Genomic DNA, 288,358 nt, shown 5'->3' with positions numbered 1-288,358 from the left:
AGATTAGGGGCCTGGCAGCAGCTATGTGAGGCCCGTAATCTGCCTGCACCCTATGTCAAAAAATTTAACACACCAGCAGTGTGAAGAGACCTGAAAGTGGCACATGGCAGCAGAGTGTGGCGATGGAGACAGCAGCAATGGGAGGCCGTACAGGGACCCATGAGAGACTCTAGACTTGGCAGCAGCATGAGGAGGCGGTATATAGGGGCCCATGGCAGATTAGGGGCCTGGCAGCAGCTATGTGAGGCCCGTAATCTGCCTGCACCCTATGTCAAAAAATTTAACACACCAGCAGTGTGAAGAGACCTGAAAGTGGCACATGGCAGCAGAGTGTGGCGATGGAGACAGCAGCAATGGGAGGCCGTACAGGGACCCATGAGAGACTCTAGACTTGGCAGCAGCATGAGGAGGCGGTATATAGGGGCCCATGGCAGATTAGGGGCCTGGCAGCAGCTATGTGAGGCCCGTAATCTGCCTGCACCCTATGTCAAAAAATTTAACACACCAGCAGTGTGAAGAGACCTGAAAGTGGCACATGGCAGCAGAGTGTGGCGATGGAGACAGCAGCAATGGGAGGCCGTACAGGGACCCATGACAGACTCTAGACTTGGCAGCAGCATGAGGAGGCGGTATATAGGGGCCCATGGCAGATTAGGGGCCTGGCAGCAGCTATGTGAGGCCCGTAATCTGCCTGCACCCTATGTCAAAAAATTTAACACACCAGCAGTGTGAAGAGACCTGAAAGTGGCACATGGCAGCAGAGTGTGGCGATGGAGACAGCAGCAATGGGAGGCCGTACAGGGACCCATGACAGACTCTAGACTTGGCAGCAGCATGAGGAGGCGGTATATAGGGGCCCATGGCAGATTAGGGGCCTGGCAGCAGCTATGTGAGGCCCGTAATCTGCCTGCACCCTATGTCAAAAAATTAAACACACCAGCAGTGTGAAGAGACCTGAAAGTGGCACATGGCAGCAGAGTGTGGCGATGGAGACAGCAGCAATGGGAGGCCGTACAGGGACCCATGAGAGACTCTGGACTTGGCAGCAGCATGAGGAGGCGGTATATAGGGGCCCATGGCAGATTAGGGGCCTGGCAGCAGCTATGTGAGGCCCGTAATCTGCCTGCACCCTATGTCAAAAAATTTAACACACCAGCAGTGTGAAGAGACCTGAAAGTGGCACATGGCAGCAGAGTGTGGCGATGGAGACAGCAGCAATGGGAGGCCGTACAGGGACCCATGAGAGACTCTAGACTTGGCAGCAGCATGAGGAGGCGGTATATAGGGGCCCATGGCAGATTAGGGGCCTGGCAGCAGCTATGTGAGGCCCGTAATCTGCCTGCACCCTATGTCAAAAAATTTAACACACCAGCAGTGTGAAGAGACCTGAAAGTGGCACATGGCAGCAGAGTGTGGCGATGGAGACAGCAGCAATGGGAGGCCATACAGGGACCCATGACAGACTCTGGACTTGGCAGCAGCATGAGGAGGCGGTATATAGGGGCCCATGGCAGATTAGGGGCCTGGCAGCAGCTATGTGAGGCCCGTAATCTGCCTGCACCCTATGTCAAAAAATTTAACACACCAGCAGTGTGAAGAGACCTGAAAGTGGCACATGGCAGCAGAGTGTGGCGATGGAGACAGCAGCAATGGGAGGCCGTACAGGGACCCATGACAGACTCTAGACTTGGCAGCAGCATGAGGAGGCGGTATATAGGGGCCCATGGCAGATTAGGGGCCTGGCAGCAGCTATGTGAGGCCCGTAATCTGCCTGCACCCTATGTCAAAAAATTAAACACACCAGCAGTGTGAAGAGACCTGAAAGTGGCACATGGCAGCAGAGTGTGGCGATGGAGACAGCAGCAATGGGAGGCCGTACAGGGACCCATGAGAGACTCTGGACTTGGCAGCAGCATGAGGAGGCGGTATATAGGGGCCCATGGCAGATTAGGGGCCTGGCAGCAGCTATGTGAGGCCCGTAATCTGCCTGCACCCTATGTCAAAAAATTTAACACACCAGCAGTGTGAAGAGACCTGAAAGTGGCACATGGCAGCAGAGTGTGGCGATGGAGACAGCAGCAATGGGAGGCCGTACAGGGACCCATGAGAGACTCTAGACTTGGCAGCAGCATGAGGAGGCGGTATATAGGGGCCCATGGCAGATTAGGGGCCTGGCAGCAGCTATGTGAGGCCCGTAATCTGCCTGCACCCTATGTCAAAAAATTTAACACACCAGCAGTGTGAAGAGACCTGAAAGTGGCACATGGCAGCAGAGTGTGGCGATGGAGACAGCAGCAATGGGAGGCCGTACAGGGACCCATGAGAGACTCTAGACTTGGCAGCAGCATGAGGAGGCGGTATATAGGGGCCCATGGCAGATTAGGGGCCTGGCAGCAGCTATGTGAGGCCCGTAATCTGCCTGCACCCTATGTCAAAAAATTTAACACACCAGCAGTGTGAAGAGACCTGAAAGTGGCACATGGCAGCAGAGTGTGGCGATGGAGACAGCAGCAATGGGAGGCCGTACAGGGACCCATGAGAGACTCTAGACTTGGCAGCAGCATGAGGAGGCGGTATATAGGGGCCCATGGCAGATTAGGGGCCTGGCAGCAGCTATGTGAGGCCCGTAATCTGCCTGCACCCTATGTCAAAAAATTTAACACACCAGCAGTGTGAAGAGACCTGAAAGTGGCACATGGCAGCAGAGTGTGGCGATGGAGACAGCAGCAATGGGAGGCCGTACAGGGACCCATGAGAGACTCTAGACTTGGCAGCAGCATGAGGAGGCGGTATATAGGGGCCCATGGCAGATTAGGGGCCTGGCAGCAGCTATGTGAGGCCCGTAATCTGCCTGCACCCTATGTCAAAAAATTAAACACACCAGCAGTGTGAAGAGACCTGAAAGTGGCACATGGCAGCAGAGTGTGGCGATGGAGACAGCAGCAATGGGAGGCCGTACAGGGACCCATGAGAGACTCTAGACTTGGCAGCAGCATGAGGAGGCGGTATATAGGGGCCCATGGCAGATTAGGGGCCTGGCAGCAGCTATGTGAGGCCCGTAATCTGCCTGCACCCTATGTCAAAAAATTTAACACACCAGCAGTGTGAAGAGACCTGAAAGTGGCACATGGCAGCAGAGTGTGGCGATGGAGACAGCAGCAATGGGAGGCCGTACAGGGACCCATGACAGACTCTAGACTTGGCAGCAGCATGAGGAGGCGGTATATAGGGGCCCATGGCAGATTAGGGGCCTGGCAGCAGCTATAGGAGGCCCGTAATCTGCCAGCACCCTATGTCAAAAAATTAAACACACCAGCAGTGTGAGGAGACCTGAAAGTGGCACATGTTTGAGGCATGATTCATGGCGGATTTAGTCAGTTGTGTCAGGAACTGGTGGTTTGAAATCCAGACTAATCCACGCCTGATTCATTTTCACAAACGTGAGTCTCTCCACACTTTGGGTGGACAGTCGTGTCCTCCGCGGAGTTACAATACCTCCTGCCGCACTAAACACGCGCTCCGATGCCACGCTACTGGCCGGGCATGACAGCCTTTCAAGGGCAAATTCAGCTAGTTGGGGCCAAAGGTCAAGTTTCGTTGCCCAGTAGTCAAGGGGATTGTCTACCTCGGTTGGCAGGGTGCTGTCCAAGTAGGCCCAAGCCTGTTGTTTGAGCTCCAGCTCCAGGTCCACCTGATGCTGCTGCTGCTGCTGCGGCTGGTTAGTAGTTTCCTCACTGCGCTGGTGAAGAAAGCTACTCATCATCGACTGCAGACTGAGGCAGCCACTGCTGGTGGAGCTGCCACTGCTCCTACCACCCCACCCCTCCCCTGCTGCCATGCCAGCGGAACGCGAGCGCACAGGGCCCACAGTGTCTGAGGATGGACGTTGGCGCACAAAGGCAGAGACCAACTGACTACATAGGTGGTTTTTATAGTACGTAATTTTGGCCTCCCTCTCAGCAGGTGTGAAAAAGGCCACCATTTTGGACCGGTAGCGAGGGTCCAACAAGGTGGACAGCCAAAAGTCATCCCTCTGTCTGATGGTTATTATTCGGCTGTCGCTACGCAAGCAACCGAGCATGCTATGGGCCATTTGTGCCAAGGAATGCGAGGGACTCCCTGCCTCCATCTCCACAGCATACTGCCACGGTGCGTCTGGGTCCTCTGTCTCCTCCTCCTCCTCCTCTACCAGATGCTCCTGCTCCTCCACTCCTGTCCGCTGAGTGGAAAAACCACCCATTTCACTCAATAATTCCTGAGCACAAATGTCCTCCTCTACCTCCTCCTCTTCTTCCTGTCCTGCCCCCACAGGGGTCATGTGGCGTTGAGATCTGTGCGCCACGTCTACCGCACCCTGACCAGCCATTGTTAACAGCATTTGTTCCAGGACGTGCAACAGAGGAATGACGTCGTTCATCCCATAGTCCTGCCGACTCACGAATAGCGTGGCCTCCTCAAAGGGCCTGAGCAAGCGGCAGGTGTCACGCATGAGCTGCCAATGGCTGACATCTAAGTTACACAGGGGAGTACCTTTATCCGCTTGTAACATCAGGAAATCGGTGATGGCCTTTCGCTGCTCGTAAAGGCGGTCTAACATGTGTAGGGTTGAATTCCACCTTGTTGCAACGTCGCAGATCAGGCGATGCTGTGGAATTCCGTTCTGCCGCTGCAGCTCAATGAGGGTGTTCTTTGCGGTGTAGGAATGGCTGAAATGCATGCACAGTTTACGTGACATTTTAAGGATGTCTTGCAGTGGGATGGTGGATTTTAGGAACCGCTTGACAACCAGATTGAACACGTGAGCCATGCATGGCGCATGGCACAACCTTCCTTGACGCAGAGCAGACACCATGTTCTTTCCGTTGTCAGTCAACATGGTTCCGATTTTTAGTTTGCGCGGAGACAGCCATCTGTCGATTTCTCTGTTCATTACACTCAGCAGTTCCTCCCCTGTGTGACTACGTTCGCCAAGGCATACCAGGTGCAGCACAGCGTGACACCGTTGCGCCCTGCACATGTGATATGCCGGTCGGGTAATGGGACTTGGCACGGGGGTGGCGGCTGAGGACACGGCGGAAAAAGAGGTGGTAGAGGCGGACATGCTTGCTGGACCAAGGACGTGCAAACGTGGAGGCAAAAGCGTCGTGACCTGTCCAAGTTGCTGGTGCGGCTGTGCCGGCACCACGTTCACCCAGTGGGCCGTAAATGACATGTACTGTCCCTGACCGTAGTTACAGCTCCACACGTCGGCGCTGCCGTGCACTTTGGCAGAGACCGACATGCTCAAAGACTGGCCCACCATCTCTTCTACATGTGAATGCAGGGCTGGCACTGCCTTTTGGGCAAAGAAATGACGGCTTGGCACTCTCCACCGCGGCGCGGCACAAGCCATCATTTCTCGGAAAGGTGCTGAGTCCACCAGTTGGAAAGGGAGGGACTGCAGCACCAGCAACTTGGACAGGAGGACGTTCAGCTTTTGCACCGTCGGGTGCGTGCTCGCAAACTGTTGTCTCTTGGATACGGATTCCAAGAAAGACTGTTGACGGAATCCGAGAAGAGGAGTAGCAGGAGAAGGAGCATCTGAACGAGCGGAAGATGCCAATGAGCGACAACTCCCCTCAGCAGAGGTGTTGGAGCCTTGACTGGCTGATAGAGGGCGATTGACGACGTCGGGTGACGGAGCAAGTAACGGAGCGGGTGATGGAGCGGGGGCTGGGGCAGGCAGAACCGCCGTATGTTTATCACGGTTTTCCCAGGCCACCGAATGGTGACGCTGCATATGCTGACGCAACGCTGTAGTCCCAACATGGGCCCCCTGGCCACGCTTGCATTTCTGGCCACATAGTCGACATACGGCTACGTTTACTTCCTCGGGCGGCTTGAGGAAAAATTGCCACACCACCGAGTAGGAAACTTTGCCCCCGCTACTCTTCACTGGCTGACTGCTACTTCCTCCGTGCGCAACGGCACCACTACTGGCCGTGGTGGTAGGCTGCAGTGGAGCTGGTGCTCTACTCCGTGGACGTTTGGCTCCACTGACACTGATGCGACCCTGCTGCTGTCTCCTGGGCAACCCACCGACTGTTTTGCTCGCTGCCAAGCTGCCACCCTCTTCTCCTGATGATGCGGAAGAAATTGCCTGATGACGACGAGGCTGCCAAGTGCGATCAACCTCCTCATCATCAAGTAGGGTCTCCGCCTCACTACTAGCCCCCTCGGCTGCGTCTGGGTCAGGAGACAGACCTGTCTCTAGACCGGCTACCGAGCCACTCTCCTCGCCAGTACTTGTTCGCTTGGCTGCTGAAAAGGCCGATGTCTCCCCCCGTTCCTGACCGCCCTCTGTTAGCTCTTCCTCACTGTACAGTGGGGCTGAGCCCACAGCATGCGATACTTCGCTTGGTGAGGGAACAGCAAAGGACAGGGGCAGGTAGAGGACACGTGATTTCAGTGGGCTTGGTCCCGGGCCATGCCAACTAACGGTTGTGTCTGACGTACCCACCGACCGTTGGCTGTAGGTGTCAGAGGTGACCTGGGAAGAGGAAGACGACCGAGCCAACCAATCAATGACGGCAGGGTTGTCGGTGGAGACACGACCGCTGGATGACACCGGGAGCACTGGCCTCTGGCTGCGAATACTGCTGCCTCGACCCCTTCCTCTGCTGCCACGTCTGCTCGCTCCTAAAACATTGCCTCCTCTGCCACTCCTCTGCATGTTGTCTGACATACTATTTAATTCAACGATTAGGTGTCCCTGAGTAACAATTCTCTGGCACTCAGTAACAATTCTGTCTGTCCCTGAGTATGAATTCTGTGGCCCTGAGTAACAATTATGTGTCTGTGCGAGTAACAATTCTGTGTCTGTGCGAGTAACAATTCTGTGTCTGTGCAAGTAACAATTTTGTGTCTGTGCGAGTAACAATTCTCTGGCACTCAGTAACAATTCTGTCTGTCCCTGAGTAACAATTCTCTGGCACTCAGTAACAATTCTGTCTGTCCCTGAGTATGAATTCTGTGGCCCTGAGTAACAATTCTGTGTCTGTGCGAGTAACAATTCTGTGTCTGTGCAAGTAACAATTTTGTGTCTGTGCGAGTAACAATTCTCTGGCACTCAGTAACAATTCTGTCTGTCCCTGAGTAACAATTCTCTGGCACTCAGTAACAATTCTGTCTGTCCCTGAGTATGAATTCTGTGGCCCTGAGTAACAATTCTGTGTCTGTGCGAGTAACAATTCTGTGTCTGTGCAAGTAACAATTTTGTGTCTGTGCGAGTAACAATTCTCTGGCACTCAGTAACAATTCTGTCTGTCCCTGAGTAACAATTCTCTGGCACTCAGTAACAATTCTGTCTGTCCCTGAGTAACAATTCTCTGGCACTCAGTAACAATTCTGTCTATCCCTGAGTATGAATTCTGTGGCCCTGAGTAACAATTCTGTGTCTGTGCGAGTAACAATTCTGTGTCTGTGCAAGTAACAATTTTGTGTCTGTGCGAGTAACAATTCTCTGGCACTCAGTAACAATTCTGTCTGTCCCTGAGTAACAATTCTCTGGCACTCAGTAACAATTCTGTCTGTCCCTGAGTAACAATTCTCTGGCACTCAGTAACAATTCTGTCTATCCCTGAGTATGAATTCTGTGGCCCTGAGTAACAATTCTGTGTCTGTGCGAGTAACAATTCTGTGTCTGTGCAAGTAACAATTTTGTGTCTGTGCGAGTAACAATTCTCTGGCACTCAGTAACAATTCTGTCTGTCCCTGAGTAACAATTCTCTGGCACTCAGTAACAATTCTGTCTGTCCCTGAGTAACAATTCTCTGGCACTCAGTAACAATTCTGTCTATCCCTGAGTATGAATTCTGTGGCCCTGAGTAACAATTCTGTGTCTGTGCGAGTAACAATTCTGTGTCTGTGCAAGTAACAATTTTGTGTCTGTGCGAGTAACAATTCTCTGGCACTCAGTAACAATTCTGTCTGTCCCTGAGTAACAATTCTCTGGCACTCAGTAACAATTCTGTCTGTCCCTGAGTAACAATTCTCTGGCACTCAGTAACAATTCTGTCTGTCCCTGAGTAACAATTCTCTGGCACTCAGTAACAATTCTGTCTGTCCCTGAGTAACAATTCTCTGGCACTCAGTAACAATTCTGTCTGTCCCTGAGTATGAATTCTGTGGCCCTGAGTAACAATTCTGTGTCTGTGCGAGTAACAATTCTGTGTCTGTGCAAGTAACAATTTTGTGTCTGTGCGAGTAACAAATCTCTGGCACTCAGTAACAATTCTGTCTGTCCCTGAGTAACAATTCTCTGGCACTCAGTAACAATTCTGTCTGTCCCTGAGTAACAATTCTCTGGCACTCAGTAACAATTCTGTCTGTCCCTGAGTATGAATTCTGTGGCCCTGAGTAACAATTCTGTGTCTGTGCGAGTAACAATTCTGTGTCTGTGCAAGTAACAATTTTGTGTCTGTGCGAGTAACAATTCTCTGGCACTCAGTAACAATTCTGTCTGTCCCTGAGTAACAATTCTCTGGCACTCAGTAACAATTCTGTCTGTCCCTGAGTAACAATTCTCTGGCACTCAGTAACAATTCTGTCTATCCCTGAGTATGAATTCTGTGGCCCTGAGTAACAATTCTGTATCTGTGCGAGTAACAATTCTGTGTCTGTGCAAGTAACAATTTTGTGTCTGTGCGAGTAACAATTCTCTGGCACTCAGTAACAATTCTGTCTGTCCCTGAGTAACAATTCTCTGGCACTCAGTAACAATTCTGTCTGTCCCTGAGTAACAATTCTCTGGCACTCAGTAACAATTCTGTCTGTCCCTGAGTATGAATTCTGTGGCCCTGAGTAACAATTCTGTGTCTGTGCGAGTAACAATTCTGTGTCTGTGCAAGTAACAATTTTGTGTCTGTGCGAGTAACAATTCTCTGGCACTCAGTAACAATTCTGTCTGTCCCTGAGTAACAATTCTCTGGCACTCAGTAACAATTCTGTCTGTCCCTGAGTAACAATTCTCTGGCACTCAGTAACAATTCTGTCTGTCCCTGAGTAACAATTCTCTGGCACTCAGTAACAATTCTGTCTGTCCCTGAGTAACAATTCTCTGGCACTCAGTAACAATTCTGTCTGTCCCTGAGTAACAATTCTGTCTGTCCCTGAGAATGAATTCTGTGGCCCTGAGTAAGAATTCTCTGGCACTCAGTAACAATTCTGTCTGTCCCTGAGTAACAATTCTCTGGCACTCAGTAACAATTCTGTCTGTCCCTGAGTAAAAATTCTGTGGCCCTAATAACGTTTCTGTGGCCCTAAGTAACAATTCTCTGGCACTGAGTAACAATTCTGTCTGTCCCTGAGTATGAATTCTGTGGCCCTAACTAGCGTTTCTTTGTCCCTAAATAACGATTCTGTGGCCCTCATTAACAAGTCTGTGTCCCTGAGTAATGGTTCTCTGTCCCTAAGTAACTTCTCTCTGTCCCCAATTCTCGTTTCTGTGGCCCTAACTCTGTCCCTGTCCCTAGTACAGAGCGGTCTGCCTCTGTTCAATGACTGCAGGCAAATGAAGATTTCCAAAATGGCCGCTATATATACCTCGACCATTACACAGTGCTGGCTGGCTGGCTGCTGATTGGCTGATGCGATCACATGTCGTTGAGGAATGCATTATGGGGCAGCGCGCCTTGTCTGCGCGCCTTCCCCGACATCCCCGCTCCGTCGCCGCACATGTCAGCCGCCATTTTCGGAAAAATTTCGATTCGCGCGTCCGAATTAGGCTGTTTTTCGGATTCGGCACGAATCGAAATTTTTCCGATATTCGACTCGAATTCCACTTCGGATACTTCGATTCGCTCATCTCTAATCATAAACATCATTTTTGTGGCTTGTACAGTCCACTACTGAGGAACATAATCTAAGACGTTGTGACGGATTATGCTGTGACCTGTCTGCTGAAAGAAATAGATGATAGATTTCTGCACCTTACACAATCATCATTGCTCTATTTACAGTATGCATATAACTGCTTACACATTTTCAACATCATTGCTCTCTGTGCTGTGTTACTGTATCAGTCTGATATATCATTAAAGGAATATTAATCCAAAAACCAAAAATTTTATATATTGCAGCCTACCAATCATTGGATGTGGTGGATGTATTTGTTCTCCTTTTCACCTGGTGATCTGGCCAGTAAAACACCTCCTGTATTTGGGTTCCTACACTCCAGATAAAGGAGCAACAGAGACACCCTTGGACAGCAGCCTGGCCAGTCTGGTGGGAGGGTAGTGTTATATGTACTAGCAGATTTAGATACACTACCAATTTGAAGCCAATCTTTAGCTAATACTTTTTTTTCCAATTTCCAATTTTACAATTTTGTTCCTTTTGGAATAAAGGTTTTACATAAATTATATAAAAGATGACCATTGTAAGAACACTTGTCAGTGGTAAATGATTTGTCTCAACCCTCTAACTGCTAGATCTGCAGTACAGCTTGTTCTGTAGAAAAAACAACAGAGTTACTGGCAAGATCACCAGGTAAAGATAAAAGAAACAAAACTTAAAGAAGGAAAACTAATGCAGCCATCACATCTAAGAATTGGTAGGCTACAGTATAATATTTGCTTTTTGGTTTAAAGTGGTTTAAAGGCAATTTAAAAAAAAAAAAAACCTGTCATACTTACCCGCTCTATGCAGTGGTTTTGCACAAAGCAGCCCCAATCCTCCTCTTCTCGGGTCCCCTGCCGATGTTGCTGGCCCCTCCCTCCTGCCAAGTGCCCCCAGAGAAAGCAGCTTGCTATAGAGGCACCCAAGCAGGTTCAGTCCCGCCCCTTCTCCTCTGGCTGTGATTGACAGCAGCGGGAGCCAGTGGAGGAAGAGTCCCCTGAGAGACGAGGCTCACATGTACATCGCTGGATCACGATGAGGCTCAGGTAAGTATTATGGGGGCACACAGAAGGTAAAAAACCTTCAGCCTTTACAACCACTTTAATACTGCTTAAAGGGTGTTTCTTGTGTACCACCCACCTAAATAGGTGCTAGGACAAGTAGACTATAGTTAGTTCCTCTGCCTAACAGGAGAACTGTTAGGAAAATGTAATTGAGCTTTCTGCTTAACAGAGAGCTGCAATTGTTTAGTAATGCCTGCTCAGTGTGTTCAAGTGCTGCTAGTGCTACCTCTGGCTTCCTCTGTATCCAAGCAACCTAGGAAGGTTCGTGATGGAATGCATTCAGAACACACCTTGATTATTAATGCTTCTCCAGTCTATCCCAGGGAGTGTAGCCCTGAAGGATGCTGGTAGAGGGTATTTATTCTTTGAGCATACTGAGCTCTGGGTCTTTCCTGGAGAGGATTGCACCAGCCTGGGGGGAAGGCATGCTGCCTCCTCAGGCACCTGCTATTGCAGCCACAGATGGGCAACCTGAGGGTCTGAAGTAACATAGAGAGTGACCCTGGTTCTTCAGAAAGCTGACTGAAGGGAGCTGTCCGCCAAAGATCTGTCTGGTATCACTGGAGGGCATCACTTGGAAGATAGGAAGGAAGCTACCATTTTGTCCTTGGGCCTTGCGAGTACAGACACTGTGAGATCTTGTGGACTCTGTGCTTTGCTACCCCTCTGGTGCTTTATCATCAGCATGGGTCTGAAAAAGGGGACACTGTCCACCTAACCCCTGTCTGACATTGGGACTTTGCTCAAGTTTAAAGGAAGTCCTGTCCTCAACTGTAACTAATTCTATTCTTGGAGTATCCTACTAAATTTCCCCCTCCTTACCTAAGTTCTCCAATAATAAAACTACAAAACCAACAACCCTTAGACTGATTATTGCAGACAACGATCAAAAGTGTGTGTGCGCCTAGCTGTGAAACTACCTTGTACCTAGACAGTGCTACAGCAACTCCTAGAGGGGTAGCACTACATATGTAATGCCTTCCATCAACTAGGAAGTAATTTTATGGTCTCCCTGGCTTTGTTTGCATATAGATGGACTTGTGTGTAAATTTTTCATTTCCAGTATTTATAATTGTATCAAATGTTATGTAGCTGGCTTGAGTAATTATTTAGATGTTCGTTTCTATGGCTTCTAGTGGAGATAAAATCTGAGCATTTTGTCTAATTGATATATTGATTCAAGCCCACTCCCTGGACCAGCATTACTGTCACAACATGAATTGTCTCAAGGAGAGGCTTGCTTTTGGGTTTTTCTCCAAAATATTCTCAAAATTACACATATGCATTACCTGCTGTTTCTGTAACTCATTCGACCTAACAGGTTTATCTATGGTAAGAATAAAAATAATCACATATACACTATGTGTGCCCTATTTAAAATAACCCTGGCATTTTTTCAACTTGCTGCCACTTCTTTCCTTTCTTTGAGATAGGAACAGTGGGACAGCAGTAGACTCCATCACTCTCTAAAAATGTGCCATCTTTTCATTCACTAGTTCTTATTAGAGAAGAGGTCACGTTAGCAGCCTAAGTTTCACAAGAAAGTGACATGTAGGCACCGCTTCAACCATCCTAACCAGCCTCACAGTTTGTGAGAAGATGCTAATTCAATGACCCCTGAGAGTCTTCAGAAATATTTTTTAAAAAGGCACTTTAATAAAATGTTACGTAATCTAACAGATTGGTAATTTCAAAAGATATAAACAAAGGTTCTATCCCTATTCCTAATGTAAACAAGAAATTAAAAAAATTAAATTTGGCTGCATTTCTTATGACATTTTTGAAAGTTGGGTTGGAATTTGCTGTCAAAAAACTAAAACCTTACCAAAAAACAACCAAAAAAAATCACTAAGGCTAACAAAATGGAGCATTCAACTTTACAAAAGCTATCAGCAGCAAGCAATCAGATTTAATTTTTCAGATAAAGCAAAAAAAAATCTGATTGGTTACCATGTGTAGCTGTTTCAATGTGATTCCAGTTTTATTTCCCTGTTTTTGGTACATTAACTCCAGAGTGACTTATTACTCTACCATACAACACATATAAGCAGTCTATACATTACATATGGAGCTGGTTGTAAAATAATTATTCTACAAACATGTGTACGGTACAGTTCCCAGAAACAAAGTACTGCCAAACTACCAGAACCAGCATCCTTGAAGGCTAGCTTTTAAGAACACCATTAGAGCCCGAGGCAATAAAGCCAGAGAGGCAGGATGTGCTGCCAGATTAAATATGTCTAGATGTCTGTTTACTAATTAAATGTATTGTTTGTCTGGCAATAGTTTAATGACTTTGAGAACCTTATGAATTTTTTTCAAGCTTTGATCTTGTACTTAGTTTAGATTGGCACAAGTAAATGCAATACGGTGTTTGCTAGCGAAACCACGCAAAAAGAAGGTGCTTTACAGAAACAGTTTACTGTTGTGAACTTTCCTTTAGAGAAATGCTCTCATCCTTCAAATGAAGAATCTCACGATGAAGATTTATTTAAACACAAATAGCTCTGCATATGCTGGATTGGTAAATACTTTTTTTCATTTAGGTTTTTCAGTAAAAAGCAAATATTATTCTCTATGAGTAAAACAACTGGAATGGTAAATACGTAAAGTAAATCTTTAAGTAAAACATGAAGAAAATCTTAAAGTGAAATTAAATATTTTTGGCCATCTGGAAGATCTTGCCAAAAAGTTGGCAAAGCAAATGTAAACATTATGGCACACCTGTAGTACCTTGCAAAGTGGCTCCTCCATTTATGCAACAAAGGTTCTTCCCCTCATCACTCCATTGCTGCCACCTCCATCTTTCCTGAGGTCCAAAGTCTAAAGCCAAACCTTTTTTGGTTTTAGATAGGATACAGAATAGTACTTCCTGATAATGCAGAAGCAAGCCTACCCTTTCTGTCTCCATTTCATACTTATTGGCTAGTGAAGCTGCCCATCATAAAGACAGGTCAGTAGTTATATGTGGGGGTTCGAGGAAGTGGCAAACACTTCAACACTTCTTAAAAGCTTCAGAGTGGCTCAAGAATTGGCCATAACAGAAAGGTTTTAGAGGCTGCTGCAGGCACCAAGCCAAGAAGGCAGTCTGTGTTGTGTGTAATGTCCTTTAAATTGTTGGGGAATGTACTTGGTACTTTTAATACTTGCTCCATGAAATAACTTTCTTCTTGCACAAAATGTCAAGTTAATTAACAGCCCCTTAATAAAGTACAAGAAAAACGAGTATATTTGCAGGTACTTTAATGGTCTCTTTAATATTTAAGTTTGGAAATGGTGTTCTTCTATGGCACCAAAGATCGAACTCAAATACTACTTCTACGGTAAAAATAAAGACTACTAGACCCAGTGTTGTGGTATGAATGGTCCTTTATTATTGGTATAATAAATACAATTTACCAATAATATTGATTTATTTATTTATGACAATACACCTAGTTACTCTTAACTAGACCACCAAATAAGTACATGCTTATGTATACAAATGGTTCAGCCATGAAAGCTCGAACCTTAAACTATTAAAACCAACTGTCCCCTTCCAGAGAAGGGACAAAGCCACACAATAAAAGACAGCGACAAGGGGAGGAAGTTATGTTTCTCCTTCAGCTGCTGCCATTGGTCTGATGCCTGTTAAATTTCTTTAACCTTATAAGTTCTTTGAGTCACCTGACAAGCTGCAGAACTCTCCAGAAGATTTTAAAAAACACATGACAGGCCAGTAGCAAATCAAATTATTTTAATAGTTGAACAGCCCATTCAGCGGGCAGTCCTGTTGAGTGCGAAGTGCATTTAACGGGACTTACAGCAGGAGGAATTTTCCAACATAATATGTACTGTATACATATATGTGCATATATAAAATTATGACTACGTTGGATTTGTGCTTTCCAAGCTGGAACACACAGCGAATAGAATGGGAAATGTAGCACCTTGTGTGACCAGTGTGGAAGATGGGAGTGCAGCAGGGAAGCAAATGGTGGGGTTGTACAGGTGTATAGGGGCACAGATCTCTTGTTCCTAGTATATCACTGGCAAGGAGATTTGTTTTTGCCATCTTGTAACAAGACTCTTTATGGTACTGGTAAGTACAAGCCTTTTTATGTGCACTGCCTCTCTGCTTCATTTGGAATGTCTGACACCTACTTATATGCTCTCTTTAGAATACATCGTATGGCTGACCCATATTGGCCTATGGGTCCTTTTCTCAGGGGCATTTTCTTTAGGTTTTTGTTTTGTCTGAGGGTCACTGCTCTCATCATGTGCATGGTGTCATCTGTTTATATACACATAAATATAATTTTTGGGGTCATTTTACTTTCACTACATTTCCTATGGGCTTCCTTGTCTACTATCTACTCCTTTCTGGAAGTAATATATTTTCTGTGTGAACATGAACTTTGTGTTTGTTATTTTAGAACACAAGGTTGATCACCAGAGGATCTGTGATGATTACATTCACTTCTTATAACCTATTTTACCTCTGGTCCTGATGAAGCCTACCTGTGTGCAAAACACATTGACCTTTGTAACTTGTAATATGTTAAATAGTGTAAATACAATAATGTGATTTTAGCTTTGATAACCATTATATACTTGGCTGAGCAAATAATCTGTATCCTATTTGTAGATACTCGTGTGTTGGTTCTTCGTATCAATAAATATTGTCATTTTGTAATTCTGGAGGTATTTTTCTGCACTACGGTGCTGTATTTTAAAATTCCTTAAAACTATACTTTAACCCATTGGCAGGATATTATTATTGAAAAATATGTGTGTCTTGACATATTGATCCTTCAATAGCTCTCACAATAGTCCTGTCTCTGCATACTAGAAAATGCAACAAACATGCAGCAAACAGCTTAGTCCTCTTCCTGCATCAAAATCTAAATAACAGTTGGTTAGCAGTCACTAAGAAATTTTATTATTAGATAAACTGTGAGGTTGATCTACTTAAACTGGACAGTGCAGAATCTGGTGCAGCTGTGCATGGTAGCCAATCAGCTAATAAACTTCAACTTATTCAATTAAGCTTTGACAAAAAAGCAAACCTAGAAGCCAATTAGTTTCTATGCTTATCTGAACCAGATTTTGCACTCTACACCTTTATAGTAGATCAATCCCAGTGTGTTCATTGCCAAGGGGTTAGAAGGGCTACAGATCATTCTTTTTGAAATACCCCAGTCGCAGCATTGTACTCTTTGGAATGTTGATTGAAGCTTAGCACCCACAACATGACTTTCCTCACCCACTTGCCATGGCATACGCTTTCTTGAGGCAGGAAAAGGTGAATGGCTGTTTGCAGTATTCAGGTCTTCTTCTTCAAGCCAGTTAAGCACTTAATGGGCAAGGATGTAGTAGTACACCCAGACAACACTGAACTAATTACCATTAAGCAGTGTTAAACAAAATGGCAGTCACCATATCGCTGCAGTGATCACAATCCAAAATAGAGGAAAGGGGTTTACAAAGAACATTATGCCTTGTGAAACTCATTTCATCCTAGCATTTTTTTGCAATTATTTTACATCACCTTTTTATGTTCTACTTACTTTTTGTACTATGCTATCTTGTTATCAAATGTTTGCTAAAAATAAAGGCAATTAACAGAACCAGAAGCTTTACTGAAATATGGAAATATATCTGTTTGAGCCACTCTGCCATTTCTTTTCTCCAGGATTTTTGCAACATCACATTAATTGGACACATTTTTAAGTTTCTGATTTCAGACAGAAGCCCTGATAAAACTTGGACATAATGGTTTCCTCAGTGGCTGAAAGCCATCCAGACCCTCAAGACTCCAATATACTTCCTGCACCATACTTCTTAGGCTCCATTCACACCTGAGCAAATTGACACCAGGATTTCAGTTATAAGCAGTGGTACCCCTTCACAATTTGTCACTTTAAATTTGCCACTCAAAAAATGTACATGAGCTCCTTTTTGGGGCAGAGTCATACATTATGGCCCCAATAGACTTCCGTGGGAGCACCTGAATACCACATGAAAAATATCTGTAATACTTATCTTTGCATGTTTTCTTAACTAGTAAATAGATTTCCACTGGCTAAAAAAGGAAAAAAAATGCAAGCCTGAAACAAATGCTGAACGTGCTCAGCTGGAATGATGATAAGTCTGGTGTTTGTTCTGTTTTTCACCAAACACAAGATTGAACCTATTTATCAAAACGTTCAACATTTGCCCCCCTCTGCCCACACATAGCTCATTATTGTATCAGGTAAACCAAAAATTGAATAATTTTATCTAGAACAACTGATCAAAGCTATCTCTTTGACTGTAGCAGCTGACTGATTTACTTAGATATGCCACTTTCCAAATAATATATTAATAATTTGGCATCATTTACCTCTTTAAAACATCTGTTTAATGAAATACATCAGTGTAACATTTTGTATGTTGTTTATTAAAGTAAATATAAATCTAGGCTTTGAAATGTCATATAATCTTTAAAGCAGAACTTTGTGTACCTATTTTCTTTGTAATCTACTACACACAGGTTGGAAAAAAAACAGCTTTCTCTACAATGCTAACCTCCTCTCAGGTGCTGTCCCCCTGCAGATTGATTGCCTGGTGTCATCAGGCAGTGTTCTTTTTCAGGGTGGATTATGAGCAGCATACTTGGAGGTATGTCATCCTACCTGTAGTGCTCACACCCAAAGGGGCCACTGAAGGTTCTCCCAAATAGTACAGAGGCTACCCGTCACCCAAGCACAGTCCCATACACACCAAAAATTACGTTTTTGTAGGGTTTATTGCTGAAGAACTTTAACAGGAAAGGGGTCTAGGATCACGGGATGCTCCAACGTGATCAGTAATCACAGGAGAAGGACTAACTTCCCTCTAATCTTTCCAAGAGCAGCTGGGGTTTCTAGGGTTAGCAGGGTATGGCTAGGATGTTGACTGCCCTGCAACAGCAGTCCATAAATAAACCTCTGGCAACTGGTTCCCCTCTGGTACATGCCCAATTATCAGTCCTAGTGAAGTCTTTACCCACAGTGTCCCAGGAGCTGTCCAGCACCCAGCATCCTCAGGAAAATCCTCTGAAATAGGTATCCCTCTTTCAGCCCAGGACTCAGAGACAGTGCCCTTCAGCATGGGTTCTTCTTTGGCAGTTCTTTTCAGGCACTCAGTCCAACAACCACTGAGGCCCAACCAGCAAGCTCTTGTCTCTCTAGTTATTGCCCAGGGGCAACAGCCCCCAAAGAGACTGAAACTCTCTCTGACTAGGAGAGAACAATCTGCTCATGCTTTCTGCACTGGTATTCCCTCCTCAGCTACCTTTTGGATGCCCTCTTCCAGGGGTTGGTCAGGACATGATACATATTCAGATGATCATTTGAATCTCCCTTCATATGCTCTAGAAGCTTCTTCCAGAGGCAGGGGGAAGCAATAATACTTTCAACTTAGGAATCCTGATCAGACCCAACCGATCGACAAGCACTGAATCCAGGAGGAAAGATCACCCAACCCTACCCCCTGCAAAAAGAAGAGGAAGTGATGTCACTAGAATGCCATGAAGGCCTCAGGGAAAGACTTTTGTAGAGAGTTTAAAATCGATCCAATGGGGGAATCACTGAAGGAAGGAGCTGGAGTACTGCTTTAAAATGTTAATATAATTCCAAAAGCCATTTTCAGGCTTTTCATTAAAAAATTATTCACCCTGCCATGAAGATGCTTGTTTAAGCAATTCCTGTTATAGGGGACCACGTCTTGTCCCTGTCTCTCAGTTGCTCTGCTTTGTTGTCACCTTATCACATGTGCATCTGGTGATATCTAAAGCCAGCCATAAACGTTTTAAATCTTGGCCAGTTCAGCAGGGACTGGACAAAATTGGAACCATGTATGGGCAGATTGAATGTACCTAAGTTGATCAAACTGAAAATCATGCAACTTTGGAGTAGCACAAGTATGAATGGAGCCTAAAAGTGGCCATGCTAATGGAGAGTGAAGTAGCTGCAGATAAGCCTGCAAAAGATCAGCAGCACTGAGATGCAAAAAAGAATGAAAAAAGGTGAAAACATTGTTTTCTTTAAAAAAAAAACCATGTTAAATATTTATGGCACACACTACTTAGTTAACTAAGTATAACTCAGTTAGAGTTAACATCTAAATTAATTAAAACTTGATCCAAGCCCATTTTCCCCACTGTTTGACAACCCCTTGCTCCCTGAAGCACAACATGTGTCCTCTTTTGGGAAAATACAGTCGGTCAAAATGGCCCTTAGCCAGGTCTTTTGTACAATTGATGACTGGATCATTTGTTTTTCACTGATCCAAGGAGGCACATTCCCTAAATTGGCTATTGAAACACCATTTGTTGACATTCAGCAGGTCTCTCCACACTTCCGGTTCAGTGAACAGGCCTTTTACCGAATTTGAAAACGTATGTCTACTCTCAGAACCACCCCGCCACACACTCCTCACTGTTTATAAATCTTTATTACAATCTATTTACGGGAACCTCCCAACCTTTACCAGATTGTGGTCTGGAGATTCTCGAGGAATGGTATAAAGCCTTTACTTATACACATAAATACCCTATATCCTGTTATGCACAGGAAAAAAAATTACAAAGTAATATCTAGGTGTTATAAAGACCCTGCCACCCTCCTCTGCTTTTTCCCTTCAGGCTCGGAGGACTATTGGTGTTGCCTCAATGGATGAGGTACTTATATGCATGTCTGGTGGGGGTGCACCTGAGTAAGGCCATTTGAGAATACTTGGCACAATTCACTAAAGGTTATTGCATGAGTTAAGTCAGTCACATGACCACATATGGCATACTGAAAATGTCAATTCACTATTTCTAGTATGCAGTATTTACCAAAAATAGCAAAAACACTCGGTAAATACTGCAGAAAAAGACCTTAAAGTCAATTCACAAAAGGTAAAAAATAATTAAACTCTAGTGGTAATTAAGTAGTGGCCAAGTCATGCAGTATGTACTGGTAACTGTCATGGGTTGTTAAGGAGTGTGCGGCTTCCCCATCCTTAACAATCTATGAGTCATCAGTTGTCAGCGGGGTTTCCCACTGACAGCTGAATGTAAAAAAATTTGCTGGCAATGAAAAAATAATAAAGAAAATGGCATGGGGTCCCCCCCCCCATCCATACCCTTTGAGCCTGGAATGGGTTTTGAGGGGAACCCCCATTCTAATATTTATTTTTTAAAAAGGGCATTAGCCCCCCAAAATTCATACCAGATCCGAGCATGCAGCCCAGCAGGTCAGGAAAGGCAGGGGATGAGCAAGCCCCTCCCCTCCTGAACCATACCAGGTCACATGTCCTCAGCATGGGGGGGTGCTTTGCGGCAGGTGAACCGTGGGCCCCCGCCTGCTTGTGACATCATCTACCCAGCATGCCCCAGTTGATGACGGGCAGGGTCAGGATCACGCCCCTTAGATATTTCAGCACTGTCAGCCTGGCAGAGCAGTCAGACAGCAGGAATCAGCGTTGTGAGCAGAGCCTTTTTTTTTTTCCTTTTTCCGGTCAGCGTTGGTGGCAGGCATCGTGGTTGATGTTGGATCTACTTCAGGGGACATTTTTTTATTTTTCTTCTGTTAACCTCCCTGGCGGTATTCCAGAGTGTAGCTCGGGGTTAACGTTCAGTATCAAAAGCAGTAACCCCGAGCTACACTTGGGATTACCCAGCAGCGTTGCTCAGGGATTCCCTCTAGCACTTACCGTGTTCTTCGCTCCCGCAATGTCCCCCCTGCAGCATCCCCGGCCATCTCCTCCGGCCGATGTTGGCATTCATCTTCCGGGTTCTGTTCCCTGCGAGCGCCGGGACGTACGGGGGACGGAACGGCGGGAAATTCAAAAATGTTAAAAGTGACATTCACTCAATACACTAAAATCTCATAGTATAACATTACTGTATCAAACCATTTCACATACATTTTGTCCCTAGTGCTTTGCTCTGCCTGCATTTTTACTGTTCTTTCTGCCTAGAAACTGAGAAACGTCCATGGCGTCCAAAAAGCGTCCCTTTAGGTCGAAAGCGATTTTAGACCAGCTAGAGAACAGCGATAGTAAATTAGAACCACTTACAGAATTGAGTGATAATGATTTGTGGGGAAATTCGTCATCAGACACTGAAAATGATTTGCTCAGTGATGTGCTAACTTGGAGCTTTATTTCAAATTTCAGTGTTTTTGGTTTGATTACATTATTGAATTAAATTTTTTATTATTATTATTTTTGATGATTATTTATTATATTATGTTTATGATTTCGTGTTTCAAATTTTATCATACCCGGGATGTTTACTAGACTCTTGTTCGGACAGATTTCAGTGAGTTAGTCCTAAGAATCACAGGCCTACAAAAAAAAACTACATATTTCCATGCAAAAGATTGAGTTTGAGGAAGTGGAGTGACATCCATGCCGATATGTCGCTTAGTAGGTTAGTAATGCGAGAGGAGACTGAAGGGGTGAGGTGAGGAGAAGAAAGACAGATTTGTGTGTCATCAGCATAGAGATGGTACTTAAAGCCATGGGAGTTTATCAAGTGACCAAGGGAGGAGGTGTAGATGGAGAAGAGTAGGGGTCCAAGGACAGAACCTTGAGGGACCCCTACAGAGAGAGGGAGTGGAGAGGAGGAGCCAGAGTTATAGGTAACGCTGAAGGAGCGCTGCAATAGGTAGGAGGAGAACCAGAAGAGAGCAGAGTCTCAGAGGCCAAAAGAGTGGAGTTTTTTGAGGAGGAGGGGATGGTCAACAGTAACAAAAGCCGCGCAGAGGTCAAGTAGTAACAGTACGGAGTAGTGGCCTTTGGTTTTAGCAGTTAGTAGATCATTAGTGAGTTTTAGTAGGGCAGTTTCAGTGGAGTGTTGTGAGCGAAAGCCAGACTGTAAAGGGTCAAGAAGGTTGTTGTCAGTGAGGTAGGAGCTCAGGCGATTGTAGACTAAGCGTTCTAAGAGTTTCGAGGTAAATGGGAGCAGGGAGATAGGTCTTAAGTTGTTCAGGTTGGTAGGGTCCAGGGAGGGCTTTTTAAGTATGGGAGTGATGTGTGCATGCTTTAGAGGGGTGGGGAAGGCACCGTTAGGGAGGGAGAGATTGAAGATGTGAGTGAGGGAGCAAAGGACTAAAGAAGAGGGTGACCGTAGTAATTGTGAGGGGACAGGATCCAGGGGGCAGGTAGTGAGAAAACCTTACTGACCTCTTCGGTAGTAGCAAGGTCAAAAGAGGAAAGTGTTGAGGGAGGTTTAATATAAGGTATGCTAAGTGGGATGGATGTCTGTGCAGTGGAGATGCCCCTACAAATTGCATCAATCTTATTTTTGAAATGATTTGCAATCTCGTAAGCAGTGAGTGACGTACTGGGTGGAGGTGGAGAAAGTAGAGAGTTAAAAGTGGAGAAGAGACGACGAGGACTGGATGATAAGCTATTGATGAAAGTGACAAATTAGGCTTGTTTGGCAGCATGGAGGGAGGAATTGTATGTTAAGAAAGCTTGGTGAGATTTGGTTTTACGCCACAGTCACTCCAGTGCACGACTATGTCTCTTAAGATTTCTGGTGTTGTCAGTCTGCCAAGGTTGTAATGGTCGGGGCCTGATGCTTCGTGTTGTTATAGGAGCAAGTGAGTCTAGTGTGGATGAAAGCGAACTGTTGTAGACAGCAGTGGCCAGGTCAGGGCAGGACAGGGGAGAGATTCTGTCATAGAGGCGGTCAGTTGCAGAGTGGAAAGGAGCAGGGTTCAAGTTGTGAAGGTTTCTGCGGATAATTGCTTGCTGCTTGGAGTGATAGGTATTTGAAGATGAGGACACTGTGAAGGTGATGAGATTGTGATCAGAGAGAGGAAAGTAGGTGTTTGTGAGGTTGTAAGGAATGCAACGATGGGAGAAAACAAGGTCTAATATATTCCCATCAGAGTGAATGGAGGACTGTGTCCATTGCGTTAAGGCAAAAGATGGGGTTAGATTGAAGAGTTGGGATGTAGCCGAGTTGTTCACATTAATGGGGATGTTAAAATCTCCAAGAATGATAGTGGGTAGTTCAGAGGAGAGAAAGTAGGGTAGCCAGGCGGAGAAATCATCAAGAAAGGTCCTGGAGGCTGATAGATCATTGCAATCCTCAGAGAAATGGGAGAAAACAGCCGAATGCAGTGAGTCTCGAAAGAAGAGAAGGATAGAGAGGGAGAGTTAGGGAGGACTTGAAAGGTGCTCAGTGGGGATAGAAGCAAACCAACCCCACCTCCTTTCCGACCACTGGGTCTGGGTGAGTGGGTCCAGAGAAGGCCTCCATAGGAAAGTGCTGCGGGAGAAGCAGAATCTGCTATTGCTTAGTGAATTGTGCCCACTATCTTTCAAATTTACAAGAATATCTACGATGAGTCTATCACCCCATCCCCCTTCATAGCACTCCTATTGATACTCCAAGGCTCTATGAAATCCCAGAAGAACTGCCTTCTATTGTTCTTTCTATCAGCAGCTTGACAACTAATCCCCAGATTGATGGAGGAGATGCAAGTAAAAGAAGCAAACTCCTGGGATAAGTTTAATACCCTGTGGTGTAGCTGGATACACTATTCAGCTTCAAAATCCCTTAAAAACTGTAACCTGCATTCAATTCGTTGAGATTTTCCAGTATGGGGACCCTTTTTATAAATCTTTTCTCTGGAGTTGAGTATGGGACATCTTCCTTTCAACCTTTACTTCCTTTACTTGGGGCACCATTGCACACCTGAGCATCTCTGGGTTAGTTTGCTTTGCCCCCCCCCCCCCCAAATTAACCATACATACTCTTTCTCCTTATGGTTCAGGCCACCATATCGGTTGTGAAGTAAAAATGGACGGAACAACCTAATAGCCCAATCTATTCTATATCTTCTCTTCTCTATTTTTCCTCTATCCTCCTTTTTATTTTTATATTTCTTTAGGCTTCTTGGATCCACCTCCCCCCTTTCCCCTTATTTGCATATTACATTCCTTAGATTCCAGTATGCATTTCCAATGGGTTCATTATAACCCATAGTTCACTCTATTGGTACCACTGGTGGAACACACCATTGTTCTCCAGGCCCATGTTTTTACCATTCACCACTACGTTTTGTATGTGTTACTTTTATGATTCATATTGGCTATGGATATGACTGATTATATATGCTGTACTGGAACCTTTATTTGATACTTTTGTATCTTACACTTTTTACTGGATTATTGTTCAACTTCAATAAATACAGTATATATTCATCCTAACTTAATTAAAATTGTATTTTTTGGGAGGATGTCAGACAGCTGATACATAAGCTTACTGGTATCTCTTTGGAGATGCATCCTGAGACATTCCTGCTAAATATCACCTCACTCTGGAGATGTAGGTACAAAAAAATCTCTCCTAATCCACTTGGTCAATGCTGCCAAGGCTTGCATTCCTCAAAAATGGAAACACACAAACCCTCTGTCAATTGGTCAATGGGTGGCTGTGGTAAACAAGATTAATGATATGGAACATTTAATGAAACGTAAAGAGGAATAATTCTGTTAACCGTGGTATTATTGGCAAGAGTTCCAATTTTCATGGGACTATGCTTCATATCTATCTTCTCAGGTCATATAGGCTCCAACCCAGGAATGACCAGCTACTTTGAATTATTGGCCTCTTAGTCGGGCACCAATGCTTGCCTAATCTACCCCTACCCCTTTCCCCTCCTCTATTTTTCTTCCTCTTCTGTTTCTCATTTTCCTTTCCCTTTTTGTTTGCTTACTTCTCCATGATTCCCAAATATACTATTAATTAGGTTTAAAAATGTTCTCTTGGCTTAAGCCACATGGGTCGGACCTTGGTTACACACTTTTTACAGCATTAGAAAATATTGATAGAAATATCTTGCATGACTGTTGTGTTTTACAAACAGTTTAAAAAAATGTTTTTGAGTGAAGAAAATAATTAACAAAGAACAAATGCTAAAACAATAAAAAGTAATAAAAAAGAAACAAATAAAACACAAGTTTTAATTGAACCCTCTATATTTCAGTTTTTTACAACTAAACTTCAAAGGTCTTACTAGTAAACAAACATCAAGGAAACTAGAAAAACAGGAACATCTTCGCAGCTGCTGGAAGGAACATGAAAAACTGGAACTTTATGGATTTCCACAGCCAAAAAAAAATAATTAAAAAATATGCCTAACATCCTTTATGTTATTTTTACAAGTAGATAGAGTAGGAATTTAGATGAAAGTGTGAAAAGAGAAGTGTGTTAAAATAGTGGCATCAATACCTGGTACCCAATGTAAGAATACCTAACTGTGTAGCCAGAGAAAAAAATAAGCAATATAGAAAAGAAGTGAGTAATCTTGAGTCCAAGGCTGCTTCATTCTTCATTAATGTTCAAGGAAAAGGATGTCTCCCATGGGACTTTAATGCAGCCATGCAACATAAGTAGATAAAAAGTAGATTGAAATACAACATGTGTGTCTGTTGAATGGAGCTCCTGCATACTTATGCTCTGCTATTGACCTAAAACTACTAGCAGCTGATGTTGTGACACATCTCAAACTTGATCTTACCCCTTTAATCCAGGAACTCCTCTCCCAACAACGCACCATCACCAAAGCCAGAACCAAAGCCTTAGAGCAGAGGGTAAACAGCACTGATGATAACATGGATTCCTGTCAAATTCAGCTCAAAACCCTTCACAAACAAAAGCAGCGATCATTGATCCTGAGCACAGATTTTAGAGGAACAATCTCCATCTGATAGACATCCCTGAACAGCTGGGCCCTTTAGAACCTCACAGGCTATGTTCCCACAGTGTTAACATTCACCTATTTACAGCACCATCTTACCCCACCTATTTGGGATCTCTTCAGCGGGGGGATAGGGGGAGCTAAAACAGCAAAAAAAGGATATTGACCCTGTAAACCCAATGGAACCCATTGAAAAACTGACAGCTGCGCACTGACCCTCCCACCCCACTCTACCCCTGCCCAAGACTGCATGCTCCAAGATTCTATTTCATCCACTGCTCTTGTTGACAGTTGGAGACATACATTCACTTGCCACTTTATTAGGTACACCTGTTCAATTGCTTGGTAACACAAATTGCTAATCAGCCAATCACATGGCAGTAACTCAATGCATTTAGGCATCTAGACATGGTGAAGATGACTTGCTGAAGTTCAAATCAAGCATCAGAATGGGGAAGGAAGGGCATTTAACTGACTTTGAACGTTGCATGGTTGTTATTGCCAGATGGGCTGGTCTGAATATTTCAAAAACTGCTGATCTACTGTGATTTTCACACACAAACATCTCTAGGGTTTACAGAGAAAAAGAGAAAATATCCAGTGAGCGGTTGTGGGGTCGAAAATGCTTTGTTGATGTCAGAAGTCAAAGGAGAATGGCAGACTGGTTTGAGATGGTAGAAAGGTAACAGTAACTCAAATAACCACTCGTTACAACCAAGGTATGCAGAATACCATCTTTGAATGCACAACATGTCAAACCTTGAAGCAGATGGGCTACAGTAGCAGAAGACCACACCAGATGCCATTCCTGTCAGCTAAGAACAGGAAACGGAGGCTACATTTTGCACAGGCTCACCAAAATTGGACAGTAGAAGATTGGAAAAACATTGCCTGGGCTGATGAGTCTCGATTCCAGCTGCAACATTCAGATCGTTGGGTCAGAATTTGGTGTAAACAACATGAAAGCATGCATCCACCCTGCCTTGTATCAGCGGTTCAGGCTGGTGGTGGTGGTGTAATGGTGTGGGGGATATTTTCTTGGCACACTTTTGGGCCCCTTAGTACCTATTGAGCATCGTTTAAATGCCACAGCTTACCTGCAGCCTACCTGAGTATTATTGCTGACCATGCCCATCCTTTATGACTACAGTCTACCCATCTTCTGATGGCTACTTCCAGCAGGATAATGCACCATGTTACAAAGCTCAAATCATCTCAAACTGGTTTCTTGAACATGAAAATGAGTTCACTGTACTTCAATGGCCTCCACAGTCACCAGATCTTAATCCAATAGAGTACCTTTGGGATGTGGTGGAATGAGATATTTGCATCATGAATGTGCAGCCGACAAATCTGCACTAACTGTGTAAAACTATCATGTCCATGACCAAAATCTCTCAGGAATGTTTCCAACACCTTGTTAAATCTATGCCATAAAGAATTAAGGCAGTTCTGAAGGCAAAAGGTGTCCAACCCAGTACTACCAAGGTGGCCAGTGAGTTTATGCATCTACTAGAGAGGAATTTCAATCACCAATCCATGGATCAGATATCCCCTTCCAGCCTGCATATGATTTTGGTCAGTGAAAGTCTTTTGCTACATGCTCATATGGCCTCACTATTATTGATTACTTAATCAGATCATTCTTCAGTGCTGCTAGCATTGCACAGCCACTTACTGACAAGTGGCAAGCCCATGTGGCAATTCCCTTCTTATTTATATAAAGATGAATCATTCAAAGCCCAAATATCTACATCCTGGCTACAAAAAACTGATTTTAACAAACTAGATCAAATCTCAGATCCATTCAACTCCAGACTTCTCACAAAAACTATACAAGCTAATGCTTTTCAATAAAATGGAAGCCTCTAGACATCCACATTAGTAATGAGCTGGACTACCTTGGGTTCAATTTGAGCCGGATTCTGAAAACTTCACATAAGTTTTGATGCTGAACCTGAACCCCACTGAAATCAATGGGAACAAACTCTGTCAAATTAAAAATGCCCATTTCTGGACTAATAGGCAAGGGGGTGTAAAAAATATAGCATAGGGGTGGTGGGGAGGCAGGTGGCTTCAGCCCTGGGAAACATGTAACAGTGGAAAAAAAAACTGTATTAACATGCAGCCAGGAGCAGTGATTTTTTAAAAGCACTGAAATTTACAAAGGAAAAACATTTTAAACTGCTGGCAAATTACATCTTCCCCCAGCTTTTTAAGTAAAAAAAGCATGCAGACCACAAAGGACCCCCACAATACATAGCTGACCCTTAAGTGTCTGTTGTATATTCTGGGCGACCTTCGTAGGGGTCTGCATCTGTTTTTATGCTTTAAAAAGAAGCTGGCAATGAAGTTTTATTTGCTGGCAATTTAAAAAAATGTTTTTTTGGAAATGTCACTTTTGCTGTAGCACTTCCTACAGCAAGGATGAAAAAACAATTTGTGTGGAGTAATCCCCCCAAAATGCATACCAGACCCTTTGAGTTTGGATTTTGAGGAGGCATCTCACACAAAAACAAATGCTTGAAGTCCCCCCCTAAAAATCCATAACAGACCCTTAATCCAAGTAGGCCACCCTCTCCTCCCCCCCAGCAAAGTATATTTTCTCCATGCTGATGAGGGCCTTTTCCAGTGTTTGTGGGGGTCTACGAGCAGTTGGACTAATTAGAATCTAGATAATAATAAGGGCCCGTCCAGATACCCCCCAACATGAATAACTCAAAAAAAAAAGATGCCACTTAGAAATAAACACACCCACATATTTGACAATTCCTTTCATGAAAACAATTAAAATCCCCCTAAAATGTCCCTTGTAAATCCAACTCAAATGATCCCAATGGTACTCACTTGCCCAATGGATAAAATTCAAAATACTAACAACTTACAAAGCCACAACTCTGCCCTCTGCTACATCAGCAACCTGGTCTCAAAAGATCAACCAAACTGCTCTCTTCGATCCTCCCAAGACCTTCTGCTCTCTAGTTTCCGTGTCACCTCCTCCCATGCTCGCCTCCAGGACTTCTCCCGAGTTTTTCCCATCCTATGTAACTCCCTATCCCAATCTGTCCGGCTATCTCCTAATCTATCCACCTTTAGACGATCCCTGAAAACCTTTCTCTTTAAAGAAGCCTATCCTGCTTCTAACTAGTAAACTGTCTTTTATTTCCTCCATCAGCTCATCCCTCACAGATATTACCTTTTGTATCACTCAACGCTTCCTCCTAGATTGTAAGCTCTATTTAGCAGGGCCCTCTGTTTCCTTTTGTACCAAATTGTATTGTAACTGTAATGTCTACCTTCATTTTGTAAAGCGCTACGCAAACTGTTGGTGCTATATAAATCATGTATTATAACAGTAATAATAATAATAGCGGTGACATTATTGACTAAATATAGCCATGGCCATGTTTGAATAATGCCACTGCCAAATATGGCCAGTGTTGTCACCACTGTCCCCGTCTCTGTGGTTACACAAAAAGGGATTCCAAGTGATTTAAGTTGTACCCAGCTTCCTTAGCAACAACGGCAGTGGGATATTGTCATATATAGAAGCAAGAGAAATTCCGGCTTCTATGTGTGATATTTGGCTCTTGCCAAACAGGGTGCTGAAAGGGCAACATTTCAGCTGTTCATTCAAAGGCCTGAACAACCAAAGTTTGGTTTGAACCTAGGTTCCGACAGAACAGCCCATTTGTAATCAAAATGCTCTCACAAAAAAATTCTTTAATACATGGGCCCCATACATGATACAATACTTTAACACCAGCTAGAGATGTATATGATGGAAAAAATTGTTTCAATTTGTATTCTTTTGTTAAGTTAACAATTTCTTCATATTCATTATGTTAAAAAGATTAATTTGTTTCGTATATTCGGATTAGTTTCCTATATATTTGTTATTTTCAAATCGATTAAAATAAATCTAAATTTCTAATTTCAAATTCGAATTTCAAATTTTGGAAGATGGCTATATCTGTTCTGTTCTATTCTAATTTTTTCTATTCTATTCTTTTCTATTCTATTCTAACCTTTCCTACTCTATCTTGTTTTTTTGCTATTCCATTATATTCTTTTATTTTGTTTTATTCTCTATTCTAGCCTATTCTGTACTAGTCCATTCTGTTTTATTCTGTTCTTTTATTTTCTATTCTATTCTGTTTTATTCTAGTCTATTATTTCATTTTCTATTTTATTCTTTTCTATTCTGTTCTATAAAGCAGCCTAAGCAGCAATCCTTATATTTCAATTTTATATCTTACTGTATTTATTGCAATATGTTACCATTTTTTATTCAAATTCATTTTCAAAGGCAAATTCATTTTTGAATTCAAATTAATTTCCTAATTCAAATGTATTTTCGAATTTGAATTGGATAGTTTGTTTTGTTATAATCTACTTTGAACTCGTTGAAATTTGTTACCATCATGATTCGGAAATTCAGATACATTCAAATAGCAAAAATTTCATCTGAATTTTGATTTGTAACAAAACTAATTGCACATGTCTAACACCAGCACAACTCAAATACATTTTAACACTATTTAGATACTCTTCTTGCTACAAAACTGAAAAATTTAAAGGAATGTTAGGAGCTCTAGAATTCTAAATTGTCCACCCACCTCCATCTTGGTGAGCAAGCACCTTACTTAATCTTAGAGACCTTGAACACACTGGGGGTTATTTACTAAACCTGCATGGTGCAAAATCGTGTGCAGCTCTGCATAGAAACCAGACTCCAGGTTTTATTGTCAAAGCCTAATCAAACAAGCTGAAGTTAGAAGCTGATTGGCTACCATGTATAGCTGCACCAGATTCTGAGTGCACCAGTTTTAGTAAATCACCCCCACTGCTCCATCCTTAATACCAAGGCGAATGGCTACTGTTGGTTTTGTTAAGATCAATTCTTTAAATACTAAATACAAAGTACCATCATTTTCAGATTCTAGCTCAGAACCTATAACTGCAGTTATTTTTCATTATTATTTGCACTTGTATTTGTACTAAGTTTTAAGGTACTAATGCAGTATCAGTTGTACATGTTATACTGTCTTACTATTCATCAATGACTATTAATAGGGGTAATTCCCTCTTTCCTTTGTCACTCCACAAATGAGTCCATCATAGAAACCTGTTATATCCTACTTATATCTTGTTTTCTCCATAAATCAATTGTTATCCTTGCCTCAAAGCTATATGTCTGTATTACTACTGTATGTACAAAACTTCACTAAATGGAGTAAACAGAAAGTAAGGATATGCCCTTCTGTACACAATGTCAGAATTGATAGATCAGCACGGAATGGAACGTAGGTTCCTGTCTCGGTGGTATGGAGCTCTAGCTAGGTTGTCCCTAATATACCCAACAGTTTCAAAAGAATGCTGGCAGGAGCAGGGCTGTAGATAAGGGGGTACCACAGGTCCTCCTGTACGTAACCCAGACCAGTTGGGTGAACCAGATGTGGGCAGGGAGGGTGATCGGCACAAGAAGGGGGAGCAGGGGCAATTACTGGAACTGATTCCCTGTATGGCTCTCTGTTCAGCACCCTCCCAATGCACCATACATTTCCCCATGCTGCCCAAGCCCCCCTGTGTGCCCCCCAACCTGCGCAGTTCTGCCAGGTTCCCTTTCTTTCCCACTGGCAGCAGCAAGCACATAATAGGATCCTTAGGATGGAGAGTGGGAAAGGGTCCATAAAAATGTCACATTTACCAGCCCCTTCCTTTCCTGAGTGAACACACTGGTGATCGGTAGCAATTACTAACTGTGTTCAGTCACAACCGAAGCATAGTATACTGTGTTTATTTGGGGGCCCTTTTACATTGGCTGTACGGGGCCCTGTGGTTTCTAACAGCAGCCCTGGGCAGGAGTGTGGCCAGCAAGGTACCTTTTTTCTTTGCGGTACACTGACACTGATGGCACTTTCTCACACCATCCCTTTACATCTGATCTAAGACCGAGACAGCCTATGTCTTTTGGATTGTATTAAAGGTCCTCCTTTTCACACTTGTTGAATTCTGCAAAAAGCTTGATACCATTATGGATAGAGCACTTCCCTAAATTGAGGGAGTGGCTTACTACTGTACAGTTCAGTCTATCATGAAATAGGGTATAAGATCGCTTTGAGTACTTTGACAAATCCTGGGCTTCTTGGATTGATTTTATTTCTTCTAGAAAATATAGGCCAATCATGCCAGTTCCCTCATTGTGGCTTTCTTTGTCAGCTCAAGGGGGTCTTATATGTTTGGGCAACAGGATTTGAGATATGAGATGATAGGCCAAGTGAATCTTTATTTTTCCTTTTCTTTTCTCCTTTTACTTTTATTTTTACACTGTTATTTGTCTCTTCTTTTAGTCTTTTCTTTTTTTCTGAATCCATACATGAGCAGAAATAAGGAATATGTCATTGGTTTTGTCTGTATACCTTTACGTTTTGACTAAGGCAGAATTGTGCTTGGTTCATACTGTAATGGTGGTTCAGTTGCAATGGTGGTTCAGTCGCATGACATGTTTTTAGAATTTTCCTTGTTGCATTTATTAATAAAATACAGATTTCAAAAAACCCTAAAAATATCCCTCAATCTCCATATGAAGAGGGACAGTCTATAATTGGCAATATTAGGGACATGAAGAACTCCTGCAAGATCTGGTTGGGGGACAAATACCTATTGGCAGGAATTCACTTTATTTTGTGTTTTCAGTCTCCCTTTAAACCTTTCCCGACCAGAAGCCATTGGTGCCCAGGCCAAGTGTAACATTGCCAGTATACATTGGTTAACTTGCATATAACTTTGTGACTAATTAGCCTACCTGAAACAATTTCACACAACTACACAGGGGTACACAAAATCACATATACAGTGGGGATTGAACGTTTGGGCACCCCAGCTAAAAATTTGTATTAATGTGCATAAAGAAGCCAAGGAAAGATGGAAAAATCTCCAAAAGGCATCAAATTACAGATTAGACATTCTTATAATATGTCAACAAAAGTTAGATTTTATTTCCATCATTTACACTTTCAAAATAACAGAAAACAAAAAAATGTCATCTGCAAAAGTTTGGGCACCCTGCAGAATTTATAGCATGCACTGCCCCCTTTGCAAAGCTGAGACCTGCCAGTGTCATGGATTGTTCTCAATCATCATCTGGGAAGACCAGGTGATGTCAATCTCAAAGGTTTTAAATGCCCAGACTCATCTGACCTTGCCCCAACAATCAGCACCATGGGTTCTTCTAAGCAGTTGTCTAGAAAACTAAAACTGAAAATAGTTGACGCTCACAAAGCTGGAGAAGGCTATAAGAAGATAGCAAAGCGTTTTCAGATGTCAATATCCTTGTTCGGAATGTAATTAAGAAATGGCAGTCATCAGGAACAGTGGAAGTTAAAGCAAGATCTGGAAGACCAAGAAAAATATCAGACAGAACAGCTCGCAGGATTGTGAGAAAAACAATTCAAAACCCACGTTTGACTGCACGATCCCTCCAGAAAGATCTGGCAGACACTGGAGTTGTGGTACACTATTCCACTATAAAGAGATACTTGTACAAATATGGTCTTCATGGAAGAGTCATCAGAAGAAAACCTTTTCTACGTCCTCACCACAAAAATCATCGTTTGAACTTTGCAAATGAACATATAGACAAGCCTGATGCATTTTGGAAACAAGTTCTGTGGACCGATGAGGTTAAAATTGAACTTTTTGGCCGGAATGAGCAAAAGTACGTTTGGAGAAGAAGGGGCACAAAATTTAATGAAAAGAACCTCTGTCCAACTGTTAAGCATGGGGTTGGATCAATCATGCTTTGGGGTTGTGTTGCAGCCAGTGGCACAGGGAACATCTCACGAGTAGAAGGAAAAATGGATTAATAAAATTTCAGCAAATTTTGGATGGTAACTTGATGCCATCTGTGAAAAAGCTGAAGTTAAAGAGAGGATGGCTTCTACAAATGTATAATGATCCTAAACACACCTCGAAATCCATGGTGGATTACATCAAGAGGCGTAAACTGAAGGTTTTGCCATGGCCTTCACAATCTCCTGACCTCAACATAATTGAAAATCTATAGATAGACCTTAAAAGAGCAGTGCGTGACAGACAGCCCAGAAATCTCAAAGAACTGGAAGACTTTTGTAAGGAAGAATGGGCAAAGATACCTCAAACAAGAATTGAAAGACTCTACAAAAAGCGTTTACAAGCTGTGATACTTGCCAAAGGGGGCAGTACAAGATATTAACTCTGCATGGTGCCCAAACTTTTGCAGACGCCATTTTTTTGTTTTCTGTTATTTTGAAAGTGTAAATGATGGAAATAAAATCTAACTTTTGTTGACATATTATAAGAATGTCTAATCTGTAATTTGATGCCTTTTGGAGATTTTTCCATCTTTCCTTGGCTTCTTTATGCACATTAATACAAATTTTTAGCTGGGGTGCCCAAACTTTCGATCCCCACTGTATATATGTGATTTTGCATTTCCGGGAAGGGGGTGCGTGCAAGCCCTACCTGCACCGCCATTCGCAGCCGCGGCTGTCAATTATCGGGTCCTGGCTGGTGATTACTCTCAGTCACCCAGTGATCGCCGAGTATCTCTGACGGGGAAGAGACCTGAATGTAAACAATACAGATCACTCCCCTGTCAACTCCTGCACACTGCTTTGAATGGCTCTGCATAGCAGGGCCATCCAAAGCAGTATGCTTACAGTGATGCACACACACAGCACATAATGTGAAACAGCACACAGTTAACCCTTTCATTGCCCCAGATGTTAATCCCTTCCTGCCCAGTGCCATTAGTACAGTGTCAGTGCTTTTTATTAGCACTGATCACTGTATTGGTGTCACTGGGGATGTCTTTGGCACCAAGTCAGTTCCCCCCAGTGTCAGAATGCCTGCCACAGTAGCGCAGTCCCGCTATAAGTCGCTGATCACCGCCATTACTAGTAAAAAATAAATTGAAAAAAAAAATCCAGTATATATACCACCATTTGTAAATGCTATAACTTTCATGTAAACCAATTAATTTACACGCATTTGAATTTTTTTTAGCAAAGACATGTAGCAGAATACATTTTGGCCTAAATTTATGATGAAATTTGATTTTTTAAAAAATTTTTATTGGACAAGTTTAATAGCAAAAAGTCAAAAATATTGTTTTTTTTCTCAAAATAGTTTTTTTTTGTTTGTTTATAGTGCAAAAAATAAAAACCGCACATGTGATCAAATACCACTGAAAGAAAGCTCTATTTGTGGGAAAAAAAGGATGTAAATTTCATTTGGGTGCAGCACTGGATGGCTGTGCAATTGTCAGTTAAAGTAATGCAGAGCTGTAAGGCAAACAATGGCCTGTTCAGGAAGGGGGGTAAATCCTCTGGAGGGCAAGTGGTTAATGGATACTTGGTTTACTGTTTTAATAAATGCAGCTTGTTTATTATAGGCTGACAAATGGACAAAAATGTGAAAAAGACTATTTACACTTATCATTTTATAATATTTTTTAAACTTGAATTCATTTCATTTTAACAAGGCACAATGACCGTTTGTCCACCCGGTACCGCTGTGCTTGTAAACAAAGCCATGTGATCAATGTTATGTGTTATCACATGATGGAAAACCATGTTGGTAAAATCTTTTTCTTGAAAAAATATGGTCAATTTAAAGTGGTTTTAAAGACTCAACTTTTTTAAACAATATGTAAACTCAACATTTCATATTGCTGACATGTGCCTGTTGTAAAATGTACTTGTATGAAAAAGCATCCTGTTCTCTTTGTATTGCTTCTTTTGTGTGAAATCCCTGGTGTTCCTGCCAGTCCCTCTGCTGTCCTATTAAAAACTGACCACACTAGGCAGGAGAGCACACCGTGGTCAGTTCTCTAGCTATGCTGAACCTGTTCTTCTCCAATGATCAGACCTCTGCTCACACCCCTCTGCTGTTTCTCCTCCCCCAGCTCTTATGCAGCTGAGAACAGAGGGAATCTGATCATGCATAAAAACAACAGAAAAAAGGTATTTGTTTTCTATCTCTATACACAGAGGTTTTGCCTTTCTTTTCTATTGTAAACTGAATGGGTCGTTCTACAAGGTGAAGGTTCACAATCACTTTAATGCAATCTCTGCAAAGTAAAAAATTTCCCAGTAATTGTATTGTTCCCCATATATATACCCCTCTTATATTTACCTGAGTCCTATCTTGATCCAGTGTTGTGTCCATGTGCAGTGGCTCTCTCCTCTCTCTTTGCTCACAGAGGCAGCAGTAAGAGCCACTGGCACCTACTGCTGTCCATCAAATCCTGTGAGCAGAGAGCGGAGGGTAGGGTTGAGTCCTGCTGTGTGTGTTAATAGATGCACACAGCCCAGTTTGGGATTGAGTCCGCAGATGCACCCCCAGAGGAGCGACTTCTTATAGTGGCACACTGAGAAGAGGAAGAGCCTGGAGTGCTGGAAGAGGAGGTTCAGGGCTGCTCTGTGCAGTACTATTGCACAGAGCAGGTAAGTATAAGCAGGTTTGTCATTTTCCAAAAAAAGAAATAGCCTTTACAAACATGTAATGTTGAACTCCAGACAAACAGATATACACACAGATAATATAAATAGGGGGATGTTCTACCTGCCAAAGGATTTGTATTTCTATTTATCCAATCCTGAGATTTACTATGCTATACCACGCAATTCTGACTTGCAGGGCAGGAGACCTAATTTGTCTCTGCTGCAGTTCAGTAACACTTACAGATCGTTTCCTTTTCCCACCCTGTGACTTTTGATAAAAGGAGAAGCAGCTCATCTCTGTCACTCTGTTCTCTCCTTCTATCAGCATAGTCCTTGCACTGTAGAACAATTGATTGGCTTCCTGTGCTGATTCTCCCTTCTCCAGTCTAAACTTTACTCTAGAAGCACTGCAAGAGGCAGTGAAATTCAGATTCGTGTACTGCTTGAATTAACAAAAAGTACAGTTCATGATGTATTAAGAACTACAGAGTCACATTAATTTGTGTAGTTTATATCTACCCAGAGTTCACCTTTTAAAATAACATATAAATGAACAAAGTAATATACTGTACTTTCAAAATGGAAACATATATTTAAAAATAAAAAATAAATATTCTGCCGACAATTTAGAAGCAGTAACAGAAATCCGGCATGACCTTCTTTGTACAACATTAACGATAGATAATACATAGAAAATAAAACAATAACCCATCTGGCAGTAAACTAGTTCATTTGCTTAAGCAAATGTCAGATATTTTATGAGCTGCATGCAACTTCCTTTGTGTACCTTCCCTCTCAAATCAAAAAGAGTTTGAACTCCCTTTGCAAACAAGAGGAAGAGATCACAGCTAGAGCCAGCGGCTACCAACCTAACACCATCCAATAATGCTCCTGGGAAGAAAAAAACAGTAAGACAGTTGGAAACAATTAATTAACATTAAACTTGTCAATGCTGTTTAACATTCATATAGCATACTTCACAGAAGCACCCTCAGTGAGCACAATAGGTTAGGTACTATATATTTTGTGTGAGCAGATGTTAGTTGCTACCAAGGATTTATAAAACAGCTTATGCAGCACTTTACAACATAAAAGCAGACAGTACAATTACAATACAAATGAATACAGGAGGGATCAGAAGGCCCTGCTCATTAGAACTTACAATCTAAGAGGGAGGGTTAATTGATGCAAAAAGTAATAACTATTGGGGATGGGCTGATGGAGAAAATACATGTACAGTTGCTAGCTGGGGCAGCATAGGCCTCTCTGAAAAGATGTGTTTTTAGGGATCCTCTAAAAGTGGACAGAGTAAGAGATAATCGGACACATTGGGGAAGAGAGTTCCAGAGGATGGGGGCAGCACTGGAGAAGTCCTGGAGGCGAGCCTGGGAGGAGGTGACAAGGGAGCTAGAGAGCAGGAGGTCTGGGGAGGAATGAAGAGAGCAATTTGGTCAGTATTTTGAGACTAGGCTAGTGACGTAGCTGGGGGCTGAGTTGTGGATAGATTTATAAATTGTTGTAAGTATCTTGATTTTAATTCACTGGGCAAGCAGAAGCCAGTGGGGGATTGGCAGAGAGGGGTAGCAGACACTGAACGGTTTGTAAGGTGGATGACGTGAACGACCAGAATCTTTATAATACTTATACATGTAAGACAGTATAACCCTGTCACATCCAGAAAATTGGAAATTAAGGCTCTTCTAGCCCAAAAACTTGTTGGGAAGTCATTAAAGCGGAACTAAAGGTAACATTTAAGGGAGAGTTATAAACCCTGACTTTTTTTTTTAGTCATTTCTGTGTCTCGTTGGAAGATTCCCTTGACTTCCTGTCCCATAGCCAAAACATGAAGTGAAAGGAAGTCCCTCCAAAGTTATTATTTATTATAGGCACTTTTATATAGCGCTGTCAATTTACGCAGCGCTTTACATATATATTGAACATTCACATCAGTCCATAACCCTCAAGGGGTGTACAATCTAAGGTCCCTAACTTATATTCATACATACACATACTAGGGACAATTTAGACAGGATCCAGTTCACCTACCAGCATGTGCTTGGAGTCTTTATAGTTGTCACCAGGTTAACCAGAACTGGTGTCCTCCTTGGAAGATTTCCCCTCTATTCCTGTTCTAGTGACAATTCAAAATTTGGGATTGTCTTTCGCTTACACCCTCGGTGATAATGGAAAACATGACAATTAGAGAGAGTGAATCTCCCTAACAGGAGCACAGGCAGCAATATGATCCCTTGTTGAATTGTAACTCCAGCCACATTATTTTTTTCTTGGATATATGATGGAAAAATTCTACCACCACCCCACCCCCAAAAAAATGTGGCAGTACATATACTTTAACATTTCTTTTCCTTCTTAGCAGAGTGATCTTCTGCTAGAAATCTAGCACCCTGGAGCCTTCACTCTTTGGAATTCCCAAACATGTGATCACAAGGATTATCCAATCGTGCTGATAAAAGGGTTTCTAAACGCTAAACAGATTTTTCTTATTTCTGTAATGCTGTGTCCCCTTCACTTATTTTAACTTAAAAGAAAACAATTTGGGGGGGGGGAAGATAAATTGCATATCTCCCAATCCCATATGCTTTATGAAGAATATCCAGGTACAAACTATTACGGATATGTACCATACTGGACCAATTAGAAAGCAGCCATGTGGTTTAATAGAGACAAGGATGTGAAAGACTCATCCAAACATAAAGTGTTTATAAATCTTCCAATATACATTTTTAAACAATAACAATATAATAAACATCAACAACAATTTCAGTCACTTAATGAATGAAATAATCCTCCTGCACTCAATAGGATGATTGGTGCCTATTATTAAGCTGCTGTCACTCAACTTAAACTAATAAGTGTAATCAGGAAAAAGAAATTATAAAATTAGTGAAGCGCTTAAATAAAATTAGATAATAAATAAATGAAAATACACATAAACCTGTGGCAGATGTTTAAAATTACTCAGTGATGATAAAACACAGGTCACATTGATAGTACCTCCCAATGGGGGAGGTAAATTAGTGAAAAACAAATATATTAAAAAATGGTGAACTAACACACAGTGAGAAAATAAATGGTATTTGAGTGAATTAACTGAATTTAGAATGTGAACTGCACAAAAAATGGAGTAAACAGTGAATAAAGCAAACCAGTGACTATAAACCACAATTAATGAATAAACTAATCAGCATTCATTAGTGCCATGAACAAATTCAGAGAGTGGCTCTGAGGAAGAGGCAAGTCCTCAAAACGCGTCAGACTATTGGATGTCTACACTCCCTATTGCAGACCGTTACTCAGCGCGGTGTTGACTAAGCTGTTCTTTTATGACATGCCTTGACTTTATTGTCGTTTGTGAGTACAACACCTACTTTATTTCTTACTAAACATTTTTCATGGTAATGCACTAGGCCTGTGTGCCATCTGTTTGTTCTTTCCTCATTCAGTATATTTGGATTTCCCTGGTCTATTGAGGGCAGCAAGGTGTGCATGTTCCAGGACATTCTTTATGTGGTTGTAGTCTGCTTCGAGTCCATCCCAAAGCGCAGGAGCATTTGTGTTTGCTGGTTCTTTGTATAAAATCAAGCATCTAGGCATGCAGACTGCTTCTACAAACATTTATGAAAGAATGGGTCGCTCTCAGGAGCTCAGTGAATTCAAGCATGGTACCATGATAGGTTGACACCTGTCTAATAATTCCATCCGTGAAATTTACTTGCTACTAATTATTCCACGGTCAACTGTTAGTGGTATTATAACAAAGTGGAAGCAACTGAGAATAACAGCAATTCAGCCACAAAGTGGTAGGCCACGTAAAATGAAAGAGTGAGGTCAGCACACCCTGAAGTGCACAGTGCACAGAAGTCACCAACTGTCTGCAGAGTCAATAGCTAAAGACCTCCAAACTTCATGTGGCCTTCAGATTAGCCCAACAACAGTGCGTAGAAAGCTTCATGGAATGGGTTTCCATGGCCGAGCAGCTGCATCCAAGCCTTACATCATCAAGTGCAATGCGAAGCGTTGGATGCATTGGTGTAAAGCATGCCACCACTGGACTCTAGAGCAGAGACGTGTTCTCTGGAGTAACAAATCACTCTTCTCTGTCTGGCAATCCAATGGACGTGTCTGGGTTTGGTGGTTGCCAGGAGAATGGTACTTGCATGACTGAATTTTGGAAAGTGGAAAGTTTGGTGGAGGGGGGATTATGGTGTGGGGTTGTTATTCAGGGGTTGGGCTTGGCCACTTAGTTCCAGTGAAGGGTACTCTTAAGACATCAGCATACCAAGGCATTTTGGACAATTTCATGCTCCCAACTTTGTGGGAAGAGTTTGGGGATGGCCCCTTCCTGTTCCAACATGACTGCGCATCAGTGCACAAAGCAAGGTCCATAAAGGCATGGAGGAGCGAGTTTGGGATGGAGGAACTTGATTGGCCTGCACACAGTCTTGACGTCAACCCGATAGACCACCTTTGGGATGAATTAGAGCGGAGACTGCGAGCCAGGCCTTCTTGTCCGACATCAGTGCCGGATCTCACAAATGCACTTCTGGAAGAATGGTCAAACATTCCCATAGACACACTCCTAAACCTTGCGGACAGCCTTCCCAGAAGAGTTGAAGCTGTTATAGCTGCAAAGGGTGGGCCAACTCTATATTGAACCGTACGAACTAAAACTGGGATGTCATTCAAGTTTATGTGCGTGTAAAGGCAGGGGTCCAGATACTTCTGGCAATATAGTGTATATGCAGACATTGAATAATTCTTAATGCTGGTTGACAGAATGTAAATGAAAAGCTTATTAAGGGAAATATATTAACAAGACAACATATTTCACTTTCCTAAGGATGAAATTAAATTGTACCATTACTGTATTTAATTTCAGCTGCAGTTATCAGAAATCATTGAATAAAAAAATACTATGCTATGCAAATGAAATTTTTTCAATTATTTAAAGATTTTATATGGGATTTTCAGGCCTAGGTCAAAGTTGTGTGAATCTTAAGTGAACACCAAGTTACTAAAACATTCCTGTTCCTTTTCCTGTTCCAGTGGCAACTATAACAGTTTAGATTTTTAATTTCCTAGATTGTAAGCTTGAAAGAGCAGGGCCCTCAAACCCCTCATGTATTGTTTTGTTACTGTATTGTCTCATATTCTGTCCCCCAGTATAATGTACAGCGCTGAGCAAACCTTTTGGCGCTATATAAATACTGTATAATAATAATAATTACTTTCTGTCCCCAGTGACAATAATCCCAAAGCATGGAGGGTAAATCTCTTCAGTGTGCATAAAGGCAGCAAAAAAAAACAAAAAAAAAACCTGACAGGACTTTTATGCAAACCAATAAAAAATGATGTTGCTAAAATACACTTTACAGTGTCATATATTAAGGAAAGACTTACTATAGTACTATTATGGCACTGTTTTCTCTTAGTCCCCCAACAAATCCCCCATATACCTATTTGGCCTACCAGTGGAATTCATCTAATGGCTTCCTGAGATTGTGGGACAACAATGTTGCACTGCTCCTGAATTTAGAACAGCATTGCCACTGTCACGTAGGCTGTACCTGTTTACACTACAGCTGGATGATATTGTCACTGCTTATTCACAAGTCTATAGCTTGGCAGTCAGCACCTGACCACACCTAGTCTTGCCCTTTGCTTTCTAGACAGAAAGCACTGCCTCTGTTGCTCAAACTCTACCATTGTGAGCTGCAGTGTCTGGGATGGGGAGGATTTGAGACATAAATGGGGTTTGGAAGGTAAAGGGAATTTTATATTATGGTTTATATTATGAGACTTATATGTCAAATAGTACCTGGATTTTATAATTGTTTAGACCATCATATAGGACACTTTATTTCTACTTTAAGGCTAGGTTCACACTAATGCGGTGCAGTACATCGCATGTGTTTTGCACAGGAACCGCACCACATTCCTGGGCAAATCACATGCAATTTGTGTGCAGTGCAATTGGAGCCATACATTTTGTATGGTTCAAATCACTCCGCACCCGCACCAGAAAGGTGCAGGACCCTTTTTTGGGTCAACACTAGAATTGGAGTCGTGCTTCTTGTTAAGAGGAACCTGTGTAGAGCCCATGCAGGGCTAAGCAACAGGTTCACTTAAAGTGTTACTAAACCAAGGACCCTGCATTCACTATATCTGGTCTCCCACAGTACAGACTACATGGAAATGCAATTATTTTAGTAAATATAAACTGCTAAGTACCTTTTGTTATCAGCAGTATATAGCAGTCTTGTGACTTCTATCAGTGTCCAGCTGAGCACTGGTTAATCTTGTAGAAGGAGTTTTCAGTCTGCTCTGACTGTCCTATGAGGCTGCATAACCCCTGACCCTCTTTCTGGACAGTGCTGATTGGCCCTGGGCTGATCACGTGCACCCTCTCAAAGAAAAAAAAACTCTCTAGCAATACACACCAAACTGAGAATGTGCAGAGTGACTCCTAGAGCTCTGTACTATCAACAGATGGACTGGGGACAGTAGGAGATGGGGAGGATCCAAGAAGACAGGATCAAACAGCCTATTTATACAATGGAATAACCCCCTAGGGTCCAAAGTGAGTATAACAAGCATGCTTTACTGCATATATAGACTGATTTTACTGTTGAAGGTTTAGTAACACTTTTAATGTCCTTCTTCCTCTCTATTTCACATATGAAGAAAATGTGACTCTCTTCTTTTCCTCACATGATGCAGTGCTGGGTGCCTGAGAGAACAATCACCAGGGACCATTGCTGCCACATGGGTTGAGCAGAGGGTGCTTAGCTCTGTATAGACTCTAACCACAGTGACTTTCTGTACATACAAAGTTTCTGCTCTTTGCTCCTGTGATGAATAGAAGTGATTGGAAGATAAGTATGAGCAACTGCAAAGGGAGACATAAAAACCTGTTGCTTTGCCCTGCTTGACATTAGTGATGTGTATTTCTACCACCAGCCTAGGCTAATCAGCAGGATTACCATTTTAAGCACCCAGTACTGTTATTAGGCTGCCATAGACAGTTTATAAAACTAACAGATTCCTCCATCCACACAAACAAGGTGGTCAGCTTAAGAACATAAGAAGTAACACGTTACAGTCAAGCTAAGAAAACTCAAGCAACAGTAGAAGTAGATATACAAGGGGCGTTCAAGTCAAACTGGGACTTTTGAGTTTATATAATAAAAGAACAAATTTCAAGGAGTGGAAACTGCATTTATTTTTCGACATACTCCCTTGCTACATTTATACACTTATCCCGGTATTTAACTAATGCCTGGAAAGCTTCAGAAAGTGTTGTCAGTACGCCTTAACCATTCTACGACAGCCTGCTTTGCTTTGTCAATGATTGTGTTCATTGTTCCCACAGAAAGATTCATCTGTTATGTGTCGATTATCTAGGATCAGGCGTTTCACATGCTGATTGTTCACAGGAATGACTGCTGTGGGCTGGGAACCACCGCAGCCGGAATCGTCACTGACAGACTCACGGCCATCTTTGAAATGTTTACACCATTCAAATGTCTTACTGTTGAGTGTCTCATCACTTTACTGTGCTTGAAGTCTTCTGTAGATGTCTTCATTCACAAGAAACTTCATCACCACACGCTGTTCCATGCACGCACTAACACTGTTGTCTGCCATCTTGATTAACGGTCTCTGGACTGGAACGCGACATGTGTGCCACCTGTCAGTAATAGGACACTTGTTACTTACTACTGCATGTAGTACCACCATGCTAACATCGCTTTTTATACCTGTAAAATGAAAAGTCCCAGTTTGACTTGAACTCCCCTCGTAAGTTATAAACTGCCTAAGCAGCATCCTTAAAAAAATTGGGAAACTGAGGCACTAAAAATTACACTGAAACTCTGATTCAGCTTGGCCAGATTCATAAAATTTGGTCCAAATCTAAAGTTGTCCAAATTTGGAATTAATGCTACCCTATAACTGTCTTTAATATACAGTATATGCACCAATCAAAAAACAGAAACAATATTTTTAGGATATTTCCAAGATCACCACTAAGAAGAATGTGAGAATGGCAGGATTGTGTACAGTGTATGTCAGCTAGGTTTCTCACCTAATCTCCATGCCTAGGTCCAGATCTTACCTGGCAGCCTGGCCTCATTATTAGTCTCAGCTGTGCATAGGCCTTTATATATGTGAGCTGACAGATGCTCAGAGCTCTTCCTCTTGCTCACTCTGCTGTGGGGCCTGCTGCTGAGTGAAAAGGCTGAGTGCTGACAGAAAATTTGCTTTGTGGAATTGATTAGGGTACTCTGGTAGTTTGGTATTTACTTCCCTGCTTCATGAAAGTGAAGGACAAGCCTGCTTTGACTCTTCCTAGGTGTCCTTGTCCTGTACATGGTTTACCACTGCTACTACTAGTTGATCCTGTCTCCCTTAAAAAAGAAAGAGCACCTTTCAGTTGAAGCCTTTTTTAATCTACTCAAAAATAGCAATGGTTTTTATCCTGTCCCTTTAACAAAACTTACAGCATGGGCGATTGCCTTCCTGAATGCACCAAAATTGGAAATAGAAATATGCTTAACCACTGAATCACTTTACTGCATTATACTAAAACAACTTGTTTGTATATTGACACCAAAGCTAGTAAATGTTTTTAACTTAATCTTTTAGAGACAAATTAAATTTTCAGTTGAAATGTTTTAAAATCCCACAACACTAATACCTAAACCAATGCCTGGAGCTACAGCAGCAGCTACAGACCAATGATCCTTAATCTTGTCTTCATGATATTGGTTCATCCAGATCAAACAAGCTTTATCCTTAACAGGCAAAAAACACAATACAAATGTGGTGCTTTTAATATATTCATTATTCAAATAGTTTTGCCCCAAGTTTTGAATGCTGTTGGAAGTTTACAAACTATTCATTCAGTTTACATAAAAAAAACATGCTCTGGTCAGCTTTAGTCATCGCGCATTTTTAATATTTGCTTTATGTGTTGATCCAAATGCAGTCCCCAGATATACCAGCAATTAAAATGATTCTAAAGGCTATTTTTTTTCTCATAAAATAAAAAAAGATACTTACCTGCTCTGTGCAACAATATTACACAGAGCTATCGCTTACCTCCTTATTGGCAGGCACCTGCTGGTGCTGGTTTCTTCTCCTTCCTCCTATGAGTGCCCCCCTCAGCAAGCTGAGTGCTAAGGGGGCATTTATGCTTGTGAACGTTCGAGCTAGGCTGTGTGCATCCATAGACACAGACAGTGTCTGCAAGCCACACCCCCACTTCATCCTCATAGGTGTTTGGCTGACAGCAGCAGGAACCTATGGCTCCGAAAGTGTAGACAATGGTGTTGCTGCTGGGACATTGCTGGATTGGTGAGAAAAGTCAGGTAAGTGTTTAGGGATGGGGGAACAATTAGTGTGGTGTGTTTAACCTTGATGCAGAGAATGCATTAAGCCTTGTTTACACTTGCTTCAAAATTTGGCAGTACAGCCACTTTTCTAAAGCACTCTGAACACAGCAAAGCACATCTCACTAAATAAAATGGTTATCTTACAATCCTGTACACACAGGTGACTTTGTATTGCTCTGCTTTGCTGTGTTTCAATATGTATATCCCATTTTGCTTTCATTGTGCTTTGCCACAGCTCAAAAGCCCCCTTAAAAGTCTATTATATCACTGCCTAACCCCACCTGCAGTTGTTGAGGGGCACTTATTCAGAGTTAGCGTTGCTTTCTTTTGAAGTGATTGGAGGTATGAGATATCTCAGGTTAGACCGGGAAATCAACAGGTGATCCAGAAAGAATTCATCAGCAGTCACTTCCGGCTCATGAGTATATACACCAGGAGTGTTTGCTGCAGACCTCACATCTGGTGTGCAGTGTGCAGCAGCAGGAAGATGAATGGGGACTGGACTGGAGCAGAGCAACAAGCAAATGGTACAGGTGATGTGAAACATTGGAAGCTATAGCAGAAAGTGTCCTATTACTAGAGAGAGAGGACTGAGTGGCGGAGGATCAGTAGAGCTGGGGGACCAGAGAAGGAGAAACTAGCAGATGTCACAGCTGGTGCCCGGCACCAGGGAAAGAGAAAGGAAGATCAGAAAACCAGAGGATCAGCAGAGCTGGGCATTACTACTGAGCGGGGGATCAGCAGAGCTGGGGGTACTACTGAGTAGGGGATCAGAAGGGCTGGGGTTACTATTGAGTGGGGGATAAGCTGGGCTGGGAGTACTAATGAGTGGGGGATCAGCAGGGCTGGGAAAACTACTAAGCGGGGGATCTGTTGAGTAAATATGGCTAAGCTGGGGATCTTTTGAGATGGGGTACCAGTGAGCTGGGGATCTGTTGAGATGAGTTACTAATGAGCCTGGGATCTGCTTAGCAGAGAAACTAATGAGCTAGGGATCTGCTGAGTGGGGGTATTACTGAGTTGGTGGTTCTACTGATCCAGGGTTCTACTGAACCCCTTTAAAAAAAATAGAAAACCAATACACCCAGGGCTATTGCCAAGCTTTATTAACACTTCTAAACCGCATCACAAAAGCATCAAAAACACATAAAAAATGCATGTTAAAGGGGTAAGTGATTTAATGTATGTTACTAATCAACGCAAGTGTAAATGAGTCCTTAAAGTTAGAGACATGCTGGTAGGTTAATTGGATCCTGTCTAAATTGGCCCTAATGTGTGTGTGTATGAATGTGAGTTAGGGACTTTAGACTTTACGCCCCTTGAGGGTTAGGGACTGATGTGAATGTACAATATATATATGTAAAGTGCTTCGTAAATTGACAGCGTCTTTAACCTCTTTTTGCCCGGCCTATGGCCGAATGGCGGCGGTCAAAAACCCTTACCTTTCCGGATGGACGCCATATGGCGTCATTTCAGGCATGCGCAGTTTGCGCGCCTGCAGAGCCGTGCAGTGGCGCGATCTGTCACCGGCCGTGTACCTCGGACATGGCCGATGACAGATCTGAGTACTGACCCTGTTGCTGGTACCATGTGACCTGCTGTGACCAATCACAGCAGGTCACATGACAGTTGTATACAATGGATGGCTTCATTCATGCCATCCATTGTATACTAGTGTGTCTAGCTGTGAATGGTCACAGCAATCACATGCACAAGCTCGGCCAATCACAGCCCAGCTGTGTCATGTGATTAGCTGTGGCCAAATCACAGCTAAGCACAAAAAAACCCCAAAAAACCCTGAATGAATCGATGTCATTTAGGTAAATGCTTACTTATAGCAAAGTAATTCTTTGCTATAAGCAAATTGTGTAAAAAAAAAAAATACTGATCACTTCCCCAAAGTAGTAAAATGTTACTATGGTAACATTGTACTACTTTGGTCATAGTGAAATCTGAAAACAAATCTTAAAAAAAAGAAAATAAATGCAATAAAAAATTAAAAATAATAAAAAAAATTAAAAAAAAAAATTATAATTTTTTTTATGCTGTCACCAGCCAGTGTCCCTGATCACCGCCATGCCAGTTATACGATGATGCTGTACTGCACTGGTGACAGTATGTAAAAAAAAAAGTAGTGAAAATCATTTTTTTAATTTTTTAATTTTCCGAAAAATTATGACAAAAAAAAACAACTTCAAAAAACTCGCCATGCCTCTTATGAAGTACGTTGGACTGTCTACTCTGCAAAAAGGGATCATTTGGGGGATATCTGTACTGTTCTGACATTCTTGGACCTCAAGAAATTACATTGACCATCAGTACTTCAGTATTGATCAATATTCAGATATATCCCATAGTTTGTGAACTCTATAACTTTCCTACAAACTAAAAAATACATCCTAATTTGGGTTATTTTCACCAAAGACGTAGCAGAATACATCTCGGCCTAAATTTATGAAGAACAATTATTTATTTGCAAACTTTTATAACAGAAACAAAGAAAAACGTGTTTTTTTTTTCACAATTTTTGGTCTTTTTTTGTTAATTTAGCAAAAAATAAAAACCCCAGTGGTGATTCAATACCACCAAAAGAAAGCTCTAGTTGTGTGAAGAAAATGATAAAATTTTAGTTTGGGTACAGTGTTGTATGACCGCGCAATTGTCATTCAAATTGTGAGAGCGCTGAAACCTGAAAATTGGCCTGGGAGGGAAGGGGGTAAAAGTGCCCTGTATGGAAGAGGTTAAGTGCCTGAAATAAATAATAGAGATGATGAATAGAAGACTGCATTATTCCCAGATAATACATGGTTCTCTTTGACTAACCCCATAACCTTATTTCCATGCCTATCTTCCCTTAGAAATAAATTTCGTCAAGTTCTAAAGTTTAAAATTACTATCACAATGATCCTGAGACTGTACTTCATAAAGTGTATGACTGTCAGAAGATATGTTGGCACTTGAAATGACCAAACAGATGCTGCCATTCAATGCCCTGTAGTAGTGTAAAGGAGGGTGCTTCGCAAGATTTCACCACCAAGCCCTCAAGAGGTACATTAAACCATTAGGTGGCTTAAGCATGACGAATTTACCAAATAAACTTTAATTGTCTTTTTGTGGTTTTGCTTAAGTTTAAAGTGTAACTAAAGGCAAAATGATTACATTATTTAATTTGCTCCATTTGTTGACCCACCTTTTTTTTCTTATTTGATGACACTTATTATTTGTAGCTTTGTGGTGCATCAACGGGAGCTAATTTCTCTCCTTCATTATACAATTGAGTACTGACGTGATACTTTTTTTATTTGCACTAACATACAATTTTGAGAACAAGCTTTTGGGGAATGCTTGATTCCCCGAAAGCTTGTCCTCAAAATTGTATGTTAGTGCAAAGAAAAAAAAGTATCACGTCAGTATTCAATTGTTTCTGTCGCAAATGCATAATACGGCTACAATCACCTCAAGCAAAATGGAAGATTCTCCTTCATTATCTAATTTCTACATGGAGTTGTAGGGAGAGCTTTTTTGATTCTTTTCTCAAAACAATAAATGTTCTATGAATCAGTGCCACGCAATATAAAATACAGTTTATACCATATGTGCATTCTTCATAATGAAGTGCCTGTGCAATTACCCGTATAACGTCTTATAAAGTGCATATAACCATCACAGTGTGTACATAAACAGTTTGTGACATAAAAATCCCATATAACAGAAAAAGTCCTTGTATAATAAAATATATCGATTCTTCAAAATAGGGTTGCTCAATTCTTGTAAATATCTATGCACCTTCCTGCCATGTGCAAAAACACCCTTCTGTGTTTCTCCTCCACCCACACACATATGTACTCTCACCTCCTTAATTTGACCTCTAAATATTTAGGTCAAACAGCCCTTGTTCCCTTTTAACCCAGGTAGGTATAATTCCTTTATTGCTCCACTTTCCTCAACACTCTCCTCCAGAATGGTCTTCCTATTTATTATCCAGCATATCCTCCAAAAATGCAGAAAAAACGCCCATCATAGTGTATCATTTATATCAGCCAACATTTATTAAAAATATTGAGTCCACTCACATGGGACAGGTGCTATTTAATAATCCATATATTTTAGCCCTTCATACTGTTTGCTGCACATGGTTTATCACCCTTAAAGGTGCCCTGGGACTTTCAAAAACCAAAAAATGCCCCTGTATTCCACTGATAACTAAGTTTGAAAATGTTTAGCATCTGCTCAGCCATGACTTCTGCATAATGTCTACAAAGAAGTACAAAAGTAAACAGCTGACCTAAGATTTTTTAAGATAAAGCTTAAAGTGATTATAAACCAATACAAATACCCAGTGAAATGACTGGTCTCAGGCGATACACAGAGATGAAACCAATCCTCCTACACAGGTTGTACATGTTTATCTGCAGTCTTCTCTTCGCTACATCTGTTCAAAGTTAAAAATTTATATAGTTTGAAACTGGGGTGGAGAGCTGAAATTGCACACTGCAGAGTTCAATGGGGAGAGGTCTGAGAGCTGATTGGAGGGAAGGGACACACCCCTTTTAGACAGCACACAGGAACAGAGCTGAGGCTGTCAATCGCAGGTTGTGTGCTGGAGCTCTCTCCCCTGTCACCTTTCTCTTGCTGCAGGAAATTTTGTCAGCAGTAACTGATGCAGATAGCAGAGGAATCGGGCAGCAGGCAGAAATTACACTTAGTGCTCTGGATTGAGACAAGTACACACTATAGAGGGATATGCTCTGTTAATATTTCATGTCTGAGGTTCAAAACCACTTTAAAGGTTGTATTTTATTTTCTGCCCACAAAGTTTACTCTAAGGCGTGCATACTACAGCTTAATAAAAGCTCAATACAGTGTTTTTTTTCTACTGATCAAAAACGCAGGACATTGTTTACAATGTGCCTGTACACACAGGTGCATAAACAAGTGCTGTGTATTCTTGAGTAAAAAGAAACAAACAAAAAAATTGGTTCCCGGTCAGTATTTTGCGGCAGTAAGTGCAAATGCGTGCATATGAGTATACATTTTTTAAACATTCACAGATTTTGCCTATGCGATGTAATGTACGCTCGTATGCGCATATGTGCAAATATGCGCCAACACAAAATGACAAAAAGACACTGAAATGTCCAGAAATGCTGATGCTCAAACATCAGCACCATGTGCAAGACTCCTTGAGATGCCACCATTCCAGGGCCATCTGGATCAAGACTTCTGAATGCATCTTAATACAGAAGTCCTAATCTGTATTGAATCTTCTGAATGTATAGACGGCTATTGAGGTATACAGAATTGGTTTGCATGTGCCTCTTCATAATCTATCTGTTTTTATAACTTTTCTGCATACAAGTGCTGGGTGCAATGCATTCCCTGCTTAAGAAATGAGAGCTTGAGTTACTGAATGCTTTAGCTACTGGGGAGAACCAGGGCTGAAGTGCCAATACAAACAGAAACTGCAGCTCATGTTCAATGTAATGTGACTCATTTGGCTCTGTACACTTTATCCACCTCAAGCTTCAAGAAGCACTTGCTGGGTGTTGGGAATGTGTGCCAAACTTCCCATTCTGAAGCTTGCATGTAGAGGGCCATAGATTTGTAAGAAGATGAGTATATCCCTCCTTACTTCTTCTCTTTATAGTGCAGTGAAAAGTTTTTTTTACCTTTGGACAAGGTCACTTTGTCTTAATGCCCCTTTAATTCTATAAAATTGCATAGCTGACATCAGGGCTGTGGATTAAACCCCCCCCCCAGCAGTGTGCCCTGCAGTTCTGCAGGCTTCCCTCCTCTCCTTCCCACCGGCAGCTACACAATGATATCCTTCAGGATGATGGAAAGTGAGGGAAGGTTCTGGTCAATATGTCACATTTACCAGCCCCTTCCTTTCCTGAATGAGTACCAATCACTCACTGTGTTAATTCATAACTGAAGCATAGTAAACTGTTCAAACCTCTGGCACTGAATAGATTCTCTCAGCCTTTGCTTCTACTTACGCCTTCTTTGAATCCATCTCGTGAATACAAGATTCAGAAATTTCTGGACTCCCAAGATTTTTTGTAGAAAATCTCAGTACCTTTAACCCTGAAATAAATTTCTGGGTCACCACATCTAATGTGTTAGCTCCGCACCTGGTAAAAATAAATCAATTTCCACTTTCCATTGAAGCCAGGACCTCAGCCAGTGGGGAGGTCCCATGAGAGGAGAGTACTGTTGCATTGACCTCACCTAGGAACCTGCATTTGATGTTCTCTCCAGGGCATTGCTATCAACACTTGCAGGGTTCAGCCTGAGCACTGGCACCACAGCCAGGAGACAACTCATCTGATTGGTGCTGATGCAATCAGGAGACAGCCCTTGATTGGCTTTAAATTATAAAGTGTGCTGCTATGCTTTAGTTGAGCCTCCCTTCTGGCTTAAGTACTTAACCCTTTCGCGCCTAATGGTAAAACAAATGTTAACGCCTAAGCACAATCTTGCAGCTTTGACATGTGTTAGTAAAACTGTACATATCATCCCAACTACTTTGTGCATCCAGGTGGATAATACCTTGGGTTTTTTTTCAGAACAAATTGGGCTTTCATTTGGTGGTTAATGGTAATGGATATCTCGGATATCACGGTGATCAGGTGACACGGAAGCGGGAGTTCTGGATCCCAATCTTTAGTAGGGGGCTTTCGGCGAGACCATGGTCTCTGTGCCAGGAGCCTGATGTGCGGCGCGCTCCCAGCACAAATGCAGATACGCAAATATGCGGCCCCACGGAAAAAAAGCCAAGTCCAGTGGGGCCACATATTTGCGTATGCTAGGCGGGAAGGGGTTAACTCTGTGCTCCCAGTGCACTATTAGACTTCAACATGCCTACTACACCCAGTGACTTCAGTGCACCCAATGTACCCAGAATCTCCAGCATGCTCAGTATGCACCAAGTAAATCTAATGACACCAGTGTGCTCCTGTGTGCCCTGTGGCTCCAGCACATCCCACTCTGTGTTATCTAGTGACCCCAGTGTTCCCTTGTGGACTCTGTGACTCCAGTCTACTACAGAATATCCTGTGTAAAGTAGTGACCCCAGGGTGCCTTAGTATGCCCTATGACTCCAATGCATCCCAGAGCATCCTGTGTCATCAACTGACCCCAGTGTTGCATTATGACTTCAGTGCACCCCAGAACATCAGATGTTATTTAGTGCCTCCAGTGCTTATTGTGTGCCTCAGTGAAACCTGTGTCTCTACCCAGTCATCTGGCCTGCTACACTCTGCTATCACTCCGCATTGCCCTTCCTTGTGCTCCTTGCTGCAAAGGCTAGTTATAGGTTGGGGTGGTTGCTATATGTTTGTGTAGTTGGTAAACTGGTGCAGGGACGCATTGGATACCTTCAGCTGCCATTGTGCCCTTGTTGGATGTCCTGTGCATTCCTGTACCTTTAAGGAAGGGTGGGCTCCCTCTAGGCACACCTGCCATTAACCTATCCAGTACTATAAATGCTCCAACTTGGGAGACTCTCAAAATTATAGGAATGCCGTACCTTGGGGTGAGTTGACGTGGCCACTGCAGCTTACACATATATTTTCAAATGTGTGCAAACTAAACCCCTTGTTTTTAACATGAACTGTTACACAGGGTATATTTGGTTTTGTTTCAGGCTGGCTGGCACATGAGCTGGGAATTTGTGTTTGTTTTTGACATGCATTGCCCTTCCATGTGCTCCTTGCTGCAGAGGCTAGTTATAGGTTGGAGTGGTTGCCACTTGCTTATACACTCCGCTATCAGTACCTGTTTGCTACCTCTCTACCCTTAGTCAAGCTCCTGAAATTACCTGAACTTTCCTATTCTCAGTGGATACAGACTCCTGTTTGTAACAATATAGGTATATACAGTATGGCAGTAAATATTTTTCTGCTTATCAGATAACACTATCGCATGCCAAAAAGCACTGATTTTCCACAAAATATATTAGAAAAGGAAATTAACACTTGCATGATCAACTAAGGATACCTTGCTACTGTATTATTAGAGGAAAGTCACTACAACCAAATAGTCATATCTTCCTACAATAGCTTGTCACTGTTGACATGTCTGTGATCACCCACCCCAGGCAACATCACCTCCAAATTTTCTTGTCAAAGGTCTTATTGACATAAAGTTCAGGTTCAAAGAAAATCTGTCAGCTGCACATATTTTTATACAGAGCCTAGTGCAGGCCAGCAAAAGTAAAGACATGTTCCCTTTTGCTAAAGACATTCATCATAAAATATGTGAAAGCAAGTGGTGGTTAACATACATGATATAGAGTCCCTCAAGTGTGGCCCCTGATATCAACAAAGAACCATACAAAATAATCAGTGACCCATACCTTGCAACACAGCAAATACCTATAAAGTGGCAACTTCAGTCACAGAGGCACCAGCTAAGTGGCACCAACAATTTGTCCTCTATGAAACTCAGTAAGCTCTGATTTGACTCCATATTACTAGCAATGCACACAGTGAATGACGAAAGTGAGGCTTCCCACCTGTTAGCTAGGTGTCTCATCACACAGCAGAAGCAGAAGCATGTTATATCACTGCCACTTTCAACATGAAACATGTTGTAATTTTCACACCTGCAAATCATGTAGTGTTTTCCATTTTTTGCCTACCCCCTCTGTATAAGGGATAGAACATATTAGGATTTTATTCCTGTCTGTAATGCTATGGAGGAGATTAATCTCTTGTATGTGGATCAAGACGGCATTTAAAATCTGAACTGAAAGCCTAACAAGTGCAGTTTGGAGCTCCTGCTACAGTTTACAGAGGTATACAAGTATTCAGAGTTAAGCATTGAAAATTGCAATTTAAGTGAGGCACACATCAACTTTGCAAATAGTAAAAAAACATAGCAAACCAGGAATGAGTGTATGTGTGTTTGTGTGTGTATCGTGCAAAAGTTAATTTATTTCAGTAATGCAACTTAAAAGGTGAAACTAATATATGAGATAGACTCATTACATGCAAAGCAAAATAGTTCAAGCATTGATTTGTCATAATTGTGATGATTGTGGCTTACAGCTCATGAAAACCCCAAATCCACAATCTCAGAAAATTAGAATATTACATGCAATCAATAAAACAAGGATTGTACATAGAACAATATCGGACCTCTGAAAAGTATAAGCATGCATGTGTACTCAGTACTTGGTTTGGGCCCCATTTGCAGCAATTACTGCCTCAATGCGGCGTGGCATGGAAGCTATCAGCCTGTGGCACTGCTGAGGTGTTATGGAAGACCAGGATGCTTCAATAGCGGCCTTCAGCTCTTCTGCATTGTTCGGTCTCATGTCTCTCATCTTTCCCTTGGCATGCCTCATAGATTCTCTATGGGGTTCAGGTCAGGCGAGTTTGCTGGCCAATCAAGCACAGTAATCCCACAGTCATTGAACCAGGTTTTGGTGCTTTTGGCAGTGTGGGCAGGTGCCAAGTCCTGCTGGAAAATGAAGTCAGCATCCTCATAAAGCTTGTCTGCGGAAGGAAGCATAAAGTGCTCCAAAATCTCCTGGTAGACGGCTGCATTGACACTGGACTTAATGAAGCTGTCAGGAATGGACTTGCCAGTAATGGTGGAACTCACCTGCCTTGTGGGCTGCAGTACCAGGGCTGGCCAGCGGGTGCTCTCAGCAATCAGAGACTCAACCCTGCAGTCAGCCAAACACCTGAAGCTGATTACGGAGGTGTATTTAAGGGATGGCCAGACCTGCAGTCTGGGCCTTGGTGTGTGCTTTTCCATGGGCCCCTGTATCTTGTTACCTGCATTCCTATTCCTGTTCCAGTCTGACTGATTTGTTGCTGACCCTGCCTGATCCGGACCTCTGCTGACTTCTCCTGTTTGATCCCTGGCTTGTGACCCCGACCATTCTCTGCCTGACCCCCTGTACCTACCTGCCCGTTAGTTGCTGTACCCAGCTCGTGACCTGACTACTCTCTGCCTGCTCCTCCTGTTCCTACCTGCCCGATTGTTGTTGACCCGGCCTGCCTGACTACGCTTGCATTGTATGTATTGTTATCTGTGGGTGGTTTGGTTTGGTTCGTTTGCACTGTGTTATGTTTTAGTATTGCACTGCGTTTATGTATTGTTAGTATTAATAAATTATATTGTTTATAACATATCTGAAGCCTGCGTTTCCCTGCGTCAGTTCACATACCTCTGGTCATACCCGGAGCCCTGACATTACACCAAGGCCAATCCTGACCAGACGTGGCTGCACAGGGAAGCCATCTTGGCTTGTTGCTGGGAAGGATGGATCTTGATGAGGTTGTGTATTTTGTCGCTGCTGGTTTTTGATGACAGAGAATATGCTTATCAGACTCTGAGGGAGTATACCCGGGATCAACTGCTAGAATGTATACGGATCGCTCATGTTCTAGTAGATCAGGGCACAGAGTTCTCTAAGGTGCAACCTTTGATTCAGGTTTGTGTAGAGTTGGCTTCATCTGGTACCCCTGAAAGCAGGAATGACTTTTTGCCACCATTTAGTGCAGACCAGGTAGAGTCCCTGGTATGGTTATTGGAGGATGATGTGGATTGCTTCTTGGAGCATTATGCTGCATGTTCACAACAGGTATTAAGGGATTGTATAAACTCAGTGCAGTCTTTGACCAGACAGGCCTTGTGTAAGCTCAGCTTTGTTCAACCCATACTGCAGACATGGTCAGACTTGTTGCACCCAGCCTCAGTCAGCTTGCAACGTCATTCCTCTGCTCAAGGCACTCTTCCTGCATCCCCGACAGCACCCCCAGTGACGGCCCAGTATACTCTGCTAACAACCACATACCAGTCCCCTGCTCCCACTCGCTGCACCTATCCTTTCTTTGGCCCTGTGGAGAGGTCCTCTGTGGCGGCTGCTCCCTCCTCTGTTCCATCTTCCAGCTCTTCTCTGTCCTCAGCTGCTCCATTCATTTGCAGACCTGCGTTTACTTGCAGTGCTCCAGTAGTTCAAACCAGAAAAAAGTGAAAATTCTTGCCAACCAGTACCATCCTGCCAGTATCCAAACCGGTGAGCCTGCTGTCTGAGAACCTGCCTTCCGTGGTTCAGCCTGGTGCCTCGGCACCCGCACTTCAGCCTGATGTCTCTACCCAGCCTGATGTCTCTACCCAGCCTGATGTCTGTACCCAGCCTGGTGAACTGATCCAGCCTGATGATCCTATCACGCCTGATGACCCAGGGCCCGCTGTCATACCTGGCGACCCGATGCCTGCTGTCGAGCCAGACGATCCAATGCCTGATGATCCGGTGCCCGCTGTCATGCCTGGTGACCCGATGCCCGCTGTCGAGCCAGACGATCCAATGCCTGATGACCCAGTGCCCGCTGTCATGCCTGGTGACCCGGTGCCCGCTGTCGAGCCAGACGATCCAGCGCCAGATGACCCGGTGCCTGCTGTCGAGCCAGACGATCCGGTACCTGATGACCCGGTGCCCGCTGTCGTGCCAATTGACTCAGAGCCCGCTGTCATGCCTGGTGACCCGGTGCCCGCTGTCGAGCCAGACGATCCAGCGCCAGATGACCCGGTGCCTGCTGTCGAGCCAGACGATCCGGTACCTGATGACCCGGTGCCCGCTGTCGTGCCAATTGACTCAGAGCCCACTGTCGTGCCTGGTGACTCGGTGCCCACTGCCTTGCCAGATGACGCGGTGCCCGCTGTCGAGCCGATTGACCTGATGCCTGGTGACCCGATGCCCGCTGTCGAGCCAGACGATCCAATGTCTGACCCAGTGCCCGCGGTCATGCCAGTTAACTCGGAGCCCACTGTCGTGCCTGGTGACTCGGTGCCCACTGTCTTGCCAGATGACGCGGTGCCCGCTGGCGAGCCAAATGACCTGATGCCTGGTGACCCAGTGCCCGCTGTCATACCTGGTGACCCGATGCCCGCTGTTGAGCCAGACAATCCAATGCCTGATGACCCAGTGCCCGCTGTCATGCCTGGTGACCCGATGCCCGCTGTCGAGCCAGACGATCCAATGTCTGACCCAGTGCCCGCAGTCATGCCAGTTGACTCGGAACCCACTGTCGTGCCTGGTGACTCGGTGCCCACTGCCTTGCCAGATGACGCGGAGCCCGCTGGTGAGCCAAATGACCTGATGCCTGGTGACCCGGTGCCCGCCGCTCTGCCTGGGGGACCGGTGCCTGCCGCCCCTCCTGGGGGTCCGGCGCCCGCTGCTCCGCCTGGGGCCCGGCGCCCGCCACTTTGCCTGGGGGCCTGGCGCCCGCCGCTCCGCCTGCGGGCCCGGCGCCCGCCGCTGCGCCTGGGGGCCCGGCGCCCGCCTCCCTGCCTGGGGGCCCGATGCCTGTCGCTCCACCCGGGGGCCTGGTGCCTGCCGCCCCTCCTGGGGGCCCGGCGCCTGCCGCTCCGCCTGAGGGCCCGGCGCCCGCCGCTCCGTCTGGGGTCCCGGCGCCCGCCGCTCCACCTGGGGGCCCAGTGCCCGCCGCCCCGCCTGGGGGCCCTGTGCCTGCCGCTCCTCCTGGGGGCCCGATGCCCGCCGCTCTGCCTGGGGGCCCGGTGCCCGTCACTCCGCCTGGGGGCCCGATGCCCGTCGCTCCGCCTGGGGGCCTGATGCCTGTCACTCCGCCTGGGGGCCCGATGCCTGTCGCTCCGCTTGGGGACCCGATGCCTGCCGCCCCACCTGGGGGCCCGGTGCCTGCTGCCCCGCCTGGTGGCCCGGTGCCTGCTGCCCCGCCTGGTGGCCCGGTGCCTGCTGCCCCGCCTGGTGGCCCGGTGCCTGCTGCTCCGCCTGGTGATCCGGTGCCTGCTGCTCTGCCTGGTGATCCGGAGTCCAGCCCGATGTGCCTCTGCCCGAAGTCCAGCCCGATGTGCCTCTGCCCGGAGTCCAGCCCGATGTGCCGCTGCCCGGAGTCCAGCCCGATGTGCCGCTGCCCGGAGTCCAGCCCGATGTGCCGCTGCCCGGAGTCCAGCCCGATGTGCCACTGCCCGGAGTCCTGCCCGATGTGCCAGTCTTTGATATCCCGCCAGTTACCAGATCCAGGCGGTGGAACATTTTGCCCAGCTAGGACTGTTTGGAGCATCCCGAGGCTGCTCCTTGAGGGGGGGGGTACTGTCAGGAATGGACTTGCCAGTAATTTTGGGACTCACCTGCCTTGTGGGCTGCAGTACCAGGGCTGGCCAGCGGGTGCTCTCAGCAATCAGAGACTCAACCCTGCAGTCAGCCAAACACCTGAAGCTGATTACGGAGGTGTATTTAAGGGATGGCCAGACCTGCAGTCTGGGCCTTGGTGTGTGTTTTTCCATGGGCCCCTGTATCTTGTTACCTGCATTCCTGTTCCTGTTCCTGTTCCTGTCTGACTGATTTGTTGCTGACCCTGCCTGATCCAGACCTCTGCTGACTTCTCCTGTTTGATCCCTGGCTTGTGACCCCGACCATTCTCTGCCTGACCCCCTGTACCTACCTGCCCGTTAGTTGCTGTACCCAGCTCGTGACCTGACTACTCTCTGCCTGCTCCTCCTGTTCCTACCTGCCCGATTGTTGTTGACCCGGCCTGCCTGACTACGCTTGCATTGTATGTATTGTTATCTGTGGGTGGTTTGGTTTGGTTCATTTGCACTGTTATGTTTTAGTATTGCACTGCGTTTATGTATTGTTAGTATTAATAAATTATATTGTTTATAACATATCTGAAGCCTGCGTTTCCCTGCGTCAGTTCACATACCTCTGGTCATACCCGGAGCCCTGACAGAAGCACAGTGGACCAACACCTGCAGATGACATGGCTCCCCAAATCAACACAGACTGTGGAAACTTCACACTGGACTTCAAGCATCTTGCAGTGTGTGCCTCTCCATTCTTCCTCCATACTCGAGGTCCTTGGTTTCCAAATGAGATGCAAAAGTTGCTCTCATCAGAAAAGAGGACTTTGGACCACTGAGCAACAGACCAGGTCTGTTTTTCTTTAGCCCAGGTAAGACGCTTCTGACGTTGTTTGTTGTTCAGGAGCGGCTTGACAAGAGGAATACGACATTTGAAGCCCATGTCCATGAAGCCCATGTCCAGGATCCGTCTGTGTGTGGTGGCTCTTGATGCACTGACTCCAGCCTCAGTCCACTCCTTGTGAAAGTCCCCAGCACTTTTGAATGGCCTTTTCCTGACAATCCTCTCCAGGCTACGGTCATCGCTGCTGCTTGTGCATCACCTTTCTCTTCCACACTTTTCCCTTCCACATAACTTTCTATTAATGTGCTTTGATACAGCACTTTGGGAACATCCAACTTCTTTTGCAATTACCTTTTTGAGGCTTTCCCTCCTTATGGAGGGTGTCAATGATGGTTTTCTGCACAACTGTCAGGTCAGCAGTCTTTCCCATGATTGTGATTCCTACTGAACCAGACCGAGAGATCATTTAAAGGCTCAGGAACCCTTTGCAGGTGTTATGGCTTAATTAGCTGATTAGAGTGGGACACTTTGAGCCTAGAATATTGCACCTTTTCACAATATTCTAATTTTCTGAGATTGTGGATTTAGGGTTTTCATGAGCTGTAAGCCATAATCATCACAATTATGACAAATCACGGCTTGAACTATCTTGCTTTGCATGTAATGAGTCTATCTCATATATTAGTTTCACCTTTTTAAGTTGCATTACTGAAATAAATAAACTTTTGCATGATATTCTAATTTCTTGAGTTGCACGTGTATACACAAGCTGGACCAATGTAACTATGTAAAAATATACCATGCCTGGAATTTTTAATTAAATCAGATCTTACAGTCTGCAGCAATTAAATCCTATATGTTAGGATGGTCCTTCCATACTAAATCATTACAAATAAAGAAAATGTGATCAAAACTGCAGTTATTGTACTGTATATACTGTTTATACAGCAAATGGCTGCAAACAAGAGACTAAAGGGAAAAAAATAGTAAGAGGTTCCAGCACCACCTAGTGGAACAGTCATTTATTACACATTGAGACATTCAGTAGTCATTCCTTACAATATGTTGTATTAGAAACTAATACAGTTGTTGCGTCTGAGCCACTGCTTAATGTAACACCTAAAATGGTTTTTGCAAGGTACAGCAATTAAAATCTTTTTCCTGCTCTGAGCCAGTGAGCCAACCCCTGGCTGTCAGCAACGTTTGAAATTGATGGCTGCAAATTTTCAACAAGTGTTGTTAGTATTTCAGTATGACAGCTACTGTAGTTTACATTTCCCTAATGCATAGCAGCAAATTATTTAGTTTCACATTTAAAAATACCAGAAGAAGTTTTTGTTTGCTTTTTTATTACCCATACGTTCAATGGCATAGGAATAGGATATTTACATTAAATTACAGGAATATATTTAATAAGATAGGATAATAGGAATGAATAGAAGCCTTTCAAATTTCAGCTTTCAGCAGTCTCACAGTTTGAATGACAATTACTCAGTCATGCAACACTGTACTCATATGAACTTATAATCATTTTATTCACACAAATAGAGCTTCTTTTGGTGGTATTTAATCAGCACATTTTAAAATGTTTGCACTATAAATGAAAAAAAAGACCAACATTTTTTTTGGGAAAAGCATGTTTTTCTGTTAAACAATTTTGCAAATAAGTTATTTTTCTTCATAAATTGTGACCAAAAGTTATACTACTACATTTCTTTGGTAAAAATAACCCAATTCAGTGCATATTATTTGGTCCTATCATTAAAAATTGATAGTTATATGTAGTTGCATAGGCATACTTGCAACTACACCCCAAAACACATTCCACTACTCCTTCAGAGTATAGCGATACCACATGTGTGAGACTTTTTCACAGTTTAGCCACATACAGAGGCCCAACATCCAAAGAGCACCTTTCGGTATGAACCCCTTTAAGACCAGGCCTTCTTCTGACACTTTTTGTTTACAAGTAAAAATCAGTATTTTTGCTAAAAACCATTATATATTTTTTAGCCAATGCACTAGAGAATAAAATGATGTGTTTTGCAATATTTTATGTCACACCGTATTTGCCAAGCAAATTTTCGAACGCAATTTTTGAAACTATATAATACCAAATTTTTGATAAAATATGGTGTTGCACTGAGTAAATAGATACCAAACCAATGTCACGCTTTAAATATACGCATGCTTATGAAATGGTTCAAAACAACCGTATTTAAAAATCTCCATTGGCAACATTTTATAAGCCTTTACAGGTTACCAGTTTAGAGCTACAGAGGAGGTTTGGTGCTAGAATTATTGCTCTCACTCTGAAGGACGTGGCAATACCTCACATGTGTGGTGTGATCACCATTTCCATATGCGTATGAGCAGGGCAAGGTGCAGGAACCCAGCCCCCCTCACCTAGGTCATGCCTGTCTCTGCCCCCTACCCACCCCTAAAACCTCTCCCCTAGGACTGCCCCATGTCTCCACCACTACAGACCTCCTAGCCCTGCCTCTTTTAGAGAACAGGGAACCAAGTATAATTTGGGGCTATACAAGTAATTTGTATGGAATTTGTTAATAAAAAGCAATGTAGCAAAATGTACAAAACATTAGAAATATCCAGTACTTAGCAAAGTAACCTTAGAGGTACTTCCAGCCCATATTCAGCAAAGAGACATTCCCATAACCAGCACAGAGACATCGCCATATCCATCAAGAGACATCTGCATATCCAGCAGACATCCCTATATCTAGCAAGAGACATCTGCATATCCAGCAGACAGCCCCATATCCAGCAAGAGACAGCCCTTATATCCAGCAAGAGACATCCCCATATCCAGCAAAAAGACAGTCCCATATCCTGCAAGAGACATTTATATATCCAGTAAACAGACATCCCCATATCCTGCAAGAGACATCCCATATCCAACAAAGAGACAGCCCCATGTCCTGCAAATAGACAGCCCCATGTACTGCAAAGAGACAGCCCATATCTAGCAAAGCGACAGTTCCATATCCTGAAAAGAGACATCCCATATCCTGCAAAGAGACAGTCCCATTTCCTGTAAAGAGACAGCCCTATATCCTGCAAAGAGACAGTCCCATATTTAGCATGTGTCTTTATTTACATTGCATGCCATCACATGATCGGGGAGGCCAATTAGAGAGCCTATATCTCGATCTGTGATGTGCTGTGTCTGAGGGACATAGCCATCACAGAATAGTGCTACAGGGCTGCACGCAGGCACTCATCCTGAGGGACATATAGGTAGGTCCACTCAGAATGGGGAGGCTTTCACCTCTCCATTTATGTACATTGGCCAGGTGGGAGGTGGTTAAAGTTGTACATGGGGATACAGAACCTCCACAGTTTTCAGAGACAACCTCAGTGATAGCGTATTTTGACAGTAAATAGTTGCTGTGTAACTGATATTTTTTATTGTAAAATTACCTTTGCTTACACTTATAAGCATACCAATATACAAATATTTAATTCATTTCCATTGAAAACAGTTTTCTTTACTGGTAGTTTAAGCAACAACATGTGTTTACATTGAGAAGTAGGCTAGGTTTGACTTTCATGTGGTAGTATCCTTTAAATATTTCTATTTTTTTAATGGCAGAAAAAAAGATACTCAGATATTTTGTTGACCGTGCCAAAACTCACTAGCAGCAAGGAGGATGGGTAAAAAATATAAAAAGAACATAAATTAAACCTGGGTGGCTAAATATTATTGTAAAAAGGATTATTAAGGAGACAAAATGGTTCTTTAATATAGGTAAAATGCCAAAGGGCACCATCAGCATTCCAAAACTACAAAGAATGCAGTGAGAATTTTAACAGCTAGATCAGTGCAGCTAAAATAGATTACACGAGACACATTGCTGAGAAGAGTAAAAAAAATCCAAAATGTTTTCAGCTATATTAATAGTAAAAAAGAACATACTGGACCCATAAAAGATGATCAGGGGAAGTTGTTCACAAGCAGGTCCAGTGCTAGACATTTTGCACCCTAGGCAAGACCAGCTACTTGCAACCCCCCCCCCCAAAAAAAAAATAAAACTTCACCTGTAGTTCTACTGTACCCCTCCTAGCACACATCCTCTTTCCCCTGGAATTTTCCACCCTAGCACAAATCCTCTCCCCCAAATCCCCCCTCCTGGCCTAAATCCTGCCTCCTAGAACAAATCCCCCTAAATCCCTCCTCCTAGAACCACCTAAATTACCTTTCCCAGCAAAAATCCCCCCTCCATGCACAACCCCTAATGATTCCCCCTCCTAGCACAATCCCCCCTCCTAACACAAATTCACTCCACTCCCCCTCTCCTAGCACAAATTCCCCCCAATCCTCTCTCCTAGCACTAAATCCCACCCAAATCCCCCCTTCTAGCATAACCCCCCAATCCCCTCTCCTAGCACAAATCCCCCCCCATCCTACCTCCTAATACAAATTCCCCACCAATCCCCCCTCCTAACACATATCCCCTCCCCCTCAATCCTCTCCTAGCACAAATTCCCCCCAATCCCTCCTCCCAGCACCAGTCCTCTTCATTAAATCCCCCCACTTAGGACACATTCTCTTAAATCCCTCCTCTAGCTAAAACCCCTGCAAATTACCCTTCCCAGCTTAAAATTTGCCCACCTTACCCAACCCCCCCATCTCCCCCCGTTTTTGCACAAATCCCCCCCAACCCCCCTCAAACCTTTCTCCTACTCCTAGCACATATCCTCCCACTCCTCCTTCTAGCACAAATCGCTTCTTCATCATCCCCACTATCCTTCCCAGACAAATAGCCCCCATCCCTCCTCCTGCACAAACTTCTCATCTTAGTACCCCCTCCTTCTTTCATTGTGTAAAGTTCCCCTGGCCTGAAAGCCCTCCCTCAACTTACAGGCTGGAAACTAAGTAGAGGTGTGCGTTGTGCTGTGCTCTCACTCTTGTCAGTGGAGTGGTCCTCCATATAGCACATGACACAGAATTTCTCTTGGATCAGGCTGTACAGTTTGATTCCCTCTCCCCCTATCTTCCTCAATGACTGGTCATTTCTCGGCAGCAGAGAGCCAGGGAATGAATAAAACACTGAGTATGCCAAAGTAAGAGCTATCCTGTGTTATCTGCTTTATGGAGGATCACTCCACTGACAGGCGAGGAGAGCACAGCCCGCACCTCCTGGCTCTCTCCTGCCTTTTCTTCTTTGCAGGCTTCACTGCTCCAGGCTACTCTCCCCTTGTCCCAGCCATGAGTGCGGGGATGGGGGATGGCACTCAAATGCCAAGCACTGCGTCCATGGAGAGACTGACCTGGGGGGGGGGCACAACTGAAATCTGAAAAACCATCCCAGCACCCCGCTAGATCTGGCCATGTCAGAGAATAGGGAAACCAGTGGCTGTGGCTGCGCCCTAGGTGGCAGTGTGCCCTAGGTGGCTGCTTAGTTTGTTTAGTGGTAGCACTAGCCCTGGTCACAAGTGAGAAAACAACTGTATTAAATACATTAATCTCCTCAGTTTATACAAAGGAAAAAGAGGGGTATGTTAAACAAGACAGTAGTGTTACTAACATTATATTGAATATACACTTTTGGCTGACAGGTACCAGTGTTAAAAAAAAGACTATAAAAACTTAATGTAAAAAATTATTGGGACCAGATGGCTTATACCCAAAAGTTCTCAAGGAACGTAGCTATGTCATAGCCAGATCAACATTTGTAATTTTTAAGGACAGCCTACTGACTGGAATGGCACCAGCTGATTGTCAAGAAGCGAACAAGGTACCAATATTCATAAAAGGGCTGAAATATATACCTGGAATTTATAGACCAGTCAGCCTAACATCAATAGTATGTAAACTATTGGAAGGAATTATAGGGGACCAAGAATTTACAGATGAGAATGGTATCACTAGTAGACCAACCTTTTACAATTCTATGAGGAGATAAGTTGTAATTTGGATAGATGAAGGCCTGTGGACATAGTGTATCTTGATTTCTCCGAGGCATTTGATGCATTACCCCATACATGTTTAATTTATAAATTAACATATTTTGGCTTTAACGATATTGCATGTAAATGGATAGAAAACTGGTTGCAGGAGCGTGTCCAGAGGGTGGTGATTAATGGCATATTTTCTGAATGGGCTACAGTTGTGAATAGGATACCCCAGGGCTTGGTCCTGGGACCAATACTGTTTAACTTGTTCATAAATGATAGAGTTGTTATAAATAAATAGTTCAATCTCAGTGCTTGTATGTGATTCAAAGAGCTAAGCAGGGCCATATCTCCATATCTTCAAATAATGGTGCAGTGCTCCTCAAAACAAAATTGTGAAAAAGTTTTTTATGTAATAAATGCATGTCATCAGAAGGATGCATAACCTTATGTTATTTTCCGATTGAATGTAATGCAGGCTGCAGCATGTTCAAGAAGTCTAATCATCAGTGTGTTCACCCATCCAGTATGCAACACTGGTTAAAGAACCTTCTGATAACATTCATCCTTCCTATGGTTATGGATACTCAGAACAGGGATGCATATTAATACCTGAGTGCTCTGTGAAGTGGAACCAGGTTGTGAAGGAGCTTGCTGAAAAAAGGAAATTTATGAGGCTATTACATAATGATGATTATGACCTCTTACTAACACTGAGGTCCACCATAGCAGCTGAGGGCACACTTGCTGGAGCATGAAGGTGGATGGGATGGGCACAAGTAGGAAAGCGTTTCCAATACTGGAAAATCTTACCATATATGGTGTTGGTTGTGTGATTTATATCTACAGTAAAAAAATGTTACTTTTATATCTGGAGCACTGTATATGTGGATGTGATATACATGCATTAAATGTATTTGCTTTGAATGTAACTGATTTCACATATGGAATTCTGAAGTTTATGTATTTGATTTATTTATTGCTTGTCACTGATATATAAGAATGTGGAGTTTGATGTATATGAGGCAATAGTTTTATTATATTAAACAAATATTCAGGATTCATCTTACGTGGACCACCCCATTGGTATACAAAATCATAACTTTGCTATTAGAATGGCACTGTAGATCAATTGCAGATATAATTTCCAATACTGTGTGACAAACATCATTTAATAAGTGGCCTATTATCAGAAACATCTACTCTAACGTATAAATCAACAATAAATTCCAAACACTGAAATCACTTTGTCATCCACAGGAAATGAAACAAGCCTTTGCTTGACAGTTGTGGTTTTTATTCATATAACAATACAAAGAGCTAGGGGCAGCATGACTAAAAAGGATTCTGGCAGGTTTTTGGTTCTAAGGAAATAGTTTTGGAGGACAAAGTCAGCCAAGTGGAGTCTGGAAAGGATGCATGGACCCGTGTGCATGAAATAGGAACTAGGTAAATTTGTTAACATTGGATGTAGCTGGGTCTTCCTTACCATGGGATTCAACTGAACGATAAAGATTTCAAAGGCAACAACATACAACAGTGGAAAAATTATATTTATTATTAGATCATTTGATCCTTACCTATGCAATATTTTATTGCCATACTGCGAATTTATGTTTTTTTTTTGTTTTTTTTTAAATTAAGTGGGTCTTCTTCCTGCAGATCATTAGGCCCCTTTCACATGAACATTCTGATTGAGTCTGCCTGTCTGTTTTTCAGGCAGGCTCGATCGGAAGCTCCATTCTCCTCTATGGAGTGGTGGGTGTAAACAGGCATGTGTCCATATACATCCGCTTACATCTAACCCGATCTGTTTTTCTAAAAACAGACGAATGTTAATCAGTTCCAATTGCGACCAGTGGATTGGATGGCAGTTGGGTGTAAACAGACAGGAGGTCCGGTTACATGCGACCACCTATTGAGGAGAGCAGGATGTGTCCACTCTGGATAAGCGGAGCAAGCATGGATCTGTCATTGTCCTGTTCAGCAGGGATCAGCAGATAGATCCACTGCGGAGCAAGCAGATCGCAGGTGGAGTCTGCCCCGTGTGAAAGGGCCCAACATTCACCATATACAGTGAGGAACAGAAGTATTTGAACACCCTGCGATTTTGCAAGTTCTCCCACTTAGAAATCATGGAGAGGTCTGAAATTCACATTAAAGGTGCATTCTCACTCTGAGAGACAGAATTTAAAAAAAAAAATCGGGAAATCACATTGTATGATTTTTAAAGAATTTATTTGTCTTGCACTGCTGAACATAAGTATTTGAACACCTAAGAAACAGCAAGAATTCTGGCTCTCAAAGACCTGTTACTGTGCCTTTAAAAAGTCCACCTCTACTCCACTCATTAATCTAACTTAGTAGCACCTGTCTGAGCTCTTTAAAGACACCTGTCCACCCCACAGTCAGTCAGACGCCAACTACTATCATGGGCAAGACCAAAGAGCTGTCAAAAGACACCAGAGACAAAATTGTGGACCTCCACAAGGCTGGAAAGGGCTACAGGGCAATTGCCAAGCAGCTTGGTGAAAACAGATCAACTGTTGGAGCAATTGTTAGAAAATGGAAGAGGTTAAAGAGGACTGTCAGTCTCCCTCGGACTGGGGCTCCATGCAAGATCTCACCTCGTGGGGTATCACTGATGATAAGAAAGGTGAGGAATCAGCCCAGAATTACAAGGGAGGAGCTGGTCAATGACAAGAAGAGAGCTGGGACCACAGTTGCAAAGGTCACTGTCGGTAGAACACTACGCCGTCATGGTTTCAAATCATGCATTCCCCTGCTCAAGTCACAAAGGCTTCTGTACCAAATAATAACACTGATTTTCTCAGGTGTTCAAATACTTATGTTCAGCAGTGCAAGACAAATAAATTCTTTAAAAATCATACAATGTGATTTCCTGAATTTGTTTTTAAATTATGTTTCTCAGAGTGGGAATGCACCTACAATGTGATTTCAGACCCCTCCATGATTTCTAAGTGGGAGAACTTGCAAAATCGCAGGGTGTTCAAATACTTCTGTTCCTCACTGTAAATTACAAAGGGAATCCATTACCTTTTCTATGAATTTATTATGACAAGCAGACACTTTGGTAATCAGCATTAACTACCAATTTTGTTTAAAGCGGAACTTTACCTATGACAACTTGATAAAATTTAATGGTCTTTAGTAAGTAATATACATTTCACATTAAAAATTATGCTGCAAAATGTAGTGTGTAAATTGCCTCCATAATTGCTCCTGTCTCTTCTTGCTGGAGGCTGCCATTTTGCTAAAGCCCAGAGCCCCTGAGCAGAAGAAATCTTTAGGCTTTAACCCTTTGAGGACCATAAGATTACGGAACGCCAAAAGAATCAATTTTTTGTTTTTAAAGTTCGTACACTTCAGTTGCTGTAACTAAGCCATTTCATGAAATAATTGGCAAAAAGCTAGATCCATTTGTTGATAAGAACTAATATTTTGACTCAAAACAAAAAAATAAAAAGTATTTTAAGTTCTTAATCAGATGATACAGGCAATTAAAAACATGGGAAAAATACGTCCCTTGGTCCTCAAAGGGCTAAGCAGATCGGCCTCTAGTGGCTCTGAGTTTTGGCACAGAGTAAGGAGCAGGGTTGAGGATGGAGAGAGGGTTGGTAAAAAATAGTTCAGGGGTCTAGGGAGGGTGGATTAGTGCAGTACGTAGGAAGCTACAGTTGAATTTTAAGCTAACCAATTACTTTATTGTAATAGAACAGCAGCTTTTATTGAAATCTGTTTGTCCATACATTCAATCATCCATTCATTCTGTAGAAAGGTCATGTCTGTGGGGCCCCACATGATCTAATAGCTGCAAAATTCTATAAGCCTTGCAGGCTATACAATTTAATATTTGACAAATCCAAAATACAACATTACCTGAAACAATAGAAATAGACAGAAAAAAAACACAGACCACATACACCCAAGATTATAACATTTTGGAACACATAATTGTAATTGTGCTATGCCTTTGATTAAACTGTGGTTTTGTGACTGAAAGAACAATTACAATCTAGGAATATTAGGTGTAATATTTCAAGACATTTCCTCCAGGGATCACCTCTGCCAGAGAATAAGTATGTTTCCGCTATACATGGCATGCTTTCAAAGGCATCCTGTTAAGAAAGAACTGTAGGCTGTTCACATAAATCTTCTTCATACATTAACAAAATTAAGTCTTTAGTATTTTGAAGCATATGTAAACCAAATTAATAAAATCTCATATAAGCCTTAACATGTTTATGTAACATCAAAAGTCTTTTTCTGTTAATTGTAAATCTACAACTTGCACTAAAAGAATACTTGGTGATTCTGCCATGCATGTTCTTGTTTAGGCACTTCCTGTTATAGGATGATACTGCAGTGTCTCCCAGTTGTGCCTCTGCTGTGTTTCCCTGTCAATGGGGGCCAAAAGTGACTGTTTTCTAACATACAGTACGTAGCCCTCTTTTTATGGAGATTATGATAAATGATCTTCCCAAAATAGGATATTGTGCTATACCTGTAGGCAAAAAAGAAAAAGACCAAGAGCAGGGTGAAAAGCATCAGGGGTGCGAGACCACACAACTACCCAGCACTGGGTTGGTCTGAGTGGCATCCCATGCAACACAGTTTGACACTTCTGAATGAGTGAATTTGACATATGCTCCTAGCTTCTGAGTACCGGCAGGGAGATGTTCAAATCTCAGCTTTGAGCGGCTCTTCAAGTCTTTTCATGATCACAGCATATAACATTATGATAAGTATATAGGTAGATGCACACCAGTATGAAAATAATACAAGCTTATGCCCAGGTAAACAGTTGTAGTACTACCCCCTTAGGGTGTGCTGAGTTTGTTTTGGGTCCCACTATGCTCTGCACAGCCAGGCAACACACATTGTCCACACTTTGCATGCTTGGAGTCAGTACACAGTCTTTGAGCTGGGTTTTAGCTGTTTTTATTAAGGGTTAACAACTTGGATGGGGTTTAGGGGTATATGGAAATGTAAAACTTGAGGATGAAATTCTTACAACAAAAAACTACAAAAATGTGGATCAGAAAAAAAATAGCACTGTCTCTTTAAGGAGCACTGAGGTCCTCCTTTATGTACCTCTTCAGACCCCGGATGAATCTTCCTCTTCATGCAGCTGCACTGAGGGTATCCCTGGGCAAGGGGTCCTAAGAGCTAACAGTGAAGTAGCCCACCCTTTATCTGGCTCAGGGGGTATAGGAGTACTCACACTGTCCTGTCCTGTTAGCTTGGTGGGTTGGTAGCTGCCTTCAGGCCTTACACTGGGCTGGCTCCTTTGCTGCTGCACAGGTTGTCTTCTCTAGGAGACAGTGGGACAGTGGAGATCCTCCTTTCCAGAAACCTGCCCCTGTAGGTAGGCTCTCCTCCCTGGGACTTCCTCTCAGGCTCCATACTTCAGCCTTCCTCGGAGTTCATCTTCCACACTGCACACTGCACCCCAGGCTCTATCACATTTAAGGGTTGCCCTGGTCACTATGCCCAGCCTCCTGCCAGGGGATTGGCCAGGGTCCCTCAAACATGCAGATCTGGTTGAGCTTTCAAGGTTGAGCTTTTGTTAGGTTTGAATGTTCAACCGCAAACCGAACGGGGTGGGGGGTTCTCACCCATCACTAGCAGCAAAGTCCAGTTGCAGGGGTCTCTGAGGATGATTGTGATACTGTGTCCACCTTTTTATGAAAGACCTGAAGACAAGATCTGCGGTAATGAGCCAACCAGCCATTGTCAAACCAATCTGGAGTTCAGCTTTTCACCAGCAGGAACAATGGTGTGTCATTAGCACTCAGAGTCAGCCCACTTACTCTGTGCTTAGTTCCTAGTTTCATTGAATCTGTCATGCAACTGGACCTCCACCAGAGGTGGCTGTCAGATGCCTAACCTGGCTCTGGTCTATACTGGTTATTGAGCTCTGAGTTAAAACTTGCTATAGAATCCCAGACCAGAATGGACAGGGTTAATTCAGCTAAAAGGAGCTGCAAATAAGCTCTATTTCAAATTTAGGGGTGGAGAGGGTTAGATAGGGGTAATTAGGTGTTTTTGTGTTTTTTTAACGTTCAGGATATGAAAAAACAAACATTTATACTCACCTAGGTGGATGTAGCATCGATTTGATTTTGCAGATCCCAGCAATATGGGCAGGGCCAACTCGCCCAACTTGTGGGGGTACCTTTCCTTGTGTGCACACTCAAAAATGTTCGGGATCAACATTAAGGCAACACTCCATATGTAGGAGTGGGCCGTTCACCTTGGTCAGCGGTACAATAAACTTGAGGCTCCACACTTTCAAACACCCTGTCCCATAACACTGCACACTATGTCTCCCAGAATGTAGCATTTAGTGGGGGACACCGCTGAGCCTGTGTCCCGCTCCACCAGTCCAGCTTTCTTCTGCCATCATACTCCCAGTAATACAAAAGAGGTACCACTATGCACTGTGCACTACAGCTAGGCCCATAGGGTCTCACTGTCATGGGTTTGGTCCCAATAGCTACAGGGGCACCGACTGCTAGGAAGGGAATCAGCACACCGACCCCCTCGCTAACCGGAGAACCTGTCATCCACTCCCGGTACCACTCTCTGCAGTCTGGCTGCTATTATATTCCCATGGCAACTACAAAACTTCCCACCAACAAGTTAACCACTTGTGATGGCATTTCATTCCTTCCTCTTCATCCCCATGTGTACTTAAAGGCTCTGTTCTTTTTGTATAAGCCATGTACCTTCATGCATCCCTTTGAGGCTTCAGGCCAGCGCTTAACAGTTTTTACTGAAGATCAGTTCAATACAGAAACATCGAACAACAAAACAGTCTTTCCTTGACTAATTATACATGGCTGCCCAGTTCATACCTTAGCAGATAAGAGTCCCTTGTGAGAGTCCTTTAGAGGCAGAGTCCTGATCCCAGGTGTAGCATACCTTTTGTGTGACCCAGAGGCAGGGGTCACCAATCACATCTTGGCTGCAGTCTTCCTTCCAGAGCCATGAGGTAAGCACTCTCTCAGTAGCAGGACTACATGGTGTAGCAGTCCTTCAATCCCACATGGAAGAGCCCCCACAACCCTGAGCCCTCCCCTTGTATTTATGTGGCTTACAACATGGATCAGGACCCAAGAAAACCCATAAAAGAACTGAGACATAGTTAATCCCTTCCTGTCCTGGGTAGCCCGATCTAACTACAGTTCAATTAATACAACAGCAGAAATACATTCAATGGTACCCTGTACGCACATACTTTCCCTCACCTAGATGTACAAAAGTGGGCTGAGAAGGAAAGAACTTTATAACAATGGTTCTCAATGACCAGGCCACAGCTTCTCTCCTGCCGGGCCATGAGGCCCTGATTTCCTAGGTTTCTAGAGCCTTGTTAAATGGCCACTTGACACCTCCACCTGCCTCTGTTTATTTGGGCATCAGTAGTAAGCTGCTGCTACTAAAGCCCAATCATAGCCCTCTGTCTTGACCCACCCTAATGTGCAGAAAGCACTGTGACATAGCTCTCTTTCCCCTGCTTGAGTTTGTCTGCCAGTAAGGAAGGTTGGCCACCCATTTGCAGGCAGTAGGTGGCAGTGCAGGGGATATCCCCAGTTCTACAATAAAACTCCAACACAAAATATCCCCTAGATTGGTTATTGAAGACAACGATCCAAAGTGTGTTTGAGCCAGGCGAAGCAAGGGTAAACCTGTGGAAAACTTCCAGAGGCTCCTTCGGGGTAGCACTACATGTTTTTTTTTCTAAATAAACAAAACTTTATTATCGCTTTAATAAGTAGCATAGTGAGTTTTTTAAAGTTTTAATTATTTTATCACAGTTTTTTTGAAGATTAAAAAATTAAATACTTTTTTTACTTACAGTTACACCCCAAAACACATTCTGCTATGCTTCCTCAGAATGGAGATACCACATGTGTGAGATTTTATTACAGCATAATGCAGAGGGGTCTAAAATCCAAGGAGCACTTTCAGGCATTCCTGGGGCATAAATTATGCCTACCTATCAGGTTTTTGGAGGCCCTGGACAGTGGAAACACTCACAAAATGACCCCATTTTGGAAAGCAAGCACTCCAAGGTATTTTCTAAAAGGCATAATGAATCATTTGAAAATGTAATTTGTTTAGCAATTATTTTTTTGGAAATTGTAGAAAAGAAATAAAAATTTATTTTATTTTTCAATAGTGGTTAAAGTGTAGTTCCGCCCCTCCGCCAAAAAAGATTAAAAGTCAGCTGCTACAAAGATTAAAAGTCAGCTGCCAAACCCAGAAACGTCCATCGGATTGCTAGACAGAGAAGCATGATTGGTCACTGTAGAGAACACGTCTCCACTGCTCTAGAGTCCAGTGGCGGCATGCTTTACACCACTGCATCCAACGCTTTGCATTGCACTTGGTGATGTAAGGCTTGTATGCAACTTCTCAGCCATGGAAACTCATTGCATGAAGCTCTCTATGCACTATTTTTGTGATAATCTGAAGGCCACATGAAGTTTGGAGGTCTTTAGCTATTGACTCTGCAGACAGTTGGCGACTTCTGCGCACAGTGCGCTTCAGCATGTGCTGACCCCGCTTTGTCATTTTATATGGCCTACCACTTGGTGGCTGAGTTGCTGTTGTTGCCAGTTGTTTCCACTTTGTTATAATACCACTAAAAGTTGACCATTAAATATTTAGTATCAAGGAAATTTCATGGATGGACTTATCGCACAGGTGGCAACCTATCACAGTACCATGCTTGAATTCACTGAGCTCCTGAAGAGCGACCCATTCTTTCACAAATGTTTGTAGATGCAGCCTGCATGCCTGTGGCCATAGAGGTGATTGGAACACCTGCATCCAATGATTTGGAGGGGTGTCCGAAAACTTTTGGCAATATACTGTGTATATATATATATATATATATACACACACGCACACATACAGTTGTGTTCAAAATAATAGCAGTGTGTTGAAAATAGTGAATAAAGCTCAAAATCCTTCTAATAGCTTTTATTTCCATACACACAAATGCATTGGGAACACTACATATTCTATTCCAAATCAAACCATGAAGAAACATATCTCAAATTTGTGTTGTTCCTCTAAAAAAATTGAAGAAAAGTGAATATTAGACTGTTCTTTACAAACTCAAACATTCACTATATAAACTGAAAAATGTTTGAAGATTTTGCTTTCCTTTGAATCACTTAATTAATATTTAGTTGTATAAGCACTGTTTCTGAGAACTGCTGTACATCTGTGTTGCATGGAGTCAACCAACTTTTGGCACCTGTGAACAGGTATTACAGCCCAGGATGATTGGACTACATTCCACAGTTCTTCTCTATTTCTTGGTTTTGCCTCAGAAACTGCATTTTTGATGTCACCCCACAAGTTTTCTATTGGATTAAGATCCTGGGATTGGGCTGGCCACTCCATAACGTCAATCTTGTTGGTCTGGAACCAAGATGTTGCACGTTTGCTGGTGTGTTTGGGGTCGTTGTCTTGTTGGAACAATCATTTCAAGGGCATTTCCTCTTCAGCATAAGGCAGCATGACCTCTTCAAGTATTCAAACTGCTCCATGATTCCTGGTATGCGATAAATAGGCCCAACACCGTAGTATGAGAAACATCCCCATATCATGATGCTTGCGCAACCATGCTTCACTGTCTTCACAGTGTACTGTGGCTTGAATTCAGTGTTTGGGGGTTGTCTGACAAACTGTCTCTGGCCACTAGACCCAAAAAGAACAATCTTACTTTCATCAGTCCACAAAATGTTGCGCCATTTCTCTTTAGGCCAGTCAATGTGCTCTTTGGCAAATTGTAACCTCTTCAGCACGTCTTTTTTTTCAACAGTGGGGCTTCTTGCAGATAGCTTGGCTTCACATTGGCGTCTTCTAATTGTAACAGTACTCACAGGTTGTCACAATCGTACACCCAGAGACTGACGCAGTCCTCCATTTTGTTAAGAAATCTCCATGTTGTCCCTCATTCTCCCCCTTCCCTCCCTGTTAATCCACAGGGACATATGTGTGTTGGAAGTGTCGCAGGCAGGCCAGAGCCCAACAGGGAGCCTCGAGGTGCCTGGTTGTCTGAGAGAGCTGTGCAATATCACACCTCGTAAAAGATAACGCAAGCCTTCCCAGGAGTTCAAGGCATTCCAAGGAAGCAAGAACCAGATAAACACTTTTAAAATCCATTTTTTCCCTATGTCTCATATCTTGGAATATGAGAGACTTACATAAAAACCAGGCATATCGTCAGATTGGCCAAGAGGAGACGAACAGTTTGGTAGGTCACTCTCCTTGGCTGGAATACATAGGAAAGCAGAAATGTAGATCTCATGAACCATTAAGTGTAGAATTTCATATGTCATATCTAATCAATCCTCAGACGTGTCTGCATAATAATCTACCCGCAGGTGGAGTGTCACTTGTGCATATGTAAAGTTATGAGCCAAAATATGAACTTAAAGAGATTTTGGCTCTAGTTTAGGTCTACGTCCAGACCTTTCCGCCCTAAACGGGGTATTGGTCCTTGACTTCAGAGACATCTCCTGCTGGGGAACTACAAAATGAGCTGTCAGGCCTAAGAAAGTTAAGTTGAAGAATTCTCCCGTTTACCATCAGAACCAAATTGGGAGACCGCCCTTTCGCTCTAAAACTTGATCTGCTAACCCAGGACTTTAGCAAGTACTTTAACCCTCTAACTTCTCTCTGTTATCTCTTTGCTGTGCTGTTGCTCTCTGTATATTTATATATATATTGGTTACATTTTTTTTCTGTAAATATTTTTATTGCACCCTTTTGACCTTTTGGTAATAAATCTTTCCTTCTGAAAGTGTTGAACTGTTTCTATAGCTCTTTTTTGCAATTTACGAATTCCTGCCTCTAAAAGAGCGCTACTGTGTTTGTTTAACCCTCTGTGGAACCGGCCTGCGGTGACCTTGTTATACAGACGATTATCTCAACCATTATAGTGTTATAGCTGATATCGCAGTTTTTCCTCTTTCTCTGTACAAAAAGGAGGTGGTGGCAGTGTGAAGGGTAATTGCGTAATTAACCTAACCCAGTAACAATCTCATTCAGGCTGCCGGTACATAGATTGTGGTCCAATTAGCTGGAAAATCGTGCAGAGTTCAGCTGGGTGTGGCATTGTTACGCATGTGACATCGTGGTTTTAGATTGGCTAGTCCTTCGATCACGAGTTTGGTGAGAAGAGCTGGGGTGTGACGCCGCGTTCGTCACATATTGGTGGCAGCGATTGTGGGATCGTCACATATTGGTGGCAGCGATCCTTGGATCGTCACACTGGTAACTTTAGACCTTCTTTGATCTTCCTGGAGCTGATTGTTGGCTGAGTCCTTGCTATTTTGGCTATTCTTCTATCCATTCGAATGGTAGTTTTTCGCTTTCTTCCACGTCTTTCAGGTTTTGGTTGCCATTTTAAAGCATTTGGGATCATTTTAGCTGAGCAGCCTATCATTTTCTGCACTTCTTTATATGTTTTCCCCTCTCCAATCAACTTTTTAATCAAGGTACACTGTTCTTCTGAACAATGTCTGGAACGACTCATTTTCCTCAGAATTTCAGAGAGAAATGCAGTGTAACCAGCATGTACAACATTTGCTGCCTTCCTTCCTTAAATAAGGGCAATAATTGCACCTGTTTTTCAAAGAATGAATGACCTCACTAATAGAACTCCACACTGCTATTATTTTGAACAATTAAATTAGTGATTCAATTACACAGAATCAGCAGCATGCATGTCATGACTGTTGGGTCTGTTGGATTTCTATTATTCTACTACATCTGCTAGTAAAGTATTTGCCATGTAGAAATATTATTTCTACCAAAAACAGTGATTGATCAGGTTAGTGATGTCTGACTGCTATTATTTTGAACACAACTGTGTATAATATATATATATATATATATATATATATATATATATACACACACACACACACACAATATATTGCCAAAAGTATTGGGACATATTCCCCCTCCCCTCCAATATATACAGACCAAATAATATACAATGATTTGGATTATTTTCACCAGAGAACTGTAACAGACTACATTTTGGCCTAAATTTATGAAGAAAGATTTTTTATTTGCAACATGTTAAAACAGAAACAAAGAAAACATGTTTTTTCACAATAATTGGTCTTTTTTTTGTTTATTTAGCAAAAAATTAAAACCCCAGTGGTGATTAATCACTTTCTTTACGCGCTATAGCTGAATGACGGCTACAGCACATTCGTCCAGTTCTGAGAGGGCATCATACGACGTCCTACCGGAACGTTCCCTCAGCGGCGTGCACCCGGCGCTGTCTGTGATCACTGTGTCCTTTGGACACAGCTGATCACGACATAATAAAAGGCCAATCACAGTGGCCTTTTACCACGCCATCAGTTGTATCCAATCACAGACGGTCACCATGTAAATACACTTGCTGGTTATCGGTAGTACTTTCCTCACACTGTCCTTTCACCGGCAACTGTCAAAGGAGACATTTGCACTGATAACCAGGGCCTTGATTATCAAAACAGCCCTGAAAAGTGCCCATCAGTGCTGCCCATCAGTGCCCAGCAGTACTTTCCATCAGTGCCCAACAGTGCTGCCCATCAATGCTGCCAATCTGTGCCCATCAGTGCTATCAGTCAGTGCTGTCAGTCAGTGCTGCCAGTCCATGCCACTAGTCAGTGTCCTTCAGTACTACCTATTATTGCCCATCAGTGGCATCTATCAGTGCCGCATATCAGTACCTCAACCATGCCCACCAGTAGTGCCTCATCAGTGCAGCCTATCAGTGCCCATCAGTGATGAATATCAGTGCCACCTCATCAGTGTTGCCTATCATTGCAGCCTCATCAACGCACATCAGTGAAGGAAACAATTATCTCTGTTTGCTAAATTTTATAATAGAAGCAAAGAAAAAAATTTTTTTTTCAAAATTTTCTCTTTTTGTTTTAGTTTTTCTGGCACTCAGATATGTTCTCACTGACACCATACATTCCTTCACCCTTCTTGTTTTTATCTCCTTAGCACTAGCTGGATCACCCCTGGTCACAGAGGGGCTGCAGGTTTGTGACCATTCTTCTGAGTTTGATTCCCAAGATCATTATGGGATGAAGGGGCTGACGGGGTTGAGCAAGGCTACTATATGTTCTGTTAAATTCATAATGATGACTATGAAAAATCATGACAGATTCCAGCCCTTTAATCAAATGTTCAGCCAGCCTCTTAGTCAAATTCACTTCAGGAACATGATCATCCAGAGCCTCTTGAGTCAACAAATGTGACTCGTCTGAAGAACAGATGACTTCAAATATTGGGTTAGAATCAATGTTTTCCTTTTTATACTCTGAATATGCACCATCAGCTCAGCTAAGAGCATCGTTATCTTGTCTGTCTGCAGACTAGACTCTGTCCTCCACTCCTGTAACTCAAGTGTAAAGGGTCCTAACTTGCTAGCAGAAGAACTCAGCCTCAAACCTGAACTGACTCTTCTCTTTACCATTCAGAAATAATTGCCAGTTACCCAAGTTACTTCTTCTCTACTCTTAGCTAGGTTCACACCTATGCAGTTTGCGTTTGACCCGTTTCTGCATTGTGTTTTGCACCTGCATTTATTTCTTCTATTTTTCTTGTTGCTAGGCAGATTTAAAATGCATAACACATCAAAAACACACTACATGCTTTTCTGCAGCGTTTCCATTGAAGTCCTTAGAACCAAAAATTAAACTTTTTGCATTAAAAAATATCCATGACCCCTTCCAAAAAACACACTGGGTGAAAACACAAAGATGTGAACGTGTCTCATAGTAAATCATGTTAAATGGACTGTACTGCGTTTGTACAAAATGCTGAGGAAAACGCTTAGGTGTGAAACTAGGTTTACAGTGGAGTGTAGTGTGCGCACAGCTGCTTCAGGGAATTGTGACAACGTTGCCATCTTAATTTGATATTTAGGTGGAGGTGTATGTTTTATGAATTTTAAGTAATTTTTATAATTGGTATTAAAGGCAATTTTTCATATACAGTCATGGCCAAAAATATTGGCACCTTTGCATTTCTGTCAGATAATGCACCAGTTCGCCCAGATTTATTACAATTACAAATATTTAGGCATTTTCATGTTTATTTCTTTTGTTTGTAGTGGTATGAAACAAAAAAGTGCAGAAGCAAAAAGCCAAATCTGACACATTCAGAGCACAAATCCAAATTATTGCCACCCTTAATTTAACCTTCCTAGCAGTATGATTATTTCAGATTTTTGGTGCTGAAAGTGGTACCATTATTTTGCATGGAAATATGTAGTTTTTTTATTGTAGGCTGTAATTTTTAGGAATAACTCACTGAAATCTGTCCGAACAAGAGTCCATTAAACATCCAGGGTATGATAGAATTTGAAACACGAAATCATAAATTATAATTTAATAAATAATCACATAAGGTATGTGCTGTTATTTACTGAACTTTCTGCACAATCAACACATTTGAACGGTTTTATTTGCTATCTAACTTCTAGCCTGACATTATTACAAGTCATAAACTAATATAGAAAGCAACCTAATGAATTCTACTCAAGCTCAGATGTTTGCCCAAGATCTTTGCCATTGATCCCATCAAGTACAAGAACTGTGATCGATTTTATGGTGACTAGAGATGAGCGAATTATTCAAAAATTTTGATTCGGCTGATTCGGCGAATTCGCGGAATAATTTCGATTCGAGTCGAATATATTCGCTGCGAATTTAACTTATAAAAAGGGTGTTTCTAGGCTTCAGAGAGCCTTTATATTAGTGCAGAACACTGTACCTTTAATTTAAATGCCCTTGGAGTCTGCTGGGGAAGAGAAATAATACTGTCAGTCAGTATGACATGCAGATGAGTGCCGTCGATCTTAGAATCACCGCACACTTCACTCATTTGGGCAGTCACGGGGCCAAAACCAGAGTGTGGAGCCACAGTGTGGCGGTGGAGGCAGCAGCAATGGGAGGCCATACAGCACCCTATGACAAAATGGAACCCACCAGCAGTGTGAGGAGACCTGAAAGTGGCACATGGCAGAGTGTGGCGATGGAGACAGCAGCAATGGGAGGCCGTACAGGGACCCATGACACACTCTGGACCTGGCAGCAGCATGAGGAGGCGGTACAGGGGCCCATGACAGATTACGGGCCTGGCAGCAGCATGAGGAGTCGGTACGGGGGCCCATGGCAGATTACGGGCCTGGCAGCAGCAATGGGAGGCCCGTAATCTGCCAGCACCCTATGACAAAATGGAACCCACCAGCAGTGTGAGGAGACCTGAAAGTGGCACATGGCAGAGTGTGGCGATGGAGACAGCAGCAATGGGAGGCCGTACAGGGACCCATGACACACTCTGGACCTGGCAGCAGCATGAGGAGGCGGTACAGGGGCCCATGACAGATTACGGGCCTGGCAGCAGCATGAGGAGTCGGTACGGGGGCCCATGGCAGATTACGGGCCTGGCAGCAGCAATGGGAGGCCCGTAATCTGCCAGCACCTTATGACAAAATGGAACCCACCAGCAGTGTGAGGAGACCTGAAAGTGGCACATGGCAGAGTGTGGCGATGGAGACAGCAGCAATGGGAGGCCGTACAGGGACCCATGACACACTCTGGACCTGGCAGCAGCATGAGGAGGCGGTACAGGGGCCCATGACAGATTACGGGCCTGGCAGCAGCAATGGGAGGCCCGTAATCTGCCAGCACCCTATGACAAAGTGGAACCCACCAGCAGTGTGAGGAGACCTGAAAGTGGCACATGGCAGAGTGTGGCGATGGAGACAGCAGCAATGGGAGGCCGTACAGGGACCCATGACACACTCTGGACCTGGCAGCAGCATGAGGAGGCGGTACAGGGGCCCATGACAGATTACGGGCCTGGCAGATGACGACGAGGCTGCCAAGTGCGATCAGCCTCATCATCATCAATTAGGGTCTCCGACTCACTACTAGCCCCCTCGGCTGCGTGTGGGTCAGGAGACAGACCTGTCTCTAGACCGGCTACCGAGCCACTCTCCTCGCCAGTACTTCTTCGCCTGGCTGCTGAAGAGGCGGATGTCTCCCCCCGTTCCTGACCGCCCTCTGTTAGCTCTTCCTCACTGTACAGTGGGGCTGAGCCCACAGCATGCGATACTTCGCTTGGTGAGGGAACACCAAAGGACAGGGGCAGGTAGAGGACACGTGATTTCAGTGGGCTTGCTCCCGGGCCATGCCAAGTAACGGTTGTGTCTGACGTACCCACCGACCGTTGGCTGTAGGTGTCAGAGGTGACCGGGGAAGAGGAAGACGACCGAGCCAACCAATCGATGACGGCAGGGTTGTCGGTGGAGACACGACCGCTGGATGACACCGGGAGCACTGGCCTCTGGCTGCGACTAGTGCTGCCTCGACCCCTTCCTCTGCTGCCACGTCTGCTCGCTCCTGAAACATTGCCTCCTCTGCCACTCCTCTGCGTGTTGTCTGACATACTCTTTAATTCAATGATTCTGTGTCCCTGAGTAACGATTCTGTGTCCTTGAGTACGATTCTGTGTCCCTCAGTAACAATTCTGTGTCCCTGAGTAACAATTCTGTGTCCCCGAGTAACAATTCTGTGTCCCCGAGTAACAATTCTGTGTCCCTGAGTAACAATTCTGTGTCTGTCCCTGACTAACAATTCTGTGTCCCTGAGTAACAATTCTGTGTCCCTGAGTAACGATTCTGTGTCCGAGTAACGATTCTGTGTCCCTCAGTAACAATTCTGTGTCCCTGAGTAACAATTCTGTGTCTGTCCCTGAGTAACAATTCTGTGTCCCTGAGTAACGATTCTGTGTCCCTGAGTAACGATTCTGTGTCCCTCAGTAACGATTCTGTGTCCCTGAGTAACGATTCTGTGTCCCTCAGTAACGATTCTGTGTCCCTCAGTAACGATTCTGTGTCCCTGAGTAACGATTCTGTGTCCCTCAGTAACGATTCTGTGTCCCTGAGTAACAATTCTGTGTCCCTGAGTAACAATTCTGTGTCTGTCCCTGAGTAACAATTCTGTGTCCCTGAGTAACAATTCTGTGTCCCTGAGTAACAATTCTGTGTCCCTCAGTAACGATTCTGTGTCCCTCAGTAACGATTCTGTGTCCCTCAGTAACGATTCTGTGTCCCTGAGTAACAATTCTGTGTCCCTGAGTAACGATTCTGTGTCCCTGAGTAACGATTTTGTGTCCCTCAGTAACAATTCTGTGTCCCTGAGTAACGATTCTGTGTCCCTGAGTAACGATTCTGTGTCCCTGAGTAACGATTCTGTGTCCCTGAGTAACAATTCTGTGTCTGTCCCTGAGTGAGTAACAATTCTGTGTCTGTCCCTGAGTAACGATTCTGTGTCCCTGAGTAACGATTCTGTGTCCCTCAGTAACGATTCTGTGTCCCTCAGTAACAATTCTGTGTCCCTCAGTAACAATTCTGTGTCCCTGAGTAACAATTCTGTGTCCCTGAGTAACGATTCTGTGTCCCTCAGTAACAATTCTGTGTCCCTCAGTAACAATTCTGTGTCCCTGAGTAACAATTCTGTGTCCCTCAGTAACGATTCTGTGTCCCTGAGTAACAATTCTGTGTCCCTGAGTAACAATTCTGTGTCTGTCCCTGAGTAACAATTCTGTGTCCCTCAGTAACAATTCTGTGTCCCTGAGTAACAATTCTGTGTCCCTGAGTAACAATTCTGTGTCCCTGAGTAACAATTCTGTGTCTGTCCCTGAGTAACAATTCTGTGTCCCTGAGTAACAATTCTGTGTCCCTCAGTAACGATTCTGTGTCCCTCAGTAACAATTCTGTGTCCCTGAGTAAAAATTCTGTGTCCCTGAGTAACAATTCTGTGTCTGTCCCTGAGTAACAATTCTGTGACCCTGAGTAACAATTCTGTGTCCCTGAGTAACGATTCTGTGTCCCTAAGTAACGATTCTGTGTCCCTAAGTAACGATTCTGTGGCCCTAAAGTCTCTCTGGCCCTAACACAGACAGGTCTGTCTCTCTTGAATGACCGGAGGCTAATGGAGAATTGTAAGATGGCCGCAATTTATAGCTCCACCATTACACAGTGCTGGCTGGCTGGCTGCTGATTGGCTAATGCGATCACATGTCATGAATGAATGCATTATGGGTCAGCGCGCCTTGTCTGCGCGCCTTCCCAGAGATCCCTGCTCCGTCGCCACACATGTCGCCGCCATTTTTGGGAAAATTCGATTTGTGCATCCGAAGTTTGCTAATTTTCGGATTCGGCGCGAATCAAATTTTTCCTGATATTCGAAACGAATTCCACTTCGCCATGTTCGATTCGCTCATCTCTAATGGTGACCGTACAGGGTTCTGCAACTTTGAGAACAGCTACAAGCTTTATGTGAAGTTAAAGCCATCCTCTTCTGGCTCTGCATCTCAGTAGGTTCAGATCTTCATCTCATTACTGCTGGGAGACCCCCAGGTCTAGGCCTTTAGCTTGGAACTAAACTACCCAGCTTTGATAATAGTAGATACCTTCTTTGAAGCACTGAGGTTGCTCTATAATGACTCAGATCATGCTGCTATTGCTGACTCAACCCTACATAACTTACAGCAAGGTTCAAACTCCTGAAAAATACTGCTCAGTTTCAAAGGCTGGCCCTTCTGGATAGAGTAGAATCTGGTTAGACTGACACACCAATCCACAGCCAATTCAAGTAGGCCTTTCTTAGGCAATTAAGGACGTGTACACTACCCTCCTGAGGGCCACTGAATTTTTGGGTCCCCCTTAAGTTCTGCACAGCCAGGCAACACTAATCTTTCCACACTTTATCCCAGAGTCAGTAAAACAGCTGTTTTTTGTTTTTATTAGGGGTTAACAACTTGGAGGGGCCTAGCAGATGCCCAAGAAACTGTAAAACTAGAGGACAACTTCTTAGCAAATACTGTACAAAATGTTGATCAAAAATCAGCAACAGTCTTTATAAGGAGCACTGAATCCCCTTTGGTGTGTTTCCTCAGACCCCAGATGAAACTCTCCTCATCCACCTGCCTGTCCTGAGGGTATCCCTAGGCAAGGGATTCCAGAATCCATTGTGAAGCAGTCCCAGATGAGGACTAGTTGGGTATTACACCTGACTGCCCTCTCCCTTTTGTGGCCCAAGGAGTGTAGAAGTACCCACAGTGTCCGGTCCTGTATCTTAATGAGTTGCAGCCACTTTCAGGCCTTATGCTGGGCTGGTTCCTTCCCTGTTGACAGGCTGCCCTCCCTAGGGGACTGTAGGGCAGTAGAGATCCTTCTGTCTGCTCCAGCCTGCAGGCAGCCCCCCCCCCTCCCTGGGGCCCCTCCCAGACTTCACACTCCAGCATCTTTCTTACTCCATCTTCCACCCGAACACCAGCACTACTATTGCTGCATAGACTCTCTCACATTTAAGGGTTTCTCTTAGCCACCATGCCCAGCCTCCTGCCTGGGGATTGACCAAATTCCCTTAAACATTCAAGTCTAGGCCTCCTGCACCTCTCTTCTAGAAAGTTCTTCCAGTTTCAAGAAGGGTTAGAGGGCTTCACAAGCCCTGACCTGTAGAGCCTTTTGGCCTAGACTGAGGTAACCTCACTGCCTCACTCCCAGGCTGACTCATCCAAGGGTTCTAACAAACCTCTAACACAAAAACCCTTTTTACCTAGAGGGTACTACAGATGCTCTTGTCAACTTTCCCTACCCAGCCTCACTAGAGAAGGCCATGTCTGTGACCATCAGTATTGACCTCTGTCAAGAGGAGAGGTGAGAACTTGACTCAGCTGTTGCAAAATCTGTACTTCTCTTGCCACCTTATTCCTCCACCTCCAGTGCCAGATCTGGGGAGGAACCTATGCAGCTAGATTCCACCTATTTATCTGCCCAGGAATACACATGTCAACATAGCATGGGACTCGGTTTATATTTTGGCCTCAAGGGTCATATGCTCTGCTCTTGCCCTACACGTCAGGGAAACTCCAGGACTTAGGTGATAGTGGGTAGGTCACTTTAGGTCTGCTTTAATCTCACCCAGAGGGCAATCACTTAATGATCCCAGCTGTTATTCACTTTGAAACCAGGTCTCATGAACTGTCAGCCTTTGTGGATTTGGGAGGCACTAGCAATTTTATTGATAAGGCACTGTTCATCTTCTTGTCCCTGGAAACTCATGCTCTAGCTTGCCTAATTTCTGTGCATAATCAGCTTCTTTCAAGACCAAGTGCTCCAAGCAACCAACCTTTTCTAGCTGCAATCGGGGGCTTTGCATTGATTTAAGGTTTGATTATTGATTCTCCATCTACTCCTCTGATCCTAGGCCTTTCATAACAAAGTGATTGATTAGCAAACAGGAAATATTTTGGCTTCGTCCGATCAGGGTGTACAAAACTGCATCCAGTACCCTCTCCAGTTTGCTGCCAGCCAAGTGTAACATAGATCTATACTCAGATAAAAAAGTTAATAAAAAAAATACTAAAACGTGTAATTTGTTTTTAAATGGGCAGACTCATCTTTTTTCTGCCTGTCGTCTCTATGAGTCTGTGTAACAGATTCCTCCTTGTTAGGACTTTCTGGGTGTATTTTCTAAAGGGCATCTGACACTTTACCACCTCACTGCAGTTACGATTGTCCCATAGACCTCTTACCTGGCACTACACCTCATTGAGGAATGAGGTGTATTTACACTGTCTGAGCCAGAGATTTTTGTTTTGCAAGATTATATCCAGGAAAACATAGCTAAGGGGTTCATCCAGCACTCTTTTCCCACAGGTAGGATGTTTCTTTACTCTGAAGAAGGATGGGAGATCGAGGCTTTGTGTCGACTATAGAGGTCAAAATATGTTTACAATTTCCTCTCTCATCAAGAGAGTTATTCACCCAAATCCAGGGATCCAATGTCTTCTCCAAACTAGATTTAAGAGAAGTCTATAATTTGGTGCACATCCATGAAGGGGATGAATGGAAGACAACCTTTAACACCAAGGATGGCCATTACTAATGTCTAGTCATGCATTTCAGTCCCAGGAATGCAATGACCACCTTCCAGATCATTATGAATGCCATCTTTCGTGACCTATTAGGTTGCTGTATGCATGTATACATGGACAATGCTTTGATATACTTCCCCAACCTAGAAATATATCAGGAGCATGTCCACTCAGTATTGACCTACTTGAGCACTCGTTGCACTGCCACTCTTGTGCAACCCATCCCCTCTCATACCAGGGAGGTTACAACTAAATTTAAAAAGACTGCCAAAGCCCAGAAGGCCTTCTCTCAACTAAAGGATGCTTTTACCTCTGCCCCATGTACCCCATCCTAATCCTGAGTTACCTTTTATTGTGGCAGTAGATGCTCCTGTCACAAAAAGATTCAATAAATGTTACTATCCACTTGTGTGCCTTCTTATCCCATAAAAATTCACCAGCAGGTAGGAATTACGATATAGGCCACAGTGAACTCCTAGCAATAACGCTAGCTTTGGAGAAAGGTAGACATTGGCTGGAGGGGGCTTGTCATCCATTCATAGTTCTGACTGACCACAAAAACCTCAAATACATTTGCTTTGCTAGACCAACATCAAAGCAGGTGGTCATTATTCTTCTGCAGATCTAATTTCAAAATATCTTATCTACTGCGACCAAAGAAGATTAATGCTGATTTCTTTTCTCACAGTTTTTTTTATCAGTCTCCAGAAAGGAGGAAGTTCATAGGGTGCTTCTGCGTAATTGGACCTTCATGTGCTGAGGATATCAGGTCACTGTCCAAGTGTTAGCTGGGGCGAGCACTAAGAAAGCACTTCTGAGAGTTACTCATTGACGTAATAGAGATAATCAAATGTTTTTATTGAAAGCTTTTTTAAATTAATTTTATTTAAATTATAATTTTTTTAAATTTATTTAGCTTATTCTATTCTGAGAACTACTCCTTTGCCTTAAACTGAGAATGTAAAAGTAACGCCTTTATACTCACAGTGCACCCGTCTCATACAGTACCAATGTTTTTACTCACAATGCCTTCTTGGCATTCTATGCCCAGCACCCCCTCAGTATACACACTGGCCCTAGTACCAACAATAGTCCCTCAGTAAGCACAGTGCCCCCTGTACCAACAATACTCACAGTGCTTCTCAGTATTCAGTGTCCCAAGTATGTTTCAGTACTCACAGTACCCCTTAGTAGTCACTGAGTCCACAGCACATCTCAGCACTCACAATGCTCAGTACTCCTCCGTCGACCTGTTCTGCCTCTGTACTGCCCTAAGGACCTTTATAATTAACCTGTCATCAGTTATTGCCCTGATAAGCCTTCGCAAAATCAGAATTTTTCACCATTTAGACAATATACTTTATATGGAAGATTCAGCTCTTTGCTTGAAAGTTCATACAGATCTCATATTAAAAAGGCTTACCTGTTTTGACTGGCTGATAAATCTACAAAAAGTCAGCTGGAAACAACTCAGAGTACTTCCGCATGTGGCCCACGGCTTCACAGAGAAGAGTGTTTTTTTTTTTTTTCTCTGAGGAAGATCAGAGAATTTCAGTATGTAGAACAGTGACATGAGCTAAATGGTATTAGAGGATATTCCAGTATAACTTCCTCTAAAAATGGAGTGGAACCTTCTTGTGTCAGGGCCAATACACCTGCTGATGTCAATAAAAAGAGCTCTGCTCTGGTGGACAAAACAACTAAATCTCTTGTAGAACAGACATCAAAGATAAGCTGACTATGGATGGCAGGGGATGCATTGCTCGGTTCATCAGAAGGGTGCTGGATTTATATGTTGCCACAAACTTTTAAGCACCTCTAACTGGAGATAATGGGGGTATATTTACTAAAGGCAAATAGACTGTGCACTTTGGAAGTGCAGGTGCAGTAAATTTTCCCCGAGGTGAGTGAAAATTCTGCTGATTTCCATCATCCAATCATTTGCAAACAATGCTGGTTTTAAAATCTCACATTAGATTGGGTATTCTTTACAAAATTAAGCTTCACATTCACTAATCTCTGCCCTTGCAAAGGCTTGTACACACTATCTGAATATCATCCGATTCAACAGAAACCAGCCGGCTTCTGTTGAACGAGCATGCTGGAAAACCAGCAAATGATCAGCGCTGGAAGTCAATGGCTGCCAGTGCTGATCAGTGTGCCCTGGGGGTTAGGGGGAAGTCCTACTGGCAGAAAACAATTGTTTTTTTTGTGTGCAGTTGAATGGGTTGTGGATTGAATCAAAAAATATTCCAGTGTGTGTACCTAGCATACCAATGTGATGCTAACAGGCTCAGCAGGTAATTCAGAAATTAAGAATGGTCCCTGAATAGATGCCATCTACAGAGGGTTTTTGACCATTGGGCTTGGAGGTTAATGTGATGGCGTTGGCCTGCAATGCTCACCTTCCCTGCTACTTCTCGTTTCAAGGAACACAAGCTCTATCTCAAGATGCTCCAGTAATAGTCTGGAAGCACAATACCCACTGCAATTCTGTTGCTTAGCCCAAAAGGCCATGTTTTGTGTTGCTGGGGAAATAACTTACCCAAACTGTACCTCAGAAGAGCCATAGCAATCTATATTCGAAGGACATCTGCCTTCAGGAAAACAATTTTTTTGTCTACATAAAAGGGCTCCACAAAAAAAAAAAGGTTTGAAGAACAGCCAGCTAATCTACACCAAATATGTCCATCCACCATAACAGGACAGCTATACATGTAAATGGGTGTTTTTTTGGGGGGGGGGGGGGAAGTCATCCTAAGATTTTTGCATTGCTAGTTTTGTCCTATAGTAGGCTGACATTACGTCCTCCAGGAAAATGGAAGATTGTTGACCTATACTTGCCGTAATTTTCCTTCTCTGGAGCATCCTTATGGCAGCCTAGATTTCCTACCCTGGGCTGTCACGAGTCTAGCTATAGAACATATGGATACTGGTCAGTCTAGTTTTTAAAAGGCAAGTTAAGGATTGTCCTAGGAGCATCAGAGGGAAAAGCTGACCCACAGTAGGTTGACAAAGATTCAGCAGAAACAGAAAATTACAGCAAGTGAGGGTCAACAATTTTCCCTTTTACTTACCTTATCCTCACTCCCCCAATAGCCAGCTCTTTCCTCTCCCCTTTGATGCTCTAATTTGTGCATGGGCCCTTTGCATCCTCACAATGCAGGACTGTGGGTTCTGCATTGTACATGAGGATGGCAGCACACGACTGCTGATCAGAGTACCAAACAGAAGTGGCTTCAGAGGACTGGTCACCTTGGAACAGAGGAATCTGTGGGAGTGAGACAATTAGCATTTAACCCTAGCAGTGCCAGAAAACCCCACTGCAAGAGTAGTCTTCCAATTTCTCCAGAGTTCACCTTTAAGAGTATCTACAAATTTACTGCAAAACATTTCATTAGCCGAATACAGACCTTAATGAAAGTGCTAGCTGTAGTTTCAAACAGGTGTTTAGCAAGATTTAAGCAAACTTTTTGCAAGTTTCAACACTCTTTGGGGCTTTTGAAAAGCCAACTGAAGCCTTCTAAAAGATTGTTTATAACTACGGTCAGCATTTATGCCAGCTTCACACTTTATATGGATTTCAGAGCATTCTCCACTTTGAAAAAACTAGCTACAGTCCATTTAACATTTTTTCCTATGGATCTAGATCACCTCCATGTGGTTTGAGCCAGAGCGTTTTTTTGGAAAGGGTCAGGGACTTTTTTTTCCCGCTGTGTGTAATAGACTTCAATAGACCTGCACCAAGTGTTGTATTTTTTATGCTAATTATTATTTTTTCGCTAATAGAAAAATATGACAGTTCTGTTCATGTAGTGCGACGCTAACCCTTAGCCCTAACATTTAACCCTAACCCTAGCCATTAACCCTAACATGTGACTTTGGTCACAAAGGTTCTGCAGTACTTTAAAAAAAAAAAAGTCAGCGACATCCAATGCTTTAAGCATACTAAATTGTCATTCAGTTAGGGTTTACAGCTAAAGTATAACTAAACCAAGAACAAAAACAATATATAGCAGCTTACCAATGTTTAGATATGGTTACTTCATTAGTTTTCAGGCTAAGTGTCCTTGCCAGATGTAGCAAAGAAAATGCATATTCTTGTGTAAGCTACTAATCCTAACAACCCTATCTAATGAAGAACAAACAGGTATGTTTAAACTTTAGCATGTGTGGCTACCATGGATCCTTCTACAGATATACCAGAGTGAGCATAGCAACCCAACACCAGGAATAGTATTTGCAGAACAGAAAGGGAAAAAGTTCTACCTTGTGTCCTTGCCAGATGTAGCAAAGCAAATGCATATTCTTGTGTAAGCTACTAATCCTAACAACCCTACGTAATGGAGAACAAACAGGTATGTTTAAAGTTTAGCATGTGTGGCTACCCTGGATCCTTCTACAGATACACCAGAGTGAGCATAGCAACCCAACACCAGGAATAGTATTTGCAGAACAGAAAGGGAAAAAGTTCTACCATGTGAATTCATCAGCACCTATAGAATGCAATGGGGTTGTTTTATTAAAACTCAAAAGTGTAAAAACTGGTGCAGCTGTGCATAACAGCCAATCAGCTTCCAACTTCAGCTTATTCCATTAAGCTTTGACAAGAAAAAACTGGAAGTTGATTGGTTTTTATGCAGAGCTGCACCAAAAAAATAATAATGTACAAAAGAAAACCAATGCAGGTACAGTCCTCCTCTGAAAACAGGTAAGCTCTCATATATTGATTTTCTGGGATTTTTTGTTTACACTTTATCCTGTTTATGCAGGATCTTCACTTTCGTTCAAGTCTAGAATAACCATACCCTGTACTGGATCCAAGTCCTGTTATGTCATTCATATGTCAAAGGTCGCAGATGTTCTAGAAAATGATTACTGAATGAAATGTTGCATGATTTAATACCATGAGTGGGCAGGCTAAATCCCAAGACCAAGAAAAACCAAGGACCTTTATATAGACTGAAGCTAGAATCCAGGGTTCATCTGTGGCATGAAAGAACTGATTAGTGCACAGGTAGGTATATCCATACATCACAAAGGGCCTGCATATTATCAGTAAAGTTGGTTTATAAACTTTGGTGGGCAGGACAGGTCCACTTGCAATATAAAATTTATATACACAGCAGATTCTAAAAATTGTACTTTTCAAAATTACATGAAATTACATAAAATATAACTCAAAACACCTAAATTATTGGAGTTGCAGAGAAAAATAATTCTATACAGAGCACAGAAATGCTAGATGTGCATGATTCAATGATGCATAGAATACAATTTCTGAACTCAAGGTGCACAGCAAATAATCCTCTTGAGTTGTGTTTTTAAAAATATAAATGCAAACTGCACATGACAAAAGAACATACTGGCATGAAAAGCAGAGATGGCCTGATCTACAGTCAAGTGAAAAAATAAGTATATACCATATTGATCAGGCAAACATTAGATCTGCATTCAAAGGGTGCTTCCATAAAAAGGCAATATAATTTAAGAAATGACACCTGAAATCGACACGGTGTATTCATTCTCATCTAAATTAATGAAAATATAGATATTTCACATGGAACAGTACACACATATATTCACTCCTACTTTTTAATTCCCAAAAATTTAAATCAGGTGGTCCAGATTAGTTGCCAATGATTAGAACTTCCTTAGGAATTATGCAATTGGAGCTCATCTTATTTCTTTGAACCTTTGATATCTAGGGTCCTGTGTTTTGCTATTGATGTGTGTTGTGTCATTATACCAAGGTCAAAAGAACTAGTGTCTTGGTAAGGTATTTGAAAAGATTGTTAAATTTTTGGAAATTGATCATTCCACTGCAAGAATAATAAACTACACATGGTGTAAATTTCAAGAAACTGCAAATTTGTCCAGGACTGGCTGACTTGGTCAGTTCTTGGGTTAAATTTTCTATTTGATGCTAAAAGAAGTCTCCGCTGGTAACTCTTACAACAACTGGTGTCAAATTGAATGCTCCTAAAATCAGAAAGAGCTTGCACCAGTTTAACCTGCATGGGAAAAATGCCAGGAAAAACTTCTTGTAAACTTGCTGTAATGTTCTTTTTTGGCAGCAGTTTGCCATTGCACATATGGAGACAATACAATAGTTTGGTCATAGTTACAGTAGACATAATTAGGGCAAACGAAATACAGCATTTCAGGAGAAAAACCTCATAACTGAGAAGTATGATGGTGGAAATATTATTGTTTGGGGTTGTTTTGCCGTTTCTGGGCCTGAGAAGCTTGCAATTATCAGGTTATTTATGAGTTCTACATCATATCAAAGTGTGTTTAATGACAATGTAAGGCCATCTGTCTGAAAGTTGACATTAAATCAGAAATTGATTTTTTAACACAATAATCTGAAAGATGATAGAAAATACACAATAGAAAACATTTTAAGAAGAAGAGCCTAAAGCCCTAATTTGTAGAAGGATTTGAAAGTGACAGTTCATGTTAATAACACACAAACATTGACAATGACAACTGAAGGAATTTTGCATTGAGAAGTGGTCAAAAATTTTTATATAAAAAAACGGTGGACAGCTCGAAACTGGTGCGCAAAACTATTACAATAAGTCATTTCTGCATAGGGGAACAACACCAGCTTCTGAAGCCTAGGGTGTAATTTTTTTCACAGTACACCATTTTCAATCAACATTTTGTTAAATAAATGAACAGGCAAATTTCCTTATGTTTTTATTCAAGTTTATCACCTTTATCGGTGGGTGTTTGAATGACGCTAATGTTTGCCTGTTCCAATATATTTAAAAAGTCAATTTCCATGTGGTGAACTTCTTTTTCGCATAAAATGTACCCTATATGTTATTGCTAAAACATTTATTACTGTTTGCAGCATTTGTTATATTTGCATGTGACCTGTGCTCTGCAACAAGTTTGGCACCTGTATTATTACAAATTGCTTTTCCTGAAATGAGGGACACTGTTGCCATTTCTAAGTTGTTGGACCCTTTAGGTCAGGGCTGGACAAATCCTGGTTGCCAGGTCACCATGACATCTAGAAAAAAAAATCCCTGTGAAGGCCTGGTCACTCAAGTCTCTATCTGTAATCTCACTAACTGCCATTTCAAGAAAAACAGACGAGGATCAATATGGCTAGACTGAGTGCAGTGTTCTTCCACAGGATATATTATCTAGGCTCTCCTCCCAGGTAAAAATACTAGCCTTACAACAGGTAGCAAGGTGCAAGGCAGAGCTGAACTCTCTAAGTGCAACTGGGATGAGTTTGAGCTGTACTGCATGAAAGATGCAGGCATTACAAGCCTCAATCTCACAGGCTTCCTAGTTCCCTACATGGTTCACTTATCTTCACAGTGATGCAGCGTGTAAGTTTTCTTCGAGAGTGTGGGGAGAAATGGATGCATTGCCCAGCAGGACATTATATGTATGTGTCACATACTGCACTGAGAGCTAAGCTGTTACTCCTAACCCTGTTACACCTATGTGTGTGGCTTAAATATCACAGCCCAGTCATAGCCAACTGGTACATCATTTAAGCCATTTCTAGCAAATATGCTTTTAAACTTTATTCTCACACTTTTTGACGCAGTCTGGCAGTCCCTTATGTCCTCTGACTCTTTATGGCACTCTCTCATGGTCTCTCCAGCTCTTGTTCTGGCAGTCTCTTGCTCTCTGTGATGGTCTCCTGTTCACTTTTTCTGGAAATGTCTCACACTCTGGTTCTCGGACGTTCTCACATTCTCTCTGACTCTCTAGCAGTCTCTCACTCTCTCTCTGGCTGTCTCTCTTGCTCTTCTCACTCATTGGCTCAGCCTTACTTTCTGTCTTTCCTATTCTCTCTTGTTCTAGGTCTGACTACTAATCATCACCTCAGTGTGTCAAGGTGCGCAGATATCATGTAGTATTAAGCCTGTAATACAAAACGGGTAGACTCCATTATATGTATTGAAAAAGAGATAACTAAACATAAAAAATATTCTTGAGTTAAAAAAGCAACAGAAATAATTTTTGCCTACCAGACCAATTAAACACTGGTTTGTGTTTGAGAGAGTGTGTGTCTGTCAGTAGCCTAGTACAGCCTTATTGATCCGTGTGCCATGGCACCATGGAGAGTCCCCAGAGGTGCCGCGGCAAAAGTATAAAACTCCTTCTGGTTCGGCCCCAGTGACAAGTGGAGAGAGACAGAGCTCCATGCTTGAAAATCTGTCTGTAGAATCACAGGCAAATGAATCTCTCCTTCTCCCCAGGGGTTTGCTGCAGTAGCAGTGACAGTGGCTGTAGTGTGTCAGCCTGTGATCTGAGCCCACCTTATCTTGTCTCTTGGATCCCAGTGTGTGTCTGCAGTGTGTTTTCTTAACCCCTTCTCTGCCCTGTGTCAGGAGCGTGGTTGCAGTGTTTTGTTTCAGTTGGATCAGAGTTCAGAGTAGCCTGCTTTTTATTGCACCCTTTCTGCTCCTCCTGCTCTCTTTTCGATACAAGCCATGAGTTTATCAGTCCTAGCTCTTTTAATTGAATAAAATCTGGTTAACTGTATATGGATATATGTGAACGCTGCTTCACACTGCCTTCTGCTAGGGATCCAGTTAGTAAACCCATTGAGTTTGTCAGCTCTGTATATAAACAATTATAATGCAGAGTTCAGTAGTTACAACACAGTTCAGTGGTTCACTAAGGCTAGCCATACATGATTAAAATTTTCTTTTGTTCAACCAGAGGGTTGGATGAAAGAAAATGAATCAATTCCCCCATCCATACATTCAAGGTGGATAGGGGAATCCATACAGAGCTATTGTATTCTGACAGCAGGGAAACTTCCCCTGCCATCTTAATACACACATCACCAGCTCTAGCTGGCAGCACTGATCATGCAAAATGTTTCCAACAGACTGGTTGTACACAAGTCGATCGAATGACAACCAGCCTGCCCACAGATGGCTCAAAACTCTGCTGGTCCCTGCTTAACCAGCCAAATAACAATCCATCTATAGACACATCTAAAGCCGGCATAGATGATGTGATTTTTTTTCCTGCAACCACGGGTTGCAGGAAAGAAGATCACTCGATTTCCCCATCACCACAGTCAGTGTTGAAGGGGGAATCCCTGCCATGGAGATATTGTGTGTTGCCAGCAGGAGACACGGGGGAAGGTGAGCGCAGGAGGGCACTGTCCCTGCTGGGAAAACACAGTGATTACTGCTAGTGGCTATGGCCGCTGGCAATCACATGAAAGTTCCAACAGGCTGGTTGTACCCAATTCATACAACAATCAATTTGGGTACAATCACCCTGCCCATAGATGGTTAGAATCTTAGCTGGTCCCTGCTGAACTTTGAGCAATCTATGGCAGGCCTAAGGCTCAGTTATGTAGTTGGTAAAGCACAGTTCAGTTGTTAGTAATGCACAGTTTAGTACGCAGATTTGTCTGCCTTACAAACTTGATCTCTGAACTCTCTATTACAAACTACTGAACTCTGCATATGTCCTACAGTGGACAGCCTCACAAACTACATTTTTTTTTATCTTGTTGCCCATTTTCCCACACCGTACAAAAATGCTAATTCCTAATGGCACCCCCAACATCTAGCAAATGCACTAGCATTCACACATGCTAAACCTCATGGTACCATAGTATCATGCATTTTGGTGCAGCACAATTTTCAAAATCATGCTGGTGCCTTTTTTTCTTTTTGCATGTTTCACACAAATAGGACAGTCAGGAAAGGAAAACTGTGACACGTGAGAACATACAAAAAAAGCCCTTGAGCTTGGATGCACTTCCTGGTGTGAAGGAGTCTTCAAACTGGTGTGCCCCGAGATTGTACACAATTCTAAAGGGTGCCTTGACTGAAAAAAGGTTAAAAATCACTGGCCTAGTGTCTTGTGTGTAAATATGGGTGAGTAAGACATACAGCTGTATATCTGTCCCATTAAAAAGTGTGTGTATGAGTTAATGTACAAACACAAGGCAATCGTTAGAGAGATTTCTCTTCCCTGGTTTATGAAAACTTTCCCACATACTTTACTGGGTGTCAATAAAATTGAGCTGGGTAATACTGCTCACTAAAGCAACCGAGTGTATTTTGCTACCTCCTAACTTTTTAAGCTGGCTCCTGGTTCCCGGTGAAATTTGTCCAGGCCTGAATTAAGTTCATTTGGGAAAACAAAGCTCCTTCACAAATGCACTGTTGGTTTTAAAGGCTGATGAGAAAAGGTAATGTGTCCCCTGCACAAAGTATAACTTTAGACCGAGTCCTATGTAAGTCCAGTTACATTTCTGAGTCAGCATACATTCCATTTATTAAATAATCTACTTGAGTATAGTCCTTTTTCTTGTAGCTTTCATATGCCTGTACTATAAGTAGAACTATAACCGCTAGAAAGAACAAGATTCCAAGCATTAGAACGGCTAGCAAAATGCTGGTATTCTGGATATGCTTTGCAACCCCTTCTGCAACAATAAACACATCATCTTCCTCATCTGTATGGTCTGCTCCCTTAATGGAGTTTGTAGATGAAATTGAAGTAGGCTCTGAAGTGACTTGTTTGAACAATTTACTTGTTGTAGGCATAATGGTAGTTGATGCAGTACCTGGCATACTTTCAGAGGTAGTTTTAGAAGTGTCTTGTATTTTTGGCACCTCTGGCGTTCTCAGGGTGGCTAATGTGGTAGAGCTTGTATTCAAAATGGGAGAAACAGCATGTGTCAGCTTTTGAGTTATTGTGGTAGGAAAACCAAAAGCTGGTGTTGGTGGTAAGAGGGTTGTGGAAGTAGTACTGGGAACCATCGTACTAGTTTTAGCTGTTGTCAATTCTGTAGTTGTAGTTGGTGAAACCTCATTGGTGGCCACTATGGTTGACAATGCCTGTGCAGAAGAAGTAATATTTATGGTGGTGGTCTCTAGGACGGTTGAAGTTGTGTCTCTCTGCCTGGTAGTCTCTGGCATAATGGTAGCCAAACTACTGGTCTTTGGCGCTGCATTTGTGATTGGTGCTGGAGTTGTATTTGCAAACTCTACATTGATGGATGCAACTGGAGTAATATTTTTTGAAACAGAAAGGTTTGTTGGGGTAGTAGCAGAAATATTTTTTGTTGCAACTACAAGTTTGTTAGTGTCTTGAACTGGTGGATTTGTTGCTACTGATTGTAGGAGGGGTATGGTCAAAAGGGTTGTTAGTGTAGGAGTCACTAGATTTGTTTTGGTTGTTGTCACAGCTGCAGATGTTGTAATAATTAGAGTTGCTGAATCTGTACTGGTTTTAGTTGAACTCCTACTTTCTGTTGTCAATGGAGCGGTGGTGGTAGTAGTAGTAGCTTCTGTTGTAATGGTGGTCCTTTCACTGGCTGTTATAATGGGTTTAGTTGTTGGCTCTAGCATGGCTTTTGCAGTACTCTCATTGTTTGTAATTGCTCTAGTCTTTCCCCTTTTTCTCCTGCCCCTTCGAGATTCAGAAGCATTCCTTTTTCTCCTCTTCTTAAGATGATTTGCATCTGTTAGGTGCCAAAATAAAAACTTTTTAAAACATTTGTGAAATTTAAAACTGAACACAATTACAAACACAAAAAGGCAAGCAGAGGCCTGAAGTAAAAAAAAAAAAAGAAAAAATAACTATTTTAGAGTGCAGTAATATTAGACTTGGTAATAGGTTCAAGTAAGGCACTCAAAACCTTTTGAGAGGCTATGCATAGATTTCTAGGGGTAAACCCAAATGTAAAGAAAAAAATAAAAGGGAACTCAGGCGGTAAGAGGTATTGCTCCTTGCTGCAAAAAGTTTCCAGTACTTGGGATTATCACCACACCGAACAAGCTGGCTTATAATAGAACTCCCATATTTCACTCAGTCTAAGCATATTCATCCATACACATTTCATTCAGCAAACGTTTTGCCAATTTGTTAGAAAGTAACATTGTAGATAGTAAGAATGCTCTTCAGCCACAAACAAGATGTCTCCCTGGAAAACCACAGCAAGGCAGGCTTATTTTTGACTATGAACTATAACATAAATGTGAATGGAGCCCATCAAAAAAGGTCAATCAAGATTTTTTTATTTTTATTTTATTAAACAGTGAATCTTTCTTTATCTGGTTTGTCAGCTATTATAAAATTGGGTCATCAGCACAGTGTAGCTTATGTATTATGCATTTTTATATTTTTGTAAAGCAAATCTCCTTTGGCTTTTGGCTTGAGCCAGAGGCTTTATACAATATATACACACAGCACTGCTATGCTCTTATAGGCATGCCAAACTAAATATATATATACACAATATGGAGCCTGTAATATATACCCTTGCAAACAACTATTTGAATTTCTTACAGAAAACCATGGGGTTGATTTACTAAAGGTAAATATACTGTGCACTGCAAGTGTAGCTGCTTTATATCCGAGGGGAAGTTCTGAAATGAGGAGAGTCTCTGCTGATTTCTTTCATCCAATCATGTGCAAGCAAAAATGCTGTTTTTTAATTTTCCTTGCATGTTCCCCTCAGATCTAGAGCAACTGCACTTGCAGTGCACTGCCTATCTGCCTTTAGTAAATCAACCCCAATGTCTGGTCTAATAAGTGGTTGGTGAGTGCTTTACTTGAACTCCTTACAAATTTTATATTCTGCAAATGATCATCATCAAACGGATAGCATCTAGGAGTTCAACACACACTAGAAATGGCTGAAGTAATTATTGCACAATTGTATAGTCCACTTTTCCCACAGGTGAACAGAAATGTCTTCCACACAAATGTACATGAACTTTTACCTCTGAGCTTGCAATTCTTTTAACCCGAACTGAGCCCCTTGCATGATATGTTTGCATGTGTTCTAACGCATAATAAATGATGTCAAACACCAGAGCACAGAGTTATTTTAGGGAATACTAAATGCTAGCTTATGCCCAATAAGTGACCTCTCCTATTGGGGACTAATGTGGCATCAGTCTGTAACCAACTGGTTAAAGAAAATGAGTGTCATAGACCACATCATATGACCAATCTTTTGTGACCTGGAAAAAGGGTCCCGGGGCAGTGTTATGTCCAAAATAAAGTCCACTTTATTCAAGCAATAATGAGAACAATTGTAACTATAATATAGGAAAAATGATTACAGGCGCTCATATATATTGGGTATTCAATCGGCAGCTTGATGGTACCTTGTGAAAGCAATGCCGCATGGGTGGCCAGACTGTAGAGACAGACCAGACTCCTAAATAGGTAGAAACTCTGGGTCTGGTGAGGTGAACGAGGAAAAGCTCTGGTGTACACGCCAGAGTTCGCATCACCAGAAGTGGTGTGCAGGACGTATGTCAGACTCTGTGTGCTGCCACTTACAGTGGGGGTCTTTTAGACTTTAAGTTTCTCAAAAAAAAGAACCTGTCACCAAAAATCATCACATAGGGGACTTTTTGCCCCCTATGTGATAAAAAAAGGAATGTTAAGTAAAACTTTTTTCTTATTTTTACTTGAGGTGATTGTAGCCGTATTAGTGCATTTGCAACAGAAACAATTGAGTACTGTCCGTGATACTTTTTTTATTTGCACTAACATACAATTTTGAGGACAAGCTTTCGGGGTATGTCCCCTTCTTCAAAGTCCAAACAGTACTATTACAAATTACAAAGTTTAAGCAGAATGTTAGAAGGGATTGAGAAAAGAAAAAAAAAAAAGGCTACAGATAAGATACATCAACAGCGAGGGGGGGAGATACTACACATGTTGAATATCTATTTACTCGATGCAACCTCGTCTTTTATATTTTACAAAAAATTGGGATAATTTATTGCTTTTTGTGCCCTAAAATTAACTTAAGTGTATTTTTTACTGAAATGTTGCATTTCCTAGACCTTTGTGATATCATGTGACATAAAAAAATTGGAATTACTGCTATTTTATTCTCTAGGGTCTCCGATTTCAGAAAAAATATAATGTTTTGAAGTTTTTTTTTTATCTTCAGACCTTAAATGATTTCTTAAACGTGTGCAAAAAACTTTTGCTGTAATCCTTCCTGTTAAATTGTTTACAAAAGTTAATAAAAACCACTGAAATACAAAAAGTGTGATCTGTCAAGGATTGGTACTACTAACAATGGGTTTAGTGACTGTGATGGTATACCTAATAAACCAGTGGGAAATAAAGTATTAACAAATGGTTTATGTATTGATCAGTGTCAGTTGTTAGCCCAACTGCCCAAGGAGCTTTAGCCAACAGGCAAAGTGAAGCCTTGCAAAGGTTTTGCAAGGGATATTTGCTCACCTTTGTGTGGTTCCCCCCTTGGACTTGGCCCCAGCAAACACTGAAAGAGAAACAACTGACAGTGTTGGTAATTGTGGACAACGTGGACCGTGTAAGTGTATAAATATGAATGTAATTATATTGTCTGTTGTATCCTTGTACGATCTGAGATGTATATCGATATGTTTATTATAGGCGTCTTGTTTTCTGAGCACTTCTGAAGAGATTATGATTGGTCTCGAAAGGTGTTAAGTGCAAATACATGCATGACTCATCTCTGCCTATTCATTGTATAATCACGTCTGGTGATACCGCAATACTTTGTAACTATATGTCTCTTATAAGATTGTATAAATAAACTACGGTTCTCTTTTAAATTGTCATTTGTTAGAAAACTTTTTTGTCTAATGTGTGTCATAAAAGTCCCACCAACAAGAAGGCTTCCCTACTGTAATTGTGGACAAGGTGATTTATTGTTGGAGGATACTATAAATGATGGTATTGATGATATGGAGATGAACAATTCATTGGTAAATGAGCATGATAAACAGTGGTTGATCTCTGGTAATTTGGTTGTCTAGGGCAAGCACAAAAATGTTGTTGGACCTAAAAGACTGTGTTGGTTGAGAGTGTTGGTTAGAACTGGTGTAAATGAGGAAAAAAGTAATTCTTCATTAAGCAAAGGCAGATTCCTACACCTTCAGTACAGGGAGTTGGGGGAGAGGTGATAGAAAAGGCAGAGGACCTCGCAAAAAGACTGTTAAGTCCTGGAACCCAACAGCTAGGCTGAGGATAGAAAAAGTAGGACACTGCTGAGATTCAGGCTAGGGCGTGCCTGGAAACGCACCCGAAAAAAAACGATTGGGCCTACGTGGCTGACAGCTAGCACAGAGGTGCCCCAATCAAGAAATTGAGCTGTTGTGCTCCGCCCCCTACTGGGTCGAAACAAGGGGGGAGGATGTGTGACAGGACAAGATTCTGTCACTGTGAAATTTGTCAGTAAAAGGACACAGGGTGTGCACATTGGCTGAGTGCAGGACTACGGAGTATAGCTGTTGAGTGGAGAAGACTGCTTTTGCAGCTTTCTCCAGGTTTTGTTACTCCTGGAAGCGGTTCTGTAGTTTGGAGATTCCATAGTGTCTTGGGCGGGACGGAATCTCCAACCCAGTGTCTGGGTATTGTGGAGGAACAGCAGAGTGTGTGCCCAGGTGCACACAGGCCTTATAATGGAGGTTTAGGAATACCTCAGGGCTCCACCCAAAAGAGACAGGAGGTCTCTTACAGGAGTCAGAGGGACGGCAGGTGGCAGCCGGAGTATGAAAGTCTCCAAGAGACAGTTAACAGCCTGAGGAGCTGTGTGTGTCTGAGTTAATGGCCTGAGGACTTGGCCAGAGGAGTCCTGTGTGGCTCTAAGCTGTGTGCCTGAAAGAGCTGGTGGTAAGAAGGACCAGTAATTATAGAAACTATAGCAGCAGTGCTGCTGATGAGTAGTCAGTTGGGCTAACATTTTAATTCCCATTATGTATATTTTGCTGGAGAAGAACCCCTGTGTGGGAAACATTGTGTTTTGGACTTTCCATTTTTTCCTTTAATAAAAGTGGGCTACCAAGCCATGAAAAATAGATTATGACTGGCGTGAACTCACTTGCAAATGCATCTACCACTAGAGCTAATCATCCCCGCATGTTACACCCTGTAACCATTCTTTTACAAAATGCAGCACAGCATGCAATTGCATTGAGAACACTGTAATGCATAGGGAGTAAATAAAAGGGGTAAATGCAAACAAATCAAAGTAAATGTAACATAAAAGAAAAATCATACATCTGTTTTCTATAGAGAACACTCCTACTTTAGTTTTTTTTTTACATTACTACATTGAATTTACACTTACTAAAAGGTTCCACTTTGATATGCTTTGCTTCAGTTTCCCTGCACACATAGATGCAATGCCTTAGGACACACCAGTATCGGTATACTAGTGGTCTGCTGCAATTGTGAATGTCATCTGAAATAAAATTGCACCCAATATTAGTTTAAATATAAGAAAAAGGAATGCAAAAACTACCCCAACATTTTAATCCCAAAGCATTTGCTAGATTTCTCCTCTACTTGAGCAGACATTTCTTTTATTTTATAATTACTTTCCCTTCTCTTTATGTTTCATGTAATATGCAGTCACACAACTGTCCCCTCAATACTGCATACCGATAATGTATCCCAAAGCCCAACATACAGTCAGGTCCATAAATATTGGGACATCAACACAATTCTAAAATTTTTGGCTCTATACACCACCACAATGGAACAAGATGTGCTTTAACTGCAGACTGTCAGCTTTAATTTGAGGGTATTTACATCCAAATCAGGTGAACAGTGTAGGAATTACAACAGTTTGCATATGTGCCTCCCACTTGTTAAGGGACCAAAAGTCCCTTCACAACAGTTGGCCAGATCAAGAACACTCTCCAGGAGGTAGGTGTATGTTTGTCAAAGTCAACAATCAAGAGAAGACTTCACCAGAGTGAATACAGAGGGTTCACCACAAGATGGAAACCATTGGTGAGCCTCAAAAACAGGAAGACCAGATTAGAGTTTGCCAAACGACATTAAAAAAGCCTTCACAGTTCTGGAACATCCGATGGACAGATGAGACCAAGATCAACTTGTACCAGAGTGATGGGAAGAGAAGAGTATGGAGAAGGAAAGGAACTGCTCATGATCCTAAGCATGCCACCTCATCAGTGAAGCATGGTGGTGGTAGTGTCATGGCGTGAGCATGTATGGCTGCCAATGGAACTGGTTCTCTTGTATTTATTGATGATGTGACTGCTGACAAAAGCAGCAGGATGAATTCTGAAGTGTTTCGGGCAATATTATCTGCTCATATTTAGCCAAATGCTTCACAACTCATTGGACGCCGCTTCACAGTGCAGATGGACAATGACCCAAAGCATACTGCAAAAGCAACCAAAGAGTTTTTTAAGGGAAAGAAGTGGAATGTTATGCAATGGCCAAGTCAATCACCTGACCTGAATCCGATTGAGCATGCATTTCACTTGCTGAAGACAAAACTGAAGGGAAAATGCCCCAAGAACAAGCAGGAACTGAAGACAGTTGCAGTAGAGGCCTGGCAGAGCATCACCAGGGATGAAACCCAGTGTCTGGTGATGTCTATGCATTCCAGACTTCAGGCTGTAATTGACTGCAAAGGATTTGCAACCAAGTATTAAAAAGTGAAAGTTTGATTTATGATTATTATTCTGTCCCATTACTTTTGGTCCCTTAACAAGTGGGAGGCACATATGCAAACTGTTGTAATTCCTACACAGTTCACCTGATTTGGATGTAAATACCCTCAAATTAAAGCTGAGTGTCTGCAGTTAAAGCACATCTTGTTTGTTTCATTTCAAATCCATTGTGGTGGTGTATAGAGCCAAAAATGTTAGAATTGCGTCGATGTCCCAATATTTATGGAACTGACTGTATACAGTGAAGGAACTAAGTATTTGATCCCCTGCTGATTTTTAATGTTTTGCCCACTCACAAAATAATGATCGGTCTAAAAATCGAATGGTAGGTGTATTGTAACACTAAGACAGAATAGCAACAAAAAATTCAAAAGAAATGCATGTCTAACAAATTATGCACTGATTTGCATGTTCATGAGGGAAATAAGTATTTGATCCCCTTCACAAAACATGACTTAGTACTTGGTGGCAAATCCCTTGTTGGCAATCACAGAGGTCAGACGTTTCCTGTAATTGGCCACCAGGTTTGCGCACATCTCAGGAGGGATTTTGGCCCAATCCTTTTGGCAGATCCTCTCCAAGTCATTAAGGTTTGGTGGGTGATGTTTGGCAACTTGAACTTTCAGCTCCCGCCACAGATTTTCAAACTGATTAAGGTCTGGAGACTGGCTAGGCCACTCCAGGACCTTAATGTGCTTCTTCTTGAGCCACTCCTTTGTTGCCTTGGCCGTGTGTTTTGGGTCATTGTCATGCTGGAACACCCATCCACGACCCATTTTCAATGACCTGGCTGAGGGAAGAAGGTTCTCACCCTAGATTTGATGGTACATTGCCCCGTCCATCGTCCCTTTGATGCGGTGCAGTTGTCCTGTCTCCTTAGCAGAAAAACACCCCCAAAGCTGAATGTTTCCAACACCATGTTTGACTGTTGGGATGGTGTTCTTGGGGTCATAGGCAGCATTCCATCTCCTTCAAACACCTGTGGACAGGTGTCTTTTATACAGGTAACAAAATGAGATTAACAGCACTCCCTTTAAGAGACTGCTTCTAATCTCAGCTAATTACCTGTATGAAAGACACATGGTAGCCAGAAATCCTGCTGAACGACGGGGGCCAAAATACTTATTTCATGAACAGGCAAATCAGTGCACAATTTGTTAGACATGTATTTCTTTAGAATTTTGTGTTTCTATTCTATCTCTCAGTGTTACAATACACCTACCATTCGATTTTTAGACTGATCATTTCTTTGTGAGTGGGCAAACATTCAAAATCAGCAAGGGATCAAATACTTATTTCCTTCACTGTACATTACTGTGTATCCATGACAATCTCATTAAATTTAGGTTGTCCAGCACTTCTAATACAGAAGAGCGGTCACTTCAATTCCTCAAAAAGTAAGTATATCCCAAGTTTAATCTCCCAGACTGTTACCCATATAGGAGTAAATGGATCCAATAGAGCATAATCACTCCAAATGTCTTCCTTATTTATCCTCTTGTCTCCTGTGTATCCTCTCCCCACCACCAAAGAAAAAAATGAAAACTCAATTTTCGCAATACCTTCTATAATATCACTTAAGTATCCTATACGGTGTTCACATGCGTGTGTGACAACATGCATGTAATATCACCAGTGACTCGGGACTTCTTCACTTCTCTTGCCTATATTCTTATCAAACATCAATCTTTACAACACAATACTTTCAAAAAATAAACACCATAGTGTGGTACAGGGATGTTGAATTTATATCACCCGTAGTTCAGGTGAAAGCATTTGGGACGCTGTGCTGCTACCCAATTGCTTTCACACAGCCTACAGTTCCAGCCTCCACCCCCCCATGTGAACCTCCCCCCCCACCCACAATGTGTCCTGGGCTCCGCTTGTCCATCTGCAGGCCTGGGACCGGTTCACTGCTGTCGACTAGAGGAGAGCAGACACGTCCACTCCCCTTCCCTTCCTGTCCTAATCCGGAACTGTCATTATGATGTCACTTCTGAGTACCTGTGGAAAGATTTCCTGGCCATTGAGGCTGGGAAAGAATGTAATACGGTGCAATGTGCACTGCATTACATTCAGTGGAGTACAGAGGAGACATGCAGGGTCTTTTAGACCTTGGATGTCTCAATAAAGGGAACCGGTCACCATAAATCATCACATAGGGGACTATGTGATGGAAAAAAAAGTTGTTTTTTTAAATTGCAAAAAATAAATTTGAGCCCCCACATATACAAACGTAAAAGCACACGTTGTGGTGCCTACGCATGAAAACGTCAATTGCGATACACGTTATCTAACGCTGCACATGCCAGAATGAGAGCAATAATTCTAGCACCAGACCTCCTCCGTAACTCTATACTGATAACCTCTAAGGGACTTTAAAAAGTGTCGCCTATAGAAAATATAGGGTGCTGAAGTTCGTTGCCATTTCATGAGTGTGCACAAATATAAAGGTTTGACATGTTGGATATCCATTTACTCGGCGCAACCTCATCTTTTATATTTTACAAAAAAAATAGGGCAATTTATTGCTTTTTTTTGTGGTCTAAAATTTACTTAAGCGTATTTTTTACTGAAATTTTGCTATTTTATGCTCTAGGGTCTCTGCTTTCATAAAATATATAATGATTGGGGGTTTTGTGTAATCTTCAAACCTAAAAATTATTTTTTAAACTTGTGAAAAAAAACAGCTGTGGCAGCGAAAGGGATAAAGGATAAGCCCAACACTCCCCTTTCCTGATGAGCAGCCAATCAATGCTTATCATACTGCAAGGTCTCTCTCTCCTCCTTGCTAGTGCCCGGGTGCGGTGCTGGAGACAGGCAGGGAGGGGAGGAGGAGATAAACAGGTCAATGTTAAAAATATTAAACGTTTAAGTCGCCATAAAGCCCCTTTTGATTCTAAAAGCACCTCAGATTTAAATACGGTTTTCGTTAAAATGTATTTATTTTTATCTGGAAAAGTAGATTGTCATGAGGGACAAGTGGATTGATACCCCAATTTAGTCCCTTGGACAAGAATTTAAGAGACATGATTAAAAATAAATTTGTAAATGCACTAAAAACCCATTAATCCGTTCCGAAGGTCAGAAAAAAGTAAAAAAAAGTCTTATCTGTTCAAAAAACTCTTTATAAAGTGCTTTTTAAAAGCATAGTACTGTACAGGGACATGATTTAAAAAAATGTAGTAAATGCATTGAAAACCAATTAATCCGTTCGTATTGCGAAAAACAATTTGTAAACCGAGGCATTATTTTCAATGGATTTTCATTCGTAAACCGAAAATTACGTTAAACCGAGGTACGCCTGTATATCCATGAAAATATTCTTGTCAATTTTGCAACACAAGTTAGAGGTTTTCTGTTAACCTGTAGTCTAACTATTGCCTTTGAACCCCTGTATGATTAAGACACATATTCTGTAGAATGCAAAGCTATGCTGAGATATCCTACTCTACTCCAGGGTTTATATATGTCCTGTGAACAAGCTGGCAAACAAAACATAGTAGCACGTGAGTCTGTCTTCATTCTGTATGGGCTGCCTTTGCTGACCCCCTCCTGAACATGATGGTTCTAGCTTCAATACCTGGCACAAGTATGTAGCCAAGCTAGAATCTACATATCTGTTCCTGGTCAATGGCTTTGAGTCACTGTATCAAGTATAAGTTATTACAAGTTATCAGCATGACAGCCTGGGAACCAGCATTTTCAAAAGAGAGTATTGCTGAAGACAGGTAGTGATAAATCTGTGCACACAGTTCTTCACAAGAATACAAAAAACATTTGATTTTAACAGAAAATGTTTTTGGTTATCTAAAACAAATATGATATATACTGTATAATTCCTACTGAGTTGTATTTTAAACTGAATTCCAGATTTACTTTGAATTTAAATAGTTTGTTTGGGCACCAGCTGACCCAAACAATTTCCATTACTGAGTGAAGAGGAGGCTCTACTTAACTGTAGTAGAATCAGCTATATTCAGTAGGCAGGGCTGTGCATCGGAGCAGTAAAGGCGACTTCCCGTCTGCTGCCAGAACAAAATCAAGTCGGCCTGCATGTTCAGAATGAAAACGAGGCTTCCTTTGACTGAGGTGGATATCATGATGTCATCTTCCCACTTCTCAACCTCTGCCAATCAGAGAAAGTATTCATTAATAAAAAAAATAAAGGCTTCTCCTGAATGGCTGAGAACCATTCAGGCCCACTTGATTTATTCCAGCAGCAGACACCAAGTCACCCGTACTGATGCCAGAACATGGCACCGCTTTCTGTATGTAGCTGACACTACTACAGTATAGTATAGCACACACAGCGGCTGCATCAGTTAGTGGGAAATGTTTTTTTGGATCAGCTTGGCCCAGGCAAACTATTTAAAATAAAAGTAAACCTGGAATTCTACTTTAGGGACATAAAAACTAGCAATAGGAGGGAATCAATGGCTGTCAATAAAAACACCATACCTGGGGCCACATGAACCAAGCACTGTTTTTGACACTGCTCAGGTGGTAGCAGGCTTAGCGCATGGTTTGATAATGCATTACACCTGATTCCAGCAAAACACAGGATCACAGAGCTAAAAAGTATTAGGCTCCTCCACATTGTGGCCACACTCCACACTCTTCCAAGTCCAATGGATTACTTCAATGTGGCATAATGGCTATGGAAACACAAGAAAAACATAATATTAGTAGAAATCAGCTAGGAGGCTATTAAGGTAAAGTGTAGCTGGTATTAAGTGGAAGGTACTTAAAAAGCATTTTTCAAATTTTGCAGCCAAATTGGAATAACCATTTTATATTTGTTACATGTTCCCAGTCACATCGCATTAGTCTAAAAAGAAACTGAAAAAATGCTGCTTATTTTTTTTTTTTGTTTACAAACGATTTTATTGTACATAAGTAGACAGTAAAACAACAGCACAGTATGAAAGTGATATTGTCAACAAAAATATGGCACATTTGAAATGTACAATACATAAAAGTATATTAACATAAAAAAGAAGATAGAGGAAGAAAGAAAGTTATAAGTGCATGAGATACATGAATGATAAAATAGATTGAGTGATACATCTATCAACAATATATGTCAGCCATTCCTTACCGAGGATGTTGTCAATCATGCAATAAATGTCTACAATCCTTCCATGACTCCCATTTTTTATCGTATAAGTGCATCTTATCCAGTAGTGTATAATGAATACGTTCCATAAGCATTACAGCGTCAATTCTGTGTAAAACGGAGTCCAAGGGTACAACCTTAGACCGCCAATGCAGGGCAATGGACCATAAAGTGGCAATACATAATGTGTGTAGCAATCTCAGAGTGGCATCAGGGACCCCTGGGATATGAACCCCCAATAAACAGGTCTGTATGGACAACTGCATCGGGTTGCCCGATAGTGAGGTAGCCACCTCAGATATCTTACGCCAGATCAAAGATATGTTCGGGCAATCCCAAAACATATGGACCAAAGTGCCTGTGCGGCCACAGCCCCGGAAACATAAAGGGGATGTTTGTGGAAACATTGTATGTAGTCTGGACGGAGTATAATACCATCTGGTTAAAACTTTAAGGACCGTCTCACGAACCGAAAGAGATCTAGAGCTCTTGCATATATTATCCACCATGGAGTCCCAATCCTCATCCGAAAAAGTGATACCACAATCCTCCTCCCACCTCTGCCTGTACATAGGGGGAGCATGAAAAAGACAGATCAAAAATTGGTGATAAAGATCTGAAATAAGACCCTTACCTCTAGGAGAGTCACGGCTGATACGTTCAAAAAAAGAGATCGGAGAAGACGGGGTAAGGCCAAATTGTGCATTGAAAAAGTGCCTAATCTGTCTATAACGAAGGTACTCACGAAGAGGAACATCAAATAGCACGCGCAGCATATCGAAGGTAATATAAGATCCTCCTCTTTGGAAGTCAGATAATCTGACAAAGGATCGATCATACCACCAACGAAACATGTGAGGGGAAGAAAAGGCTACAACAAAAGTAGGATCACCAAAAAATGAAACACCTGGGGGAATATGAGAGACTAAACTCAGCGTAGCCTTGTATTTGGACCAAAGTGTCAGTGAGTGGGTCACTATAGAGTTATGAAAAGTAAGCGATCGGGGGGAGATTTTAGACCATAAAATTCCCGGTAAATAAAAAGGACGTATCGACTGAGACTCAAACTTGATCCACGGGATTTGAGAGTTAATAGTAGCCCATTGTGATAATTGCGCAAAACGAGCCGAGAGGTAATATAGCCAAAAGTTAGGAAGACCAAGACCTCCCGTCCGTTGTGAACGATACAAAATGGATGAGGCAAAACGTGGATGCTTATTTCCCCAAATAAAATTGTTAATAATCCGCTGAAAATGATCCAAAAACGTTTTTGAAACTGGAACTGGAAGTGCCCTAAAAAGATAAAGCAGTTTGGGCAAAATATTCATTTTAACCGCCGTGACTCTACCCAGAAAGGAGATATGATAACCGTGCCAAATCTTCAGTAGAGTAGAGAGACGTGATACACATGGTGGATAATTAGCCGCAAACATATCCGAGTATCTGGGAGCAAGATTAATCCCCAAATAGGATATCCTGTCCTTGACCCAGCGAAATGGAAAAGAACTACGGAGAGATGCACTTAGGGAGTCAGGAACATTAACAGGCATAATTATCGATTTGGTAAAATTAACGGTGAGACCTGACACTTTAGCAAAATCATTCAATACGACACACAAATTAGGCAAAGAAGTCAACGGGTTAGTAATAAAAAGCATAACATCATCAGCATACATGCTCAACTTAAAATGTGAAACTAATAACGAATAGCCAGAAATATCCGAATGTGATTTGATCGCCAATGCCAAAGGTTCCAACACCAGCGCAAACAAAAGGGGTGAAAGAGGACAACCTTGACGGGTACCTCTACCCAATGTAAAAAAGTCAGAGTTACAGCCAGGAAGCCTTATTCTTGTTTTAGGAGAGTCGTATAGGGCATGTATGCCTGCCAAAAACCCATCATTGAAGCCCATTTTCTGTAGCAAAGAGAACAAGTAGGGCCAAAGAACACTGTCAAAGGCCTTGTTTATGTCTAAACTCATCAACAGAACCTCTTTGGAATGTAAATTGGCATCTTGAATAACGTTTAGAGTGAGACGAATGTTATCAGTAATAAATCTGTCGGGAATAAAACCCGACTGGTCTGGAGGTACCAAAGAGGAGATAATAGGAGCCAACCTGTTCGCCAAAATGCGGCTAAATATCTTCAGATCGTTATTCATTACTGAGATTGGTCTATAGTTTTGTGGCAGACAGTGGTCTTTCTGTGGCTTGGGTATTAAAGACATGTTAGCTAACAACATCTCCTCGGGGAACTTACCCCCCTGTAAAACATCATTAAATAGTGTTATCAAGTATGGAGCCAATATAGAGGTAAAATGTTTATAATAGCCAGCAGTAAATCCATCAGGACCCGGCGCAGTAGAGCGTTTCAGCATTCCCATTGCACATGTTATTTCCTCTAAGGTACATGGGGCATTAAGAGAGGCAATCTGAGAAGGTGTGAGAGCAGGAAGGGGTATAGAATCTAGCCATGAATCTGATAGAGAAACAGAATCCGACTGTGGAGAAGCCAGTAGTTTAGAATAAAAATTTTCAAAAATACCCAAAACTTCCTGAGGTAAAGATGAGATAGCACCTGAATTAGTACGCAATTTATACACATGTGGGGGGCGCAAAGAATGGTTCAATTTCCTTGCAAACATGGTAGATGCTGAGTTGCTATGTAATAGGAACGAGGCCCTCGACCAGCGGAGGGCCTTTTCAGTTTTTTGGGAAAGTAGGGCATTCAGTTCCAAGCGCTTTTGGGACAATAGCTGTTTATTGAGTAAAGATGGATCAGCTACATGGCTTCTATAGTGTGCTTCTAATTCTCGGGTTAAAAGTAGTATCTGCTGCCAACGTTTTTTATTTCTGGCCGAAGCCATAGAGATAAGTCGGCCCCGTAGGACCGCCTTGTGGGCTACCCAGAGTGTGGCTGGGGAAATATCAGGGGTTGAATTAGATTGAAAGTATTCCTTAAGAGATGTAACCACCTCCTGGCGAGAGTCAGTATCAGTTAGCATAGAATCATTAAGTCTCCATGAAAAGGGAGTAGGTGCCAATCCCACAAACGTGATAGATAAGGCCATAATACTGTGATCCGACCAGGGGCTCAAATGAATACTAGCTATCCTAGAATTAGCTAGCAGTATAGGGGTACAAAAGATATAGTCTAGTCTAGCATAAGAGTCATGTGGGTGGGAATAAAATGTGTAATCCCTGGCTCCCGTGTTGTGCGCTCTCCAAGCATCCACCAACTGGAGGGCATCTAGTTTCTTAGTAAGGGATTTTGGGAAAGCTTGGGAAGTGTGCGAGGCGGAACTACGGTCCAGAAGAGGATTTGCCACCAGATTAAAATCCCCACCCACCAATAGATGGGGGGACAAAAGTTTATCCAGTGCACCAAAAAATTAAAAAAAAAAAGTAGCCTGTGCCGAATTTGGTGCATAGACATTAGCAATTGTAAGTTCTCGACCTGAAAGGGTGCCCTTAAGAATAATAAACCTACTGTCTGGATCACGATACACATGTTGAACCTCAAAGGGAAATGAGTTATGTAGAAAAATGGCCACTCCCCTACTCTTGGAGGAATGTAGGGTATAATACCCCTGCCTATAGGATCTATGAAAAAAGGTCGGGTGTTTTGCGGCTGCAAAATGCGTTTCCTGTAATAAGATGATTTTTGCTCCTAATCTTTTATATTGAAGAAAGGCTGTTTTGCGCTTATTTGGCGAATTGAAACCCTGGACATTATGCGAAATACATTGAATTGCCATAATAAACAGAGCTTGCCACTATCATCATAAAAGTACACATTACAAAGATATCCCCTAAAGTTATTTGACATAGAAACCCGCAGGTCTGCATCAGACAGACATACAGGTGGCAGATCCAGCCTAGGGGACCTCCAGACCCCAACATAGGGGTCGTGATGTCCACAGACCGACACAATACCATCCTCATACACTAAAGTTTTGAGAGAAGAGAAAACGAAAAACAATGGAGAAAAAGCTTTAATATCTTCTATATTTGAAAGGGTAACTGAAGAACATGGATCAGGCAGAAAAGTCGTCATACCTGATAAAACAAAAAGGTCAAACATTAAGGGGCCACATGGGCCCAAACCCTGTCTCCTTAGAACATGGAAAACAGAGCTGCCACCCCGCAATCGGGCGGCGACACCTCCGGCCATGTCAGGAGGCAGGGTGGGGTAACGTGTCAAAGAGTAGTACAACCATGAATTAATGGGCGCAATTAGGAGGGTCCAATGACCCTTGTCATACCTTAACTCGTCCAGTTATCAATGCAAGGCACACAAAATATTCAGTATTGCAAAAATATCACAGCAGCAACCACAGAAATATACAACCTGACAATGTAAGAAATAGAGAGCAAAATCCCTGTGTCCCAAATCTTAGTAAAGTCATAAAAAACTATAGATCAGACCAAAGACTATCAAGACAATGAGTATTAGGCAAATGAGAATGGGCCTGTCAACCCGGTTCTTGTCTGACTCTCCTTCTATCCCTCCGTGGGGAAGGGGTATGCCAAATGGGAGAGATACGAGGGGTGGAGGGTGGGCGTTGAGGAGACGGGGCATCCGCCAAGCCTAATTTGGCCAAGATTGCTCTACCTTCGGGAGGGGATGTAGCGATATATGTGCTCCCATTATGTGGAACTATCAGCTTAAAAGGGAAGCCCCACTTGTAGCGGATACGAGCAGAGAACAGGGCAGTTGTAACTTCTTTCATTTTTCTACGCCTCTCCAACGTGGCCGGGGAAACATCAGGATAGATTTGTAAAACCGAGCCCTCAAAGGAGATCGTTGGAGTATTGCGAGCAGCTCTGAGTATTTCTTCCTTGGTCAGAAAATCCTTCATGCACAAGATAATATCCCTAGGCGGCTTGTCAGCAGGAGGTTTAGGGCGTAGGGCTCTGTGGATACGGTCACAAGCAAAAGATCCAGGGTCACGATCTGGAAGGAGTGACTTGAATAACGTGATTATAATTAATGAAAGATCCGACATAGACTCCGGGATTCCCCTGATTCGCAGATTATTCCTGCGATTGCGATTATCAAGATCCTCAACCTGCGCCTGCAGTTGTGAAAAGGCCGTTTGTAAATGATCATGCTCTCTGGAAAGTTCACCATAGGCCAGGCTAAGTTCATCGTGTTTGGTTTCCAAGCGGTCTGTCCTAGAGCCCAGCGTGGCTATTTCCTGAGAGAGAACATTAGTGCTTTTATGCAATTCTGATTGAAATTTGGCGGCTAGTTTGGCGTACATAGATTCCAAGCAAGACTCCAAGTCCCCTTTTGTGAGTTGCTGTGTATTTTCGCTGACCAAGGCCGATAAGGGAACGGTGGTATCCCGTGCGGGATCAGACAGGGATGCTTGCTCTGCATTGACTGGAGACATGCTGCAAATCTCGTGAGCCTTAAGGAGGTATGTCGTGAGGGACTTCTGAGCTTGTCCCTTTTTTTTCTTGGTGGACGGCATACAAAAGAATCTCCCGGGGGTGATCAACTGAAAATTGGAAAGTGAATGGAGATTATAACCCCAGGGGACCTATAGCGCCCAATATAGGTTCAGGGTTGTAGTTACATGGATGCTGTCAAACCCATCTGCAATAACATTATATTGTAAAAATATTCAGCAAGCCTTGAAAGGGTAGATAGAACATAAGTCACAGCAACCAGCAAAAATTTCACTCCGGGGCAGGATGATAGCGCCAGATCCCAGCTCAGGACACAAGAGGGATGGGTGGGAAGCAGGAAACAGAGGACCTCCGATTCTGAGCTCAGGGCCCCGCAGGGAGACACCCCCCGGGGCAGTATCAAGGCCCCAGTAGGCCTCTGAGCCCAGCAAGGGCCACAGATAGAGAAGGAGATGGGCTCTGGGGTTATTAATGTGAGGCCCACTCCCCAAATCACTGTGGGGAGATCATAATGACAGGATGCCGCCTGTACCCCCCACTCACTGTGTCCAGGTGAAAGGAGGCCTCTGGCAGATGGCGTAGGCCGCAAACGTCGCCGCCGCCGTGGGGAGCAGCAACACTCAGCGACGGCCCTCTCTCAGCCTCTGTGAAGCAGAGGACGCTGCAGACGTCCTCGGGTGATCCCCCACAGCCCGGATGGCAGCAGATGCGGATAGGAGGTGCCGGAGCCCCGGCCCACGCGGCCGCACCAGGCCGCGAACGTCCGCCGCCACGAAGGGCGGAAATATCGCCCGGATTCTACCTCCCAGGTATCCGGGATGATACCAGGGCCCTCCGCTGCTCCACTGTGATCCGCTGCTGCACGGATGGCAGCGGATTCCGGAATACGGCGCCGGAGCTCCGGATTATGCGGCCGCTCCGGTCGCCATCTTGGACACGCCCCCTCAATGCTGCTTATTTTTTATTTCTTCTTTGCTGAAAAATCTTAGCTCTCACATTTCCCGTTCTTTCCCACTGTAATGTTAAGGAGCTTTGGGAAATTATGTTGGATTCTGCATTGTAGGTTAATGCACTTGTCATAACATTGCCTTCCCCTTATCTTTACATAGCCATTAATTAACCACTTGCCCTCTAGAGGATTTTCCCCCCTTAATGACCAGGCCTGCTGTAATTCAACTGATAATTGCGCGGTCATGCAATGCTGTACCCAAACGAAATTTACGTCCTTTTTTCCACACAAATAGAGCTTTCTTTTAGCGGTATTTGATCACCTGTGCGCTTTTTATTTTTCGCGCTATAAAAAAAAAAAAATACGAAAATTTTGAAGAAAAACAATATTTTTTACTTTCGGCTATAAAAAAAATATATAGTAAACTCAAAGTTAGTTATAAATTTAGACCAAAATGTATTCTGCTACACTTTTTGTTCACATGAAAAAAATCATTTTTTGCTAGGAAATTAATTTAAACCCCAAACATATATTTTTAAAGCAAACACCCTAGTGAATAAAATGGTAGGTGCTGCAATTTTTATTGTCACATAGTACTTACGCAGCGATTTTTCAAACACAATTTTTTAAAAAAAAAACTTTTAATGCACAAAAACACAATATATTGGCCAATTATTTGGTAAAATATAAAAAAAGATGATGGTATGCAGAGTACATAGATACAAAACATGAGATGCTTTAAAACTGTGCATGCCCCGTGCAATGGCGACAAACTGCATACGTTTTTAATATCCATAGGTAAAGTTTTAAAAGCCTTTACAAGCTACCATTTTAGATTTACAGAGGAGGTCTAGTATTAGAATTACTGCCCTTGATCTGACAATCGTGGCGATACCTCACATGCATGGTGCAACTGCTGTTTCCATACTTGCATAGGGTCAAAGCTCACGAACGCAGGTGCGCGCATGCGCAGGGAGGGGTGAGGGTACTTTTTTTTTTCTTTAAGTTATTTAGATTTTTTTTAACTATTTTAACACGGTCTTCTTTTTTCACTTTTAATGCTATCACAGAGAATGCAAATATCCCCTATAACTTCAATGGGCATTGTCATTTATTCTTTTTTCAGAAATCGGTTTTCTATCAGACTCTAGATATCTCTTCTGCCCTTACATTATCTAATCAAACCAAGATCAGTGTGATCAGATACTTTCCCAATTTACAAATGGCGCGGTTTATATCCTGCGAAACTGATGTGATGAAATGCTCATAGCTTCCGATTTCTTAGGCTATAGAGATGATCGGCACAATTCTGGTCTCCAATCAGCTCTATGGTCAGCTGGCAGAAACACCGGCTGCATTCTCAGGTTCCCCCGATGGCATGGGGCTGCCCGATAAGGCTGTGGAAAGCAGCAGGGAAGGCATTGTCTCCCGCTGCTTGTAAAAGCAATCCTGCAGCTGATAAAAATGATACCAGGATGATGCCTGCAGCAGTAGGCATCATCCTGGTATAACCATTCAAAGTCCAGTGATGTACCAGTACATCGCTGGTCCTTGTTGGGTATATATGCTAGGTTCTTTTTTTTTTTGTTTTGTTTTTTTTTTGTATGCAGCCTGTGGACTGAATGAAAAAAAGAGAAGAAATCTCTGCCAGAAAAAGCGTGTGGTGTGCCCACCATTAGAATATACCGCCCTGCATCCACCCACTTCTAATGGTGGGCACACATTAGGTCACACTTTGCCACATGCGCCAGTTCCAAGACTGAACAAATATGTAAATAGTGGCACGCTTGAATAAAAATTGTCCATGTATAAGTGGCACCCCATATGGAAAAAGGATGACACCAAGTCCCAAACTATCTTGTCATTGCTCCCCATGTAGTCTGGGCATCCGGGGGGCTCCATGTGACTATCTTTTCCCTTGTAAATCCAAAACTTATAAGTATAGCCTGTTGTCCTCTCACAGGTCTTCTACATCTTGACCCCATATCTGGCACGCTTGCTGGGGAGAAATTGTTTGAATGCAAGGTGGCCAGAAAAATTAATGAGGGACTCATCAACGCAGATTTTTTGCTTGGGAGTATAGACATCTGCAAATTTTTGGTTAAGGTGAATTACAAGGGGCTGAATTTTGTGGAGCCGGTCAAATTCAGGGTCACCTCAAGGACGACAGAGTATATTGTCGTTGAAATGCATAAAACACATTATACTCTCATATCTATGCCTGGCCATGGCAGCAGAGAACACAGCATATGATGAATTGGGTCTGTGGACCAGTATAACCGCAATTCATTTTTTTTAGTAATGCCCATGTTGAGGGTTAGGCCCAAAAAAATATAAATTCGAAACCCGTAATGAGTTTCCATGCGAATGGTCTGGCAAGGTTTGAATTTTGGTTGGCGGCGATACATTGTTGTGCATATAAAATGCTTTGATCCACAATCAATGCATAGTTAAATTTGCTATTTCCACCTGAATTCCGGGTTGGGCAGTGAATGGGGGAAGTACAGGTGCTGCAGAATTTGTGGGTTGCCAATCGGAAGGATACTAGGAGCTCTATGGGCCTGTGTGCGAATTCTTGGTGGTTTCGGGACAATACTTGTGCTTGCCACCTCACCAGTTTGTTCTGCACTTATGGGACCACGTCACCAAGTCATACTGCAGTGCTGATATTATTATTATTATAATAATACAGGATTTATAGAGAGCCAACAGTTTAATCGGCTCTTTACAATATAACGTGACACAATACAGCAACAATACAGTTCAATACAAGAGGGTTAGGAGGGCCTGATCCTTGGAGCTTACAATCTAATTGGTATGTGAAAGACCAAGATGTACTAGACCGCTGGTGTCGCCGGTTCACCAAAAAGGTAGCACGGCACTAGTACTGGCACTCTGCTGCATATGAGAGTCATCAAAATTTACCGGCAAGTGCTAACAGAGATCAGGCCTGATTTTGCCAACACTGCGGTTTTGTGTGCAATGTATCAAGTGACAGTGACCTACGGACACTGCACTTGCTGGGGGAGAAGGGGTAAGCGTAGGGGCTAAACGCAGGTGCTGGCAGGTGCCGGGGCTGATCCCGCTAACGCTGCGTTTTTGGGGACGCTATACTAATGTGAATGCTGGTATAGTGCTGATCTGATCAAAGATATTGATCTGTTCAGACACTATACTAGCAATGGAGGTTTATTTTGTATGAGCTTCTTCCTGGCAATCAAGGGGTTAAATGTGATTATTGGTGTACTGACGGGCAATCTGACGCCATCTGGAAGGGGCGTGAAAACCACGGGAGCGCGAAACACACACACACATTATATACACACACACACAGACAATTTTTTTTTTTTTCCTACCATGAATTGGGCTTTCTTTTGGTGCATTTTGATCGCCTGTGCGTTTTTTTTTTCCTACCATGAATTGGGCTTTCTTTTGGTGCATTTTGATTGCCTGTGCGTTTTTTTTTTTGCGCTATAAAAAAAAAAAGCCTGACAAATTTTGAGGAAAAAAACATTATTTTGGACTTTTTGCTATAAAACATGTCCAGTAAAAAAATGTAAAAACCAAATTTCGTCATAAATTTCAGCCAAAATGTATTCTGCGACATGTCTTTGCTAAACAAAAATCCCAATCCGTGTAAATTAATTGGTTTACGTGAAAGTTATAGCGTTTACAAATGGATTTTTTTTATACTAATAGTGGCAATCAGTGACTTATGGCGGCAATCAGCGACTTATGGCGGGACTGCGGCAGACATTCTGACACTGGGGGGGGACGACGACTGACTTGGGGTCACTGACATCCCCAGTGACACCAATACAGTGATCAGTGCAAAAGAAAAAAACAAAAACACTGACACTACTAATGGCACTGGGGAGGAAGGGGTTAACTTCTGGAGACAATCAAGGGGTTAACTGTGTGAGGGGAGTGTTTTACTAGGGGGTGGGGGTGTGTACCTCTCTATTACAAGCTGTCTGGAAGGCTGTGACCAGCAATCCCGGAACAGTGAGCTGAAAGCTAACATGGAGGAAAGCTCCATTGAAAACAATGCAGCCTTCCTCTCTGTCAGTGATGGCCAGCAATCGCTGGGCTCCAGCGGCTAATCACCGGCCGGGACCCGGTGATTGACACCCGCGGCCGCGATCGGTGCCGTATGTATGGCGGGCGCGTGCCCCCTACCCCGGAATGCAGGATCATGTATATATACACACGTGATCCTGCGCACAGGGGCTACCTTGTAGCAGTATATGTACTGCGGGTGGTCCCTTAGTGGTTACGGCAATAGAAGGCTTCCTACTGCATCCTATGAATAAACCTGCCAAAAAAAAAAAAAAACAGTTGAAAAAGGTAAGAAATATTTTCGTTTTATGTATGCTGTGTTAATGGGAACACATAAAACATACAAATCAATGAAAATGAGTGAGCGCTTTAAAGGACGAGCAGCTGAAACACATAGGACAACCAAAAGAGTTCCTCACATAAATGTAAATAAAAGTGCAGCGCTAGAAAAATAACAAAAAATCAAAAATCAACGCACATAAAGTCAATAAAAATAAGTCCACAAAAAAGGGGGGAGGGGGGGGAGGGAGGGGAAAGGCCCTAGGCCAAAAAAAGTCTCAAAAAAGAAGGACGACTTCAAATGCCCATACACACTGATCAGAGGTGTATGCACTGTGGTAGAGATGGAGTTGAAGATGTAGTCAGGGAACAGAGGTAGATGTAATCCCCTGGATCAGTGAAGATCCCCAGATCAAGGAAGCACACGTTCCACAAGACAGCAAGGAAGCAGTCACAGCTCCACCAAAGAATACCACCACTCCTTCACTTCATATCAGCGGCATCTAGGAGGAGATACTCCTCATGAAAAGAAAAGCCCATGGTAAGATATAATAAAAAGCATTTAATGAAATAAAACAGGATGCATCCAGAGTAAGTATATGAAAATGCACACCGCTAGCAAATAAACATGAAAGCTAGCAGTGAAGGCGGAACAAGACTAACCGTCCTGTCAGATGTAGTGGCCGCCGGAGCTCCCCAATGCTCCGACGGCGTGGCGTCAAGGCGTGCGCAGGTTCCTCCTACCTGCGCACGCCTTGACGCCACGCCGTCGGAGCATTGGGGAGCTCCGGCGGCCACTACATCTGACAGGACGGTTAGTCTTGTTCCGCCTTCACTGCTAGCTTTCATGTTTATTTGCTAGCGGTGTGCATTTTCATATACTTACTCTGGATGCATCCTGTTTTATTTCATTAAATGCTTTTTATTATACCTTACCATGGGCTTTTCTTTTCATGAGGAGTATCTCCTCCTAGATGCCGCTGATATGAAGTGAAGGAGTGGTGGTATTCTTTGGTGGAGCTGTGACTGCTTCCTTGCTGTCTTGTGGAACGTGTGCTTCCTTGATCTGGGGATCTTCACTGATCCAGGGGATTACATCTACCTCTGTTCCCTGACTACATCTTCAACTCCATCTCTACCACAGTGCATACACCTCTGATCAGTGTGTATGGGCATTTGAAGTCGTCCTTCTTTTTTGAGACTTTTTTTGGCCTAGGGCCTTTCCCCTCCCTCCCCCCCCCCCTCCCCCCTTTTTTGTGGACTTATTTTTATTGACTTTATGTGCGTTGATTTTTGATTTTTTGTTATTTTTCTAGCGCTGCACTTTTATTTACATAAAACATACAGTTCATCAAATTTGACCAAAAGTGGAAATAAGCTCTAAAGGCTCGATTACAATTGCATTGACTTCATGTTGAAGCAATAGGCGCTTTAATGTATGCTGAAGTTTTTTTTTATGCTCCTGCAATGTTTCGGTAGTGCTTTTTTGAAGCTTTAATGAAGCTTGGCAGATGCCCTGTGTGTGTGTTGATATCTCATACCTGCAATATCTCCAAAGCGAAGCTAAAGCTGAATAAAAGCCTCTCAAAAGCTTCAGGTGCTGTAAGCGAGCTTTGTCATAGACGTCTATGTAGGCTTTCAAACACCACTAAAGTGACATGGGGTATAATTTGTGAAGCGAAGCAAACCAAATGCAATGTGTAAACAGGATTGTAAGCCATTTTATTTAGTGACTGGCGTTCACAGTGCTTTAAAAATAGCGTGTCCACTGCCACGTTTTGAAGCTAATGTAAACAAGCTCTAATACTGTAATTACTGTATAATGGAATGGCTCATTTTCTGTAGGTGAAAAATGAAACTTCTCAATGTCACTAAATGGAAGCATTTTCAGCAGAAGGGTCAGCTGACCAAAATAGCATCAGATTCACATATATTTCAGTGGGTTAAACTTGCATGCTCTGCAAAGCTCTTGTTGATCCTGTTTGGTCAGTACAACCAACACACTACTCCAAGTTTTGGTCCTCAGAAATGTCCAGCAGCTGAACATTCAGCCCTGGTTCATAGCGAATGAGATTTCAAAAGGGTGCAATTTGGTCCTATTTAAAGTGGTTCTAAAGGCTCAAGGTTTTTTACCTGAATGAATTCTATGCATTCAGGTAAAAAACCTTCTGTGTCACATACTCTTTCCCCCCCCCTCCTTATACTTACCTGAGCCCCATTACAATCCAGCACTGTGCACGAGAGCTGCGGCTCCCCTGACTTTGACAGCCAATGGCTCACGCTGTGATTGATCTTCCCAGAGTGGAGGGACAATCAACTCAAGTGACAAGGGAGCAGAGGGTGGGTCCGAGTCCCACTGTCTGTGTCAATGGACTCAGTAGCGGGGCTCAAAAGCGAGCCCGCACGAGTGCTCCCATGGGAATCGGCTTTCTATTGGGGCACTGAACAGAGGAGCCAGGAGTGCCGGTGGATCCAACAACCTTGACATGAAATTTGGCACCTGTTGGGATGAGACACCAGGAGATCTACATTCACGACATTCCACTGCTGGCATATCTAGAGCACAATTTCCAGATGCAAGGCCCTCTCTCCCTGGTCCAGAATTTGAAGGCCGAGGTAATCCACCTGCCAGTTTTCTAAACCTTGAATGTAGACCACAGAAAGAGCAGAAACAAAGCTCCATCGACCAGAGAATGTGAAAGACTTCCAATGCCAGTGCAGAACAACTTGTTTTGCCCTGATGACTGACATAGGCCACCGTCAATCGTACATACACTATATTGCCAAAAGTATTGGGACACCTGCCTTTACACGCACATTAACTTTAATGGCACCCCAGTCTTAGTCCGTAGGGTTCAATATTGAGTTGACTCAACCTTTGCAACTATAACAGCTTCAGCTCTTCTGGGAAGGCTGTCCACAAGGTTTAGGAGTGCGTCTATGGGGAGGTTTCACCATTCTTCCAGAAACGCATTTGTGAGGTCAGGCACCGATGTCAGAAGGCCTGGCTTGCAATCTCCACTCTAATTCATCCCAAAGGTGTTCTAACAGTTGAGGTCAGGACTGTCAAATTCCTCCACCCCAGATTCGCTCACCTATGTCTTTATGGACATTGCTTTGTGAACGGGTGCGCAGTCATGTTGGAATAGGAAGGGGCCATCCCCAAACTGTTCCAACAAAGCTGGGAGCATGAAATTGTCCAAAATGTCTTGGTATGCTGACACCTTAAGACTTCCCTTCACTGGAACTAAGGGGCCAAGCCCAACCCCTGAAAAGCAACCCCACACCATAATCCCCCCTCCACCAAAATGTACACTTTACACAATGCATTCAGGGAAGTACTGTTCTCCTGGCAACCACCTAACCCAGACAGGTCCATCAAATTACCAGACAGTGAAGCGTGATTCGTCACTCCAGAGAACAAGTCTCCACTGCTGTAGAGCCCAGTGGCGGCATGCTTTACACCACTGCATAGCACGCTTTGCATTGCACTCGGTGATATAAGCCTTGGATGCAGCTGCTTGGCCATTCCATGAAGCTCTCTATGTACTTTTGTTGTGCTATTCTGAAAGACACATGAAGTTTGAAGGTCTTTAGGTATTTATGCTGCAGACAGTTGACAACTTCTGCGCACTGTGCTCTTCAGCATGCACTGACCCTGCTGTAATTTTACGTGATCTACCACTTTGTGGCTGAGTTGCTGTTGTTGCCAGTTGCTTCCACTTTGTTATAATACCACTAACAGTTGACCATGGAATATTTAGTAGCAAGGAAGTTTCATGGATGGAGCGACCCATTCTTTCACAAAATGTTTGTAGAAGTCTGTATGCCTAGATGCTCGATTTTATACACCTGTGGCCATTGAGGTGATTGGAGCACCTGAATCTAATGATTTGGAGGGGTGTCCCAATACTTTTGGCAATACAGTGTAGCTGCAGGACATGGATAGGTAACTGATATTCATGGCAACAGGCCAATGAAGAGGAAGAAAGGACTTGGTGCTCAGCAGAAATGGAGACCGAAGCCACCAGAGGAAGAAGGCCCAGACAAACTAATGGAATTATTCCGGTCCACTGATGAAGGGGACTGGCCCCACTTGGTAAGAATTTTCATCTGATGAACTCGAGTGTGGAACTGTACTAGCGTGACTGCCTCATGGTTAAAACCATAAGACCCAAAATCTGTAGCAGAATCGCAGAGAGGGCCATCTGCAGGGCAGAAACAACCGAACTGAAGTCCGGAGTTCCCAAACTTTTTCCAGCGGGAGAAACACCTTGGCCTGTGCAGAGTCCAGAATCAGACCCAGATCAAAGTGAAGGGCAATTTTTGATGTCTATGGAGGTCAGGCAATCCCCCTAAAGTAAAGAAGCCACTACACAACTGACGGATTCTATCTTGAATTTTTGAACCTTCACAAAAGGTGTTGAGAGCTTTGGAGGTCCAGAATCGGTTGAACCCCATTGCTCTTCAATACTGTAAACAGATTACAGTAGAAACCCCTGAACCTCTCAGTGACCAAGGAACTGGAGTGATGACATCCTGATGAAGCAAGCCCTCAACTACTGTATTAGGTAAAGGTCATGCAGTCAAGACTGTGAAAGACTGATATTGGAAGAAAATAATTTGTCTGGTAGATAGAATTTCTTTCCTGTCTTGTAGCCTAACATGATCAGTTCACAAACCCATTTGTCAGTGGCTGTATCTTGCCACTGCTCCATCCACTGGGAGGAAGAGGAAGCTTCATGGGGGTTTTGCATGCTCAGCAATGGGAAGCGCCACCCCCACACACAGAGCCTGGTCATAGCCCATGAGCCAGCAGGAAAAAGCATAAACAAAATGCCACCACAATGCAGCTCCACCAAATGGCTACTGCTGTCCAAGACATCACTAAAATAGCACCCGGAACTCTGGAATAAGGCAGGAGCACCCACATGTCCCCCAAGGATTATTATTATTATTATACAGTATTTATAAAGCGCCAATAGTTCGCTCAGCGCTGTACATTACAAAGGGGGACAGAACATGTGACAGAACAATACCAATACAATGCAAAACATGAGGGGATCGAGGGCCCTGCTCTTTCAAGCTTACAATCTAGGAGGGAGGGGATGGTGGCACAGGAGGAGATAGCTGTGGGGGATGGAGTGGTAGGAAGAGTGGAGGAGGTCGGCAAGTTAGCAGGGGGCGGGGTAGGCTTCCCTGAAGAGATGGGTTTTCAGGGTGCGCCTAAAGGAGAGGAGAGTAGGTGATAATCTGATGGGTTGGGGCAGGGAGTTCCAGAGGATGGGTGACACCTTGGAGAAGTCCTGGAGGCGGGCATGAGAGGAGGAAACCAGGGAACTAGAGAGAAGGAGGTCTTGTGAGGAGCGGAGTGTGCGTGCTGGGCGGTACTTGGATATTAGGTCAGTGATGTAGTTCGGGGCAGTATGGTGGACAGCTTTGTACGTCAGCGTTAGGATTTTGAATTTGATCCGTTACGCAATCGGAAGCCAGTGTAGGGATTGGCAGAGGGGGGTGGCGGAAACGGAGCGGTTGGAAAGGTGAATGAGTCTGGCAGCCGTATTCAGGATGGACTGAAGCGGGGATAGCCAGCGGCGAGGCAGGCCAGTGAGGAGGGAGTTGCAGTAGTCGAGTCGTGATATGATGAGGGAGTGGATGAGCTGTTTAGTGGTTTCTGGAGTTAGGAACGTGCGGATTTTGGCGATGTTGCGGAGGTGGAGTCTGCACGAGTTTGTTAAAGAGTGGACTTGGGGCTGGAAGGATAGGTTGGAGTCCAAAATGACACCAAGTACTCTGGCCTGCGGGGCGGGTTTGATGGTGGCGTTGTTGGACATGATGGAGAAGTCAATGGGGGGTGGTGTCCGGGCTGGAGGGAAGACAAGAAACTCTGTTTTGGAGAGGTTCAGTTTAAGGAAGTGGAGCGACATCCAGTCTGATATGTCGTTCAACAGGTGTGTGATTCGGGCGGAGACCGAGGGGGTGAGGTGGGGGGTTGAGAGATAGATTTGTGTGTCGTCGGCATAGAGGTGGTAGTTGAAGCCGTGAGAGTGTATGAGTTGGCCAAGGGAGGAGGTGTAGATGGAGAAGAGAAGGGGCCCGAGGACAGAGCCTTGAGGGACCCCAACAGAGAGGGGGAGTGAGAGGGAGGTGGTGGCATTATAGGTAACGCTGAAAGAGCGTTGTGACAGGTAGGATGAGAGCCAGGAGAGAGCAGAATCTCTGAGGCCGAGGGAGTGTAGTTTTTTGAGGAGGAGGGGGTGGTCGACTGTGTCAAAGGCCGCAGAGAGGTCAAGGAGTAGGAGCACTGAATAGTGGCCATTAGCTTTGGCGGTTAGCAGGTCGTTGGAGAGTTTGAGTAAGGCAGTTTCGGTGGAGTGTAGGGGACGGAAGCCGGACTGTAGGGGATCGAGGAGGTTGTTGTCGTTGAGGTGAGAGCATAGGCGGGCGTAGACTAGGCGCTCGAGGAGTTTAGATGTAAATGGGAGCAGGGAGATGGGTCTGAGGTTGTTCGGGTCATTGGGGTCCAGGGAGGGCTTTTTAAGTATGGGGGTGATGTGTGCATGTTTCAGAGGGGAAGGGAAAGTGCCGGAGGAGAGGGAGAGATTGAAGATGTGGGTGAGGGAGCGTAGGATGGAGGGGGAGGGAGGTTGTAGGAGTTGTGAGGGGATAGGGTCAAGGGGGCAGGTGGTGAGGCGGGCATCAGAGAGGATCTTGGAGACTTCTTCGATGGTAGTAAGGTCAAAGGTGCGGAGTGTTGGGGGAGCTTCAGTATGAGGAATGTAGGGTGGGGTGGGAGAGGAGGTCAGAGCAGTGGTGGGGCCGTGGGAGAGGGGTGTAGAGGGGGTAGCTGAGTGAGGGGGAAGGGGGTTGGAGGGAGTTTGAGCAGCGACGAAGTCCCTGTGGGTTATGTCGAGGGGGAGGGGGGATGAGGGGGTAGCTGTGTGAGAGGGGACGGGTTGAGAAGGCGTGTGAGTTGCGGCAATGTCCTTGCGAATTGTGTCAATCTTGTTTTTGAAGTGATTGGCAATCTCAAGGGCAGTGAGTGCGGTGCTGGGTGGAGGTGGGGGTGGCGAGAGTAGAGAGTTGAAGGTGGAGAAGAGTCGGCGAGGATTGGAGGAGAGGGCCTTGATGAGGGTCAGGAAGTAGGCTTGTTTGGCAGTATGGAGGGAGGAGGTGTAGGTGTGGAAGGCAGATTTGTATCGGGTGAAGGCTTGTTGGGATTTGGTTTTGCGCCATAGTCGCTCCAGGGCACGACTGTGTCGTTTGAGGGTTTTGGTGTAATCAGTCTGCCAGGGCTGGAGCGGTCCGGGTCTGATGTTGCGTGTGGTTAAAGGCGCTAGTGAGTCAAGGGCTGTTGACAGCGCATTGTTGTAGGCGGTCATAGCCAAGTCGGGGCAGGACAGGGGGAGGATGCGGTCATGGAGTTGATCAACTGCGGAGTGGAGGGAGGCAGGGTTAAGGTTGCGGAGGTTACGGCTGGTAGTAGTGTGACATTTGGAGGGGTAGGCGTTGGAGGACGAGGAGATAGAGAAGGTAATCAGGTTGTGGTGAGAGAGAGGGAAGGGGGTGTTAGTGAGGTTGTGGGAAGCGCAGCGGTTGGAGAAGACAAGATCAAGGATATTACCGTCGGAGTGGGTGGTGGATTGTATGCACTGTGCAAGTGCAAAGGAGGAGGTTAAGTGTCCGAGACGGGCTGTGTCCGGGTTGTCGAGGTTGACAGGGATGTTGAAATCCCCAAGGATGATAGTGGGTATCTCAGAGGAGAGGAAGAAGGGTAGCCAGGAGGAGAAGTCTTCCAGGAAGCGGGGTATGGATCCAGGAGGCCGGTATATCACAGCAATCTTCAGGGGGGTTGGGGAGAATAGTCGGACGCAGTGGGCCTCGAAGGAGGAGAAGGATAGGGAGGGGGGGTTTGGGAGGACTTGGAAGGTGCTCAGCGGTGACAGGAGCAGGCCAACCCCACCACCTTTACGACCGTTGGGGCCTGGGTGAGTGGGTCCAGGTGAGACCGCCGTAGAAGAGTGCAGCAGGGGAGGTAGAGTCAGTGGGCTGGATCCAGGTTTCCGTAATCGCCAGGAGGTTGAGGGAGCGGGAAACAAAGAGGTCGTGGATGGCGGTAAGCTTGTTGCACACCGATCGGGCGTTCAGGAGTGCACATGAAAACGGGGGGGAGATTTTAGGGAGCAGGGGGACAGATACTAAGTTGCGGGGGTTGCGGCAGGACGTGGAGGCGGGAGGGTTTTGTGCGGGTGAGGGAGGTGGTGGAGGGCCAGGATTCGGGGAGATGTCCCCCGCGGTTATGAGGAGGAGAAGGGTGAGAAAGGTGGCATGGGAGCGGGATGTGCAGGAGCGTGAGAAACTACTAGTGGAGGTGTTCGGGTCAGTGGGAGAGTGGAGTAATAGGAGAAGGTGGTAGGTGCCATAGAGGGGTGAGAGAAGCAGTGAGGGCACAATATACAAATGTTTGGGAGGAGCAGAGGGATATAGTGAATGGATTTTGGGAACAGAGGAGAGGAAAATGAGAAGGAGGAGTGGAAGAGGCATTTTGGGGAGGTGATGAAAGCAATAGTAGGGAGATGACAGCAATGAGGGGTAGATGTACAAGTTTTGGGGTGGAGCAGAGGGGTAAAGAAATGAGATTTGGGAACAGAGGATAGTAATATGAAGAGGAGAAGAGGGCGTATTATATAAAAGGTACACTGAGTGGAACTCAGGTATGTAAAAGATATTTCCCAGGGTGTTTCCTTGCAGTCTGTCCAGCATGCAGTAGAGTTTCTTGCTGTTGTTGTGTCTTCCTGCTGCTTAAGCTCTCCTGCTTTAGTTCAACTGCTGTGTTTAACTGCTCTGCACTCATTCAAAGCCGCTCTCCATCATAAGCAGCACCCCCATCAGAGACTGTGCCCCCCATCAGAGATCTCCCCCATGAGCTGAACTAAATTTATAGGGAGATGCTCAAATGAGCATTCAACTCCGCCCCAATTAGAAGCTGATAAGGCTCACATGAATAGGGGGGGATGTTTCTTAGGAACCAGGCCACAGTCATAAACCTGAGTGCGCCTAGAGGTGAGGACAAGTCAACAGATACACAGATATAATTACAACATTTGTTGAGAATTTAACAGGAGTCAATGCGTTTGTCTGGTTAAGAGTGGAGGTAGCAGATAAATGCAGTTACCCAGAGAAGAACAGCAGGAGTCAATGCGTTTGTCTGGTTAAGAGTGGAGGTAGCAGATAAATGCAGTTACCCAGAGAAGAACAGCAGGAGTCAATGCATTTGTCTGGTTAAGAGTGGAGGTAGCAGATAAATGCAGTTACCCAGAGAAGAACAGCAGGAGTCAATGTGTTTGTCTGGTTAAGAGTGGAGGATAACACTAGGGCACCCTGCAAGCGCCAGGTACCCAGAGCTGCAGGAGGGCAATCATCTAGATGTGGGTACACAAGGAAGGAGGAGACCCAGGTATGGCCGACCAGTCCCAAAGTCTGCACAACAGAACAGGTAGACACATAAAAGGGGCACCCACCACCCACCTCCAGGATAGCAGGGGGGAGGGGGTGATACATCACTCAGAGAGAAGGGGTACCTCCCTTCAGACAGTCCACCTCTCACTGAGGTGGGATCCCTTTAAAGGATCAGGTGGCTGGAGGCAGACACAAAAATATAAGTGACATAAATGTTACATCACTATCACTTTCAGCGGAGGGGGGAGGGGACCCCTATAAAGTCTCCTAGAAAACTTTTATATTACAGCCGGGAGCCAGATGAACAGAAGGAGCACAAGCTAGGAGCACAAACAAGGCAAAACGAAATGAGCACCAGTCCAGAGAGCTAAAGTAGTTCAGCTTGTCAAAGTTGTTGTGACTTTGGCCCATCACCCAGTAGACCACCTGAAACTTTACAATCAAAAGGGGCAGTAGTGATGAGCAGTGTTTTTCTGGCCATGCTTTTCGCAGATCAATCCTCTCAAAAGCATCTAGAAAAACCTTTGCATAATCAGTTGGCAACATCTTTTGCATAAAGTCAGTTGGACTAATTGCACCAGGGTTGCTGTAGGCAATGGCACACCCCAATTTTAAACAACCACTCTTTCTGTAGCTAGGGTTGACTTTAGCTCAGGCTGATTATCTCTCAAGGATTAGCCTGGTCAGAATGTCAGTTTGTAAGGCCAGACAAGCAAACTCCTTGCGTATCCACGCAAACTGCAAATTTAAATAAAAATATATTTTAATAATAATTCTGGGACCTTGGCTGGTACATATTAAAAAATTATAATTATAGGTGTTACCTTGGGGATGTGGAGAACACATTAAGGTAATTAAGCTTGCAGTGGTGCTGTAGAACTAAGAATGCCAACAATGACAAGTATGGTCTTTTTTTTTGTTGCAGTTTGTAGTCAACATTTTTTAGTGCTGCTTGTACAGGTCAGTCGAATGATCAAGGTAATTTGACGCTTCTGAATCTGTTTCTTTAATATCTGAGTAACTAACCATCACAAATCCTGTTTTTTACTATGTAATATACATGCCATGGGCAGGAAGACCAAACAAATGAATATACGGCACCCTCTAGTGTTCATGAGGGAGAATAGCCAATATATTCTGCAGCAAACTAGTATTGTAACCCAATTCTGTAATAAAATATTCTTCAGAAATTTAAAATCTAAAGATATACTCTTCTAGCTATTTTCCTTGCAAAGAACAGGTAACCTGCATGTGTAATATGTCTGTGGAACTGAAAAGTAAAATAGTGTTAGTATTTATGTTTTATCTTAAAACAAAGCTGGACCCACTCAACTAAGGGCCCATTCACATGGGGAGATGACATGCTTGCCCCCTGCCAGGTGTTGTTTGCATCCCCATGCTTGCATCTTATTGTTCTCTATTAGGACGTGTGGCTAAAGGACACAGCCACTGTTTCCCAATATGACATGTGGGTCATATAGAGCTCTATAATCACCCTGTGTGGATTTAGGGACCCGGATGTCATATTGGGATGCAATAGCAGTAGTGTCCATGCAGCTGTGCGCCCCAATAAAGAACAATGGGATGCTGGCACAGAGAGTGCATCCCTGTGCTGGGAAAAATGGCCCTGCATGAAGGTCGCATGTCATGCACTATGGAATCTTGAGAGTTGATTTCTGTTTTCATAAATGGTTGCTGTTTCTATAACACTCTGGTCACATCAAAGCTGATTTTGAAATTGTGCAACTTACAGTGAAGTCGCACGATTTCAAAGTCAGGTGACTTGCCGATTTGAGGTGCAATTTGCAAGACATCTGTCAGAGCCTGGGCCTTCTGCAGTGAGAGGCAATGTTTCTTCTCACTGAGCTACCTGGGATGCTGGAAACACTCTGCCTGATTTATTGGACAATCCTGCCTTGTGCCTTGTTGAACCTTGAACTCCTTGCTCCTCCCATGAACTTCCTGATAAAAGCCGTGTCCAGGCACTTCCTCCTTGCCAGATTATTGTGCCTTCCCAGCCAATATCCCGCTCATCGTTCCTCCTGCCGTCTACATCTTCGCTACCGACCTTTGGCTTGCCAATGACTACGATTCCGCCTGATCCTCATCTGCTACCATTTGTGACCGACCCTTGGCTTGTGACTGACTCCGCTTCTGTTTGATCCCTAACCTGTTTGATCCGCTACTGGTTTCCAGTTTGCTCATTCCCTGGTGGGGTGATCCTGAGATCTGCAACCTGGTATTAACATGCAGCCAAATCCTTCTCCACCACTAGGAGCTCTGGTGAAAACCGGTTAATACTTAGACTCCGCACCTCAGGTGAGCCTGTGCTATTTCCCAGGGTGACCCTCTGATGTACCGATCCTGCTGGTTTCAGGTAAGCCTTTTACTGCTATAGCAACTGGTCTCTGAATCTGACCCAGACAACATCTGACACAGTTGTCTATGCAAATCGCACCAAAAATAATGCATGCACAACTTTAGAAATCAGTGCGGCTCCGACCAAGTTGGAACCGCACCGATATGACTGCTCTAATAGCGGACAATAGGGTGCGACTTGGCATACGATTTGCAAATCGCATACCAAGTTGCACCCGATGTGAACGTGGTGTAAAGGCTTTTAACACAGTTATGCTGTATGACATGCTCCGTGTAGATAAATTCCAATTCTAAATAAACAGTAGACCCCCCCTCCCATCTGATTGCTGGGTTAAAAAGAAAGAAAAAATTATTTGGGGTGGATTTAGGCTCCATCTTTTTTACTTTATATTAGCTACTTCCTGACTGTAGCCTTTTTTTATTTTAGTTTATAACCCTCAGTGACCAAGGTAGATTTTTTATCTTAAAGGATAAGTTCACCTTTGGAACATATTACATGTTCCACCAACTGCGACCCCTCCCTCTGACAGGAAACTTCTCCCCGTACTATCTGTCAGATTTGAAAACAGTGTGGCCATGCAGAGCTCCACCCACACGGCCGTGTCACTCATTCACAATGTTCTGTGAATGAGTGCCTACAAATCCCGAAAGCCTTACCAGCTGTGGGCTTGTAGTTTTCAATTAACTACCACGGTTGTTCATTGAAGCTTCCTGTCAGTATATCGGCTTGCTCGTACATCCCACGTGGCAAGCAGATATTCTGGCAGGTCTGCAGGGGACCAGCATGGCAGCAGCAATCTACTGCAAAAAAATGTGCATTTATTATTTTTGTCCAAAAGGTGAATTTAGCCTTTAAAGATGCATGGGTTTGGTACAAAATAACTAGCTTTTTATGAGAACAAAAGTCTACCCTGATAAACGAATTTTAATGTAAGTATAATCAAGTGACGAAGCAAATGAATAAATAATGCACAATAACATATGTTAGATAACTCCGTCCTTATAGTAAAGTGATTAAGTGCAGGTGTTCCAAAAGTCCATGATCAAGAATAAACGTGCCTCTTGTGTTGTTGTGAATGTACAAACAATGCACTAACCAGAAAGCGCATTAATTGCGCATGGAGCAATTAAGACCTGCTCCTGGTGCTCTGGACTTGTGATACCAGGCAGATGTCATCAGCAAGTCGGCCACTAGATGTCATCAGTCTAGGTGTATTCTTAAGCATTCCACCAGGGCCATCATCAGCAGGAGAAGGGGGAGTCATATAACATCCAAATCCTCAGGAACCTTCAAAAGCGGGCTCACATGGAAATAATGAGCCCCAAGAAAGCTTCTAATAGTGTAGTAGGTCTTGAATGGTCAAAATTCCAGCATAAAAAGAAAGATAAAAACTTACATCCGTATCTGATATATCAACCAATCAGGATGGCCTTGCGGTATATCCACACAGGTCAGGGGCACCTCTCTGACGCGTTTTGTGTAAAAACACTTCCTCAGAGGGAGTGTGCCCATGCTGTGTGAGTTCTATATATAGTAAATACAAAATTGGCGCACATTAGTGCACGACCGCGTCACCCATCGCGGTTCGTGCATGCGCAGTTGCGAAAACGTGGCCATTTTCTTGGAGGTTTAAATAGGTAACCGAGAAGGGCTTTCGTGCATGCGCAGTGAGCGCTTTTCGGCCATTTTCCTTGTGATTAATCCAATAGACAGAGAGAGGCATTCGCGCATGCGCAGTGAGCGATCGCGGTTGCCATTTTGTCGGTGCCTCAGTGCACATATACCAGCAAGGTAGTAATACATATATACATATGAAGGAAGCAAGGGAACAGCAACAACCTCTCCTTATTAAACAGCGGCTTCCTACTTTGCTATAACCTAATACTATATTTGATGGTGGGTGAACTTATATTCCTATAAATAAAATGATAATTAAATAGTATATTAGATAAATTAATAAAGCTTAAAAGTGGTGCTATCTAGTGGTTATTCAAAAGATCGTTCAGACATTCCAGTTCCATTATATAGGTTAAGCTTGCATTAATTAAAGATGCATCCCAGTCATATATAGCGTGTGAAGAACTAAAATGAAGGTGGAATGTAATGAACTTCACAATAATACAAAATCAATCAATAGAAATAAATATCATAAATAAATGATCATAATTTGTACACAGTAAAATGGATGAATCAAACATCCTTCAGTGTTAAAAAGTGATAATTGCCGTTTAGAATCGATAATAAAACATATGGGGTCAAAATTTCTTCAGACCCTCATACATTCATAAAAATGGATATATCCAAGTTAAGAACAAACATACAATCTATAATATAATTATTGTATACAAAATATGGTATAAAAAGTGATATACTTTTAAAACAATACTTCCATAAAAATCTGATATTAAACGAATTTCAAGTAGAAACAGGCCCCGTAGTATGAAAACTTATTTCATATTCCAATAGAGATAAAAATATATTATAAATAAAACTCATAATACTACAATAGACCAGGATGTTGTATATTTAGCTGGTATCAATAAAGCAACTGATATCTAGCTCTACATTCAAGCCATGTGGTGCTTGAGTGTGTAGCAGGTAGATCCACTTCGTTTCTAACATTGAAACAGCTCTTTTTGTGCGTACCTCTCCAATTTTTATTAATTATGTCAATACCTGTAAATTTCAATGTATGCGGATTCCTGTTATGATGTTGGCGAAAGTAAATGGAAACAGAATGTTCCTTAAAACCCTTTTTAATGTTTGATAGGTGCTCACGCAACCTATCTATCGGTCTCCTCGTGGTTCTTCCACATATTGCTTACCACATGTGCAATTCAAGAGATATAATTCATGGGAGCTATAGCAGGTGATAGTCGATTGAATATCATAAGATATACCAGTCACATTCAAGGTGAAAGTTTTTATAGGTTTCTTATGTATGCCATTAAAAGGTACATAGCATACACCTATTACAGGGGAAGAAACCCATGGTGTTGAGAAAACTAAACGTCAAGGGTTTAGGGGGGTTAACTACATTAGGGGCCAGCATATTTCTTAATGTTGGCGCTCTCCTGTACGTAATTTCCGGTAAGTCTGGTAGAGTTTCACCCAATACAGGATCATTCTTTAAAATGTTCCAGTTCTTTCTAATAATGTTGGATACTTCCTTATGCTGTGTCGAGTAACTGGTAATGAAGGGACAGCTCCTCTTTGATTTGACTTTGTTTTTGGAAGTCAGGAGGTTCGTTCTGTCTGCATTGGCCACTTTGTTGATTTCTCTTTCTAGAGCATTTACGTCATAGCCTTTTTCAATAAACCTTTCCTTAAGAATATTGGCCTGAGTTCTATAATCCTCTATTTTAGTACAATTTCTCTGGACATGGAGAAATTGGCCCCTTGGTATGTTTTCTAGCCATCTTGGTTTAGGAATATAGCTGTTCCTATCTGTCATTTTAAAGAATGTTTTAGCGGAAATGTATGTCCCATTCTTACATAAAGTCAAGTCTAGGAAATTGATCTCTCGGTTACTATGCTGAAAAGTGAGTTTAATATTTTGGCTATTATAATTGAGGGTGGTGAAAAAATTATTTAACGTGAATTCATTACCATCCCAAAGAAGTAGGATATCATCTATAAATCTTTGATAGAAGATTAGATGGGGCCAGTCTCTCGAATATATTATATCCTCTTCCCATCTTGACATAAAGAGGTTCGCTAGACTCGGCGCGAACTTTTCACCCACGGCAACTCCAGTCAACTGTAAGTAGTATTTCTCATTAAACCAGAAGTAGTTGTGTTTCATGGCAAATTCAAGTACTGTATTTGCCGGCGTATAAGACGACCCCATACTTTTCCTGCTAAAATGTAGTGTTTGGGCTATACTCACCGTATAAGACTACCCCTCTTCCAATGCACATCAGTGGGAGGAATAGTGCCCCATCATCGGTGTCAGTGGGAGGAATAGTGCCCCATCATTGGTATTAGTGGCAGGAATAGTGCCCCATCATTGGCATTAGTGGCAGGAATAGTGCCCCATCATTAGTATCAGTGGGGGGAATAGGTGCCCAATCATTGGTATCAGTGGCAGGAATAGTGCCCCATCATAGTATCAGAGGGGGGAATAGGTGCCCCATCATTGGTATCAGTGGCAGGAATAGTGCCCCATCATTGGTATCAGTGGGAGGAATAGTGCCCCATCATTAGTATCAGTGGGGGGAATAGTGTCTCATCATTGGTGTCAGTGGGAGGAATAGTGTCCCATCATTGGTGTCAGTGGGGGGGGGGGGGAATAGTGCCCCATCATTGGTGTCAGTGGGGGGGGGGGGAATAGTGCCCCATCGTTGGTGTCAGTGGGAGGAATAGTGCCCCATCATTGGTGTCAGTGGGAGGAATAGTGCTCCATCATTGGTATCAGTGACACCAATGATGGGGCACTATTCCTCCCACTGACACCAATTACACTTGCTGACCCTGTTCTAGTATGGTGCTGCTGCAGCCAGCATATGTGGTTGCAGCAGCACCTCTACACTGAACACTTACCTGCTGCTCCTGCACTCGATTTTCGCGGGGCTGCTCGGCTCCGCCCCCTCGTCGCTGATTGGCCGCCTGGGTGCCTTTCCTGAGCTACAGTTCTGGCGGCCAATCACCGGTGAGGAGGCGGAGCCGAGCAGCCACATCCAGTGGCCGAACTGAAGGAGCAGCCGCGCTTCCTGGACCGGATCGTCTTGGGACCGGAGCCAGGTAAGAAACAGCCCCTGCCCACCTCTGTACTTAAGTGTCACTTGTACTTAAGTGTCTTCATGTTTTATGTTGCTATACAGTACTCACTTTTCAGCATAGTAACCGAGAGATCAATTTCCTAGACTAGATCTGGTTAGTGCATTGTTTGTACATTCACAACACAAGAGTCACGTTTATTCTTGATCATGAACTTTTGGAACACCTGCACTTAATCACTTTACTATAAGGACTGAGTTATCTAACATATTTAACATAGGTTATTGTGCATTATTTATTCATTTGCTTCGTCACTTGATTATACTTACAGTAGCGCTGCATACTTATGAATTTTGATTTCTGAGGAACATAGAAAATTGTCATCTGTCAGGCTTCGTTCACACCATATATGCATAATAACAGATGGAAAAAAAAAATGTTCAGATTTGACTTGCACAGAATATTTTGGGCTTGTTCACACCATGTGCAGAGACGTGTCTTTTTCTAAACAAAGATGTCTGCAAGGACACAAAGAAAACAACCGTTTTCAATGTGCCCAGTTCACACCATACCACTGCTCCCATGTGCTGTATTTGGAAACCTTTTTGTATTTGCCAATACAAACCTGCAAGTCAGCTATACTGAGAGCAACAATTCCACACAATTATGCAATGTAAGAGCTGTGAAAATGTGGAATAGACTCCCTCAAGAGCCGTTTCTGGCCAGCTCAGTAGATCGTTTTAAAAAAGGCCAAAAGGCCTGGATTCTTTTGTAAATTTACAAAATACAACTGAATACTAATATTTATAGATAAAGTAAAGTTGATCCAGGGAATATCCAATTGAATCCTGGGGAATCAGGAAGCACTCCCCCCCCCCATAATTGGACTATGCTTTGTTTCTTTTGCCTTCCTGTAGAGCAGCGGTTCTCAACCTGGGGGTCGCGACCCCTTTGGGGGTCGAACGACCATTTCCCAGGGGTCGCCTAAGACCATCGGAAAACACATATTTCCGATGGTCTTAGGAACCGAGACACCGCTGCTCTGTCTCGCGATCTGTGGGCGGGATGATATGCTGCCCCTGTAACCTGGCCACACCTCCGGGATCACTCAACAGCTCCGCCTCCTCGCCGCTGATTGGCCACCGGAACTGTAGCTCAGGAGAGGCACACAGGCGGCCAATCACCGGCGAGGAGGTGGAGCTTGGAGAGGAGGAGCCGAGCGGCAGAGCGCGCAGATCGAAGAAGATCGAGGGAGCTGCAGGACCGAGTGAAGAGGAGAGAGGCCAGAGAAGGAAGACAGCTGACAGGTAAGTGCAAATTTTGCTTCTGCAGGCTGTAGATGGGAGAGGGAGAGAGCGAGCCCAGGCTGGAGCAGGGGTCAGCAAGGTAAGTATCATTGGTGTCAGTGGGAGGAATAGTGCCCCATCATTTGTGTCACTAATACCAACGATGGGGCACTATTCCTCCCCCCACTGACACCAACGATGGGGCACTATTCCTCCCCCCACTGACACCAATGATAGGCACTATTCCTCCCCCCACTGACACCAACGATGGGGCACTATTCCTCCCCCCACTGACACCAACGATGGGGCACTATTCCTCCCACTGACACCAACGATGGGGCACTATTCCTCCCACTGACACCAACGATGGGGCACTATTCCTCCCACTGACACCAACGATGGGACACTATTCCTCCCACTGACACCAACGATGCGGCACTATTCCTCCCACTGACACCAACGATGGGGCACTATTCCTCCCACTGACACCAACGATGGGGCACTATTCCTCCCACTGGCACCAATGATGGGGCACTATTCCTCCCCCCACTGACACCAACGATGCGGCACTATTCCTCCCACTGACACCAACGATGGGGCACTATTCCTCCCACTGACACCAACGATGGGGCACTATTCCTCCCACTGGCACCAATGATAGGCACTATTCCTCCCCCCACTGACACCAATGATAGGCACTATTCCTCCCACTGACACCAACGATGGGGCACTATTCCTCCCACTGACACCAACGATGGGGCACTATTCCTCCCACTGGCACCAACGATGGGGCACTATTCCTCCCCCCACTGACACCAACGATGCGGCACTATTCCTCCCACTGACACCAACGATGGGGCACTATTCCTCCCACTGACACCAACGATGGGGCACTATTCCTCCCACTGGCACCAATGATAGGCACTATTCCTCCCCCCACTGACACCAATGATGGGGCACTATTCCTCCCCCCACTGACACCAACGATAGGCACTATTCCTCCCCCCACTGACACCAACGATAGGCACTATTCCTCCCCCCACTGACACCAACGATAGGCACTATTCCTCCCCCCACTGACACCAACGATGGGGCACTATTCCTCCCCCCACTGACACCAACGATGGGGCACTATTCCTCCCCCCACTGACACCAACGATGGGGCACTATTCCTCCCCCCACTGACACCAACGATGGGGCACTATTCCTCCCCCCACTGACACCAACGATGGGGCACTATTCCTCCCCCCACTGACACCAACGATGGGGCACTATTCCTCCCCCCACTGACACCAACGATGGGGCACTATTCCTCCCCCCACTGACACCAACGATGGGGCACTATTCCTCCCCCCACTGACACCAACGATGGGGCACTATTCCTCCTCCCACTGGCACCAATGATAGGCACTATTCCTCCCCCCACTGACACCAATGATAGGCACTATTCCTCCCACTGACACCAACGATGGGGCACTATTCCTCCCACTGACACCAACGATGGGGCACTATTCCTCCCACTGACACCAACGATGGGGCACTATTCCTCCCACTGGCACCAATGATGGGGCACTATTCCTCCCCCCACTGACACCAACGATGCGGCACTATTCCTCCCACTGACACCAACGATGGGGCACTATTCCTCCCACTGACACCAACGATGGGGCACTATTCCTCCCACTGGCACCAATGATAGGCACTATTCCTCCCCCCACTGACACCAATGATGGGGCACTATTCCTCCCCCCACTGACACCAACGATAGGCACTATTCCTCCCCCCACTGACACCAACGATAGGCACTATTCCTCCCCCCACTGACACCAACGATAGGCACTATTCCTCCCCCCACTGACACCAACGATGGGGCACTATTCCTCCCCCCACTGACACCAACGATGGGGCACTATTCCTCCCCCCACTGACACCAACGATGGGGCACTATTCCTCCCCCCACTGACACCAACGATGGGGCACTATTCCTCCCCCCACTGACACCAACGATGGGGCACTATTCCTCCCCCCACTGACACCAACGATGGGGCACTATTCCTCCCCCCACTGACACCAACGATGGGGCACTATTCCTCCCCCCACTGACACCAACGATGGGGCACTATTCCTCCCCCCACTGACACCAACGATGGGGCACTATTCCTCCCCCCACTGACACCAACGATGGGGCACTATTCCTCCCCCCACTGACACCAACGATGGGGCACTATTCCTCCCCCCACTGACACCAACGATGGGGCACTATTCCTCCCCCCACTGACACCAACGATGGGGCACTATTCCTCCCCCCACTGACACCAACGATGGGGCACTATTCCTCCCCCCACTGACACCAACGATGGGGCACTATTCCTCCCCCCACTGACACCAACGATGGGGCACTATTCCTCCCCCCACTGACACCAACGATGGGGCACTATTCCTCCCCCCACTGACACCAACGATGGGGCACTATTCCTCCCCCCACTGACACCAACGATGGGGCACTATTCCTCCCCCCACTGACACCAACGATGGGGCACTATTCCTCCCCCCACTGACACCAACGATGGGGCACTATTCCTCCCCCCACTGACACCAACGATGGGGCACTATTCCTCCCCCCACTGACACCAACGATGGGGCACTATTCCTCCCCCCACTGACACCAACGATGGGGCACTATTCCTCCCCCCACTGACACCAACGATGGGGCACTATTCCTCCCCCCACTGACACCAACGATGGGGCACTATTCCTCCCCCCACTGACACCAACGATGGGGCACTATTCCTCCCCCCACTGACACCAACGATGGGGCACTATTCCTCCCCCCACTGACACCAACGATGGGGCACTATTCCTCCCCCCACTGACACCAACGATGGGGCACTATTCCTCCCCCCACTGACACCAACGATGGGGCACTATTCCTCCCCCCACTGACACCAACGATGGGGCACTATTCCTCCCCCCACTGACACCAACGATGGGGCACTATTCCTCCCCCCACTGACACCAACGATGGGGCACTATTCCTCCCCCCACTGACACCAATGATAGGCACTATTCCTCCCACTGATACCAATGATGGGGCACTATTCCTCCCACTGATACCAATGATGGAGCACTATTCCCCCCACTGACACCAATGATGGGGCACTATTCCTCCCACTGACACCAATGATGGGGCACTATTCCTCCCACTGATACCAATGATGGGGCACTATTCCTCCCACTGACACCAACGATGGGGCACTATTCCTCCCACTGATACCAACGATGGGACACTATTCCTCCCACTGACATCAGTGATGGGGCGCTAGTCCTCCCACTGATACCAATGATGGGGCACTATTCCTCCCACTGATACCAATGATGGGGCACTATTCCTCCCACTGACACCAATGGCGGGACACTATTCCTCCCAATGATACCAACGATGGGACACTATTCCTCCCACTGATACCAATGATGGGGCGCTAGTCCTCCCACTGATACCAATGATGGGGCACTATTCCTCCCACTGACATCAGTGATGTGGCACTAGTCCTCCCACTGCAAAATTACAGTTCTGAAGTAGCAACGAAAATAATTTTATGGTTGGGGGTCACCACAACATGAGGAACTGTATTAAGGGGTCGCGGCGTTAGAAAGGTTGAGAACCACTGCTGTAGAGCAACTGTGGGTATAGGATTGTGTATATAGGAGATTTCTATTTGTGTGTGTTTCTTTTCTGTGGGCTAAACGTGGACTTGAGCCTTTTTTCAACCAGACCAACTATAAAAACTGAGTTTTTAATGCCCAGAAATATGCAATAGAAAAGTTCTCCGCAAGGGCATAAAGAAAACAGTTGTTCTCTATGTGTCAGTCACACCAGAATGTTTATATCATGTAAGTTTTTTTTTTTTTGGCGCAGAATAATGCATATGTATGACATACATGAAAAAGCAAATCATTTCTAAGAATTAGGATAGCATATAGTCTGATTTTTACTTGAAGCAAACTTGTGATATGATCTATTACTACTTGGCCCTTATCTGCACTCAACCAACCTAAAAGTGCTTATACACATCAGTTTAGGTATCAGGTCAGTTGCGGGGCTCCAACATACCTTTGCAACAGATCCCTTTTACAAATTTTCTACTTGAAAAGATGACAATATATTACGGATTCTCTCAAGTAGTGAAATAAGAGCATTGGAATAAATGCTGTCATCACAGAAATGTGTCCTTATTTGGTTGTTGCCACTTACTACAATGGATGACAGGGCTGGTCACTTTATCACAACAGCAACTATACTTGTAGTATAGGGTCAGAATGAGACTGTGACACATTTTAAAAGGCAAGTATCAATTGCTAACAGCTAAATCATTGATTTATTAAATTCAAAAATATAATGCAGTACTTTTGTGGGGGGTTCCTAGGAATAGATTCTCCATTTACTCTGCATGCAGTGTATCCTCTGTTCTGTTATGAAGTCTTTAGTAAAATTAAAGTAAAAGAAAGTAAGAGTTCTCTTCAAACCATGTTGCATTGCGTCACCTTGGTCCAGCTAAGCAGAGTATACATTCTCCAGAGATTCTGTCATGCCTGTAATGGGGAGCTAGTAAAACTAAATAACAGAGCACGCCTTCCAAGAGTGGGCTGAGGTCAGTGCATTCACTGAGCGCTCATGCGTTTGTTGTTTGATCCATTTACTCCCCCAGCTTGGGTCATAAGGGACCACTTCATAGGAATCAGGAAATACATGTCAGATGATACTGTGTACATATACAAATACATATATGTGAACCGGCACTAAGTGCCATTTCTGCCGCCTACCCCGATCCTCTGCTATCTGACAGGTTTTCCTGACACCAAGAAAAAAAAATAGTGATGGGAGGGAGCTCTAGCAGGTTAACAGCCTCAACTCTGTTCCTGTGTGCTGTGTGAGGGGGGGGGGGGGGGGGTGTCCTTTTCATCCAATCAGCTTTTATGTTGAAGTGGTTTTATTCAGTTTTTAAACAGAGCAAAAACGTAACACTACAGGTCTATTTCCAGTAAATGTACAAGGATGCATATAGACAAAAGTAATGTAATGTGACACATCACAAGGTTATGATAAAAGAAAAGGTCACCAAGATATGTTAAGATTAGCAGAGCATCTATGGATAAAAGTGAGCTCCATAGCCAGCTATTAATATAATGATAGAAATCACAATGAAAATGGCGTAAACATACAGTGACGCTACCGCCCATATAGGAAGTAAAGCAGTACATTCCAGAGCACCATCTACAGTATATGAGAAACCGGTGAATAATGTTAAGACCATAGAGAGAGGCAGGAACAAAGTGTGAGAGAGAAGAAAAAAAAAAAAAAAAGGGGAGGAGGGGAAAGTAAAATACCACCTAACCTGAAAAGCCCCAAATGGAACAGTTACAAAAGACCTCAAAATTGGAGGAATACCAGAAATGTGACCAGACGGTCCACATAGGTTTGTGAGATTCAATCTTATACTCCCAGGCTATCGTACGTTCCGGGTGTTCTATCCGGTACATTTCACAAGCCCAATCAGCCAAAGAGGAAACAGACGGTTGGCACCAATGTCTAGCGAAAACAGAGCAGGCTGCTGTAAGAAAATGTCGAATTAAGCTTTTCTTGATTTTTCTATAGAAGCTTGGCAACATAGAAAGTATAGTTATGCAAGGTTCATTTGGGAATTTGTCCCCAACAAATTTGTCATATAAATTGTAGTATTTTATCCCAATAACAGATAATGTACTGACAGGTACCCCAGATATGCATCATGGTGCCAGGGACCTGTAAACATCTCCAACACATATCCAGGATGGTAGGGTCAATTCTATGCAGGATAGTAGGGCAATGATATCACCTAGACACAATGCGGCAATTACGTTCCTGGGCATGGGGATGATTTAGACAGTTTAAAGGAAAGTGCCAGTGTTCTGTCCCAATCCATATCGCCAGATCAGACGGATCAGAATGTGTCATTCAGCTTCCGCTCCCATTTAGATAGGAATAGCGGGGGAGCTAGATAGGAGGCTTTTAGAAAGATTCGATAAATCTGGGATAGGGAATGTTTCGATATGGTGGACTGGAAGAGCAACGATTCAAAGTCTGTAAGTGGCCTGGACAAATCATCCCTTTCTGGTATCCTACCCAGAAAGTGTCAATTGAGTAAGTTCAAGCCATACCCTCGAAGGATTATGACAAGAGGAGAGTAGTCAGGAAAGAGGAATTAGGTTTCCATTACGGAGTGTGTGGCACAGAAGTGAAGAATCAGTTATTTGCCAGGAAAGGAATTTGGAGCTAGTATTCATCCCATGTCCATAATGTGGTAGAGGATATGAGCGGCAATAGATCAATAGGGGGTCTGTGGGCCAGATTTGTCCATGGTAAAAACATGAGGTCCGAGGAAATCAGGTAATTTTCTAAGAGGGTCAAAAGCTTAGTGGATTTACCATGGTACCAATCAACTATCCGAAGCAGTGAAGCTGCATGAAAGTATGACAAAAGGTGAGGTAAAGCAACACCTCCTCTGTTCTAGGGTTATGAGAAGATAGCAGGGCCAAACCAATCAGCTTTTAGAGCTCCCCTGATGGAGCTCTGCAGAGTGAATTTCAGCACCCTGCCCCGTTTTCTGAAAGCTCAGACAAGCTTTATAAATTCTGCATTTTGAATGGATGTAGAGAATACTGCATATAAACATGTACAACTTATGTAGGAGAATTTGTTTAATTTCTGTGTATTACCTGAAGCCAGTCACTTCACTGGATATATGTAAGAGTTTGCAATCACTTTAAATGTCTTTAGGCAACGTTAGTATGTGGAATGGATGTGAACCACAGTTAAGAGGTGAAGGGTGGAAGAGAGGGTCTGACTCTGTTTAATGTAAAGGCTGAGAAGCACTAAAACAACCTTTACAGTTTTTCACATCTCATTTTATCGGATTAAATTACTAGAATGCTGCAGTCAGTTGAAAAATCTGTATTCGCTTCATTAATTTTTGCTAAATAAAATGGAAAGAAGAGAATCTCTCAAAAATAAGACTGCAGTATTATAATAATTTAGCAGTGTACATGAATATTGCATAAATTCAATCACAACTGGCTCTCTATGGCTGAAGGCACAAAATTTCTCCAGTAGTTAATGGTGTGGCATTTTGTAAAAATTCAGAAATGCTTAACCTTTTTTTCCTCCAACAAGAACAATGATGTCATTCTAATTCAGCAGCTCATACAAAGCAGTTGTTTTTTGTAAACCACAGCTGTGGGCTATCAAGGCGCATTTGTTGTGCAGACAAAGCTAAAAACAGCTCTTGCTTCACATACTGAATATTTGGAAATATACAGCAAAATGTACTCAAAAGGTTATATAGAATTTTTTTTGTAGGGGGACATGCTCAACTGGTATTGGCAGCAATAAATCATGCATGAGACAGGGATACCCAGAAACAAGGCTGCAAACACCATTTCTGTGCACGATGGCTTTGTACAGCAAGTTCATACCAGAACACAAACAGCCACTAACTACACTTAGGTTGGCTCACACGTGGTCAGCGGTTTTACCGCCCACTTGAAATGGAACTTGCAGCCACTCTGAGCTGTACATATGCTGCAGCAAAATTTAAATCCCCTGTCCCACCTGGCAGGCAGTACCAACTGTACCATTAAAGTTAACAAGGTCGCACTACAACTGCCTTCCAATCGTGTGCAGTGCACGCAGCTATGTGCGGTGGTTTGGCCATTTTAGGGTTGAAAAAGGCATATCGCCTCCCCTACGACAAGTCAACTAGTCCACTGCCCTCTGAAAAGCAATCCACCAGAGGTTAAAGGATATCATATTTAAATACGATGTTTCTGAAGGGTCTTAACGTGGATCTTGATTTTCATATATTTTTACGATCTGTTATGCTTCAACAATTGTTTTTCACTGCTCTCTTTTTCCCTCCTCACTGGACTGAGTTAAAGCAGCAGAAGCCATTAGCTCCTGCTGATGTCAATCAAATCCAGTGATGAGGGAGCAAGGCCAAGCCGCACTGTGTGGTTCGGGATCAAACATGCACGAGTATGCCCATAGCAAATGGCTTGCTGGGGAGGTACTAGAAAGGCAGGGGAAGCCAGGGGAAGAGGAGGATCAAGGCTGCACTGTGCAAAACCATTGCACAGAGCAGGCAAGTATGACATGTTATTTTAAAAAATATACAGTTGTGTTCAAAATAATAGCAGTCAGACATCACTAACCTGATCAATCACTGTTTTTGGTAGAAATAATATTTCTACATGGCAAATTTACTAGCAGGTATAGTAGAGTAATAGAAATCCAACAGACCCAACAGTCATGACATGCATGCTGCTGATTCTGTGTAATTGAATCACTCATTGAAAGGGGCATGTTCAAAATAATAGCAGTGTGGAGTTCTATTAGTGAGGTCATTCATTCTTTGAAAAACAGGTGGCAATTATTGCCCTTATTTAACCATTAGCCGCCCGGCCAATGGCCGTTTGGCGGCTTCAGATGTGCCTCTTCATTCCGGGTGCACGCCATTTGGCGTGCTCCCGCACATGCGCCGTTTGCGGTAATGCAGAGCGGCGCAGCAGCGGGATCTGTCACAGGCCGTGCACCTCGGACACGGCCGATGACAGATCCGAGTACCGGCTCCCGTTGCTGGTACCATGTGACCTGCTGTGACCAATCACAGCAGGTCACATGACAGTTGTATACAATGGATGGCTTCATTCATGATGCCATCCATTGTATACTAGTGCCTAGCTGTGAATGGTCACAGCTAATCACATGCACATGTCATGTGATTAGCTGTGACCAAATCACAGCTAAGCACAAAAAAAAGAAAAAAAAAAAAAAAAAAAAGCTGAATGAATCGATTTCATTCAGGTAAATGCTTGCTTATAGCAAAGTAATTCTTTGCTATAAGCAAATTGTGTAAAAAAAAATACTGATCACTTCCCCAAAGTAGTACAGTGTTACTATGGTAACATTGTACTACTTTGGTCATAGTAAAATATGAAAAAAAATCTTAAAAAAATAAAAAAAAATGTAATAAAAAATTTAATTAAAAAAAATTAGAAAAATATATATATTTTTTTGTTTTTCATACTGTCACCAGTCAGTGTCCCTGTTAACTGCCATGCCAGTTATATGATGACGCTGTACTGCACTGGTGACAGTATGTAAAAAAAAAAAATAGTGAAAATAATTTTTTTAATTTTTTCATTTTCCAAAAAATTATGACATAAAAATACAACTTCAAAAAACTCGCCATGCCTCTTATGAAGTACGTCGGACTGTCTACTCTGCAAAAAGGGGTCATTTGGGGATATCTGTACTGTTCTGACATTCTTGGACCTCAAGAAATTAGATTGGCCGTCAGTACTTCAGGATTGATCAATATTCAGATCTATACCATAGTTTGTGAACTCTATAACTTTCCTACAAACTAAAAAATACATCCTAATTTGGGTTATTTTCACCAAAGACATGTAGCAGAATACATCTCAGCCTAAATTTATGAAGAACAATTATTTATTTGTAAACTTTTATAACAGAAACAAAGAAAAATGTGTTTTTTTTTCAAAATTTTTGGTCTTTTTTTGTTAATTTAGCAAAAAATAAAAACCCCAGCGGTGATTAAATACCACCAAAAGAAAGCTCTAGTTGTGTGAAGAAAATGATAAAATTTTAGTTTGGGTACAGTGTTGTATGACCGCGCAATTGTCATTCAAAGTGTGAGAGCGCTGAAACCTGAAAAAATGGCCTGGGCAGGAAGGTGTAAAATTGCACGGTATTGAAATGGTTAAGGAAGGAAGGCAGCAGATGTTGTACATGCTGGTTACAGTGCATTTCTCTCTGAAATTCTGAGGAAAATGGGTCGTTCCAGACATTGTTCAGAAGAACAGCGTACCTTGAATAAAAAGTTGATAGGAGAGGGGAAAACATATAAAGAAGTGCAGAAAATGATAGGCTGCTCAGCTAAAATGATCGCAAATGCTTTAAAATGGCAACCAAACCCTCAAAAATGTGGAAGAAAGCGAAAAACTACCATTCGAATGGATAGAAGAATAGCCAAAATAGCAAGGACTCAGCCAACAATCAGCTCCAGGAAGATCAAAGAAGGTCTAAAGTTACCTGTGAGTACTGTTACAATTAGAAGACGCCAATGTGAAGCCAGGCTATCTGCAAGAAGCCCTCGCAAAGTCCCACTGTTGAAAAACAAAAACATGCTGAAGAGGTTACAATTTGCCAAAGAGCACATTGACTGGCCAAAGAGAAATGGCGCAACATTTTGTGGACTGATGAAAGTAAGATTGTTCTTTTTGGGTCTAGTGGCCATAGACAGTTTGTCAGACGACCCCCAAAAACTGAATTCAAGCCACAGTACACTGTGAAGACAGTGCAGCATGGTTGAGCAAGCATCATGATATGGGGATGTTTCTCATACTACGGTGGTGGGCCTATTAATTGCATACCAAGGATCATGGATCAGTTTGAATACATCAGAATACTTGAAGAGGTCATGCTGCCTTATGCTGAAGAGGAAATGCCCTTGAAATGGGTGTTCCAACAAGACAACGACCCCAAACACACCAGTAAACGTGCAACATCTTGGTTCCAGACCAACAAGATTGACGTTATGGAGTGGCCAGCCCAATCCCCGGATCTTAATCCAATTGAAAACTTGTGGGGTGACATCAAAAATGCAGTTTCTGAGGCAAAACCAAGAAATAGAGAAGAACTGTGGAATGTAGTCCAATCATCCTGGACTGGAATACCTGTTCACAGGTGCCAGATGTTGGCGGACTCCATGCAACACAGATGTACAGCAGTTCTCAGAAACAGTGCTTATACAACTAAATATTCATTAAGTGATTCAAAGGAAAGCAACATCTTCAAACATTTTTCAGTTTATATAGTGAATGTTTGAGTTTGTAGAGAAGAATACAAACACTGCTATTTTTTTGAACAGTCTAATATTCACTTTTCTTCAATTTTTTAGAGGAACACAAATTTGATCTATTTTTCTTCATGTTGTGATTTGGAATAGAATGTGTAGTGTTCCCAATGCATTTGTGTGTATGGAAATAAAAGCTATTAGAAGGATTTTGAGCTTTATTCACTTTTTTCAACACACTGCTATTATTTTGAACACAACTGTATAAATAAAATTACCTTGACAATCACTTAAATTGATTTCCGATTTGCAGTTTGTTGTCTACCTGATTTTATTAAGTGTTTCTTAGATACATCAGATTTGATAAAGGTTAATTATGTATTGGAAACTGTTGTACATGTTTTTGCTACAAGCTAAAAGTGTGACATTAAATAAATTCACAAGATGTTGCAAACTCAGACTGCTTTATTTCTTCTTCTATAAATTGGATTCTGGGTAAACTCCATTGTTTGCTTGCACCGTGTCTGTTAGCTTTATGGTGGGTACAGTCTCCAAGAAAATGTTTTAATACACACACACCATAAACACACACACACACACACACACACACACACTTTAAACAAACTCCCTACTGACCTTTGTAGCTGCAGGTACTGTGGAGAAATGAATCCTTGAAGATTACATAAAAGTTTGGATTCTATCACTTACAGCACCTGCTGTTTTTCTACAATAGAGTTAAGTTCTTGTGTTAGAGGACACAAAAGGAGCTGAGCTGTGACCTCATAATAATGTTGTGAATATTGAAGATGAATGTCTCCACAGTACCTGCAATTATGGGGGGGTCAGTGACCACTTGTGTTAAAGCTTTTTTTCTGGTTGTGAAGAATATGTAAATACTTCAATTTTCAGTCTGGGCACAGGTGCACTTTATCTGCCATGACAGCAAGTTTTCTTGACTACAAACTAGAATAACCTTTTGGGAGAAATTTTATCCACCACATTGCAGAATAGTTCAACAGTATTTTCCCTGTCAGGATTTGCTACAGCATTTCTACTGGATTCAGGTCAGGACTTTAACTAGGCTACTCAGCAATAATCAATCTTGTTTTTCAAGCTGCGCTGAATCTGTATGTGAAATGCTTCAAGCCTCACTTTTAGGCACATTTTACAATAGCTCACAACATGCACTTTTAGAAAAAGCAGAGAAAAACAAAAGTCAGTTACTCTAGAGAATACTGTAGAGTAGTACAAAAATGAAATGCAATCAAACCTTTTTCAAGTGAAAAGCAAATAAGATAGTTAGGTGCATATTCAATAAAAATTCCTCAGGCGTAAAACAGGAGATCCCCAAGAGTACATATAAAGGCTCCTACGTGAAACGACTTGTATGTGACAGGTTCCAAACCTTGTTATGTGATAGACATGACTCATATTAGTTTAAAAAAATGCTTTACCTCCCCTGAGTGAATGAAATACTCCTTCATTCAGCGTCTACAGTGGAAAAAAAATTATCAAAAGCATGGGTTGCCTTCAATGAAAACCACATATCAAAATAATATTTAAATCCAAAGATATAAGCAAATCTTAACTTTGTCCCTAATAAGGGAAGTTGTTCTGTAGTCCTGTGATAAGATAACAACGCTGCTCCTCCAAAAACACACAAACTAGCGTTGTCACCCTAGTTACTGGCAGAATCTAGTTAAAGGTTGCCTATAATTTTTAAACATATTTTAATTTCACAAACTGTTAAATAAGGCCTGGAATGTATGAATTTTATAAGATATAGACCTAATGCCATAAGAAGATTTGAAGATTACCTAAAACAGAGTTTTACAAAAAGTGTATTTGTTCCTAATAGGCAGACAGACTCCCTCCGAATAATTAAACTCATGTTTCCACCACAAATTAAAGATGAATTCAATGCTAAACCTAATAATATTCAAACCTTTTTCCTTTCCTTAAATAAATCAAACAATAAATAAAATTTAAAAAAATTTCCAAGTCCAACATAATCTCTCAATCCTGTGTGTTCAACTTCAATTGAAGTTGGACACACAGGATTGAGAGATTATGTTGGACTTGGAAATATATTTTGGGAAAATATATATATATATTTATTTGTTTGATTTATTTATTTTATTTAAGGAAAGGAAAAAGGTTTGAATATTATTTACTTTTAAGAGTGAAAGTGTGACTTTTTCTTGGGATTATAAATTGGGTTATTCACTATGTGAGTTTATTTATCTATTTTTGTGAGTTGCGGAGTGATTATTTATTTAATCAATGCTAAACCTAACTAGTCTTAAAATGTTCCCTGCCCACTCCTAACACCTATGCTGACTACTCTACGTAAGAAAGATGTATATACTTACCCAATTTTAGCTGGCTCCGCCATGGCCTATCCATTGTTGACGCTCCCTGCTCTCCCCTGCAGTTGTCACTGATTGACACAGAGGAGCCAGATCACATGGCTGGACTGAAAATAGGTACATAATACACTGCTCAAAAAAATTAAAGAAACACTTTGAAAATACATCAGATCTCAATGGGGAAAAAATATACTGGATATCTTTTTTTTTTTTAAACAATTGGCTTTTATTCAGAAAGAAAAAGCAGAACATATGAACAAGAATGAGCTACAAGAAAGTACAGCATATTATCATATCATGTAGTACACAGTTTACAAATTCGTTTCGAAATAAGCTCAGTAGTATAATCAAAACATTAGGAAGCATTCCCATAGTAAAACGTTTACAATTTGCAGGTACAATCATCAAGTCTGATAGAAAGAAAAGTAAGAACAGAGGAAATTGAAAAGCAAGGAAAGAAAGCAAGAAAATGGCATAAGTAAGGAGAGATCCATCTCCGCAAGAGATGCCCATAATTCACCAGCATGACCCACACGTCCAAAAGAGAAAAATAGCTATTTGCCCATCAGCCCTTTATATCTTTCCGAAAAAGTGAAAGCATACCAACTGTACCACAATTTGTGAAACCTGGGAACCATGTCATCAGTCATAGTCATTGTCTGTTCCAATTCCTGAATAACATTAACCTCTCTTATCCAGTCTTGAATCGAGGGGGTATGAGTGGTCTTCCAATGTCTGGGAATTAAGGACTAAGCCGCATTCAAAAAGGTGCCACACCAAGGATCTCTTGTACGATTTCAACGAGCACTCAGAAATATGGAGGAGGCAACATTCAGGAGTTAAGGGCAATGCAGTCTCCGTAATAGAGTAGGGCAAGTCTTCATCCCAGAATGGCTTAAGCCGTGGACATTGCCACCAAACATGGAACAAGGAGCCCTCAGCTGACTCACAGCGCCAACATAAACCTGACGTTTGGGGAAACCACCTCTTTAACCTGTCCGGTGTAGTGTACCACCGCGTTAATTTATAGGAGATTTCTTGAGTCCTGGTGCTGATGAAGCATTTGTGAGCAAAAATGCAGGCTTTTCTCCATTGGTCATCGGAGAACTTTGCCTGAAAGGCTGATTCCCAACCTAGCCGAAAAGTATCGTGGGTGACAGATTGTTTTGAAACCAAGAATAGGCCAAAGAGGTGGTTTTGTCAACAGGTTTCCCTTTCAGACATAGCGTTTCTAGAGTCGTAATCCGGCTGTGGTTAGTCAAGTAATTATGTATTTGAAAATAAGTCCAGTATAGGAGAGAAACCTGATCAAATATCTCCTGAAACTCTCCTTTGGACCCAAATCCCCCTCGCTTGAGATAATGAGTCGCCAATAGAGGTAGACCCACTCGTGTACCGGAATCACTCCACATTCCAACCCAGAGGGAAACTGGATTATCAGCAATGGGGATGAGGGGGCCTGGAGCGCTAGCAAAACCCTCAACCTTCGCAAGATCATGATATGCATCTAAAGTTGCACCAATTAAGGGATGAGCCATCAGATGCTTCGAGTAGGTAGACTTTGACAACCATGGTGAAAATCTTAAAGGAGCTGAAGAGTAGGAGCTTTCAAGGGAAACCCAGTGTTTATGTATGGAATGACAATTCCAGTCTATGATTCTGGTAATGTGAGTAGCATAATAATACTTTTTAAAGTCTGACAACCCCATACCACCGGAACTTTTGGTGCGCGTGATTAGATGAAATTAAATCCGTGGTTTTTTTATTGGCCCATACAAAGGCTCTCTGAGCCTGTTGTAATTGCTTAAAAAATGTGGAGTAAGCCTAATAGGGAGAGCAATCATACAGTACAGTATCCGGGGAAGAATATTAATTTTGATGATCGCTGCTCTGCCAAACCAGGAGAAGGTTTTCGCGTGCCAGATTTTAAGATTATTCCGAATCTTGCGTAAGAAGGAGACAAACTTTTGCTTGTAGACTTGTAGAAATCCTCCAAATTTGGAGTAAGCCAAATGCCTAAATATTTAAGGGCTAGAGGGATCCACTTGAAAGAGCAATTTTGCTTAATGAGGGCTAAGGAGAAAGAGCGGACAGTTAAATTCAAGGCCTCTGACTTAGTGTAGTTAATTTTTCAGATTCAAGAGGAAATGGTAGCTCAAAAGGTTAGGTACAGATATGTGGGGTTGAGATATGAAAAATAAACAGGGCATCTGCCTATGCCGCCGTTTTGTAAGTCACATTGTCAATGCAAAATCCATGAATCCACTCATTTTTGCTTAACCAGCCGAATGAAGGATTCAAGGGTGAGGATGAACAGAAGGGGAGACAGAGGGCAACCCTTCCTCGTTCCATTTTTAATAGTGATTGTGTCAGAGAGCATGCCATTGACCTTGATCTTAGCCATGGGGTTTTGATACAGAGCAGCGATCCAATTCAGCATGTTAGGTGTCAGTCCGATTAGAGCACGCGTAGCAAACATGAAGTCCCAAGACATACGATCGAAGGCCTTCTCCGCATCAGTAGAGAGGGGAAGGCCCTCGAGGCCCTCAACACGCGCGATATAGATTAGGTTAAGGGCCTTGACAATATTGTCACGAGCTTCCCTACCCGGCATGAAACTGACTTGTTCCGTGCCAATGATATCAGAGATATGTCCTAAGCTGGTTAGCCAGTATGTTTGCAAGCAGTTTTATATCAGTGCTGAGTAGGGAAATAAGTCTGTAGCTTGTGCATTCAGCAGGGTATTCATCTTTTTTGGGAATAACAGTAATATGTGCAAGAGAGAAAGAAGGGGGCATTGGCTAAGACGCAGTCAGAGAGTTAAAAGGTCTGGAGTAGAGGCGTAGAAAGCAGAGAACTAAAGGTCTTATAATACTGTGACATCAACCCGTCTTGGCCTGGGCTTTTCCCTGGTTTTAAGCTTTTGATAGCATTAACCTCCCCAATGGGGCATTCTAGAAATCTGACATCTGCGCAGTTTAGGGAGGGCAGTTTGCTTTTCCTAAGAAAATCCTCAATTAGGTCACGTTTTTCACCTTTAAGATCTTTGGGGGTGTGAGTGGGGGGCAAATTATACAGGTTGGAGTAATACTGATGGAACAACAAAGCAATCACTTTACTATCGTGTTCCAGGGTACCTTTAGAGTTCCAGACCCCATGGATATTTTCATTTAGCTTAGCCTCACGCAAGCACTGGCCAAGAAACGCTCACCTTTATTTGCTCCCTCATAATAAATTTGTTTTTTGAAGAATAAGGAACACTTTTAGTTTCTAGAATAGCCTGTAATTCCAACCACACCTTCTTAAGTGCAGCCGCCATAGAATTAGCAAGGGATAGTTTATGCTAGGATTCAGGTTTCGTGATGTATGCGGAAATTTTCCTAATTATTCTGGTCTGTTCCCGTTTCCACCTAGTGCTCCACTTAATAAGCACTCCGCGAACAATGCATTTGTGTGCCTTCCACGTTAATAGGCAAAGTTTCCGTCGCCTTGTTGGCATCAAAATAATGCTTAATAGTAGTGGTGACATCGGTCAGAATTTCAATATCAGTCAACAAGGCAGGGTTAAGTCTCCAGTTAAACGTCTTAGCTACCCGGCCGGGGAGAGTCAAACTAAGTGTTATTGGGGTGTGGTCTGACAAGGATTGGATCCCAATCTTAGCGTCAAGCAGCAGAGGGAGGTTACTCTGGGAGATAAAAAGATAATCAATCCTAGCATAACGAATGTGTGGTGGAGAGTAGCACGTATAATCACTTTCAGTGGGGTTAAGTGATCTCCAAACATCAATCAGCTGCAAAGATCTCAGGAGTAGCTTGACCTTTTAAAGATTTGTATAAGCAATGCAAGATGTCCCGGTAGACATGTCTAAAGCAGGGTCAAGAGGAATGCTAAAGTCTCCCCCTAGAATTAAGCAACCAGACGCGAACCCTTTAAGCTCATCAACAATTTGCTGACAAAAGGAGATGTGGGCTGAGTTGGGGAAGTAGACATTGGCCAAGGTGACTGGCATACCCATCCATGAGCCTTTTAAGAAGATGTATCTACCCTCCGGGTCAATTGATTGGTCTGTGATCAAAATCTGTGCCTCCTTACTGAGCAATATGGTGACCCCCTTCGTCTTAGCCAAGGCATTAATAGAATGGTATACTTTCGTAAAGTATTTACTTGACAACTTCAGTATCTTTCCAGTTTTAAAATGTGTTTCCTGCAGAAACACTATGGAAAGCTTGACTTTGTCAAGTTCATGTAACAGTTGGGATTGCTTCTCGGGAACATTTAAGCCCCTGACATTGCGAGAGATAAGCAGGGGCTTGTTTCCTATATTAAAGTAGGCCATGCTGGTGAAAGAAGAGAGAAGGAAGAAAAAAAAGGGAAAAAAGAGATGACAAGAAGAAACCACAAAGAATGCATGAGTGGGCCTGCTCCAAACAAACGTGCAGAGAGAAATAAATATCTCCTTTATCGCTAGCCTTTAGGATACTGCAACCCAATAAAAGCAAGTTAAAAATGGTGTAGGGAAAAAAGTACCGTATCACAAGGTTAAATAAGTATCAGCAGCAGTAAGCAGGAATGGTAAACGTTGTAATATGCAACACAAAATGGTACTCTGCCAAATTGTGGGGCTAATAGGAGGGGCTATCGTACAAGCAAAGCCATCAGTCACTAAGAAAAAGTAGTGCCTATTGTAAGATACACCCTAGAGACGGCAAAGATGATATTAAACAGATGTCAAAACTTGAACGAAGGTCTGAACTCAGAGCCAACAACACAAATAATAAATGCATGTTTCAGGTATTTGCAAGAACTATATCATAGGAGTCAGCATATATCCAACAATCATTTGCAATCAGTAGAAATAACCTTTATATAAGTGCAACAATTTCAAACAAAAAGCCAATGGGCACAAAACTATTAGACAATATGGGCCCTTCTGGCCATTTATAGATAGCAGCCTGACCATCAGGCCGTAAGCAATATAAAATAGCTGCACCTGGCTGATTAAAACACACAACCAATAATTAGGCTACCTATATCAGGCAGTAAAACAGGAAGCTAGGACGAACACGCATCCAGGGAGGCCAGACCGCGGAGGTTAGCCACATGAAAGACACCCCCCCCCCCCGACACGCGAACCCCCAACACCTCATCCTTCCGGAAGAGGACAGTAAGAGAAGAGAGGACAAAGATTGACTAAGCACAGTCAGGTATCATCAAAATCCTCTCTAGCTCTGTGCTGTTTGGACTTCGGAGAGGACAAACTGGGGCCCGGACCGGCCTGCTTCTGGTTCCTGGTGTTCCTGAACTGAGGTGTGCGCGCAGTGACAGGCACTGCTGATGGAAGTCGAAATTCCTCATACCATTCAGCAAGTTCCACGTGTGGAAGTTGGAGATCGTCACAGAAACCCCGAAGGTCAGCAGGCAGTCTGAGCAATTAGTGTTTGCCATTCAGAGTCGCTTGTAAGGCAAAACTGCCATCTGTAAAGAACCCCCTTCTCCTGCCTAACGGCCAGTAGGGGGCGTAATGCTCTTCTATTTTTCAGTGTAATAGGTGAGAGAGCCTGAAAGAGGGCAAGTTCCTCAACGTTAAAAGTAATTAGCTCATTTTGCTGGGCTTTTTTAAGGATTTCTTCTTTCAGTGTGCAATTGGCAATACAAAAAATAATGTCTCTGGGAGAGAAGCCATCCGTCCCCCTTGGCCTAAGGACTCTGTGTGCCATCTCAAAATCAATGACAGTGTCCACAGGCCGCTCTAAAAGATTATTGAAGATGGATTGTAAGGCTGACTTGAGCTGTTCAGCAGATACAGATTCAGGGACGCCTCTGACTCTGACCCCATATTCCTTCATATCCACTCAGTCTCTGTGCTGTCATGTGCTGTGTCGTCATATTGTGCAATAGCGCTGCTATTGAATGTGTAGTTTATAACACAGTCAGTGATCCCTGTGTCAAGTTACTTGCATCCTTTACAGCCATTGCACAAGCAGCCATCGCTTGAAGGCAATGAGGCATGCCCAAAACCACACAAGGCAACTTCTTGGAAAGGTAAGCCACTGGTCTATTTTTCCCACCGTGTTCCTGTGTTAGTACGGCTGCAAATGCGTCCGCTGACACTACACTGTAAAGCTGAAACTCTCTCATAGTCCGGCAGTGCTAAGGCTGGGGCATTAGTCAGTGACCTGATCAGCCTACCAAAAGCTTCCTTCCTCTCCGGGGTCCACTCTATCTGTTGTGGGGCCTCTTGTTTTGTTGTATCCCTGAGGATCGAATCATAGTGGGAACAGTCAGGTATCCACTGCCTGCAATACACTATTGACCCAAGGAAGGACATCATTGCAGCCTTGGTTGTTGGTAGTGTGAGGGACGTTAGGGCTTTTACCCTGGCTGGGGAGACAGACTGTTCTCCTCTTGAAATCAGGCAACCCAGGTATTCCACCTGTTCCTGTACCCACTGTATCTTCTTTCTTGAGGCCAAATGGCCCTTTCCGGCTAGGTAATCTAGCAAGTGTCTTGAGTCTACCTCACAATCTTTGCAGTGTTCATGGCTGACCATTAGGTCGTCTGCGTATTGGAGTAAGGTGGATCCCCTCTTTGGCTCCCAACTGTCTAAAGATGCTTTCAATACCATTGAGAAAGCAGCAGGACTATCCCCATAGCCTTGAGGAAGACGAGACCAGGTCAACTGACCACCGTCCCATTGGAAAGCAAACATGTTCTGGGCATTTACTTCAACCGGAATGCTAAAGAAAGCATTGGAAAGATCTATTACAGTGTAGAATCGCGAGCTACTGGGAATAGCCCCAAAAATTGCCGTGATATCCGCTACCAATGGAGGTAGGGGAATAATTGTCTTGTTCACCTTCCTGAAATCCTGGACTAGCCTCCATGAACCATCTGCCTTCCTTACTGGATTAATAGGTGTGTTCCAGGGACTTATTGTCGGTCTGAGAACACCCATTTTCAGATAAATTTGTATGGCTGGTCTTATACCCTCTATCTTTTCTTCAGACAGGGGATACTGTTTTTGAAAACAAGGGACCGCGTCTTGTTTTAAATTTGGCTTGTAAGGGGTGCAATTTACAAAGCCTACTGCATTTTTGTCCTCTGCCCATATTGTGTGGGAGGTCAGGTCATTTGGTAGAAGCATGTAAAGTCCTATATGGTCCCTTCTCTTTGGATTAGTTAGTTCACACATCTTAGACTTAGAAAACACAAAACTACTTTCAGTTTCTCTACACTAGCTCGTGGGACGTTACCGTATCCAGAGAAAGCAATATCAGAATATAACAAAGGTATATTGAAACGATATTACTCACCTGGATTATCGGAACCCCACTTCTGGTACCAGCTGTTAGGTATTCCTACCTTCCCTGGATTCCTTATATTCTTATTTCTTATATTTTCTTTGTGCTGCGCAGTGTCTGGGTGTGGCACAGGCTCAATCGCGATCGGGCAATCAAAGTAACCAACACTCAAGTAGGATACAGGAAGATTGCAAAGTTTATTACGTACATTACAGCTTATAAAGATAAAAACCACAAACCCAAATTATCCAATAGTAAAGTAAACCTAACTTATCCAATAACAAAGCGTACCTTTCACTTTTACCCAGATACCAGACAAAGTTCAACTTTCCCTAAACAGTTAAACCTCAGTCTGTACATTCTGCCTTTTTGGCTGTGTCCCCAGATCTCCTGAGTATCAATCTATGTTTTCTAAGATATTTTGCAAACATCTGCAGTCTAGCCTTCATCCTGTTACAATTGCGGTTGTACCTGTTACATACGCATACTAAAATTTTCCATATAAACTTGAAAATAATGCTGACATTTATTTCATTTACTTAAGACATTATTTCATCTACTTAAAACATCACTCTAACTCTTATAACAATGCAAGCATAATGAATACAAAATGGTATACCTGAATCAATAGCCCTAGCTCATATTTCCCCACAGTTATGCCGTCCCCCTCTGTTATCTAGATCTTCTAGGTGGAGATTCACATTAATCAGGTGTGTGGCATGTGTTTCAGAAACTTTCTCCAGCCTAGAGATCACCCTGTCCCTGTAAGCACCAGCCTTCTTCACAGTTATCAATTGGTCAGAGAGATAGGAGATCTTCCTTTGAATTGGTTATGGCAGCTGTGAACGCTCTCTTCAGATCTGCAGCGATCTGTGTCATCTCAGAACATGTGAGTGGTGGATCGGGGCGAGTGTCCTGTCTTACCCTATCCTCAGATGCTGGCAGAGACTCCTCACTGTGAACCTCCTCATGCTGTATAGGCGCCATCTTGCTCCCAGCAGGGCTGCTCCTCTGTGTGCCTCTATTCTGGAAAAAATCCTGAATCTGTTACACTGCAGACCTGGAATGCGAGCGGTGTGGGCGGTTGTGTGAGGTGGGCTTAACGATCCTGCCCATGATCGTCCTGCTGTGTACCGCTTAAATGGCTCAAAAGCGGACTTCTCCCTAGAGTTCACTCAGTGTGCTACCATGCAGCTCAAGCTCCAAGCCACGCCCCCTACTGGATATCTATACGGATATGGACTGGGTAATAGGTTAGGAAAGTAAGGATGCCCCATCGTGTGAGGGAAATGAAAATTATCAACCTACAGAGGACTGTATTCAAATACACCCCGAAAATCAAAGTGAAAAAATTATGCAGCAGGCTAGCCCATTTTGCTGAAATTTAATTGCAGCAACTCAAAATGGTACTCAGTAGCTTGCATGGCCCCACACATGGTGTCTTGGGGGTATTTCCTCCCAGATCTGGACCAGGGCATCACTGAGCTTCTGGACAGTCTGATGTGCAACCTGGCGGCGTTGGATGGACCGAAAACATGATAACCCAGAGGTGTTCTATTGGATTTAGGTCAGGCAAGTGTGGGGGCCATTCAATGGTATCAATTCCTTCATCCTCCAGGAACTGCCTGCATACTCATGCACCAGGAGGAACCCAGGACCCACTGCACCAGCGTAGGGTCTGACAATGGGTCCAAGGATTTCATCCTGATACCTAATGGCAGTCAGGGTGCCACTGTCTAGCCAGTAGAGATCTGTGCATCCCTCCATGGAGATGACTCCCCAGACCATCCCGGACCCACCACCAAACGGTCATGCTGAACAATTTTACAGACAGCATTAATGTTCTCCATGGCTTCTCCAGACCCTTTCAAGTCTGCCATATGTGCTCAGGGTGAACTTGCTCTCATCGGTGAAAAGCACAGGGCGCCAGTGGTGGACCTATCAATTCTGGTGTTCAATGGCAAATACCAATCGAGATCTATGGTGCCGGGCAGTAAGCAAAGGGCCCACTGGAGGATGTTAGGCCCTCAGGCCATGCTCGTGAAGTCTGTTTCTGATTGTTTGGTCAGAGATATTCACACCAGTGGCCTGATGGAGGCTCTGGCAGTGCTCATCCTGTTCTTCCTTGCACAAAGAAGCAGATACCGGTCCTGCTGATGTGTTAAAGATCTTCTTCAGCCCTGTCCAGCTCTCCTAGAGTAACTGCCTATCTCCTGGAAACTCCTCTATGCTCTTGAGACTGTGCTTGGATACACAAAAAACCTTCTGGCAATGGCACATATTGATGTGCCATCCTGGAGGAGTTGGACTGCCTGTGCAACCTCTAGGGTCCAGGGATCGCCTCATCCTACCAGTAGTGACACTGACCATAGCCAAATGCAAAACTAGTGGAAAACAGTCAAAAAAGATGCAGTAGGGAAAAAACATCAGTGGCCTCCACATAAAAACCAGTAAAACCATTCCTGTTTTGGGGGTTCTCATTGTTGCCCATCTAGTGCACCTGGTGTTAATGTCATTAACACCAAAAGCAGCTGAAACTGATTAACAACCCCCTCTGCTACTTAACTGACCAGATCAATATCCCAGGAGTTTAATTGACTTGATGCTATACTCTGATTAAAAAGTGTCCCTTATTTTTTTTCGAGTAGTGTATATATACACTGTATATATTTATTTTTTTTATATGTCTAACACTGGTTAGCATAGGTGTTAGGAGGGGGGAGGGAGTATTTTTAAGACTAGTTAATTTTAGCCTGGAATTATGCTTTAAGATAGTTCAAGCACTCTTTATCATAATACACAGTAGTTTGTCATAACTAGTCATGCAATAGTGGGAGTCACTGCTTGTTGTAATACTGTATGTTGTAATTTCATTCTGGAGTGTCATACAAAATTACTGTAAGTCTTGGACAGCACCCAGACTTGATGACTAATACCTCCAACAACACAACTCATATCAGCAGCTATCTTGAATATTGGGCTCCTGGCTACGATTTTCTTTTTACATAGAAATACTGCAATTGTTCCAGATGAAGGAACAGCTGTAGAAAAAAAACAAAAAAACATGAATGCTTTTTCTCTACATACTGATGGGAGTTCATTGAGGGGGCATAGGGACAGATTCACAAAAATATAATTTTCTGTACTCATCATAAATCACAGGAGTCCATTGAGTTGCGCAGGAATTCAGATACTGCTACATGCAAGAGTATTGGACATTGCCAAAAATTGTAGGCCAGCCCAGAATAACTTCTCTACACAGCATGCCCTGGTTTGTACCAAGTATCAGCAGCTCTAAGACCAAGATCAAAAACAGAGGGTTAGGACTTGTCACTCAATAGACTCCAAGAACAGGGTTTTATCCTGTCCATCTTCTTTCCTATCAATTGAAGGGCAAAAGAATTCTGATACTGTAGGGACATCCACAAGCAGTCCAACTGATAGGTGGGCAACAACACTCAGGCCCAACAAAAACAGAATTGGGACTGGCTGCAGCCCAATAACTGACTCAAGAACCAACCCGACACTGAAGCCGGATAAGACTGAATTCCCTAACAAGAGGAACCTGCCAACAGCAGCAGAGAGAGGGCACTAAGAATAAACCTGATGATCAACACGAAAAGGTACAAAGGGTTACCAACAGAGAATGCCTCAGCATGAGAGGGAACACTGAACCATCAAGAAGCCAGTCTACCAGAACCCACCAAAAACAGGTAGAATGAACAGCTTAATACTACTAGAAAGAATAGGTCCAAAAAAGGAACCTAAAACAAAAAAAGACCTTAGAAGAAAAGCTGGTCTAAAAGAGGCCCTAAGCCTTTAAATCCCCAACCCCCTAGGACCAAGGGACAAGAATTCTGTAACTATACCGATTGCCTGGCTAGACAACTAGCTTCGCTAAGCGAGGCTTACCAGGGTAAACCCTGAATACGTTGGAACATAGAAGGCTACAAGGAGTGCAGAGTGACTGAGCACTCTGAGGAAGAGGCTGAGTCCTTGAAATGAGTTAGCCTGTTGGAAGTCCAGGATTCCATTTATGGACTTATATGCAGTGTGGATTGGACACCGCTGTTTAGTGTGATGTGCCTTTGACCTGTATGTCAATTGTGAGTACGATACTTTTTATCCTTCCAATAAATATTTTTTACGATAATGCACTAGGCCGGTGCGCTCTGTTTTTTTTTTTCTCTGTATACACTTTGGATATGGCTTCAGCACCCTAACCAGAGTAGTCTGCACATACGCAAGGACACACGTAGGATGCTTTTTAAAAGCCACCACAGCTGAAGAGTAAAATCTCAAAACATCTTTCACCTGCTCTAATACAAAGGGGTTTATCCTGGTAGGGGAGAGATTTTTTTTTGAGGGAAGCAGTAACACAGCAAAAAATTCCTAACATGCCAGAAACAAGAAAATTGGGTTACCAATTCAAAGAACAGCTTGAAGGAACTTACATTAATTTTCTGGCCCAAGGAATGAAGGCCTAAACACATTTGAAAAACAAGGCTTTGGGTTCATTTTTTATTCTGCCTTTTCCTCCCCTGGAGCAAAAGAACCCCAAAACAACACACACACACATTCGGTGTGCATGAACCCAAACTACTTGACTGAACATTTAAGGAACAAGAAACAACACCCTCATCTGAAAGTTGACTATGGAAATTCTATTTAGACATTCAAGCGATAACAGCTAAGTCTGGAATCCAGGCAGGTGCATGATATGCCAAAAATTAATAGAAGTTAGAAGGGTTTGGGATTTTCTTTGGTAGGAAGCAGATTTCTAGTAAAAAAGCCACATACAGTTGTGTGAAAAAGTAAGTACACTATATTAAAATTGTTGACTTGCTCAACAATTGAACAGGAAAACCCTAGATTTTAAAACAGTGCCTACAGATAGATGGGATATACTTGAACAACAATTAGCAGAAATGACGTCTTGTAGGCATTTTGCATAAAAAGGTCTACCGGTCTCTGACATTGACTCAATAAAATTGTGATGGCTCTTGAGTGCAAAATTCTTTTAGTTGCAAGATGCTTGTGGGTTTCTATGCATGAGTTACCAGTTTAAAATCCCCACATTGCAATGGGATTCAAATCGGGGCTTTGACTATGCCAGTCCATAAGTCTCCATTTCCTCTTTTTGAGCTATTCCTTGGTGGATGTGTTTCGATCACTGTTATATTGAAAGATCTATTTCCAGTTCAGCTTTAACTTTTGGACTGAACTCCTCACATCCACTGATGTGATACATTTATTATACTTGGATTGATAACTGAAAGCAACCCAGGCCCTGAAGCCACAAAGCAACCTCAAACTATAGCATTTCCAAAGCCATGCTTCACAGTTGGTATGTCTTTAGCTTGTGTCAAATAGGTCTACTGTTACTGTGGCCAAACTCCTATCTGTGATTCAACAGTCCACAGCACATTGTATCAGAAAGCCTGGTATTTGAATTAGAGCTACACTACAGTTTGAAATTGATGGGGTTCTTGGGAGAATTCAGCATTGAACGATCAGCTCTTAGGTGGATTTTACAGATGCCTAAAAGGAAAACCAAAACAGGTGCACAAGGTAAGACCAGTCGGTTTAAGTATGTCAAAAGGCCCAAGCCTTAAACTGTCAGCCATCAGACAAGAAAGGCTCCAAGTAAGTAGGAATGCCTAGGATGGCCATTCAATCTCACATAAAACAATCAAGATGGAGATCTATTTAGAATAATAGCCAAGAAGATGGTCTAGAACCTAAGGAGCTAGAGACAAAAGTCAATTAGACCAACAACAAAGAGGAAAAAGGGTTCAAGAAGTACTCTACACCAAAATAAACCAAAGAGGAAAGACAAACACTCCATTCCGTCACAGCAACATCTGGGGAAAAAAAAACAAAAAACACACAAACAGGACAAGCAGACCTGACCAGAAGGACTCCTGGCAGTGTCATTAGAACCTGACAAGATAGACCCCCTTCAGGGCCTGTGTACCTAAAGAAGGGCATGGGAATATACAGTAAGTCATTCAACTCTCCATGATCCTATGAATCCACAGGTGTGGAACAAAGGGGAGAACCGTTAGCCAGAGAGCCAAGACTGATCACCTAGTTAAGAAAATATTTGGAAAAACTTCCCATAGAGGCTGCAAATCAGCCACAGTACAATTACGAGCCCATGAGGACCCATGTTGTGGGTTTAGTAACAATTTAACCACTTGCCCTCCAGAGGATTTACCCCCCTTCCTGACCAGGCTATTTTCTGCTGTTCCGCACTGCGCTATTTCAACTGGAAATTGTGCGGTCGTGCAATGCTGTACCCAAACGAAATTTATGACCTTTTTTTCCATAAAAATAGAGCCTTCTTTTGTTCTTTTGGTGGTACTTGATCACCTCTGCGGTTTTTAATGTTTGCGCTACAAACAAAAAAAGACCGCAAATTAAAAAAAAAAAAAAAAAAACCACGATATTTTTCACTTTTGGTTATAAAAAATAAAACTCAAAAGTTAAGGAAATAAGTATGTGATCCCCTGCTTATTTTGAACGATCAGTCTAAAAAGTGAATGGTAGGTGTATTGTAACACTGAGAGACAGAATAGCAACAAAATAATTCAAAGAAATGCATGTCTAACCAATTATGCACTGATTTGCATGTTCATGATCCCCTTCACAAAACATGACTTAGTACTTGGTGGCAAATCCCTTATTGGCAAATTTACAGAGGTCAAACGTTTCCTGTGGTTGGCCACCAGGTTTGCACACATCGGGAAGGATTTTGGCCCACTCCTCTTGGCAGATCCTCTCCAAGTCATTAAGGTTTGGTCAAACTTTCAGCCACCTCCACAGATTTTCAATCGGATTAAGGTCTGGAGACTGGATAGGCCACTCCAGAACCTTAATGTGCTTCTTCTTAAGCCACTCCCTTGTTGCCTTGGCCGTGTGTTTTGGGTCATTGTCATGCTGGACCCATTTTCAATGCCCTGGCTAAGGGAAGAAGGTTTTCACCCAAGATTTGACGGTACATTGCCCCGTCCATCGTCCCTTTGATGCGGTGCAGTTGTCCTGTCCCCTTAGCAGAATAACACCCCCAAAGCAGAATGTTTCCAACACCATGTTTGATTGTTGGGATGGTGTTCTTGGGGTCATAGGCAGCATTCCCCCTCCCTCAAACACGGCGAGTTGAGTTGACGCTAAAGAGCTGAATTTTGGTCTCAACTGACCACAACACTTTCAGCCAGTCCTCCTCTGCATCCTTCAGATGTTCAGTGGCAAACTTCAGACATGTGCTTTCTTGAGCAGAGGTACCTTGTGGGCACTGCAGGATTTCAATCCTTGTCGGCGTAGTGTGTTAACAATTGTTTTCTTGATGACTGTGGTCCCAGCTGCCTAGAGATCATTGACAAGATCCTCACGTGTAGTTCTGGGATGATTCCTCACTGTTCTCATGACCATTGACACTCCACGAGGTGAGATCTTGCATGGTGCACCAGAACTAGGGAGACTGTCAGTTTTGTGTTTCTTCCATTTGCGAATGATTGCACCAACTGTTGTCACCTTCTCACCAAGCTGCTTGGTGATAGTTTTGTAGCCCAGTCTAGCCTTGTGTAGGTCTATAATCTTGTCATTGACATCCTTGGACAGCTCTTTTGTCTTTGCTATGGTGGAGAGTTTGGAATCTAATTGTTTGATTGCGCCTATGGAGAGGTGTCTTTTATACAGGTAACAAAAATGAGATTAGCAGAAAACCCTTTAAGAGACTGCTTCTAATCTCAGCTTGTTACCTGTATGAAAGACACCTGATAGCCAGAAATCCTGCTGAATGATAGGGGATCAAATACTTATTTCCCTCATGAACAAGCAAATCCGTGAATTTATTACACATGCATTTCTTTTGAAATTTATGCTGCTATTCTGTCTCTCAGTGTTACAATACACCTACCATTCAATTTTTAGACTGATAATTTCTTTGTGAGTGGGCAAACATTCAAAATCAGCAGGGGATCAAATACTTATTTCCTTTACTGTGTATACACAGCTGTGTTCAAAATAATAGCAGTCAGACATCACTAACCTGATCAATCACTGTTTTTGGCAGAAATGATATTTCTACATGGCAAATAATTTACTAGCAGGTGTAGAGTAATAGAAATCCAACAGACCCAACAGTCATGACATGCATGCTGCTGATTCTGTGTAATTGAATCACTCATTGAAAGGGGCATGTTCAAAATAATAGCAGTGTGGAGTTCTATTAGTGAGGTCAGTTATTCTTTGAAAAACAGGTGGCAATTATTGCCCTTATTTAAGGAAGGAAGGCAGCAAATGTTGTACTTGCTGGTTAAAGTGCATTTCTCTCTGAAATTCTGAGGAAAATGGGCCGTTCCAGACATTGTTCAGAAGAACAGCGTACCTTGATTAAAAAGTTGATTGGAGAGGGGAAAACTTATAAAGAAGTGCAGAAAATTATAGGCTACTCAGCTAAAATGATCGCAAATGCTTTAAAAAGGCAACCAAAACCTGAAAGACGTGGAAGAAAGCAAAAAACTACCATTCGAATGGATAGAATAGCCAAAATGGCAAGGGCTCAGCCAACAATCAGCTCCAGGAAGATCAAAGAAGGTCTAAAGTTACCTGTGAGTACTGTTACAATTAGAAGACACCTATGTGAAGCCAAGCTATCTGCAAGAAGCCCCCGCAAAGTCCCACTGTTGAAAAAAAGACGTGCTGAAGAGGTTACAATTTGCCAAAGAGCACATTGACTGGCCTAAAGAGAAATGGCGTAACATTTTGTGGACCGATGAAAGTAAGATTGTTCTTTTTGGGTCTAGTGGCCGGAGACAGTTTGTCAGACGACCCCCAAATACTGAATTCAAGCCACAGTACACTAAGACAGTGAAGCATGGTTGCTCAAGCATCATGATATGGGGATGTTTCTCATACTACGGTGTTGGGCCTATTTATCGCATACCAGGGATCATGGATCAGTTTGAATACTTTGAGGCCCACTGCATCCGACTTTTCTCTCCAACCCCCCCCCCCCGAGGATTGCTGTGATCTACTGGCCTCCTGGACCCGTATCCCGCTTCCTTGATGACTTTTCCGCCTGGCTACCCTTCATTCTCTCTTCCGAGCTACCCACCATCATCCTTGGAGACTTCAACATCCCTGTCAACATCAATAACCCGGCTACATCTCAATTCCTCCACTTAACCTCCTCTTTTGCACTCACTCAGTGCATACAATCCACCACCCACTCCGATGGGAACATCCTGGACCTCCTCTTCTCCCATCTCTGCGACCCCCACAACCTCACAAACACCCCCTTCCCTCTCTCTGACCACAACCTCATCACCTTCTCTGTCTCCTTGTCCTCAAACGCCTACCCCCCCAAAATGTCAAACTATTACCAGGTGGAACCTCCGCAACCTTAACCCTGCCCTCTTCCACTCCGCAGCTGATCAACTTTACAACAGCATCCTTCCCCTGTCCTGCCCCGACCTGGCCACGACTGCCTAAACAACTGGCAGTCATCAGCTCTAGACTCGTTAGCGCCTTTAACCACATAAAGCATCAGACCCCGCCCGCTCCAGCCCTGGCAGAAGATCATACCAAAACTCTTAAACGACGCAGTCGCGCTGGAGCGACTATGGTGCAAAACCAGGTCCCAACTAGCGTTCACCCGCTACAAATCTGCCTTCCACACCTATACCTCCTCTCTCCACGCTGCCAAACAAGCCTACTTTCTGACCCTCATCAATACCCTCTCCGGCTCTTCTCCACTTTCAACTCTCTACTCTATCCGCCCCCACCTCTACCCAGTACCTCACTCACCGCCCTCGAGATTGCCAATCACTTCAAAAATAAGATTGACACTATTCGCAGGGACATCGCTGCTGCTCAGACCTCCACCCCACCTACCTCCTCTCACACAGCAACCCCTCAACACCCCTCCCCCTTGGCCTCACCACTGTTCAGACCTCCACCCCATCAAACATCTCTCACACAGTAGCCCCCTCAACACTCCACTCCTTCAAACACACCACCACTGAGGAGGTCACCAAGGTCTTTTCTGAAGCCTGCCTCACCACCTGCCCCCTCACAACTCCTACGATCTCCCTCCTTCTCCATCCTTCGTTCCCTCACCCACATCTTTAATCTCTCCCTCTCTTCTGGCATATTCCCCTCCCCTCTGAAGCACGCACACATCACTCCCATACTTAAAAAGAAACTCCCTACCCCAATCCATCAGACTATCACCCACTCTCCTCTCCTTTAGGCGCACCCTAAAAACCCACCTCTTCAGGGAAGCCTACCCCATCCTCTGCTAACTGCCGATCTCCTCCACTCTTCCTACCACTCCATCCCCCACAGCTTTTCCTCCCATACCACTATCCCCTCCCTCCTAGACTGTAAGCTCCAAGGAGCAGGGCCCTTGAACCCCACGTGTATCGCACTGTAGTGTTATTGTACTGTCTCATGTATTGTCCCCATTGTAACGTACAGCGCTGAGCGAACTGTTGACGCTACATAAATACTGTATAATAATAATAATACATCAGAATACTTGAAGAGGTCATGCTGCCTTATGCTGAAGAGGAAATGCCCTTGAAATGGGTGTTCCAACAAGACAACGACCCCAAACACACCAGTAAATGTGCAACATCTTGGTTCCAGACCAACAAGATTGACGTATGGAGTGGCCAGCCCAATCCCCAGATCTTAATCCAATAGAAAACTTGTGGGGTGACATCAAAAATGCAGTTTCTGAGGCAAAACCAAGAAATAGAGAAGAACTGTGGAATGTAGTCCAATCATCCTGGGCTGGAATACCTGTTCACAGGTGCCAGAAGTTGGTTGACTCCATGCAACACAGATATACAGCAGTTCTCAGAAACAGAGCTTATACAACTAAATATTAATTAAGTGATTCAAAGGAAAGCAAAATCTTCAAACATTTTTCAGTTTATATAGTGAATGTTTGAGTTTGTAAAGAAGAATACAAACACTGCTATTTTTTTGAACAGTCTAATATTCACTTTTCTTCAATTTTTTTTTAGAGGGACAACACAAATTTGATCTCTTTTTCTTCATGTTTTGATTTGGAATAGAATGTGTAGTGTTCCCAATGCATTTGTGTGTATGGAAATAAAAGCTATTAGAAGGATTTTGAGCTTTATTCACTTTTTTCAACACACTGCTATTATTTTGAACACAACTGTATATTGGAATTTACATAGCTTTTACTTTCTGACTGCCTATCACATTTCTTGAGGTGCTAAAATGCCAGGGCAGTACAACCCCCCCATGACCCCTTTTCAGAAAGTAGACACCCCAAGGATTTTGCAGAGAGGCATGTTAGGTGCATGGAACATTTTATTTTTTGCCACACATTTTTTGAATATGACAATGTTTTAATGTTTTTTTACACATAGTTGTCACTTTAATTATATATTGCTCATGCATGCCATGGGTATATGTGGAGAAACACCCTTCTTCCAAGTATGAGGATACCACATGTGAGAGACTTTTTGGCAGCCTAGCTACATACAAGCCCCCAAAATCCAATCACCACCTCCAGGCTTTCCAAGGACATATTTCCTCATATCACTTCCCCACTACCTATCACAGTTTCGGAGGCTCTGAAGTGCCAGAATAGTACAACACCCCCCCCCCCCAAAATGACCCCTTTTTGGAAAGTAGACACCCCAAGGAATTTGATAAAAGGAGGCATGGTGAGTATTTTACAGATATCATTTTTGTCACAGGGTTTTGAAAAAGAAAAAAAAAAAAAGAAAATACATTTTGTGTTTTCTTTCTTCGTTTTCCAAAAACATGTGGCAACAAATGAGATCTACAAAACACTCACCATGCCTCTTAGCAAATACCTTGGAGTGTCTATTTTCCAAAAAGGGGTCATTTGGAGGGGTTGCTTCTACTATCCTGGCATTTCAGGGCCAACATTAGAAGCTTATGCCACACATCACCCACTCTTGAAGACCAAGCCTTTTCTGACACTTTTTGTTCACATGAAAAAACATTTTTTTTGCTAGAAAATTACTTTGAACCCCCAATCATATATTATATATTTTTAAAGCAGAGGCCCTAGAGAATAAAACGGTGGGTGTTGAAATTTCTAATATCACACAGTATTTGCACAGCGATTTTTTAAACGCAAATCTTTTGGGAAAAATACACTTTTTAGAATTTTAATGCACAAAAACACAATGTGCTCCCAATCGTTTGGTATCCATTTACTCAGCGTAACATCATCTTTTTATATTTTATCTAACATGACATGCTTTAAAATTCCGCATGCCCGTGCAATGGCAACAAAGTACAATTTTTATTATCGATAGGCGACGATTTAAAAAGCCTTTACAGGTCACCAATATATATTTACACAGGAGGTCTAATGCTAGAATTACTGCCCTTGGTCTGACGTTTGCGGTGATACCTTACCTGCATGGTGCAATCACTGTTTACATACTATCGTGGGTCAACACGTGCGCATACAGGTAGTGCGCGCAGGGAGGCAAGGGAGCGGGTTTTTTTTTTTTTTTGTATTTTAAATTGCCCCTTTTATTTTTATTTTTTTAAATCACTTTTATTGCTATCACAAGGAATACAAATATCCCCTATAACTTCAATGGGCATTGTCATGTATTCCTTTTTGAGAAATCTGGGATCTATCAGACTCTAGACCTCTCCACTGCCCTTACATTATCTAATCTCATGGCGCTGTTTATATCCTGCGAAACTGAAGTGATGAAATGTTCGTAGCTTCCGTCTCTATATAGATGATGATATAGAGATGATTGGAGCCATTCTGGTCTCTGATCAGCTCTATGGTCAGCCAGCGGAACTGCCAGCTGTATTTTCAGATTCAGGAGAGCCCAAGAAAACTGTGGAAGGCAGCAGGGGGGGGGGGGGGGAATGTCCCTTCTTGCTGCCAGTAAAAACAATTCAGCAGCTAATTGGCCACTAAGATTGCTTTTACATGAAAGCCAACCGCCAGCTGAAAAAAATGGTACCAGAATGATGCCTGTAGCTTCAGGAATCATCCCGGTAGAAGCGGAGAATGACTGGCACACAGTTCAGCAGTCCACAAATATATTGTAATAGGTTCTAAAGTGGGCAGGGGTAGTCCAGTAGGCACTAAGGGCAGGCTGCGATGGAGAGAAGCAAACTCTGCAGTACAAGAAACAAAGAACACAGCGCCTCTCAGTGTATACTGTGATAATATTTAAGAAGAAGATAAGCATAGCAACTCACATCTTTGATATTAAAAACAGGCTTATAGGAAGGTGATGTAAAACGTCTGTAGCCAGATGTAAGGTGACTGATCCAGAGAGGAAATAGCCTTGGTCCGCCAGCAGGTGGTGCTGTATCAGGTGAAGCATAGGTGGTAAAGCCTGGCCGGGTACCCAAAATGTCCAAGGTTTGTCACGTTGGGAATCTGATGTCATCGGTGTGTGTGACGCGTTTCTGAGCATGCGCGGGACCAACTTCGGCCAGCGCGCTCTTTCAGCAGGCCTGCAACATACCAGTACATTGCTGGTCCATGTTGGGCATATATGTAACAGCAGAGAAAACAGGCATACGATGAATTGGCTCTGTGGATCAACATGACTGCAATTCTTTATTTTCTGTAATGCCCATGTTGAGGGTTAGGCCCGAAAGAGTTTTAAATTCAGAAACCGTGATAGGTTTGCATGCGAATTGTCTGGAAAGAGCTGAACTTGGGTGGGCGGCCATGTATTGTGCGTATATATTGTCTTGGCCCACAATCAATTGATACAAATCTTCCATGAAAAACAGCGGAGGGGCTAAACACTAGGGCTGGCAGCGAACGGGGCCGATCCTGCTAACTCTGTGTTTTTGGAGACACTATACAAAAGGAGGCACTAGTATAGTTCTGTATGTAATCAATATCTTGATCCGTACAAACGCTAAACTACTAATGGCGGTGAGTGCGATAGTGTGTGGGCAATCTAACGCTGGCTGTGTGGGGCGCTAGCTAACCCTGACATTATCTGATGTCTCTAGTGGCAGTAATATAGTGATCAGTGAAATATTCCATATACTGACACTGGACTAATGGCACTGGTTGGGTGACGGGGTGATCAAAGGGTTAATAGGGGCCATCAAAGGGTTAAATGTGCTAATCCAACGTGTGTGTGTATAAAATGTAGTGGTGCTTTTACTCGGTGCGGTGTTCTCACTTCTCTCCCTGGACCAACGGGTGGGGGGGGGGGCAGAGGTGCGCTCACACCCCAAAATACGAAGCGACGCAAGATTACATCGCTTTGCCAAGAGCTGCTGCTCGCCCGCAAAATGCGGGTAAGTGGCTGGCAAGTAGTTAAATAATAAAAAAATCTCAATATTTTTTTTTAACATTTGTTTTGTAATACTTGTATCACAATAGTACAATGTTACCATAGTAACATTGTACTACTGTTGGGGAGGTGATCAGGGATATTCTTTTTTTTTTTTTTTTTTTTTACACTTTGTTTTGCAGGGGAAAGATACCGTATTTTTCGCTCCATAAGACGCACCTGACCATAAGACGCACCTAGGTTTTAGAGGGAAAAAACAAGAAAAAAAAAATATTCTGAACCAATGGACTGCAGAAACAGTGCAGGGGATGACCAGAGACTGCGGACACAGTGCAGGGGATGACCAGAGACTGCGGACACAGTGCAGGGGATGACCAGAGACTGCGGACACAGTGCAGGGGATGACCAGAGACTGCGGACACAGTGCAGGGGATGACCAGAGACTGCGGACACAGTGCAGGGGATGACCAGAGACTGCGGACACAGTGCAGGGGATGACCAGAGACTGCGGACACAGTGCAGGGGATGACCAGAGACTGCGGACACAGTGCAGGGGATGACCAGAGACTGCGGACACAGTGCAGGGGATGACCAGAGACTGCGGACACAGTGCAGGGGATGACCAGAGACTGCGGACACAGTGCAGGGGATGACCAGAGACTGCGGACAGTGCAGGGAATGACCAGAGACTGCAGACAGTGCAGGGAATGACCAGAGACTGCAGACAGTGCAGGGAATGACCAGAGACTGCTGACCTTTGGGGAGGGAGGGGGAGCGGGTACCTGAATTTGACAGGTACCCGCTCCCACTTCCGCGGAGTTGTCCTTCCTTCCTTCCCTCTTCCCAGGCTGGCTTCTGTGACAGCCGGGTGCCCACTGCGCATGCGCGAGAAGCGCTGTGCTTTGTGAATGGCCCGGCGCCTTCTGGGACCTGTCATGTGTCCCAGAAGACACCGGATCATTCACAAAGCGCAGCACATGCGCAGTGGGCACCCGGCTGTCACAGAAGCCAGCGAGGGAAGACTGTGCAGCGCTGGAGCGAGGAACAGGTAAGGCCCTGCAGGAGAGAACAGCTGAGCGGCCGGCCTGGTATTCTGACATGGTGGCGGCAGAAATACCGGACCGGCCGCTTTATATTCGCTCCATAAGACGCACTGACATTTTCCCCCCTTTTTTGGGGGGAAAAAAGTGCGTCTTATGGAGCGAAAAATACGGTAATTTCTCCTGTAATGCAAAGCTTGCAGTCAGAGCCTAACTCATTCATGAACAGTCATGAACGAGTTACGTTTTGACAGCTCAGGATAGTGATATGTGATTGGCTGGATCTGGTCACATGGTACAGTGTGCTGTGATTGGCCTCATGTATCATGTGACAGCTGTGGGCTAATCACAGCTCACTAGGAAGAGAAGCAGAGCTGTTATGAATGCCATTGATTCATAACAGCTTTATTTACATGATCACCGGATCCTGTTCAGCAGGATTTTCATTCCGCTGTGTCTGCTGGACACAGCAGTTGCGAGGGGGGAGCACTGTGCCCCCGTGTTAGTACAGCCAGAGCGGCGTATGGGTACGTCGCTTTGCCTGTAGCTGCCGCTCTGCCACAGTACACTGCGGGTGGGCGGGAAGTGGTTAAGCATTGCTATTGGTGAAGGTCCTAAAGCACCAAGTAGTGTCCAACAGATTCCACGTTAAGGAATCTACTCACAGCAAGACTCCCTGAAGAAGAAAAAAGCTCCAGGGTCCTAGTGTCAATTTCCAGGAAAAGGTAAGGAAAGGTGGAGGAAAGGTAATACCCTTTTAGGGAATAACTCCCAAGGGCAAGTTCTGGCTAAGACAGGAACAGTGGAATCCAGACAGGATGGAACCCAGGCAGGTCTGAGTAAAGGTTCAATGATGAGTAGCAGCAAAGGAAACATATTGCAGGGCAAGTGTACGTTATCCCAACATTTTATATTTCCACTGTGTGTCTGTTGTATCATGTACTTGTATGAAAAAATATTCTGTTCTTTTTGCATTGCTTCTTTTGTGTGAAATACCTGGTGATCCTGCCAGCTGGGAGCACATTCATCCCAATGTGGTCAGTTTTCTTCTTTGCATTCTACTTGGGAATACAGTTTGTCCGTATTCCAGTGGTCAGACTTGTGCCTACATGCCTCCCTGCACAGCTTTTTACTGGGAAAAGCAGTGTACTGCTGTTTCTTTGACTCCTCCTGCTGAGATGCCCCCCTGTATTTTAGATCCTCAGCTCTCTAAGCCCCGTATGCAGCAGAGAACAGAGGTCAGGTGACCACTTATTAAAAAAGTGAAGTGGTAGAGGGGAAAGGGCTCCTCTGACTTTTCTACAGATATCCTGCGCTCTGGTAGGAGCTTACAGTAGCCATTCAAGGTGCTGCTAATGAAAGCATCAAGAGGGTCCAATGAGGTGAAGTCCTTCAAATAGAAGATGAATCAGTTGTTCCTTGGATGTTTCACACACGTAGCCAGGGTGGCCTATGCATTCGAACAAACATCAGTCCCATGTGGGACAAGTTCAAAGGCATGCAATTCCCAGGTAAAATACAAAGCATCTGCTCCAACCGCCCTATAACATGGGGACCTACACCAGCGGCAAAGGATTCTCTCTAAGGAGTTTAAACCATTCTAACATGGTTTGACAGATCAGGAGTCACCACTAACACAGGACAGAGGGCAAAACCAGTTATTTCAAACTTGGATCTAAGGATTGCAATTTCATATCAGTGAAGTCCCCAAAAAGGTACTTCAATCATACCTTTGACCCTTCTAGTGGTCTCCGTTAGTGTGGTGTACTGGAGCACTCATATTGTGCATGGAACACCAAAGGGGAAACGCTCTGGCATAGTCTTAGTTTGGGCCCGAGAATTCCGGGGTTTTCCCAGTCTGTGTAGAGATGTCCCCATACAGAGAATGCAGTGGAAAAGTCTTTATAGCCCTAGGAGCTCTGAAAGACCCAAAGCCTGCAACCCAAGGTGCTAACAGACCAAAGGGCTACAATCCAGGGTGGCTGGTGCTAATGAGGGTTTCAGGCAGCCACAGGCAATCAAGTCACTGTAAGTGGGCAGTGAAAAAGAACTAGAGATTTCATGGTGCTACACAGGAAGAAGTACCATAAGGATAGTGCGTCCTCTAGACTGAATGGTGAGAGAGAATGAAAATTGCTAGGTGGAGTGCTTTGACAACACATACTCTGCATAAAGTCAGCACTCAGGTTCCTCAGCCTTAACCATTACCACAGTAATATGTTGTGGCCAGAATTCTAACATGATGTCCAACTTCATCAACCGTGAGGTAGCTTCCATTGCTTTAGCCCAACCAGTCTTACTTTGTAAGTGAGCCCTCAAAGACAAAGCACATCAGGTGCTGTGCCATGGCTCTGGATCTGGAGAGCAATCTGTGGCTAACACAGTACACAATGGTCTGGAAAACACCACATAACAGAGCCCAGTGGCCCAAAGCTCACATTATGGGCTAGCCTCACTATGTACAGGGGCTTACTCTCAGCATGAGTACACGGTTTAAACCTGAACTTACAGCTGAGGCTGCCACAACTCTGGACCTGAAGAGTGTTCTGCAGCCATCAACCCAATACACAAAAATATGGAAAGCATCCAAAAGGCACCAAGATAGCCAGTCCACTGCCATCCCCCACTGCTGGATATTCAGAAGGAAGTGTTCACATCATGCAGGCATGTACATGGACACTTAAAGAAAGACCCGTAGCAAGAAGACTACAAAAATAAGAAGACTTGGGGCTGCAGCATCACATGACCCTGGCTTAACACAAGTAAAAAAAAAAAAAAAAAAAAAAAAAAAAAAAAAAGGGCATTTAGACAGGGTTCTTTGCAAGCAGATAAAAAGGAGCTGGAGTGAGAAGATTATATTGGAGTGGGGAGCATAATTTTTGAAGTCTTGACTGAAGTCAAAGAATAAATGTGGAGCGGAGTGGAAGCCTAAAAGACGAGTGGGTTCAGATTGCTCGCCTTCCCAGGTGTAGGTTCTAAGTAACCACTTGAAGACCAGAATGTTAAACCCCCTTCCTGTCTAGGCCTTTTTTCAGTTCTGCGAATGGCAAGATAGGATACTGACAATTACTTGGTCATGCACCACTGTACCCAAATTTATTTTATATACCTTTTTGACACAGCTAGAGAACTTTTTTTTCTGGTATTTAATTACTACAGTGCCTTGAAAAAGTATTCATACCCAGAGGACTTGCCCGATAGCCCATCGTTTATGGACCAGAGTTTATAACTTAATCCATTCGGTCACACATCAACCTCAGGAAGAGTCCTAGTGAAGCATTGCTTTATAAATCCCTCCAAAGACATGCCCGTAAAACTCGCACACTGATTAGCTTTTCTTTCATGGCAACAAAACAAAACTTATAGCATACTCTTAGAAATCGCCCACTCTACAATTTGAGGAAATCAAATCTAGAATTCAAGGCTTCTTTATCAATGAAATATTATTTTCCTTCCCGCCTCCTATTCCTTTTACACTATTTTTGTTTTTTTGATTTTGTGGTAGGGCCTTTGTGGCCACCGCTTGGTATTGTCAGACACCAAACTCACTCATCCTCCTTGTCTCCTTTTTAAAGCTAAAACGTTAGGATACTGCTGGGAGACATTCCTGCAGTTCCTTTCACAAACATTTGCTGTAGACTGCTAGGTTTAGTTATACCTCTGGTTATGAACTTGGTGTGTTTTCACAATGCCACGCTACGCAACTAAGCATCAAGATTGCTTTCTGTTCTGCGGACCCCTGCGCAGGTCAAAATCACTGTCATGACATTGTACATTGTTCCTTTACTGAACGCTGTTTGTGATGAACCATTTTTGCTCTCATCTTTTGTTACTCTTTTCAACAAAGATCTTTTGGTACCAGAAAAGTATTCATACCCCTTGAAAGTTTCCACATTTTGTCATGTTACAACCAAAAATGTAAATGTATTTTATTGGGATTTTATGTGATAGACCAACACAAAGTAGCACATAATTGTGAAGTGGAAGGAAAATGATAAATGGTTTTCAAAATTTTTTGCAAATAAATATCTGAAAAGTGTGGCGTGCATTTGTATTCAAGCCCCCTTTATTCCGATACCCTTAACTAAAAGCTAGTGGAGCCAATTGCCATCAGAAGTCACATAATTAGTAAATCGAGTCTACCTGTGTGTAATTTAATCTCAGTATAAAAATACAGCTGTTCTGTGAAGCCCTCAGAGGTTTGTTAGAGAACATTAGTGAAAAAACAGCATCATGAAGGCCAAGGAACACAGGGTTAAAGTTGTGGATAAGTTTAAAGCGGTGTTAGGTTATAAAAAAATATCCCATGCTTTAAACATCTCACAGAACACTGTTCAATCCTTCATCAGAAAATGTTAGGAGTATGGCACAACTACAAACCTACCAAGACATGGCCATCCACCTAAATTGACAGGCTGGGCAAGGAGAGCATTAATCAGAGAAGCAGCCAAGATGCCCATGGTAACTCTGGAGGAGCTGCAGAGATGCACAGCTCAGGTGGGAGAATCTGTCCACAGGACAACTAATATGCACTCCACAAATCTGACCTTTATGGAAGAGTGGCAAGAAGAAAGCCATTGTTGAAAGAAAGCCATAAGACGTCCCATTTGCAGTTAGCAAGAAGCCATGTGGGCGGGACAGCAAACGTGGCAGAAAGTGCTCTGGTCAGATGAGACTAAAATTGAACTTTATGGCCTAAAAGCAAAAAGCTATGTGTGGCAGAAAACATCACCCTAAACACACCATCCCCACTGTGAAACATGGTGGTGACAGCATCATGTTGTGGGGATGCTTTTCTCCAGCAGGGACAGGGAAGCTGGTCAGAGTTGATGGGAAGATGGATGGAGCCAGATACAAGGCAATCTTAGAAGAAAACCTGTTAGAGTCTGCAAAAGACTTGAGACTGGGGCAGAGGTTCACCTTCCAGCAGGACAATGACCCTAAACATACAGCCAGATTTACAATAGAATGGTCTAGATCAAAGCATATTCATGTGTTAGAATGGCCCAGTCAAAGTCTAGACCTAAAACCAACTGAGAACCAACTGAGAATCTATAACAAGACATAAAATCCAAATAAAATACATTTATGTTTTTGGTTGTAACATGACAAAATGTAGAAAGTCTTAAAGGGGTATGAATACTTTTTCAAGACACCAATTTTTTTTACTATACAAAAAGGAAAATAAGATCATAAATTCTAAAAAAAAAAAAACAAAAAAAAAAAAAACCTCTAATAAAACTTTGCTAATTATTTTTTATTATTAAATAATCCATCAAATTTAGGTTAAAATGCATTATTAATATCTGAACCAAAATGTTGCATAATAAAAATAATATATTGTATAACATTTTGCCTGTGTGAGAGTCTACAAACTATAGCGTATGTATCTGAAATGTATTAACCCTGATGTTCTAAATCTCAGTTCTTGAGGCCATAAAATGCCATAACAATACAACACCATCAAAATGACCAATTTTTGGACAAGGTATTTAGTAAGAAATATGGTGAGATTTTGAAAAGTTTATGTTTGCCACAAATGTTTGGAAAATTAAGTATATAAAATGTATTGATTCTATTTCACAAAGATGTCATTTTAACTAATTATTTCCTCACTCACTTCATAGTGATACAATTACACCTCAAAACACATTCTTCTACTCCCGTTATATAAAAAAAAAAAAAAAATGAAAAAGTACATTTTCATTATCCGTATCAACAACTTGTGGAAAAAGTGAAATAAAATCAAAATGTACTACTTTACTCTACCTTGTAAAATGTGGTTACTCCAGTGCCTTCAAAATGTGATAGGTAGTCAGGAAATTAGATGTGTAAATTAGGCCCCTTCCGTACCTGAAGATACTCCTTGGATTTAGGTCCCTCTATGCATCTAGGCTTCAAAGTCCCACAAGTGTTAACCTCCCTCCTGGATTTTGAGCCTCTATGAGGCTAGGCTCCAAAAAAATCTCGTACATGAGATATCCTCATATTCGAGAGGAGTATCAGAGAGTGTTGTGGAGTGCAATTCTAAGCATGCCCATGTTGTGTGTGAGAAATATCCTATTAACTGACAGCATAAAAAACAAAACACCACAGCTGTTAATTAATAAGATATTTCTCACAAACAGCATGGACAAGCTTAGAGTTGCACCCCAAAACACTCTCCGATATCCCTCTCGAATATGAGGATCTCTCATGTGTGAGACTTTTTGGAGCCTAGCCTCAGAGGGGCCCAAAATCCATGGGGCACCTTCAGACCTAAAAAAGGGGCATACATTACACATCTAATTTCTTGACTACCTATCACCTTATGGAGACCCTGCAGTGCCAAAACAGTAGAAACACACTGGTGAATATTTTATTTCTTACCACGTTTTTTGAAAAAGCCGATTTAAAAAAAAACAAAAAAAAAAAAACTAAAAACACTAATTTTATAAAAACAAAGTTGGCAATTTAATGAGATCTTTATTACACACAGCATGGGCATGCTTAAAATTACACCCAAAAACACATTCTGCTGTTACTCATAAGTATGCGGATACCACATGTGTGAGATTTTTCAGTGTTTGAACTGATTATGTACCAGACATTTTTTCTTGTGTATCACAAAAAGCAATCAACATTGTATAAAAATGGCGTACTGTAAAACATGCCTCTATACAAGTGCTAGGGGAGTATAGCTTAGTGTAGTGTCACCTATAACAGTTTCATTAACTATAAGCCAAGCAAACCCAGCCTGCTACATGGCTGCCCCCAGGGAATGCCATGTTCAACAGGTTTCTGAGGTACATACTTTAAATACTGTCAAAGGCTCAACTTATTTGAACATAGTTTCTGACATACCTCCTTTTTAAGCAGTGAAAGGGGAATGTAAAGAGGATGCTTGCAAAGTACAGGATCTTAGATCAAAACTAGTATGACCAGACTAGCAACTGAAAGGTCAAGAATGTGGCACTTCAGTCTTATGCTCCTCAGGAGAAAATAATTTCAGTTCCATGTTTTATTTTTGCCTATTATTTATGCCCAATGAATGATTGGGATCATAATCTGTGTTAGTCGTAAAGCCGTTTATCATTTTGATTCTCTTGATTTCAAATTAGTTGATATATGATTGATAGAGTTGCTACGATTATTTCAACATATACAAAAAGAAATAACACATGTTTAAGATTATCCCTTACAAGCTCGCACATCAACACTATAGATGCTTCGAAGAAATAACTTTGGAAGGATAGCGATATATGGCGAGAAAGAAAGATGGTATTAATGATACTATTAATGATGCTAAAAAGGCTTCTCACATTGCCCTTAGTAATCAAAGTAAAAACCTAATTTGTCAAACCAATGGTAGAATTAAATGAAAAGAGTTAGGCTCTATAATGTTTACTTCCGTTTATAGTTTGTAACTTGATACAATTAGAAATAAAGATCTGAATCATATGCTAGTACTTTCTAGGGACCCTGAGAATGCGGTTTGAATTTCAAAAGGTGTCAAAATGGTTGAAAGGAAAGGTAACCCTCCCAGTAACTAACTGGCACCTAGTTTAGTTTAATTTCATACAGCATACACATGACTGAGATATAGGGGCACAGATAAACGTGGCAACAAAATGTCAGTGTTGTGCCCATTATAATGTTATTAAACACATCAGTTTTACCTGTTCAGGACAAAAATAGGAAAACTGGAATTATTTAAATTGTAAAACGAGAACTATTGTTTATCTTATTACTTGCAGAGCATGTTGAATTCAATATTTGTCAGAACCTATAGAAGGCTGAAAGATGGGATAGTATAAAAGACCAGAAGATAAAGGCCACCATATTGGCAAAACATTTTGTTCAAGAGTATAATGCGGATATTCATTTGATTTGGTTTCAGTTTTCATTATCGATCACAGAAAGTCACCCCTCAAATGTGGGAAGGAGAGATTTTTCTGAAACTCAAAAGAAAAAGGTAGTTTGGATATTTAAAATGGAAATCAGAATGCCACTGGGGTTAAACTCCGAATGGAACATTTCATATTATGAATACATTTTTTTCTCTGCGGATTTTCAGAAGTGGATGTGGTTATGGTAAAGTGAACATAGTTATGGTAGATCTGTGGTTGTAGTCAATAGGTGACTCATTTTGGTACCAAAAGGGTTAAATGACTGAATTGAGAACTCCACTCTACTGAGCAAAAAAAAAAAAAAAAATTATATATATCATACGAATATTAACTTCCAGTATGTGCAGGTGGTATTCTAGCAACTGGTAGATTAATATTCAGAATTATATTTCAAACCAAGGGATACCAAACAGTGTACCTTTGTCACCCAGGAGGGAAGAGACTGCTTTCTTCTCTCTTCTAGGTGCTAATATAGTCATGTATCAAACAAATTGTTCTTTTCATTTATCCCTATAATCCCCTTTCTCAAATAAATATATGTAAATAAAATCAAATATACAAACACAGATGTGTAATAACACTCAAATTGGATGAAAAAATAAAAATAAATAAACTATAGTGTCCAAAAATAATTTCAAATACGATGATCCAATGCAGAAAACCTCAAAAAAATAAAACCGCAAATAGTGTATTACCTTAATTACATATAATTGTGCGCTATGTGTCATGTACACTCCATAAATGGTGTTCAAAAACGTGAGAGAAAAGAAAGAAGAAAAAAAATAAATTGTTTTATCTATATATATACACACTCTAGATGTGCACCAACAAAATAACCCAAAATGCATGTAAAGTATATCTCATTAATTGTGACAGTGAACTCAACACACTGCAACCACTACTACTTTTACCATAAAACAAATGTGAATCCAAACAATTAGTGTAAAAGTGACCACTCCAACCTAGTGCAACAAATGAACAATTACCCTATAGAGGTAATAATCCGCTTTACAAAGTGGTGGATGGCTGCACCTCCAAATTTCTCAAACTTCCTTTAAACATATATCCACTTTCTTTAGGCATATCTTCACATCCCTCATAAGGTAAAATAGGCAGTTAGTGGCTGAATAGTAAAGATACAATACTTTATTTTATCCACTTACATAGAAAACTCCAACTTTCAGCTTGTGTAACACATGGACAAGCACTTCCCTGGAGAAAATCGCATTTTCCTTAATCAAAGATGGCCGCACTCGTACTTCCGGTACAACGTAATTGTGTCATACGTCACGTGTCCCGACGCGTTTCGTCACTTCCTGGACTTTGTCATCACTTTGTGCCCAGTTCCTGATAAACTTTATGAATTGTATGTGAAATGGTTACATGTGAAATGGACATTTTATGGCACGCTCTGTATCCTAAAGCCCTAATGGCCTAACAGGTCATGGCTGACTGAGTTATTGTTTTACGATCGGGCAGACAGAGGAAAGTGGTTTTCAAAGCAGACCTCCTGCACCAGACTAAATAGCGGTTTACAGCTTTGGAGCTTCATCAATCTGTGTTTTATTTAAAATAGGAGACCCTTTTGAAGTCCGTTCAACTTGCAGCTACAAATTCCATTTCAAGAGGGAGGAGGGAGGAGAGGAGACAAAATGGCTGAGGCCTAACAAGATGTAAAAAAACCGCTCCAAAAAAATCAAGGGGAGCAGTTAAATTTGCTGTTTACACCTGATTTCCGGGTTGGGTACGGGTGCTGCAAAAATTGTGGTCTACCAATAGGGATTTGCAAGCACATCCGGAAGGACACAATCAGCTCTACTGGACTGTGTTTGGATTCTTGGTGGCTGTGGGACACTATTTGTGCTAGCCATCGCACTCGCTTGTACTGCACTTATGGGACTCGCCACATCACCAAGCGATACTGCAGTGCTGATATGTAAAAGACAAGGATGTACTAGGCCGCTGGTGCTCACCAGTTCACGAAAAGGTAAAGCGGCACTAGTACTGGCACTCTGTTGTATATGGAAATCATCATGCAATTGTAACACCTCAGCAACCTGAGAATGGGATTGGGTACCCCTGACCTTAGCAGAGACCTCTACTCCATCGTTTGAGCTGTCAGTGTGCTGCTGCTATCTGCAGGTTTGCATTCTGAGCCTGATTCTGTCAGTGAGGCTTCTCCTTCGCTCTCATCTGACATGCTCAGAATCCTGTAGGCCTCTTCACTAGTGTACCTTTCGTTGGACATTTTGGCCACTAAATTTATAGGTACATAGTACGACTCACAGGAAAAAGAGCACCTGGCTGTCAGGGACTGCTTGAACCTCTACAAAAACAATTTACCTGCTAGTACTAGCAGAGATCAGGCCTGATCTTGCTAAGCCTGCAGTTTTGTGTGCAATGTATCAATTGCTGGGGGAGAGGGGGGCTATCTGGGAGGGACGCTAACTGAAGTCATCTGTGACACTAATACACTGATCAGTAATTAAAAATCTATACACTGTACTAATGACACTGGTGACAGGGCAGTGAAAGGGTTAACTAGAGGGCGATCAGGGGGTTAAATGTGATCTAGCTGTGCTTTTACAGTAAAAGTGCGCTACTTTTACTCTATTGATCTACTTTCTTCACTCTCTGTAATGGAATGTGCTCCAGGGAGAGAAGACTGCATCGTTTCCTGTGCCTGGGTAAATGTAAACACAGGCACAGGAAGACCTCTGATTCGGTACAGCCGATCAGCAGGTCCAGGTTGTGCAGAGGTAGGAGAGAGGACCTTAGGGAAGGGGGTAAAAAGTCAGCTTTAAGAGTGTTGTTATTGGTTTGTTTTCGGTGTTTATATTTGGACAGGCCAAAATATGTTGATATTAATATTTAACTTGTATTTGTTTTTATATTTGTTTGTATTTATTTTTATGTTGATAGTATAAGCTGCAGCTTTGTTAAACAGGTGGTGTTTTTTTCCCACCATTGTTTCCTTATATACTATTTAATCAGGTGACAGTTAAACGTACTGTATATAATCCTTGCAATTAAGCACTTTTGAAATTCATGTACTTTACAAATGTCCACTGCTTCACCTGCAGGACACTGCAACCATTAGCGTGCAACAGAAGTAAATGAAAGTTCTATGGAGGGAAGAAACAGGAAGCACTTAGTCATGTGACTTGTTAAAAAAAAAAAAAAAAAAAAAAAAATCACAGAGCCCTCTCTGCTACGTTAAGCAAAGAGAAGTCCATAAGCTTCCACCGGCTGTATACTGCGGAGTGATTTGTATGAATGGAATGTGCCACAGTGTGCGTAGTTTACGTGAAAGTGGATAGTTATATCCAATCTCTGTTTTAAATAGGTCCCTTCGTGACTTGTCACTGGTACAAGCAGTGAATGAAATCTAAACACTTTATAGATGTCATTGGAGCAGGAGGTAAGGGGTATTTTCCCAAAGAGCACTACTATTTGGTGACAGCTATTGAAGGTGGTATTTTCTCTCACTTTTTACAGATTGCTGCATATGCTCTGTTGCATTGGAGGGACAAAAAAAAACCAATCTGTGGCAGAAATGTTTTGGGTTTTTTTACTTGCTACAAAAAAAAAAAAAAAATTGCTATCTGCCATTTGTACTTCCTTGCCAATCTCAAACCTTCTATCTAAAGTTCACATATCGTAAGAGGTCATTACCAATGACTAACCACTTCTGAGCCCACTTCTATCTACATACATTGAGCTAAGTAACGGCTGAAAGTTCATTCTGCTTTGTAACACTTTGGATTGTCATCTTCTTTATGGAAAAATATTAAATGTTTAGTGAATATATAACTGCATTAAATGGTGCATATATTATATAACACAAATAAACATTATATAGAAAGAAAGGTTCAAAAGAGCCTAAAAAAAACCCCAAAAAATGTACATAATGACCTCAAAGTTTTAAAAGTGTAAACCAGAAATAGGAAAATGCAGTCCCTATAAAAGATTGATTCAAATCTATGATGGTGAAGGCCAAAAGGAAAGTGGAGATCATTAATGCATATTTTTTTTTTATCTGTCTTAAAATAAATATCTGTCATAAAATAGATGCCAGTGCCAGATAACGACAACACATTTACAGTAAAAACAAGAAAAAAACAACCAAAACAACAAAAAAAAACAAAAAAAAAAAAAAAACACATCACACACAGCTTTCTAACTGATGGAATCCCACACCTTTTTATTGACTCCTGAGTTCCAAGTTGAAACGATTGTGCGTAATAGAGACATGGAGCCTTTACGCTACAGCTATCATGTTAAGGTCTCATAAGCAATGTTCCTACTCCCCCCCCCCCCCCCTTTGCAAACTATGGAATTTGTAGCTATAACTTTTAACAAACTTCTTATCTTAATTAAAAACACAAATAGACCCAGCTTCCAGACCTGTAAGCAGCTAATTAGTCTTGGCAGGATGTCTGTTCCCACAAACCATGGAAAACACTTTCCTAAGCCCTATCGTAAAACAATAACTCAGTCAAGCCATCACACATGACATATAAGCTCATTAAGGCTCTAGGAATGCTGAGTGTGCCATAAAAATGTCTATTCCACAACCTAACAATTCCACATAAAATTCATAACATTCAACAGGAACAGGACACATAAATATTAGGTATATATTTGAATGGGGAATATCATACCGAACAAAATCAAGGTCATAGAGGACTACCCTAGCACATAGGAAAGGGGAGAAAGTCTCCTCCCGCCTGGGAGGCAAAAGGTACGCTGTGTTTGGTATCCCTGGGTTCGAAATATAAATCTCAACAACATCCTGCCAACTTCTAGCATACCACCTGCACATATTGGAAGTTATTAATATTAATGTAAAACTATATTTGGGAATTGGTCGTAAACATGGTGGCCTCCCAGCACTCATCCCTTAAACTGGATTATTGGTCAGTTGGTCTCTGGCGACACCCCTTTGATATCACAGAAAAGGGACTGACCGGATCTAGTATGCTGAGCTCTCGTTTTACCATCAACCAAGGAATACCCAAGAGAGCCACAGCAACGTTTTTGCTTGGACAACTGGACTTTGCTAAAAGCAAAGACTTTGCAGGCAAGTTCTGCCTTCTTAACTCCTTTTATTTATATGTTGCTTTATTATTCTATTTATTTATTTGTAACATCCCTTTCTGTAAATAGACGTGTTAAAATTATCTCTAAGGCTTTTAATGCAAACTAAAGAATCCCTGTCTCTTGAAGCGTGCTAATGTATATAATAATCCCCTGAAAATACCTGTTGGTGGGGACAGTGTGTGTTACAGACATTTATTGTTCACATTTGTTCTTGCTAACAATGTGAAAGGTAGATAGTCCCAAAGCCATCTGGTGGCCGTTTGGAATTTGAAGGGTTAATTGCATATTTAACCTAACCCAGTGTTAATCGCTCTCAGGTTTCTGGCGCACAGAGTGTGGTCCCGTAAGCTGGAAAATCTTTGTGCAGGGTGTAGCTGAGTGCGCGTGACAGCGCAGTGAGAAGGGCAGGGGTCGGGCACTGTGTTTGTCACACAAGTGACAGCTAAATTTTACCAATAACAAAAAAAGGGTAATAAAACGACAATTAGCTATGGTTTCTCTGAATAGACTGGTAAAGAAATGTAGGTTGTGAGGACTACGAAAGAATGCATGTACATAGGTAAAGAACTGCTTACAGCTCATGCACACAGGTGATTTTCCTTATAGTGTAGAATACAGGAACATTTCCACACCCAGGAGGCACAAATACGGCTACAGGCCACTTCTAGCAGCTCTGCCAAAGTCAATGATGAGCTAAAATATGAAGCAGCTGTCCACTGTTCCAGAGGTAATTGTGTGCAAGGCTGTATGCATGGAAGGACATATGCCCCAAACGAGGAAACTCTTTGTTCAGATTGTATGTTCCCAAACGACCATCATGTATTTCAGCTGGTCATTGATTCTAACCAATCTACTGGCAGTGGGCTCTACACTGCACCTGTACATCCTGGGAGCCAAAACATGCCCGGTTTTATGCTGTGTGGGCAAAGGCACCCGTGTGCCTGAGCCCTTAATCCCTTCCGGACCAGCCGTTCTATATAAAAAAGCCAGGACGGTGGCAGTGCAGGGTCAGGTGGCCGTTTATAAACGGCCTCCCCGCACCCTGCTTGTGCGCGCTCCCTGGGAGCGTGCAGCACCGCGATCCAGTGCCCGCTGTGAAACACCGATCGTCGGATGGGACCTCTATACGAGGTCCCGATCATGTGATCACTGATTGGCCAATCAGTGATCACATACAAAGTAGTAAGCAAGATGTCACTTGTGACATCATTGCTTACTACGTGTGAAATCTGTGAATGATCACAGAAGTCACATGGTACAAGGCTATTCACAACAGCCTTGTACCATGTGACAAGCTGTGACCAATCACAGCTCACTCAGTACTTCTCAATGACTGCAAGAATGCAGACAGAGAGAAAGAGAAATTATTGCTTTTACATCCTATATGGGTGTAAAAGCAATCAGTGTAAAAAAAAAAAAAATCTTCATCATCCCCCACAAGTAGTACAGTGTCACCATGGTGACACTGTACTGCTAGGGTGACAGTATGTAAAAAAAATATAAAAAAATTAAAATAAAAATGTAAAACAAAAAAAGTTTAAAAATTATAATTTTTGGTTATAAAATAATTTGGATTTTTTTTTTTTACTAAAAAGATAACGGAATACATTTTGGCCAAGATTTATGATGAAATATTATTTATTTGCAAAATTTTATAAAAAACACTTTCAAAATTTTTGAATTTTTCATTTACATAGCAAAAAAAATAAAAATCCCAGCGGTGAATAAATACCACCAAAATAAATCTTTATCTGTCTCAAAAAAATGGTAAAAAAATTAATTTGGGTACAGTGTTGCATGACCGCGCAATTGTCATTCAAAGTGTGATAGCGCTGAAAGCTGAAAATTGCCCTGGACAGGAAGGGGGTAAAAGTGTCCGGTCTGGAAGTGGTTAAAGAATAGCATATAAAAAGTGTAGTTGAAAATGAAATACATTGAAATTAGGCTAGTTAGCTGTAATGTATCATTGGGGTTGCGTTTGTTTCCAGTATGTTTCAAGATTTCTTTTTTTCCCCCCAAAAAAAGCTTGGAGGTTATGTTGCTTTTTTTTTATTATGGCAAATAAATTGTAAATGTTTGTAAACCGAAGGTTATATACCCAGCTGCTGTAGCAGCAATATCACCTTTCCGTAAAAATATAGAAGAGCAGCTTAGAAATGCTGGGTAACATTAAACAAAGTAGCACAACACAATAGTAAGGAGCAGATGCAAAAGCAAATACAGTTTGAGATGTATGAAAGAATAAATAAAAATGATGGAGCATAGTACTACACTTGTGTAGCCACATATGAATAAAGGCTACAATTTGGGACACCAAAAATTAGGAAGAACGTTGAAGATTGGAAGAATGTTCAAAATATGAACTAACAAAAAACAAAACAAATACAGGAAAACAGTGTAAAAATAAAAGGGTTCGAACATTTGAGCTTGTAATTTTAGGATAAAGATACCCTAAAGGCAATTAAAATCTATGAATATATACATCAATATAAAGATTATTCAACCTAACTTTTTAGGCCTCACACTCAGTGCTGTCTGTGCCCTGTTTGTAGCTGGGATGCACAAGCTGCACTGAACGAGCTGTGGTGGCCGAGCATAGAGATGACACCATCTCCTCTCACTGCCTACCCCGTATCACTGCTGTCAGAAGACACATTCAAATTAGCCTTAAAATTCTTAAAAAGTGGCAAGCTTCTTCTGCTGGTGGCAGATTACAGTGGGAGGCTGCATAGTGCAGGATAGCTTGGTGGCAGGATAGTGACACGCTGCATCTGGTGGCAGGCTACAGTGGCAAGTGACACGCTGCATCTGGTGGCAGGCTACCGTGGCAAGTGACACGCTGCATCTGGTGGCAGGCTACCGTGGCAAGTGACACGCTGCATCTGGTGGCAGGCTACCGTGGCAAGTGACACGCTGCATCTGGTGGCAGGCTACCGTGGCAAATGACACGCTGCATCTGGTGGCAGGCTACCGTGGCAAGTGACATGCTGCATCTGGTGGCAGGCAATAGTGGCACGTTGCATCTGGTGGCAGGCAATGGTGCAAGTGAAAGGCTTTATCTGGTGGCAGGCTAAGGTTGCAAGTGACACACCGCATCTGTTGGCAGGCTACCGTGGCAAGGGACACGCTGCATCTGGTGGCAGGCTACCATGGCAAATGACACGCTGCATCTGATGGCAGGCTACTGTGGCAAATGACACGCTGCATCTGGTGGTGTGGAATAAATGGAATAACAAAATGGGAGTAAGCTTATCAAAAACTAACTGAATTCAGTTATGAATGCTACATACTAGATTGGGATTGTTTATCTATGGAATCAGGGAGGATTTTTTTCCCCCCCGTGCAACAAAACTGGCCACAGTTGCTTATGGGTTTTTCTTGCCTTCCTTTGGACCTAAATTGCTGGACTTTGTCAGAAGCTATGCATGATGCACAGGTATCTACTTACTACCTAGTTAATGATATAACCGTAATCTTGTTTGCTTCTATTTATCACCCTTTTATCAGCAATTTCACCTAAGATAATATATGCATAATGTGCCTTTTTATAAGACAGCTTTCAAAGTTCACATGAACTATTTGTCGGGTTCAGTACTGTGATTAAACTAAAACTGGAGGGAGGGAGGAGAGGATCTATAAACAGGTACAAAATACAACTGGAAATGGAATTTCATGTTCATGTCATTACCTCACTACTTTTTCCCAGTACGTTCACTCCTACTACATCACTGGGACTGAGTTTGTGACTATTTCAAGCAGACCCACCCACTTAGCAAGCAGGAAATAAATGGAATGTATGTGTCAGTTTAAACAAAACACTTGTACATAAAAACTATGTAATGACTTTTGCCAAGATCCTTGTAAAATGCATATAATTTATCTAAAGAGAAAGGTTTGTGTCCTAAACTGGAGTCACACCTTAAAGTGGAACTTCACTCTCTCAATCAACATTGACTATTTTGAATCCTTATGCTGCTAGCATTAGTAAATAGATAGGAAAGTATATCACATTTACTTGTTTTAAACGGTTTATCAAAATGTTTTAGTTACTTCCTAGTTGCCATACCTAGGCAAATTATGTTATACATCCCAAGAGTCTTCAGGGAGGGAAGAAGGGTTTTTTTCAGCTAAGCACACCCTCCTCTCTGTGTGCCTGAGCTAAGGGCAGATAGATTCCAGGAAGTAAATGCTACATGAATCATCTGCCCTTACTCAAGACATCCACAAGCAGCAATGCTAGGGAATGCTTTTCTAAGTAATTTCATAGAAAAATAAAACATGGAGACATGGATGAATAGGTGAATTTGTTTTGAACATTACAAGTGAAATAAAGAGTGCTTCTGGTTTATGGTACCCAGATTCAGTGTAGTTCCACTTTCAGCAATAAAATATAAGTGTGCATGTTTTTGCCAAGATGCAGTATGAAGCTTATCTTGGGGCAGAAATGTCCACTCTGTCCAACAAATTTGGTCCGAGTTCTGACAAAGATCTGCCAAGCCAGTATTGTTTCATAGACAGCACTACTGTTATGTCTGCATGAGTTTTTCAGCCATGCATTTCATACTTCTCTGATCATTTATACTGGTACATTAGGTGGCCATGCTAAATCGCCTAGTTATCACATGGATTACGAATATCTATCTGAAGTGTTATTAGAATCACTTTGTTATCTTCAATTTCTAATGAATGGAGCCCAAGAGTATTGGAAAGATAGTGTTAAATGACAATTGCTGTGCTCTTGAAGATTCTTTAAATACCTGTAGATTGTCCCTCGGCTTGCAGGGCAATTTTTTCTTCTTCTTGGAAACCACTATCAACTGTAATGGAAAAACAAAAGGAGGTTACAATTACTATAGGAGTCTAGTGACTTTACAGTAGTCCATAAAGCATTAAAGCAGATTTCCAAAAAAAATCTGCACCTTGAAGAGCCACGACACCAATCCTGTCCCCAAAAACTGCATGCCACATTCACCATAAAAGGCAGAAAGTCATTTACGTTACAATAAAAACCTTTTAGTAGTGATCCAAATGCCTCAATACTATAATACTCGGATAGCATTTATTTATATGTGCTTGCTAAAAATCAAGAGCGTAAGCCAAACTTCATTCCATTGCTGATGTGTAATGGCCTTAAGTTTAAAGAAAAAGCTGCTCAATCTTATTATGTATAATAGAATGCATGTCTTTCAATTACAACAACAGAAACAAATGAGGAGCAAGAACTGATAATTCTAAAATTATAATTAAACCTAACAATTACCCTTGCCCACCAAAAAGTAAAAATCAAAAACAAACATTCTACAGAATTCTGCCAAGAACATACAGTGGCTATAAAAAGTCTACACATCCCTGTTAAAATGTCAGGTTTCTGTGATGTAAAAAAAATGAGACATGGATAAATCATTTCAGAACGTTTTCCACTTTCAATGTGACATATAAACTGTACAACTGAAAAACAAACTGAAATCCTTTGGGGGGGGGGGGGGGTGTTAAACATGAAAAACTAAAATAATATGGTTGCATTAGTGTACACACCCTCTTATAACTGGGGATGTAGCTGTGGTCAGAATTCAGCAATCACATTCAAAATCATGTTATGTAGGAGTCAGTACACAACTGCCATCATTTAAAGTGCCTCTGATTAACCCCAAATAAAGTTCAGCCGATCTAGTAGGTCTTTCCTGACATTTTTTTAGTCACATCCTACAGCAAAAGTCATGGTCTGCAGAGAGCTTCCAAAGCATCAGAGGGATCTCGTTGTCAAAAGGTATCAGTCAGGAGAAGGGTACAAAAGAATTTCCAAGGCATTAGATATACCATGGAACACAGTGAAGATAGTCATCATCAAGTGGAGAAAATGTGGCGCAACAGTGAAATTAACAAGAACTGGATGTCCCTCCAAAATTGATGAAGAGACGAGAAGAAAACTAGTCTGGGAGGCTGCCAAGAGGCCTACAGCAACATTAAAGTACTGGCAAGTACTGGCTGTGTGGTACATGTGACGACAATCTCCCATATTCTTCATATGTCTGGGCTATGGGGTAGAGTGGCAAGACGGAAGCCTTTTATTATGAAGAAAAACATCCAAGCCCAGCTAAATTTTGCAAATACACATCTGAAGTCTCCCAAAGGCATGTGATAAAATGTGTTATGGCCTGATGAAACCAATGTTGAACAAGGTTGAAACAACACTGCACATCACCAAAAGAACATCATACCCACAGTGAAGCATGGTGGTGGCAGCATCATGCTTTGGGGCGGTTTTTCTTCAGCTGAACTGCAGCCTTAGTCAAGGTAGAGGGAATTATGAACCATTCCAAATACCAGTCAATATTGGCACAAAACTTTCTGGCTTCTGCTAGAAAGCTGAACATGAAGAGGAACTTCATCTTTCAGTGTGACAAAGACCCAAAGCATACATCAAAATCAACAAAGGAACGGCTTCACCAGAAGAAGATTAAACTTTCGGAATGGCCCAGCCAGAGCCCAGACCTGAATCCGACTAAAAATCTGTGGGGTGATCTGAAGATGGCTGTGCCCAGGAGACGCCCTCACAATCTGACAGATTTTGAGTGTTTTTGCAAGGAAGAGTGGGCAAATATTATCAAGTCAAGATGTGCTATGCTGATAGACTCATACCACAAAAAGGACTGAGTGCTGGAATCAAATCAAAAAGGTGCTTCAACAAAGTATTAGTTTAAGGGTGTGTACACTTTGCAACCATATTATTTTAGTTTTTTATTACTTTCCTTCACCTAAAAGATTTCAGTTTGTTGTAAAGTTTATAGGTTACATTAAAAAGGTGGAAAAAGTTCTGAAATGATTCATATTTGTCTCATTTTTTTACATCACAGAAACCTGACATTTTAACAGGGGTGTGTAGACATTTTATATCCACTGTATAGTACATACTGTGGTGTAAAAGGCTGTCACTGTTGCTCACTCCCTAAAAATGCTAGTTGCCCAACAGTATTATTTGAACAAGTGACTCAGAACACCAGGAGGATTGGTTAGAGCATATGTGTCAAACCCAAGGCTGTGGGCAGAATCTGGCCCACCAGACCATTTCATGTGGCCCTTGCACCTCTCCTGCAACTGCTGTACCCCTCCCCTCATCTCTGCCCCCACCTTGTCTCAGCATTTCGCAGCAGGGAGGACAACAGAAGTCCTCCTACAGATCCTGTGCCTCTCTGTGCAGCTACAGCACCTTTTGCCCTCCCTGGTCTCAGCATTCAGCATACTCCGGCAGCTGGTTCCAGCCCTCCTTTGGTCCTCTTCCAGACCCTGCACTTTCTACTTACCGGCTTCACCCCAGCTTCTCTCGGCAGCAGCACAAGGTAAGGGTGGTGCACTGTAAAGTAAGGGAGGGTGGGGGACTCTTGGCTTCTGTTGGTGGGGGATTATTGACATCTGATGTAAGGGAAGGGGAGGGTGCTCTGGACGTCTAGATACAATCTGCCCTTTGAGGGCAACCATAATGCCGATGCACCGCTGGTTTAGAGTATTTCTCATATTTTTACTGCCATCTGTATTCTTGTGTCCCCTTGAGAGCAACATATCTCCAACAAGAGAACAGGTAGCATTAATAAACTGACAAGGGCTCTAACCTCTAAGTATTCTATCCTGAACGAAAAAAATCTGGAGTTCAACTTTAAAGCAAATCTGTGCTTTCTGCATGAATCTTATGTTATTTGCATTAGCTTGGGCTTATTGGGATTTTGTTTACCAAAAACATGTAGCAGAATACATTTTGGCCTAAATTTATAACCAATTTTGAGCTTAATATATATTTTTTTATAGCTGAAAGTAAAAAATATAGTTTTTCTTCAAAACCTTTGGTCTTTTTTTTTGTTTATAGCATGAAAAATAAAAAGCGCACAGGTGATCAAATACCACCGAAAGAAAGCTCTATTTGTGTGAAAAAAAAGGACGTAAATTTCGTTAGGGTGCAGCATTGCATGACCGCGCAATTATCAGTTGAATTAGTGCAGCGCTGAGTAGCAAAAAAAAGGCCTGGTCAGGAAGGGGGGTAAATCCTGAGGAAGGCAAGTGGTTAACCTGCACGGTACATTTGAAAAGATTCAAAGCTGGTGAGAGGAAAGACTAGAGAGGAGGAGGAGGAGGGTTATTGTGTATGATGTCTATCACTAATGGGATCACTGCTATCTGTTGGCTCACTGGAATCTATTTCTTTTTGGGCGACTTTAACAAGGAACCTATCCAATGGCACTTGCTTTTGCCTTCTTTTAAGCATTTGACAGAAATGTGACATTGCATTGTCGTTAAACAGATTTATCGTTCGCACTACTACAGCCTTACTCAGATTTTGCACGCTTTCCCACATTTTACACATCTCCCCAATTTCATTTGAAGTGAGGGATTACTCTGCTTTTATCCTCTTCAGACAATATCTCCTCCATAACCTCTTGCTGTTGCTCACGATGCAGATCTATCAGATCGTCCGTGGTCAGCTCCTGGCCATGTTCCTCCACCAGCTCTTGAATGTTGCCCTCATTCACCTCCAGTCCCATGGTCTTCACCAGGACACAATTTCAATTGGCAACTGGCAGCTCCTGTTCCTGAGCAAACCCCCTAAAAGTCATGTCCTAGAATATAATCAGACCACAGTTTTCTCCAAGCAGAATTGATGGTTCTCTAGGTGAACCCCATCCCAGGCTTTATCGATGATCTTAAGGCAGTTCATAATGTGGAAATTATTTTTCCAAAACTCTCAGGAGGGTAAGATTTGTTCCTTCGGTCACCTCGAAGCATAACTGAAATAGTGCTTTGGTGTAAAGCTTTTTTAAAGTTGGAAATGACCCGTTGATCCATGGGCTGGAGTAGTGGTGTGGTGTTGAGAGGAAGGAACTTGGCCTTAATGAACTCGAATTCATCCAGTAAGTCATCCTCAAGGCCTGGAGGATGAGAAGGAGCATTATCCATTACCAGCAAGATTTTGAGTGGCAGATTATTTTCTAAAAGGTATTTCTTCACTGTAAGACCTCGATGATCCACTCAACGAACAAGATACAAGTAACCCAAGCCTTGCTCTTGTACCTCCACATAATGTTTAATAGGCACTTCTGCACCTTGCATTTCTTGAAGACTCGTGGATTCTCAGAATGATACCTAAGCAGGGGCTTGATTTTCAAATCCCTGTTTGTATTAGAACATTAGAGGGTGAGATGGTATTTCATGGGCTTGTGACTGGGCATTGCATTCTTTTTTACTGTAATGTAGGTCCTCTTTGGCATCTTTTTCCAAAAAAGCCCCATCTCATCGCAGTTAAAAACTTGCTACGGCAGATAACACACGGAAGCCATGAGCTTCTGGAATTCAGTGAATGCCTCAGCTGCTTTAATGTCTGAACTCACAGCCTCTTCATGGCTCACAACACTATGGATGCCACTTCTCTTAAAGTTATCAATCCATCCCCTGCTTGCCTTGAAGCCTTCGTTTTCTGTCGATGTACATGGCAGTTTACTTACAAAGTTGGCGTAAAAGGCCTTTGCCTTCTCGCAGATAAAGTTCTTGGACACAGTATCACCTGCTAGTTGCTTCTCGTTTATCTAGACAAGAAGCAACATTTCTACATCTTCCAGAACACGTGGCCATTGCTTTGATAATCTCATGACTCCTTTTGCTGCATCTAGCCCCTTTATTTCTTCTTTAACATTGTGCAAATTTGTCGACGTAGACTTGTTATAAAATCTTGCAATGTCGGAAACTCACGTACCTCGCTCATGCTTCTCGATGCTTTCCTTTTTAACTTCCACTGTAACCATCTCCTTACCGCCTTCCTTTTCAACTTTTTTTTTTCCTTCATGGGGTCATTGTTGCAGTACAGATGTTGACTATGCAAGTGAGGCACGCTGACTGAGACCGGGAGATGATTACCCACAATCCCACAGCGAGAAAGAGAGAGAAGAACCATCGGCTCAGTTGTAACGTGACGCTCAGCAGACAAAGTGTACATACAGTGCATCCAGAAAGTATTTACAGTGCTCTGCAAATGTCCTGGAGTGGTCCAGCCAGAGCCCAGGCTTGAACTCGATTGGACATCTCTGGAGAGATCTGAAAATGGCTGTGGACCGACGTTCCCCATCCAACCTGATGGAGCTTGAGGTACTGCAAAGAAGAATGGGAGCAATTGCCCACAAATAGGTGTGCCAAGCTTGTAGCATCATACTCAAAATGACTTAAGGCTGTAATTGGTGCCAAAGGTGCTTCAACAATTGAGCAAAGGCTGTGAATACTTATGTACATGTGTTTTTTTTTGTTTTTTTTATTTTTAATAAAATTGCAAAGATTTAACAACTAACTTTTTTTACGTTGTCATTATGGGGTATGGTTTGTAGAATGTTGAGGAAAATTAGTTTAATTTTGGAAAAAGGCTGTAACATAAAATGTGGCAAAAGTTAAGCGCTGTGAATACTTTCTGGGTGCACAGTATTACCTGTATTGCAAGACCTTGCTCGTTTATCAAGTTAAAAAACGTATAAAAAATTTTTGCTCATCTTGCAAAAGACTTGCACACCAAGTTACCTGCAATCCAAGGTTTTACTGTATATATATTTTTTTCTTTTTACCTACTAATTTTTTGTATCAGTGTTTTATCTACCATCTTGAGGAAGTGGCCAGGGCATTGCCACAAAACACGTCAACTGTGTTTTGTACCATTCTGTGAGCAATATATAACAAATCAATGAAGAATCCATTTCTCATCTTCTCCTTCACATGCGGGCGCCTCTGTGCACACCACTTTCCTATCTTTTGGAGCCCATAGACCTCTTACAGTACTCCTCAAGTGCAATGGAGTCGATTTACTAAAACTGGAGAGTGAAAAATCTGGTGCAGCTCAGCATAAAAAAACAATCAGCTTCCAGGTTTTATTGTCAAAGCTTAACTAATCAAGCTGAAGTTTGAAGCGGATTGGCTGCCATGCAAAACTGCACCAGATTTTGAACCAGTTTTAGTAAATCGACCCCAATGTCTGTTCATTAATCTACAAAACAGGGATTTCTACTCCTTTTCAAAATAAATATTTTGCATACTTATTTGCCCGATCTGTATAACCTGTATCCAGAAAACACAGACCTTCAACATCAAAGTCATACAGGGGTACTATTCTGTGTAGAGAAAGGGGAATATATTTTGAGAGCTGTTAGCACATCATAGAACAGAGGCATTTTCTTGTAAATATTCTCCACTTTATTTCAATAGAGAATTGTTTTGATCAAGGCAATTTATCCAACTGTGCTCATGAGTTAGGATGTATTTGTTTCTACCTGTGTGGCAAAAAAAGATGTACAGGGATCTTTTGTGCCCTATACTGGACCAGTACTGCTAGAGATAATTTCTCCATCATCAGGTCACCACTAAAAACTAGTCTTTCATCCTTGGGGCCCAATCAACACATCCATAATAAAATGTAATTACAACTGTTTATTATTTGCAGATCTTAATGCAGCTTCGTGGTTTTCAATGGAGGCAGTCACACAGGTGCGTAAAAATGCACTGCCTTCAGATCTGTAACACAACATCCAAAAATCTGCGTCTGAGAACATGCGCATACAAGTATAAAATTGAAAAGGACAGGACAATTTTTACATATTAAAACTGGATCTATTCACTGATCAATACTCAGGAACTTGTTCTTTGCCTTAATGATCAATACATTTTTTTACTGCTGTGTGAGGTCTTACACAAGTTTGCAATACAATAGTTTCAATATGCCACTTTTGAATGTGGTGCAGACATCTCTAAGCAGTTCTGTCTTTTCAAACTATGCATCTCTCAGGTTTGCATTTTTTTTTTTTAAATCATGCACAGAATGTTGGGCAGCACAGTGGCTAAATGGTTAGCACTTCTGCCTGGCAGTGCTAGGGTCGTTGGTTTGAATCCCAGCCACGGCACCTCCTGCCTGGAATTTGCTTGTTCTCCCTGTGCCTGCGTGGGTTTCCTCCAAGTACTCCGGTTTCCTCCCACACTCCAAAGACATGCTGGTAGGTTAATTGGATCCTGTCTAAATTGGCCCTTGTATATGAATGCAAGTTAGGGACCTTAGATTGTACGCCCCTTGAGTGTTAGAGATTGATGTGAATGTACAATATATATATATGTAAAGTGCTGCGTAAATTGACGGCGCTATATAAGTACCTGCAATAAATAAATAGAATGTATGAACATAAAAAATATTGACATACATTGTTCAGTTTACCATTCTTAATAGACCCCTGACATTTGCTTATATCTGAAGAAAACTAGACTCTGCTTTCAATTTTAACCACTTTAATACCTGTCATTTTTACCCCCTTCCTGCCCAGGCCAATTTTCAGCTTTCAGTGTTGTCGTACTTTGAATATCAATTGGACCGTCATGCAACACAGTACCCATAAAAAAAATGTATATTTTTTTCACACAAATAAAGCTTTCTTTTGGTGGTATTTAATCACCACTGAGTTTTTATTTTTTGCTAAATCTACAAAAAAAAAAACCCTGTAAGTTTGCAAAATTTTGTAACAAAAACGAAGAAAAAGGAGAGGTTTTTTTTTCAAAATAAAAAACATTTCTTCATAAATGTAGGTCAAAATGTTTTCTGCTACATTTCTTTGGTGAAAATACCCCAGTGTATATTAGTGTATATTATTTAGTCTGTAGGAAAGTTATAGAGACCGTAAACCATGGTATATATATCTGACAATCGATCAATGTACTGATAGCCAATTTCATTTCTTGAGGCCCGAAAATGCAGCATAGTACATATACCCCCCAAGTTACCCATTTTTGGAAAATAGACCGTCCAAGGTATTTACTAAGAGGCATGGTGAGTTTTTTGGAAGTTATAATTTTTTGTTCACGATTTTTGGAAAAATGTTGAAATTGAAAAAAAAAATAAATTTTTTAACATATTGTCACCAATCCACTACAGCGTGATTATATAACTGGTGTTGCAGTGATCAGGGACACTGACAGGTGACAGTATGTTAAAAAAAAATTAAAATAATTTTTTTTTTTTTTTATTACATTTTTTTTTTTTTTTTACACATTATGATTGCTAATACCAATGTATTTACCGGTAATTGATATTTGCAATCATTGTTACTGAATGAAACGGATTCAGTCTTTTGCTGTGATTAGGCAAAGCTCATCACATGATACAGATGGGCTGTGATTGGCTCTGTCTGTACCATGTGACTGCTTTGATCGATCACAACTAACAACACAATTGTATACAATGAAAGGCATGACAGGAAGCCATCCACTGTATACAAATCGACATGTGATCTGCTGTGATTGGTTACAGCAGTCACATGACACTGGCAACAGGCCGATGTAGTGATATGTCATTGGCTGTGTCCCGTGAACACAGCCAGTGACAGATCATGCAGCTGCGTGGCCCCGTGAACAGCTGCTTTTGACAGGACGTCATATGACACCCAGTCACAACGGTGAGTGTCCCTCCCAGCAGTCAATCTGCTATAGGCCGGGAGGGAAGATGTTAAGAGAAGAAGCATGATTAGGGACCATTGGAGACAGAGATAAACCTGTATTCAAAGACTGCTTGGGAAGAATATGGAGGACTGACTTATGTTAGCCACTCATTCTGCTAGAACTCTGAAGACAAATAAGCAATTTAGTTGACAAAGTCTGATTTTTGTCCAACTGACAGATATTCTCTCAAATGTTTCAGTGCATTGAAAAAAATTTTTTTCTATTGTATGTTGCTCTTACTTTGGGAAATCTAGGGAAGCATCATCCGCCTAGGCTCGCAGTACTCCAGGGGTGGGAGAAGGTTATGCTGATGATGCTGCAATATACAAACCCTGTACTAAAAGCAAGTGCAAGTACCCCTAACACCTACCTTCTCTGCAGAGTTGTAAGACAACCCATTCAGTTTAAAACAGTAATGAAAGGCAAAACATTTAAGTATACATATAGAAAACATTACAAATATCGCCCCACCCCCCCTTTTTTGATCATGTAGGTGATCACATACCCTCTGTGCTCAGCTGCATAATGAGCTAGGGAAGAAGGAACAGCAGAACACTGATCTTCCCAAAAAATGGCTGTGCGGGGGGGGGGGGGGGGGGAGGGGGTCAGCACAAGTTTGGTCACTGAAGGAGAGCAGACTGAGTTCTCAGCACAGCTAAATAACTGACCATGTCGTGCTTTTCTGCCTAGTGTAATCCGTTTTTAATAGGAAAGAAGAGGGACTGGCAGGAACAGCAGGGATTTCACACAAAGGAAGCAATACAAAGCGAACAGGATACTTTTTTATACAAGTACATGGTACAGCAGGCACATACGAGGATTATGAAATGATGGGTTTACAGATTTTCTTTAACCTCTAGCCTACAGGGTACTTATACCCCCTTCCTGCCCAGGCCAATTTCCAGCTTTCAGCGCTGTTGCGCTTTGAATGACAATTGCACGGTCATGAAACACTGTACCCATATGAAATTTTTATAATTTTTTGGTGACAGATAGAGCTTTATTTTGGTGGTATTTAATCACCTCTGGGTTTTTTGGTTTTTTTTCTTAAACCAAAAACCATTGAAAATTTTGAAAAAAAAAAAACAAAAAAAAAAAACAATTCTTAGTTTTTGTTATAACATTTTGTAAATAAGTGATTTTTCTCCTTCACTGATGTGCGCTAATGAGGCTGCAGTTATGGACACTGATAGGCTGCACTGAAGGACACTGATAGGTGGCACTGATGAGGAGGCACTGATGAGGATTGACTGGCATCACTGATGGGCACTGAAAGGCAGCACTCATATGGCATTGATAGGTGGCACTGACTGGTACTGATGGGTGACACTGAAAGGCAGCTCAGATGGGCACTGATGTGCACTGGTAGGCGCTGAAATGTGGCATTGATGGGCACTGGCAGGTGGCATGGATGAGCACTGACAGCTGCCACTGATGGACACTGAGAGGTGTCAATGCTGGGGCTACACAGATCATCAGGGCACACTGATCATCAGTGCCCTGATGATCAGTGTACATGTCCCCTCTGAGGGATGCCGATTACCGGCTCTCCTCTCGAGCTGTCAGTGTAACAGCTCGTGAGGAGAGAAATGCCGATAACTGGCATTTCCCTATTTACATGCAATCAGCTGTGATTGGACACATGACCGAGCAGACATCTTCGGCTCTTTCCGTTGATCGGTGATCCGCTGGGTCCGAGGGACACAGCGCACCGCCGATCGCCGTGCTGTGCGCTCCCGGAGCCGCATGCGCGGTTAGAATGGGAGGACAACCCAGAACACGAGAACTGCCTTGTGTCCGTCATTTTACTATATGGCGGGCAGGAGGCGGTTAAACATGTGTTACCCCAAGATTTCATATCCCTGATATGTGCCAGTTGTACCATGTACTTTCTTGAAAAAGTATTCTGTTCTCTTTGTATTGCTTCCTTTGTGTGAGTTCCCTGGTGTTCCTGCTAGTCCCTCTGATTTCCTACTAAAAACTGAGCACACTAGCCAAGAGAGCACAGCCTTCTCAGTATGGTCAGTTTTCTAGATGTGCTGGGAGAAAAGCCTGCCTGCTTTCCAATGATGAGACTTGTGCCGACATGCCCCCTGCACAGCCATTCACTGAGATCAGTGTACTGCTGCTTTTCCACCCTCAGCACTTTACGCCTTAGGCCAGCCATACTAGGATCGAAATTTGGCCAATTCAACAGGGGCCAGAAAAATTTGGATCCATGTATGGGCAGGCTGGTTGTACAGAAGTCATTCTACTGACTGACTTCTGTACAACCCGCCTGTCGGAAAATTTCAGTACAATCAGCGCTGCTGGCTATAGCCAGCAGTGCATTTTGATGGCAGGGGAAGACTTTCTATTGTCAGAATACAATATCTCAGGGATAGTGATTATCACATCAAGTGTGTGGATGAGGGAAATCGAGTCATTTTCTTTCCTTCAATCTGCTGGTTGAATGGAAAAATAAAAACTCAAGGATTGTATAGGCTGCCTTAGGTGCGCTTCAATTGACTTCTATTATTACCGTGTATTTTCTGAAAGCGCATCAAAGATGCGGCATGCAGGACTTTGATGCACTTTCATGAAAATGCATGATCTTATAAAAGTCAATGGGAGCGAACCTAAAACTGTGTGTAAATCACACTGCACCCAAACCGCAGCGCACTGGTGTGCACCTTGCTGAATCTGGAGCAGCTGTGCATAGCAACCAATCAGCTTCTATCTTTCATTTTTAAACGTAAACTGGTATTGAACCTAAAAGTTTTATATATTGCAGCTTACCAATCATTAGATGTGGTGGCTGCATCGGTTTTTAATTTTTTAAGGCTTTTTCCCTGTGTTCACCTGGTGATTTGCACAGTAACACACCTCCTGTATTAGGGCGAGACCACTCTGGAGGAATGAGCACAGGTGGCACAGCAGAGAGTAGCATTGTCAGTCTGGGGGGATGGGAGTGTTAAATGTATTATAGCAGATTTAAATACAATAACAAACTGAAGCAAAACTCCAGCTCACACTTTATCCAATAAGAAAAAAAAGCCTGTTTGTTGTAACAGATTATAAAGATTTTACATGAATAAAGGCTAATCATTTAACCACCCCCACCAGTGGCAAATGGATTGTCTCATCCATGTAAAATGATACATTCTGCTGGAGAGCTTATGAAAAACAACAGACTTGCTGGCTGGGTCACCAGATGAAAATAGAAGAAAACTGAAAAAGGAAACTAATGCAGCCACCACATCCAAGAATTGGTGAGCTGCAATATATTAAGGCCCCTTTCATATGGGCAGTCTGGTCGGGTCTGCCTGTTGTTCAGATGGACACAACCCTCTATTATCCTCTATGGGCAGCCGGATGTAAACAGACTTTTGTCCGTTAACAACCGACTACCTCCGATCCAGCGAAAACAAACAGAAGAGGGGGAGATCCGTTCCCCCCATCTGGTAGGATTGGAGGGCAGTCAGGTGTAAATGGACAGCCAGTCTGTTTACATCTGACTACACATAGAGGAGAGCGGGCTGTGTCAGTGTCTGCTCTGCATAAGCGCAGCGGACACGGACTTGTCATCCGGCAGCTCCCTTAAGCTGGAACAGGTTCATGTGAAAAGGGCCTAAAAGTTTTCTTTTGGGTTTAATACTGCTTTCAGTTGGTTGTAAACCCCTACATATAAAAAGTGAAGTGACTGGCCTCATGTGATACACAGAGAGGAAACAAATCCTTCTACATAAGTTGTCCCTGTTTATCAAACATTGCAGAGCTCAGTGAGGAGAGCTCTGAGAGTTGATTGGAGGGAAGGGACACACCCCCCTTCACGCAGAACATGGGAACATAGCTGAGGCTGTCAATTTACTGGAGGTCCCTCCTCCCATCACCATTTTTCTCTTGGTGTCAGGAAAACTTGGCAGAAGTGACTCATGCTGATAGCAGAAGAACAAAGCTGCAGATAAAAATGACTTGACCCTGGTTCACATCAAGGCGCCTTTGGATCCACACATGTGCGGTGCGAATTGGAGCTCTGTTTTCACAGCTAATTGACAAAGTAGTTCTTCAGCGGTTCAGATCAGGTTAAGGACCGGATTAGATCAGGACCAGGTCAGGATTATTTCCTGTTCACAACTGAAGACGTGTGATTCAGAAGACTTCCCATATAAGTTATTAAGCCTGAATTCGCACCTGAACCTGACCGCACTGCTCAGAAAACTGACAGACTTTGTTTTTCAGTTTGCACTGAATCCGCTTACCGTTTGCACCACATATATGCGAACAGCCAGAATAGAAACCAATGGTATTTCACGTCATGCAAATTGGACGTGGTTCAAAATGCATCGAATTCACATATATTTGAACAGGCAGTTGTCAAGGGAAATTGCACAAAAATAGTGCAGGAACCTTTTTTGGAGTCATTAGAACGAGGCCATTGAAAAATATGGAATGCAACTTGTCATGTGACTTCAAACTCGCAAGCCGCATTAATTTGAATCGGGGCTTAGTGCTCTTGATTGAGACAAGTACACCCTATAGAGAGATATGCTTTCTTCAAATTTCATGTTTGACATTTACAACCTCTTTAAAGTGGAACTAAACCCTTCTTTTCAACCAAGGAAGCTGCCATCTTGGCCTCTGTTTGATCTGCAACTGCCATGGTGCTGCACATGGTCAGTTATGACACCAGACATTTGATGGTTTGACAATTTGGAACTAATGGTTTATGGAACTAAACCCATTGATTTATTGTTTCAAAAAACAGTTACATTTTCGACATGCTGGGATTGCCAACTGTCACATTTGCTTGTGTTGTCAAACCATCGAATGGCTGGTGTCATAACTCATTGCATGTGCAGCACCATGGCAGCTGCAGATCAAACAGAAGCTAAGATGGAAGCTTCCTTGGCAAAAAAAAGGAAAGGAGGGTTTAGTTCTACTTTAACCGTTTGCCCTCTGCCCTATAGCAGAATTACTACTACAGGGTGGCACGGCTGTGCAAAATCACTTGTATATATGTGATTTGCATTTCCTGGTAGGGGGCACCCACGCCGCTATTCGCTGCTGGAGATGTCAATCACCAGGTGCTGAGCGGTGATTCCCAGCTGGCACTTGGTGATCGTCTGCAAAGCTGACAGGGGAGAAACCTGTGAGTATACACAGGTCTTTCTCCTGTCAGAATGGACATGCTGCTTTGTATCTCTCTGCACAGCAGAGAAATGCAAAGCAGCATGTCTCCCAAGTAAAACAGCACACAATGTAAAACACACACAGCACACAGATAACCCTTTGATTGCCCCCTTCCTGCCCAGTGTCATTAGTACAGTGTCAGTGCTTTTTATTAGCACGAATCACTGTATTATTTTCACTGGGGATGTCAGTGGCAGTTAGTTCCCACCAAGTGTCAGAATGCCCATCGCATTTACCACCATTTGTAGACGCTATAACTTTCATGTAAATCAATTAATATACACTTATTGGGATTTTTTAGCAAATGCATGTAGCAGAATACATTTTGCCCTAAATTTATGACAAATGTTTTTTGATTTTTTTATTGGGAGGTTTTATAGCAAAAAGTTAAAAATATTGTTTTTTTTTTAAACTTTTTTCAAAATTTTCAATCTTTTTTTGTTTAGAGCACAAAAAATAAAAAATCACAGGTGATCAAATACCACCAAAAGAAAGCTCTATTTGTGGGGAAAAAAGTACATAAATTTCATTTATGTACTGCATTGCATGACTGCACAATTGTTAAAGTAACGTAGCACCATATCGCAAAAAATGGCCTGGTCAGGAAGGGGGGTAAATCCTGTGGAGGGCAAGTGGTTAAAGCGTAATTCCACTTTGGTTGGGAAAAAAAACAAAAACATTCCCCTCTGGGTAATCTATGTATGTTGCACGGATTTTAACTAACTTTGTTACAGATTCCTACCTTTTGTTATTCTGAAGAATAGCTGTTTGTTTGTCTGTGTTCATGTAGAGGGAGAATCTGTATGGGAGTGGTTTTATAATTATCAGTCAGCTGCTGCACCTGCAGAACTAAGGAAAGTAACAGAGTCTGCATCCCTTTAGGCTAGGTTCACACCTATGCAGTTTGCGTTTGATTCGTTTCTTCAGTATTTCTTTGTGTTTTTGCACATGCATTTTTTTAAGCATTTTTGATGTGTTTTGTGTTTGGTTTTGTTTCCCCAACTTGTTGCTGTGCAGGTTAAAACGCAAAATGCATAAAAAACGCACTAAAAGCTTTCCTGCAGCATCTCCACTGCAGTCTATAGAACTAAAAACACAAAGTTTTGCATTTAAAAAAGTCCCTGACCCTTTCCACAAAACACATCGGGTGAAAACACGGAGATGTGAACCTGTCCCATAGGAAATCATGTTAAATAGACCGCAGGGCGTTTCTGCAAAACGCATAGGTGTGAACCTAGACTAAGATATGTTTTCGCTTTCAGAGAATCTCACCAGAAATGACATTTTTGTTGCAGGGGACCCCAAAAATGCGATGTGTATCTTAGTGCAGACTTCTGGGAAAATCAATGAGCCAATCACACAAGCAGGAAATGACATTTCGGGGAGGGGGGGCATTCTGTACACCAGCCCTCGAAATTTCCACTCGCCTGCTTGCATTGGGCTAGTGGAAATAAAGTGGTGGCGAGCAGAGCCAGGACTAGGAGCATGTGGGAGGGGCAGCAACAAGCAATGATCTCCTGTATAACTTTCAATGAAGCAGCTGAAAGCCGTGGGAGGAAGAGGAGGAGATGCAGCTTCCAGCTGCTTCATTGAAAGTTATAAAGGAGATCGCTGCTTGTAACCACTGCACAGATCATACCTGATTGTTCTGTTTCTTTCCTGGCCCTTCCCCCTATCCACCACACCAATAGGAGACACTGAGGAGCATACAGAGGGGGGCGGCAGGAAAGAGATGGAATGATTACGTATGATCTGTGCAGCAGTGACAAGCAGCGATCTCCTGTATTGCTTTCAATGAAGCAGCTGGAAGCCACGTCTGCTCCTCTCCCTCCTGTGGCTTTCAGATGCTTCATTGAAGGAGGGAAGAGAAGGATAGAGGGGCTGGATCTACTCTGCCTGCCCCTGTGTCCGCCCACACTCCAGTCTGTGCAGCTTCAGAGAATGTGTGGGAGGGAAACTGAACACAGCAGCCAACAGTTCTGATGCTTCTGAATGAGCATGTGCATCTGACCTACCTACCTTCCTTCCACCCACACCTTCATTCCTTCCTTCCACCCTTCTCTTCCTTCCAACCCTCCCGATCCTTCCTTAACCATTTGTCAACCGTTCTATAGCCGAATGAAGGCTACAGCGCGGTTTCAAGTCTTGGGAGGACATCAATCAGTGATCACATGAAGAGTAGTAAGCAAGATGTCACTTCTGACATCATTACTTACTATGTGTGAAATCTGTGAATGATCACTGAGGTCACATGGTACAAGGCTATTCACAACAGCCATGTACCATGTGACAAGCTATGACCAATCACAGCTCACACAGTATTTCTCAATGGCTGCAAGAATGCAGCCAGAGACAAGGAGAAATTATTGTGTTTACACCCATAAAGGCTGTAAAAGCAATCCGTGTAAAAAAAAAAAAAAAAAATCGTAACACCCAAGTAGTAGTGTCACTATGGTGACACTGTACTGCTAGGGTGACAGTATGTAAAAAAACAAAGAATATAAAAAAATTTAAAAAAAATTTTTAGAAAAATTATAAATTTTTGATTATAAACTTAATTTGGGATTATTTTTTTTTTTTTTTTTTTACTAAAAAGATAACTGAATACATTTTGGCCAAGATTTATGAAGAAAGATTATTTATTTGCAAACTTTGATAAGAAAAACAAAATTTTTGGACTTTCATTTATATAGCAAAAAAAGTGAATAAATACCACCAAAATAAAGCTTTATCTGTCTCAAAAAAATGCTAAAAATTCATATGGGTACAGTGTTGCATGACCGTGCAATAATAGCGCTGAAAGCTGAAGATTGGCCTGGATAGGAAGGGGGTGAAAGTGTCCGGACTTGAAGTGGTTAAGTCCTGGCTAGTAACTCAGGACTTGAAATGTTGAGCCACCATCTGTGTACAGAACACCTCCAGGTGGACATATCACATTTACATCGATTGAAAAGGTCATTTTTGATAACCTTCAGTCACAATGATTTCTGTCACAATTGTATATTTTTTTATTTGCTACTTTATTTCCCCCTAAAGTGGAGTTAACCTTTAAGTTTGAAAATGAAAGAAGCTGATTGGTTGTTTGGCAGAGCAGCTCCAGTCTTAGTAACTCCTCCCCTTCTAGTGAATGGCCCAATGAAATCAGACTGTCCCTGTTGTAGAACTGTGAAGTCCATCACATAGAAGGATGTGGTGTTGGAAGTTGCCGCCCCCCATGTCCTGTGCACCAGGTATCCCCCCACCTGTCCCCCGAGGCTGACGACGACGAGGTATGAGGAGAAGGCACAGCATTCCCCAGGTATCACCTCCTAGAAGTACAGAGAACACAGGCATGGGGCGCACAGTGTGCACTTCGCAGGAAGTACAGACACCCACACCCGTCCACTGACAGGAGCCGACCTCCACCCCCCAAGCTCTCCTCACCTCTCACCCGCTGAACAGCGCTCATGGAGAAGGTACAGGACACACACCGGGTAATAGGACGGGACAGGCAGCCAAGTCAACACAGCCAGGCGACACTTCCCCGGACCATCCACTCTCATACAATTCATCAATCCGACCGCAACTGCAACGTCACCATCACACTCCCGCACTGCTGTGTGGCGGAATACCGCCCAGGTGCCGCCCACAGCCCGCCTACATTCCTTTGCATGACTGGGAGGGGCGGGGCCGTGACGTCGTGTCAGGCACTTGGAAGGTGTTCTCGGAGAGGCGGCATGTTCAAGTTGTGTCAGAAGTCGTTCTCTATGGGCGGGCCATGCTGGGTACTAAGAGCCTGTCTTGGCCGAGGGATGCTGGGGGAGGAGCAATGAGCAACTTCTGCCTCTTAACCCCTTGCCTACCGGGCACCTTTACCCCTTTCCTGTCCAGACCAATTTCCAGCTTTCACACTATAGAAATGCATTTTTGACGCATTCCGGTGCGTTTTTAATGGGCTTTAGGTGCGTTTTTTATGCATTCCAGTTAATTTTTTCCCCTCTTTTTCCTATTTATTTATTTCAGATACTTATATAGCGCCATCAATTTACGCAGCACTTTACATATATATGTATATTGTACATTCACATCAGTCCCTAACCCTCAAGGGGTGTACAATCTAAGGTCCCTAACTCACATTCATATACAAGGGCCAATTTAGACAGGATCCAATTAACCTACCAGCATGTCTTTGGAGTGTGGGAGGAAACCCGAGTACCCGGAGGAAACCCACGCAGGCACAGGGAGAACAAGCAAACTCCAGGCAGGAGGTGCCGTGGTTGGGATTCGAACCAACGACCCTAGTGAGTTCCATTCAAAACTGAAAGCTCCGCTTGTTTGCCTCCCCCCCCCCCCACTGCCATATTTGGTAACTTTTGGGGGGGAGTGGATACCTGTTTGTGACAGGTACCCACTCCCACTTCCAGCTCAGTTCATCGCGGAGAAGTAACCTGGAAGTTTGCACCCCTCCTCCCTCCCGCAGTCTCTTGGGAACCTCCAGGTCCTAGAAGACTGCCGGACCAATGAGAATGCACATGCGCAGTGGGCACCCAGCTATGAAGCCACAAGCTGTCACAGTCTGGTGCCCACAGTTATGATGCCGGGGAGAGAAGAAGAAAAGGGACGGTGTGGTTGAGAACATCGCCGGACTGTGGGACAGGTGAGTGTGTGTTTATTAAAAGTCAGCAGCTACAGTTTTTTAACCTCCTGACACCAACATAACACAAACTGGGCTTTTTTCCGTGGGACCGCATATTTGCATACCTGTCTTTCTGCTGGGAGCACGTCGCACAGCACAAAGACTGCGGTGTCACTGAGAGCACCGGGTCCCGTTCTAACGATCGGGACCCAGGACTCCCGATTCCAGATCACTGTGATAGCTTCTGATTGGCTATCACAGTGATCAGTCACTATAAAGCCCAGCCCCCCTTGTTTTTTTCTCTCTCTATGAATGTATCTCTCTAACTCCTGGCATAGAGGGGGGAATAATGTTTGGAAAAAAAAAAAACAAATATTAAAAAATAAAATAAAAAAATACCTAGATCAGGGTTTTATCTAGTTCAGTGCCAGGGTAAGTGTTTGGGTCAAGGTCAAATGGTCAGGGTCAAAGGTTAGGATTTTAAAAAAGTGTGTTTTAGATATAAAAAAAACAAAATGTGCACTATTGTTTGTGGGCTGTACTACGGGTACAAACAACAAATAACATACACATATATGGTATCGCCGCGAACGTCAAGAGCTGGAAAATTTATTTTGGGTTCTTTGGTGTTAGGTTATGGTAGTAAGAAGAAACACAGCTAAATAAGAAAAAAAGATTTTTGTTTTACTATTTTGGGCCAGATTTCCTTTGATAATAAAAAAAAAAATCAGGAGATATCCATTACCATTTACCACCAAATGAAAGCCCAATTTGTCCTGAAAAAAACAAGCTATAATCCATCTGAATGTACAAAGTAGTTGTGATGATATGTACGGTTTACTAACACGTCAACTTTGCAAAATTGTGCTTAGGCATTTATATTTATTTTACCCTTAGGCGTGAATGGGTTCAATACAAAACTGTCTGGAACTCCGCTTTAATTAGGGACATGTACATTCCGGTGCATTTTTGATGCATTTTACCACGTTCTCGTACAGTTCTGTGCAGAAAAAATGCAGCCTGTTCTACCTTTTTCTGCAGCCGGAATGCACTGAAACTGCAAGCACTGATGTGAATTATGGCATTGGCAACCCTATAACCTACTTCCTGTGCGTTTTGGATGCAGAAAAAAACCCTGAAACGCATGTATTGTGAACTGGTCCTCAGTGCTATTGCACTTTGACAATTGCCGCAGTCAAGCTACACTGTACTCATGTCATTTTTATAATTTTTTTTCATACAGCTTTCTTTTGGTGGTATTTCATCACCACTCTGTGTTTTATTGTTTGCTAAACAAACAGAAAAAGCCTGAAAATTAAAAAAAAAAGGTTTTCTTTGTTTCTATTATAAAATTTTGCAAACAGGTAATTTTTCTGCTTTACTGATGGGCACTGATGACACAGCACTGATAGGCAGCTCTGACAGTTTGCACTGATAGGCGGCACTGATGGGCACTGATAGGTGGCACTGTTGGGCACTAATAGGCAGCACTTGAGGACACTGATAGGTGGCATTGACAGGCACAGATTGGTAGCACTGATGGGCACTTTTGGGACTGGACTGATAAGCATAGTAGATGTATCCTTTTACAGTTACCGGTTATTGGCAGAACTTTCCTTGATCTATGACAGCGTGAGGAAATTACTGGTGATAACTGGTGATCAGCTGTGATTGATGACGTGGTAAAGGGCCGTTGTGATTGGCTCTTTACAGTGTCATGTGATCAGCTGTGTCCACAGGACGCAGTGATCACAGAGAGGTGCACGCCACATGGGGGGGGGGAGCGCATTCTGGGAGGATGTCATTTGACACCCTTCCAGAACTGAACGACCATGCTGTAGCCATCATTCGGCTATAGCGCAGTCAAGAGGTGGTTAAAGAGGACCTGCCTCCCCTACCCTGTATAAAAATATGAATAATATGTAAAAGACTAGGTTTAGACCTGCGTCAACATTTTTTGAAAAGTGTTCTGATTTTGGATTACTTTTCAGGGGAATTTGACAGAAGGCACATGTTTTAACCACATAACTGCCACACGAACTGCAACAGCACAGTCAGGGCTGGGACAATGGGTGGGCTTGAGGGTCAGCTGCCCTAGACACAGAGTAGCAGAGAATGGACACAGGGCAGGAAACAAATTCTGTAGCATGCATTAACAGTGGGAGAAGGGGTGCAGTTCTGCATCCTTTCCCTGGGCACTAGATGAACATGTGCACAGAGTTGCAGGGTGTTTGTGATGATTCCTTGTTTGCTTGAATGAAGCAGCACTGATAGGCACTGATCTCCTCTTCACCCAGCTGCCTGAGAGAATCCCTGGGCAAGGGGGCCCAGAAAGTGCCACTTTTAAATCAACAGTCCCAGGTGGGGGCTAGTCAGGTTTCCCACCAGAATGCTCTCTCTCCTTATATGGCCCAGAGTGTGTGAGATTACTCAATCATCTCCTGTAAGCTTGTGGGTTGGTGGCTGCCTTCAGGCCTTATGCTTGTGGGTTGGTGGCTGCCTTCAGGCCTTATGCTGGGTTGGCTGCTTCCCAGGCTGTCCTCTGTCAGTCAAGGACGATTGAGGCTGAGAGATCCTCCCTTCCAGCTCCTGCCTACATATAGGCCCCCCTCCTTAGCCCCTTCCCAGGCTCCGCGCTTCAGTCTTCACTCCATCTTCCATCTGACACCACTCCTCCCGCTAAGCAGGCTTAGTCATAATTATCCGCTGCCCTGGCAATATGCAGATTAGCCCCTCCTCACACCTGCCCACTGCCTTCTAGAAACTTCTCAAGTCTCTAGAGCAGGGGTAAGTATCAGGGAGCTGATCTGCAGAGCCCTCAGCCCTGACCTGGCTGGCTCATCCCAGGATTACTCATACCAGGCTGCTACACAGCCTCTAACTGAAAACCTATCTAGCTCCCCCTAGCCAACTAGAGGGGCACTACATTACTATTGAGACACAATAGTAGAGGTAGTCTAGGGTGAATTGGAAAATGATCCAATAGAAGCATATCTTCCGATGCTTCTCCTCTTTCCTTTTAGAGAAGCCATAAGTTCCTCCATCTGCTGAATTTCATTAACCACAGAGATTAATTGGCCAATCAAGGGGGGACAGTGCTCCACTTTTGGGGTACACAAGCCCTAGCCATGTTCAGCACATTCGCCAGGCTTGCTGAGCACCATATGTCAGATCATTTTTTCCGCGGATGCAAAGCATCGGAACCACAGCATGTGAACACTACTTTTGCAGCTTTGGGGAGGGGGCAGTTGGGGGTGCTAAAAAATGCAGCTCAACCATGCGTATTTTCGCACCTCCTCCACTCCACAAGTGTAAACGGGCCCAACCTGTACATAATAATATGCTTACCTAGGTCCTTGTGGCTTTTTTTATTTGAAGTTTTTATTGAATCTTTCAACGCAATGATATATTACATGTGAAGAACATAAGACTTTGGGAACTTGAAACGTAACCACAGACAAGGAAAAATATGCGTCCTGACAGGCACGCATCACCCGATACGACCCCAGACACACCAAATATCAGGATGAAGTCATCAACTGCAATCTTGAAAATGGAGTACATGTGAAGGAAAAAAATGAATATGTAAAAACAGAAATAGAAGAAAGAAGCAACTGGATGCAAAGCCTCTAAGGAGGGGGTTGGAAGTGGGGGGAGGGGGGTGGAATCCTATGGTCATCTGTCTCCTCCCATGCAGCAGATCACTATGAGACACATCAAGCACATAAAACCAAAGGGGGAAGATACTAGCACTACACCCTCAGGAGTCCTTGACTTTTGGGTCCCCCTATGGTTCTACACAGCCAGGCAATACACATTTTTTACAGATCTTGCACACTGGAGTCAGTAAACAGTCCTTAAGCTTTTTTTTGTTATATTATTAAAAGGTATTGAACTTGAATAGGGTTGAGGGGTATATGAGATGCCCAAGGAAACTGCAACTTCAGGACAAACTCCTTAGGAACTATGTACAAGTCCACAGACAAAGATTCTCCTCTTGGAGAGCTCTCCTGGTGTACCATCTCAGATCCCAGATGAAATCTCCTCTTCACCCAGCTGCCTGAGAGAATCCCTGGGCAAGGGGGCCCAGAAAGTGCCACTTTTAAATCAACAGTCCCAGGTGGGGGCTAGTCAGGTTTCCCACCAGAATGCTCTCTCTCCTTATATGGCCCAGAGTGTGTGGGATTACTCACTCAATCATCTCCTGTAAGCTTGTGGGTTGGTGGCTGCCTTCAGGCCTTATGCTGGGTTGGCTGCTTCCCAGGCTGTCCTCTGTCAGTCAAGGACGATTGAGGCTGAGAGATCCTCCCTTCCAGCTCCTGCCTACATATAGGCCCCCCTCCTTAGCCCCTTCCCAGGCTCCGCGCTTCAGTCTTCACTCCATCTTCCATCTGACACCACTCCTCCCGCTAAGCAGGCTTAGTCATAATTATTGGCTGCCCTGGCAATATGCAGATTAGCCCCTCCTCACACCTGCCCACTGCCTTCTAGAAACTTCTCAAGTCTCTAGAGCAGGGGTAAGTATCAGGGAGCTGATCTGCAGAGCCCTCAGCCCTGACCTGGCTGGCTCATCCCAGGATTACTCATACCAGGCTGCTACACAGCCTCTAACTGAAAACCTATCTAGCTCCCCCTAGCTAACTAGAGGGGCACTACATTACTATTGAGACACAATAGTAGAGGTAGTCTAGGGTGAATTGGAAAATGATCCAATAGAAGCATATCTTCCGATGTTTCTCCTCTTTCCTTTTAGAGAAGCCATAAGTTCCTCCATCTGCTGAATTTCATTAACCACAGAGATTAATTGGCCAATCAAGGGGGGACAGTGCTCCACTTTTGGGGTACACAAGCCCTAGCCATGTTCAACACGTGTACAAAGAGTGACTTTTTATAGCGGCTCTTAGATATAGTTGTAAGATGCAGCAAAATTGCTTTGGGTCGATACCCAACTTGAATGTCAGTCAGTTTAAGCACTATGGGGTTGATTTACTAAAGGCAATCAGACTGTGCACTTTGTAAAGTGCAGTTGCACTCTGCAAGTGCACTTCCTCCAAAGCTTAGTAAATGAGGTAAAGCTTCCCTTTGCCAAGAATACCCAATTACATGCAAGGAAAATAAAACTGCATACTTGCTTGCACATGATTGGATGATAGAAGTCAGCAGAGCTTCTGCTCATTTACTAAGCTCTGGAGCAACTGCACTTGCAGTGCACAGTCTAATTGCCTTTAGTAAATCAACAACTATGTTTTGGATATTTTCCTAGAATGGGCATATTAACGGGCAATCCAGAAAAATGTGATGTAAGTAAGGTTCCACGTTCCCTCTGACTCCTCCAACATTTTGTGAGTGAGCACCTATATCACCTGGTCAGGAGTTCATACCCAGCTTACCTGAATCTGTTTGAAAGGGCTGTCTTTTGTTCAAAGAATAGGACATGATCCATTTGTTCATCTAAGAAAGTATGGCCAAGATCATGTTGCGATTTGCTAAGAAAAGGCATCACCCTGATAGAAAATTAGGTTATGAGCTCAAGAGAGCATGCCACAAGGGAAAGGCCGCAGAACACTGGTCCTGAAAGGTAGAACATGGCTTCTTGTGGATAGTCTGGGAATCGATGGTATAAAGGTAGTGTTTAAGCTGGAGAGCCTGAGAGAAACTCAGTGGAGGGTTGAAATACAGTTTAAATCCAAAAGAACCGTGAGCGCTGAATGCTGTCAGGGTAATGTTTGTGGTGGCAGAGAGGCCATGTCTTGTTCCTGACCTACCCAACTTTTAAAAGCTGCATGCCTAATCCATTTGAAGAGTCCAGTCTTATGAACAGAGTGGTGATATTTGATGGGGTCTGAGAGCTCTATACCTCCGCACACCTTGGATAAAAGATAAGGGTCAAAAAGCAATCCTCTTGGACGTGTGCACCCAGAGGAAATTCATAAATTCTGTCTTAACCGAGCAGAGGAATGTCTTAGGAACAGAGATCAGTAGGGTCTGTAAAAGATACAGTAGCCTTGCTAAGATGTTCATTTTCAAAATGCTGTTCCTACCAAACAATGTAATGGTGTTTTGATGCCAAGGTTGCAAATCAGCTTAGTAAACACTAACTGTGGTGGACAGTGTTCTTTAAAACTGTGCACAAAAGACAGCATGATATAAATTCCCAGATATTTGATTTTAGCCACCGCCCATGCTAACTGAAACTTGGTTTGGAAAGATCACAGTCTAGATCCATGGATTCTGACTTACATTATTTTGTAATTCAAAAGATCCGCATAGAGCTTGAGTTCGTGTAATAGACTGTGTAAAGTGCTTTCAGGTTGTGTTACAAAGAAAAGCAAATCATTGACATAAGCCATGACCTTGTAAGCGGGTTGCAATTTAACTTAGGTGTTGCCACAGATGAGGGGGGGGGGGGGGGGGGTTAAGGTTAATAGTGTTTCCTGGTGGGCTTTTTGGGTCTGACTCACTGATCCTGTAGATATAAAAAAGGACAGTGTTCTGGTGGAAGAAGGGGGGGGAGGGTTGCACGAGTATGGTTTGGGACTATCTCTCCTGGTCTGATGAATCGCTTTCTGACATTACCTGGGATTGCATGCTGTATGGAACCTGCCATCATGTAGGGGGACTGCTGGGACCTGTGGTCCTCTCTGAAGACACCAGCTGTTGGGTTTTGCTGATACTTATGGACTCTACCTTTGCAGGTATGCCAGGGCAGCACACAAGCCTGAATTAGAGATTAGGGACAAACTGTTACTTGTGCTTGGACTTTGTAATGTTTTGGCACTTTTCTAAGTAAAACATTGAAATGTTACCTGTTGCCTGGTCTGAAGTTATTAAAGAAATGTAATGCAAGTAACCGGCACCACACATAGTATCCCACTTGGGTCAATAGCACATACATTGGGTATGAAGACAGCAAATGGTTACCATGGGTAACAGAAGCCAACAGCCAGGCAAGCAGCCTGTCATTAGGCATGTCCCTGTGACAGGTGGAAAGCCCCTAGCAGCAAGGGAGATGTTGTCAGCACTTCTTCAACTGCAGTCTGTCTCCCATAGCAATGTGAGCAGATTGGCACCATCTAGGTCCCCAGCCTGTGCAGAGGTACAGGAAATCAAGAGTTAAGTGCATGCATGGATTCTATGCTAGCTGCACAGCGGCACTCCATTCCACTACCAGGAGTGAGGTAGTGAAGAAAGATGGACAGGTAGAGCGGGCACAGGCTTGGCATGTCCCTCCTAATTGCACCAATTACAGTGAAAGTGTACATTGACACGGGGACCCAAGAGTTAACTGGAGGACAGTTACTGCTCAAGTGTATACAGTGTACGGCCATCTCTAAAGTTGGAGGCTTAAGAGGTCAAGTATTCCCTGAAAGCATCCTCAGCCTTGTCCCTGGATGTTGATGGAATGGGCACAAGTAGAGGTACCCCATGTGCGAGGCAAGTGACTCTATTACAAGTGTCTAGTGTAACCCAGAAGAACCCATTCCGGGGGCAGTCCTCTTATGTGTCCCAGACTTGGTGCCCAACGAGTTAATGAGAAAACATGGAGGAAAGGTCCATCACCACCTTCCACCCCTATAACCTTGTGAGAACCACTACCACAAACCAGCTCTATGATGTCGATATGTGATCCTTTACGACAAAAGAGGGATTCCAACTAAAGATGAAATATTAAGGGGAAAGGGGGCCCCCTTGTCATGTCCCATTATTTATTGAGAGTAAAATAAAGTGAGAGCCTCATTAGCTATAACAGCTACGGAGAACAAAATGGATCAATCCATTTGCACATGTGATCTTCAAGGCCAATACCCTTCAGAAACTCCCAGTCGACCCAGTCAGGAGCCTTCTCCACATATGCTGAAATCAATTGAGATGGAACATCTTTCGACCGGGCCAAGTGTAGGGAATGCAAAACCCTGGTTGTATTATCTTTGGCCTCTAAAGCATAAAGCCTACCTAATCTATATGAATAAGATGGGAAAGGTGGGGCAATAGATGATTTGCCAATATTTTAGAAAAATGTTAAATCAACAATTAATAATGAGATTAGTAATAAATGAAATATGAGCCCAGAGACAATCTCTGGGAAAAAAACACACCCTTGAGGAGGGAGTTTTATACTTAGGTCCAGAAAAACACAGTAATATAGCAATGGAAGACTGTCTGGACCAGGTACACGGCCCGATTGTTCTTCATTCTCACCAGATTTCATTCTGCCTCTGCACTACCTGGAACCCCCCTCCTTCCTCCGTCACTATTTTGAAAATGTAGGTCATAATTCTGTCATACACCATGTGCACAAAATGAAACGCATGGCGTCATGTGCCTCTTGCATGCACCATAGAACGCTACATAGTACAGTACATGGGTAAGATAAGCTCATAACATCATGTGTTTCATCTTGCACATGTGCAGCATGACAATACTGCAAGATCTCAGTTTAGGTACAAGATGTCCCTGAAGACTATGGTGACATAGTGACCGAGAAGTGGACAACAAGAAAAGGTAAGTAAAAGCAGTAGGTAAAGGTATAGTAACCAGTGTTAAGTTGGGTACACAAATTGCATTTTTTTTTAATTCAATCAGTGGGTTGAATGAAAACAAAAACCTCACAGATTACCACAATTACACAAGTGATCTCCTCCGCTGTGCTCTTGTATTCTGACAGCAGGGATCCCCCTTTCCCGTCAAAATACACTGATCAGCGCTGCAGCATTGGCTGACAAATGGCTTCTGATAAGCAAACAAAGCTAAACAACTGCTGAACTGGCTGTATTTTGAGTATGTACCCCTCTTTAGACAAATTCATATCAGCATGCAGAGATCCATTCTGATGTGTATTTTAGGGAAAAGGGGAGAAGTCCACTTTAAAGTAACCATTGAAGCTGATGATTCTTTTCAGCTATCTGTAGCTGAAAATGTAAAGCCCCCTTCAGATGGGGTGGACCCGTCAGTGGATCCACATGCTCGGCGGGGGATTTCTCCGCTGAGCAAGCGGATGATAGGTCTGTGTCCACTCCGCTGATGCAGAGCGAACACAGACACAGCCCGCTGTTTTCTATGGGGCGGTCGAATGGAAATGAACCGCCTGTCCATTTCCATCCAACTGTCATCAAATCCACCAGATGGAAAGGAAATTAAATCCCCTTTTGTCTGTTTTTAGCGTACAGGATTAGATCGGATACCGTAGAGAGCTATGGATGGTCCGATCAGGTCTGTCTGTAATAGACAGGCAGACCCAGGGGTGGACTGACAACTCATGGGGCCCCCGGGCAATAGGGGATCATGGGGCCCCTGTGTCCTTGCCCAAACTCAAAAAAGCCTATGAAAAAGGTACCAGGGGCATGTCATGGGGCCCCCTACTGACCCTGGGCCCTCGGGCATTGCCCGAGTTTCCAAATGGTCAGTCCGCCCCTGGGCAGACCCCATCGGAACATCACTGTGAAAGGGGCCTTAGGGTTTCTATTTATCACCTCCATTAAACTGCACAGTTCAGTGTATGCTCTACACAAGGGAACGAGCCTTGAGTTGCACTGCAGCATGTCTGTGTACACAATGCAGCATTGTGGTGTGAACTTTGGCCATACTTCTCTTAGGTAATTACACCAAATGATGTCTGCTAGTTCCAGCTAATGATTTATTAGGCATGTTTATTGCCTTATTGTAAAACAGTTTAGCCTGCACAAATCAGAATACACTGACTGAATAGCTCTCCTGGTAGCCTAGGTTCACACTATAAATCACACAGGAATGTGCACCGCATTCCTGTGCAATTCACATGCGATTCTGTGTATTGCGATTTGAGCCCATTCAATTTGAATGGGTTCAATCACACCAAAGTAGTGCATGCACTACTTTTGGAAACCCACTACAATCGGATCACATAGTAGTTTTATACCATGCTATCCGATGCAGCCAAATGCACTCCACTTGCAGCCTGTGTTCGGGGTGTTGTTAAAATTGCACTGACTCCAGCTGCAGATCGTAAAGGTTTTGTTTTGAACGATGTGCAGGAAACACGTATTAATTGCAGGTTTCCTGCAGCCCTTTCAAGTGTGAACCAGGGTGTAAAGCCAAAATGTAAAGTGTTACTAAACCCAGGACCCTGCATTCATTATATCTAGTCTCCAACAGTACACAGAACATGGAAGTGCAATTATTTTAGTAAATATAAACTGATAAATACTTTTTCTCATCAGCAGTATATAGCAGTCCTGTGACTTCTATCAGTGTCCAGCAGAGCACTGGTTAAAGCCTGTAGGAGGAGTTTTCATTTTGCTCTAGGAGGATGCAGGACCCCTGACCTCTGTCTGGACAGTGCTGATTGGCCCTGTGCTGATCACATGCACTCTCCCAAGAAAAAAAAAACCCACTTTAGCAATACACACCAAAATGAGCATGTGCATAGTGCCTCCACACGATATGTCTTATCAGGAGATAAGAGAGAGACACTGGAAGAATGGGAGGATCAGAGAAGTCAGGATCAAGCAGCATTTTACACAATGCAGAGGATTAACCCCTTAGGTTCCACAGTGAGTATAACAAGCCTGCTTTACTGCATATACAGTCTGATTTCACTGTTGTGGGTTTAGTAACGCTTTAAGTGTGTTTCATAACTCCTGAGCTGATAATATTACATCAAGATTAAGAAGATATTTACATGTGTCAGTTAATTACCAGCATGTTAAAACCAAACTCATTTACAGTATTGTGCAAAAGTTTTAGGCTGGTGTGAAAAAATGCTGTAAATTAATATCTTCATCGTAAAGAAGAACAAGGAGTCCTGGAAGTGATGATTTGGTCCCCAATGAGCCCTGACCTCAACATCATTGAGTCTGTCTAGGATTACATAAAGAGACAGAAGGATCTGTGGCAGCCTACATCCAGAGAAGATATGTAGTTTGTTCTCCAAGATGTTTGGAACAACCTACCTGCAGGGTTCCTTAAAAACTGTGTGCACAAGCACTGTGTGTACCTAGAAGACGTGATGCTGGCTTGAAGCCAAAGGGTAGACACCTAATATTGATTTGATATAGATATTTCTTCTGTTCTATATTCTTGAAAACATTCTTACTTAACAGCATTTCTTCACACCTGCCCAAAATGTTTGTACAGCACTGTATTAGGAGTTACCAGAGGCAGTTTAGGCTTGATCCATATCCTAGGACGCTAGGTGATATAGGGATCTGATACCTATCATCTCTGTGTCCATTCAAAACTCATTCTAGACAATATACTGTTTACCAGATTGTAATCTGTAGGCATCTGAAGATATTAACCCATTTATAAAACCGCATCTAAGGGAGTAGCAGCCACATGATCATAAATATTTTGACATCCTCTCAGCCTTAGCAGTCTGGCAAAACCCAAAGCACTCAAGACTTTTTAAAGTACCTTCTTTTTTTTATCCCTGTTTGTTTTTCTGTTGTATTATTGTCTCTTTTATTTTGTAATATCTTTTTCTCTAAATATTTTGTTTGGACCTTTTTTTTCTCCTTGACTGATATTTTAAAATCATAAAAAATATCTTTAAACGCTTAAGGACCACCCTATAGTAGATTTACTGCTACAGGGCGGCCCCTGTGCGCAGGATCACGTATAAATACGTCATTCTGCATTTCCCAATAGGGGGCGCGTGCGAAATGCGCGTGCCCTACCCATACCGCCGATCATGCCCCCCAGGTGTCAGTCACCGGGTCTCGGCCGGTGATTACCTGCCTGCGCCCAGTGATTACCGGCGATCACCGACAGGGAGGAGGGCTGCATTGTTTACCAACAGCCCTCCTTGTCAGTTTGGGCACACTGCTCTGGATGGCTGAACAGAGCCATCCAGAGCAGTGTGCTTACAGTGAAGAACACACCCCCCGCCCCCTAGTAAAACACTCCTATCACAGAGTTAACCCTTTGATTGCCCCTCATGTTAACCCATTCCTGCCCAGTGCCATTAGTAGAGTGTCAGTGCTTTTTTTTTAGCACTGATCACTGTATTGGTGTCACTGGGGATGTTAGTGACCCCAAGTCAGTTCCACCCAGTGTCAGAATGCCCGCTGCAGTCCTGCTATAAGTCACTGATCGCCTCCATAAGTCGCTGATTGCCGTCATTATTATTCTTAAGAAAAAAAATTCCATTATCTGTACCGCCATTTGTAAACGCTATAACTTTCACGTAAACCAATTAATTTACATGTATTGGGATTACTTTTAGCAAAGACATGGAGCAGAATACATTTTGACCTAAATTTATGACGAAACTAGATTGTTAAATTTTTTTACTGGACACGTTTAATAGCAAAATGTCCAAAATATTGTTTTTTTTCTCAAAATTGTCAGCCTTTTTTTTATAGCGCAAAAAATAAAAAACCACAGAGGCAGTCAAATACCACCGAAAGAAGCTCAATTCGTGGGAAAAAAAGGACATATATTTAATTTGAGTGCAGCATTGCATGACTGCACAATTGTCAGTTAAAGTAACGCAGCGCCGTAACACAAACCGCTTTTTGAACTGCTTCCTTACCGCCCTATAGCTGAAATACTGCTACAAGGCGGCACAGGTGCACAAAATCACGTATATATATACATAATTCGCGCTCCTTTTTCACGCCCCTTCCAGATAGCGTCAGATTGCCCATCAGTACACCAGTAATCACATTTAACCCCTTGATTGCCAGGAACACTCTCATACACAATAAGTCTCCATTGCTAGTATAGTGTCTGAATGGATCAATATCTTTGATCAGATCAGCACTATACCAGCATTCACATTAGTATAGTGTCCCCAAAAACAGAGCATTAGCGGGATCAGCCCCGACACCTGCCAGCACCTGCGGTTAGCTCCTAAGCTTACCCCCCCTTCTCAGTAGGTCACTGTCACTTGATACATTGCAAACAAAACCACAGTGTTTGCAGGATCAGGCCTGATCTCTGCTAGCACTTGCCGGTAAATTTTGATGACTCTCATATGCAGCAGAGTGCCAGTACTAGTGCTGCTCTACCTTTTGGTGAACTGGCGAGCACCAGCAGCCTGGTACATCCTGGTCTTTGACATACCAGCACTGCAATATCTTTTGGTGACGTGGCGAGTCCAATAAACGCAGTACAAGCTGGTGAGGTGGCGAGCACAAGTATTGTCCCCCAACCACCAAGAATTTGTAAACAGGCCCGTAGAGCCCCTAGCATCCTTCCAGATGTGCTTGCAGCCCACAAATTCTGCAGCACCTGTACTTCCCCTATTCACTGCCCAACCTGGAATTCAGGTGGAAACAGCAAATTGAACTCCTCCCCTTGATTTTTTGGAGCTGTTTTTCACAGAAGATCTGTATGCATTGATTGTGCATCAAAGCAATTTATATGCACAACAATTTATCGCCACCAACCCAAATTCAAACCTTGTCAGACCATTCGGATGGAAACCCATTACGGTTTCCAAATTAAATTTTTTTGGGGGCTTAACCCCCAACATGGGGATTACTAAAAAAAATTAATTGCGGTTGTATTGGTCCACAGACCCGATTCATCATATGCCCGTGCTACCATGGCCAGGCATAGATATGAATAATGTGTTTTATACATTTCAATGACAATACACTCTGTCATCCTCAGGGAGACCCTGAATTTTACCGACTACACAATATTTGGCCCCTCGTAGATCACCTTAACCAAAAATTTGCAGATGTCTATACTCCTCAGCAAAAAATCTTCATTGATGAGTCCCTCATTTATTTTTCTGGCCGTCTTGCATTCAGACAATTTCTCCCCAGCAAGCGTGCCAGATATGGGGTCAAGATGTATAAGACCTGTGACAGGGCAACAGGCTATACATATATGTTTCGGATTTACGAGGGAAAAGATAGTCACGTGGAGCCCCCCGGATGCCCAGACTACACGGGGAGCAGTGGCAAGATAGTTTGGGACTTGGTGTCATCCTTTTTCCATATGGGGTACCACTTATACGTGGACAATTTTTATTCAAGCGTTCCACTATTTAGACATTTATACAATCTTGGAATTGGTGCATGTGGCATCGTGTGACCTAATGTGTGCCCACCATTAGAAATGGGTGGATGCAGGGTGGTATATTCTAATGGTGGGCATACCACACACTTTTTTTGGCAGAGATTTCTTCTCTTTTTTTCATTCAGCTCACAGGCTGTATACAAAAAAAGAACATAGCATATACTGTATACCCAACAAGGACCAGCGACGTACTGGCACATCACTGAATTTAAATGGTTATACCAGGGTGATGCCTACAGCGGCAGGCATCATCCTGGTATCGTTTTTGTTTCAGGCGGTGATCGACTTTCATATAAAAGCAATCCTAGTTGCTAATTAGCTGCAAGATTGCTTTTACAAGCAGCGGGAGACGATGCCCCCCCTCCCCTGCTGCCTTCCACGGCCTTCTTGGGTGGTCCCGTGCCATCAGGGGAACCTGAGAATGCAGCCGGTGTTTCTGCCAGCTGACCATAGAGCTGATTGGACACCGGAACGGTGCCAATTTTCTCTATAGTCTAAGAGATCGGAAGTCACGAGCATTTCATCACTTCAGTTTCGCAGGATATAAACAGCGCCATTTGTAAATTGGGAAAGCTTGTAATGTAAGGGCAGAGGAGATATCTAGAGTCTGATAGAGAGTCTGATGTCAATTGGCCCCATTGTTGGTGTCTTTGAGAGAAATTGTGTCCCGTTAATGGGAGTTATTCTGCCCCTTTATTATTATCAGTGTGGGGGGGGGGAATTATGCACCATTGTTGGTATCAGTGGAGAAAAATAGCGCCCCAAGGGCTGGAAAAAAGTAAGCAAAGGGCCACATCTGGCCGCCAGGCCACAGTTTGGAGACCACTGGTTTAGACGTATCCAATTCCTGACTGTATCTTGGGTGACAGTGTTACTGTTTAGGCTGACTTGGGTGGCTGGTAAAGGTATGAGCCATATACCATTATTAACTGCTGTTTATGAGTGACTATATATGTACTTTTATGTATAGATACATTTAGTGCTTTACTTCATCTCATTGGTTAACCCCATGTGCCTAATTCACTTTGTGTTTATTCTTCTCTTCTTGTATGTTGATTCTACAAATGTATCTAAACCCAACATATATACAAGGTTTACATTTACTACTGGTTTGGTGTCTGCTCCTTGGGGAAAGTTTAGACATTGTGAATTCAATTGGGTGTGTCAGAGTGGTTGAGGTGTTAAAGTGGTCAAGGCCAGCAACAGAGGACCCAACTAAGCCAGCAGCTCATTCGGAGGTGACACTACATGAGACTCATACACTGGTGCTCTGGGAATGGAAGAAGAGGATCCCAGCAAGCTTTAGGGGGTCAAATCTGCAACTGACTGATGAAGCAGAGTCCCATCAAATACAGATGAGCCCGCTGGAAGAAGTGAAGGAAAAATGAGCCAAAGTATGCCGAACAATGCCCCTCCCTCATCTGCCACCTCAGTTACTGTTGTGGCGGAATTCTTCACAGCATTGGAGGGCTTCATGCCTAGGTGTAATTAAGCCAACACTATCTATCCCTCGGAGTTGGTTATTGAAAGCTGAGGCTCTTTTCAAAAACACAGCCTGTACTGAAAAGGGAAAGAGGAGTATGATACCTGGATGGAGCAGGCCTTTCTGGCCCTTGAGGAATGAGATATTCCATAAGTGCAAAAGAAACAGGGTATTACGGAAAGTTTTAGAGGGGCTGCTGCCAAAGCTATCAGGATTTTAAAGCTTAGTCAAAAGACATGTATAGCAAAGGTATAGCAAAGGACTACCTTGTCATGTTGCAAGAAGTGTTTGAGCATAGCAAGAAGGCTTCAGATCTGATTTATCAATACAAGCACACTTTCAAGCATCAAGATGAACAGCAATCTGATTATATTAGGTAATTATACAAAATATTATATCAGATTGTGCTAATGGAAGGAATGGAGGCTATGGCCTTGGTCCAGGCCAGGATAAAGCAGATCTTAAGGGGTGCCGTACACTTGGATCCAGTATGACTGCAGTTAAAGACTTTGAAGAGTCTTAGCTCTTAACTAAGCCCAGCCCTTAACTGACCCTGAATTTATCAAAATGGTCTGAGAAGAAGAGGCTCTGCTGGAAGAGAAGAATCAGTAGTTCAGTTCAAAATTCAAGTCCAGGAGAAAGCCTTTTTGTGTCCCTCCTAAATCAGAGGCTACTCCTCGGAAGAAGATAAGGCAGATAGCGGGGAAGACAAAACCCCCAATACCTTCTACTTTGGCCAGCACAGATGCTGTAGCTCAGGTAGTGCAGACCCAACCTGAAATGCAGAAGACTGTCATGCAAGTAATAGACAAGCAAATTTACAAAACGCAAATTTACAAATGTCACGAGTGGACATGAACCAAGCCATTGCCACTTTCACTTCTGGAAAGAAAGCAACTGGGGAACTTAAGTCAGATGTCGAACCATCCACTGTTGAGAAGTGATGCTACAATTGCAAGGAGACTGGACATTTTAAAGCACAGTGTCCAAAGCAGGAAAATTCACTTGATCTTGTTATTGAGTTTTGAGTGTTGTCATTGAGTTGTGATAAAATTTTTCCTTCTTCTTTTCAGAGTTGTTAAGATGTAAAGCTGTATAGGTAGCTGACACCTCTGTCTTTCTGACTGACACTGATGATCTGTTGCCATACTTTGCTCCTATTTTCTCTGTGTTTACTGACATCTGGTTACTGCACGTCAAGAATATGAAGCTTGGGTAATTTCTAGTCCTTACTTAGTTGACGATAAACTTGGTGAAGAAGCTGAATTGTGGGAAAGAGACATAATGAACTTCCTTGTACTTAGAGTCTTGAGAAAGCCACTTATCTTTGCAGACTGTATGGGAGATTTTCAGTTATTGGTTTAATTCCACGTGCTGTGTCTAGGTATCCCAATTCTGGTAAGTGGCCTTTGGTCTTGGCTGCATTGAGCTCCAACAACATGTCACCAAGTTCTCTTAACTTTAGGTTGTCTTTGTTAGAGATTTTAAGGAAGTTTTCCAGTTTTGTCAACAGAATGTTCTCAATAGCTTCAGGGCTGCCACTTTGTTAGCAGATCTTGCTCCTCTCTAGCCATAAGACTGAGATCTCTGATGATGCCTTGGAAAGATGTCTTCCATGCCCAATAGTTCTCAGGGCGATCATCAAACATTAGTAGCCCTGTGCTCAATAATTTTCACTGAATTAGGTGATTTGATAGATCAGCTGTCCCTGAGGCTCTTAATGGGCCATTTCTGAAGGAGGATACATGATAACCCATTTTGTGTAATGGATATATAGTTACATATTTACATAGTTAGTCTGGCTGAAAAAAGACAAAAGTCCATTCAGTTCAACCATTAAAAAAAAAAAGTTATAATCCTACACCCACAGTTGATCCAGAGGAAGGCAAAAAACCCAGCAAAGCATGATCCAATTTGCAGGGGAAATAATTCCTTCCTGATCCCCTGAGAGGCAATCGGATATTCCCTGGATCAACCTTACCTATAACCTATGCTGAGGTTAACATAATCTTTGCTTTCTTGAACGTGTAACCTTGGTGCTGGGACAGTTTCAAAGTTACTGTGAAAAGCAGAAGACAGTACAGGCATATCTGGAGAGGGCTGAAAGTATGTCAAGTCAGGAAACTGTGGAAATGTGTTGGAGATAGGCTTTATAGAAGCATACTCTGTTGTAACTTGGTCTGGAGCATGGTTCTGTACATATTCCTGAGTCCTTTCACTGAATCTTGAGTTGCCATTTTCTCAAGATCTTGGAGCAGATCTCCTTTCGAAGCAATCACAGTTTTGTACAGTATAGCGCAACTTCTGTTGATGCTGCTGGCCTTTGAGTCTGCAGCACATGCATAACTAGCTTCAAGCTTTGCTTTCTGCCTCAAGGGATTGGATTCTAACTCAGTTTTCTGCATCAAGGAGTTGGCTACCTGCCTCAAGGAGTTGGCTTCCAACTTGGTTTTCTGCCTCAAGGAGTTGGCTTCTAACTCTGCTTCATCAAGTCAGCTTCTTTTTGAGGCCTCTGCTCACGCTGCTTCTGTGTTTGCTCTTGCTTTAAGGCCTGCAGAACTGGTTGATGATTTGCTAGAATGCACTGAATATCTAGGGTCAAACATGTGAGACCTGGTCTCTGAAGTTTGGTGTGGAATACTCCTATCTGGATCGATGACGTATGAATTAAAGTGGAGTACAGTCCCAAGTACAGTTTACATGTGAATTCTTTCACTTTCTAATGAAGCTCCTTATCTTCGCCTGTCTACTTATGCCTTTTTACTGCGCAGCTTCTCTGTCTTCGACTGTATACAGATGCCTTTTTGCTATGCTATCCTACTAACAGTTAGTCGACAGCTAGCTAACAAAACTGACCGAAGCAGCATTCTGTTTAATTCCAAGACTGAATTTACTTCTGTGAATAGTTCTGTTAAACTGCAATACAATCACATAGACAGAAAGTACAATATGTTTATACATGTCTCTCACAAATGCATACAATAAATACATTTCTTGAAAACAGCTACTTACACTCACATTTAATGCATTAAAATGCTATCTAGCTATGTATGCAACTTTAACAAACACAATGAGAGAACTTATAGGCATATGTGTATCAAAGGAAGAATGGAGAAGACCTTCAATGATGTTCTTTTAGAAGCTAAAATGTCTGAAATGGTTTATGGGAAATCTTTATTCTTAACAAACATTAAACACTTCCTGTTCTTGATGAAAGGGAATAATTAAAATCAGGTGCAGTTGCAGTGAATGCCCAATAGATGGCTTCCTACTCAACACAATGATAATATACAATATACAGAAAAGGGACCAAAGATCTTTAGTGGGGGGAGTGTGTATCAGGTACTGGAGAACTCACCCATACTTAACCATCTGCGCCTATGAATATTTCAAATTGCAGGTTCAAACATGCCTGCCTGTGTACTCTACATTTTTGTTCTCTCCCCCTATGATGTTGGGGAGACTATTATAAGAGATGTAGTAAAAAGACCACAGCTCCCAGGAGGCAATGAGCCAAGAGCTGAGGGACTCATAATGCACTAAATGTTCAGGGCAGTTGGCGCCAGGACAAGCAAGAGTGCAGACCTCTGGAGATAGCATAATCAGCCACCTATGATCCCCGCTATGAGCATGGCCTCTATGTCAGCTTTAACAAGCAGGAGCTGAAGCATAATTCACCCGTTCACTAGTTCCAGCCTACCTGAGTGAAGATCAAGTGGGATTATTCATCATCTTAATCTTCATCATCCAAATTGCTATTCGCCGGAGCTTGAGCCAGTGATCCATGGGAGGCTCCTCCTCTGTCGGCAATCAATGCTGAGGCACAAGACTGGTGAGAAGGTTATTAACCTATTCTTCACATTATATGGCAGGAACTGAGCTTTGCAATCACTTTTTGTTGCCATACACTGTCTCTCTGCAAGCTAGTATCTTCCATTAGCAGTTTACCATAGACTTCACCTGACTCTCCTCTCTAGTTAAATCCACTCTGTTGAGCTGACTCTTCATTGGCTCTCCTATCATCTTCCCCTTTGCCTTCCTGTTCAATCCAACAATACCAAGCATACCTTGTGTGTTAAACTGAGTGCAGGTTTTATGTCCCCCACCTCTCTATAAGTGCACTATCTTTAAAGGGTCCCAACTATAGCAGGAAGAAGAAACCCTTCAGAGACTACCCATTTGCTTCATTTGCATAAATCTTACCTGACATGAACTCTCTGACCTGGATAGTCCTGCAAGCAACCTTGGACCTAGCATAGCCACCCCAGTGCAATCATGGGCAGTACAGTTCCGGGGGTTTACAGTAGACAAATCCAATTTCTGACTACAGTTTAAGGTGACCTGGGTGACTGGTAATAGAATCTACCCTATACCATTATTATCTGCTGTCTATAAGTGACCATATACAGTATGTTCATTTACGTATAGACACATTTAGTGCATTACTTCATCTCATTGGTTAACCCTGTATGCCTAATTCACTTTGTGTTTATTTTTCTCATCTTGTCTGTTGATTCTACAAGTGTATCTAAAACCAATATATATAAGGTTTACATTTACTATTGGTTTGCTGTCTGCTCCTTGCGGAAAGTTCGGAGATTGTGAATTCAACTGTGTGGTCGAGGTGTTAAAGTGCTTGAGGCCAGCAACAGAGGACCCAACCAAACCATGGGTTCCTTCAGGAGTGGTGCTATGTTTTCTAACCTAGAACAAAAAGAATTCCTCTCTCCTGGAGAACACTACTATATTGTAAATCTCTGCAATATTACTGTTTGGCCTGACAGTGTGTATTACAGACATTAATTAAAATCCAAAACTGATATTTCGGAAATTGTGAACAAGTTCTCCTGAGAAAACACATAGTGGCCATGTGTAGGGTTAAACAGGTTAATTATATAGTTAACTAAACCCAATGTTGGTTGCTATCAGTCTGCTGGAACCTACATTGTGGTCCTGTAAACTGGAAAATTTTTGTGCAGGGTGAGGCTGAAAGTGTCATTGTCATGTATTTATGAAAGCGCAGTCTACGTTTACTCATTTACCCATTTCATCACATATTGGTGGGAGCACGGTGAGATCCAACCATATTGGTGAAAATGGCCAGGATCTGACACTGCTGTTGTCATAGACTCATACATACTATTTCTGTTAAGCTGCATTGATTTGCATAGATCGATACAAAAGCACATAGAAAACAACCCGGCCTATAATAGAATGACGGCCGAGCAGGAGTGCTGCCGAGCGGGAGCACAATCCTGGGATGACGTCATGTGACGTCCTCCTAGGATAGTGCCTCACGTGCTTCCCACAGGCTGCACTGCGCATGATCTGTCCCTGGCTGCTGCCGGTATAATGTGATTGCTTCAATTCATAGCCATTCATTGTATTGTGTTTATCTCTGTGATTTGTCATAGTTATCACATAATACAGACAGGGCCAATCCCAGTGCATGTATATCATGTGGTAGCTGTGGACAATCACATCTTCGTAATAGTACACACTGGATGTATGGATGCCATTCAAAAAATGGTTGCTTATAACAGTGAATATCAATCTTATAAGCAATTATAGTGTGTAAAAATTCTGCTCACCTTTCCAGATTAGTACAGTACAGTAGTACACAGTAACACTGTACTGCTCTGGTCATGGTATGTAAAATAAATTGTAAAAGAAAAAATTTAATAAAAAAAAAGAAATGTTTAAAAAAGTGAAAAAATATATTTTTTTAACATACTTTCACCAGTCAGTGTCCCTGATCACCGCCACACCAGTTATATGATGACACTGTGTTGCACTGGTTACAGTATGTTAAAACAAATGTGAAAAAAGCACATATTTTTAATTTCTACATTTTACAAAAAAATTGTGAAAACATTACAACTTCAAAAAACTCATTATGCCTCTTACTAAATACCTTGGACTGTCTACTATCCAAAAAGGAGTAATTTGGGGAGTATTTGTACTGTCCTGGTATTTTTTTTGGCCTCAAGTAATTAGATAGACCGTCAGTACATCAGGACTGGGAAAAAAAAATAAGCCTAGGCATTGTAGAATGAGCAGCCCATTTTTTTTAAAACCAAATTACAAATAATGACAACTACTAGTTTCTCGATGTCTGTTGGTTATATTTTGCCTGCTTCAGTCACTGTAATTTATCAATCATTTGGAATTATATCAATATATAAATTTTTTGGCATATTTGTTTTATATTTGAAAGCAAAGGACATCGCAGCATATAATTACCGCTCACTGAGTAGTTGCTAGAGGTTACTGCACATCATTACCGCTCACTGATTGGTTGCTAGAAGTTACTGCACATAATTAGAATTAAACCAACTGATTGGTTGCTAGAGGTTACTGCACATTATTACCACTCACTGATTGGTTGCTAGAGGTTACTGCACATAACTACCGCTCACTGTCTGGTTGCTAGAGGTTACTGCATGTACTGAGTAGAAGATAATAGAAGGTAAAATGAAGGCAGCATATCAACACACCAAAGAGTTAAACTCACAAATTATCTTTTTTTCCAATAGCAGTTTGCACTCACTTTTTCTCCTTCTCGTGTCTGCGGCAGTTGGCAGCAGTTAAACCCGACATCAGGCCATGAGGTCTCCTCCATCTCCTTCCCCTTCATGGTCAGCAGACCTGATGGGGATGAGGGACATTGGTGACAGATGTGTATGGTGGGAGTGCAGCTGTACACCAAAAAGTAACCTCCTGTGTTTGAGTGTGGTACTTGAGAACTCAATGGATTATCTGCTTATCTGGCTTACAGGTATACAGTTGTGCTCAAAAGTTTGCACACCCTGACAGAAATCATGACATTTTGGCATTGATAGTGAAAATATGACTGATCGTGCGAACATACGGTCTTTTATTTAGGGATAGTAATCATCTGGAACCATGTATTATCATATAGTTGTTTGGCTCCTTTTTAAATCATAATAACAGAAAACACCCAAATGGCCCTGATTAGCCACTTGCCCTCCTGAGGATTTACCTCCCTTCCTGACCAGGCCATTTTTTGCATTATGGTGCTACGTTATTTTAACTGACAATTGTGCGGTCATGCAACGCTGCACCCAAAATAATTTTTTCTTCCCATGAATTGAGCTTTCTTTAGGTGGTATTGATCGGCTGTGCATTTTTAATTTTTTGCGCTATAAAAAAAAAAGAAAATTTTGAGAAAAAAAAACAATATTTTTTACTTTTTGCAATGAAACATGTCCAGTAAAAAGCCTTGTGTGCATTCCCTACCCGGAAATGCAAAATCAAAAAACCCGGAAATGTGCTGCCAACAGTAGCAGTATTTCTGCTATAGAGCAGATGGGAAGTGGTTAGAAGTTCACATTCCCTGGAATGTTTGGCCTTGGTACAGATACACAAGGTGACACACTGGTTAAAATGGCAATTAAAGGTTCATTTCCCATATCTGTGGCTTTTTAAATTGCAATTAGTGTCTGTGTATAAATAGTCAATGAGTTTGTTAGCTCTCATGTGGATACACTGAGCAGAAGAGATACTGAGCCATGGGGATCAGAAAAGAACCGTCAAAAGACCTGTGTAACAAGGTAATGGTCTCTTGATACGAAGTCAGGTAGACCAAGAAAGATTGCAGCCTCAACTACCAGAAGAATTGTTCAGGATACAATACTTGAACAAAAATGGTTTGAGTTCCCAGAGAGAAGCCTTTACTGCACCAATGCCATAAAAAAGCCCAGTTACAATATGCCCAACAACAGCTTGACACGCCTCACAGATTCTGATACACTGTAATCTGGCGAGACGAGACCAAAATAGAGTTTTACGGTCATAACTACAAGCTCTATATATGGAAAGGGGTCAACAAGGGCTATAATGACAAAAATACCGTCCCCACTGTGAAGCATGGTAGTGGCTCACTTACGTTTTGTGGGGGGGGGGGGGGGTGAGTTCTAAAGGCACGGGAAATCTTGTAAAAATTGATGGCAAGATGAATGCAACATGTTATCAGAAAATACTGGAAGACAATTTGCTTTCTTCTGCATGAAATCTGCACATGGGATGGTCTTGAACTTTCCAGCATGATGATGACCCTAAGCACAAGGCCAAGTTTTCCCTCCAGTAGTTACAGCAGAAAAAGGGTGAAGGCTCTGGAGTGGCCATCACAGTCTCCTGACCTTAATATCATTGAGACACTTTGGGGAGATCTCAAACATGCAGTTCATGCAAGATGACCAAAGACTGAACATGACCTGGAGGCATTTTGCCAAGACGAATGGGCAGCTGTACCACCTGTAAGAATTTGGGGCCTCACAGACAACTAGTACAAAAGACTGCACACTATCATTGATGCTAAAGGAGGTAATAAACAGCATTAAGAACGAAGAGTATGCAGACTTTTGAACAGAGGTCATTTCATTTGTTTACTTGTTGCCATGTTTTATTTTATGATTGTACTATTCTGGTATGACTTACAGTTAAATATGAATCCCAAAAGAAATAAAAGAAATGTGTTTTGACTGCTCACTTATGTTAATGGTACATACTGTACTGTATATTACCAATTCTCCAAGGGTATGCAAATTTTTGAGCAAACTGTGTCTTTCTGCCCCCCTCAGGACTGTGGGTATCCCTTCATATACTAAAAAACAAAGAGAGGGCGCACTGACCTAGCGCATTAGGATAACAAAAGTTTATTGAATATACTCACAAGTATATCATGAAATGCAAATGAAACCGCCTCCAGGCCCGCAGCGCTCTACTGATGACATGAGAAGACCTTTAAGCCACCGAATCAGCTTACGCATTTCAAGGGACAAGACAAATGTCTCTAAGGAAGAGGGCTTGTCCCTCAAAATGCGTAAGCCACTTTGGACACTTAAAGACCTTCCCATGTCATCAGTAGAGTGCTGTGGAACTGGAGACACTGTTATTTGCATTTCAAGATATGCTTGTGCAATTGATGTGCTTGTGAGTGTATCACTTGTTTTATATATATATATATATATATATTTTTTTTTTTTTTTTTTTTTTTTTTTTTCAATAAATGTATGTAATGGTAATGCGCTAGGTTGGCATGCCCTCTCTTTGTTGCTGTTTTTTGGGAGTGCATTTGTGGCAGAGGTATGTTGGAGGTGGGGTGGGGGGCTGATCAGCGTATTCATAGTTCATTGAATCTTCCTCTAGCTTTCTAACTCAAAGCCCATATGGAGGTACTGGCAGAAAGCTAGAGGGAGAGTGTGCAGGAGCCTGAGATTGCACCTGCCATCCACTGATCTGCTGATCGTGGGTGCAAGTTTTGTAGGCTCCTGTGTAAAAAAATTAATAAATGCACAATTTTTTAACTGCAAAAAATGTGCATTTACTACTTTTACTTAAAGGTAAACATAGCCTTTTGTATATTCTGAAAAAAGACAAAAGTCCATCCAGTTCAACCATAAAAAAAAAAAAAAGTTATAATTCTACATCCACAGTTGATCCAGAGGAAGGCAAAAACCCAATTTGCTCCTGTAGGGGAAAAAATTTCTTCCTGATCCCCCGAGAGGCAATCGGATATTCCCTGGATCAACTTTTTAATGTTAATATCCAGTTATATTCTGTGTATCTAAGAAAGAATCCAGGCCTTTTTTAAAGAAATCCACTGAGCTGGTCAGAACCAACTCTTGAGGGAGTCTATTCCACATTTTCACAGCTCTCACTGTGAAGAAACCTTTCCGTGTTTGAAGATTGCAATTCTTTTCTCTAGACGTAAAGAGTGTCCTCTGTGATGACGTCAGGGTGAATAACTCTACACCGAGTTCACTATATGAACCACTGATGTATTTATACATGTTGATCATACCCCCCTTAATCTCCTCTTTTCAAGAGAGAATAAATTCAGTTCCTCTAATCTTTCCTCATAGCTGAGCCCCTCCATGCCTCTTATCAGTTTGGTTGCCCTTCTTTGTACTTTCTCCAGTTCCTCAATGTTCGTTTTTGAATCGGTGCCTAAAATTTAACTGCATATTCCAGATTCGTTATTTTCAAATCGACTCAAAATGTGAAATTTGAAATTCAGAAGATGGCTATATTTTTTCTATTCTATTCTATTCTTTTCTTTTCTATTCTGTTCTTTGATTTTCTATTCTATTATATTCTGTTATTTTCTATTCTAGTCCTCTATTTTCTATTGTATTAAGTTTTATTACATCTATTCTATTTGTTTCTATTCTATTCTTTTATGTTCTATTGTATTCTGTTTTATTCTGTTCTATTCTTTTCTGTTCCTTCATTTTCTATTTTATTCTCTTCTGTTCTTTTCTATTCTGTTTTATTCTATTATTTTCTTTCATTATTTTCTATTCTATTCTATTCCATAAAGCAGCTTAAGCAGGAATCATCATCTTATTTCAATTGTATACCTTACTCTATTTTTTGCAATATGTTTCCATTTCAAATTCGAATTCATATTTGAATTCAGATAATTTGTTATGTTATAATATATTTCAGATTTGTTGAAATTTTTCACTATTGTGATTCGGCAATTCAGATACATCTGAATCTCCAAATAACAAACATTTCAACCGAATTTTGTTTCGCATTGAAACGAATCATACATGTCTAATGACAAACCAAAAACTTTTTTATATAGTGGGGAAGGTTAAGCTAGTCATGCATGGCTTGAATTTAAAATAAATGCCCCAAAACTAATTATTGCACATTCTCCACTCATAATGGCTTGTTGGTTGGAAAGCAACAAAAGGTGTCCCTGGAATTTTTTTTAATGTATGATTCACATTGAAACGAATCATACATGTCTAATGACAAACCAAAAACTTTTTTATATAGTGGGGAAGGTTAAGCTAGTTATGCATGGGTTGAATTTAAAATAAATGCCCAAAAACTAATTATTGCACATTCTCCACTCATAATGGCTTGTTGGTTGGAAAGCAACAAAAGGTGTCCCTGGAATTTTTATTAATGTTGCCAACTATGCAATAATATCATAAGGATAAACTTGTTTGAAACAAATATAAAGAAAATACATTTAAAAAGTATAGATTTGACACAAAAATCAAATATTCTCCATTTTGGATAAATTATTATGGGGACAAAGCATCTCTTGCAATATTACAAGTAAAATGCAATATATAACTGCCAACAGCAGGGGGCACCACGCTACAGTGTTCTAAAACAATTCTGTTACTATACTCAGAGCTTTACTCTTATAACCCCTACAGGAAACTACAGATAGTGCAACAGAAATACTAATGGTTTTCAAGACAGTACAAAGAAATCTAAAAATGTCCATATATGTCCTAATCCTGCCTCTGACTCAGTGGCCTGACAGGGGAGCCATTAATTTAGGCTAAATGCTTGTTACCATGTGTTAAGGCCCATTGCAATAAGGCAGCTCTTTAATGGTGACTATTCTGGCAATACACTTTACCGTACAAAAATTTAGACTTGACACAACCTTTAATTTTCTTTGAAGCAGCACACAATATTATAAATAAAATAAAGTGCAGCGCTAAGTATTAGCATTAAATGTAAAAAGTATACATGAATAATAAAATGTCCCATAAAATATATAAACGCATGAATAAACAGTTCGTAAAATATATAAGATGATCCACTTGTTGTAGTAGTATACCAAGGCAAGTTGTGACAGGAACAAATGATAAAAGTGCGCACTCACCGGACGCAAATAGATATTGTGCATGTAATCAGTGTCCACCCAGATCACTTAGGAAGATGGAGTAGGTGAGCTTCCATCTATAGGTAGGTAATCTGGTCTTGGTGGTGTGTAATTAAACTGCTAGGTCCAGAGGTCCCCTTAAGGTTGGATGGGTGCACAGCCTGGGTACAGGGCTCCCTCCCTCTGGTGGAGCCCTGTACCCAGGCTGTGCACACATCCAACCTTAAGGGGACCTCTGGACCTAGCAGTTTAATTACACACCACCAAGACAAGATTACCTACCTTTAGATGGAAGCTCACCTACTCCGCCTTCCTATGTGATCTGGGTGGATACTGATTACATGCGCAATATCTATGTGCGTCTGGTGTCTGGTGAGTGCGCACTTTTATCATTAGTTCCTGTCACAACTTGCCTTGGTATACTGCTACAACAAGTGGATCATCTTATATATTTTACGAATTGTTTATTCATGCATTTATATATTTTATTGGACATTTTATTATTCATTTATACTTTTTACATTTAATGCTAATACTTAGCGCTGCACTTTATTTTATTTATCTTATGAGGTTTGCTGTGATTACCTTGAGTGCATTGGCTGCTGATTTTAGAGCGCTCACTTTTCATGTATTTATAGCACACAATATTGCTTAGCATGTATGTTGTATTTGGGTTCATGGCCTGCCACTGTATTAAGTGCTGTGATTCTATTCATGCCATGGTCCCCGATGTGTGCTGGAAAATACAGTGCTGGTGCACAATGCAGTGGATTGCATTGCACCAAGCAGTGCAGTGGTGTGAACCGGCCCTAAAGGGAACAAGGCTTTTTTATATCTTGTCTTGCATTGGTACTGCCCTGGTCACCTTTGACCAGCTCATTCCCTGCATGCCTAAAGTAAGAGAGCTCTTAAAGGTAAGTCTACTAACTTTTTTTTAGAGGTTCTCCTGAAAGCATAGGCCTGATCTTGAAGGGTATACTGACTGTCCCTTCTGCTATAAGGAAATCACATTCATGCCATGTGTGCCAAGCATTAACTATATTCTGAAAGCAAAGACCCTAGAAAATAAAATGGCAATTTTTTGTTTTTATTTTTTATGTCACGTGATATTTGCGCAAGGATTTATTAAATGCAAATTTTCAAGGAAAAATACACAAGCACAATACAATTCCCAATTTTTCGGCAAATGTAAAAGATGACGTTGTGCTGAGTACATAGATACCTAACATGTCACGCTTTAAAATTGAATACGCAGAAGGAATTAAACAAGAGTGCACTGGCCTAGCGTATTATCCTAGATAACTGTTTATTAGAACGTGGATAACATATTATACTCGCAAACAAGTGGTGACGGATCGCATATAGATAGAGAGTTACAAGATGCATTAATCTAAAATGAGCCAAAGACCCTGACATCAATGAAGTGCCGTCTAGCGGCCAAATCTGGCTGACGCATTTCTGAAGAAGATGGTTACCCTCAAAACGCATCAGCCAGACTTGTCCCCTAGATGGCAATTCATTGACGTCAGGGTCTTTGGCTCTTTGTGGATTAATGCATCATGTGACTGTCTATCTATATGCGATCCGTCACCACTTGTTTGTGAGTATAATATTTTATCCACGTTTTAATAAACAGTTATCTGGGATAATACCGCTAGGCCAGTGCGCTCTTGTTTTATTCCTTCTGCATTGCATCTGAACTCCCCCTGTCTTATATGACAGCCACAAGGCTTACCCCCCCCCCATTGGAGTTTCACACACATCTGAGTTCCACCAAATATTTCTGTTCCTAGCCTTCCACACCCATGTGCAGGAGCTTTGACATTATTTCGATCTTAAAATTTAATATGCGTGTGGAACAGCAACAAACTACAGTACATTAAATTATCCGTAGGTGACGCTATAAAAGCTTTTGAAGGTTAAGCGATGTGTAATGTGATCGCTGTTTACACATGCGTATGGGAACTACATGCATATTCCCATTTCACATGAGCAAAGGGGGACAGGGGCTCTTTCATTTTTTATGTGATTATTTTATTTAAATTTATATTTACACTGTCTCTTTAAATGTTTTTTAATCAACTTTATTGCTATCACAAGGGATGAACAATATCTCTTGTGATAGCAAAGGAAGTGATAGGTACTCTTTACTGGGAGATCTGGGGTCTATTAGACCCCATATCTCTCCTCTGTTTGTAATGGCTTGCAAACAAGAAACCGAAACTGGAAGTGACAAAATCCTTGTCCCTTACAACTTTATTTGTCACAGAGGAGGGGAAGATATGAATCCCTTTTGAGCCCTGCAAAAGTGATTGGGGGGCTGTAGCCACTCAGTTCACTTCTACAGGAAAGCCTATCACCGGCTTCAAATTTTGATACCAGGATCATGGCTGCAGCTCTCAATATAACCACTTCCACCTGTGGATGTATGGGTACAGTCTATGGGAGTGAAGTGGTTAATCTCAAAATCTATAACTTATAAATATATTAAAAAGTAAGGGCCCCAACTCTGAACCTTGGGGTACACCAACAACAACCCTAGAGTATGAATATTCAGAGTATGAATCATTAACCACTATTTTATGAATACAGACTTTTAGCCAGTTTTCTATCCATTTACAAACTATTTTTTCCAAGCCTATAGACTTTACACATTAGCCATGTGTGGGGAACTGTGTCAAACGCTTTTGCAAAATCCAAGTATACCACGTCCACCGCCACCCCTCAGTCCAAGTATACCACGTCCACAGCCACTCCTTTTGTCTACAGTTTTTCTTACCTTCTCATAAAATGAAAACAATTTTTTTTTTAAAGCTTCAGTCTTTTGTGAACCCATTGCTGAAAATTGTGTTTTCTTGCAAAACATCTTCTATGTAGTCTTTTATTAAATCAATAATCAATATATATTCCAGCAACTCTGTATAAATATATGTTGCAATAGCATAACATTGTAGAAAGTAAAAGAACTAATTTTAGGTTTTTATATATCCGGGGATTTTAGGAAAATGTTTTTTTTTTCCTGCTAAGGGCCAGACAGTGTGCATTTCAGATTCTCCAGTCAGTGTTTTCATGCTTGAGAAAATTTCAGCATGCCACAAGAAGTAGGTCACTGTGTAGTAAGCCCCTGGATCATTTGATTGTTAGGGAAAGCATTTCTGAATGCAGCAGCTGGCAGTGTTACCAAATCATCCTTTTAATAACCGATATAACTAAAGGTGGCCATTAATGACTGCATTTTGCAACCATTCAATGGCCCCTTGGGACAACTCTGCCCTACAAATTGACACTGGGGGTTAAAAATGGCCTATTTAATGTACACCAACGTTTTCCAGTTTAAGCATTGTATAATCCTCCTGTGAATTACAGAGGACAAAATGGGATTTGTACTAGCTTTCCAGCAAATGACAGCTTCTTCAGAGTTGTAGACTTGATTTCTGATTCTAAATTTGGCCATAGATGGATTGAAATTCGGTTGATTCTGCTGGGACTGGGTGAATTTCGATCAGTGTGTGGCCATCCTCGTTCAACAGAAGTTGATTGTTTGATTAAATTCTGTCAAGCATTCAGACAGTTCAACAGAAGTTGATCATTTGATCAAATTGTGTCGAGGGGACAAGCCAGAAAACTTGTCAATCAGTGGCTTCAGCCAATAGGTTGCAGCTGCTGATCAGTGTGTTCTGACAACACCAGGAACACAATGTCCCAGTGATGAAGATTCCTCCATTCATCTCATGGATGGTTGAATCTGTCAGTTTCTTTTACCAAACGAAAAAAAAATCCTACCTGCCTATTGCCAGTTTTAGACTTCTCGGCTGCTTTTTGTCAGCATGTGTGTAGATGGTTGAAAGGCTTTTTATGGATGGAAGGGGGCCTTTAAGGAGCATCAGTGCCTTATTTAACCTTTTCCCATTCCTTTCTTCCGTGCCACCCATCCCTTTTCCCTGCTGTTTTTCCTCTCCTCTATAGCCTCCTATATATTCTCTTGCCTTTTCATGGCCTCTGATTTTATAGAGTTACTATTAGGTTCCAGATTCTCTTCTCCCTTTCTTTTGTTACCTTTTATATGTTCACTATGTTCACTGTGTCCTCACCAGAAATGAATCCTTTCACCACCGTGAAAGATGCAACCCTAATCAGTTGGATCAGGGCTGCTTCTCTGTTTTCCTTTGTTTCTTAAGGCCTCAAACTCTTACATATAGCTTCACCTTTCCTTATATCCTCTCACCATTTAGTAAGCTAGGAGCCTCACTTGCATAGCAATCATGGAGACATGGTTTTGTTCATATTGTTTTTATGCAGGCTTAAAACCTAGCTCATGAAAATGTGAATCTCTGTAATTTCAATAAAAATATAAATCTGTCGAAAATGAAAGATTTTCGTGGGGTAGCCTGGAGGTACTATCATCAGTCCAGATCATAGTACCCCCAGTCTACCCCATGAAAATCTTTCATTTTCAATAGGTTTTTCTTTAAAATTTTTATACAAGAAACAATAGATCTTGACTAGCAATATAATGAATCTGCATAATATCGCCAAATGTATAATACAAACCTTCTATTAGATATACAGTACCTATTATCCAGATGGTGTTTTAAACACGTTAATTAAAGATTAATTTGATTTCAACAGTATAAGTCCAGTTCACTCCATGTAGATATACTTTTCTATGTTTTTGCCAAAATCTTTTTTACATTTATATTTCATGTAATCTTTGGCAAGCTTATTGTGCTGCCTTGTACGTTCTCTCATTCTTTTTTGTGCTGGTCCACTTTCTTTAACAACCATTCACAAGAGGTTATGTCATTAGATTCAACCACCTTAAAAAAAAGCACCTAGTGCCATTTTTTGAGTGCGCTAGGGATGGGCACTTCTGATCATTGCCATCATGTGTTTGGTGTCAGTGCAATGGGGAATGCTCTCGTTCTGTACGATATTGTCATCATTCATCACAGTTACGACATGTTCTTCCTGGCTACTAATCTTCAGCCATTATTACCCAGTGCTGTAATGTCATCATCAGTCCTTACATATACGATCAAATCATTTTCTAATTGTCAGTGTGTAACAAGGGTTTCATGGTTGACTGAACTTGGCACCAAAGCACAAGTCTCTACCCCATTCCTGTCCTGCTAGAACACTGGCCCTCCAGCTGAGGCTGAAGCCTCTGCTATCTTGTGCCCCATTGTAAGCCGTGTACCGGGGTGGGCTCCCCAGGATACAGTGAAGTCACGAACGAGGAAAGCAACCCCAACACCAGCTTTTACCACAACAGAATTTTACTTCAATGTGGCAAATAAACATAAACCACAAATGCTGGAAACATACAATAAATTTACATACACCCAGCCCAAAGACTGAGACCCTTGTGCTGCACAGCATGGCGCCTTCTGATGGATGAAGGTAGAAGGTGTAGTAATTTACCTACTGGCGGGCACAACTAAGCTTCCACACCTTACCTGTTATTACCCTAAAAGAGCAAGAATCAGTGTATGGGTGTATGGTATGGACTAGCCTGCGGTGCAGCGCAACAGCTTACAATCTTACACAGATCTACAGTATTCCCCCTCCCATAACTGGTCCTGTAGAATGTGCCTGAGTATTCCTTCTGAGCAAAACGCCAGTCTGGCTTGAGTTTGTAGGATTTTATCAGCTCTCCAATGTGAAATGTCACTTTAAGTTGTGGAGTCAATCCAATGATCAGTAACAACACTTGTGGCCTGACACAAACAGAGACCCTAACTAACTAACTAACTAACTATAGGCCTGGACTCAGTCTCAAGGCGCCAACACTGAAATGAGGTGTGTGCACGATCTTACCGACCCGGGTCTGCTTTGTATACGCTGGTGACTCTGAACAGAACAAATGTCTCTCCAACAAGCATGCGGTCTTGCCGTATATGTTGCTTAGTTCCTCTGCTCTCATCAGCCTTCCTGGAAATCTCATCAGTATTCCTGGCAGCAATCTCATCAGCTTCCTGGCAGCAATCTCATCAGCATTCCTGGCAGCAATCTCTGGTTACTGAGGGACGCTTTCACACCTGGATGTCATCAGATTCTCAGCTCACACGGCCCCTTATTCACCATGCTCCAAAACATGGCTTCTCCCTCTCCTTCCAGTTCTCTCCAACTCTGTGTGCAAAACCCCACCTCTTCATGAATATACAAATATATATGCAATCTGAGGCTGTGTTAGAAAAACAGTGACATCTTGTGGCTAAACCGCAGAATGTCAGTCAAAACATTAATTTACTTCCACACAGTGTTCAAACAATGAGAGCTGTTTCCCCATCTCACACCACTCCTTGCCAGAGGCCTCCACATGACATTCCCGGCTGTTGACCTTTACATTCACAAAGGAAAGAATATCCACCTCTAAAAGTAGTTTTGCTCCCCTTTACTGGTTGTATTCATGAAATGGCATAACAGTCACATTACCAGGACATAAATTCTGGAGTCACTTGACATTACACAGTCAATCACATTTAGTGAATGATCCGCAGTAGTCACAAGTGAAAGCATTTGCAGCACCTCAGCAGCCATCTCCCTTACAGTCTCTCCTCTTACCAGGGTCATAAGTACTTACAAAACTGTGCTTTCATAGTCACCTCCTAGCCAAGTACATCTCTCCCAAGGAAGCAGCCTCACACAAAGATCTCACGGCCTGGCCTAAAACAATCTGCCCTAGCTCCCACCTTCATAGGGGACACTACTGCCAGCCATTCTTCACAGGACTGAGATTGAGCTCTACAGTCACTTTTGCAGCAGTCGTTTTCTTTTTCCTTTCAATCCTGTGAAATGTCCTTTTGTCTCTTTCGATCAGTTAACCATGTCGACCACAGTTATGCTTATCAGACAACGTTTCCCCAGAGACTGTATATGCATTATAACCTTTGATCCTGTAACCCACGACACGGCAAATAAATTGGCAACTTCAGTCACAGAGGCACCAGATAAGCGAGAACTAATAATTTGCTCTCTTTGAAGATCAGTAAGCTCTGACATGACTCCGTGTTACTAACGGTGCACACAGTGAATGTTGAAAGTAAGGCTTCCCACCTGTTTGCTAGGTGTCTCATCACACAGCAGAAGCAAAAGAATGTTACATCACTTCCGCTTTCAATGCGAAACATGTTGTCACTTTCACACCTACAAATCATGAAGTGTTTCAATTTTTTTAACCCCTGTACACTCAGCTCTTGTTGTGTGCTGACAACACAAAGCTTTTTTTGTGGAGAGAGTGGTGTCAGCTCCCCCCAGTTTTCTTTTGCTAACTTACTGAATCATGCCCTTCCTTCTCATATCCATAAGTACTAATTGATTTGTAGTGCAAGATAAGAATTAGGAGGGCTAATCAGATTCCATGGAATGACAAGTAAATTGTGCACAGGACAAAGGACAGCTTTAAATGTCTCACAAAAGCAATAGGTATTTTTGCATGTATTGCTCTGATATCAGGCCCGGATTGGCCATAGGGCACACCGGGCATTTGCCTGGTGGGTCGGGGACCTCCTTTCTTTTTCTCCTTTCTTTCCCTCCTTTCTTTTTCTCCTTTCCACCCTTTCTTTTTCTCTTTTTTCCTTTCCCTCCTTTCTTTTTCTCTTTTTTCCTTTCCCTCCTTTCTTTTTCTCTTTTTTCCTTTCCCTCCTTTCTTTTTCTCTTTTCTCCTTTCCCTCCTTTCTTTTTCTCCTTTCTCTTTCTTTCCCTTCTTTCTTTTTCTCCTTTCTTTCCCTCCTATTTTTCCCTCCTTTCTCTTTCTTTCCCTCCTTTCTTTTTCTCCTTTCTTTCCCTCCTTTCTTTTTCTTCTTTCTTTCCCTTTCTTTTTCTTTCCTTCCTTTCTTTTTCTTTCCCTCCTTTCTTTTTCTCCTTTCTTTCCCTCCTTTCTCTTTCTTTTCCTTCTTTCTTTTTCTCCTTTCTTTCCATCCTTTCTTTCTCTTTCCCTCCTTTCTTTCTCTTTCCCTCCTTTCTTTTTTTTCCCCTCCTTTCTTTTTCTTTCCCTCCTTTCTTCCTCTGTCCTTCCTTTCTTTCCTTCCTTTCTCTTTCTTTCCCTCCTTTCTATCTTCCTACAAAAACATGTGAAAAAAATAATAAAATATAAAATTGTAAAAAATTAAATAAAAATAAAAACCTACGGACACTAGTGGCGGAATTACCAGGGTTGTGACCAGGCCCTGGCGTTCTGCCACCAGGCTTCGAGGAAAGGGTCCCCGAGCTTTGGGCTGCCAAGTCCAAAATGCCCGGGCCTATTTTTTGTCTTGTCTCTGCTTGTCTGATATTACAAAATAAATGCAATGGTATATTTAACAGAACAGAAGGGATCAAATAAAAGAAGTTTGTTGTTAAGGTTTACATACATGTTAAATAATTAAAGTGGAACTGCACTGCATCTGAGTACCACAAACCAAAAAATATGTAATTCACTTTTCATATTCAAAACAAACTCTTCTATCCATCCATGTCTCCATGCTTTAATTTTGCTGAGAAATCATTTTGAAAAGCACCCTCCTGGCATTTCTGAGTGAGGGCAGATGATTCATGCAGCAGTTACTTCTGGGAATCCATCAGTCCTTAGCTCAGGCATTGGCTAAGTTGAGAACCCTTCCTCACCTCTGGAAGACTCCTGGGATGTATGACATAATTTGCCTAGGCATGAAACCAGGAAGTAAATGAAGGAATGCAAAAAAAAAAGGTTAAAGCAAGTAAATATGATACACTTTCCTATCTATTTATTAATGCTAGCACCATAAGGATTAGAAATAGCCCATGTTGCCTGAGAGCGAAGTTCTACTTTCAACTTCCAGGTTGTAGTGACAAACCGAGTAGCAGTTGCAGCACATCAGTGTGTTATCAGTCATATTCCCATCTCACGCAGGCTGTGAAGTAAAATAACAAAAACTATTCTAACACAGAAACAAAGTGTGTCAAACTGCATGTATGTTTGACTATAGAAACACAAATAACTAGAAGCTAAAAGTAACTCTACAGACAATTCACCTGACCTTCTGGGTCCCCAATACTGCTCTGGATTACTACACTTGGTCAAGTATGTTTCTTCTAAGTTTCTGTTTTCTTTTTTAATAGTAAAATACAACCTAAAATACAATAGTAAAATAGTAAAATACAGAAAGTGCTGTAAAGATGCGAGCCTGGCACACCACCAATATGTACAGTACTGTTCATTATAGGGTTAAAGGGCCACCTCAGGAGTATAGATCATTTATTTTTCCTGTGGGGAGGTTCAGGCTTGCGGACCTAGAGGAAAATCGTAACTGTGGGTATGGCAAAATTGTGCTAACAGTGAGAAGGGCTGAAAACTTAAATGTACGCAATGTGCATATGGTAGCATATGCCAAAGTCTTTGTACCCAACAATGTTATTTAAAGTGTGTGTAAAGCACAGAGTACAAGGGTCAGGAGTGTGGAACACACAGAGTGAAGTGGTCAGGGGTCTGTAACAAGTGGTCAGAGTTTAGGAGTACGTAATGCACAGGTCCGTAAACAGAGTACAACCAAAAAATTACTTCTCTCCTTAAGCCAAAGTCCCTCTCCCGTACAGATCTCCCCCTTTCCCACTTATCCCCTTCCCCCAGTACAGTTGCCACCCCTAATACAGATCTCCCAACTCCCATGGTGGAAACGTATTCATGATCATGTTTATGCTATGAACATTTGTAATTTTAATTTACTTTTTGGTAGACATATTGCATTTACCCACCAGTACCATCTTCCCCAATTTTCATTTATTGCTTTGGACCATATCCACCCTGATCCTCTGGAGACTGGAACAAAATATTATTACAACGGGAACTTAGATGGAAGGATTTACAGGCTGAAGGCTATTGAGGCCCCTGGCCTAAATTAAGCCGCTAACTTTCAACCTTACCTTCCAGGTTATTTCTCTAAGGTTAAAAAATCTACCACCCTTACCTACAATTTCTGCCTTGAGGCTCCTCTGTGTAGTTTTTGATTTATGTTTTTGTCTACGACATATTCTTTTGTATAATTTCTATTATTTTTCTTGTTTATTTTGAGTACACAATTTTGACTCATTTTTGTAATAAATATTATGTGCACTATTACCCCTTATTGTTTGTTGTCTATTGGACATTATTATTTTGGTGATTTTGGGTTGACTGGCTTGCGGGACACTGGGCGAGTACTTATGGTTGGGCTTGATTGGCAACGCTCGGCACGTGTGGACCTCCCTTCAGTGGTTCTCTTGGTTTTGGGGGCACTTATGGTTGGTTCTCCAGGTGGTGGTGCCTGCACTATTTAAATTTGACTGCTGGACTCGCAGAGGAAGATTATAAACAGAAAATGACGACAATTTTGTGCTTGACGGTGACAGAATAGAAATTGTAAAGCATTTTAATCTTCTGGGCTCTCTCATAAATAAGGAAGCAACCAACAGTGAGGAAATGTTCTGCAGAATTTCACTTGTAAGCTACACAATGATGACTCTCAACAAAGTTTTCACATTAAAAGAATTTACACTGAAATAAAAGATCAGATTTGCCTATGCTCTAATTTTCTCAGTTGTCAATTATGGTTGTGAAAACTGGACACTATGGAAACAGGATAGAAAGAACATTGACTCATTTGAGCTTTGGTGCTGGAGAAGGATTGTGTGTGTGCCATGGACAGCCCACAGAACTAATAGATCAATTTTGAAAGACACCAAATCGGCTATGTCACTAGAAGCCCAGATGATGAAGTTGCGACTGTCATATTTTGGTCACACTGTCAGAAGAGAGAGATCACTGGAGAAGGATATCATGTTTTAAAATATTGAAGGAACCAGGAGAAGAGGGAGACCAACTACTAGATGGTTTGACCAGGGGCGGATTGACCATTCGAGCACTCGGGCACTGCTCGAGGTCCCGGGGTCAGTAGGGGGCCCCATAAAATGCCCCGGTACCTTTTTTTATAGGTTTTTTTGAGTGTGGGCAAGGACACAGGGGCCCCATGATCCATTTGCCCGGGGGCCCCATGAGTTGTCAGTCCGCCCCTGGGTTGGACACATTGACTACAGCTGTGGGGATGACACTGAATGATCTCACCAGACTAGCACAAAGCTGACTTCTTTTTAGAGCTCTTATTCATCAAGTCGCCAGGACTCAGATTCGAGTTGATGGAATGGTACAATAATAATATACCTGTATATACAAACCCACAGTATAAATTGTCATCGTTAATAACTTAAGGCTATTACTAAGTTTCTTTAAATCAATAACTATTAGAAACCTACACTATATCATTTATAAATAGGTTAAAAGTAAGGGTCCCAAAACTGTACCTTGGGGTACACCACTAATACGCTTATCACTACTCTTTGAATATGGTCTTTTGGCCAGTTTTCTATCCATTTACAAACATAATTTTCTGAGCCTGTAGACTAATTTACACATTGGCCATGTTTTGGGAACTGTGTCAACGTTTTTGCAAAATCCAACTACAGTTGCAAGAAAAAGTATGTGAACCCCTTGGGATTACGTGGAGTTTTGCATGAATTGGGCATAAAATGTGCTCTGAACGTCATCTAAGTCACAACAATAGAAGAACACAGTCTGCTGAACATAATACTACACAAACATTAGATGTTGCCATGGTTTAATTGCACATAACATGTAAACATTCACAGTGCAGGGAGGAAAAAGTATGTGAACCTTTGGACTTAATAACTGCTTGACCCTCCTTTGGCAGCAATAACCTCAACCAAACGTTTCCTGTAGTTGCAGATCAGACCTGCACAACGATCTGGAGTAATTTTGGACCACTCCTCTTTACAAAACTGTTTCAGTGTAGCAATATTCTTGGGATGTCTGGTGTGAATCGCTCTCTTAAGGTCATGCCACAGCATTTCAATGGGGTTGAGGTCAGGACTCTGACTGGGCCACTCCAGAAGGCGTATTCTGTGCTGTTGCAGCTATGGTTTTGTTGAATTACTTGTATGCTTTGGGTCATTGTCCTGTTGCATCACCCATCCTCTGCGGAGCTTCAGTTGGCGGACAGATGGTCGTACGTTTTCCTGCAAAATGTTTTGATAAACTCTGGAATTCATTTTCCCATCAATGACAACAATCCGTCCAGGCCCTGAGGCAGCAAAGCAGCCCCAAACCATGATGCTCCCTCCGCCATGTTTCACAGTGGGGATGAGGTTTTGATGTTGGTGTGCTGTGCCTTTTTTTCTCCACACATAGTGTTGTGTGTTCTTCCCAAACAACTCAATCTTGGTTTCATCTGTCCTCAGTATATTTTGCCAGTAGTGCTGTGGAACATGCAGGTGTTCTTTTGCAAACTTCAAACGTGCTGCAATATTCTTTTTGGACAGCAATGGCTTCCTCCGTGGTGTCCTCCCATGTACTCTATTCTTGTTTAATATTTTCCTTATTGTAGATGTGTCAACAAAAATGTTAGCATGTGCCGGAGATTTCTGTAGGTCTTTAGCTGACGCTCTGGGATTCTTCTTTACCTCATGCAGCATTCTGCGCTGTGCTCTTGCAGTCATTTTTACAGGACGACCGTGCCTAGGGAGAGTAGCAACAGTGCTAAACTTTCTCCATTTGTAGACAGTCTGTCATACCGTGGACACATGAACATCAAGGCTTTTGGAGATACTTTTGTAACCCTTTCCAGCTTCATGCAAGTCAACAATTCTTGATCTTAGGTCTTCTGAGAGCTCTTTTCTACGAGGCATGGTTCACATCAGACAGTGCTTCTTGAAACCAGTAAACCCAAAACAGGTGTGTGTTTTTTAGGGGAAGGACAGCTGTCGGCAACACATCCAATATCACCACACTGATTGGAGTCAAGGTTGGCTCACTCCTGGCTCCAATTAGCTCTGGGAGAAGTCATTAAGCTAGGGCCTCACATACTTTTTCCTCCCTGCACTGTGAATGTTTACATGTTATGTGCAATTAAACCATGGCAACATCTAATGTTTGTGTAGTATTATGTTCAGCAGACTGTGTTCTTCTATTGTTGTGACTTAGATGGCGTTCAGAGCACATTTTATGCCCAAATCATGCAAAACTCCACATAATCCCAAGGGGTTCACATACTTTTTCTTGCAACTGTATATCATATTTATAGCCTTTGTTTTTACTTACCTACTCATAAAAAGAAATCAGATTGTTTGACAACTTTGGCCTTTCGTGAATCCACGCTGGCTGTTGCTTAGAATATTATTTACCAGCAAAAAGTTAAACTAACCCATCTGTAGTTACTTGGTAAAGACTTTGATCACTTTTTAAATATAGGATCAATACCTGGCTGATGCCCCTGGAAGCTGGAAACCACTGAAGCAGGCATGGATAAGTGATCTTATACCAATAACTGTGAACACACCCAAATCAAACTATAAAAATCCTAACCCAAAAGAAAAGTAAAAACTTTCACCCTTGAAAGTGATACAATATGTGAGCTCTTTTCTCAACAGCACTCTCACCCAATCCTAAAATCTAAACCTCATAAAATCAATAATTAAATACATAAAGTAATAAGTAATGAAATTGAACATAAATACAATCCCAAAAACGTCTCTGAAATCTCCAAAATGTTCAAATCAATTTCTTTTCCACCTCCAAATCACATCGTGTTAAGCTGTATAAGATATTCAACGTGTTGTATTCCAATGTTGATGAACTTCAAAAAAATATAAACTAGAAATAGTGCGTTACCTTTTACAAATAAACACTTGTGCAAGAAAAATGTGTCATGCACACTGCATATCATGTGTCAACAAAAGTGCAGAAAAAAAAAAAAAATTATAATATATACACAAAATAAGTATAGATAAAAACTTAATATCACATGTGAGCAAAAGTGAACACTCCAAAACACAATAACCGTGTTCTCTGCCTAATGTGGTAGTAAACTCATACACTGCAAAAAATATCCAATAGTGAATATCAAAAATGTGCAACTTAAGTGAAATCACTCCAACTTGGTGCAGCAATGAATAATTACCCTAGGAAGGTAATGTCACACTTTTTCACATAGTAGATGCTTGGCACCTCCAAACTTCTTTACACTCCTGTTAGCATGTTCCCATATCCCTCATAAGGCAAATCAGATGTTTAGAGGCTTTAAAGTATACAAATATAGCACTTTATTAGTAAACTTACATCTAAAAACTCCAACAAACGTAACTCCAGTAAACAGAGTAGGAAGATTGAAAACCTTAACCGAGACTGTCCCATTCACAAGAAGCCACACCCCCTCAAAAATTGCATCGCCTTTAGGAAAAGGCCTCTTGAAGAGCATAAGGAGCTTTTAAAAACATTCGGGGTATATTTCAAGTGTTGTGCTTCTACCAAAACATTTTGCTAAGGACTGTAATATGTCCTCAAGTGCATAGAGTGTGGCTCAAAAGAACATGTGCAAGCCCTCCATCCACTTAAACCTGTTAACTCTTCTCCCAGCTCAAAGCAAGGTGGGGAGAATACAGATCAAGTGCCTGATTCCAGGATAATTTCTTCATCCGGCACTGAAGTTTGTGGGGAAGACCGCTGTGATAAGTCGTGTGCAAAGATACAAACAAAGAAAAAAACAGCGCAAACCAATTAAAAGAAAAAACAAAGAACAACAGACCAAATAAGTCCCAAATAAAGAAAGTCTCATGTTTCAAAAAAACAATAAAATAATATAAAACAAAATAGTTCCCAACATGTTCAAATCATCTAAATGGTGCAAATTTTCACCCACACTCCCCCAATCAGGTGATTACCAAGTGGGAAACGACTTCAGGAATCAGACACACATTATGGAGTTGTGATCTTCTCAATTGTATAACTCTGAACAAATCTCCAGATTGCTTAAGTATTTTCTTAACCAATGCCTCACGAGTAGATGAACGAAAAAAGAAAAAAAAATTGTGTAATACTGCATAAACAAAAAAAATAGCTAATGTTCACCACTACACCCACATTTAAAAAATAAATTGCAAGCTCAGATGGACATAAATCCTCTCAAACGACCAGCAGCAATCCTTCCTAGTAATCCACAAACTCTTGCTCATGGATGGATGGTGGATGCAAAGAAGAAATTATACTGTATAAAGCCTTTAATATAAAAAAAATGTTTTCCGTATTGCACTCACACTTTAAAAGAATAAATCAAGCCTTTTGATAGACACAATTTCCTTCAGACAAGCTGCAAATCCATTTTAGCATGTATATAATCACAATGGCATGGAGAGAGATAAACTGGCAGAAATCAGGGAATTTAGCCTGACTTTTCCACATCAAAAATGGCTGCGGAACGCTGAACCAGCGTGCGTTCCACTAACTGGATGTGACATCATACGTCGTGAATCGTAACCGAAAATTACATCAACACATTTCGCCCCTCCTCCAAGGCATCTCCACGTTGTATAGCTGTATACATCGCTGGAGATAAGGTTTATGGTCCTGTACTTGAGTCAGAACAGAATAAAAATTGCCTTGACCTTCTGCTTTGGTTATGATTTTGGCTGAATCCTGCATTTTGTGATATTTTCCTATTTACAGATTTAGGTATGTTCAACAAATTGAAACTGATTTATGTGCCTGCAGGGAAAACCCAAGGCTATGGAGCCCACATCTACTATTGGTGACTGAGTCTATACCAGTCCATCCCAGATTAATCCAACAATCAGTTTAGTTGACAAACTCATGTCTAGAACCTTGAAACACTTTCAGGAATATAAGTGAAAGCAACATGGATCAACCTAGGATATTTAGCTATACAATCATTTGGTTTTTTTTTTAGTTTTTTGTTTTTTTAATCAGAAATGATGATTATCTGATTTATTTCAGTGAACAATAGTATGTAAATGTATGAATGTGAGTTAGGGACCTTAGATTGTACGCCCCTTGACGTTTAAGGACTGATATGAATGTTATATATATATATATATATATATATATATATGTAAATTGATGTCACCATATATGTAAGTACCTGTAGTAAATAAATAAAAATAAAATAAACAACTACTGAGAACTACTGATATTGTATTTGTGTCGGCTTTTATAACAGTTCCGGTGACGTTTTCTGGGCAAGGTCTGGCAGAATGTTATTGGTATGAAATTTGTTAATGATAATGAGAAAGGCAGTAAAAATAGATCCCCTTCAGCCAGCAGCAAAAGACACCATCAGCAACAATAGATCCCCTTCTCAACAGTAAATCCCTCCCGGCAACAATTGAATGCCAACATACGGCCCCTCAGCAAAAAGAGATCCCCCCAAAAATGTCTCCCAGCAGCAATAGTTCCGCTAGCAATAATAGACCCCTCGCTCAACAGTATATCCCTCCCAGCTAATATTGACTCCCTCATGTCTCCCCCCCCCAACAATGAAATACCCAGCCAGCAAAAACAGATCTCCCACCAGCAACAATAGACCTTCCCAGCAAGACCGGATCTTCCGGCAGCCAGCAACAATACTCCCTCGGGCACCCCTTGCCATTACATACATAGTGCTGGTGAAGCTGGAACAGCATTCCCACATGTTCCCCCTTCACAAAAGCCCTGCTCAAGACCATGCTCAAAAAGATGATCATGTTCGGTAGGATGCCTGTGCTCAAAAGAATGTGCATGTGTGCAGAAAGGTCCATAGAACTGGTCACAGTATTAGGACCCTGCCTGCATCTACACGAGCACATGCGCATTAGTGTTCTGTGTATGTTCATGTATGCAAACATATTTTTTTTATGGACTTTCACGCTCAGTGGCCTATTTAAAGCCTTACAGGACTCTGGTTCATTGCTGATTGGTCGTTAGCTCCTTCTGCTTGTGACCTAATTCTGTGTTCTTCCGTATCTTGACAGGGTTTGCTGATCCTGCTTGTTCATGAACCTCTGTTGCTGACTCTTCCTTGTGACCCAACCCTACTTCCTGCCTGCTGTTCTGGTACTTCTTCTCCTCACTTGACGCTGACCTTGGGCTGGCTCTGATTCTGCTCCTGATTTATGACTCTGTATTCCTGCTGTCCAATTGTTGCTTACCACTGCCCATCTGACTACGCATCCGAGATCCAGAATCTGCGAGCTGCTCTGCTTCAGCTCCACATCTGCTGTCAAGATATTCAGAACCAGGTCTCCTACAGGTACCCATGCCACTCAGTGCCTGGTTATACTATGTCATTATCCCCAGGGGAAACAGGACAAGAGGTTAGAGGGCAGAGCTCTCTTGTCAACTCGGCCTCAACCAGGTAAGTGACATGTTGAATAGTCATTAGGTTTCGCTGCTTGCCCAGTTTCTATTCATAGAACACCTACTGCATATAACATGAAGGGTTTTTGTTTTGTCTTTGTTTACAAACTATTTTTATTGACAAATGAAAAATAGTATAAATGACCCAAAGGGTGAGGATAATACATAATTTTTTCAAAAGAGAATAAGAAGCTTTCAGGAAATACAACCAGTTCACTATACAAAAAACAGCCATATGGCCATATCTTCATAGAACAATATATGGATGCAAAAAAAGCACGCCATGTAACATAAGACATAAGTAAACAATATGAAATAGGTAGCTCAACATATGGTAATATCCATAAAAGAACAGTCATGACAGAAAAGAAGAGCTGGGGGTTTTCCAGGCATTCCATTTAAAGTAGGTATTTTGTAAGCGTGTCTATACCTAAAAATTTGAATGCCTAATAGGGATTGATTTGCATAATTTAATGTTGGAAAATAAGGAGTACAAAAGTATACCTTTAATATATGAATGCCAATTAGAATGAATGGCTGTGTGATCTTGCTGTAGCTTTACAGACAATTCTTGGGCATCTTCGCTGGTACACAGCAGGCACACTATGTTCATTTGTTGCTAGATCATACAAATGTATAATCAAATGAGTGCACAGTGGTTCTCCTCCTCCAAAAAGTTTGACCATAGAAAACTCCTCCAATGTGATGACATTTGATTTCAGGGACAAAGATTAGATACTGCAGGTTGGCTATATTGACAATAGAATGCTCACATAAAGCTAGTGTTAATGTCTTCTGAGCAGGGGCGGACTGACAACTCATGGGGCCCCCGAGCAATAGGGGATCATGAGGACCCTGTGTCCTTGCCCAAACTCAAAAAAGCCTATGAAAAAGGTACCAGGGGCATCTCATGGGGCCCCCTACTGACCCCGGGCCCTCGGGCAGTGCCCGAGTTTCCAAATGGTCAGTCCGCCCCTGCTTCTGAGCAAAATGAAGCAGGCACTGAAACACAAACAGTGGGGAAGATGCTAAAAGGAGTGTCTCCTGGTAGAGAAAAACACTAAAGTGTATGTCCTAGTAAATCCTGTCAGAAGATTTTGACCGTTTTCACATCATTGGTCTATTGCATTCATGCCATATACTGTCTGCTGCACTATTTTGAAATCTTTCCAGTCCTTCACTTCATTGCCCAATCATGGCCTGAACTCCATTTCTTTAATAGAAAGCTCCCCAACAGAATAATGATCTGTGTCATAGGGTTCAAAGCACCTACACCCTTAGGAGGTGGTGCAGGGTTTGAGCGATTTTGTAGAGTGGCTATGCCACATTGATGCAACAAAGATTAATAAGGATTTTGCATTTCAGGCAAATAGATTTTATGAAAAATTCTAAGGACAAGTGGGATCTAAAAAGCATATTTGCTCTACTCAAGAGGTTTATAAATCCTTTAAAGGGTAACTCCACTTTCGTGGGAAAAAATACAGCAAATCAAAAATAATATAGCATATACAATTATTGCACAAGTCATATTGTAATTAATTACTGGAGGTGTGGGTCTTCCCCAGAAATGTAATTTCCTGCCTGATTGGTTCCGTTTTCCCCAGACGTCTGCACTAAGTTTTAGGCACCCTTTGCAACAAAAATTTCACTCTGCTGATATACTCCCAAAGCATTAATTATGTCTAAAGACAGGGCTTAACAAATTTGCTTTGAACCTAGGAGCCAGCTAAAAAAGTTAGGACCCAGTTTTTTTTTTTTAGCGTAGTGTGGGTTGTTAGCATTCAGGACTTCACGCAATGCGATTTGCCACGCGACAATCACAGCAAAACTGCACCATATTTTAGGCGCCACTGAAAATAATGGCACCTGAACCTGTGTTTTGTGATCACAGCGACTCTGCTGCGATCCCAAAACGCCCAGTTGTTAATGGAACCTTCCTGGTTCACACATATGTGATTCTGAATTAATTTTAAAACTCACAGATTTGCATAACAGGCTAGATATTTTGTGTTCCTATTGAGGTGGTTCACACAGTGCCATTATGAAAAGGGCCCTGTTTGAGTTTGTGGTGGTGTGTTCCAGACTCACAAGTGATAGAGTAGAGTGGCATGCCGAGATAAGTATCCACATAGGATTGCTATTGACAGGAGTTTTTGCAAGTCTATGGTAGGGGTTTTCGCATTGAAGTCTATGGTAGGGGTTTTCCCCATTGAAGTCTATGGGAGGTGTTTTCCCCATTGAAGTCTATGGGAAGTGTTTTCCCCATTGAAGTCTATGGGAGGCATTTTCCCATTGAAGTCTATGGAATGCGATTTTCCATTGAAATCTATGGGAGGGGTTTTCGCATTGAAGTCTATGGGAGGGGTATTCCCCTAGAAGTCTATGGGGCGCAACTTCTCATAGAAGTCTATCTGGCGTGACTTCCCATAAAAATATATGTGGCGCGACTTCCCATAGAAGTCTATGGGGCACAACTTCCTATAGAAATCTATGGGGCGCGACTTCCCATAGAACTCTAAGGGGCACAACTTTCCATAGAAGTCTTTGGGGCGCGACTTCCCATAGAAGCCTACGGGAGGCCGTGTGTGTGAACCCTGGTGCCAGGACACAATTTCTAGTAACCATTTGTGGCCTGGCGCCTGGGATTTGTTGAGCCCTGTCTAAAAGTATGCAATGACTGCAACTTTCTTCATTAGAGCACTGCAAGTGCATCAGCTGATCAATAATGAAAAAGTCATTAATTGAATCAGTATTTAAAAGACAGATCAGCAATTCAAAATACAAAACCGTGTGTACTGACAGGTAAAAAAAACAAGGGGAAAATCCAACAAATCAGTGACTATCTGATGGAAACCACAGAAGCAAGTTGGTTAAACTGGCTGAAGAGTCTACTTCCAAAGGTTTGTTCATCTCTAGTAGAGAGCCATGAGTAATGATCCTAGATAGGTGCTAGGATTAGGTAAATTTGTTTTTGCTCACTGTAATCAGTGTGGCTGTTTGTGATTGTTTAGGTCTGTTCTGTGGTTCAAATGCTGCAGGTTTGATTGCTCGTTCTGCAATCCTGAACTCTCTGGGTGGTTCTGGAACCTAGTCAAAGAGAAAGACAAATGAGCAGCATGAATATTTCCACTGACTCAGCAAATTCCTGTGAGAAAATTGCACAGAAGGCTGCTGGGAAACTGTATAAATAGTTTGAGATCTGAAACAGAATTGTCTTGTCCCTGAGGAGGAGATCACATTCCGGGGGCGGCTGATTGCCCTCAAGGCCACCTGCCACATGTTGCTGATCATCACTGTCCCAGGTGGGTGAGCTGGGGGGCCGGGTTTTGGTGGAAGTTCCTGGAGCAGACTGAAGGGGCTTGTCATCTGTGGATCTAGTCTGGTATCACATGGAAAACGTGCCTGGAAGGTATTGGAAGAAGGCAGCCAATCATCTGAAGACATTTTTTGAGTACAGATAGTTGTGAGAGATCCTAGAGACTGAGTGCTGTTGTCACCCCTCTGGTGTTAGAGAATCAACTGTGTGTTTAAATGGGACAAAGTGTCCTGAAGAGCTTAGTCTATTTAATTCTTAGTGAAAGGATTTTGTTTGGAGGAAGATTAATCTCCTCAAGTTGCCTCTACAACACTTAGCCCATTCCTTTACTAATTACTTTACTTTTACTTGGCTTATAGTTCTGCAGGAGAGAAAGTGTCCTCCTATTTGTAAAGAGTTTTGGAGTATCCTGCTCAATTCCCCATCCCTATTCAGGTTATCCAACAATAAAAACACCAAAAAGAATACCCTTGGACCAGGGGCGGACTGACAAATCATGGGGCCCCCGGGCAATAGGGGATCATGGGGCCCCTGTGTGTTCGCCCACACTCAAACCACACCCAAAAAAGCCTATGAAAGGTACCAGGGGCATATCATGGGGCCTATATATTATAGGTAGTTATTAAGAGGTTGTTAATTAAGTTATCGTGTCACCCAATGTTTGGTTTCCATTCAGTAGCCAAAAAAGGCATTCAAAAAAGGGGGTTTGTGAAAAGAGATTCACAGAAAAGCGGCTACATTATGAACAGACCGTGACACTCAGAAAATTTTCCAAAAATTATGCTTTATTACACAGATATAAATATGACATATGGGCATTCGCCCTGGTTTACCATCACCTCAGTATGAGACAATAACACACAGACCTAAAACCATATAAAATGACATCAAGACCGGTCTAAATGTATGTGCAACAGAAAAAGTGACTGCAAGAGTCTAATATCTCTGTAGTACAAACACATAGGTAAACACTTCCCTGAAGAGGTGTATCCAAAAATTATACCATAGGTATACCATAATATTAAATAATGAATTTACACCAATATCATAATGGTGAATCCCGAACAGGGAATCCAAAAATTATACTATGGATATACGTATATCACATGTATGAAATGCGGTAAGCACAATAAGCGTAAAGAGGGGAACAGTAAGCCTCAGGCCTGTTTGGAAAAAGACATAAATGTCACATATATGATGCAATACATTCCTGTGCCGGCACACGTGGTTGGGGCCCGTTCATCTGTTATGTGAACAGCTGTATCATAAAGCTCTTGAATGGAAATAAGCCCCATTTATTCCCAGGATGGGAGAAAAGGTGCAGATTGCAGCACTCTGCTTGAAATGGTGTCTTCACCACTGTATGTGGACTACACACCACCCTTTGTAGGAAAAGCAAAACATATCCCAAGAAATCTTCTGCCTGTTGAGCTATATGCGGTATGTCCTGTATCCTACACAAAGCACCATAATGTCCCCATCCTGTAGTGAAACAAATAATGTGGGAAGTCACTGACAGAGCTTGCACTCAATAAGATATGTAGGTCATATTGATCACAGAGGACCGTATATCTAATGTCCTGTAACAATCCACTCACCACCTGTGCCGTGGATAAAGGGAATGAAAGAAATGTCCTTCATGGATATTGCCAAACACGGCCACAGAGGCCCAGGAACCACCGCTGACATCCGCCGATATACCGCGGGTTCCAGCCCCCTCTCAGCGCCTGTACTGCTCACGCTTGCCTCATGGCATGTGAAGATGGCTTCCTCCTTATGGGTCAGCGTGCGTTCCACCTAGTGCGCATGACCGGAAGTGACGTATCTGACGTATGACGTCAACGCGTTTCGCCGATGGGCGTATCTCACTCAGCTTCGTCAGGACCAATGGGACAGCTGCATTTCAATATCCTATTTATAGTGGGTAAAGACCCACCCATTTATGCAAAAGAGGTGACCTGCAGTTGTTCCTAATGGAAGAAAACAAGGGGGGGGGCTAAATACTTAGCACAGCTACTGGTCTTAATTAAAATTAAAAAGGCAGGCGGCTGGAGTCCACAGGGAGGGGAGAGGCTTGATATTTTAACCAAAACATATATTAATCAAAGGTCATAAATTACATATACCAGTCTGTTGGGGCTTTTATCACACTTTAACCAGGAGATGGCGATATAAATCAAAGAATCATGAATTCCATCCACTGAATCGGGTTCTTGGGGAGACAATATCAATTATCAAAAGATACCAACAAATACCACAAGATGGCAATATAATCTGAAAATTCACATGAGGGTCATTATAACAAAAATACCCCAGTTTTTTACATCCATCCTATGGTATGGTTATTGTTCAGAGACGAAAGGTATTAAGGGACATATAACCAGACAATGAGTCCTTTTGCATTATTTAGAGCTATATAAAAAACTCATATCGTAATGTCATCCATATTTACGTTAATATTCCCAATATACACAGGTTTATCGCAATTCCAGCCATTAAGAAAAACTGAGAAATGCCATCAACTAACCGCCACATGGCAGTAAATCAGAGAATCAACAGTTCCATCTACTGAATCGGGTTTTTTGGGGGAGACAATATCAATTATCAGAAAATACCAACAAATACCACAAGATGGCAATATAATCTGAAAATTCACATGAGGGTCATAATAACAGAAATACCCCAGTTTTTTAACATCCATCCTATGGTATGGTCATTGTTCAGAGACAGAAGGTATTAAGGGACATTTAACCAGATAGTAAGTCCTTTTGCATTGTTTAGAGCTATATAAAAAACTCACATCATAAGATCATCCATATTTTCATTAATATTCCCAACACCGGTACATAGTCCCATAAACCTATTTTTCCAAAAACACTTGGAGATCACACTCCACATTTAACCCCTTAGGGTACAGTGTATCAAGTTTATATATCCAATGTTTCTCCTTTTTAAGCAGTTCTCTATCAAAATCACCTCTCCTCTGTGGGAAGTGCAGTGCATAGAAACCTTTTACTTTAGTGCCGTCCAGTTTACCTCCATGATATTTAGCGTAATGTTGGGCAAGGTTACTATCAGGATCATTTGATCTAATATCTCTAAAGTGTTCACCAATTCTTACTTTAAGTTGTCTTTTAGTCTTACCTACATACATCTTTTTACAGGGACAGGTTAAGATATATAATACCCTTACTGTGGAACAGTTTATAAGACTCTGAATCTTATAGTGAGTGTTATTTCCTGAATCATAAAAGGAATCCGTGCGATCCACATATTTGCAGATTTGACATTTTCCACATTTAAACATCCCCTTGGTACGTGATTTTAACCATGTTGTTCGTTTTAATGGTTGATAATCTGAATGAATAAGGAGGTCACCAAGATTTGGTGCTCTTCTTGCTACCATCTGGGGACGTTCACCTACAATCTTGCTCAACCTGGGGCATTGAGTAAGAATCTTCCAGTGTTTTTCCAATATTAATTTAACATCTTGCCATTGAGCTCCAAATTGGGTAATCATTCTCACAGGCTGATCACTCAATCTAGCCTTCACTTCCTTTTTGGTAGATAATAAATCCTCACGATCAGTTTGATATGCCCGTCTCCGAGCATTTCTAATTTGGGAGTGGGAATACCCCCTTTCCCTAAATCTTCTATAGAGATCCTGAGCTTCCATTTTAAAATCATTGATGTTTGAGCAGTTTCTCCGACATCTCAAAAACTGTCCCACTGGAATCCCTGAGATCAGTGAACGTGGATGGTAGCTTCTTGCCTCTAATAGGGTATTGGCAGCAGTAGGTTTCCTATATGTCTTAGTGAGGAGTTTTCCATTTTCAAGTCTAATCTCCAGATCCAGAAAAGAAATACATCTTTCGTCACATATATATGTAAGTCCAATATTGAAGGAGTTCTGATTTAACTCTCCCAAAAATGATTTTAATTCCTCAGATGTTCCTTGCCACACAAGGAACACATCATCTATATATCTTAACCAGATCTGGACATTAGCAAGAAATCTTGATGATTTAAAGACAACCTGTTCCTCCCAAAACCCCAAATGGAGACATGCGTAGGCCGGAGCCCATGGTGCTCCCATACTAGTACCTCTAGTTTGTTGATAGAAGGTATTGTTAAATTGAAAAAAGTTATGTTTTAAAGCAAACTCCAATAACTCACTAATGAATTCATTCTGTCCTCCCAAAGTAGGATATGTTTTTTCAAGAAAATAGGAAACTGATCTCACGCCACATTCATGTGGGATAGAGGTGTAAAGTGATTCCACATCTATTCCCACTAGAATGGAGTTATCCTTAATGGTCATATTTTCAATCTTAGCCAACACATCCTTAGTGTCCCTCACATAGGAGGGGAGATTCGGAACCATATCCTTAAGAAACAAATCTATATACTTCCCTGTTTTATCTAGGGGACCATTAATGGCTGAAACAATAGGTCTACCTGGAGGGTTTTCTTGGTTTTTATGTATTTTAGGGATAATGTAAAACGTAGGGTGATTGAATTCTTCAGTTCTCAAATAGTCATATTCTTTCTTAGTTAACAAGCCCACTTCTTTTCCTAGTGTCAAAATGGAATTTAATTTTTTAACCACCAGATGGAAAGGATTTGCAGTCACTTTCCTATATGTGGATGAGTCACTCAATAAGCGCTTCACCTCCCTGACATAGTCTTGTTCATTCAAAATCACTACATTGCCCCCTTTATCACTTCTCTTAATGACAATATCTTTGGTCTCTTTTAGTTCTTTAAGAGCTTTTCTTTCTTTTTTGGTAAGGTTATCGCCAATTGGCATTTTCCACTCAAGATTTTTAAGGTCATCAGCAACAAAATCTAGAAATGTCGAGATCCTCATATTGGAACGAATTTTCGGCATTTTTGTCGATCTAATATTTAGATCAACCTTTCTAATTATATTGTTGGAATTATCCAAGTCTGTTATACTTTCATCACCATCCTCATTTTCCTCTATGAGAGATATCAACATATCCAGTATCTTGCGGTCCTCCATGGACGAATCGGAGGCCATATCCTCCAAAATGGTAGGATTACCATGTATCATTCTCAAGAAGACTTTTCTTAGAAATAAGTTCACATCCTTGAATACCTCGAACTCGTCCATGGGGGTCACTGGTGAGAAGGACATACCTTTGTTTAATAGAGAGATATGTTCCCTTTTGAGTGGAAAATTGGCCAAATTAATTACCTTTTTGTCATGAATATTCTCTTCTGCTACCTCCTCTGACTTCTTGTTCTGCCCTTGTCCTCCTGATGTTTGTTTTTTAAGGATTCCTCTACTTTTTTTTTGGATCCTCTTCCCATCTGTGATTGATGGATATGAGGAGGTTCTCCATTTTGTTGGTCTAAAAAAGAAACAGATTTTCCAAGGTTTTCAGACTATACAGGGAAGTATATAGATTTGTTTCTTAAGGATATGGTTCCGAATCTCCCCTCCTATGTGAGGGACACTAAGGATGTGTTGGCTAAGATTGAAAATATGACCATTAAGGATAACTCCATTCTAGTGGGAATAGATGTGGAATCACTTTACACCTCTATCCCACATGAATGTGGCGTGAGATCAGTTTCCTATTTTCTTGAAAAAACATATCCTACTTTGGGAGGACAGAATGAATTCATTAGTGAGTTATTGGAGTTTGCTTTAAAACATAACTTTTTTCAATTTAACAATACCTTCTATCAACAAACTAGAGGTACTAGTATGGGAGCACCATGGGCTCCGGCCTACGCATGTCTCCATTTGGGGTTTTGGGAGGAACAGGTTGTCTTTAAATCATCAAGATTTCTTGCTAATGTCCAGATCTGGTTAAGATATATAGATGATGTGTTCCTTGTGTGGCAAGGAACATCTGAGGAATTAAAATCATTTTTGGGAGAGTTAAATCAGAACTCCTTCAATATTGGACTTACATATATATGTGACGAAAGATGTATTTCTTTTCTGGATCTGGAGATTAGACTTGAAAATGGAAAACTCCTCACTAAGACATATAGGAAACCTACTGCTGCCAATACCCTATTAGAGGCAAGAAGCTACCATCCACGTTCACTGATCTCAGGGATTCCAGTGGGACAGTTTTTGAGATGTCGGAGAAACTGCTCAAACATCAATGATTTTAAAATGGAAGCTCAGGATCTCTATAGAAGATTTAGGGAAAGGGGGTATTCCCACTCCCAAATTAGAAATGCTCGGAGACGGGCATATCAAACTGATCGTGAGGATTTATTATCTACCAAAAAGGAAGTGAAGGCTAGATTGAGTGATCAGCCTGTGAGAATGATTACCCAATTTGGAGCTCAATGGCAAGATGTTAAATTAATATTGGAAAAACACTGGAAGATTCTTACTCAATGCCCCAGGTTGAGCAAGATTGTAGGTGAACGTCCCCAGATGGTAGCAAGAAGAGCACCAAATCTTGGTGACCTCCTTATTCATTCAGATTATCAACCATTAAAACGAACAACATGGTTAAAATCACGTACCAAGGGGATGTTTAAATGTGGAAAATGTCAAATCTGCAAATATGTGGATCGCACGGATTCCTTTTATGATTCAGGAAATAACACTCACTATAAGATTCAGAGTCTTATAAACTGTTCCACAGTAAGGGTATTATATATCTTAACCTGTCCCTGTAAAAAGATGTATGTAGGTAAGACTAAAAGACAACTTAAAGTAAGAATTGGTGAACACTTTAGAGATATTAGATCAAATGATCCTGATAGTAACCTTGCCCAACATTACGCTAAATATCATGGAGGTAAACTGGACGGCACTAAAGTAAAAGGTTTCTATGCACTGCACTTCCCACAGAGGAGAGGTGATTTTGATAGAGAACTGCTTAAAAAGGAGAAACATTGGATATATAAACTTGATACACTGTACCCTAAGGGGTTAAATGTGGAGTGTGATCTCCAAGTGTTTTTGGAAAAATAGGTTTATGGGACTATGTACCGGTGTTGGGAATATTAATGAAAATATGGATGATCTTATGATATGAGTTTTTTATATAGCTCTAAACAATGCAAAAGGACTTACTATCTGGTTAAATGTCCCTTAATACCTTCTGTCTCTGAACAATGACCATACCATAGGATGGATGTTAAAAAACTGGGGTATTTCTGTTATTATGACCCTCATGTGAATTTTCAGATTATATTGCCATCTTGTGGTATTTGTTGGTATTTTCTGATAATTGATATTGTCTCCCCCAAAAAACCCGATTCAGTAGCTGGAACTGTTGATTCTCTGATTTACTGCCATGTGGCGGTTAGTTGATGGCATTTCTCAGTTTTTCTTAATGGCTGGAATTGCGATAAACCTGTGTATATTGGGAATATTAACGTAAATATGGATGACATTACGATATGAGTTTTTTATATAGCTCTAAATAATGCAAAAGGACTCACTGTCTGGTTATATGTCCCTTAATACCTTTCGTCTCTGAACAATAACCATACCATAGGATGGATGTAAAAAACTGGGGTATTTTTGTTATAATGACCCTCATGTGAATTTTCAGATTATATTGCCATCTTGTGGTATTTGTTGGTATCTTTTGATAATTGATATTGTCTCCCCAAGAACCCGATTCAGTGGATGGAATTCATGATTCTTTGATTTATATCGCCATCTCCTGGTTAAAGTGTGATAAAAGCCCCAACAGACTGGTATATGTAATTTATGACCTTTGATTAATATATGTTTTGGTTAAAATATCAAGCCTCTCCCCTCCCTGTGGACTCCAGCCGCCTGCCTTTTTAATTTTAATTAAGACCAGTAGCTGTGCTAAGTATTTAGCCCCCCCCCTTGTTTTCTTCCATTAGGAACAACTGCAGGTCACCTCTTTTGCATAAATGGGTGGGTCTTTACCCACTATAAATAGGATATTGAAATGCAGCTGTCCCATTGGTCCTGACGAAGCTGAGTGAGATACGCCCATCGGCGAAACGCGTTGACGTCATACGTCAGATACGTCACTTCCGGTCATGCGCACTAGGTGGAACGCACGCTGACCCATAAGGAGGAAGCCATCTTCACATGCCATGAGGCAAGCGTGAGCAGTACAGGCGCTGAGAGGGGGCTGGAACCCGCGGTATATCGGCGGATGTCAGCGGTGGTTCCTGGGCCTCTGTGGCCGTGTTTGGCAATATCCATGAAGGACATTTCTTTCATTCCCTTTATCCACGGCACAGGTGGTGAGTGGATTGTTACAGGACATTAGATATACGGTCCTCTGTGATCAATATGACCTACATATCTTATTGAGTGCAAGCTCTGTCAGTGACTTCCCACATTATTTGTTTCACTACAGGATGGGGACATTATGGTGCTTTGTGTAGGATACAGGACATACCGCATATAGCTCAACAGGCAGAAGATTCCTTGGGATATGTTTTGCTTTTCCTACAAAGGGTGGTGTGTAGTCCACATACAGTGGTGAAGACACCATTTCAAGCAGAGTGCTGCAATCTGCACCTTTTCTCCCATCCTGGGAATAAATGGGGCTTATTTCCATTCAAGAGCTTTATGATACAGCTGTTCACATAACAGATGAACGGGCCCCAACCACGTGTGCCGGCACAGGAATGTATTGCATCATATATGTGACATTTATGTCTTTTTCCAAACAGGCCTGAGGCTTACTGTTCCCCTCTTTACGCTTATTGTGCTTACCGCATTTCATACATGTGATATACGTATATCCATAGTATAATTTTTGGATTCCCTGTTCGGGATTCACCATTATGATATTGGTGTAAATTCATTATTTAATATTATGGTATACCTATGGTATAATTTTTGGATACACCTCTTCAGGGAAGTGTTTACCTATGTGTTTGTACTACAGAGATATTAGACTCTTGCAGTCACTTTTTCTGTTGCACATACATTTAGACCGGTCTTGATGTCATTTTATATGGTTTTAGGTCTGTGTGTTATTGTCTCATACTGAGGTGATGGTAAACCAGGGCGAATGCCCATATGTCATATTTATATCTGTGTAATAAAGCATAATTTTTGGAAAATTTTCTGAGTGTCACGGTCTGTTCATAATGTAGCCGCTTTTCTGTGAATCTCTTTTCACAAACCCCCTTTTTTGAATGCATATCATGGGGCCCCCTACTTACCCCAGGCCCTCGGGCAGTGCCCGAGTTCCCAAATGGTCAGTCCACCCCTGCCTTGGACTGTTCATTGAGCCAAAAGAGTGACTGTGACCGTGTGGCAACTATTGGAAAAAGAACCCGGGACATCTTTACAGCGGATCCTATAAGGGTAGCACTACATTAACAAGGTCCTAATTACAATGGTACAAATGGAACAAACACTTCACTAAAGGGTTGCTGGGTTGAAATGTTATTAATTGATTATGCATTCAGCCATTTTGGAGCTCAGTGTATTCACTTGTACTTCAAGATAAGCAAACTGTGGTGGGTATATGAAGCCATAACATACTTTCAAACAGGAATTGTAATACTGAATCTGGGCTTTCACACTTTCCTTATTAACACAGTAAGGTCACTGTAACTGCAAAGACATTGCTAGGAAAAAGCTTTAACATGCTGAAATCAATGGCATTGTGAAGCATAGGTTTGATTTAAGTTAATATTGATTGAAATTGTAAACTCCAACACCACTTAGAAGGCTACAGCACTTAAATGGGATTTATATAATCAGCTTTTGTACATTCCAATCTAGGTCAAACTCTGAGTTAAAAAAGCTGCACATACAAGACTTTCTTATAATCTTATACCAACAGTCTGAGCATCGGGCTCCTTTAAAGCAGAATGTTGACATGTTTACATAGTAGGCAGCATATGTGCTGTAATATAACCATTAACAGTACTGTCAGGTCCTGGAACTAGACCCAGGACCTCTGCTGTGTCTGGTAGTAACTCTTCTTGCTAAGCCACCTGGAATGCAGGACAGCTCTCTGGACATTTCCTTGAATTATCCTGCTTTGAACCTTGTTTGTCTTGAACCATTTACTCTTTGCTCTTCCCATCAACTTCATGATTTAAGCCATGTATCTGCACTTCCTGTTTTCCAGATTATTGTGCCCCCCCCCAGCCAAAATCTTGCTCTTGTCGCTCCAGCTTCACTACTACTCATTAGCAACCGTTGGCTTGTTACTCAACAATGCTTCTGCTTGATCCCAACCTGCAACCACTTGTTAGCATCCTTTGGCTTGCTTACAAACTATACTTCTGCTTATCCCTACCTGCAACATCTGCTAGTGGACCTTGGCTTGCTCACCTCCTGGTGGGGTGATCCTGAGGACAATGACCTATTACTAACATGCAGCTAAACCCATCTCTACTATTAGGAGCTCTTGTGAACATTGGTTAGTACTTAGACTCTACAGCTCAAATGAGCCTGTGCCAGCTGTCATGGTGACCTGTTTGCATACCTATCTTGCTGGTCGGTGGGTGCCTCACTACTGATATAGCTACTGACCTCTGAGCCTGACTCTAGATTGTAACAAGTACATTGGACAGTATTTTAATTACAGGCAATGTTTTGTATATATTGTCATGTTAGGACTAAAATGTATATTATTTACATTTTTTTTTAATATTCAAACAGCAGGTAGAGCTGTAGTTCCCTTTTCACGTGTTCAACAAGTCGGCTTAGCAGCTGTGCTGGAAAAAAACCTACTCAATAGCTGAATTTCAAATTTACACACACAACAGGATGTTAAGAGGAGTTACTTATTGCCCCTCCCATCCCACTTCAGATCATTCTATACAGACTTTCAATTAGAAAATGTGTAACTATTTTTTAATATGCGTTTAGGTGCTTAGTTTGCTGCATTAACCACTTGCCCTCCAAAGGATTTACCCCCCTTCCTGACCAGGCATTTTTCGTGATACGGTGCTGTGTAAATTTAACTGACAATTGCGCGGTCATGCAACATTGCACCCAAATTAAATTTATAGCCTTTTGTCCCCACATATTGAGCTTTCTTTTGGTGGTATTTGATCGCCTGTGTGTTTTTTAGATTTTGCACTATAAACAAAAAAAGACCAACAATTTTGAGAAAAAAAACAATATTATTTACTTTTTGCTATTAAACGTCCATTAAAAAAAATTTTAAAATAAAAAATCATCCTAAATTTAGGCCAAAATATATTCTGCTAGATGTCTTTGCTAAAATAAATCCCAATATGTGTAAATTAATTGGTTTACATGAAAGTTATAGCATCTACAAATGGCGGTATATATACTTGATTTTTTTTTTTTTTTAAATACTAGTATTAGTAGTAGGACTGCGGCGGGTATTCTGACACTGGGGGGGGAACTGACTAACTGTCACTGACATCCCCAGTGACACTAATACAGTGATCAGTGCTAATAAAAAGCACTAACACTGTTCTAATGACACTGCGCAGGAAGAGGTTAACATCCGGGGTGATCAAAGGGTTAAATGTGTGCTGTTTTACAGTGTGCTGTGTGTGTGTCACTCGATATTGACACAACCACAAATACAATGGCTTTAGCCATACCCTTAACAATTACAAAAAATATGTTATGGTGCCTGTTACATACAAACTCTCAACCTCAACCTGTGTAGAGATTCTGCAGCTTGTGAGACAACAATCCAGTCACTAGCAGACTGAGAGTGACAATCACTGTCTTGCTTGTTTCTTGTACCATTTCTCTTTTCTTTACAAACTTTTAAAGTCCAACATCAGAAAAATTAAAAACAAAATCCAATGAAATGCTTTTATGTATAGATGAGAGATAAAAAGGCTCTGTCACTTACCTTACACCCTGTTCCAGCTGGATCCAGCACTCTCTTTCACTGCCCGAATCTCCAAGTCAGTGGGTGGAGCCATGGCATCATCACGTACAATACAGGTACATTAACCTTGTGTTACAGACTAGGCTGCAGGAAACCAGTTCTAGTGCTGGAGGAAGGAGCAAGGGCCCCACTACAAGGGTGGAATTTGTTTCCTGCAGTTTTGTTTTAAGTCGAAAATCTTAATGTTTTGGGGGGGGGGCGTAGCTTGGGCAGCAATGTGAGTGGACGTGCGGGCTAGAGCTGTCCTTTCCCATCCTCAATTTCTCATCCTACATCGGGACCCATCCTGATTTAGGGGTCTAGATTGTACACCCTTGCTCTCCTGACTCACCCGGATCTCTTCATGATCGTCATTCTTGCTCCGGACTCATGTCATAGAAGAACAGGGAGGAAGGGTTGGCGGCTGACTGCTCTACTCAAGATGGTGCCAGAACTAGCCACAGTGCTCAGTCAAGGAGAAGCTGTGCGACACAACCGCCCACCTGGAACACTTTGCCCAGACACCGGATAAGGATTCTGGCAGCCCCAGTACATCGGCACCCCCAGCAGGGATAGCTACTTCCTCGGCCTCTAATTCTCCGGCCTGGGAGGAGGATGCAGCCACATGGCCTATTACTGAGGGCGCAGTAAGTAACCTTGCTCCAGACCCTGACACCATCCCTGGTGGTGATACAGCACCGACATTAGAAGATATTATATCAGCAATTGCTTCCTGTAATAGCTCTCTTACTACTCTAACTCAGGGATTTGGAGGCATGAGGAAAGATATTTCTTTACTCAGACAAGATTTACGCAACTTTAAAGAAAGGGTTACTCTGTTCATCCCTTACTGCAATCTACTAAATCTACTACTCAGAAATTAGCCAGTCATGACTTCCGTTTGGTGGACTTGGAAAATCGTTTACACCGGAATAATGTTAGAATTGTGGGTTTGCCTGAAAGAACGGAGGGTAAGAATCTGGTGAACTTTGTGGAAACCTGGCTTAAAACTACATTTGGAGCTGAAAGTTTTACTCTTTTATTTGCTGTAGAGAGGGCACATAAAGTCCTAGCTAGGCCATCACCTCCTAGAACCTTTCTCATACAGATGCTTAATTATCAAGATTGTGACATCATTCTACAGAAGGCAAGACAGAGAAGGTCTATCTCCGAAGATGGTTCGCAAATTTTCTTCTTTCCTGATTTTTCGGCAGAAGTGCAGTACCAACGTGCAAAGAGAAGGATGCGCCAATTGGATCTTAGTTACTCCATGCTATATCCAGCTAGGCTACGGGTAGTTTCTCATAATACTGCCTACTTTTTTGATACGCCAGCTGCAACTGCCCAGTGGCTAGATGAATATAAGCAACCCAGTCGCTCTTCCAACCTTGAACCCCGATGAAGATTTTCTTCTGTTTCTTTCAGAAGTTCTGTGAATCTTGGCCTAGCCAGATGGATAGCGCCATTGCAAATAGTTTTCCTGTTCTAGACTTTGTATACAGCGCCCAGTAAAGAAGCGTTCAACACAGGTTCTCTTCCTGGTCACATAGCCCCCCAGGCAATGGCTCCTGCAAGAAGCGAGTTATTTTATAGGCTGTTTATATTTTATCTTCTTTTTATGTTTTTCAGTTATTTTCTTTTTGATGACTTTTGGTTTGCTGTTTTTTCTGATCATGCAAAATATTTGATTGTCTGGGCCAGAGATCGGTCCCATTCTCAGAGGTTTATGAGCTAGATGCTCTCCGAAGCAGTAAGAGTTAATCCCCTCACATCGGTGATCATATACTCTCTGAACTCTTTCACTCTGTTATATGGCGTGGGGTTTCCTCTTTCCTTTTTTGGCTCCACTTGCTGGAGCAGGAAATTCTATTATACTTTGATTTTTGCTGAACTGTTATGGGTACATTGACTGACACTTTAATATCCTGGAATGGGAGAGGACTCGATGATCCCACCAAGCGACGAGCTGTGTTTGCTACTCTGAAATGTCATTCTCCTTCTGTGATCTGTTTGCTGGTGACCCACCTCTGTTTAGATATTCTGAAATATCTGAAATATCTGAAATGCACTACTTACTCAGTATCATTCTACTTATACCTCTTATTCTAGAGGTTTGTTTATCTTAATAGCTAATGGGGTGGACTTCTCCTGCAGCCAGGTCCAGCAGGATATGAAAGGGAAGTATATTTTTCTGTACTGTACATTGTTTAGGAAACCATATTAGGTGGCTAATATCTATATCCCTCCTCCCTACTCACCTGACATCCTTATGGACTTCCTAAAGTTTACTTCAGATAAGCCGGATGTCCCTTGGTTGTTAGTACAGGACTTCAATAATTATGGTGACCCATCTCTGGATAAGTATAGCTCTGCCGCGGGACGAGTGCCATTGCAAACCACAGCCTTTGCTTCAGGTGATATAGTCATGAGATTGGACTGATAGATATTTGGAGGCTATAACACCCTACTGAGAAACACTTTTCGCGCTATACACGTACCCATAAAAACCTGTCGAGAATAGACTTAGCTTTGAGAACAACTAGACTACTGCCCTTAATCTTTGCCTATGCAGCTAGAGGTCTTTATGACCATTCCCTTTTAGTCCTAAAACTGTTTTTGAGGTCGAATCCTATTCAGACCTTTTGGAAAGTGAATCCTTACTGGTTGACTCTCCTTCCCTCTCCAGGAGGTATACTGATTGACCTCCAAGAGTAAAGTGTCATCAACAAACCAACTGTGTCCTCCCTAATATATTGGGATTCATTGAAGGCCTACCTGAGAGGTGTTCTTATAGCACAAATTTCTAGCATCAAGCAGCGATCTAAGCAGTGGGAACGGGATTTAATTACTCAAGTTCTGCAGGCCCAGATCAAATATATTGCTGACCCCCCGATGGAACCCTTACTCCATAGGTTAAAAAAATGGGCGCAACGTGGTGTAATTTGCCTCTAACAGTCATTGGTAGGGCTAATTTAGTTAAGATGGTTTGGATGCCTCAGCTCCTCTATATTTTACATAATTGTCGAGTGTGGCTTCCACAGTTCTTTTTTTGAAAAATGTAATCCCTTTTTAGGGAACTTATCTGGAAATGCAGACATCCCAGAATACGGCTCTCCAAATTACAATTGCCCAAGGATGGGGGGGGGGAGCCTGGCTGCACCTAATGCCAGATTATACTTTATAACATCACAGATGCAACATTGTTATAGCTGGAATAAGCTAGATCCCCTGACCCAATCCAGTTTATTATTCTTTCTCAATTTATTAGTGCCCCACCAGTACAATTGTTAATCATTCATACATTTTATCAAAAACGCTCCTTTCCTACTTTTAACTTAATACATAAGGTATGGGACCATGGTATGGTGTCCGAACCATAACCATGCATGAGGGGTACACTCAATATATGCCAATTTGGAATAACCCCCAGTTATCAGAAGTGGCGAAGCTTGAGGGCTTTGATCTCTGGAAACAGTCTGGCCTCCGGTTTCTCCCTCAGTTGTATAATAAGGATGTATTTCTGCCCTTTAGAGCAATGGTAGACCAATATCATATACCCAATAAAGTTTTTTTTAATATCTCCAGTTACACCATGCGTTCCAATGCCAAGCTGCGACATTCCTATTTAAATTTAACCCTTCTATACCATTGACTATGGCGGTGTCAGGAATGGACTTGCCAGTAATGGTGGGACTCACCTGCCTTGTGGGCTGCAGTACCAGGGCTGGCCAGCGGGTGCTCTCAGCAATCATAGACTCAACCCTGCAGCCAGCCAAACACCTGAAGCTGATTACGGAGGTGTATTTAAGGGATGGCCAGACCTGCAGTCTGGGCCTTGGTGTGTGTTTTTCCATGGGCCCCTGTATCTTGTAACCTGCGTTCCTGTTTCTGTTTCTGCCTCTGCCTGACTTGTTGCTGACCCTGCCTGATCCTGACCTCTGCTGACTTCTGTTTTGATCCCTGGCTTGTGACCCTGACCATTCTCTTTGCCTGCTCCTCCTGTACCTACCTGCCCTATAGTTATCGACCCGGCCTGCCTGATTACGTTGTGCTCTATATGTGTATGTACCTGTGTATCTGTATCAGTTTAGGTTTGGGTTTGTTTCACCTTGTTGTATGTATTTGTGTTAGCTTGGGGTATGTTTGTATTGTTAGTCTTTAATAAATTATATTGTTTATAACATATCTGAAGCCTGCGTTTCCCTGCGTCAGTTCACATACCTCTGGTCATACCCGGAGCCCTGACAGGCGATATCGTCTTGCCCAAAGAGAGGTCTCATTGGGGATCTATACTCCTCCCTACAAACATCTATTACTGCTCACTCCCACATGCAGAGTTTATTGTAGTGGTGGCAAGATCTTGAAATAATAGAGAACAAGGGATGGGCTCAGGCACTGAAATCCCTTTCACAAGTATCTTTATCCCCATCACCTTGCCTGACACAACCATTTATAATTCATAGGGTGCATTATACCCCACAAAAGCTACACTCCTGGGGGAGGATAGAATCTCCATTATGCTCCAGATGTCACTTAGATACTGGTACACTTATCCATATGTTGTGGTGCTGCCCTAAACTTCACCGATACTGGTCTTCTGTCTTTAAAACCCTAAATTCCATCTGTTCCATGAAGGTGCAGTTGGATCCCAAAATTGCATTACTGAGCATACTTTCTGAGAACACCCTCCCATTGAGATGCACTTATTATGGATTAGATTCCTATGTTTAGCCCGTAAACTTATCCTTCAAAAGTGGATCTCCCCTACGCCACTAATTTATAGTCAATGGCGTGATGTTCTCAATGTTAATTTGAGGAGGGAGGAACTGAAATACAAGCATAGGAACTGTCGCAAAAAATTTAGGAAAATACGGTCTCTGTGGTTGGAGTCTAATGACTCCGCATTTTCATCATTATCCATGTGGACAGCTGAGGAGACTTAGATATCTGGTATATCAGATACAGTGTTACTTATACTGAAAGGACTTAAAGGTTTGTCTGCAACGGTGAGATAGTACAAGAGTTGTATGGATGTGTCTGATCATACTGACTCTGAGTATCTTGTATATAAGTGACATCATTTTGTACGATCTCTATACTGTATTTAACAAAAATAAGCTCTGTCTATAAGGCCTATAGCCTCATCTGCTGTAATAATTTTCTCTGTTTTCCATTCTTGTTGCTCAGATAATTTCCAGATTTGCATCAGCTGGTTTTGACGTAATATTGCTCTGTGTAACATTTATATTGTATTATAGATCTGAATGGTCTAACTAGAATTTAGGAATGCTGTCTTTCTGAATAAGCTACTATAGTGTCAATTCTGTTACATTCCTGTGTGGACAGAGAGTGATATAGACACTTTTTAAAGGTCAGAATCGCAACAGGGAATGCTGTGAAAAGTGCATGTTACTGTAAAAACACCTAATGGCAGCTACCAGGTATGTGTGTAAAAGGGTAAACATGTACTGTCCACAGCATTTGCTTTTAAAATTTTAACCATTAAAAATTGGCAGTATCATTTACACCTGACAGGAATATAACAGATTAGCTTCAGTAGCTTCTTCAGAGAGGCAGAGTTGCTTATGTAGCACTACCCCCTTAGGAGTTGCTAGATTTGGGTCCCCCTCAGGGGCGGACTGACCATTTGGAAACTCGGGCACTGCCCGAGGTCAATAGGGGGCCCCATGAGATGCCCCAGTACCTTTTTCATAGGCTTGAGTTTGGGCAAGGACACAGGGGCCCCAAGATCCCGTATTGCCCGGGGGCCCCATGAGTTGTCAATCAGCCCCTGGTCCCCCTATAGTCCTGCACAGCCAGGCATCACACTAGACAAAGGCTTGCATCCAGAGTCAGAAATCAGTCCTTGAGCTTTGGTTTTGTTTTATTTAGGGGATTTGAACTGGGATAGGGTTAGGGGTGTACAAGATGCCCAAGGGTACTGATAAACGGAGGACAACTTCCTTAAACGATTTACAAGCCAGCACAGACGTTGTTAGAGAGCTAGCCAGCATCTCCTTATGCCCCGTATACACGATGTCGGAGGAATGATCATCTGTTTTTTTTTTGCATGCTAGTCTCCATATTGAAAATGAAAAGGGTACTAAACTTCTCAAACGAAAGAAAAAAATTTCAAAAGTGAAGTAATGTATTGTATTTTCGGCCGACTACTGTACTGATTAAATGAAAAACATACAATCTGGTGTCGTACCAGAAACATTTTCACACTTGTCCCTTCAGATATTGCTGCATAAATTGCTGTGATCAGCTTTCAAAAGTTGTGTACTAATGATCAGCTTATCGATCGGTCCTCGTACGAAAATTTGCGGATGATTTTCTTATTATGTGTACGGGCCTTTAGTGTACCACACCAGACCCTAGAAGAACGTCTCCTCTTCACCCAGCAATCTGGAGGTATCCCTGAACAGGGGATCCAGTTCCTGACAATTTAGGAGATGAACAGTCACTGGCAGGTGGCTAATCTGGTTCTCCACCAGAGTGCTCCTTCCCCTATCTGCCCAGGGGGTGTAGGTGCACTCACTCAGATTCTCTCCTGTACTGCTTGTGGGTTGGTGGCTGCTACCAGGCCTATCAGCTGGGCCGCTCCTTCCCAGCCATACAGGTGGTCCTCTCTAAGGGAGCTGGTGAGCTCTTAGCTTTCCTCCTTTCCATCTCCAGGCCTGCAGGTAGACCCCATCCCACTGGGTCTTCTCACAGCCTCCTTCCTCATCTCTATCTTCCACCCAAACTCTCCCTGCAACTGAGCAGGCTCCAACACTTTTAAGGGTGTCCCAGCCCCTTTCCAACCTCCTTTTAGAGATTGGCTATAACCCCTCAAGAGTGCAAGCCAGTCACTCCTAAGATCTACCCACTACCTCGATGGCCTTCCTCCAAAGCCCTAGAGCAGGAGGAAATTCCAGAGGGGCTGGCCTGCAGAGCCTCTCAGCTCCTGACCAAGATTTGACCTCGCCTAGGTGGATGTTACAAATCTCAGGGGAAGCATAGCCCTTCATTCACAAAGGAGGAGGGGCGTGCCTAGCACTGCATCATTGGGAGGTACACCAACTGAAACAGATGACAGAGAGATGACAGAAGACAAGAGGATCTCAGTGGGACACCACTGGATCCTTTGGTTGATTATTTGCAATGTGTACAACACACCACTCGGTAAGAGGGGGTAAAATGAAAAAATGGGGAGCGTTAGCAAAGATCTGCTTTAATATCTAATTACAGCATTCAGAGATTCAAATTGCTGTTGGTTAAATATTGTTTAATAAAAAGGAAAAGTTAAATGGTAATGGAAAAATACTACAAAACAAATATAAGCAACACTTAGTTACTTAACCACTTCCCGACCGGCCGTTGCATATAAACGGCCGGACGGTGGCAGTACAGGGTCGGGTGGCCGTTTATGAACGGCCTCCCCGCACCCTGCTTGTGCGCGCTCCCTGGGAGCGCGCAGCACCGCGATCCGGTGCCCGCTGTGTCCTCCGGACACAGTGAAACACCGATCGTCGGACGGGACCTCTGTACGAGGTCCCGATCATGTGATCACTGATTGGCCAATCAGTGATCACATGCAAAGTAGTAAGCAAGATGTCACTTGTGACATCATTGCTTACTACGTGTGAAATCTGTGAATCATCACAGAGGTCACATGGTACAAGGCTATTCACAACAGCCTTGTACCATGTGACAAGCTGTGACCAATCACAGCTCACTCTGTATTTCTCAATGAGTGCAGGAATGCACACAGAGGGAAAGAGAAATGATTGCTTTTACATCCTATATGGGTGTAAAAGCAATCATTGTAAAAAAAAAAAAATCTTCATCACCCTTTACAAGTAGTACAGTGTCACCATGGTGACACTGTACTGCTAGGGCAGTGGTGGGCAACCTTTTTTTTCAACTGAGCCAAATCTCGCCAAAACCACGATTTAAATTTATTTTGAGAGCCACATTTTTAAAACTGAAAATACATAGGATGGTACACTGTTTTTAGTTTCAATAAGTTTTTATAGTAATTCATCCCCCATAGTAATTCATCCCCCATATAGTAATTCATCCCCCATATAGTAATTCATCCCCCATAGTAATTCCTCCCCCATATAGTAATTCATCCCCCATATAGTAATTCCTCCCCCCTATAGTAATTCATCCCCCATAGTAATTCCTCCCCCATATAGTAATTCATCCCCCATATAGTAATTCCTCCCCCATATAGTAATTCATCCCCCATAGTAATTCATCCCCCATATAGTAATTCATCCCCATATAGTAATTCATCCCCCATAGTAATTCATCCCCCATAGTAATTCACCCCCCCTATAGTAATTCATCCCCCCTATAGTAATTCATCCCCCATAGTAATTCATCCCCCATATAGTAATTCATCCCCCATAGTAATTCATCCCCCATATAGTAATTCATCCCCCATATAGTAATTCATCCCCCATATTAATTCATCCCTCATATAGTAGTAGTAAGTAAGTAGCAAGTAGTAAGCCAAGTCCCTCCTGTGTCAATTCACTTACCTTTGCTCCGCACGTTCCTCTCGCCGTGTTCCCCGCGCCGTTCCGGTCTTCAGGGCGGACTGTGAGAGGAGCCTAGCTCCCCTCACGTTCGTCACGCTGCCCCGCCTACACACATCCTGACAGCCAATCACTAGCTATCAGGATGTGAGTGGCAGCGAGACTGGCCAATCATTGCTGGGCTAGCTGCAGAGTCCTCGGCCGCCCGAGAGGAGGGAGGGGAGCGGGCGCCCGGCACACAGAAGAGCCGCATTAAAATGTGTAAAGAGCCACATGTGGCTCGCGAGCCGTGGCTTGCCGACCACTGTGCTAGGGTGACAGTATGTAAAAAAATAAAATAAATAAAAAATAATAATATAAAAAAAAAATAAAAATGTAAAAAAAAAATGTTTAAAAATTATAATTTTTGGTTATAAACTAATTTGTTTTTGTTTTTTTTTACTAAAAAGATAACGAAATACATTTTGGCAAAGATTTATGATGAAATATTATTTATTTGCAAAATTTTATAAAAAAAACACTTTTGTTCAAAATTTTTGGACTTTTTCATTTACATAGCAAAAAAAATAAAAATCCCAGCAGTGAATAAATACCACCAAAATAAAGCTTTATCTGTCGCAAAAAAAATGGTAAAAAATTAATCTGGGTACAGTGTTGCATGACTGCGCAATTGTCATTCAAAGTGTGATAGCGCTGAAAGCTGAAAATTGCCCTGGTCAGGAAGGGGGTAAAAGTGTCCGGTCTGGAAGTGGTTAAAGTGCAACTTCACTCTCCCATCCTTTTCAGCCAAGGAAGCTGTTATCTCAGCCTCTGTGTGATCTGCAGTTGCCATGGTACTGCACATGTGATAAAATATGACACCAGCCATTTATTGATTTCACAGTTTGGTTGAGAGAACAAGCAAATGTGACAATTAGCATTCATGGCGTGCCTTGAATGTAACCATTTTCTGAAAGTTAAATCAATGGGTTTAGTTCTGCTTTAACCACTTCCCAACCACCCACAGCCTATAAATAGCAGATGGGAAGCAGATCAGTAATGTGATCCACAGTGTCTGGGTGATCACATGGCCTTGTACCATGTGACTGCTGTGCCCAATCACATAGTAAACAATGCAAACTGAAACTAAGCATCAGTTCTCTCTGCTTTCATTTTGGGACAGTGTTGCATGACTGAGTAATTGTCACTCAAAGTGTAACAGCACTGAAAGCTAAGAATTGGCTGGAATGGAAGGCGGTGGTAGTGTCCAGACATGCGGTAATTAAAGAATAAGTCCAATCTAATGTTGCAAGAGTCACTGGCCTTCTTCTATCACTCTTGGGATTACTTTAAAGTGGACCTTTTGTCCCCTTTCATTAAACATTTTTTTGCCTTGACTAACAATTGCTGTTTTTCCACTTCCTCATTGAGTGAGGTACTGATAGTGTAACCAGGACTTCAAATATGTATTCTGGAAAGTCCCTGTCCCATGATTCAAGAGGCAGACTCAGACTTCTAGGCAAAGTTCCCGGAAGTAATAGGAGATGGATTCATCTGTTCTTAGTGAAAATGGCCACTGTGAGGAAAAAACAAAGAAAAATAATGTATGCACAAATAAAAAGCCTGCAATTTTCTATACGTATCTATTTGTAGGTTACCATTCCTAAACATTTCTAAATGTGCCTTTGTTTTAATTTTTATGATAAGGGTGAAGTTCCTCTTTAGTAGTTCTGAGGGTAAAATGAGAATGCTTAGCGGAAAGTGCAGCATATTTTTTTTCCTCTAGTCAGGATTTTGCAGAACTTCCCTGCCTAATCAAAACATCTGAGGGATGTGCTAAAGGAGTGCTGGAGTGTTTTATAATGCCCAGTGGACACATCCATAATGACGCTATATCCTGGTTATATCTATATTTTCATATTACAAAGTATCACAATCTGTAATCCAACATACCTGTTAGCTAAATGAAATGATTTGTTGGATACCAAATACGACAGGTTTATGATGTATCTTTATTCTAATGAGGTAAGAGGTCTAGTGTGCTTTTCTAAACTTTTGGACCTTGTAATATGGTTGTGACTGCTCTTAGTTCTTCTCTTACCACCTTTCAAGTAAGTAACTCTATTACAGTAAGAGTCATGCAATACAGGTGAAACTTGAAAAAATTAGAAAATCATGCAAAAGTTCATTTATTTCAGTAATTCAACTTAAAAGGTGAAACTAATATATGCGATAGACTCATTACATACAAAGCAAGATAGTTAAAGCCGTGATTTGCCATAATTGTGATGATTATGGCTTACAGCTCATGAAAACCTCAAATCCACAATCTCAGAAAATTACAATATTACAATCAATTACACAAGGATTGTACATAGAACAATATTGAACCTCTGAAAAGTATAAGCACGCATATGTACTCAGTACTTGGTTTGGGCCCCTTATGCAGCAATTACTGCCTCAATGCGGCATGGCATGGAAGCTATCAGCCTGTGGCACTGTTGAGGTGTTATGGAAGACCAGGATGCTTCAATAGCAGCCTTCAGCTCTTCTGCATTGTTCAGTCTCATGTCTATCATCTTTCTCTTGGCAATGCCCCATAAATTCTCTATGGGGTTCAGGTCAGGCGAGTTTGCTGGCCAATCAAGCACAGTAATCCCACGTTCATTGAACCAGGTTTTGGTGCTTTTGGCAGTGTGGGCAAGTGCCAAGACCTGCTGGAAAATGAAGTCAGCATCCCCATAAAGCTCGTCTGCAGAAAGAAGCATGAAGTGCTCCAAAATCTCCTGGTAGATGGCTGCGCTGACCCTGGACTTAATGAAGCACAGTGGACCAACACCACCAGATGACATGGCCCCCCAAATAAACACAGACTGTGGAAACTTCACACTGGACTTCAAGCATCTTGCAGTGTGTGCCTCTCCATTTTTCCTCCATACTCTGGGTCCTTGGTTTCCAAATGAGATGCAAAAGTTGCTCTCATCAGAAAAGAGGACTTTGGACCACTGAGCAACAGACCAGGTCTGTTTTTCTTTAGCCCAGGAGCGGCTTGACAAGAGGAATATGACATTTGAAGCCCATGTTCCGGATCCGTCTGTGTGTGGTGGCTCTTGATGCATTGACTCCAGCCTCAGTCCACTCCTTGTGAAAGTCCCCAACACTTTTGAATGGCCTTTTCCTGACAATCCTCATCAGGCTGCGGTCATCCCTGCGTACCTTTTTCTTCCACACTTTTCCCTTCCACATAACTTTCTATTAATGTGCTTTGATACAACACTTTGGGAACATCCAACTTATTTTGCAATTACCTTTTGAGGCTTTCCCTCCTTATGGAGGGTGTCAATGATGGTTTTCTGCACAACTGTCAGGTCAGCAGTCTTTCCCATGATTGTGATTCCTACTGAACCAGACTGAGAGACCATTTAAAGGCTCAGGAACCCTTTGCAGGTGTTATGGCTTAATTAGCCGATTAGAGTGGGACACTTTGAGCCTAGAATATTGCACCTTTTCACAATATTCTAATTTTTTGAGATTGTGGATTTGGGGTTTTCATGAGCTGTAAGCCATAATCATCACAATTATGACAAATCACGGCTTGAACTATCTTGCTTTGCATGTAATGAGTCTATCTCATATATTAGTTTCACCTTTTAAGTTGCATTACTGAAATAAATGAACTTTTGCACAATATTCTAATTTTTTGAGTTTCACCTGTATATACAAACTTTGACTATGGGGTTTGAGCCCAACATGCCTTAGTTTCTAGAGAGTTTAAGATAAATCTATTTGTTGATAAAAAGCCATAGAAAAACCATAAAACCGTATAAAAAGCCAATGCATTTCAGGCATAAAAACACTTCCCCTTCATCAGGGCTACAATAATAAGCAAACAACATAGTCATAATGATAAAAAAAAAGATGTCTAGATATACAGGTATAACTAAAAAATTTAAAACATCACATAATGACAACAGACTTGTCACATGAACTTGTTGAATTGAAGTAGAGAATGTTAAGATACAAAACTTCTAGTTCCAGTTCATATATACTACTGCCACAGCATTATCCAACTGAATTTGGATCAGATGACCCTGCAGTCAGGATGTCCAGCATTGTAGGATTAACTAAACTGCCTAGATTTCCACAATGTTAATCAATAGGTGGAATTGTTTTGATGTCTAGGTCCCTCTCACTGACAAGATGTCAAGGATTCCTCCCTAACCCTTCCTGTTGTAGCTTTCAAGAAGTTTGAAAAAATATTTTTTTCTAGCCTCAGAGCCAGTTTCCTGAACCACCAGGTCAGGGATAACCTTGCTGTTGGGTAAGTTATTTTGTCTAAAACAGGGTTCTGATTCTGCGGTCCATCGCTTACCTAAGTGGTCCATGGATGGGTTTCAGGGGGTCTGCGAGGGTCAGATAAAAAAAAATAACATGTACATTCATTAAACAGCCCTCCCCCTTGTCTGAATCAATAGTATCCCGTTGAAATAAATGAAAGAAAACACACCCTGCCACTGCTGATCGTGTCAACCACTAAGCATATCATGACTAATTTTGGGCCATATTGCCATTTAAATTTGTATCATCATTCTCTGCACAACTGCCATCTAATGCCACTCCATAACAGCAACTGCTAATTCTTATTTTTTAGTAGTAGTAGTAGATTTGAACAGAGTTAAAATTGTTTTGTTTAATTTGCATGAGATGATTGTAGTACATTTTTGTAATGAGTAGCCATTCCTTTTTACATGGAAAGGAGCAATTTTTTTGTTGAGTGTTTGCTTTATTCAAACTTTGTGGATGTCATATACTGTATATACAAGGCAATCCATTTTCATTAAAATAAAGTACATACTGTATATTCATTGTATGCAAAGTTGTGCTTATGTGCATATTTCTGGGGAGGGGTCCATAGCTTTCATCAGATGCTAAAGGGGTCCATGACTCAAAAAAAAAGATTAAGAACCACAGGTCTAGAGACTGAACTGACTAGTACCACAACGACAGAAAATTGAGTTCAAGAGGTCTGGAGTGGAACTGAGCAAATAGAACTGCTTTGAAAGAGACTTCTTATCAAGCTCTGAACTTTAAGGCTCCATGTGCACTAACTTTTTTCAAGCTCACAAAAACACTAGAAAAAAAATTGATGAAAAATGCTGACAATAGTGTTTTTGTGACAGCTTGTAGTAGCGTATCAGTAGTGTTTAAATTTTATTAAAGTTTTTATAGTGCATGAAGAAAAACAAAAAAAAGCTTGAAAAAAAGCAGTTATGAGCGTTTTAGCCTCCCTAGCGGTATGTCAGTATTTCTGTTCTCAAAGAGGTACATTTTTTTGCATGGAAATTTGTAGCTTTTTTTATTATAGGCCTGTAATTTTTAGGAATACCTCACTGAAATCTGTCCGAACAAGAGTCTAGTAAACATCCGGGTATGTTAAAATTTGAAACACGAAATCATAAATTATAAGTTAATAAATAATCATAAAAAATAATAATTAATAATAATAATGCATTTAATTCGATAATATAATCAAACCAAAAACACTAAAATTTGAAATAGAGCGCCAAGTTCGCACATCATTGAGCAAAGTCGCAAAATCATTTTCAGTGTTTGATGACAAATTTCCCCACAAATCATTATCACTCAATTCTGTAAGTAGTTCCAATTTACTATCGCTGTTCTCTAGCTGGTCTAAAACCGCTTTTGACCTAAAGGGAAGCTTTTTGGACGCCATGGACATTTCTCAGTTTCAAGGCAGAAAGTAAAAATGCAGCCAGGCCACAGGACAAAGCACTCGGGACAAAATGTATGTGAAATGGTTTGATACAGTAATGTTATACTGTGTGATTTTTGTGAATTTCGTGAATGTCACTTTTTGACATCTTTTGAAATTTCCCGCCAGTTCCATCCCCGTACGTCCTGACATCGCAGGAAACGTAACCCAGAAGACAGATGCCGGCATCGGCCGGAGGACATGGCCGGGGACGCTGCAGGGGGGACATCACGGGAGCAAAGGACAAGGTAAGTGAGGAAGAAATCCCGGAGCAACGCTGCAGGGTATTCCCAAGTGTAGCTCGGGGTTACCGCTTATGGTGCTGAAACTTTACCCCGAGCTACACTCGGGAATACCACCAGGGAGGTAATAGCATTTAAGTGTTTAGAAGCATTCAGTGTTTTTTTCGTGCCGTAAGACTCTACAAAAACAATTTTTTTCTGCTCCTAAATGCTGAAACTTGAAAAATGCTTCTAGAATAAAATAAGTGTACATGAAAACATAGGATAACACTATTAACTGCTAAGAAAAGAGAAACAAAATGCTCATTATAGCTTCTAGGAGCTTAAAAAATGCTAATGGAGCCTTATGCAAAATTGCAGAATTGGACAACTCTTGGACTGTAAAGCCTCAGTCTAAAAGCAGAGAGTCAGAAGTTTTTCTTGGGGAGATAAGATGCAGATACTCCAGGCTACCTTTGGTGCTAGCACTGACTTCTGAAGGTTCAGGATCCAAGCAAACCTTTTTAAGGTGTGGACTGTCCACATTACATTGCCAGGAATGTGTCCAGATATCCCACCTTTGGAATGAACTGGGAGCATAGAATGGGGGCTAGTACCTTGGAAAACACCTGGAGTGCAGAGGACAGACCAACTGGTGGGGCGATGGTGGGGGAGGACTGTAAAAATCCTTTCTGGTACAAATCATATTCAAAAGCATTCTAAATGGAGCCCAGAGAGCTCCTGGTAAACTACTCATACCTCCAAAACATTTTACAGGATCAGTATCAGTTTGTGGAGACCCTTAATAAAAAAGTAAGCTGTTTCCACTGATGATCTGGTGTTGTCCTGCTTTAACCACTTCTGGACTGTTTCAATGAAGGAATTAAATAAAATCTTTTTTTTTTTTTCACAAGGTTGTTATTTTAGCAAGTTAAGGTAGTAATTTCTGCCACCTACAGTGACCTAGTCATCTCTGGCCCATTTGAACCTCTCCTGCTCTCAACAGACAATTCGTTCTGGTGGTGTTCTGGTGCTCTCAGCAGCCAATTCATTTCATGCTACTTTATGTTGAAAGAATGGTCCAGAGCACAGAGTGCTCCAGCTCGTGATGCAGAACAATCAGCAACTGCCCCAACCTATAACTGGCCTTTGCTGCAAGGAGCACATTGAAGAGTGACGCATGTCAAACAAAGAAAAATTTCCAGCTCAACTTACCAGCCAGCTTGCAACCAACCAAATTGTCCTAACAGTTCACATTAAAAACAGAGGTTTCATTTGCACACATTTGCAAATACATGCATAAGCTGCAGAGGCAATGCGTGACCATGCACCACGATGACAGGAACCAATAACATATTTGTAAATTATCAGGGTGAGTTTTAAGACCAAACATTCCTCCTCCACATCCTTTTCAAAGGTGTATTCTTGTATTGGCAAACCACTGCTTGGCAAGTGCCACTAATGATCATGTTGAGGTCTGATCAGATGTTTCTCCTTCACCTTCACATCCTTCTAACAATAGTACTCCCTGTGCCTCAAAGTAAGGTGTCCAAGCACTGCTTGTTATTTTTTCATGCTATGTTGCACCACATAGGCCTAGAGGACAGAAGCCTAAAAGTGTGCCTCCGATTTCTCCTTTCCATTCATGTAGGTAACATGGTCAACAGTAAAGGATATAACATCATTGCAGTTACTTATTTTGACATATGTTCCTGATGTTCCTTTAAAACAGTCTTCCATGAAGCCAAGAGTCTGCATCCAATCTTTCGGATTTTACACAGCTAAAAAAAAGATCTCTTGACCTTGCAAAGAGAGACTACAGCAAGGCAAAGAAAAACCCCAGATCAGTGTCTAATTCAGGATTCAGTGCCTGTCAATTCACCACTCTGCACCCAACATGATAGGGCACAGAGAGAAGTGAAAAACACACGGATAATCATTTCATAGATGCTGCAAAGGTGGCAAAGGTGCCAACAGTCCACCAAAGAAATGAAGCCAATTTCCTGCTGAGCAAAAGTATCCGTAGTATTGATGGTGATAAAAATGAAAAATTTCAGGATAGGCTCACACAAGCTGGCAACCATAGCAAGTTGCAGGCTTGTTTGTGGCAGAAAAAAAACATGTATTTGGTAATAACCATAAGAATGACCACTGGGTACCCATGCAGGCTCTTGCTATAAAGGCAAAATTAAAGATTTAAAAAAATGTGTAAAAGGAAAACTAAACTAATCCATTTTCATTCTACATTCTGCTCTCAGTTTCCACCAGATATCTCTGAGTCCTAGCCCTAAGGATAAGGCCTCTCTCTGCTCCATGTAGCACAACATGGTGTTCCTATGATTAGCAGGGGGACACTGACAAACCTAGAAGTGTCAAATAGCAGTGGCAGCTGTAGCTCAAGAAAAGAGCAAAGACTGAACACACAAATTCCTCTTCTTCTTTTGCATGGTTATTCTGATATTAATCCTGCAAACTACCTACAAAGTCTTTCTAAAGAGACCCTTTGCCCTAAATGGGAAAAGTGAGTCTCTTTAAGTGTATGTAGACCCTAACAATGAACTTATGTTATGTGCTCCCTTTTGGTCTGTTAAATGGACCATTGTTGGCATTTTGTTATGCCTGTTCAATTGGGGCAAAAAAGTCCTGTTGATAGTATCAGAAATTCAGAGCTGTTTTCTGTACACTTTCTGGATTATCTCAAGATGTCCTCCCTATTTTTATCTTGGTCTACAGAACAATTACTTTATAAGCTTGGGCGGCACAGTGGCTTAGTGGCTAGCACTTCTGCCTGGCAGTACTAGGGTCGTTGGTTTGAATCCCAACTATGGCACCACCTGCCTGGAGTTTGCATGTTCTCCCTGTGCCTGTGTGGGTTTCCCCCAAGTACTCTGGTTTCCTCCTACACTCCAAAGACATGCAGGTAGGTTAATTGGATCCTGTCTAAATTGTCCATAGTATATGTATGAATGTGAGTTAGGGACCTTAGATTGTACACCCCTTGAGGGTTAGGGACTGATGTGAATGTACAATATATATATATGTAAAGTGCTGCGTAAATTGACGGCGCTATATAAGTACCTGAAATAAATAAATAAATAAGCTGTGGAAATGAAGAGAGTGGGATCCACCTGGGTTGCAGAAAAAGGCATGTGTTGTCAGTCCACAACAGGAAAGTAAGAACCAAGTGTCCCACCAATCTGATTTTTATGAAACAGTTCAACCCCAAGCACATCATGCTTACAGTGTACACTTGTGATTGGCTGCTTTGCCAAGCACAGGTTGAAGAATTCCAATAGGAACATACCTTTATGAAGTACTTTTTACAGCTATTAACAAAACACTGCAGGAACCCTTGAGATCTATATCGAGTCAACATACTCTCTACCAGTTGGGGACCCCAAGAATCTTCCCTAACCTAAGCAGTAAAGTGGATTAAAACTTTAACTTCATTACATTTAGTCTAGTAAAGAACCATGGATCTTAAACAATTGCCATTTAAAAAAAACATCTTGTTGCATCCCCGTGCTGCTGTTCTACTGTGGCCCCGTGGCACTTACACTCACAGTAGCTGCATGGCATTAGCTGCATTTCTCAGTGCAGGTTCCTGAACAATGGACCATGCCTACTTAATGTTTGTTGCCAGAACACTTGCAGTCTCCTTCTGAGGCCCATGTAACTGGAAGACAATGCAGCATTGCAAATCCCCCCAGGACCACCAGTCCCGGACTGTCCACTCTACAATGTCAGTCCTCTTCTGCATATTGAGAGGACCCCACTGCTGGACAGCCTATAGGAATGGTCAGTGTTACACAGGCAGTAGCAAGGAAGGACCTCCCTGCCACCACCACCAGGTTCATTTTCACTTGTGGTTGAGATGCATTTTTACCCCCCAAGTGACATAATGTCTTCTTCCTCCTGCCTTCCTTCTGAGAAGTGATCCACTGTGGACTGATCTTCAGAGGGCGAATGCTAGAGTAAACTGGACTGCACAGACGCTTCATCTTATGTATATGCAAAACATGTTCTTGTAATCTCTCTATGTTGTATGCTGAAGGATGTATTCTCTCTGACAATTACTAGTTCATTCTTCCTTGACAGCCAAATGCTGTAAAATACAGATGGACATGTTGGCAGGTGTAGTGCCCTTTCAGAGATACCCCTCCCTTGGCGATGTTAGTGGGTGGAGTTTGTGTCCTTTATTATCAGCTGTGGGAGGGGCCCTGGTGACAAGGTAGCAAGGAAATAGGTCACCCCTGCCCAACATCATGCAGGTCTGTGATCTGTACAAGAAATGTATTTGGGGCTGAACTGACAGGAGGCTTGAGATGAGGTCATGTTAGAAGGATGCACTGTGTGGAGGCCCTGGACTAGAAACAAGGGTGCCTGGAAGTGAGGAAGTGCCACGTAGCCTCACACTAGAAGGGGGTGCCTGAACAAGGAGAGGGGAGTTCCTGAAGACCCAAAACTGGGAGACAGGGTGCTTGGAGGACCCTGACTAAGAGACGGGGTGCCTGAAGGCCCTGGACTAGGACAGTGGGTGTCTGGGGGCCCTGGACTGGGTGCTAACTGACCCTCATGAAAATTAGGCCTTGTTCACATAGGGCGTATGCATCCATGCCGATGTGACG

General features: G+C 42.5%; 1 protein-coding gene across 4 annotated transcripts; it reads right to left on the bottom strand.

The window, feature by feature from the left end:
* Window positions 1–91,455: 91,455 nt before the first annotated feature.
* On the bottom strand, window positions 91,456–208,738 carry LOC149440882 (uncharacterized). 4 transcript variants are annotated; one of them, XM_089658109.1, is made up of 6 exons: window positions 208,551–208,738; window positions 191,219–191,278; window positions 147,678–147,751; window positions 108,324–108,520; window positions 102,506–102,619; window positions 91,456–97,879 (listed from the first exon to the last, which is right to left on the bottom strand). In XM_089658109.1, the coding sequence occupies exons 4-6, from the start codon at window positions 108,460–108,462 to the stop codon at window positions 96,657–96,659; spliced, it is 1,476 nt and encodes a 491-aa protein (XP_089514235.1). In that variant the 5' UTR covers window positions 108,463–108,520; window positions 147,678–147,751; window positions 191,219–191,278; window positions 208,551–208,738; the 3' UTR covers window positions 91,456–96,656. The 4 variants fall into 4 exon arrangements, with proteins under 4 accessions (XP_089514235.1, XP_089514237.1, XP_089514234.1 ...); XM_089658111.1 differs by having other exon boundaries at window positions 208,598–208,738; XM_089658108.1 differs by lacking the exon at window positions 147,678–147,751.
* Between the last annotated feature and the right edge of the window lie 79,620 nt (window positions 208,739–288,358).

The sequence above is a fragment of the Staurois parvus genome, unplaced genomic scaffold (assembly GCF_062004578.1).
Source record: "Staurois parvus isolate SC_StPar_1 unplaced genomic scaffold, SC_StPar_1.0 ptg001051l, whole genome shotgun sequence".
NCBI lineage: Eukaryota > Metazoa > Chordata > Amphibia > Anura > Ranidae > Staurois > Staurois parvus.
This window is presented reverse-complemented; position numbering and strand designations above follow the sequence as displayed.

Excerpts from the sequence above, each read along its gene's own strand:
- LOC149440882 (XM_089658109.1), bottom strand. The coding sequence starts at position 108,462 with ATGTGGAGGAGCCTAATACTTTTTAGCTCTGTGATCCTGTGTTTTGCT. Across the intron at positions 102,620-108,323 it reads CTTGGTTCATGTGGCCCCAG|ATGACATTCACAATTGCAGC; the intron begins GTATGGTGTTTT and ends ATTTTATTTCAG. Across the intron at positions 97,880-102,505 it reads TATCAAAGTGGAACCTTTTA|ATGCAAATCATCTTAAGAAG; the intron begins GTAAGTGTAAAT and ends GGCACCTAACAG.